The sequence below is a fragment of the Dendrobates tinctorius genome, unplaced genomic scaffold (assembly GCF_039654945.1).
Source record: "Dendrobates tinctorius isolate UK_male_01 unplaced genomic scaffold, ASM3965494v1 ptg000070l, whole genome shotgun sequence".
Taxonomy (NCBI): domain Eukaryota; kingdom Metazoa; phylum Chordata; class Amphibia; order Anura; family Dendrobatidae; genus Dendrobates; species Dendrobates tinctorius.
Genome location: NW_027361738.1, coordinates 59,870,140 through 60,158,497, shown reverse-complemented (window position 1 = coordinate 60,158,497; position 288,358 = coordinate 59,870,140). Strand labels below are relative to the sequence as shown.

The window sequence follows — 288,358 nt, the reverse complement described above, 5'->3', positions numbered from 1 at the left end:
AATTTATATTACTGGCAAACAGTGAAATCTGCTCTGGTGGAATAATAAAGGCTGCAGCAGCCACATATCACAACAATGTCACATGACCCGCCAAGAATAGCAGTACTGACCTCGCAGGAATGCGCCACTGTGGGGGATGAGTATCAATCCATTTTATTGTATAACGGGGCATTTAAGTGATTAAGTAGGAATTGTCCAGTAGTATACAACCCCTTTAATTATTCCAAGTTTGACATGATCTATTGTCATTGACTCTTTGCATTTATGTCCCTTCTGAGCCTAAGGTTGAAAAGCAAATAAGAAAGAATCTACAGCCTAGATGCCTGGTTCACCACACATAATAAAGATGTTAAAGGGAACTGTCAGCAGGTTTTTACTATTTAACTTGAGGTCAGCATAATATAGGGGAAGAGAGCCTGATTCCAGCGGTGTCACTTATTGGGCTGTGTGTTGTGGTTTCAATACATACAATCAGTAATTTATCAGTAGGACTAGATCTTACCTGCAGGCCAGTCCAGCTAATCTGTGTATCCCGTCCCCACCATTGATTGGCAGCTTGCTGACAATGTACAGTAAACACAGCAAGCTACCAATCAGTGTTCTGGGCGGGGTTATACCCAACTCAGCATTCTGAGCATTGCTACATCTGCAGGAGAGAAAACAGAGATCCTTCCAAAACTGCATCAATCAGCCCAGTAGTGGCACATCACTGGAATCAGGTTTTGTGCCCGTACATCATGCTGCTCTCAGATTACATAGTAAGGAACTGTTAGGCATCAGTTTCCTGTTGCTGCACAGCGGGAATCCCAAGCCTTGCTTCCGGCAGTCTCCCATTCCTCTCCAGCCGCAGAGGAGGTTGCTCAGCAAACGCGTCAGTCCCGGCACTCTGCCCAGACCACCTCCGTGGGTTTACTTGCTGCTGCCACCTCTGGCACAGCTAGGGCAATGCAGGCTGCTCAGCAGCGAGATTCTCCAGGGACTAAATCCTCATGTCGGGCCACTGAGCATGCCCGTGGAGTGATCTCCCATTGGAGATCGAAGGTCACGTGCTCAGGTCCTGCTCCTGTTTGGATTGGCCCATCTGAGAAGCCAGGAAGGTCCCGGATGCTCGCGGCTATAAAAGATTCGCATGGCCGCTCGGCCATGCGCTAGGATACTCTGTGTTTTCAGACTATGAGGACTGAGTGGTGTATGCACGTATGAATGTCTCTGGTGACTGACTTTTTATGAAATCCCTACCCTTGGTACGCATGTGTTGTGCAGCCTAGCCTGTTAGCGCCCAGGCTTAGGTGTAGGTAGGACAGAGTCGGAGTCAGGCTAGTCCCCATCAGTAACTCAGCACGCCTCAGTGCACGTGTTCCACACTCCGTAGCCAGCATCTATAGCGGCATTCGCGGCAGCGACGCCGTGCGCTCAGAGGGCCTAGAGGAACTCTAACCCCGTGTCCTTGGGGTAGAGTTCTGTGGCCGCTTTCTGTGCGCTTTTTGGCCGGGCTCTGTGAGCTAAACAGGCTCCGGTATTTGCGTTCAGCGGTTGTGCGGCTCTGTGAGTCAACAGAGTTTGCTCTTGTTCACACTGGGTGACGTAACCCCCGTGTGACTGTTTTCACGCCGCTCTATTTTCCGCCATTACCTAGCAGCAGTGTACCACCTCTGCACGGTGGACCCCGGGCTGCGAACGCACCTACTATTATTTATAATTTGGTGCGTTCCGCCAGCCCTAACATTATCCTAGCGCCATGGTCTGGCTAGTAATGGCGGATGAACAACGACTGCACAGGTACATCCAGCAGCTGGAGGGTAGGTTGGCAACGCTAGAGCGTTCCACCTCAGCTGCGGATGTTACCTCGGTCGCTGTTCAAGCAGCTGCAGAGGCTGTTGCCCGTGTCTCCACGGCCAGTCCTGTCCCGACCTTGTCCCGCCTCCCGCTGCCCGAGAAGTTCTTGCGTGATAGTGCATCATGCAGGGGTTTCGTGAGTCAGTGCTCCATTCACCTGGAGTTGCTGGCCACACGATTTCCCTCTGAGCGGGCCAAGGTGGGATTTATCATCTCCCTCCTGTCAGGCAGGGCCTTGGAGTAGGCCACCCCGCTGTGGGAGCGTGGGGATCCCCTGGTACAGAGTGCCACCCATTTTCTGCTCACTCTGAAGCAGGTGTTCCTGGGACCTCAGGTCATGCACGACACCGCACTTCAGTTGCTGGCCCTAACCAAGGGTCCGTCTCTGGTCAGCCAGTATGCCATCCTCTTCAGAACTCTGGCCTCTGAGCTGGAGTGGCCAGATAAGGTTCTCATACCTATATTCTGGAGAGGCCTGGCTGATCATGTCAAAGACGCCCTGGCCACCAGGGAGGTGCCCACCACTTTGGAGGAGCTCATTACGGTCTCCACCTGAATTAATATTCACTTCCCCGAGCGAGGGCTGGAACGCTCCAAGTCCAGCCAACGATATAGATTGGCTCCAAATTTTCCTAGACCACCGGAATCTCCCGGTCAGCTGCTCGAGCTTCCAGAGGCCATGGAGGTGTCCCGCACAGGGTCCAAGGCCCAGCCTGCGTGGGTATCTCCAGTCTGTTTCCGTTGTCGGCAGACTGGGCACGTTGATAACCAGTGCCCACAGCGGTCGGGAAACGCTAACGTCTAGTGGTTATCGGAGGGGGCCTAATAAACACAGCGACTTTCTCCCCAAGCTCCTGTTTAAAGGGGCGTTAGAGTTCAATTCTTCCACTCTGATTGTGGAGGTTTGCATGGACTTTGGGGCGGAGGGCAATTTCATGTCGTCTGCCTTCGCCCAACAACACGCAATCCCCCTGGTCCTGCTACCTCAACCAGTCACTATCAGAGTGGTGAATGTTGCGACACTCCGTCACAAATCACCCACCAGACGGCTCCACTGAGACTCTCACTGTCTCATTCTCATCAGGAGATGCTGTCTCTTCTTGTTATGCCCGAAGGTATCGACGAGGTCATCCTAGGGGTTCCCTGGCTACGATTTCACTCTCCTCACATAGAGTGGTCCTTGGGAAAAATCCTCGGTTGGAGCAAGTCCTGCGAGGGTAGGTGTCTGAGGGACTGCATACAGGTCGCTACCTCTGAGGTTCCCACAGATCTCTCCTCACTTCCCAAACAGTATGCAGACATTTTCTCCAAGAAGGCGGCAGAGACCCTTCTGCCGCACCGCCCTTATGACTGTCCTATTGACCTCTTGCCCGGTGCTGAGCCTCCTCGGGGTTGAGTCTACCCCTATCTCTCCCAGAGACAGAGGCCATGTCTCAGTATATCAGGGAGAATCTGGCTAGAGGATTCATTAGGAAGTCGGAGTCTCCGGCGGGAGCAGGATTCTTCTTTGTCCAAAAGAAGAATGGAGAATTACGTCCGTGCATCGATTACAGGGGTCTTAACGCCATAACCGTTAAGAACAAATATCCTCTGCCCCTGATATCAGAACTGTTTGATAGGCTACGGGGAGCGAGAGTGTTTACTAAGCTTGATCTGCGGGGAGCCTATAGCCTCATTCGCATCCGTGATGGGGACGAATGGAAGACGGCATTTAACACCAGAGACTGGCACTATGAATACCTGGTGATGCACTTCGGGCTATGTAATGCTCCAGCCGTCTTCCAAGACTTTGTGAACGATATCTTCTGGGATATGCTTACCACCTCGGTAGTAGTCTATCTGGACGATATTGTCATTTACTCTCCAGATATTGACTCCCACCGGAGAGATGTTTACAAAGTTTTCGATCTCCTGCAGGCAAACTCCCTGTATGCCAAGTTGGAGAAATGTGTGTTTGAGCAGGAGTCCTTGCCTTTCCTGGGCTACATCATCTCTGCCCAGGGTTTGGCCATGGATCCTGCCAAACTACAGGTGGTGATGGATTGGCAAGAACCCCATTCTCTCAAAGCGGTGCAGCGCTTTGAGAGGGGTTCATAAATTACTATCGCCAATTCATCCCCCATTTCTCAACTTTGGTAGCGCCCTTGGTAGCCCTCACCAAAAAGGGTGCAAACCCCAAATTGTGGTCGGAAACTCTCCAAGGCCTTCGCTTCTATTAAATCCCACTTCGCTAGTGCTCCCATTCTACATCACCCCGATGTAGATAAGCCCTTCATTCTGGAGGTGGATGCCTCTTCTGTCGGTGCTGGAGCGGTCCTGTTCCAGAAGGACTCACAAGGCCGGAAGCACCCATGCTTCTTCTTCTCTAAGACCTTCACACCGGCGGAGAGGAATTATTCCATCGGGGACAGGGAGTTGATAGCAATGAAGCTGGCCTTCTCAGAGTGGAGACACCTCCTGGAGGGGGCTCGCCACCCTTTCCAGGTGTTCACCAACCACAAAAATTTGGTCTATCTACAGACAGCCCAGCGGCAGAATTCTTGCCAGGCCAGATGGTCCTTGTTCTTCTCCCAATTCCATTTCACCCTGCATTTCCTCTCCGGGGAGAAGAACGTCCGGGCCGACGCTCTTTCTTGCTCCCTGGTGTCATTCGTCCAGGGTGGGGGGACATTTTGGGACCAAATGGACCTCTGATCTCCTGGCAAGGACGTACTGGTTGCCGCATATGGCCCGTGACGTCAGGGACTATATTCAGGCAAGCGTCTCTTGCGCCCAGAATCGGTCCTCTCGACAGCAGCCCGCTGGGTTACTCTATCCCATGCCGGTAACGGACAGGCCCTGGGAAATGGTCGGTATGGACTTTGTGGTGGGTCTGCCCAAGTCCAGTGGCAGCACCATCATTTGGGTGGTCACCGATCATTTCTCCAAGATGGTGCATCTGGTGCCACTCTCGCAATTACCTTCTGCAAGGGGCCTGGCAGCGTTGTTTATTAAACATGTCTTCCGCCTGCACGGCATGCCGGATAAGATTGTCAGCGACCGGGGTCCTCAGTTTGCATCTCGGTTCTGGAGAGAGCTCTGTTCTCTGCTCAGCATCGAGCTAAATCTCTCCTCGGCCTATCATCCCGAGACGAACAGGTTGGTTGAGAGAGCCAACCAGAACCTGGTGACATATCTGTGATATTTTGTCTCGGCCAGGTAGGATGACTGGGCATCCTTGCTGCCGTGGGCGGAGTTCGCTTTGAACAACGCTGTGGCCGACTCCACCGGTCAGACCCCATTCCTCTTAAATTACGGCCAGCATCCACGTGTCCCCGTGCCTATGCCAGTGTCATCCACCGACTCTAGGCTGGCAGACTGGGCGGTGGAGGCACGTGACATTTGGGATCGCATGTAGGAGGCTATCCGGGCCTCCAAGGAGAGAATGAGGGTCTCCGCTGACGCACACAGGCGTCCTGCTCTGACCTTTGCCCCGGGCGACTTAGTGTGGCTTTCTGTCCAAAACATCAGCGGGTTGAATCCGCTAAGTTCGCACCGCGCTATATTGGCCCTTTCAAGGTCCTCGAGCAGATCAATCCTGTGGTCTACTGCCTGGCTCTTCCACCACACTTGGCTATTTCTGACACATTTCATGTGTCCCTCCTTAAGCCGGTTCACATGTCCCGGTTTTCTGAGCCATCTGCCGGGACATCAGACCTGTCGTCTGACTAGTTTGAGGTCAATGCCATTTTGGGATGCAAGATGATGAGGGCAAAAAGTTTTATTTGGTGGATTGGAAGGGTCATGGTCCAGAGGCTCGGACCTGGGAGACCATCCACACTCCTCTTCTCATTGCGGAATTTGAGCGCAGCGAGGCAGGGGCCCTAGGAGGGGGGGTAATGTTAGGCATCGGGTTCCTGTCGCTGCACAGCGACAATCCCGAGCCTTGCTTCCGGCGGTCTCCCATTCCTCTCCAGCCGCAGAGGAGGTTGCTCAGCAAACTCGTCAGTCCCGGCGCTCTGCCCAGACCACCTCCATGGGTTTGCTTGCTGCTGCCACCTCTGGCACAGCTAGGGCAACGTAGGCTGCTCAGCAGCGAGATTCTCTAGGGACTAAGTCCTCATGTCGGGCCACTGAGCATGCCCGTGGAGTGATCTCCCATTGGAGATTGAAGGTGACGTGCTCAGGTCCTGCTCCTGTTTGGATTGGCCCATCCGAGAAGCCAGGAAGGTCCCGAATGCTCGCGGCTATAAAAGGTTCGCATGGCCGCTCGGCCATGCGTTGGATACTCTGTGTTTTCAGACTATGAGGAGTAAGTGGTGTATGCATGTATGAATGTCTCTGGTGACTGACTCATTATGAAACCCCTACCCTTGGTACGCATGTGTTGTGCAGCCTAGCCTGTTAGCGCCCAGGCTTAGGTGTAGGTAGGACAGAGTCGGAGTCAGGCATTAGTCCCCATCAGTGACTCAGCACGCCTCAGTGCACGTGCTCCACTCTCCGTAACCAGCGTCTATAGCGGCGTTCGTGGCAGCGACGCCGTGCGCTCAGAGGGCCTAGAGGAACTCTAACCCCATGTCCTTGGGGTAGAGTTCTGTGGCCGCTTTCTGTGCGCTTTTTGGCCGGGCTCTGTGAGCTAAACAGGCTCCGGTATTTGCGTTCAGCGGTTGTGCGACTCTGTGAGTCAACAGGTTCGCTCCTGTTCACACTGGGTGACGTAACCCACGTGTGACTGTTTTCACGCCGCTCTATTCTTCCGCCATTACCTAGCAGCAGTGTACCACCTCTGCACGGTGGACCCTGGGCTGCGAACGCACCTACTATTATTTATAATTTGGTGCGTTCCGCCAGCCCTAACAGTAACATGCAGCAATTTGACCCCTTTAACCCCTTCTTGCACTCAACCCTGCTCATTAACACTGGCTCAGTTGCATGATTTGCAGGAACCAGATTGTCTGTCTTTCCTGATTTTGGAAATTAGGAACAATTGGTAAGAAAATTTGAAATTAATCGGAAGGTTTTTCTTAAAGGGAATGTATCACATGTCCAAATTTTAATAAATAAAACCAGATCATGAAAAATATTCTTTTCTTCTCATCTGTTTTAATTTTGTGATATTTTGTATTCTATTATGTATACTTGATAATGGAGGTAACTATCTTGCCTGATCTTCTGCTAACAACAGTAAGAGGTTTACTTTATAGACAGAAGCCAAATGGACTCATTGACTTGTATACTGCAGGCATGTCTTGTGACTTGTGCAGAGGTCACTGCGCAGGGAGGAGAGGAAATGACTTATAATAACCACTATCTCTTGTGAATGGTGGATCATGTCCTCTTTCCAGGAGTTACCAATCATTATAATCTTGCCTGTGATCATGAGATTTAATATTAGATCTATTGCCTAGGGTGAAAATTACTACATGTCAGGATTCTTTTTAAACATGGATAGTGATATGGAAACTTAATGAAATTGTTTAAAAGAAAAATTTAACTTTAAATTAAATTTAACTAGCTTGGCCCGTGCGAAATTTTCGCACATTGGTCGTCAGGGGCGCAGGCAATTTCAGAAAAAGCAAGCTGGTCAAATGTAAATGTATTCATGAGCTGATGAACACAGACAGGTATTTATATACTGTGGTGGCCAAAAGTATTGGCACCCCTGCAATTCTGTCAGATAATACTCATTTTCTTCCTGAAAATGATTGCAATCACAAATTCTTTGGTATTATTATCTTCATTTAATTTGCTGGCAAGGAAAAAACACAAAAGAGAATTTAGCAAAAATCAAATCATTGAACATTTCACACAAAACTCCAAAAATGGGCCAGACAAAAGTATTGGCACCCTCAGCCTAATACTTGGTTGCACAACCTTTAGCCAAAATAACTGCGACCAACTGCTTCCAGTAACCATCAATGAGTTTCTTACAATGCTCTGCTGGAATTTTAGACCATTCTTCTTTGGCAAACTGCTCCAGGTCCCTGATATTTGAAGGGTGCCTTCTCCAAACTGCCATTTTGAGATCTCTCCACAGGTGTTCTATGGGATTCAGGTCTGGACTCATTGCTGGCCACCTTAGAAGTCTCCAGTGCTTTCTCTCAAACCATTTTCTAGTGCTTTTTGAAGTGTGTTTTGGGTCATTGTCCTGCTGGAAGACCCATGACCTCTGAGGGAGACCCATCTTTCTCACACTGGGCCCTACATTATGCTGCAAAATTTGTTGGTAGTCTACAGACTTCATAATGCCATGCACACGGTCAAGCAGTCCAGTGCCGGAGGCAGCAAAGCAACCCCAAAACATCAGGGAACCTCCGCCATGTTTGACTGTAGGGATGGTGTTCTTTTCTTTGAATGCCTCTTTTTCCTCCTGTAAACTCTATGTTGATGCCTTTGCCCAAAAAGCTCTACTTTTGTCTCATCTGACCAGAGAACATTCTTCCAAAACGTTTTAGGCTTTTTCAGGTAAGTTTTGGCAAACTACAGCCTGGCTTTTTTATGTCTCGGGGTAAGAAATGGGGTCTTCCTGGGTCTCCTACCATACAGTCCCTTTTCATTCAGATGCTGACGGATAGTACGGGTTGACACTGTTGTACCCTCGGACTGCAGGGCAGCTTGAACTTGTTTGGATGTTAGTCGAGGTTCTTTATCCAACATCCGCACAATCTTGTGTTGAAATCTCTTGTCAATTTTTCTTTTCCGTCCACATCTAAGAAGGTTAGCCTCAGTGCCATGGGCTTTAAACTTCTTGATGACACTGCGCACGGTAGACACATGAACATTCAGGTCTTTGGAGATGGACTTGTAGCCTTGAGATTGCTCATGCTTCCTCACAATTTGGTTTCTCAAGTCCTCAGACAGTTCTTTGGTCTTCTTTCTTTTCTCCATGCTCAATTTGGTACACACAAGGACACAGGACAGAGGTTGAGTCAACTTTAATCCATGTCAACTGGCTGCAAGTCTGATTTAGTTATAGCCAACACCTGTTAGGTGCCACAGGTAAGTTACACGAGCTGTTAATTACACAAATTAGAGAAGCATCACATGATTTTTCAGTGCCAATACTTTTGTCCAACCGCTTTTTTATGTTTGGTGTGGAATTTTATCCAATTTGGCTTTAGGACAATTCTTTTTGTGTTTTTTCATTGAAGACAAATTAAAAGAAGATAATAATAACAAAGAATTTGTGATTGCAATCATTTTCAAGAAGAAAATGAGTATTATCTGACAGAACTGCAGGGGTGCCAATACTTTTGGCCACCACTGTATGTAGATTGGTAATACAATAAATTGGTTTGATAAGTAGAGGCCAAAAAATGTTTTCTGGTTGAGGTGCCACCTGCAGGTCATTGTGTCTTTCTGCAGGTTTATGAAAATGAATGTTTAAACTGTATTTAGTGATAAAATCATGGATGTGTGGTTGGTTTGGCTGTTTTCTTGCTGAAGAGGGCAAGATTACCTTTCAAATGGTGTATCATGTGTGTGTGTGTGGGGCGAAGTAATCCCTGAAAAAGCAGTGCATGTTTACAAATGTGTTGGTAGTATGCTTTGGGGTACTGTGGTGCCACCTGCAGATCATTTTTCCTTACTGCAGGATTATGAAAATTAATGTTTAAACTGTATTTTGTGATCAAATCGTGGATGTGTGACTTGTTTGGCTATTGTCTTTCTGAAGGGGGCAAGTTTAGCTTTCAAATGGTGTATCATTTGTGTGTGTGGGTGCAGTATGAACGGGGATACAAAGGAATCACCGAAAAACAGTGTTTAGAAATAAAAGAATAGATTAATTTAAACAACAGTTCATTTTCTGATAATACATTCCCTTTAAGGTGAACCTGTCATCTGATACATGCTGCCAATTTTGGTATATATGATTCTGAAATGCTGCAGCATTTGAGAAAAACACTTTAACCCCTTCACCTCCGGGTCATTTTTCTTGTTTTCTTTACTTTCACCTTCTTCCAAGAGCCATGACTTTTTTATTTTTCTATCAATATGGCCATATGAGGGCTTGTTTTTTGCAGGATGAGTTGCACTTTTGAATTACACCATTTATTTTACCGTATAGTGCACCGAAAAATGGGAAACTAATGTTAAGTGCGGTGAAATTGCAAAAAAAAAATGCAATTACAGAATTGTTTTGGGTTTTTTTTTATTTACCTTGTTTACTTTATGGTAAAACTGACCAGGCAATATGATTCTTTAGGTCAATACGAGTATGCAGATACTAAACATGTATAGGTTTTTTTTTTATTATTTAAGGAGTGTAAAAAAACTTTGGAGATTTGTAAGAAATTTTTATTTTTTTGCTTTAGTCACCATTTTCTGAGATCCGTAACGTTTTCATTTTTCGGGATCTGGGGCTTATTTTTTGCGTCCTAAGCTGACGTTTTTATAGATACTATTTTGAGGGTACATATAATGTTTTGATCACTTCTTATGCAATGTTACGGCTGCCAAAAAACATAATTCTGGAGTTTTAGTTTTTTTTCTTTGCGCCGTTTACTAATCGGATTATTTTATATTTTGATAGATCAGACATTTATGAGCGTAGCGATACCAAATATGTGTCTTTTTAAGTTTTTTTAATTGTTTTATTTTCAATGAAACAAAAGGAGATTATTTAAACTTCTGTGTTTTTATTTTTTTTAAAAATGTTTACATTTTTGTTTTCACTTTTTACTGTATTTGTTAGTCCCCTTAGGGGACTTGAAGCTGCGTTTTCGTTTGATTACTTGTGATATACATAGCAGGACATTAGCACTGCTAAATATAAAAGAAATCACAATCTCCTAAGAGCAGGAGGATCGTAGTGACAGACACAGGGGTCCTCAGCAGACTCTTGGCTGTCATGACTACACACTGACACCCCGCAATCAAGTGATCGGTGCACCGATGCGTGGGAGGAATCCAGCCAGTGTATGTTAAATCCCGCTTTCAGAGACAGCAAGATTTGACAGATTAACAAGCGCCGATCCACCTGCGGCTGTTAAAGGCACATGATGGCTGATTAAATTAGCTGTCATCTGGTGGGAAAGATGCGGGCTCGGCGTTTGAGCCCGCTTCAAAGGCAGGGACATGGCAAGCTCTCTACTGCCCTGGATTGACAGGTCTCTGTGTAGGTGAGCGCATAGAGAGAGACCTGTTAATCCAGGGGAGTGGGTGGGATGAAACTGCTGGGGACATGCCTTTGTTAATAGCCTAGAACGTGGTCTCAGTCTCAGGCGACTTTTAAAATGTTTTTTTCTGAAATGGTGCAGTGTTTAAGACCCCAAAATATCTGGCTGTGATAATGCAACCAGTGCCCAATCAGGTTCACTTTAAAGGCATTATCTCTTCAATTTTATTTATACCAAAAGTTAACTGTTAAGATCTAGTTTAAATTAATTTGCAATGTTCCTGGCATGAAAAATAATAATCATTTTTTTTGCTTGCAAGCGTACCTTTGGTAATGCTATTAATTTGTGTTGTTGGGGTGAAACTTGGTAGAATCAGTCTCCTTCCCCTTCTGGCAGCTAATAAAATAATTCCTTTTTATTTTTCCAGCAGGAGAATTCTTAGCTATACTATCGTACTGTTGAAGCTCTGCACCTTTCCTGACAAGCAAGGCAGAATGCTGTTTCTGAGCAGTGAGCAGAGGATCACTATACAGAAAGCTGTTGGAAAGTCATCAAAGCATGTTTGACCAGCAGCACTCAGCTTTTCCATCATATGCTGATGCCATACCTTGTAAGTACTTTTCACTGGATAATATACAGCATCTAAACGGCACTCATTAGTTGTCATTATCTGTTGTATGAATTAATACACTTCATGCCAACTCCAACTCAAAAATATCTCCGAGATCACATTCCTCAACCAAGACTCTGTAAAAACACTAGTGCATGCCCTCCTCATTTCCCGCCTTGACTATTGCAACCTCCTGTTTTGTGGCCTCCCCTCTAACATATAATTATTTAATGTTTGTTTTCAGCCTCATATTTTTTAGGTTCAAGCTTTATATCTGTTATACAGTCATATGTAAAAGTTTGGGCACCCCTATTAATGTTAACCTTTTTTCTTTATAACAATTTTGTTTTTTGCAACAGCTATTTCAGTTTCATATATCTAATAACTGATGGACTCAGTTATATTTCTGGATTCAAATGAGGTTTTTTGTACTAACAGAAAATGTGCAATCTGCATTTAAACAAAATTTGTCCGGTGCGAAAGTATGGGCACCCTTATCATTTTCTTGATTTGAACACTCCTAACTATTTTTTAAAGGATAGAATCTCCAGCGCTGGACTTCAGTTAAAAATTCATCATTTATTGGAAATTCTTAAAATCGGATAGAAAAAAGTATGAATAAGGACATACAGGCAGATGGGGTCTCTGGTGGTAAGATTTTTTACTGACTTCCTGAAGCACTAAATTGGTTTTGTAACCTCATTGAGCTTTGAACTTCATAGCCAGGTGTATCAAATCATGAGAAAAGGTATTTAAGGTGGCCAATTGCAAGTAGTTCTCCTATTTGATTATCCTATGAAGAGTGGCATCATGGGCTCCTCAAAACAACTCTCAAATGATCTGAAAACAAAGATTATTCAGCATAGCTTTTCAGGGGAAGGATACAAAAAGTTGTCTCAGAGATTTAACCTGTCAGTTTCCACTGTGAGGAACATAGTAAGGAAATGGAAGAACACAGGTACAGTTCTTGTTAAGCCCAGAAGTGGCAGGCCAAGAAAAATATCAGAAAGGCAGAGAAGAAGAATGGTGAGAACAGTCAAGGACAATCCACAGACCACCTCCAAAGACCTGCAGCATCATCTTGCTGCAGATGGTGTCACTGTGCATCGGTCAACAATACAGCGCACTTTGCACAAGGAGAAGCTGTATGGGAGAGTGATGCGAAAGAAGCTGTTTCTGCAAGCACGCCACAAACAGAGTCGCCTGAGGTATGCAAAAGCACATTTGGACAAGCCAGTTACATTTTGGAAGAAGGTCCTGTGGACTGATGAAACAAAGATTGAGTTGTTTGGTCATACAAAAAGGCGTTATGCATGGAGGCTAAAAAACACAGCATTCCAAGAAAAACACTTGCTACCCACAGTAAAATTTGGTGGAGGTTCCATCATGCTTTGGGGCTGTGTGGCCAATGCCGGCACCGGGAATCTTGTTAAAGCTGAGGGTCGCATGGATTCAACTCAGTATCAGCAGATTCTTGACAATAATGTGCAAGGATCAGTGACGAAGTTGAAGTTACGCAGGGGATGGATATTTCAGCAAGACAATGATCCAAAACACCGCTCCAAATCTACTCAGGCATTCATGCAGAGGAACAATTACAATGTTCTGGAATGGCCATCCCAGTCCCCAGACCTGAATATCATTGAACATCTGTGGGATGATTTGAAGCGGGCTGTCCATGCTCGCGACCATCAAACTTAACTGAACTGGAATTGTTTTGTAAACAGAAATGGTCACAAATACCTTCATCCAGAATCCAGGAACTCATTAATAGCTACAGGAAGCGACTAGAGGCTGTTATTTTTGCAAAAGGAAGAGCTACGAAATATTAATGTCACTTTTATGTTGAGGTGCCCATACTTTTGCACCAGTCAAATTTTGTTAAAATGCATATTACACCTTTTCTGTTAGTACAATAAACCTCATTTGAATCCAGAAATATAACTGAGTCCATCAGTTATTAGATATATGAAACTGAAATAGCTGTTGCAAAAACCAAAATTGTTATAAAGGTTAACATTAATAGGGGAGCCCAAACTTTAACATATGACTGTAGGTTGCAAAACTGCGGCTTAGAATGTGATGACTTAAAAGAATTCTGCTTAATAGATGGACCTCAGTATTGCATTTACATATTGGTGGCGGAAATTAAGTAAAAGTATGAGACAAAGTATCAGAACAGTTAAAAACCTCAACAGTTTAGTTGAGGCACTTTGCGGTTTCCATGACCTTGTTTGTAAAGGGATTAGACGGTGAAGGTCATTTTTTTTCCTTTAGGAAAGCAGAACACTAACAAGAATCTTTAATCCCCAGCATAAGCTAGTTCACATGCTAGATGGTCGTAACTCGTACTCTTAGTGGCTGTGACGCCTCAGCATAATAGCGGTATAAGAATTTATTGTTACTTTTTACAAACACATTTTTTAAAAAAGGGCTTCGAGTTATAAATGGGTGATCAGACACAGGGAAAAAAGCTAATACTTACTGGAATATATTTACAAGGGGCATGTTTGTAACTATCTGCTTGTCTAATAGTGTATAAGTTTACTCACATGCAGCCAAAACAACCCCGGTCAGATGCATAAAGCAGAAATGCATTAAATAAATCTGGATATATCCTTAACTATAAATATAATGAAAACTACAGTTAAAGGGAATCACATTTTTTCTGCCTCTTATGAGAGCAGCATAATGTAGGAAAAGAGATGCTGATTCCTGCGATGTATCAGTTTCCTGGGTGCAGCAGTTGTAACACAATTAGAGTTTTTAAATGTAACATGTAGCAGAGCTCAGAAAGCTCCCCTCATCCACACCAGGCTCTGTATGTACATCGTATATTGACAGTGAGCTGCTTATCTGTGGGGGCAAGACCATGCAAACTGTAGTCCACTCAGTGATAATTTCCTGGTGATAAAACATTCATTGTATGGAAACAACAGCACACAGCCTACTAAGTGACACATCCCTGAAATCTGTGTCTCAGCTCCTATCTCATGCTGTCCTCAGATTACATAGCAAAAACCTGCTGACAGATTCCCTTTTATTCCATCTACATCTTTAATAAAGATACGTAAGCAAACTTTTCAACGTTTAACTGTCCTCGACATTCAACTTTTCGACATTCAAATATTCAAAGAACTTTCCGTTATCATTTCGACATTCAACTCTCCAAAGAATTTTCCTTCATCATATTAAGAGTATTCTTTTATAAAAAAAAAAAATTGATCAAACTGATCAGCGGAGAATCGCCTTCACGTCATACCTCTCATTTTTTTTTTGCACACTTCTTTCTTGACGTAGACCCATATAAGCCACTAGAACAAGCAGGCAAAGGTATAGAACAGCATGCTGTATAGTACAAGCTGATAATATAGGATAATCAAAGGATCAGTCGTACATAATATAGCAAGAGGATGTGGAAACCACATAAATTTCGACCAATGGATCCAATTGTCAAAAGTTAAAAATAGATACTTTATTGAGAAATAATACAAGACGGGTTGTGGGGAACATGTGTACAAGAATAACAAAAGTGCAGCAGTACAAGAGGACACGTGGACTAGCCCTGGCCGTATATATCATATAAGCACAAAACTCTAAGAGTACAAGTTGATGTAATTACTAACTCCACAATGGCAAAATAGTGCCCAAGCAGCCTAAGATTAAACAGGGGAAATATATAAAACACAAAGTCCCCTGTTACTATGTTTACTTATGCTAATTAGCCAGAAAACAATTTCTTGTAGTGAATGTATGCTAGATTGCATCAAGACCATAATTGGTTCCACATAGATAGACAGTAAAATCTGCCAAAAGCTGCCAAGGGATGGCTACCCTTGTATATAGCCATAATCTGCTAGCCCACATGTGAGTGAGCAGTACTAAGGCAGAACATACCTTGGAGTGGAGAAACCTAGAATGGCCGGGCGGTCCACGCGTCACCCCGACGCACGTTTCGGAGGAAATCTCCTTCGTCAGGGGGCAAGCCACTGTAATACAGCGGCCTGTTGGAGGTACTCGATGTTAATGTGCAAAGCTAGCAAGCTTTTTTGTTGAGTTTGTTTTTGGAAAGCACCAGAAGTCCAATTTTTTTAAAAAAAAATCTCTTATATAACTGAAACATTAAAATACCTGTTTTAATAACACAATTTACCAATCTCACACCCCACAAACATACTGCATGCTGTTGCCATATTTTCAGCTCCAGGAATTAACCTACGTATACCTACTTTGCAAGGTTGCATTTTGGGTTACATTGGAATTTTGTTCAAGGGATGGGAAGAGATAACTTTTAAAAAGAAAAAAGTAAAAGTTTTCATTTGCTTTGACTGTCAAATTTGACAACAGCACGCGCCAGAACAATGGTGCTGATTATTGCCACAATTTAGGGTATGTGCACATGTTGCAGATTAGAGTGCGGAATTTTCGGCAGAGAATCCGCATCTCTTGGCAGAAAACACAGGGCAAAACGCTTGTGGTTTTCAAGTGGAATTGATGCGGATTTCTTGCTGATTTTAATGCGTTTTTGCTGTGCGGATTTGTTTGGTGGTATTGGGGAGAGAGAAGCGTCAAAAAACGCTGCGGATCCACATCAAAATCTGCAACATGTGCACATACCCTAATCTCCAAGTGTGTATCAACCTAGTAACATTAATAAGATTATCTTTGCCTTGGGGTAATCCTTGACTCTGATCTCTCCTTCAAACCACACATCCAAGCCCTTTCTACTTCCTGCCAACTCCAACTCAAAAATATCTCCGAGATCACATTCCTCAACCAAAACTCTGTAAAAACACTAGTGCATGCCCTCCTCATTTCCCGCCTTGACTATTGCAACCTTCTGTTTTGTGGCCTCCCCTCTAACAGTCTCACACCCTTCCAATCGGTCCTAAACTCCACTACCTGGCTAATCCACTTATCCTCCGCTATTCCCCGGCGTCTCCTCTCTGTCAATCCTTTCACATTGCCCAGAGACTATAGTTTAAAATGCTAACCTTGGCATACAAAACCATCCACAACAGGTGTCCTCCATACATCTGTGCCGTCGTCTCCCAGTGCTTACCTGCACGAAACCTTCGATCCTCACAAGATCTTCTCTACTCCCCTCTTATCCCCTCTTCCCACAATTGCATACAAGATTCTTCGTGTGCATCCCCCCTATTCTGGAACTCTCTACCCCAACAAATCAAATTTTCGCCTACTGAATAAACCTTCAAAAGGAATCTGAAGACCTATCTCTTCTGACAAGCCTACAACCTGCAGTAACCACTGATCCACCAAACTACTGCACGACCAGCTCTACCCTCACCTATTGTATACTCACTCATCCCTTGTAGATTGTGAGCCCTCACGGGCAGGGTCCTCTCTCTTCCTGTACCTGACAGTGTCTCGTTTTGTTCAAGATTATTGTACTTGTTTTTGTTATGTATACCCCTTTTCACTTGTAAAATAATAAATAATAATAACAATAAGGTTTCTAAATTATTATGTAAAGATTTACCCACCATTTGCCATAGACTGCCAAAAGTTCAAAAGTTCAAATTTTTCCTCCTCCTGTTTGCCAAAATTTGCAACGTCTGGTGTTTCACATACCAGGTTATTTAACCCCTTCACCCCCAAGCCTGTTTTCATCTTCCTGAGCAAGGTCATTTTATGTGGTAAAGATATATCTGGAGCAATTCAAGGGATCCCGCTGATTCTGAGAAAGTTTTTTGTGATATATTGTACTTTATGATAGTGGTAAAATTTCTTCAATATGACTTGGGTTTATTTGTGAAAAACACGGAAATTTGGCAAACATTTAGCAATTTTCAAACTTTTAATTTGTACGCCCTCAAATCAGAGAATTATGTCACACAAAATAGTTAATAAATAACATTTTCCATATGTCTACTTTACATCAGCACAATTTTTGAAACATTTTTTGGGAAAAGGTTAGAAGGATTAAAAGTTGACCGACAATTTCTCATTTGTACAACAAAATTTACAAAACCATTTTTCTAGGGACCACATCACATTTGAAGTGACTTTGATGGGTCTATATGACAGAAAATATTCAAAATTGACAACCTGCACCCTACAAGGTGCTCAAAACCACATTCAAGAATTTTTTTTAATGCTTCAGGTGCTTCATTGAAGCAAAGTAGAAGGAAAAAATGAACATTTAATTTTTTTCCACAAAAATTTTACTTTAGACCCAATTTTTTTATTTTCACAAGGGTAACAGGAGAAAATGGAGCTCAAACTTTGTTATGCAATTTCTCCTGAGCACGTCGATACCCCACATGTGGGGAAAACCTACTGTTGACAGGACTCAGAAGGGAAGGAGTGTTATTTGACTTTTTGAATGCAAATTTTGCTGGAATCATTAGAGGACACCATGTCGCGTTTGGAGAGCCCCTGATCTGCCTAAACAGAGGAAACCCCTCACAACCACCCCCATTTTGGAAGCTAGAACCCTCAAGGAACTTATCTAGATGTGTGGTGAGTACCTTGAACCCCCCAGCTGCTTCACAGAAGTTTATAACGCAGAGCGTGAAAATAAAAAAATCACATTTTTCCACAAACAATGTTCTTTTAGCCCACAATTTTGCCTTATCACAAGGGTAACAAGAGAAACTGCACCATACAATTTGGTGTGAAATTTACCCTGAGTACACCTATATCCAATATGTGGAAAAAAAAACCTACTGTTTGGGTGCATGGCAGGGCTTGGAAGGGAAGGAGCACCATATGACTTTTGGAGTACAAAATTGGCTGGAATCATTAGAGGACACCATGTCGCGTCTGGAGAGTCCATGATGTCTCTAATTAGTGGCAACCCCCTCATAAGTGACCCCATTTTGGAATTTAGACCCCTCAAGGAATTTATCTAGATGTATGGTGAGCACCTAGAACCCACAGGTGCTTCACAGAAATTTTCGACGTTGATATGTGAAAATGAAAAAAAAACTTTTTTCCCACAAAAATGTTTTAGCCTGAAAGTTACAATTGAGGCACAGTGCAAAGCTCAGGACTTCAGATGCTGCTGGACTGGTTTGAGAGTGCCATGTCACATTAGCAGAGTCCCTGAGGTGCCAGAACAGCAGAATCCCCCCATAAATGACCCCATTTTACAAACTACACCTCTCAATGAATTGATCTGGGGGTGCAGAGATCATACTGACACTACAAGTGTGTCACAAAATTTTATACCTTTAGGCAGTGAAAAAAATAGTTACATTTTTACCACCAAAATGTTGTTTTAGCACCAGATTTTACATTTTCATGCTAATAACTGGGTAAAACTGGCAGAAAAATGTGTCCCACAATTTCTGCTGAACTTAGAAATACCCCATATGTGACTTGATGATACTGCTTAGCCATACGGTGAGACATGGGAGGGACAGAGAGTTATTTGCCTCCTGGAGCACAGATTTTTCCTACAATAGTTTGCGGACTCCATATACAGAGCCCCTAAGTGCTAGAAGAGCAGAATCCCCCCTCAACTGACCCCATTTTGGAAATTATACCCCTTTGAGAATTTATCTGCAGGTGTAGTGATGATTTTGACTCCATGGGCGTATTCCAGAAACAAGCAGCAATGGATGTTGCTGAGTGAAAACAGCAAGCTGCCGTTGTAGTGACCAGTATGCTGTAGTCACCAGGACATTGGAGACCATTGACACAATGCGATTGCAATCTCGTTGTGCAAATGGGAGCAGAGAGGGAGCTCCCTCCCTCTGCGATGCCCATCGATGTCACTGTCACTATTAACAGCTGCATCATATAGAGCTGACATCCAACCTTAATCGCCGCGGTGCTAAGCGTGAGCTAGCGCGCTCGGCAGAAAGTATATGTTCAGCAGGTTGCGGGAATGCAGCTCCCGCAGCACCATACATATACGGTGCATGTCGGGAAGGATTTAGGGACAGAACATCAGTTTTACAAGCATTTAATGACAAGCATGTGGATAGATGATTATAATTTTGTATCTTGTGATATCATAAACTTGTATTCCGCATAATTTAGCTTTACAAGTGATTTCACATCATCTTAACATTTACAGTTCTTTCAAACCTGAGTTAAAAGAATCTATTTTAATGGCAACAGATCATTTTTTCCCACACCAATCCTTTTTTTCCAACATAGTCTGGTATGGTCGATATATAGATGATATCGTGCTCGTTTGGTCACCAGCATCTCGACCATACCAGACTTCATACAATATTTAAATACAAATGTCATTAATCTGCAGTTCACATACATGGGTCCCAAAAAAGTATTGAGTGATTGGATATCTTGCTTGCTGGTTATTGTATATCCGGTGACATTAAATATTCTATGTTTTGCAAACCTGTGAACGGAAAAACAATATTGCGCACTGATAACTGTCATCCACCACATACTATTTCATCTATTCCCTACGGGAAATTTCTCAAAGCAAAGTGGCTATGTTCCAACAGATTGAAGGAAAGAGGCTATGGAGAGAGGGTCAATAAAGCATACCATAAAATGCAGGGTGTGAAAAGGAAAAATATTTTATTTAAAGGAAAATGTGTAAATGTAGTGTATACTAAGAAGAACAACTGATTTTCAAACAACCAAATTTTAACAGTTAGCATTGCAATTTAATAACATTAAACGTATTATCATCAAATATATTCCAGTTCTCTATGAAGATGAATCTGTACACAAGATATTAAACAATGGGTATAGAACTGATGCAAGGAGAGGTAAATTAATAGGTAAACTGATATCTTCTAGTCTAAACAAAAAAAAAAATTGATAATAAATCTACGTGGCTCTCCATGAAAGGTTTTCATAAATGTTTTGGGAAAAAAGTGCAAAGTATGCAAGAATGTAAAAAAACAAAAGAAAGCAAAAATAGATGACTTATATCCGACAAATTCTTTCATGAACTGTCATGTAATTTACTGTCTTGAGTGTATCATTTGTAAATTAAAGTATGTTGGTTGCTCCAGTAGAAAAGAGAAAAAAAGAACAGGTGAACATCTCCACAATATTAATATTAGGAGAAAATGAGAAACTGGGTCTGAGCTGAAAAAGTAAATTAATGTGTATGCAAAATGTAAATACATATGAACACATGACCTTTACACAGAGAAAACAAAAAACAAAAAACAAAACAAATATCCTAAAATAAAAAAGTAAAAAAATAAATTGCAAAAATTGCATGAAGGTAGTAATAATAATAATAAGGGTATTTAGTTAACATAATTTTGATCAAAATAATGTATAAGCCATCCCGCCACGTCATGGCAACCCTTGTGGGACAGTCCTAAATGACTGTTAGGAACAGTAGTTATTATGGTGCTGTACTAGAAAGACATAATGGTAAAATTAATGGCTTGATCAGAGGGTTAATTCCCCAGTTCGTGGAGGTAGCTGGCACAAAAAGCTTTATATGAGAGAGGCTTTTTGGATTGTTATATTGTATAAAAAGCACCCAATGTTATTATGAGCAATAGAAATGATGCAATGTTTATTTACGGATGGCTTGACTTGTAAAAATATTTTTTACTTGCTTCTGTTCTCCATTTTTTTGTATCCATGGTTATTATTGTATATTTGTATAATATTAATATTTATACAGTGAGGAAAAAAGTATTTGGTCAGCCACCAATTGTGCAAATTCTCCCACTTAAAAAAATGAGAGAGGCCTGTAATTGACATCATAGGGAGACCACAACTATGAGAGTCAAAATGACAAAAAAAATCCAGAAAATCACCTTGTCTGATTTGGCAAGATTTATTTTGCAGATTATGGTGGAAAATAAGTATTTGGTCATTAACAAAAGTTCATCTCAAAATGTTATTATATATCCTTTGTTGGCAATGACAGTGGTCAAACGTTTTCTGTAAGTCTTCACAAGGTTGGCGCACACTGTTGGTGGTATGTTGGTCCACTCCTCCATGCAGATCTCCTCTAGAGCAGTGATGTTTTGGGCCCATCGCTGGGCAACATGGACTTTCAAATCCCTCCAAAGGTTTTCTATGGGGATTTTATCTTATGTTATTTTGTGTTAAATGCCACTGTCACAGATTGACATAGGGATTTAAGTGGTTAACAGCAGTGGATGAACCTATGATCCACCCGTGGCTGTTAAAGACACATGACAGCTGATTAAATTAACTGTCATGTGCAGGAAAAGATGCGGGCTCGCATCTGAGCCCACATCAAAATCAGGAACATGACATATGATGTAAATATACATCATATGTCGTGAAGGCGTTAAATCAACCTGGTCGCTGGGCAACATGGACTTTCAAATCCCTCCAAGGGTTTTCTATGGGGATTTTATCTTACGGTATGTTATTTTGTGTTAAATGCCACTGTCACAGATTGACATCGGGATTTAAGTGGTTAACAGCAGCGGATGAACCTATGATCAACCCGTGGCTGTTAAAGACACATGACAGCTGATTAAATTAACTGTCATGTGCAGGAAAAGATGCGGGCTCGCATCTGAGCCCACATCAAAATCAGGAACATGACATATGATGTAAATATACATCATATGTCGTGAAGGCGTTAAATCAACCTGGTCGCTGGGCAACATGGACTTTCAAATCCCTCCAAGGGTTTTCTATGGGGATTTTATCTTATGTTATTTTGTGTTAAATGCCACTGTCACAGATTGACATCGGGATTTAAGTGGTTAACAGCAGCGGATGAACCTATGATCCACCCGTGGCTGTTAAAGACACATGACAGCTGATTAAATTAACTGTCATGTGCAGGAAAAGATGCGGGCTCGCATCTGAGCCCACATCAAAATCAGGGACATGACATATGATGTAAATATACATCATATGTCGTGAAGGGGTTAAATCAACTTGGTCCTCGGAATCTCACACATGGTAAAACATCACCAATAGAAAATTGTCTATGAGGTACAGCAGAGTTTTCTGTGACCGATCTCCAGATCCTAAGTTCTTAACCTGCAGCAAAGTCTCATGTCTATTGGAAGTACTCATACTGTGCTCATACCATGTTTTTAGGCCGGGCAGCGTCCATTCATAGTATTTGAGATTCTGTGATGATATTTCGCTTGGTGGTAACATTTGAAAACACTGACCTATTTTCACTGCGTTTTGGGTGGTTAATAGTCATTATCTCCAACAGAAAGCAAAAATGTATTGCAAAATTTGATCCATTGCGTATTCCTATAGTGAGTCTCAAAATCAAGGGTCTCCTGCACCGATATAATTCCTCCCCATAGACATTTGCCACCTTCTTTATATGTTTAAAATGTCACAAGATATGTCGGGTAAGTGAGCATTTAATCCAAGTACACAGGAAACCAATCAATTAGACATAAAAACTTACTTCACTGACATCACATTTGAGACACAGGCGTAAAGTAGAAAATGGGAGTCTACTGGGGCGCTGTGCCCTTGCATAGTATGAAAGTGATCGGCGCAGGACCAGCAGGCACATCGGAGCAGCAGCACTGCACCACTGAGTGAAGAAACAGGTAAGTAATGGTTATTTTATCATTTTATAACAATTGCTGCTGTTGGGATACTTTTTTTTTTAAATCCCAAACAACCTCTTTAAACCGTATATGTATGCTTCTACCGTCACATGCCACTCCCACATATTCCAATGTCTACAATTTGGCCAGAAGACAACAGAAGAGCCATCTTGTTTGTGAGTTTCAGAACTTATTGGATATTTGCCACTAGGGTTTTTTGTTTTAATATGGCATGAAATATGAAACTTTTCAGATTTCAAATCCTTGTCCACCTGTAATAAGAAGCCGGGATATCTCTGCAGAACTATTGCAGGATGTGCCATTAATGAGGAGAGACTGCAATCTGCTGGCCAATCAAAATTAAGAGGAACCAAATTTTTCTGGAAAAATTGCAAGGGGAGCGACTTTGTGTTATGGACCGGATCAGATGACCCACAGGAAGGACTTCCCTGATATAAAAGCCCTGCGCACCAAACAACAGGGAGATATGGCGCCGGGGAAGATAGCCGAGCAGAGGTGCTCTAGAGATACTGCTGAGACCAGCGTGACATGCCTCAGTGGGAAGACCTCATGATTTTCATCTGGTCTGACATGCACTGTGAGCTGTGAGGTCTTATATAGACAGGTGTGCGCCTTTACAAATGAAGTCCTATCAGTTTAAATAAACACCGCTGGACTCTAATGAAGGAGTAGAACCATCTCAAGGATGATCACAAGGAAATGGACAGCATGTGACTTAAATATGAGTGTCTGAGCAAAGGGTCTGAATACTTATTATGACCATGTGATATTTCAGTTTTTCTTTTTTAATAAATTTGCAAAAATTTCTACATTTCTGTTTTTATTCAGTCAAGATGGGGTGCACAGTGTACAGTATTGAGAAAAAAAATGAACTTTTTTGCATGTACCAAATGGCTGCAATGAAACAAAGAGTGAAAAATGTAAAGGGGTCTGAATACTTTCCGTACCCACTGTATGTATAGCACGGACGATCCGATGATCATAGCTTCAATTTTCCTAAGGGGACTATAAAATAAAGTAAAAAAAAAAAAAAGTTTTTAAATATATGGAAAAATAAAAAAGCACAAGTAGAAATCACCCTTCTTTTGCCCCATTGAAAATAAAACAATTTAAAAAAATGCACATATTTGGTATCGCTGCCTTCAGAAATATCCGATCTATCAAAACATAAACACCGTAAATTAATCCGATCGATAACGAGAATAAAAATCAAAACTCCAGAATTACCGTATTTTTCGCTTTATAAGACACTCCGGATTATAAGACGCACCCCAAATTTTGAGGAGAAAAATAGGAAAAAAAACTTTTTTTTAATAAAATGGTGGTGCATCCTATAATCCATGCGTCTTATTGCTTACCAGGGGTGGTGATGGAGGAGGCCGGAGTGGAACATTGCTGCTGGGATGAGGGGGTGTTTTGATGTGCAGCGTGCCGCTGCCGGTGTCTGATATTGCCGCCGCCCTCTGTCCCCCAGTGCTTGGCACCACTGCCGCGCTCTGTCCCCTGGTTCTTACTGCCACCGCCGCACTCTCCCCTGGTTCTTACCGCCACCGCCACGCTCCTGTCCCCCGTTGTTTGCCGCCATCGCCGCGCTCTGTCCCGTTCAGCGTGGGGGGTCTCTGCCGCTCCATGCCTACTTTCCTGTGGATTTCCCTGATGCTGCCGCTGCGCTGTCTGCCGGTTCTTACCGCCACCGCTGCGCTCTGTCCCCCGGTTCTTACCGCCACGCTCCTGTCCCACGGTGTTTGCCGCCATCGCCGCGCTCTGTCCCGTTCAGCGTGGGGGGTCTCTGCTGCTCCATGCCTACTTTCCTGTGGATTTCCCTGATGCTGCCGCTGCGCTGTCTGCCGGTTCTTACCGCCACCGCCACGCTCCTGTCCCCCGATCGTTTCTTCCGCCGCCGTTCAGTGTGGGGGGTCTCTGCCGCTCCATGCCTGCTTTCCTGTGTCTTTCTTCCTGGAAAATGGCCGCCGCGCATGCGCAGATGGACATCTCTGCACTGAAATCTCGGGAGATGAGATTTCAGCGCTGAAATCTCATCTCCCGAGATTTCAGTGCCGAGATGTCCATCTGTGCATGCGCGGCGGCCATTTTCCAGGAAGAAAGACACAGGAAAGCAGGCATGGAGCGGCAGAGACCCCCCACGCTGAACGGGACAGAGCGCGGCGGCGGCGGCGGCGGAAGAAACAACAGGGGGACAGGAGCGCGGCGGTGGCGGTAAGAACCGGCAGACAGCGCAGCGGCAACATCAGTGCACAGAGTACCGCGGCCAGTACCCTCAGCGGCAGCGCAAAGGTATATCCTCTTTGTAAGATGCACCCCCTTTTTCCCCTCAATTATGGGGGAAAAAAGTGCGTCTTACAAAGCGGAAAATACGGTATGTTTTTCTGGCCGCCGCAACATTGCAATAGAATGCAGTAAGAGACAATCAAAAGATTGTATGTACCTAGAAATAGTAGCAATAAAAATATCAGCTCAGGGCACAAAAAATAATCCCTCACCCAGCGCCAGATACCATAAAATGAAAATGCTACAGGTCTCATAAAATGGCGACATATGCAAAAGATTTTTTTCATACAAATTTCTGCATTTTTTCCACCAGAACCAATACATGTTTGGCATCTGCATACTGGTACTAACCTGGGGTAACATAGTTCCAGGTTAGTTTTACAATATAGTGAACATGGTAAATGAAAGAAAAAACAAAAAACAATTGTGATATTTAACTTTTCTTACTATTTCATTACACTTGGATTTTTTTTTCAGTACATTATATGGTAAAATCAATGATACCACTCAAAAGTACAACTCGGCCCAAAAAAACAAGACCTTATACGGCTATATGGAAAAAAGTTATGGCTCATCGAAGAAGGGGAGGAAAAATCAAAAACTAAAAAATGAAAAATGGCCATGGCGAGAACTTTGTTCATATAAAATGTGAATTTTTTTTTAAATAGCTCAGAAATTTGCATGAAAGATAACTGAAAGGAAATACAGCACTATTTAAAGCTAGCAATAGCCTTAGCTGGCCACAATGCTGCTGTTTAATCACTCATGTAGTCACTATTGATCAGATGGGCTCACACAAATTACTCAAAATGTGCACAAAATAACTTGTGTTTTTACATTTGCAGAAATAGTGAAAATTGTCAATTGAATCTTAATCCTTTATTTTGTATTTTGTGGTTTGTTTTACTCACTCTGGGATCTCTTTCTATTTCAGCATACTTTCCCTTCTGTAGGTAATTTGCACCCTGCTCTGCCCTCTCGTTCTTAGGGAGGAACAAGAAGAACTCGACAACCTTTCAGGCAGCACAGGTCTGAATTTCCATCGTCTAGTCTGTGGTTAGGGCTTTCTCAGCTCATGCAGGAACCACTAGAGACTGTGGGATCAAGATCTTTAGTCTGTACAAGAAGCGGCAGGGTCAGTTGCAGTTTTTAGTGTGTTACCTATTTTCCAGAGCGAGCTTCTACACTATCAGAGCAAAAATACAGTTACCCAGTCCTTAATAAAAAAAAAGGGGATTTATTAATGTGCAGGGGAGTCTGCACGTGACTACTCACAAAGTTCCCATTTCTTAATTTTAACTGTTTTTTTTTTGCATTTTGTTGTTATCTTCATCAATCCTTTCAGAGAGATTTTACTGACTCAGGTTATAATTTTGCCAGGTTTAATAACTTCTTCAGGAAAGCATGTTCTCATATATGCTTCGGTCAGCTGGTTACAATGACGGCACTAGGACTAGTTATGTGATTTTTAATATCAAAAAAGCTTTGTCTTTAACCCCTTCACCCCCAAGGGTGGTTTGCACGTTCATGACCTGGCCAATTTTTACAATTCTGACCACTGTCCCTTTATGAGGTAATAACTCTGAAACGCTTCCATGGATCCTGGTGATTCTAACATTGTTTTCTCGTGACATATTGTACTTCATGATAGTGGTAAAATTTCATTCAAATAACTTGCGTTTATTTGTGAAAAAAATGGAAATTTGGCAAAAATGTTGAAAATTTCGCAATTTTCCAACTTTGAATTTTTATGCCCTTAAATCACAGAGATACGGCACACAAAAAACTTGATAAGTAACATTTCCCACATATTTACTTTACATCAGCACAATTTTGGAACCAAATTTTTTTTTGTTAGGAAGTTACAAGGGTTAAAAATTGACCAGCGATTTCTCATTTTTGCAACACCATTTTATTTTTACGGACCACATCACATTTGAAGCCACTTTGAGGGGTCTATATTATAGAAAATACCCAAAAGTGACACCATTCTAAAAAGTGCACCCCTTAAGGTGCTCAAAACCACATTCAAGAAGTTTATTAACCCTTTAGGTGCGTCACAGGAATTTTTTTAATATTTAAAAAAAATGAACATCTAACTTTTTTTCACAAAAAAAATACTTCAGGTTCAATTTTTTTTATTTTACCAAGGGTAACAGGAGAAATTGGACTGCAAAAGTTATTGTGCAATTTGTCCTGAGTACGCTGATACCTGATATGTGGGGGGAACCATTGTTTCGGCGCATGGCAGAGCTCAGAAGGGAAGGAGCGCCGTTTGACTTTTTCAATGCAAAATTGGCTGGAATTCAGATCGGACGCCATGTCACGTTTGGAGAGCCCCTGATGTATCTAAACAGTGGAAACCCCCCACAAGTGACCCCATTTTGGAAACTAGACCTTCCAAGGAACTTATGTAGATATGTGGTGAGAACTTTGAACCCCCAATGGCTTCACAGAAGTTTGTAACGTACAGCGGTACAATTAAAAAATCATATTTTTTCCACAAAAATGATCTTTTCACCCCCAATTTTTATTTTCCCAAGGGTAACAGGACCCTAAAAGTTATTGTGCAATTTGTCCTGAGTACGCTGATACCCCACATGTGGGGGTAAACCACTATTTGGGCGCATGGCAGAGCTCGGAAGGGAAGCAGCGCCATTTGACGTTTTTGGCTGGAATTGAGATCTGACACCATGTGGCGTTTGGAAAGCCCCTGATGTACCAAAACAGTGGAAACCCCCAAAAATGACACCATTTTGGAAACTAGACCCCCCCACGGAACTTATCTAGATGTGTGGTGAGCACTTTGACCCCTCCAGTGCTTCACAGAAGTTTATAACGCCCGGGCGTGAAAATAAAAAATTCGTATTTTTTCCACAAACATGATCTTTTAGTCACCAATTTTTTTATTTTCCCAAGGGTACCAGGAGAAATTGGACCCGAAAAGTTGTTGTCCAATTTGTCCTGAGTACGCTGATACCCCATATGTGGGAGAAAACTACTGTATGGGCACATGTCGGGGCTCGGAAGGGAAGTAGTGACGTTTTGGAATGCAGACTTTGATGGAATGGTCTGCGGGTGTCATGTTGCCTTTGGAGAGCCCCTAATATACCTAAACAGTGGAAACCCCCCACAAATGACTCCATTTTGGAAACTAGACCCCCACGGAACTTATCTAGATGTGTGGTGAGCACTTTGAACCCCCAAGGGCTTCACAGAAGTTTATAATGCCCGGGCATGAAAGTAAAAAAATCGTATTTTTTCCACAAACATGATCAATTAGTCCCCAATTTTTTTATTTTCCCAAGGGTAACAGGAGAAATTGAACCCCAAAAGTTGTTGTCCAATTTGCCCTGAGTACGCTGACAACCCATATGTGGGAGAAAACTACTGTATGGGCACAAGTCGGGGCTCGGAAGGGAAGTAGTGACGTTTTGGAATGCAGACTTTGATGGAATGGTCTGCGGGTGTCATGTTGCATTTGGAGAGCCCCTAATGTACCTAAACAGTAGAAACCCCCCACAAATGACCCCATTTTGGAAACTAGACCCCCTAAGGAACTTATCTAGATGTGTGGTGAGCACTTTGAACCCCCAAGTGATTCACAGAAGTTTATAACGCCCGGGCGTGAAAATAAAAAAATCATTTTTTTCCACAAAAATGATATTTTTGCCCCCAATTTTTTATTTTCCTAAGGGTGACAGGAGAAATTGGACCCCAAAAATTATTTTGCAATTTGTCCTGAGTAGGCTGATACCCTACATGTGGGGGTAAAACACTGTTTGGGCGCATGGCAGAGCTTGGAAGGGAAGGAGCACCATTTGACTTTTTCAACGCAGAATTGGCTGGAATTGAGATCAGACGCCATGTTGCATTTGGAGAGCCCCTGATGTGCCCAAACAGTGGAAACCCCCAATTCTAACTCCAACCCTAGCCCCAACACACCCCTAATCTCAGTCCTAACCCTAGCCCTAACCCTAATGGGAAAATGGAAATAAATACATTTTCTTTTAATTTGATTATTTTTCCCTAACTAAGGGGATGATAACGGGGGTTTGATTTACTTTTTATGGCGGTTTTTATTTTTGGCAGCTGTCACACGCTAAAAGATGCTTTTTATTGTAAAAATAGTTTTTGCATCACCACATATTGAGAGCTATAATTTTTCCGTATTTTGACCCACCGAGTCATGTGAGGTCTTATTTTTTGCCGGACGAGTTGACATTTTTATTGGTACCATTTTCAGGCACGTGACATTTTTTGATCGCTTTTTATTCCGATTTTTGGGACACAGAATGAACAAAAACCAGCGTTTCATGAATTTCTTTTGGGGGGGTGCGTTTACACCATTCCGCGTGCGGTAAAATTGATAAAGCGGTTTTATACTTCGGGTCAGTACGGTTACAGCGATACCTCATTTATGTCTTTTTTTATGTTTTGTCGGTTTTATGCAATGAAAACTATTTTATATAAAAAATAATTATTTTTGCATCGCTTTATTCTGCAAGCTATAACTTTTATATTTTTTCACTGATGATGCTGTGTGGTGGCTCGTGTTTTGTGGGACAAGATGACGTTTTCAGCGGTACCATGGATATTTATATGCGTCTTTTTGATCGTGCGTTATTGCACTTTTTGTTTGGCGGTATGATAATAAATCATTATTTTTTGCTTCATTTTTTATTTTTATTTTTTAAGGGGTTCGCTAAAGGGGTTAACTAATGGGACAGTTTTATAGGGCAGGTCGTTTCCGACGCGGCGATACCTATTATGTGTACTTTTTTTGTTTTGGTTTTTTTTATTTCCAAAAAATGGATTTATTGGGGGATTTTTATTTTTTTTCTAATTTATTTGGCGATTTTTAAAAAATTCTTTTAACACTTAGCTGCACATTGCGCCGCTATGGGGGGCTCAGGGAAGCATGGCGGGAGCCCCCTCCCTGCCGATGCTTCGCTTTAACCGCCGGTAGACTGCGATCATGTTTGATCGCGGTGTGCAAGGGGTTAACGTGTCGGGGGCGGTCCGTGACCGCCCCTGACATATTGTGCCGGGTGTCAGCTGTGATAATTAGCTGACACCCAGCCGCGATCAGCGGCGCTCACCACGTGGGCGCCACTTATCGCTGAGACGTACTATCCCGTCCATGGGCATAGGGGCCCGGGTCCCATGGATGGGATAGTACGTCTGATGTCAGGAAGGGGTTAAAATTGCAAATTTATCTATACATGTTATGCTGGTCTATCAATTACAGCAAAAGGAAACAGCAAATCATACCAGAAGATTCATGGATCTATCCCCTCCAGATAAATGTGAGTGGCCATCTGAGATTTATTAATAAATACTTGTTAGAATTCTTAATTACTTTTTTTTCATCTGATAAGTCTAGTTCACCTGAGTCTTATAAGATTTGTGCCCTGGGAGATATGGATGAAACTAGAGAAACAACCCAAGGGACTTGAAGGTATCTGGAAACCAACATGACAAAGTTCTGAAAGTGACTGAAGAACTGTTGCGTCCAGGGGCATATAGAGAAATCCTTGGGCCCCATATCAGAAGTTCTAATTAGGTCTCGCCCCCCAAAAAAAAATATTCGGCGGGGTCACAGAAGAGCACATCTCACAATTTTGCAAGTTTTACAAAATAATTTGCTGCCTACTTAAGCCCTAGATCCCCCTTTCATTGCACTTAATAAAGTATGATGGCAACAAATGTGCCCCAGAAATACTATATGATACCCCCACAGTGAATTCCTCTGCAGTACCCTCCACGTGCACAGTATGATGACCCTACTGTACCCTACCTTAACTCCAAAGTGGAGTTTGCCTTAACGGCAAAGTGTGGTGAATCCAACACAGAATAATCTCCTAACTGTGAGTGTAAGGGTCGGTCAGGACTACAGTCATGGCCAAAAGTATTGACACCCCTGCAATTCTGTCAGATAATATTCAGTTTCTTCCTGAAAATTATTGCAAACACAAATTCTTTGGTATTATTATCTTCATTTAATTTGTCTTAAATGAAAAAACACAAAAGAGAATGAAGCAAAAAGCAAAACATTGATCATTTCACACAAAACTCCAAAAATGGGCCAGACAAAAGTATTGGCACCCTCAGCCTAATACTTGGTTGTACAACCTTTAGCCAAAATAACTGCGACCAACCGCTTCCGGTAACCATCAATGAGTTTCTTACAATGCTCTGCTGGAATTTTAGACCATTCTTCTTTGGCAAACTACTCCAGGTCCCTGATATTTGAAGGGTGCCTTCTCCAAACTGCCATTTTTAGATCTCTCCACAGGTGTTCTATGGGATTCAGGTCTGGACTCATTGATGGCCACCTTAGAAGTCTCCAGTGCTTTCTCTCAAACCATTTTCTAGTGCTTTTTGAAGTGTGTTTTGGGTTATTGTCCTGCTGGAAGACCCATGACCTCTGAGGTAGACCCAGCTTTCTCACACTGGGCCCTATATTATGCTGCAAAATTTGTTGGTAGTCTTCTGACTTCATAATGCCAAGCACACGGTCAAGCAGTCCAGTGCCAGAGGCAGCAAAGCAACCCCAACACATAAGGGAACCTCCGCCATGTTTGACTGTAGGGACCGTGTACTTTTCTTTGAATGCCTCTTTTTTCTCCTGTAAACTCTATGTTGATGCTTTTGCCCTAAAAGCTCTACTTTTGTGTCATCTGACCAGAGAACATTCTTCCAAAATGTTTTAGGCTTTCTCAGGTAAGTTTTGGCAAACTCCAGCCTGGCTTTTTTATGTCTCGGGGTAAGAAGTGGAGTCTTCCTGGGTATCCTACCATACAGTCCCTTTTCATTCAGATGCCGACGGATAGTACGGGTTGACACCGTTGTACCATTGGACTGCAGGGCAGCTTGAACTTGTTTGGATGTTAGTGGAGGTTCTTTATCCAACATCCGCACAATCTTGCATTGAAATCTCTTGTCAATTTTTCTTTTCCGGCCACATCTAGAGAGGTTAACCACAGTGCCATGGGCTTTAAACTTCTTGATGACACTGTGCACGGTAGACACAGGAACATTCAGGTCTTTGGAGATGGACTTGTAGCCTTGATATTGCTCATGCTTCCTCACAATTTGGTTTCTCAAGTCCTCAGACAGTTCTTTGGTCTTCTTTCTTTTCTCCATGCTCAATGTGGTACACACAAGGACACAGGACAGAGGTTGAGTCAACTTTAATCCATGTCAACTGGCTGCAAGTGTGATTTAGTTATTGCCAACACCTGTTAGGTGCCACAGGTAAGTTATAGGTGCTGTTAATTACACAAATTAGAGAAGCATCACATGATTTTTCGAACAGTGCCAATACTTTTGTCCACCCTCTTTGTTATGTTTGGTGTGGAATTATATCCAATTTGGCTTTAGGACAATTCTTTTTGTGTTTTTTCATTTAAGACAAATTAAAAGAAGATAATAATACCAAAGAATTTGTGTTTGCAATCATTTTCAGGAAGAAACTGAGTATTATCTGACAGAATTGCAGGGGTGTCAATACTTTTGGCCATGACTGTATAGTCGTGGCCAGAGACACTAAGGCATCAGTGTCCAGGCCTTCCCTCACAGAAAATTGCAATTTACTGTTCAGCGTACCTGCGTCTCCAGGTTCAGGTCCTCCTGGGCACTTCCCAAGTGGCGAAGACCCCTCTCCGAGGCGACTCCCAGTAACTGAGACACAGTCCATGGTAACTTGAACGATTTCTTTACTGACAACTTCACACAATATATCCACAGTTGTCACATCATAGGTAACACATTTGTCTTTACTTGTTTCCTCAGCTTTCCCTACTTTGCTGATGCTTCTATACGGCATGTACCCAGACCGGACCATCTTAGACTGCTTCCCAGATTCTTCCTGGCCTAACCTTGCCGTGATGACAATTCCGTCTGCCTGTTTCGCCCCAGACTTGAAATCATCGGCCACCTGGTTTGGTTGCCTCTGGAAATGCATCCGACCCATCTGTACCGCTCCCTGCGAAGCTACAGCATCCTTCTGTTCCTCACTCTGTCCGACTCCTGCCCTAAGAGCATCCGTCCAGGCTTCGAGTCGCCACATCTTCTCTACTGCTTTGGTCCACTAAACTGATGTCCAATAACTGTGGATAACTTGGACTGTCGCTGCTTAATGTTGCGTGGCTACTGAGCCGTCTTGGGCCTATAGCCCATGTGGACACTTCAGGCACCCTGGCCCCATCTGAACTAACTTCCTTCTCCCCTAACTTTAACTCCCAGCAGCCCCTCCTACACTTAACCCTATCCTACTAAGAGCTCTATATACTATATACTAGAGTGCCCCCTCTAGTGTCCGAAGGGAGCACTACGCTTTCCCTATTCTGTAAATGGCAAACCTTGCAATGCACTAAATATTATCACAACTATGTGCAAATAAAAATAAAAATGGCAATAGAACATAAATACAAGCAATGGTAATACCCAGAAAGGTGTAGAAGTACCATTCCATATGTGTGGTAATACATGTGAACATGTAGCAGTGCCATTTAGCAATGAGTAATAAATACAACAGAGCAAGTTCAGAAAAGAGCGACCAGAATGGTAACCGGTCTGCAAACCCTGTCTTATGAGAAAAGATTGCAGGATTTGGGAATGTTTAGCTTGCAGAAGAGACAGAAGAGAAGACTGAGGGGAGACTTAATAGCTGTCTACAAATTTCTCAAGGGCTGTCACATTGTAGAAGGATCATCTTTATTCTCATTTGCACAAGGAAAGACTAGAAGCAATGGGGTGGAACTGAATGGGAGGAGACACAGATTAGATAATAGAAAAAACTTTTTGACAGAGTGATCAATGAGTGGAACAGGCTGCCATGAGAGGTGGTGAGTTCTCCTTCAATAGAAGTCTTCAAACAGAGGCTTTGAGCAGGGGGTTGGACCAGATGGCACAGGAGGTCCGTTCCAACTATATGATTCTATGATTCTAACATTGAACATCTTACTTAACACCTTTACATGACTGCCAGGTGCGGGCTGGGCCGGGTTGCAGGGAGGAAAATGCCCCCCGGGCTGCTCCCCCAGCAGCTGTGCAGGGCCGGCTGCCTGATGGACCTGCACAGTAAACTGCGTGTGGCCGTGTCTTCTGTACTGTGCTGTGGCCAGCAGCAGACACGGCCGTGCACATCACAGACTGTCTCAAAAGTTGCGGTTGTGACATCATCGTACTCTGAGTGATACACTGATGTCTCAGCCATGGTCTGCGGCTTATGAGACAGACTGTGATGTGCACGCAGGCGGCGCAATGACGTCAATGTCTCGCACCACTCTACAGACCAGAAAAGGACACAGCCATGTGCCCTGCTGTGTTGTGAATTCATTTTCTGGCCTACCTCTGGTTACTGCTGAAGGTATTGGAGCTGGTCAGGTTGACGGAGGGGTTGCGAGTTCTCTTTCTCGGCTCCCTCTGGTGGTTACTGGAGGTAATGGAGCTGATCTGATTAACGGAGGCTTGCCACCTGATAATGAGGACGACAATTGGAGATCTGGGGTTTCAGACTGGATTTAAGACAGCCGACTCCCTCTATCCCTGCTGGTGATTTTGTCATGCCTCCTGAGGTCTTAGTTTCCAGCTCAGTCCCTGCATCCTCAGCTAAGTGTTCTTTTGCTATTCTATTCACATTTGATCTGGCTTTGTCTATTTCAGTTTTGTGTGGGTCAGCCAGCTCTGGCTGGGGCTGTGCTGAATCACCATCCATATGTTACTGCTTGTGCCAGTTTGTTTTTGTCCCTTATTAGATTGGCCTCTTTTTGCTCTGCTTTCAGAATATACCAGAGTGCTGATATAGTGGGCGAAGTCGTGCAACTTCAGTATTTTTGCATCAGACGTGTTGGACCTTTGGGCAGGATTTTTGCGTGATTGCAGACAGTGTCTTTCCTTTCCTGTCCTGTCTAGTCAGTGTGGGCCCCATCGTTTGTGTTTTCATCTTGTCTCACCGACAATATATGTTTGGGGGCTATCTATTCCATTGGGGTCTGCTCTGGGGCAGTTTAGATTTCACGTTTCTTGCTTTAGGCTTAGTTAGCTCTCCGGCTGTGCCAAGGCATCTAGGATCATCGTAGGCACGCTCCACTGCTACTGCTAGTTGTGTGGATAGGATCAGGGGTCTGCAATCCGCTTAGTTACCAACCTCTCTGGTTTTCTGTGGCTTAGCTTGGGCTTGCTCTCCTCGGTGACCCAATCATAACACTGCTGCCATTAGATGTGCTCCTCTGGTTGCATTTATAAAATTGGTCACACATGCCCAATAATGGATGATCAAAGGATCACCATAACTACATAAATTACTCACTAGAAATTATTCCATAGGGAAACCAATACTGTTATTCTTTCCTTGAAGGAACTTGGAAGAGAGGTGGTAAAAGTATGACTATAAGGCCAGGATCACATGACCGTATTTTCAATCATCTGAGTGGAATGGACCAAATATGAAAATGACACTCTGATCAGATATGGATCAGAGTGTCATCACACTGTGATCCGATGTTCTCAGATAAGTAGAAGATGGGAAACTTTTTTTTCATTTTCTTCATTCTGCCAGTCCGTGAAAATTGGACTCCACTCTGATGTCATCTGAGTGTAGTCCAATGTTTTCCACTGTCTCATTGACTTGCATAGCCGACTGCGATCTGAATATTGGATCAAACTTGGGCATGTTGATAAATCAGACAGGTGCACAACCCCATAGAATAACATTGGTCTGAGTGCGATACAATGTTTTCTTGGACCGAAAATACAGCCATTTGCATGAGCTATAATTCTAAATTCTAGCTAAAATTTAGTACAGCCCCTACTGTAGAAATACAGATAACATATGTGAGTACACAGCATTGCATCTTAATTAACCAGACGTCTATTTTCAGTAACCCAGGAAGAATAGACTGTTATCTATATGCCGACTCTTGAATTTATGTGTTTCTTTCTGGTTGGTCAAGAAAGCAGACTTTTACATGTGTAAGCCTGTAATATTGACTTGTAAGTTGACAACTTGCTGCAACACATTGTGATGTTATCCTGGATGACTAGTGATTAGAGTTGAGCGACTTTTGGTCTTTTATGGTCGAGTTTCGTTTCGTGAAACCCGACTTTTCCAAAAGTCGGGTCGAGCAAGATCGGCCGATTATAGGGAAAAGTCGGGGTCGTCCCGAAACACGAAACCCAATGTAAGTCAATGGGGAATAAAAGTCGGCAGAGAGAGGAGGACAGGAAACACACCTACAGTGCTCATTTGAATGCCAAAAGCATCAATTCTTCTTACTTAAGCTGGTCAACCTTAATTAACTTCATAATACAAGTTACGCACTGAAAAATGGGGGTTATTTGGCTAAAGTTGTGGGGGGGTAGGGCTGGCTCCAGGTTTTCATGTGCCCTGGGCGAAAGAGCGCCCCTTTAACACATACCACAACTCATCATGCTCCGATACGGCAGAGAAATAGCGGTATAGTACAATGAAAAATACTTCACTTTTTACATCTCATGACGAGGCCCATCTATTTCTCCATACAGAATCATTGGTCCCATATAATGTTTGAAACAGTATATGATGCGCTCCACATAATGCTACAGTATATGTTGGTCCCCATGGATGAAGCTCCACTGTCTTATGGGCCCAAATAATGCTCCAAACATAATGGGCCCCATTTCTAATGCTCTAGTGTATAATGGGCCCTGTAAATGCTGCTCCAGTGTCTGATGTCCACCTTTGGAATGTTCCAGTGTATGGTGGGCCCCATCTATCATTCTCCAGAGTATAGTGCTCCCCAAAAATTGCTGTCCCAACATTGAAAATAATCAAATAAGTCTCCTCGCTAGGGAATCCCTGTACTAGTCTGGACTCCTCGTCGTCCCCATCTTCCATCTCACTGCACAGTATTTCAACCTTGCAAGTGCTGTGATCCTGAGCAAGCAGGGGGGCCCACTCGTTGGCGACGGCACTGCCACAGGGCCCCTGATAGTACGGTGGTGTGTCTGATGGCGGGTGGGCCGAACCTGCACTTTCATCTGCAGCTTCCTCTTTGTCACCGTGTAAGATGGAACTGTATATGGGAAGGGTAACCTGAGTTTCATCAGGGTCAGATTCAGGCCGGGTAGCGTGCGAGGGGAATGTAGTGGTCTGGGTCAATGTACCAGCAGATTCATCGAGCAGTGGCTGGGCATCAGTGCACTTGTGTCGCCCCCAGGAGTACGGTCGCCACAGTGGCATTACCTTCCTCCTAGGGAGTGTGATGTCATGCTTGGGAGCAACGAAGGATCTCTCTAGCAGGTTAACTGATTGGGCGGCGTTATTCCCACGAGTCATGACCCTCCAAACAGCGTTCATGAAGGCAAAGTGTTTGTTTTACATGGGCAGTATGGTTGCAAAGCTGAACCTTAAAGGAATGTCCAGAAGGGCACCACCAGGAGTGGAGCCTACGGTGTAATTTGACTCAACACGGGCAACCTCAACCATGCCAGCTACAGAACAGATGCACACATTGCAAGCTTAATTCCGTTAACGAACGAGACTCCGTCATGCCCCGCGGTCCGAGTCCGGCTTACTAGAGGGACACGTGAGGCTCTGGCACATGAGATTGGCCGATAACTGGTGTGTCATGCCCTTACATGTCCGTGGCTGCATGTGCGCTACACTGAAAAGGCCAGCGTTTGTCGCTTACAGGTGCAGATAACCCGCTGAACAACGTTAGTGATGGGGATCACTGATTACAATTATTACTCGCGAACGATGATTTCCCAGTAAGTGCAGGTCAACCGCAGTTCCGGAATTAGGCCTAACCGTCATTCCTGAAAAAATGAAAAACTTACGTGTGCAAACCACAGGTGCTGTAGCTTGCTTAACAGCTCGCCAGCCGTTCTCACGCCCAGTATGGATTACACGTGATTGCACAAAGGTGAGAAAGGGTACCGTATCACCGGATAACATGTATGGATAGCGTACACATTCAAAATATATGTCTATACATCAGGAGGCAGGCTCAGACGGTGTTAGGCCCAGTATGGCTTGCACGTGATTGCACAAAGGTGAGAAAGGGTACCGTATTCCCGGATAACATGTATGGATAGCGTACACATTCAAAAGATATGTCTATACATCAGGAGGCAGGCTCAGACGGTGTTAGGCCTAGTATGGCTTGCACGTGATTGCACAAAGGTGAGAAAGGGTACCGTATCCCCGGATAACATGTATGGATAGCGTACACATTCAAAAGATATGTCTATACATCAGGAGGCAGGCTCAGACGGTGTTAGGCCCAGTATGGCTTGCACGTGATTGCACAAAGGTGAGAAAGGGTACCGTATCCCCGGATAACATGTATGGATAGCGTACACAGCGGAGGAGCAGGGAGAGGTAAAGATTGCAAATGCTGGGGCCCTGCCCAAGCAAGGGGGGCCCACTCATGGGCGTCGGTACTGGCACTGGGCCCCTCATAGTATGGCGGTGTGTCTGACGGCGGGTGTGCACCACCACCGTCAGAGACACTTGATTGCACTATGAGGGACCCTGTGCCAGTGCCCGCGCCCAAGAGTCGGCCTACCCACCTGTCCAGGGCAACGGCACTCGCACGGTGTCGTGCGCTAGGTGGTGACCCCGGCCATGGGGGGGGAGGCAGCACAGTTAGGGGGTTTTAGAAAGTGGCATATGTTGATGTTGGACATTCAGCTGATGCAAAAGGCGAAATAGGTCAAGTCCCAGGAAGAGGTGGACCAAAGCAAGCCATTTTTCTGTCACCCTATGTGTCATCAGGGGAAGGTGGGACAAAATCCTTGGAAACCCATGCATGGTTCATTTTAATGAAGGTTAGATCATCCACATTTTGGGTTGACAGACGGGTCCTTTTTTCTGTCAGGATTGATCCAGCTGCACTGAAGACTCTTTCCGATAGCACACTTGCAGCTGGGCAAGCGAGCTCCTGTAAGGCATATTGTGCCAATTCAGGCCAGGTGTCCAGTTTAGCAGCCCAATAGTCAAAGGGGAATGACCTGTGTGGGAGAACATCGATATGGGAGGAAAAGTAGTTTGTAACCATAGTTGACAACTGCTGTCTCCTGTCACTTTCCATCGATGCTGTATTACCAGTTGTGTGAGCGGTACTTGAAAAATCAGTCCACAACATTGTCATGAAACCCCTGTCTCCAACGCCACTTCTGCTGTGTGCACCATGAACACCTCTGCCAAGCTGCCCCCGGCCCGTACGGCTCGTGTGAGAACCATCACCGCTGCTGTGTGCTGGGAATGCCTCAAGCAACCGATTTACCAGAGTTGCTTGTTTATTAGCCAATATTAGGTCAAGGTTCTCCTGTGGCATGATGTTTTGTAATTTGCCTTTATAGCGTGGATCCAGGATGCTGGCCAACCAGTAGTCGTCATCGTTCATCATTTTGGCAATGCGGGGGTCCCTTTTTAGGATCCGCAAGGCATAATCTGACATGTGGGCCAATGTTCCCGGTGTCAATGATGCACTGCGAGTGCTGGTTGGAGGAGCACTTTCTGGCAAATCCACATCCCTCCAGTCACGCACAAACCCTGTACCAGACCTTGCCACGCCAACATTTTCACTTGCCCCACGAGATGCATCCTCCTCCCCTAAGTAATCATCCCCATCATCATCCTCCTCCTCCTCTTCTTCCTCCAACTCGTCCAGGAGAGGTCCCTGAGCAGACAATGGCTGAATGTCATCAACGATTCCCTCCACCTCTTCCTCCTCGTCAACATTGGCTGCAGACGTCTGCTCCTTAAGGTGCATCAAAGTTTGCATGAGCAGACGCATAAGTGGGATGCTCATGCTTAGCATGGCGTCGTCTGCGCTTACCAGCGCGCACAGTCTTCGCACCTTATGGAGCAGGGCTGTTAACTCCGGATAATTTTTGAGGAAGCACTGCACCACCAGGTTCAAGGTGTGAGCCAAGCAAGGTATGTGGCTGAGTTTTGAAAGGGCTATGGCTGCCACAAAATTACGGCCGTTATCACTAACTACCTTGCCTGTCTCAAGATGTACACTGCCCAGCCATGACTCAGTTTGTCGCTTCAAGTACTCGGCCAGCACCTCGGCGGTGTGTCTGTCGCCCAAACACATCATCTGCAACACAGCCTGCTGACGCTTTCCACTAGCTGCTCATCGATAGGGGGACACCTCGTGTGCAACAGTGGCAGCTGCAGATGGAGTGCTTGTACGACTGCGCTCTGTGGACGAGCTTTCGCTTCTGGAGGAGGAGGAGGGTGGAACGCCTACAGCCAACTGTTTCCTATACCGTGGGCTAGGCAGCACTGTCCCACCACCGCTGTCCCCTGTGGACCCTGCATCCACCACATTAACCCAGTGCGCAGTGATGGACACGTAACGGCCCTGGCCATGCCGACTGGACCATGCATCAGTTGTGAGGTGCACCTTTCCACTCACTGACTGCTTGAGTGCATGGACAATGCGGTCTTTCACATGATGGTGGAGGGCTGGGATGGCTTTGCGAGAGAAGAAGTGGCGACTGGGTAGGTCATAGCGTGGTACTGCATAGGCCATGAGTTCGCGGAAAGCTGCGCTTTCCACCAACCGATAGGGCATCATCTCAAATGAGATTAGTTTGGCAATGTGGGCGTTCAAACCCAGTGTACGCGGATGAGAGACTGAGTACTTTCTTAACCTACTCATAGTGTCTGGGAGGGTGAGCTGGACTTGAGAGCTGCATATGGTGGAAGTAGCGGTGGACAGGGCGGACTGAGAGAGGGTTGATGATGGTGATGGAGTTGGTGTTCTTTCTGATGGCCTAGATTCAGTATTTCGTTGATATAACAGTGGGATTCCCTGACTGCTGTGGCCTTGCAACGACACCTCAACATTTGCTGCTGTGCTAACCGGTGGGCTTACAGTGGGGGAAACAATGTAGCGTTGCTGACTACCTTCTTTGTGATCAGTTGCACATGTGGCACTTGAGGTTTGGTGTTGTGTCCACGCTTGCAAGTGCATGCTGGTTAAATGTCTAAGCATGCAACTGGTATTCAAATTTTTCAGATTTTTCCCTCGGCTAAAGGTCTTTGCGCACTTCTTACAGATAACCTTGGCCTGATCATGAGGATTTTGTTCAAAAAAGTGCCACACTGCACTCTTCCTACTTTGGCAGACATTTTGCGGCCTAGCACGCTGTGATGTTTTGACCCTCTGGACAAGCTGTCCAGCAACTCTTTTGATTTTTGGAACCTGTCTTTGGAGTGCTCCGGGCCTGCCAGATAACAGCTGTTGCGATGTCGATGTCTGCTGTGGATGCTCCTCATCTGAGCTATTGGAAGCAGCACCCTCTTCCCCCAATGGATGCCAATCTGGGTCAACAACTGGGTCATCCATCACCTCCTCTTCTATGTCATGTGCACCTTCCTCTGTGTCAACGTGTATGGTGGTATAGTGTGCGGGAAGGGGCACCTGAGTCTCATCAGGGTCAGAATCTGGCTCTGTACACTGCGAGGACAATGTAGTGCTCTGAGTGAATGTACCAGCAGAATCATCTATCAGCGGCTGTGCATCAGTGCACTCCATGTCAGATTCATCTTGGCCTGGGTAATTCACCATTTCACTTGATAATCCAGGCATGGTATGTGAAAACAGCTCCATGGAGTAATCAGTAGTATGGCCTGCGTCATCCTTCAATCTTGGTTGGGGTGAAGGACACAAGGAAAGGTGTGGTTCATGAACATGAGCCTCCAATGACGGCTCAGTGCTTTTACTTTTTACAACTTCAGAAGAGGAGGCGATAGAGCTGGAGGCTGAGTCAGCAATGTAAGACAAAACTTTTTCCTGATGCTCTGGCTTTAAAAGCGGTTTGCCAACTCCTAGAAAACTAAGCCTTCGAAGCCTTATGGAGCCAGACGATGACGCAGGCTCAACACCTCATGCATTCGGTCCTATTTTGCTTTTGCCACTACCATCAGATCCACCACCAACACCATCATTACCAGCTGCCAACCCCCGCCCAATTCCACGGCCTCTTCCACCAGCCTTCCTCATTTTTGGTAGAAATGTAGACAAAATCCAACAAACTATATAGTAATGTAAAACAAGGTACAAGGTGTCTATAGGACAGGGGAGATTTAGATTTTCTGCAGACACTTGTGGACACTGGACACTTGGATTGTGTGAGGCCCACTGAATATCAGAGCGCTATGTCACAGGCTCGATGGCACAGGTGTGAAAAAAGTGACTACAGGATAAGGGAGATTTTGAATTTCTGCAGACACTTGTGGACACTGGACACTTTTGGATTGTGTGAGGCCCACTGAATATCAGAGCGCTATGTCACAGGCTCGATGGCACAGGTGTGAAAAAAGTGAATTGTAGAATTGGGCAGAATAGGAATCTCCCTAGAGTGTAGGTCTGTAAGAACGGAACAAGTCCTCCACTTTTCCTTCCACAGTGACACACAGCTAGCTTCACTGTGGCTGTGATAACAGCTGTTACACGGTACTGTGTGAGGAGCGTACACCGCTGTATGGTGTGAATAAATGCACGCTCAGTACCTCAGCAGGACAAAAAAAAAAATTGGGATTGCTTTTAAAAAAGCAGTTTGCAGAGCAGTGGGTAAACAGCAATGCAGCTGTCAGGAAGCCTTAGAAGGCAGCCCAACAACCAACACCGCTGATCCACCACAATATAGCCTCCCCTTGCACTGCACACACAGTGACTGGTGTGTTGCACAGGCAAAATCGCTAGCAGCAGAAGCAGTTTTTTTTTCTTCTTCCCTGCCTAACGCTCTCCCTACAGCATCAGCAACCTCTCCCTATGCTAAGATCGGCAAAAGTAAGATGGCGGTTGGCGTGCACGCCCTTTTATAACCCCTGTGACGCCCACCAAAGCAAGCCAATCACTTGCATGCCCTTCTGAAAGATGGTGGTGACCCCTGCCTATGTCATCACGTTGCCCACAGTGTCCGTGGATCCTGATTGGCTGAAAAAGAGCGCTAAACAAACATTTGAAACGTGACTTTGGCGCGTAAGTCGCCGACCTCGTGGCCGACCTCATCCTAGGGTCGGGTTTCGTTTCATGAAACCCGACTTTGCCAAAAGTCGGCGACTTTTGAAATTGTTCGACCCGTTTCGCTCAACTCTACTAGTGATGTTTGCTGATATGCTCAATACACATTGTCCAGGCCATCTAGTTTGTTGACTTGGAAAATAGAGGAGGAAAAACTTTGCAAATAGATTACATAATCAAACAGTGCAAATTGGTTTTATCAGCATTCTTCTCCTTAACCTGTAAACACTGAATGAAGGATACTTGTTAAATATAAAAATAGGTTATATGCCTCTGTATGATCAGACAGAGACAGCCAAGACATCCAAGCATCCAAAGGACCAGAGATAGAGCAGCAGCCAAGACATCATAGCTCCATCATGAGGGACTGTAAGGATTGGGACTGTGTACCTGTTTTGTTTGCTCTTGCCCTTAGTTCGGTTGGATTCTGCCATTAACCAAAATGGAGTTGCTGGCTTCACGGGAGCCATCTTGCTTCCTGTTATGAATGGGTCACCGAGGAGAAAAACAACACACGCTAAGTCTCAGAAAACCAGAGAGGTTGGTAACTATGCAGATTGCAGATCCCCTGATCTTAACACACAACTAGCAGCAGTCATGGAGCGTGCCTATGATGGTCCTGGACGCCTCGTCACAACCGGAGAACTAAATAAGCCTAAAGTAAGAAAAGGGAAAACTAACTCCCCCAGAGCAGACCCCAAAGGAAAGACAGCCCCCCACATGTATTGACGGTAAAGCAAGATGAAAACACAAACAAAGGCAGAAAAATAGGCTGAGCAAACAATGGGGCCAAACTGAGGCTGGTTTCACATTTGCGTTTTTTTGCGCTTGAAAACAACGCATACGTGCGCATGCGCTTTTTTCCCCTATATTTAACATGGGCGCGCACATGTGCGCATTGTCATGCACACGTATGCGTTTTTCGTGCGCTGCGTTTTTTTGTGGTGTGCGATTTTATTTTCCAGACGCTACATGTTGCATTTTTTTGTCCGCCCAACCACTTCAAAAAAGCGCATGCGCACGTATGCGCACGTTTTGGCTTAAAGAAGGCCATTATGGCCTATGGATGCGCATACATGCGCACTGGCATGCGCATGTATGCGTTTTTTTAGCGCTGCGTTTTTTTGGTGGTGTCCACTTTTTAGACAAGTTATAAAATTCTAAAGTCCAAAAAAAAAAAAGTCTATATAAGGAGGTGTCTGGCAACACTGTACCACAACTACAGTGACAGATTGGAGAGCAGACATTCACCAAAAAACCCAGCTTCTATCAGCGTCAAGAAAGTGAGTATTATTACATCGTATGCCTGTCCTTTTCAATTGTGTATGTACTAATGATTTTTATTATTTTTACATGCAGCATGTCTTCGGAATCAGAATATTCCCCATCGCAGCAGGAATTGGCGCAAGCAGACCGTGAGGTGATTATTTTCGTGCATCTGGTAAGTATATCTGCTGCTACTCCAAATCTCTTACGTTTGTTTTTTGTTTTTTTAAGACATCATCATCATCTTCTGCGGACGGGACTACTGAGGGCGAAGAGCAGGAGCAGCGAAGCCAAGTCCCGGTGGTGATACAGAATGTATGTATGAAATGATTTGTAATGTTCTTTATTTTTTATCTTCTACTCTACTCTACAGTGACTGCTTTGAGTATTGTATTGCTGTATTGTGCCGCAGTGACTGTTGTCCTTGATGGCACTGTTGGGTTTTGTGCTAGATATATTCTAGCAGGAAACCCAACAGTGTCATCGGGCTCTACAGTGACTGCTTTGAGTATTGTATTGCTGTATTGTGCCGCAGTGACTGTTGTCCTTGATGGCACTGTTGGGTTTCCTGCTAGATATATTCTAGCAGGAAACCCAACGGTGTCATCGGGCTCTACAGTGACTGCTTTGAGTATTGTATTGCTGTATTGTGCCGCAGTGACTGTTGTCCTTGATGGCACTGTTGGGTCTCCTGCTAGATATATTCTAGCAGGAAACCCAACGGTGTCATCGGGCTCTACAGTGACTGCTTTGAGTATTGTATTGCTGTATTGTGCCGCAGTGACTGTTGTCCTTGATGGCACTGTTGGGTTTCCTGCTAGATATATTCTAGCAGGAAACCCAACGGTGTCATCGGGCTCTACAGTGACTGCTTTGAGTATTGTATTGCTGTATTGTGCCGCAGTGACTGTTGTCCTTGATGGCACTGTTTATTTTTTTCCAACAGTGGACAAAGTCCGAACACGTTGGCGTTCGATCAAGGACCGCTTCAACAGTGATGTTCGTGCTGAGGGCCAGGTTCGCAGTGGATCTGCATCAAGGACCAGAACTAGATACCGTCACTATCACGCGTTGCAGTTCCTAAGACCGGTCCTTGCCACGAGATCGTAAGTATTCCAAATTTTGGGTTTTTATTTTTATTAATCTGTGTTTTTCAAATCCACAGCTGATGCTTCTTGTAAAGGCTTGGTAGTAATGATTTTCCTTTCTTCCACAGCACCTGGAGCAGCACCCTGCAACCTGGCCCTGGAGTGGTCCTTCCTCGGACGTCCTCTGACCCATCCCACCCATCCGACAGCCAGGAAGCACCTTGCAGGTCAGCCACACACACAGCTGGTGACCAGGAAGCTGGGCCATCAGGTGTTCCCCTGTCCCAGGTCTCTGCCACTGGTTATGCGGGCACTACCCGCCAGTGGCAGAGGGCCTTGGACAGGAATGTCTTGCCCGAGTTTATGCACTTGAGCGAGGCCTTTAATGCCAGCCTCAAGTCGCTGTCCGACAGAGTTGAAAGCGGTTTTGCACTAATGGAACGTGGTTTTAACCACTTTGAACACCGCTTCAATTCTGTCGACCAGCGCCTTGACCGTCAGGAGGCCGACCTCAACAGACCAGCGCACCATTTTTTTAGTAAGATTGAAAAGTGCATGGCGGAACACCTTAGTCCTGAGCAACAGCTGAATGTGCTACAGGCCTGCAACAATGCTTTCTTGCAGGCTATGCAGCATAATCGGTACGGGCAGCTGTTATGAATGAGTCACCGTAGGAGGCAAAAAGCACTTATACAAGCTAAGTCCAGAAAACCAGAGAAGTTGGCAACTATCAGATTGCAGACCCCTGAACCTATCAACACAACTAGCAGTAGCCGTGGGGGGTTCCTACGATGCCCTAGACCCCTCGATCACAGCCGGAGAAATACATAGGCCTAAAGAAAGAAAGGGGAAATCTAAACTGCCCCAGAGCAGACCCCAAAGCAATAGGCAGCCCCCAACATATAATGACGGTGAAGCAAGATGAAAATACTAACACAGACAGAAAGATAGACTGAGCAAAGACAGGGCCCCAAAACTACCTAGATAGGAAAGGAAAGGAAGGCTGCTGTCTGCAATGTGCAAAAACCCTATCAAAGACATAAGCCAACCAGCTGATATGAAAAAGGCCCTGAAGCAGCTAGGCTTCAAAAACTGAATCAGCACTCAGGTATTTTCAGAAGACAGAGCTAAATGAATTCAGCACACCCCAGCAGGGAATGGCAGAAATCCAGAAAAACAAAGCAAAAACAAAGACAAAGCACAAAAGCAAAAGGCCGAGCAGCAAACTTAGCTTTGGAGGAGCAGGAATTCAGACTGGTCTCCAAGGATCCCACAGAGAAATCACCCGCAGGGCAGAAGGGCGTCGGCAGCATTATATCCAGTCCGTAACTCCACTCAGCCAGTCACAATCATCAGCCTCAGGTGTTTGACAATCAGGCTCACTACCTTTCTTTACCAGAAGAGGGAGTTCCTCGGGCCTCAGTAATGAAGGGGAAAATGAACTCACAACAGTACCTCCCCCTTGAGGAGGGGTCACCGAACCCTCAACTATGCCACCAGGGCGATCAGGGTGAGCCCGATGAAAGGCATGCACCAATCGTTTGGCATGAATATCCGAGGCGGAGACCCAGGAATTATCCTCCTGACCATAACCCTTCCACTTAACTAAATACTGGAGTCTCCGTCTAGCCAGACGGGAATCCAGTACTTTCTCTACCTCATACTCCATGTTACCTTCAACCAATACAGGGTCTGGAGGTGCCACCCCCGGAACAACAGGTTCAACAAACCTCTTCAACAAAGATTTATGGAACACATTATGGATTTTAAATGTGACAGGAAGAGCCAAGCGAAAAGAGACCGGATTAATAATCTCCACAATCTTGTGAGGTCCAATAAATCTAGGCTTAAACTTAGGAGAAGCCACCTTCATAGCAATATTTTTTGATGATAACCACACCATATCACCAACCTTAAACTGGGGACCAATGGTCCTATGTCGGTTGGAAAACCGCTGGGCCTTCTCCTGGGAGAGAGATAACTTATCCACCACTTGGTCCCAGATCTGGTGCATTCTCTCCACCACAGTGTCAACACCTGGACAGGCAGAGGGCTCCACCTGCCCTGAAGAAAATCGAGGATGAAACCCAAAGTTACAAAAAAAAGGTGACATCAAAGTGGCAGAACTAGCTCTATTATTCAAAGCAAATTCGGCCAAGGGCAAAAATGAAACCCAATCATCCTGATCAGCAGAAATAAAACATCTCAAATATGACTCCAAGGTCTGGTTTGTTCTCTCTGTCTGCCCATTGGTCTGAGGGTGAAAAGCAGAGGAGAAGGACAACTGAATTCCCAGCCTGGAACAGAAAGTTCTCCAAAATCTAGGCACTCCTCTGTCAGATACAATGTTCTCAGGAATCCCGTGCAAACGAACCACCTGTTGTAAAAACAGGGGCACCAACTCAGAGGAAGACGGCAACTTAGGGAGTGGTACAAGATGAACCATCTTAGAGAACCTATCACAAATCACCCAAATAACAGTCATCCTCTGAGAGACAGGCATATCAGAGATGAAATCCATTGAAATATGGGTCCATGGCCTCTTGGGGACAGGCAAAGGCATCAACAACCCACTAGAGCGAGAACACGATTTAGACCGGGAGCACGTCCCACAGGACTGCACAAAATTCCTGACATCACGAGACAAGGAGGGCCACCAAAAAAACCGACTCACCAGATCTCTAGTACCAAAAATACCTGGATGACCAGCCAAAGCAGAGCAATGAACTTCAGACATCACTCTCTTCTTCCACTGGTCAGGAACATACAACTTTCCACTGGGACAACGCTCAGGTTTGTCTTCCTGGAACTCTTCCAGAGCACGTCTCAAATCGGGCGAGATGGCAGAAAGAACTACCACTTCGCCTAAGATGGTAGCAGGCTTGGTCACCACAGGAGAATCAGCAAGGAAGCTCCTAGAGAGGGCGTCTGCCTTGACATTCTTTGTTCCAGGAAGAAAAGAAACCACAAAATCAAAACGTGTAAAAAACAAGGCCCACCTAGCCTGTCTAGGGTTCAAGCGCTTAGCCGAGTCTAGGTAAATCAAATTCTTGCGGTCAGTGAGGACCACGACTTGATGCTTAGCTCCCTCCAACCAATGTCTCGACTCCTCAAATGCCCATTTCATGGCCAACAGTTCCGTATTCCCCACATCATAGTTACGTTCAGATGGAGAGAACGTTCGGGAAAAGAAAGCACAGGGATTCATTTTAGATGTTACAGGATCCTTTTGGGACAAAACAGCTCCTGCACCAATCTCAGAAGCATCCACCTCTACCTGGAATGGAAGTGAGACATCAGGTTGCCGCAAAACCGGGGCGGAGGTGAATCTTCGCTTCAACTCCTGAAAGGAAGAAACAGCCTCCGGAGACCAATTTAACACATCAGCACCCATCAGATTTAGTCAAATCTGTCAATGGCTTGGCAATACTAGAAAATTTTGCTATAAATTTCCGATAAAAATTAGCAAAACCCAAAAACTTCTGGAGGGCCTTCAAAGAAGTGGGCTGAACCCAATCGTGAATGGCCTGTACCTTGGCCGGGTCCATTTCAATAGTTGACGGGGACAAAATAAATCCCAAAAAAGAAATCCTCTGTACTCCAAAAAGGCATTTAGATCCCTTGACATACAGGGAATTCTCCCTCAAGATCCGGAACACAGTCCGAATATGTTCCACATGAGAATCCCAATCCTTGGAGAAGATCAAAATATCATCCAGATAGATAATCAAAAATTTATCGACAAAATCTCGGAAAATATCGTTCATGAAACACTGGAAGACAGAAGGGGCATTAGTGAGCCCAAAAGGCATCACCAGGTAGTCAAAATGTCCCTCTGGAGTATTAAACGCCATCTTCCATTCATCCCCATGCTTAATGCGAATAAGATTATACGCCCCCCTGAGGTCAAGCTTGGTAAACCAGCAAGCACCTTTAACTCTGGAGAATAGATCAGAAATCAGGGGTAACGGATACTGATATTTAACAGTAATTTTGTTGAGGGAACGATAATCAATACAAGGTCTTAATGATCCATCCTTTTTGGCTACAAAAAAAAAACCGGCACCCAACGGTGACGAGGATGGTCTAATATGACCCTTCTCCAACGCCTCCTTAATATAGGATCGCATAGCCTCGTGCTCGGGTACAGATAAATTGAAGAGCCGACCCTTGGGAAATTTACACCCCGGGCTCAGTTCAATTGCACAGTCATAACTCCTATGAGGAGGCAGAGACGCAGACTCATTCTCACTAAATACATCATAAAAGTCCGCCAAATAATCAGGAACATCATGCGACTGAGGAGAGGTGGAAAACACCGGAGCCTCACTAAAGGCACACCGACAACCCCAACTCACCACAGACACAGATTTCCAATCCAAAACTGGATTATGAATCTGTAACCAGGGAAACCCCAGACCATCAGTATCATGCAGATTATGCAACACCAGAAATCTGCAATTTTCTTGATGGTCTGGGGCGACCCGCATTACCACCTGGGTCCAAAACTGGGGTTTATTTTTAGCCAAAGGAGTAGCATCAATTCCCCTCAAAGGGATAGGCGTCTGCAGAGGTGTCATCGGAAATCCACAGCGTTTAGCAAAATCCAAGTCCATTAGGTTTAGGGCTGCTCCCGAATCCACAAACGCCTTGGCGGAAAATGTGGACAGGGAGCAGATCAGAGTAATAGCCAGAAGAAACTTAGGTTGAACACCCCCAACAGAAAACGTGTGTGCAAAGCGTTTCTCTCGTTTGGGACAGACAGAAATAATATGCGAGGCATCTCCACAGAAAAAACACAACTTATTACGCCTTCTGAACTCCTGACGCTGCTCTCTGGAAAAAACTCTATCACATTGCATAGGTTCAGACATTTGTTCAACAGGTGGCAACACCTCTCGTGCAGCTTTGCGTTCGCGCAAACGCCGATCAACCTGAATGGCTAATAACATAGAATCGTCAAGACCAGAGGGAACAGGAAATCCCACCATAGTATCTTTTACGGCTTCTGACAACCCCTTCCGAAAGAGAGCAGCCAAGGCATTATCATTCCAGGTAGTAAGTACTGCCCACTTTCGGAATTTTTGACAGTACAATTCTGCAGAATCACGACCCTGGCTCAATGCCAGCAGGGTCTTTTCAGCCTGATCAATGGCATTAGGTTCGTCATACAACAACCCCAAAGCTTGAAAGAATGCGTTCACATTAGTCAGAATAGGATCATCTGGTTTCAAAGAAAACGCCCAATCCTGGGGATCGCCACGCATCAAAGAGATGACAATTTTAACCTGCTGCGCGGAGCTCCCTGACGAGTTAGGCTTCAAGGCAAAAAATAATTTACAATTATTTTTGAAATTCAAAAATTTAGACCGATCCCCAAAAAATACATCAGGTGTAGGAATCTTTGGTTCAGCAGCATGTGAATGAGCAAGGTAGGCGGAAATTCCCTGCACTTCCGCAGCGAGCTGCTCCACACGATCAGACAATTGCTTTATCTCCATTGAGAGAAAAAAAATTCCCCCTACGGCCTCAGAGATATAGAGGAAAAAATATACACACTTTTTTTTTTTTTTTTTACAATTCTTTCCTGCTATTGAGTACCCTAGAATCTGCGGTATGGCGGGTGATTCTGTTATGAATGAGTCACCGTAGGAGGCAAAAAGCACTTATACAAGCTAAATCCAGAAAACCAGAGAAGTTGGCAACTATCAGATTGCAGACCCCTGAACCTATCAACACAAGTAGCAGTAGCTAAATGAATTCAGCACACCCCAGCAGGGAATGGCAGAAATCTAGAAAAACAAAGCAAAAACAAAGACAAAGCACAAAAGCAAAAGGCCGAGCAGCAAACTTAGCTTTGGAGGAGCAGGAATTCAGACTGGTCTCCAAGGATCCCACAGAGAAATCACCCGCAGGGCAGAAGGGCGTCGGCAGCATTATATCCAGTCCGTAACTCCACTCAGCCAGTCACAATCATCAGCCTCAGGTGTTTGACAATCAGGCTCACTACCTTTCTTTACCAGAAGAGGGAGTTCCTCGGGCCTCAGTAATGAACGGGAAAATGAACTCACAACAGGCAGCAGTCACTGGTGTCATTTCCACCTGTGCCACCATTGGCTTCACCTCACTACCGACTTGTGCTGCATACCACTGCACGGACACCTCAATTCAAAGCCAGGACACCCACCGTTACACCACCACAAGTCTCAGTGCAGCTGGTCACTTCACCAACACCACCATGGCAAGCGCTGCTCCTGTCTGGAGCACCACCGCCACCCCCATGCATGCGTGGAGCTCAGACACCACTAGGCAAACATGGAACAGCCCTGCCGCTACAACAACATGTAGTAGCCCTGCCACCACCACTCCGCAAACCTGGACCATCACTGCCGCCACCAGTCCTCCTGCAAGGACGAGCACTGCCAACCAAGAGCATCAGGAGCATCAGCAGCATCAGCAGCAGCCACAGCAGCAACAGCCACCGCAGCAGCAGCCACAGCAGCAGCAGCAGCCACAGCAGCAACAGCCACCGCAGCAGCAACAACAGCAGCAGCAGCAGCCACCTCAGCAGCAGCCACAGCAGCATCAGCCACAGCAGCAGACGGGGGACCTCCATTCCATATTTGCCCCAAGTTCTAGGCAAAATCTATCAAGGCGGGCATTGGGGCAAAGTAGGTCCAGGCAGACAAGCCTACGGCGACATGCACTTCGAAGAAATGTTCCTGAACCCATTTCCTCTCCTCCAAGTGTTCCTAGTTTAATTCCCTTAACTGGAATACCTTCCCTCACAAGTTTTGTTGCCCCTTCCCCTCAAACACCGTCTTCAACTGCAAGTGTTGCATCTTCCCTGCACACCCCAAAATTGCAACCATCTGTCCCCAAACGCCGAAAAAAATAAAGTTGTTTATATTTTTGTGGTTAAAAATAAATTTACATTTGTGGTTCACCATTACAAAGTTTGATTAATGGTTTTGGCGCCGCTCACACACACTGATGGGTAAATACACGTATATGTTAAAAACCAAGGCATAGTCATATGACTAGACTAGGCCTTTGTATTTAACATATGTTCAATACAAAGGCGTAGTCTAGTCATATGACTGGACTAGGCCTTTGTATTTAGCATATGTTCAATACAAAGGCGTGGTATAGTCATATGACTATACTAGGCATTTGTATTGAACATATGTTAAATAAAAAGGCCTAGTCTAGTCATATGACTAGACTAGGCCTATGTATTGAACATATGTAAAGTTTTTTATTTAATTGGAGTGTAAAAAATATAGTGCACTCAGTAATGGTATCAAATAAGGTTTTTTATTACCATAAACAAAACGAAAACATTACACCATTTCATCTTGCCAGTGCACCCGTCCTACATCAGAAATAAAGAAGGCCGCAAATTGGTCCCTCATTTGGCCAACTTCAACGGATGACCTGAGAGGGTGCTGAGTGAATTCAGGCAATGGGTTAGGAGCATCATCGTCCAGCTCAAAGGTCGGGTGCTCTTTAGCCATCACAAAGTTATGTAGAACCACACAGGCCTTCACCACCTCATCGACTGTTTCAAGTTTAAGATTCATGGCTGTGCCGAGAATTCACCACCTGGAGACAAGAATCCCAAAAGCACACTCGACAGTTCTTCTGGCCCTGGTCAGCCTGTAATTAAATATTTTTTTGGTGTGGTCCAAGTCCCGGCTGGAGTAGGGTTTCAGTAAGTTTGCGCACATTTGAAAAGCCTCATCCCCAACCATTACAAAGGGCAGTGGCGGAGCTTCGGTGTGAGGAAGAAGCCGTGGCATAGGGAAATTAAATTGGTTGCCATACAACCTCCCCCATGTCTGAGTTTTTAAAAGCCTGTGAGTCATTACCACGGCCAAATGCTCCCATGTCCACTGCTACAAACATACATCCGGCATCCGCAATGGCCATGAGTACTATTGAAAAGTAATTTTTGTAATTATAGTACTCAGATCCTGTTCTTTTGGGTTTGATGATCCGTATGTGTTTACCATCAACAGCTCCCAAACAGTTGGTAAAATTGCAGACTGTCCAGAATTTTTCAGCAATTTCCATCCACTTTTCAGCGGTGGGCAGGGGCATAAATTCGGGACAAAGAACATTCCAGAGAGCCCGGCAGGTGTCCGCAACAATTCCAGACAAGGTAGAGATTCCAATACGGTACTGGAAGTGTAGTGAAGATAGGGTTTCTCCAGTAGCCAGGAATCTGTGAACAGACAAAGAAGTAAAATTAATATTTATGTATATTATTTTAAAAAACTATAAAATAAAATATTAGTACATTCACGAAAACTAATTACCCAAGGTTTTGAATACTAAATTTAAAAAAAACCATCAGACCGCACCCCTTGGTTTTTAAATATTACGTACCGTAATGTCACCAGTAGCCGTTCCTCAGGAGGAATCGCACAACGGAGCTGTGTGTCCTGTCTCCGGATGGATTGTTGGACACGAGCAAGCAAATCCCTGAAGCTTTCTTGGGACATCCGGATATAATCTGTAAATTTCTCCGGGTTTGCCTGTAGCTCACTGTAGAGGGTGTGGTATGCCCCACGGCTCTCCCGGAGTTCAACAATCGGATGTATCCACATACGCCGCCGCTGCCGTCTTTGCTGCCTCTCTCTCTCCCTTTGTTCATAGCAAGCTACTGCAAACGCCTGAGCCATCGCGATGTCCAAATCCAAATTGAAGTGAAAACTCTTCCAGCGCAGATCCATGTTGACACGAGAAGAATCAAGCAAATCTGAAGAATACTGTAGACAGGGTCTATATATTAACATACCACACCGACATTGACGTCCCATTGGTCTTGTGTGTTGTTGAATGGGTTTTTTTTTCTTTTTTGGGGGTTGTCCAAAAATCTGTAAAAAAACGCAAACGCACTAAAAACGCATACAAACGCATAAAAACGCTGCGTTTTTTTCCTGCATGCGCATAAAAATGCTTGAAAAAAACGCAGCGTTTGTATGCATTTGTATGCGTTTTTTCTATGCGTTTTTTGCGCTAAAAACGCGCTGCAGAAAAAAGTAAGTGTGAAATTAGCCTAACTTGAAAGGACAGGAAAGGAAAGATACTGTCTGCAATCTGCCAAAAAAACCCTACCCAAAATAATGTCCAACACTTCTGATAACAAAATTAACCCTGAAGTCACTAGACTTCTCCCACTATATCAGCACTCTGAAATATTCTGAGACAGAGCAAAAAAGAGGCCAATCTAATAAAAGGCAAATTGGCAAATACAGATAAATAAGAGTGGAGATTCAGCACAGCCCAGCCGGGCTGGCTGACCACACAAAAACTGAGCTGACCAACAAGAGCAAGTGTGAACATTAGCAAAAAACAAACTTAACTTGAGAAGAATGGAGCAGAGCTGAAGTCCAAGACCTGAAAAGCAGACTGAATCACCAGCAACAGGATAGGGCATCGGCTGTCTTATATCCAGTCTGATACTCCAGAGATCCAATCATTATCCTCCTCGACAGGTGGCAGACCATTACCAATTAAACTAACCTCACCACCTCCTGTCACCACCAGAGGGAGAACGGAAGGAGAACTCCCAGCTGGTGGATCAGAAAATGAGCTCATAACAGCTTCCTGTCTGATACTCCTGGTTTCCTGTCTGCTGTGTACATAAAGGAACTCTGCACATTGTACCTTGCTTGTGTATCTTGCACCTTACTTGCTGCCAAGCTCGAAGGACCTGCAACCTGCTTGCTTCTTCTAATCTTCGGGATACCCCGCCTGCTTTTGGATCTACGTACCACAGAAGGACTCTGTTGCTTTGCACCCGCTCTGCATCCACCTCCGCTACGGTTTGCTTTCCTTTAGGAGCCGGCCCGGGCTCTGGGCCCCGGACCCTGCATTGCTGGACTGGTCTGTACTACTACATCTGCACACTTTGAGACTGTCTTATTTGCATGCTTATCTGTAGAGTCACAGTTTGCATTTCATTGAAGTTCATATCTCTGCATTATATATATATACATCTGGAACTGTGATATACCGTGTCTGTCTTCATTTTTGACCCACGTCATCGGGCTCCATAGAACTTTAGCATAAACTCATAACAGGGTCACTGATTTATCATTCTACAGGATGCCAGCTTAGGGGACCTCGGCCATGGCTGGAAGAGTACAGATTTGCTCCTTTGACGATTGTTAATCCATGAATACGCTTGGAGAAAGCCAGGATTGGGACTCACCAGTCGCCTGGCTACATGGAGATGTTCGGAGAAGCCAGGTTGTGACCCTCCAGTCAACAGGCCTTGTACCTGAAAGGACTGTCATCTTCCTAAGCTTGTCATTACCTCCTCTCTGTGCATGCCACAGGTGGGGTAGTTGGCCCTGAAAGCTCTGGAATCACAGCTGCTCTTATGTCAGCAAGTCAGAGAAAGTTGATATTCTGTAATTTGCACCATCTGAGGTATTTTGCTAGGACTGTTCTACGTGTTATCTGCCTGTTTTGTGGTTCAATAAAGCATTGCCACACTATTTTACCCCCACTGTGCTGACTTATGCCCATGGTAAAAGGAGAGCGGGCATTCGGCGGGATGAAGCTTGGCAAGCTAGCATTTTAATTCTTACCATTTTGGGGGTCATATGTATCCCAAAATGGTATCAATAAAAAAAACTGTTGAGGAGGAAAATTAAAAAAAAAGCTACAAATGTCAGAAAATGGAGAAACAAAATTTTTTTTTTTTACAAAGTACTACATTTATTGACTTCTAAAAATAAAAAAATAAGAACGGTTTGGTATCAGCATAACTGTACCGTTCTGGAGTATTATATTGTCAGGTCATTTTCACCACACAGAGAACAGGGGTTCACATACGGTGCTTTTACAGTGTAAATACCTACCATGGCTATTGGCAAGTATATCCTGCAGATATGAGAATATGCTAATTTACGATTATGAGCATTTGGAGCTTTTAGGTATCTACTTTTTGAAACAAGGGTGACTAAATCCAGGATCTAGAATAAAAAATGTTGTAGTATAACGTTGATTATATCTTTAGTGTTACATTAACAGGTCCAACAAGTTGATTTGCAGGTTTTTTTTTAAATCTGATAGAAGCATAATGTAGGGGCTGAGACACTGATTCCAGTGATGTATCACTAGGCTGTGTGCTGTCATTTCAATAAAATCAGTGCTTTATCAGCAGGAGATTATCATGACAAGACTAAGTATCTCGTGACTCCTGGTCCAATCACATCCACATCACTGATTAGTAGTTTGCGGACAATGTACAGGGTACAGCTGATCAGTGTTGTGGGCAGGGTTGGACCCAGCACAGCATTCAGAGCTCTGCTAGATCTGCAGCAGAGAAAACTGATTGTATTAAACTGACAGCAAGCAGACCAGCAAGTGACACATCGCTGAACTCAGACTCTCTGTCCCTACATCATACTACTCTCGGATTACATAGCAAAAACTTGCTGACAGATTCCCTTTAAACTGTTCTAATTTTAGTGAAATTGAGCCTTGTGTTATTCACTTTATTTTCTCTATATAAATTAGAGGAATGTAGTTTTATATATCCCAGTGCATTTCTAGTGATCTCCTTCCAAAGTGGTGAGAACATGAAAGTTGGTTAAAATGCAGCAGTCTAACTATAATCCTGATCTTCCAGTAGCTGAACGGTTTAATTACAAGCGCTGTAGCAGAGGCAGTCACACTTATTCTCAGGTTCTCCGAGTACAATGTCACTCTTTACCAGCTATTAGTGTGGCAGCGAGACAGTAAATCTCCTTAACTCTGCTTTAATTCTTTTGTTTCCTCTACTTTAGGAGGAACCTGTAAGCAGCTTTTCCCTTCTTAAAGGGAATGTGTCATCAAAAAATGACCTACTGCTTAATCAGGTTTTTGTGGCAATGGTTTATTTTTTTCCATAGCACAATCTGCATTAAAAATAAAAAATAGAAATCTTGCAATTTTCACACTTTGCAATTAAAAACTTATTGTTTACTTCCTGCTGTTTCAGGATAATCACATGAACATTAGCAGCAATGAACAAACTTTGACCCTGTGTGTTGCATTGAAGCATTTAATGAGCGTGTGCAGAGATCATTGTGAAGAAGCAAATGGAGCTGCGATATCTCTTGTGATTGGTAGCTCCTGTTCTATCAGCTGTAAATAGAGGTGTTACCTGTCATTGTTATCCTTCCTCTGATGATAATGAGCCTGCAGAAAACTCTTCCCGAAATTTTTCAGGATATGGAAACAAACTTTGTCAAAAATGTTTAAAAAATACATAATCTAACACAAAAACCTGATTTAAACAATAGTTAATTTCTTGATGACAAATCGTTTACTAAACTACTTGATTTCTTTGTGAGTGTTTTGGTTTCTAAAAATGTCCTTATGTAAGAGGACACGACAACACATGGCTCACGAGCCGCATGCGGCCCGCAAAAGGATTTGCTGAAGCCCCCTGATTCCGTGCTGTGATTTTTTTTTTTTACTGCTCTTATATTGGTCTAAGGGATGTCAATATTTCCACAGACAACACACGTCCATTTCATATGCTCCTCTGAATGAGCCCTTGCATCCAGCAGCTCCACTTCCATAATTTCAACAGAATTCAACATATCACATAAAAGGACACCTACAGGAAAAGCTATGCGTACAAATATCCTCACTATTGGAAACATATGTGAAAAGTATATCTGCTTCATTATATTAATATGCAAAAATGGAACAAACTATTATTAACAAAAATGAAAGTGAGTGGTGGTGGTTTAGAAGCATAAAAGCTTTTGACAAGTGCCATTCAAACCCTATAAACCCAGCTTACCTAAAAAAAAGCCAAGCAAAGGTTCAGTTTTATAGATACTCATGCAGCTATAGTAACCATATTCTAGTTCATATTTACAGTGTCCTTAAAGTATTCATACCCTGTGAACTTTTCCGCATTTTTTCACATTACACCCACAAATTTAAATGTATTTAGTTGGGATTTCATGTGATATACCAACACAAAGTATATGTAAAGTGTAAAAGAAATCATACATGGTTTTCTAAATATTTTAAAAATATAAATCATAAAAATTTAACTAATTGCCTGTAGAAGTCACATAATTATTAAATTGAGTCCACTTGTGTGTAACTTATTCTCAGTATACCTACAGTTGTTCTGTTTGAGAACATTAGGAATCAAACAGAATCATGAAACCAAGGAACACTCCAGAAAGGTCAGGGATAAAGTTGTAGAGAAGCGTAAAGCAGGGTTAGGTTATTAAAAAAAATAGCCTAAGCTCTTAACATCTCACAGAGCAGTGTTCAATCCATCATCCAAAAATGGAAGTAGAATGACACAACTGCAAACATACCAAGACATGGTCATCCACCTAAATTGACAACTGAAGCAAGGAGAGCACTCAGTAGAGAAGCAGCCAAGAGGCCCATGGCCACTCTGGAGAAGCTGCAGAGATCCACAGCTCAAGTGTAAGAATCTGTCTACTGGACAACTGTTAGTCATGTACTCCACAAACCTGGCCTTTATGGAGGCCTGGCAAGAAGAAAGAAATTTTTGAAAGCAAACCAAAAAGAACTCCCATTTGCAGGTTGCAAAAAGCCACGTAAGAAACACAGCTAGCATGTGGAAGAAGATGCTCTGTTCAGATGAGACCAAAGTAGAACTTATTGAGCTTAATGCAAAACACTATGTGTGGCAGAAAACTAACAGTGCACATCCCCCTGAAAACACCATCCCCACTGTCAAACAAAGTGGTGGCAGCATCCTGTTGTGGGGATGCTTTTCTCCAGCAGGAGCAGTGAATCTGGTCAGAGTAGATGGGAAGATGGATGACGATAAATACAAGGCAATCCTGGAGGAAAACCTGCTGGAGGCTGCATAACTCTTGAGACTGGGGCATAGGTTCAGCTTCAAGCAGGACAATGACCCTAAACATACTGCCAGAGCTACAATAGATGGTTTACATCAAATCATATTCATGTGTGTGAATGGTCCAGTCACAGTCCAGACCTAAATTCCTTTGAGAATCTGTGGCAAAATTTGAAAATTGCTGTTCGCAGATGTCTCCATCTAATCTCACTGAGCTAAAGCTGGTTTGTAAAGAAGAATGGGAAAACATTTCAGCCTCTAGATGCGCAAAGCTGGTAGAGACATAAAGTAATTTTTCGGACTGTGAGGCACTTTTTTCCTCCAAAAAAGTGGAGGAAAATGGGGAGTGCATCTTATAGTCCGGATGTACTGGCTCTGGCTGTCGTGGGGAGGTGGGGGAATGGAATCGGCAGAGCAGCAGGTCACAGAGGCAGGAGCCGGCAGTTGCTGCACCTAATTCCTGTGCTCGCTGCTAAAGAGAAATGAATATTCACCTTGTTTCACTCCCAAGTAGCGGCACACATGACCGCCGGCAGCTGCAGGAAGGCTCCATCTGACACTGTGTGCAGTACTGAAGAGCAATGAATACTTACTGTTCTTTGCTTACACAGTCTTACACTGTTCTCTGCTTACATGACGTCCCTGCTATGCGCTGCTTACAAGCATAAAGCAGCTGCTGGCAAACGAGAAAGACGCTGTGAGTGAGAGCCGGGAAGGTAAGTGTAATGGTATGGTTTTTTAATGGTTTCTGATGGGGCCATGAATACCAGGATGTGGATGGGGGTGGGGGTCAATCATACCAGGGCAGGGATGGAGGCCAATCATACCAGGACTGGGATGGGGCCAATCATACCAGGACGAGTGTAAAACAGCAACCGGGTTGTAGTCATGTCAGCACAATCCATACTCACAGTGCTGTCAGCCTCTTCTTCCCTGCTGTGTCCTCCGTTCTTCCTTTTGCTCAAAAGACAGGAGGCAGAATCCAAAGCAACTTTAAATAATATGGATTTATTTTCTTCAGGACACAGCACATCCATAATACTTCCAGTACACTTGTCACAGTATCAGCAATGCATTTTCTTCGTCTTTCCCTAACTTCTTCTGCTCCACAGGAATAGGCCACAAAAATATAACGGGACGAGGAGCCCGGAGAAAATGCCACTTCAATATATCTCCCTGGAACTGTCTTCAGCCCAGACACAGAAATACTATTGGGTCATCCACCCCTTCAATGGGTATCCTGCCCACGCACTTTCACAGTGGCCCACTCTAACTTCTTCTGTAGCCAAACTTCTTCTGTAACTTCGTCACTATGTTGCTGCATATACTGTGCTCTTAACTATTCTCTTCTTTCTTTATACTCCCATTTCTTTCCTTGGATGGCTGGGCTTCTGCTTCTATTGTTACATGATAGCTGAGCAGCCCAGGCCAGAGGCCACCTGAGGACACACAGGGGTCTGCCCCTGACGGACTATATCCAGGAAGTCTCACTACCTTATTCCCCAGTTATCCCTCCTAGTATTAACCTCTAACTGTCCTACAACTAAACCTTCCTATGCAGTGTACTCAGTGCCCCCATCTAGAGGCCCTTTTCCTAACTGCACTGTCCCTATCTTACATATACTGTAGTACAAAGATATGGAAATACGACACAATGCAATATATTACAATCTGTAGGGATTCGACTCGCTCAGGTACAGCAGGAGACAGTCAAGAGGCAGGTTCCTTTAAAGTTCATGTGGTTTATTTGCGTCATAAACCACAAATCAGCATATCACCAAAAACAGCCTCTAGCTTAGGCAGAAAAGAACATAAAAATGTCCATTACTTCAGGCTCAGTCCTGAAGCCTCAGCAAAACACAGGAGGCTTATCCCTCCTCACATACAGCCAGCATACATAGGCCTCACCGGGTCAGCAGCCTCAGCACGTGGTCTTCAGGAAGGTGGCCCACCTTCCTCCACCTAGGCCTGCCGGGACCTTCCACATGGCCCAATCTGATCCATGCACTCTCTCTCCCATGTGACCAGACCTCAGGTACCTTATATGGTCCATAACCACACCCACAGGTAATCACATGGCTATTACCTCACTAAAGGTCCTATTACACACATCCACACACAGGCTTCCCTGACACATTGTAACGGAAACATCAGCAGTACCTCTGCTGATCAATACTCGAGCCTGCATCTCAAGGCCACCTACCTTGGGATACATAGCGGTCATTCAGCATCCTATACCCATTACCACAATGGATATGCCTGTAGGCCCGTCATGGGACACCCACACAGCGCCCCCTAGCGGACATAGTGGTCACTACACCACAAATCATATACAGGTAAATGTACATAGCAGCAGGAACATTTAAAGAGGCTAAGCCCTGACCCCCTTACATGGGGATGGGGGCCAATCGTAACAGGATAAGGATGGGGCCATGCATACCAGGACTGGGATGGGGCCATGCACACTAAGACGAGATGGAAATACCAGAATAGGGATGAGGAGGCCATACATACCAGGATGGGGATAAAGGGGACCATTCCTACTGGGATAGGGATGAGGGCCATGCTAACCAGGATAGGGATAAGGGGGTCATGCACACCAGGATAGGGATGAGGGGGCCATGTGTATCAGGATGGGGATGAGGGGATCATATACAGTTGTGGCCAAAAGTATTGACACCCCTGCAATTCAGTCAGATAATACTCAGTTTCTTCCTGAAAATGATTGCAAACACAAATTCTTTGGTATTATTATCTTCATTTAATTTGTCTTAAATGAAAAAACACAAACGAGAATGAAGCAAAAAGCAAAACATTGATCATTTCACACAAAACTCCAAAAATGGGCCAGACAAAAGTATTGGCACCCTCAGCCTAATACTTGGTTGCACAACCTTTAGCCAAAATAACTGCGACCAACCGCTTCCGGTAACCATCGATGAGTTTCTTACAATGCTCTGCTGGAATTTTAGACCATTCTTCTTTGGCAAACTGCTCCAGGTCCCTGATATTTGAAGGGTGCCTTCTCCAAACTGCCATTTTTAGATCTCTCCACAGGTGTTCTATGGGATTCAGGTCTGGACTCATTGCTGGCCACCTTAGAAGTCTCCAGTGCTTTCTCTCAAACCATTTTATAGTGCTTTTTGAAGTGTGTTTTGGGTCATTGTCCTGCTGGAAGACCCATGACCTCTGAGGGAGACCCAGCTTTCTCACACTGGGCCCTACAGTATGCTGAAAAATTTGTTGGTAGTCTTCAGACTTCATAAGCCATGCACTCGGTCAAGCAGTCCAGTGACAGAGGCAGCAAAGCAACCCCAAAACATCAGGGAACCTCTGCCATGTTTAACTGTAGGGACCGTGTTCTTTTCTTTGAATGCCTCTTTTTTTCTCCTGTAAACTCTTGTAATGTTTTCGGACTTTTATGCTAGATCCGTTATCTTCGCATTTAGTGTGTCGGCCATCTTGTTTCCTGGACTGTGCATTGACTTTTGCCCTCAACCAATATGGAGTCCTCAGCTTGTCGTTGGCCATCTTGTTTCCTGGCATGTGCAGTGACTTTGCCCTCAAATAACATGGAGTACTCAGCTATGTTGTCCCTGCCCTGTTTCCTGCCAATTGTCCTTTTAATCAGCTCCAGCTGATTCACCTGTGCTCCTGAATCAGCTCTATTCCCAGTTTGTGACTTGGTCTGTGAAGCCTGGATCTCCTCTGCTTGGAACCATTTGTGGACACAGAACCCTTCTGCTTGCCAGCTACTTCTGACAGGAAAGTAATAGACTCTGAATATCGTTGGTTGTTTGCCTAACTCTGCAACTATCCTGCTACTGCACTACTTGTATGGAGTAATACAAGAAATGCTTAAGAAGCTTATGTCTCATGTGTCTTATTATACCCATGCGTTAGACTCTAGATAGACTGTATACCACATGACAGATTCAGGAGCCATGATAGAGTCTGCTGGGTCTGAGACACCGCTGCAACCTGTATAGAGATTTTTTTTTATTTTTTATTTTTTATTTTTTTATTTTTTTGGATCTTTGCCGTTGGGGAGCCGCTGCAGGCTGTGGATCCAAGATATCGATATATGTGATAGTGGTTGTGGCTTCTCACAACCTTTCCAGGTGAGCACATTCCCTTCTTTTAAGTCAGGAGTGTTACCACAGGTAAACACTATTGTGCTCCTTTTCTTTCTTTCCAGCCTCTCTGCCATACATCTTCGGGGAATATGGAGGACTCTATTAAACATCTGTGCGAAGTAACCAATTCAATCCTTGCCGATCTACAGGCAGTAAAGGACAGCTTTGCAAGTCTGCGGGATCGGAGTGATCATAATCTACAGGTGTTCGGACAAACCACTCAGGACTTACGAACCCGGATTGAGGTTCTGGAGCGACAAGTCCAAACCCAAACTTCCACCCCGGCAATGGGAATCCCCAAGCTACCACCATTCCGCTTTGGCGGTGAACGGGAAAGATTCAGAGGATTCATTAATCAATGCAAACTATTCTTTGCGGCTCATGCGCCTCAGTTCCTTACTGAGCGATCTAAAGTATTAACAATAATTATGCTACTCTCCAACAAAGCTCTCGCATGGGCAAACCCTCTAATTGAGACTGACGACGACTGTCTAAATAACCTTGATGCTTTCATTTCAGCTATGGGGAAGGCATTCGATGATCCGAACCGCGGTGCTACAGCGGAATCAGCTATGTTGACTTTAAGCCAAGGTAAGCGCTCAGTAGCAGAATATGCTCTGGATTTCCGGAGATGGGCCCTCGACACCACTTGGGATAGCTCCGCTAAAAGATCGGTTTTTCGGAGAGGATTATCCTCTGTAATTAAGGACGAACTTGCTCGTGTCGACCCACCTACAGCATTAGGAGATTTTATCAACTACTGTATTCGGATCGATGCTCGGCTTACTGAACGCAGACAGGAGAGGTGGTCGGAGCTAAGGCACTCTAATCATTTATTCTCTCCCTCTCCAGCCAAGGAGTCCTTGAGCAGGATTATACGAGAACCAAAACCCGAGCCTATGCAGGTGGACTCTTTACAGAGACGGGTCAGTGATGCACGTAAGGAACAGCGACTAAAGGAAAATCTGTGTTTCTATTGCGGTAAGTCAGGACATTTCATCATCAACTGCCCCAGTCGTTCTCGTAAGACAACTGCAGCCATCATACACTGCGAGTGCTGTGAGAGGGGTTCTGTCAGGTCCGCACTACAGACCCCAGAGGGAGTAGAAGATACAGACATTGATTACTCGGACTTGAACTCCGTTATCTCTGAGCCCGATGCAGGTGTTACTGCAGCAGTTTTTCCGGTCCTCTCAGCGGTTTCCCAGCTGAGCTGCAAGAACAACAATTCTCATTGCTTCATTCCCCTCAAACTCAGGGTTCACTCCGTTTGGGTATCTACCTCCGCTATGATTGATTCAGGGGCAAGCGGCAATTTTATGGACATCTCCTTTGCCCAGAGACATAACGTACATTCAGTAAAGAAGGCTACTCCTGTACAGATGGAGACCATGGATGGCTCACTGTTAAACTCGGGACCAGTGGACCAGGAGACAGAACCCCTGAAGGTCCTCATGGGTAATGACCATCAAGAGAGTCTGTCCTTTATGCTCATCTCTTCTCCTCATTTCCCTATTATTCTAGGACTGCCTTGGCTGCAGGCTCAGAATCCTACGATTAATTGGGAGACTAAAGAACTGCACTTTCCGAAGACACAGATAAGTCCAGAAGCTTCAGTCTGCTCCATCCCTAAGGGACCACCATCAGTCTCAGAGCTACCAGCAATATACCGTGAGTATGCTGATGTGTGCGACAAAAAGAACGCAGACCTACTACCCCCTCACCGTCCATATGACTGTCCAATAGACCTATTACCAGGTGCAGGGATACCGTTTGGCAAGATTTACCCTTTGGCAGGGCCAGAGCTAAAGGCGCTAAAGGACTATATAGATGAACAGCTAGCCAAGGGCTTCATACGCCATTCTTCATCTCCCGCTGGTGCACCAATCTTCTTTGTGAAGAAGAAAGACGGATCTCTTAGGCCCTGCATAGATTATCGGGAGCTCAATAAGATCACGATCAGAAACCGTTACCCACTACCTTTGATTCCGGAATTATTGGAGAGAGTACGGCATGCAAAGCTCTTTACTAAGTTGGATCTCCGTGGGGCCTATAACTTGGTCCGCATTAGACCTGGGGATGAATGGAAGACTGCTTTCAGGTCACGCTACGGACACTTTGAATACCTGGTAATGCCATTCGGTTTATGTAATGCCCCAGCAACTTTCCAACATTTGGTGAATGACATTTTTAGAGATCTCCTGGATACATTCATTGTAATTTATTTGGATGATATCTTGATTTTTTCTAACTCCACAGAGGAACATCACAGACATGTGAAGATGGTCTTAGAACGCCTTCGACAAAACCATCTGTATATCAAACTAGAAAAGTGCGAATTCCATCGGACGAAGATCCAATTTCTGGGGTATGTAATGACGTCACGAGGAATTAGTATGGATGAGAGTAAGATCCAAGCCATTAAAGACTGGCCGGTCCCCAAGAATGTAAAGGAGGTCCAGCGCTTTATAGGGTTTGCTAATTTTTATAGGCGTTTTATCAGGAACTTTTCTGAGGTAGTGTCTCCCATCACACGGCTTACCCGCAAGAACTCTGCTTTTACCTGGACCCCCCAGGCTCAAGAAGCATTTTCCCGCCTGAAACAGAAATTCACCACGGCACCTATTCTGGTGCATCCTAACCCTGAACGTGCCTTCATAATAGAGGTGGATGCCTCAGACAGTGCCATTGGAGCTATCCTCTCCCAGAGGACAGGCGAGAAAGAAGTCTTACATCCCTGTGCTTTCTTTTCTCGGCGGTTGTCTCCTGCAGAACGAAACTATGACGTGGGTAATAGAGAATTGTTGGCCATCATCGCAGCCTTCAAAGAATGGAGACACCACCTTCAGGGAGCTGCACAGCAGATAATCGTCTTGACTGACCACCACAATCTCGAGTTTATCAGATCGGCTAAGTGTTTGACTCCTCGCCAGGCTCGTTGGAGTCTTTTCTTAAACCAATTCAGTTTTGTTATCTCTTATAGACCAGGATCGCGTAATGGAAAGGCCGATGCGTTGTCTAGACTCTACTCAGATGAAACTATCCCACTCACGTTTCATAAGACTGTTATCTCTGATTCCAGGTTCCTGGGGGTGATCCATAATCAAGACTTGCTTAACGATATCAAGGAAGCATACCATACGGATCCCTGGTTGGCACAACCATCTAGTGAAGTAAGTCTTGTATATAAGAATGGTGTGTGGATTCAGGGGCAACGCCTGTATATTCCTGAAGCGGCCAGAGGGAAAGTACTGCAACTCGTCCACGATTCTAAAATAGCGGGGCATAGAGGAGTTCTGAAGACTCAAGAATTCCTGTCTCGCTTCTTTTGGTGGCCCACGTACAGAAGAGACGTTCTGGATTATGTCACTTCTTGTGAAGTCTGTGCTAGATGCAAGACTCCACGTTCGTCGCCTACAGGTCTTTTACAACCCCTACCCATTCCCACCCGTCCATGGGGATCCATATCAATGGACTTCATTGTGGAGCTGCCAACCTCTCAAGGGAAGAACACAGTTCTAGTGGTGGTGGATCGGTTAACAAAGGCAGCCCATTTTATTCCGTGTGTGGGTTTACCCACTGCGAAACACACATCGGACTTGATCATCCAAAATGTGTTTCGTCTGCATGGCGTACCGGATGAGGTTGTATCTGATCGAGGGGTGCAATTCACTTCAAAGTTTTGGCAGCACTTCTGTGCTGCGTTAAACATCAAAGTTAATCTATCTTCTGCCTTTCATCCGCAGACAAATGGACAGACTGAGCGGACTAACCAGACCTTAGAACAGTATCTCCGCTGTTTCATCTGCCACCTACAAGATGACTGGGTGGATTTGCTCCCACTGGCTGAATTCTCTTACAACAATTCGCAGAGCGCTTCCACTAAGCTGTCACCCTTTTATGCCAATTTGGGTTATCATCCTAACATCCTTCCTCGATTTCCCATAGACACACCTCTCCCAGCTGTAGCTGACAGAATCACATCTCTACAACAGAACCTTGATCTACTTAAGAGGAATCTGGAATCCGCTCAGGACAGGTATAAAAAAATCGGCAGATAGGTTTCGTAAACCTGCACCAACCTTCAAGGTAGGAGATTTGGTTTGGCTGTCAACTAAGAACCTTAAGATGAGAGTACCATCATCCAAATTGGGTCATAAGTACATCGGGCCTTATAAGATTACTAAGCTTGTCAGTAACGTTGCCTGTCGCCTTCAACTGCCGAGATCTATGAGGATTCACCCTGTGTTTCATGTTTCTCTACTGAAGGCTGCAACTCCCAATTCTTTCCCTGGTCGTTCTTCCCCTCCTGCTCCGGTCCTCATCGATGGCCAGGAGGAGTTTGTCGTGGAAAGGATCCTGGACTCCAGGTTGCGTAGAGACGGGGTGCAATACCTGGTACAGTGGCAAGGCTATTCTTCTGAGGACAACTCGTGGGAACCAGCCTCCAATCTCCATGCGCCTCGTTTACTCCGCCAGTTCCATCAGAGGTACCCGGGAAAGCCTGGACTGGGGCCATCCGGAGGCTGTCCTTAAGGGGGGAGTAATGTAATGTTTTCGGACTTTTATGCTAGATCCGTTATCTTCGCATTTAGTGTGTCGGCCATCTTGTTTCCTGGACTGTGCATTGACTTTTGCCCTCAACCAATATGGAGTCCTCAGCTTGTCGTTGGCCATCTTGTTTCCTGGCATGTGCAGTGACTTTGCCCTCAAATAACATGGAGTACTCAGCTATGTTGTCCCTGCCCTGTTTCCTGCCAATTGTCCTTTTAATCAGCTCCAGCTGATTCACCTGTGCTCCTGAATCAGCTCTATTCCCAGTTTGTGACTTGGTCTGTGAAGCCTGGATCTCCTCTGCTTGGAACCATTTGTGGACACAGAACCCTTCTGCTTGCCAGCTACTTCTGACAGGAAAGTAATAGACTCTGAATATCGTTGGTTGTTTGCCTAACTCTGCAACTATCCTGCTACTGCACTACTTGTATGGAGTAATACAAGAAATGCTTAAGAAGCTTATGTCTCATGTGTCTTATTATACCCATGCGTTAGACTCTAGATAGACTGTATACCACATGACAACTCTATGTTGATGCCTTTGCCCAAAAAGCTCTACTTTTGTCTCATCTGACCAGAGAACATTCTTCCAAAACGTTTTAGGCTTTTTCAGGTAAGTTTTGGCAAACTCCAGCCTGGCTTTTTTATGTCTCGGGGTAAGAAGTGGGGTCTTCCTGGGTCTCCTACCATACAGTCCCTTTTCATTCAGATGCCGACGGATAGTACGGGTTGACACTGTTGTACCCTTGGACTTAAGGGCAGCTTGAACTTGTTTGGATGTTAAATAATTACGGTACAGTAACACGGGCGCTACCTATCCAAAAAACTCAGATGCAGCTGGTGAAGAGACAGGACTGTGTCTGCTCCTGTTATAAAGTCTGAGCGAACCGTATATTTGTGTGATTCACCGCGCTATGCTGAGCAGATGTATACAAAAAAAAAAAAAAGGGGAAATAAATACTTAACAGCAGTTATACGTACTTACTTAAAAATGAAGTTGATGTAGAATATTCTGTGTAAGTTGAGATGTCTACGTGGTAAGTAGTTTGCAGGTTATCTGATGGTAGAGATCTCGTTTTTGATAGCTGCTGATGCTATTGGAACAATGATATATTAAGGTACCAATAAAACATACAAAGGGTCACACCACTCCTTGCATGTCCACCATACTCACTGGTTGTATCTTAACGTTTATATTCTCTTCGGGGTGTTCCCTTTATGGTGGATCAATTGATACAATACTAAATATGAAGAGAATTTCAATTACTAACAGTGACCACAACCTTGATATTCAGTCCCAGTTCCTGGGGTACATATGCACTTACTTGTGCTAGATTTGTTATGCTACCCAGGTGTAAATCCTGATAGACTCTCTATAATGGTCTTTGTTGGCTTTATTTAGAGCCGGTGCAGGGACGATATCCACTGTTGAAAAAAATGACAAAGTGCTGGGTAAGGAGGGATCCACTAAACCCACAAATAGTGCTAGTGTTCCAGTAGCCAGTTAGTCCTGGTAGGACTTCTATGCACTTACTTCTGGTAATTGCTCTGTTGCAGTCTGGCTGAGGCAGCATCTGCTGATAGAGTGATAAGCGATGCAGTGTAAGGAGGGATCCACTAGACACCCTAATTATGCTAGCGTTCCAATAATCAGTTAGTCCTAATAGGACTTCTATGCACTTACTTGTGTTAGATTTGTTATGCTACCCAGGTGTAAATCCTGATAGACTCTCTATAATGGTCTTTGTTGGCTTTATTTAGAGCCAGTGCAGGGACAATATCCACTGTTGAAAAAAATGACAAAGTGCTGGGTAAGGAGCCAGACTGCGACAGAGCAATTACCAGAAGTAAGTGCATAGAAGTCCTACCAGGACTAACTGGCTACTGGAACACTAGCACTATTTGTGGGTTTAGTGGATCCCTCCTTACCCAGCACTTTGTCATTTTTTTCAACAGTGGATATCGTCCCTGCACCGGCTCTAAATAAAGCCAACAAAGACCATTATAGAGAGTCTATCAGGATTTACACCTGGGTAGCATAACAAATCTAGCACAAGTAAGTGCATATGTACCCCAGGAACTGGGACTGAATATCAAGGTTGTGGTCACTGTTAGTAATTGAAATTCTCTTCATATTTAGTATTGTATCAATTGATCCACCATAAAGGGAACACCCCGAAGAGAATATAAACGTTAAGATACAACCAGTGAGTATGGTGGACATGCAAGGAGTGGTGTGACCTTTTGTATGTTTTATTGGTACCTTAATATATCATTGTTCCAATAGCATCAGCAGCTATCAAAAACGAGATCTCTACCATCAGATAACCTGCAAACTACTTACCATGTAGACATCTCAACTTACACAGAACATTCTACATCAACTTCATTTTTAAGTAAGTACGTATAACTGCTGTTAAGTATTTATTTCCCCTTTTTTTTTGTATACATTTGTTTGGATGTTAGTCGAGGTTCTTTATCCAACATCCGCACAATCTTGCATTGAAATCTCTTGTCAATTTTTCTTTTCCATCCACATCTAGGGAGGTTAGCCACAGTGCCATGGGCTTTAAACTTCTTGATGACACTGCGCACGGTAGACACAGGAACATTCAGGTCTTTGGAGATGGACTTGTAGCCTTGAGATTGCTCATGCCTCCTCACAATTTGGTTTCTCAAGTCCTCAGACAGTTCTTTGGTCTTCTTTCTTTTCTCCATTCTTAATGTGGTACACACAAGGACACAGGACAGAGGTTGAGTCAACTTTAATCCATGTCAACTGGCTGCAAGAGTGATTTAGTTATTGCCAACACCTGTTAGGTGCCACAGGTAAGTTACAGGTGCTGTTAATTACACAAATTAGAGAAGCATCACATGATTTTTCGAACAGTGCCAATACTTTTGTCCACCCTCTTTTTATGTTTGGTGTGGAATTATATCCAATTTGGCTTTAGGACAATTCTTTTTGTGTTTTTTCATTTAAGACAAATTAAATGAAGATAATAATACCAAAGAATTTGTGTTTGCAATCATTTTCAGGAAGAAACTGAGTATTATCTGACAGAACTGCAGGGGTATCAATACTTTTGGCCACATCTGTATACCAGGATAGGGGATATTAGGTACATAATTGACCACATTTTTTGCTTTAATTTTTTTTCCTTCTTTTTCCTATAAAACCTAGGTGCGTCTTATGGTCCAGTGCGTCTTATAGTCCGAAAAATACAGAACTCAAAAAGACTTGGCTCATTAATTGCAGTGAAAGGTGATCCTACAAAGTATTGACTCAGGGGGCTGAATACAAATTACAAATGCACAACACAATTTTCAGATTTATATTTGTGTTGGTTAGTGTTGAGCGATACCGTTCGATACCCAAAAATATCGTACCGGATGGTATCGCCCGATACGAAAAAAAATATCGGGTATCGCCGATTCCGATACCGGAAGTCCCATTCAAGTCAATGGGACTTCCGGTATCGGAATTTAAAAAAGCCCTTTATTTCCTTGTTGGCTAATTCTACGTAATTGAAAACAAATAAGAATCATGTAGTATGAATTGTGGGAGGTGGAGGAGACATTAAAGGCATAGTGGTTTATTCAAATCACATGGCATAGCATTAATTCCAATTTTTTTTTTCAAGACGTTCGGAGTTAAAAAGATATTGACTATGTTAACTTTTTTATATTTTGTCAGATATGTATGTTTCACAACTTCCATGCTCTTCTCCTTCTTTTGTACTTCTCCCACACTTTCTCCTTCATGATCCGCAGCAGTAGCATTTTTTTCATCAACTTTTTCTTCACCTTATTCATCTTCTTCTTTTTCTTCCCATTTTTTTTTTCCATTCTTCATAGTCTTCTTATTCAGCTATTATTAATTTTCATATGCTATTTCTTCATCTTCCTATTCTTCTTTTTCTTCATTTTCTTATGGTGACAGGCATTCCTGTAGTACTTATCTATAAAAGTTATAAGATTACACCTTACGTTCTTGTCACGGGGGCTTAGTTCAACTAAGGCTGAAATACCCGGGGCCCCTGTGGTGTCCCTTTACTAGGGGAAACCCTGTCTGACCCTCAACCCAGGGTTTTTGCTGAAGGTGCAAATGCCTGAGCCTCCGACCTTTCCTTATCTCCTGCTCAGCCCTGCACTTAACCCTCCACCCTCCACCCAGTGAGAAGTCACCACCAAAGCTCCCACACAAATAATGACAGACAGGGAGAACTTAAACTGCACTGCGCCGCACACACACAGGAATAAACAGTAATGTGAACAGGGCACAACTAAACACAAATATGGGAAGGAGAAAGGATAACGACGGATCATACGACACCAGATATGAATCTCTCTCTCTTGAACACCTCCACTCCAGACCGGAACCACTTGGTATGAAACACAAGCTATAATCGGCGACGCCCATAGGCCAGCATGACTATTTAAAGACCGTGGGCGTGACTAACCATCCAACCTGGTCTCCAGCAGGATTAACCCCCGAGAGCCTGAAGATCAGGCCGGCGCCACTGAGGCTATAGTGGCTGGAGGTGGAACTACCTCTGCCTGCCGGATGCTGTGGTGTGAACAGCGTCCGACATGACAGTACCCCGTCTTCTACGAGGGACCCCAGGGCCCTCAAGACTCATAGGACCCGGCTTGTCCGGATGACGACGGTGAAAAGAACTGACCAGCCGATCCGCATGTATGTCTGAGGCTGGAACCCAAGACCTCTCCTCTGGACCATACCCCCGCCAGTGCACCAAATACTGAAGAGTACGGCGTACTACTCGAGAGTCCACTACCTTGGCGACCTCGAACTCTAACTCGCCATCCACCATGACTGGAGGTGGCATCGGCGTCGTGTCCACCAAGCCTACCACCTTTTTCAATAAAGCCCTGTGAAACACGTTGTGTATCTTGTACACCGCGGGAAGTTCCAACCGATAAGCTACTGGGTTAATGATGGCAGAAATCCTAAAAGGCCCAATAAACCTTGGACCCAGTTTTAAAGAAGGGATTTTGAGTTTTATGTTCTTCGTAGCTAACCACACCCATTCACCCACACACAGGTCCGGACCTGGCACGCGTCTACTGTCAGCCACCCGTTTGTACCTGGCACTCATGCTCAACAAACGCTGTTTCACCCGCCTCCAGACTGATGACAATTGGGCTCCTAGCTGATCCTCCTCCGGGACACCCCCGGAGTCACCCTGACGTAAGGTACAAAACTGAGGATGTTGACCGTACACACAAAAGAATGGAGACTCTCCTGATGACTCTTGGCGGTGATTATTTAATGCGAATTCGGCCAGAGGAAGGAAAGTAGACCACTCCTCCTGGTTGTCGGACACAAAGCATCGTAAATACTGTTCTAGATTTTGGTTCATGCGCTCAGTTTGTCCATTAGACTGTGGATGAAACGCCGATGAATGTGACAACTTGATCCCCAACCTTGAGCAAAAAGCTTTCCAAAACCTCGCCACAAATTGCGTACCCCTATCAGATACTATGTCAGACGGTACTCCGTGGAGTCTGACCACCTCCTTCACAAATACCTGAGCCAACGTCTTAGCATTGGGCAAAGAGGACAACGCCACAAAATGCGCCATCTTTGAAAAACGGTCAACCACCACCAGGATGACCGTGTTCCCTGCCGAGGCTGGCAAGTCAGTGATAAAATCCATGGAGATTTCTGTCCATGGCCTATTGGGTACCCCCAGAGGCTGTAGCGTGCCAGCAGGACGGGTTCGGGGTGACTTAGCCCTAGCGCACGTGATGCAAGCTGCCACGTACGAGACCACGTCCTGCCGGATTTTGGGCCACCAGAAACGACGCGATACCAGCTCTAAGGTGCCCTTCACCCCTGGGTGACCAGCCAGTACCGAATCGTGGTGTTCCTTCAACACCTTAGGCCGAAGATGCAGGGGTACAAATGATTTGTTGGCGGGAAGTCCTGGTGGTACCTCCTCTTGGGCCTCGGCAATCTCCGCCTCTACCTCAGTCGTGAGAGCCGAGACCACTACCCCTTTCTGGAGGATGGGTACCGGCTCTTCCCGAGGTTCTCCCCCCGGAAAACACCTAGACAAAGCATCCGCCTTGGTGTTTATAGCCCCGGGACGGTACGTCACAAGAAAATTGAAACGAGTAAAAAACAATGCCCAGCGAGCCTGCCTAGGAGACAGACGCTTGGCCGACTCCAGGTAGAGCAGATTCTTATGGTCGGTGATAACTGTGACCTGGTGAGCCGCCCCCTCCAAGAAGTGTCGCCATTCCTCAAAAGCCAGTTTGATGGCCAACAACTCCCTGTTGCCGATATCATAATTCCGTTCGGCCGGCGACAACTTCTTGGAGAAGTAGGCGCATGGATGCATCTCGCTCAAGGACGAGCCTTGAGACAGTACTGCCCCCACTCCCACCTCCGACGCATCAACCTCTACCACAAAAGGTTTAGACACGTCTGGTTGCACCAGAATGGGGGCTGAAGCAAAACTATTCTTCAGACGCTCAAATGCACGTATAGCCACCTCAGGCCAGTTCGCCAGATCGGCACCCTTTTTTGTCATGTCCGTGAGCGGTTTGGCGACAGTCGAAAAGTGTTTTATAAATTTCCTATAATAATTCGCAAACCCAAGGAACCGCTGGAGTGCTTTCAGACTCTCCGGCCTCTCCCATTGCAACACCGCTTGCACCTTAGCGGTGTCCATTTTAAAACCAGCTGCGGACACAATATATCCCAAAAAGGGCAACTCCTGGACAAAAAATAAACATTTTTCCAGCTTAGCATAGAGCTGGTTCTCCCGGAGCAACTGTAACACCTGCCTAACATGCTGCAAATGAGTGTCCCGATCGCTAGAATAAATGAGGATATCATCCAGGTATACAATCACAAATCTCCCCAGGACATGAGCAAAGACATCATTAATAAAATGTTGGAAAACGGCAGGCGCGGTGGTCAACCCAAACGGCATAACCAGACTCTCAAAATGACCCTCAATAGTGTTAAACGCCGTCTTCCACTCATCCCCCTGACGGACCCTTATGAGGTTATACGCCCCCCTGAGGTCCAGCTTGGAAAACCATTTTGCCCCCGCTACCTGGTTGAACAAATCCGGGATCAACGGCATTGGGTAGGGATCACGGATAGTAATCTGGTTTAACTCTCGGAAATCCAGACACGGGCGTAACCCCCCATCTTTCTTCTTAATGAAGAAAAACCCCACGGCTACAGGCGAGGACGAAGGCCGGATGTGACCTTTGCTCAGACTCTCCGCGATGTAGTCTTTCAGAGCTTGTCTCTCAGGACCAGAAATATTAAACATCCTGGCCTTAGGTAATTTGGCCCCGGGTTTTAACCTAATAGCACAGTCATAGGCTCTATGTGGAGGCAGTTCTGAGCAACCCTTCTCAGAGAAAACATCCGCGAAATCCTGCAAAGCCTCCGGCAGGCTGGGCGTCACGGCGGACACACATGTGGCCAAGCAATTGTCTTGGCAGAAACCACTCCATTGTACTATGTCCTGAGTTTTCCAATCAATTACCGGGTTGTGCCTGGACAGCCATGGAAAACCCAGGACCATTTGAGCTGGGAGATTACGGAGGACCCTACATGTAACCGACTCAGAATGTAGGACCCCAATGTGGAGTTTCACCTCTGCCACAAACTCAGTAATCTCCCCTTGAGGGAGGGGAACAGCATTAATGGTCACCACCTGTATGGGGTGAGGAAGTTTTTCAATCTTAAACCCGGCGGTGTGTGCAAACTCCTCATCTATGAGATTGGTGGCGGAACCGCTATCCACAAACACTGATATAGGTAGCTCTCTGCCGGCGACAATAACCTTGGCAGGGAGCATACATTGAGATACCATCATGGAGGATATGCATACGCTCAGTTGGGTCTCCTCCATACCCTCTGAGCTTAACAGTTTTCCGCCGGTGTGACCCTCTTAGGTAGTACCGGGCAAACGTTAACATAATGACCTCCTTTACCACAGTAGAAACATGCTCCGGACTTCCGGACTCCCGGAGCGCGAGGCTGAACCTGTGCCACGCCAGCAATCTGCATAGGTTCAGGGGACTCATCTACTTCAACCACACCTGCACCTCTGTTTTCCCCCAGAGGTAGCGTCTCCTGTGCCCCCTGATGAAAACGGCGATCAATACGTATCACCAAACTCATGGCAGACTCCAATGATGCCGGAGTCTCATACATCAGGAGGGCTTGTTTCACCCTCCCTGATACCCCATGAATAAACTGGCTCCGCAGTGCTGGGTCATTCCACTGTGTGTCTACAGCCCAGCGGCGAAATTCCGAACAATAGTCTTCTGCCAAGCGCTCCCCCTGGCGGAGGGCGCGGATTTTAGATTCCGCTAGAGCCAGTCGGTCAGGGTCATCGTAAATGAGCCCGAGGGCAGAAAAAACATTATCGACCGAATTAAATGTAGCAGAGTCAGGTGGTAAGGAAAATGCCCATGCTTGGGGGTCACCACTCAGTAATGACAACACCAGCCCTACTCGCTGGGCCTCATTACCTGAGGATATTGGCCGCATGCGGAAGTATAATTTGCAGGCCTCCCGAAATACGACAAATTTGCTGCGATCGCCTGAAAATCGTTCTGGCAGCGGAAACTTCGGCTCTGCACCGATACCTGCAGATGCCGTTTGCACCTTTGCTACTACCAGGCCCTGCTGCTGAACTGCCCCATTCAACTCGGAGACCTGTATGGACAGCGCCGCTAACTGGCGGGTTATGGAATCTAATGGATCCATGGACTCCTGAAAAAATGTGGGCCGATTATAATGTCACGGGGGCTTAGTTCAACTAAGGCTGAAATACCCGGGGCCCCTGTGGTGTCCCTTTACTAGGGGAAACCCTGTCTGACCCTCAACCCAGGGTTTTTGCTGAAGGTGCAAATGCCTGAGCCTCCGACCTTTCCTTATCTCCTGCTCAGCCCTGCACTTAACCCTCCACCCTCCACCCAGTGAGAAGTCACCACCAAAGCTCCCACACAAATAATGACAGACAGGGAGAACTTAAACTGCACTGCGCCGCACACACACAGGAATAAACAGTAATGTGAACAGGGCACAACTAAACACAAATATGGGAAGGAGAAAGGATAACGACGGATCATACGACACCAGATATGAATCTCTCTCTCTTGAACACCTCCACTCCAGACCGGAACCACTTGGTATGAAACACAAGCTATAATCGGCGACGCCCATAGGCCAGCATGACTATTTAAAGACCGTGGGCGTGACTAACCATCCAACCTGGTCTCCAGCAGGATTAACCCCCGAGAGCCTGAAGATCAGGCCGGCGCCACTGAGGCTATAGTGGCTGGAGGTGGAACTACCTCTGCCTGCCGGATGCTGTGGTGTGAACAGCGTCCGACATGACAGTTCTGCCTGTCACAAAAGATTTACAACAGGATTTGTCCGCGTTCAGTTTGGCCTGCAGCAGCAGGCATTTTCCAGGGGCACCACGAGGAGGAACGGACTCACCCCCATTTACTGCTTAGTCTTCTTCTGCTTATAATTTTGATTTCTTCTATGCTGATTTTTAGTCTTATGCTTAATGTTCTTCTGCTTTTGCTTCTTCTGCTTCTTGTTCTTCTGTCTTTTGTTCTGTATCTTGGTGGTTGTCTTCATGTTCTTTGTCCTCTTGATCTTATTATTTAGGGTCATATTTCTGGTCTTCTTTGGTGTGGTCTTCAGGGTCGTCGTCATCAGGGTCGTCGTCATGGAGATCAATAAGGATTACCAAAGACAATTTCAAAAAGCTTGATCTTGGAAATGTAGCAGAAGGTACAAGAAGGTGAGAAACTGGCGAGAACCAGCTGACAGTACTGGAACCCGTAGTGGCAGCAGAAGGAACAATAGCCAATGGCACTACCGAGGACCAACTGACGGTGCTAGACCACGGTTACTAAGCAGAAGGTACCTGTGCTAAAAAGCACTACCAAGGACCAGCTGACGGTGCTGGACCTCGGATACCGAGATGGAGGCACCTAGGCCAAAGGCTCTGGCGAGAACCAGCTGACAGTGCTGGCACCCGGATGGGTAGCAGAAGGAACAAGAGCCAATGGCACTACCGAGGACCAACTGATGGTGCTGGACCACGGTTACTAAGCAGAAGGTACCTGTGCTAAAAAGCACTACCAAGGACCAGCTGACGTTGCTGGACCTCGGATACCGAGATGGAGGCACCTAGGCCAAAGGCTCTGGCGAGAACCAGCAGACAGTGCTGGCACCCGGATGGGTAGCAGAAGGAACAAGAGCCAATGGCACTACCGAGGACCAACTGATGGTGCTGGACCACGGTTACTAAGCAGAAGGTACCTGTGCTAAAAAGCACTACCAAGGACCAGCTGACAGTGCTGGACCTCGGATGCCGAGATGGAGGCACCTAGGCCAAAGGCTCTGGCGAGAACCAGCAGACAGTGCTGGAACCTGGATGGGTAGCAGAAGGAACAAGAGCCAATGGCACTACCGAGGACCAACTGACGGTGCTGGACCATGGTTACTAAGCAGAAGGTACCTGTGCTAAAAAGCACTACCAAGGACCAGCTGACGGTGCTGGACTTCGGATACCAAGATGGAGGCACCTAGGCCAAAGGCTCTGGTGAGAACCAGCTGACAGTGCTGGAACCCGGGTGGGTAGCAGAAGGTACCCATCCAAAGCAAAGTAGCCAGGCCGCAAGCCGGCCGCAGTTACCGAAACCCACAGTCCTACAGGGGGTCCATGTCCCATTGGCACTACGGATCCAGCCTTCAGTGCCAGTTCCCACAGCCCACATAGGAGTCACCTAAACTGCAGGCACCGTAGAGTCGGCTAACCCGGCCGCAAGACGACAGGACAACGGATTGGTGGCATAGTGACCTTGACACTACCCGGAAACAGCAGGCATGCTGAAAACAGGCTGGGCAACAGGGAGTACCCGTGCCAAAGACACTGACGAGAACCAGCTGACGGTGCTGGAACCCAGATGGGTAGCAAAAGCTACAAGAGCCAATGGCACTACCGAGGAACAGCTGACGGTGCTGGACCACGGTTACTAGGCAGGAGGTACCTGTGCTAGAAAGCACTACCAAGGACCAGCTGACGGTGCTGGACCTTCGGATACCGAGATGGAGGCACCTAGGCCAAAGGCTCTGGCGAGAACCAGCTGACAATGCTGGAACCCGGGTGGGTAGCAGAAGGGACCCATCCAAAGCAAAGTAGCCAGGCCGCAAGCCGGCCGCAGTTACCGAAACCCACAGTCCTACAGGGGGTCCTTGTCCCATTGGCACTATGGATCCAGCCTTCAGTGCAAGTTCCCACAGCCCACATAGGAGTCACCTAAACTGCAGGCACCGTAGAGTCGGCTAACCCGGCCGCAAGACGACAGGACAACGGATTGGTGGCATAGTGACCTTGACACTACCCGGAAACAGCTGGCGTGCTGGAACCAGGCTGGGCAACAGGGAGTACCCGTGCCAAAGACACTGCCGAGCACTAACTGGCGTTGTTGGAGCCCAGGGAAAATCAGGTAGTAGGCCGAGGCCTACTGGGAGCCAGGTGTAAATCTGAGGTACTTTGAGTTTGGAGGGAGCAGGACACTTTGCCATACACACAGCAGGGGATCAGTTGACGTTACCGAACCCCACTTTCACATGAACAAGTGTTTTTTTCTGTGTGGACAGCACTTCCGAGCACCAACTGGCGTTGTTGGAGCACAGGGACAATCATGGTGTAGGCCAAGGCCTACTTGGTGGTAGTTTTAGATTGTTTGTAGGCTACAACAGACTGAAAATGTGCTCCAGTTAGGCATCTGTCTCCACTCTGTTTCCAGGATTTCACGTCACCACCAACACCGCCAGTTTATGCGTACAGTAGCCGTCTGCCCAATCCACATGTGTTACTGGGGTTCTGTAATGTCAGCAGATCCCCTGATGTGTGTCTGCCAATGTCTCCTGCTCTGTCCACATTCCCACCGCTTGCAGTGGGAAGGTGGACAGCGCAGGAGACAGTGCCGGACACACATTGGGGGATCTGCTCACGTAACAGAACACCAGGAACACAGGAACACGTGTGGAATGCGTGGACGGCAACTGTGAGCAGGAACTGGCGGTGTTGGAGGTCATGGGAAATACTAGAGACAGAGTGAAGACAGAGGCCAAATCAGAGAATGTTTAAATCTGAAATAGTTACAATTTGGAGGCAGCAGCAGTTTGCCCTCCACACAGCAGGGGATCAGCTGACGTTACCGAACCCCACTTTCACATGAACGAGTGTTTTTTTCTGTGTGGACAGCACTTCCGAGCAACAACTGACGATGTTGGAGCCCAGGGATAGTCATTTTGTAGGCTGAGGCCTACTTGAAGGCAGTTTAAGATAAGACATTGTTTGAATTTGGAGGCAGCAGGACAGTTTGCCGTACACACAGCAGGGGATCAGCAGACGTTACCGAACCCCACTTACACATGAGCAAGGGTTTTGTCTGTGCGGACAGCACTTCTGAGCACCAACTGGCGTTGTCGGAGCCCAGGGAAAATCAGGTAGTAGGCCGAGGCCTACTTGGAGCCAGGTGTAAATCTGAGGTTGTTTGACTGTGGAGGGAGCAGGACACTTTGCCATACACACAGCAGGGGATCAGCTGACGTTACCGAACCCCACTTACACATGAGCGAGTGTTTTGTCTGTGCGGACAGCACTTCTGAGCACCAACTGGCGTTGTCGGAGCCCTGGGAAAATCAGGTAGTAGGCCGAAGCCTACTCGGAGCCAGGTGTAAATCTGAGGTTGTTTGACTGTGGAGGGAGCAGGAGAGTTTGCCATACACACAGCAGGGGATCAGCTGACGTTACTCAACCCCACTTACACATGAGCGAGTGTTTTGTCTGTGCGGACAGCACTTCTGAGCACCAACTGGCGTTGTTGGAACCCAGGGACAATCATGGTGAAGGCCGAGGCCTACTTGGTGGTAGTTTCAGATTGTTTGTAGGCTACAACAGACTGTCAACGTGCTCCAATTAGGCATCTGTCTCCACTCTGTTTCCAGGATTTCACGTGACCACCAACACCGCCAGTTTATGCGTACAGTAGCCGTCTGCCCAATCCACACGTGTTCCTGTGTTACTGGGGTTCTGTAATGTCAGCAGATGCCCTGATGTGTGTCTGACACTGTCTCCTGCTCTGTCCACATTCCCACCGCTTGCAGTGGGAAGGTGGACAGCGCAGGAGACAGTGCCGGACACACATTGGGGGATCTGCTCACGTAACAGAACACCAGGAACACAGGAACAAGTGTGGAATGCGCGGACGGCAACTGTGAGCAGGAACTGGCGGTGCTGGAGGTCAGGGGAAATACTAGAGACAGAGTGGAGACAGAGGCCAAATCAGAGAATGTTTAAATCTGAAGTAGTTACAATTTGGAGGCAGCAGCACTTTGCCCTCCACACAGCAGGGGATCAGCTGATGTTACCGACCCCCACTTTCACATGAACGAGTGTTTTTTTCTGTGTGGACAGCACTTCTGAGCAACAACTGGCAGTGTCGGAGCCCAGGGAAAATCAGGTAGTAGGCCGAGGCCTACTTGGAGCCAGGTGTAAATCTGAGGTTGTTTGACTGTGGAGGGAGCAGGACACTTTGCCATACACACAGCAGGGGATCAGCTGACGTTACCGAACCCCACTTACACATGAGCGAGTGTTTTATCTGTGTGGACAGCACTTCTGAGCAACAACGGGCGTTGCTGTAGCCCAGGAAATAAAGTTCAGGTCATAGAAACATGAACACAACAGGAGACCTGGATCCTGTTGCCAGCCAATTATTTATTCTGGAAGAGGACTGGTAAATTCAGGTGAGATCCAGGCTTTGTTCATTTTCAGAAAAGTAAGCCGGTCAACATTATTGGCGGATAGTCGTGTGCGACGGTCTGTTACCACACCATCTGCAGCACTAAAGACACGTTCTGATAATACACTGGCAGCAGGGCAAGCCAGTACCTCCAATGCATACTGGCTAAGCTCTGGCCATGTTTCCAGCTTAGAGACCCAATACTTGAACGGGGAAGAGCCGTCTGGGAGTACGCTAACAGGGCAAGACAAGTAGTCTGTCACCATCTGACGGAAACGTTGCCTCCTGCTGACTGGAGCCGTCTGTGATGGTGTAGCCGTTTGTGGTGGTCCCACAAAACTTTTCCACATTTGGGCCATACTGGCCTTGCCTTGTCCTGCGGCACTGCCTCTGCTACCTCTTTGTGCAGAGCTTCCTTCACTGCCTCTACCCACATGGCTGCTTTGAAAAGCACTACCAGCAACACTTGCGGGGGGAATGGAGAGCATGATGGCCTGCACAAGTGTTTCTTGGTACTCCCGCATTTTTCGCTCCCGGTTCAACTGTGGTATGAGGCTTTGTAAGTTGTCCCGGTAGCGAGGATCTAGGAGGGTGTACACCCAATAATCAGCCGTGTGGAGAATGTTGGCGATGCGGCGGTCATTTAACAAGCACTGCAGCATGAAATCAACCATGTGCTGCAGACTGCCAACTGGACCGGAAACGCTGTCCCCAGCTTGAGGCAGCATCTCAGCCTGCTCAGCATCACCCCACCCTCGCTGTACACACTGACTACTAGAGCCTTGTGTACCGCCCTCCTCTGGAGAGATGTGTTCCTCCTCCTCCATTGACTCCTCGTCATCCTCCTCACTAAGTGTCCCCTGCCTGGGCCTTTGTGTGGAGGCACATTGCGCAGACTTGCCAGAAGCAGATGGCATTTCTGACTCCTCATCCTCGACCTCTTCAAAAACCTCCTCACTTAGTGCTTGTAAGGTTTCTTGAAGCAGACAGAGAAGGGGGACAGTCATGCTGACTAGTTCATCATCTGCACTGGCCATCCGCGTGGAGTCATCGAAGGCACCCAAAACTTGGCAGATGTCCCTCATAGTGGCCCACTCAATGGTGGTGACGTGTGTCCGGCGCACAGTGCGACTTGTTTGCGCCTGATGCAGCTGGTACTCCATTACTGCTGCCTGCTGCTCACACAACCGCTCCAACATATGTAACATTGAATTCCACCTGGTGGGGAGGTCACATATGATGCGATGTTCTGGCAGGCGGAATCGGCGTTAGAGATGCAATGCGCGATCTTGCCATGCTGGAACGCCGCAAATGAGCACACTCTAGGCGAACCTTGTGCAGCAGTGCATCAAGATCCAGATAGTCCCTTAGAAAGCTCTGCACGACCAAATTGAGCACGTGTGCCAGACATGGTATGTGAGTGAGGTTGCCTAGGCCCAGAGCTGCCACTAGATTTCGGCCATTGTCACTCACTACCAAACCTGGCTGGAGATTCGCTGGCACAAACCACACATCGCTCTCCTGCTTGATGGCATTCCAGAGCTCCTGTGCTGTGTGGCTCCGATTCCCCAAAGAAATTAATTTAAGGACGGCCTGTTGACGTTTGGCCACACCTGTGCTCATATCTGGCCTAACAGGCTCATGCAGTGCTGATTCCGAGGAACTAGAGTAGGAGGAGGACTCAATATGTACAGACTGCATTCCTGCAATCCTTGGAGTTGGCAGAATACGTACAGAGCCACTCTCCAGATCTGTACCCAGCTCCACAACATTGACCTAATGGGCAGTGAGGGAAAGGTATCGTCCCTGTCCATGGCTACTGGTCCACGCATCGGTGGTCAGGTGGACCTTGCTACTGACGGCGTTTAGTAGCGCATTTTTAATTTTTCCCTCCACATGCTTTTGCAGGGCAGGGACGGCTTGCCTGCTGAAATAAAAGCGGCTGGGCACATTGTATTGTGGAACTGCCAATGACATCAAGTTCCAGAAGGTGTCAGTCTCCACCAGCCTGAATGACAGCATCTCAAGGGCCAGTAGTTTGGCAATGCCGGCATTCAGAGCCAGTGCTCGGGGATGGTTTGCCGAGTATGGGCGCTTTTTCTCCCATGCCTGTGCTACCGATTGCTGGTGAGTGGCCTGGGAGTGTGCTGATGACTGAGAACGTGGTTCAGTGGGTGGAATTTCACTGGGTCTCTGGACAACAGTGGCAGAGGTTCTTCCATGGCGTTCCAGTGAGGAGGCCGAACCAGCTGTGTGTGAGCTGGAGGAAGAGGCCCCAACACGAGCTGAAGAGGTGGTAGGTGCTGCTGAAGGTTGGCCTACATCTTCAGTGTGTCTGTGTAACTCCACCTCGTGCTTGGTACGCACATGTTTCCACATATTTGTGGTATTGAGGTTGCTCACATTTTTCCCTCGTTTAACTTTCTGATGACACAGCTTGCATTTGACAAAGCAAATGTCATCTGCAACTGTGTCAAAAAAAGACCACGCACTGCAAGTCCTGGGAGCGCCCGTTTTCTGTTTTGGAAGAGGATTGCTCCTCACGGGTGCCAAAGTGGAGGCTACAGGCAACCAAGTCTGCCCCCGCCCTCTCCCTCCTCTTTTGGCCGTTCGGGGAATCTCTTCCTCAGAGCTGCTCCCACCACCTTCCTGTGGCTGACGCCATGATGGGTCAAGGACCTCATCATCTCCACTCCCCTCTTCAAGCACCGGCTGGTCCTGGGTTGTCTCGCCAGCACCGTACGCACCAGAAATTGGCAACTGAGTCTCATCATCATCAGATGAGCACTGAGGTGTGCTGACAATAGGCACTGGCCTACCCGCCTCTTCAGATTCAGAGGGACAAAGCAGTTGCGCATCACTGCATACTCCCTCTTCTTCACGCTCTAGAATGCTGCTTGGCTGGCCACCTCTTTCCAAGCCAACAGATTCTGAGAACAGAAGTAAAGATTGAGATGGCTCCTGTCCAGGGCTCTCAGACTGCCTGGGCAATTTGGCAGGTGGTGAAGAGACAGATGGTTGCTCTTCAGTGCTCTGGCCTTGGGAGGATGCGGAAGTCATTGAAGTGGATGTGTTAGCTGCCATCCATCCGACAATGGCTTCAATTTGTTCGTCTCGCAGCAGTGGGGTACGGCGAGGTCCTACAAAGCTGCGCACGAAGGACTGTTGCCTGGTAAAAGTGGGGGATGCCGGGTCACTGGTGGCCGCAGCAGACACCGAATCCCCACGTCCTCTCCCTGCTGAATCCCCCAGTCCTCTCCCTGCTGAAACTCCACGGCCACGACCACGTGCCTTACTCTCTGCCTTCTTCATCTTGGTAGACTGATAAAGATAGGCAGAAAAGTAAAAAAGGGGTGGCTTAGTGTTCTTATTCCTGAACACCTGCTAACCAGTATAAGAAACACTAATTTGGCTAAGAGTGTGTCTACTACACTTTAATATGATCTAATGTGGCCTACGCAACTGTAAAAGTTTGAAAGCTATAGTATCACAAACTTTTTGGAGCGATTACAATGCAGGAACCTAACCTACAATGCAATTGATGAGGCTCCAAAAAATAGGGTGAGACTAGTCTGGATGGCCCTGAAGGGCACAAGTCAGCAAAAAGGCTCCTCTATCTAATCCTATATAGTGTTTGCAACCAACCAATGACAATGGATGCGGATGGAAGCACACTAATATAGGAACAAAAATCTGGATAAATTAGCTGCAAAAAAAGGACTATGTATGAGGCAGTGACGCACGCTGAGCGGACTACAGCTAGCGGTGGCTGTAGAACACACTGCAACGTGAGCTGCACTCACACACAGAGAGACCTATCAGACAGCCAAAAACAGTGCAGAGAAATGGGCTATAGCACTGAAAGGCTGCTGAAAGGCTCCGCTGTCCACTCCTTTAGTGTTTGCAACCAACGTATATGGATACGTATGGAAGCACACTATACAGGAGAAAAAAAAAGCAGCAATAAAAGAAAAATGTGTATGAGGCAGAGACACAGGCTGGGCGGCCTACAAGCAGACGTGCCTGCAGGACACACTACACAGCGTGGGTCTGCACTCACACAGCCCTTGCAGACAGCTATTAAAACAGCGCTGCTGGGCTACAAAAATGCTACAGTGGTGGATTATGTAGCCTGGGTAGAGCAATAGATATGTTTGATGATCGCTATTTCTAACTGTCCCTCACAGTCTTCAACAGCAGCCTGTCCCTAACTGAATTCACAGCATAGTGACCAGAAATGGCAGCTGCAGCGGTTTTTATAGTGCATCATGACATCATTTCAGCAGCCAATCACAGCCATGCCAGTAATTAACATGCCTACATGCCTAACAGGATGTGCCCACACTTCTGAGGATCCCCATTGGCTGAATAAAATCGAGCGAGCTCCTAGCATTATGGGAACTTCCGATTCCGGTATTCGATATGAAAAAAGTATCGGAACTAAGTATCAGAATTCCGATACAGCGAATATCGGCCGATACCCGATACTTGCGGTATCGGAATGCTCAACACTAGTGTTGGTACATCACATAAAAAATAAAATAACATTGACGGTTGTGGGTGTAACGTGAAAAAATGTGGAAAAGTTCACAGGGTATGAATACTTTTTCAAGGCACTATAGGATTCTAAATCCTGTAAATGTAGTTTCTTCAGTCTTTATATAAATGTAAAACATTTGCATTAAACTATTTTTCTAAAGAAGGAAAAAATTCCATTTATACTGACTTTAAGGCCGGAGTCACACTAGCGATTAAATCGGATGAATGCAATGCGATGAAAAATCGCATTGCATTCGTCCCAATGTTATTCTATGTTGCTGCTCCCATCATGCGTTTTTTTATCGGATCCGTTCCTCGGACCGAGACAATCGCAGCATGTTCACTGGATATGCGGCAAGACCTCAGGAGGAGCGGGACCAAAATAGTAAGTCAAATAATGTGTACACATAATCAAATCCCCAAATCTAATCTGCTCAATGTAACTCCCAATGTGTGTCATCATTGCTGAGATATCTGGACATATTAACTCCGTCATTTTTATTGTGTGCATATTGACAACATCTAAATTACCACTCCCTGACTGGTGGCACCATGACGAATTTGCCTTAATAAAATTTTAAATATTTAGCTAATTGTTCTGTCACAAAATGCAGTGCTCTCCTTTTTTTTTTGCCCGTATCTTAGCCACTATATAATGTTTATTTTTGGACACAAAAGATCATAGATGTTCGCATTATTACCACAGATTTATCAAAATTTTGTTAGCAATTCTGTTGGTTAGAATGTCCTTTGTAGTAGGCCTCAACCTTTTCCTTATTTTTTGGATTGGTGTGGAGCCAACAGGAATATAAATCATATCATTTGTAAAATGTGTGCCTAAGCATAGGTTAACCCTTGATTCCATAGCCATATGTGTGTTGTAACAAAATACTATGTTTTTGTTAACATTGTAGTGACTGATGTGACAAGGCGTTGGCGCAGCTGCAGGGACACATATAGGAGGGAGAGACAGCTGAGGTCCCGTAGTGGAGTGGCCGGAACCACCAAGAGAAAATACGTATACTTCAACCGCCTACATTTCCTTGCTCCTGTGATGGATCTGAGAACGTAAGTGCATGGTTTAATGTAGTACTATGGATATGCTCTATGCAAAATTTTCATTTTATTTTTTACATTGTAGCACCGAGTCAAACCTCACAGAGAGGGAGACGGGTTCCGACTCTGAGGTGGTGATTGATCCTGAGTCGAATGTTGCTGCAGGGTCCGACCCATCTGCAGGACTTCCAAGAGCCACACCACCACCACCAAGATCACCACCACCACCATCTGTTAGCCAGCCAGCATAGCATGATGACCGGGGCAACAGTAGCAGCCCCACCATGCCACTGGATACCTCTCCTCAGCCTTCGGCCCTACCACGACGAGGCAGGCGCAGGAGAGAAGGAGCACCTTTGGGAGCAAGGATGCAGGTGGACCGAGGTGTATTGGACTACTTGTCCACAGCTGCTCATGACAATGGGGAGGAGGCTTATGGGCAAAGTCTGGCACAGTATTTGAGGGCAATTCCCCGTGGGTACAGACTGCGTACGAGAGGGGCTCTCCAAATCGTTTTGGATGCCAGCACACCACCCAATAATCCCCGCAGTGTGTTTCAGTTTCTTGAAAGGTGGCAGCTTTCAGATGAGAATCAAATTGATAGGCTGGTTGGACTTGATGTGACAAGTCAACCATGCTTGGAATGTGTTCCACCTCCTCCTCCTCCACGGGTGCCAACACCTCCGCCTCAGCCTGCACACATCCCCAATGTGGCTCCACAGGTCCAATATATGGGCCAGGGCACACATGGCCAGTATGGCCACTTTAACGTACCCAATGTTGGTGGGTGGCCACAACATGGGTATGTTAGACCTGGACATATTGGGGGATATGGGCAATTAGGGCAGCCCTACCAGGACTACCCACACCAATATCACAATTACTCCTACCCAAACTCACAAATTGATACTGGCAGGATGCAACAGATGGCACAGCCAGCTGCCAGCGCACAGGGGGACAGAGATGTGGCCCAGCAACCAAGGCCAAATGTCCAAACAGGCCCCCCACCTTCACCACCCCCAACCTACCATGACTTGTAGGTTTTCGTTTTTGCCTTGATGTAATGTTTTTGTGTTTTATACATGATGTTTCATTTTTGGGTTGGACTGTTAAATACTAATGTGATGATAACATTAGGCAATTGTCACGCGGGGCTTAGGTCAACTAAGGCAGAAATACCCGGGGCCCCTGTGATGTCCCTTTAACTAGGGGAAACCCTGTCTGACCCTCAACCCAGGGTTTTTGCTGATGGTGCAAATGCCTGAGCCTCCACCCTTTCCTTATCTCCTGCTCAGCCCTAAGCTTAACCCTCCACCCTCCACCCAGTGAGGAGACAAACCACCAAAGCCCCAAACAATAAAGACAGACAGGGAGAACTTAAACTGCACCGCGCCGCATACACACAGGACTATACAGTAATGTGAACAGGGCACAACAAAACACAAATATGGGAAGGCGAGAAGGTAACAATGGATCATACGACACCAGATATGAATCTCTCTCTCTCTCCAACACCTCCACTCCAGACCGGAACCACTTGGTATGACACACAAGCTATAATCGGCGACGCCCATAGGCCAGCACGACTATTTAAAGACCGTGGGCGTGACCAAACATCCAACCTGATCTTCAGCTAGATTAACCCCCGATAGCCTGAGAAACTCAAGCCGGCGCCACTGAGGCTATAGTGGACGGAGGTGGAACTACCTCTGCCTGCCGGACGCTGTGGTGTGAATAGCGTCCGACATGACAGTACCCCGTCTTCTACGAGGGACCCCAGGGCCCTCAAGACTCATAGGACCCGGCTTGTCCGGATGACGACAGTGAAAAGAACTGACCAGCCGATCTGCATGTATGTCCGAGGCTGGTACCCAAGACCTCTCCTCCGGACCATACCCCCGCCAGTGTACCAAATACTGAAGAGTACGGCGCACTACTCGAGAGTCCACTACCTTGGAGACCTCAAACTCTAAATCGCCATCCACCATGACTGGAGGTGGCATCGGCGTCGTGTCCACAGAGCCTACCACCTTTTTCAATAAAGCCCTGTGAAACACGTTGTGTATCTTGTATACTGCAGGGAGTTCCAACCGATAAGCAACTGGGTTAATGATGGCAGCAATCTTAAAAGGCCCAATAAACCTTGGACCCAATTTTAAAGATGGAATTTTGAGTTTTATATTTTTAGTCGCTAACCACACCCATTCACCCACACACACGTCCGGACCTGGCACGCGTCTACTGTCAGCCACCCGCTTGTACCTCGCACTCATGCTCAACAATCGCTGTTTCACCCTCCTCCAGACCGATGATAATTGAGCTCCTAGCTGGTCCTCCTCCGGGACGCCCCCCGAGTCACCCTGACGTAAGGTACAAAATTGAGGATGTTGACCGTAAACACAAAAGAACGGAGACTCTCCCGATGACTCTTGACGGTGATTATTTAACGCGAACTCGGCCAGAGGAAGGAAAGTAGACCACTCCTATTGGTTGTCGGACACAAAGCATCGTAAATACTGCTCCAGATTTTGGTTCATGCGCTCAGTTTGACCATTTGACTGTGGATGAAACGCCGATGAATGTGACAACTTGATCCCCAAACGTGAGCAAAAAGCTTTCCAAAACCTCGCAACAAATTGAGTTCCCCTATCAGATACTATGTCCGACGGAACTCCGTGGAGTCTGACCACCTCCTGCACAAACACCTGAGCCAACGTCTTCGCATTGGGCAAGGAGGGCAATGAGACAAAATGCGCCATCTTTGGAAATCGGTCAACCACCACCAGGATGACCGTGTTCCCCGCCGAGACTGGCAAGTCAGTGATAAAATCCATGGAGATTTCTGTCCATGGCCTATTAGGTACCCCCAGAGGCTGTAGCGTGCCAGCAGGACGGGCTCGGGGCGACTTGGCCCTGGCGCACGTGATGCAAGCTGCCACGTACGAGACCACGTCCTGCCGGATTTTGGGCCACCAGAAACGACGCGATACCAGCTCCAAGGTGCCCTTAACCCCTGGATGACCAGCCAGTACTGAGTCGTGATGTTCCCTCAACACCTTAAGACGAAGATGAAGGGGTACAAATGATTTGCTGGCGGGAAGTCCTGGCGGTACCTCCTCTTGGGCCTCGGCAATCTCCGCCTCTACCTCAGTCGTGAGAGCCGAAACCACTACACCTTCCTGGAGGATGGGTACCGGCTCTTCCCGAGGTTCTACCCCCGGGAAACATCTAGACAAGGCATCCGCCTTGGTGTTTTTAGCCCCGGGACGGTAAGTCACCAGAAAATTGAAACGTGTAAAGAACAATGCCCAGCGAGCCTGCTTAGGAGACAGACGCTTGGCCGACTCCAGATAGAGCAGGTTCTTATGGTCGGTGATGACTGTGACCTGGTGAGCCGCCCCCTCCAAGAAGTGTCGCCATTCCTCAAAAGCCAATTTGATGGCCAACAACTCCCTGTTGCCGATATCATAATTCCGTTCGGCCGGCGACAGCTTCTTGGAGAAGTAGGCGCATGGATGCATATCGCTCAAAGATGAGCCCTGTGACATTACTGCCCCCACTCCCACCTCAGACGCATCAACCTCCACCACAAAAGGTTTAGACACGTCCGGTTGCACCAGAATGGGGGCTGAAGCAAAACTGTTCTTCAGACGCTCAAATGCACGTATCGCCACCTCAGACCAGCTAGTCAGATCGGTACCTTTTTTTGTCATGTCCGTGAGCGGTTTGGCTATAGTAGAAAAGTGTTTTGTAAATTTCCTATAATAATTAGCAAACCCAAGGAACCGCTGGAGCGTTTTCAGATTATCAGGCCTTTCCCATTGTAGCACCGCTTGCACCTTAGCGGTGTCCATTTTAAACCCTGCGGCGGACACAATATATCCCAAAAAAGGCAACTCCTGAACAAAAAATAAGCATTTTTCCAGCTTAGCATAGAGCTTATTCTCACGGAGCAACTGTAACACCTGCCTGACATGCTCTAAATGAATGTCCCGGTCGCTCGAATAAATGAGGATATCATCCAGGTATACAATCACAAATTTCCCCAGGACATGAGCAAACACGTCATTAATAAAATGTTGGAAAACAGCAGGCGCGGTTGTCAACCCAAATGGCATAACCAGGCTCTCAAAATGACCCTCAGGAGTGTTAAAGGCCGTCGTCCTCTCATCCCCCTGACGGACCCTTATGAGGTTATACGCCCCCCTGAGGTCAAGCTTGGAAAACCACTTTGCCCCCGCCACCTGGTTGACCAAATCAGGGATCAAAGGCATCGGGTATGGATCACGGATCGTAATCTGGTTTTACTCCCGGAAATCCAGACACGGCCGTAACCCCCCATCTTTCTTCTTAATGAAGAAAAACCCCGCTGCTACAGGCGAGGACGAAGGCCAGATGTGTCCTTTGCTCAGACTCTCCGCGATGTAGTCTTTCAGAGCTTGTCTCTCTGGACCAGAAATATTAAACATCCTGGCCTTAGGTAATTTGGCCTCGGGTTTTAACCTAATCGCACAGTCATAGGCTCTATGTGGAGGCAGTTCTGAGCAACCCTTCACAGAGAAAACATCCGCGAAATCCTGCAAAGCCTCCGGAAGGCTGGGAGTCACGGCGGACACACATGTGGCCAAGCAATTGTCCTGGCAAAAACCACTCCATTGGACTATGTCCTGAGTTTTCCAATCAATCACTGGGTTGTGCCTGGACAACCATGGAAAACCCAAGACCATTTGTGCTGGGAGATTACGGAGGACCCTACATGTAACCCACTCTGAATGTAGGACCCCAATGTGGAGTTTCACCTCAGCCACAAACTCCGTAATCTCCCCCTGAGGGAGGGGAGCGGCATTAATGGTAACCACCTGAATAGGATGAGGGAGTTTTTCGATCTTAAACCCGGCAGTGCGTGCAAACTCCTCATCTATGAGATTGGTGGCGGAACCGCTATCCACAAACACTGATATTGGTAGCTCTCTGCCCGCGATAATAACCTTGGCAGGGAGCATACATTGAGATACCATCATGGAGGATATGCATACGCTCAGTTGGGTCTCCTCCATACCCACTGAGCTTAGTAGTTTTCTGCCGGTGTGACCTTCTTCGGTAGCACAGGACAAGCGTTAACATAATGATTCCTTTTACCACAGTAAAAACATGCTCCGGGCTTCGTGAACCCAGGGACGCGACGTTTAACCTGTGACACCCCCGTAATTTGCATAGGTTCAGTGGGCTCACTTGCAGCAACCACACTTGCACCCCTGCTTTCCCCCAGGGGTAGCGTCTCCTGTGCCCCCTGATGCAAATGGCGATCGATACGTATAACCAAACTCATGGCTGACTCCAACGATGCAAGAGTCTCATACATCAGGAGGGCCTGTTTAACTCTTCCTGAAACCCCGTGAATAAACTGACTCCGCAGCGCTGGGTCGTTCCACTGTGTGTCTACTGCCCAACGGCGAAATTCGGAGCAATAGTCTTCCGCCATACGTTCCCCCTGACGGAGGGCGCGGATTTTAGGTTCTGCTAGAGCTAATCTGTCGGGATCATCATAAATGAGCCCGAGTGCAGAAAAAACATTATCGACAGAATGAAATGTAGCAGAGTCAGCTGGTAAGGAAAATGCCCATGCTTGGGGGTCCCCACTCAGTAATGATAACACCAGGCCCACCCGCTGAGCCTCATTACCTGAGGAGACCGGGCGCATGCGGAAGTATAACTTGCAGGCCTCCCGAAATATGCCAAATTTGCTGCGTTCCCCTGAGAATCGTTCTGGCAGCGGGATCTTCGGCTCTGCACCGACACCTGCAGATGCCGTTTGCACCTTCGCTACTACCAGGCCCTGCTGCTGAACTGCCCCTTTCAACTCGGAGACCTGTAAGGACAGCGCCGCCAACTGGCGGGTTATGGAATCCATGGGATCCATGGACTCCTGAAATATGTGGGCCGATTATAATGTCACGCAGGGCTTAGGTCAACTAAGGCAGAAATACCCGGGGCCCCTGTGATGTCCCTTTAACTAGGGGAAACCCTGTCTGACCCTCAACCCAGGGTTTTTGCTGATGGTGCAAATGCCTGAGCCTCCACCCTTTCCTTATCTCCTGCTCAGCCCTAAGCTTAACCCTCCACCCTCCACCCAGTGAGGAGACAAACCACCAAAGCCCCAAACAATAAAGACAGACAGGGAGAACTTAAACTGCACCGCGCCGCATACACACAGGACTATACAGTAATGTGAACAGGGCACAACAAAACACAAATATGGGAAGGCGAGAAGGTAACAATGGATCATACGACACCAGATATGAATCTCTCTCTCTCTCCAACACCTCCACTCCAGACCGGAACCACTTGGTATGACACACAAGTTATAATCGGCGACGCCCATAGGCCAGCACGACTATTTAAAGACCGTGGGCGTGACCAACATCCAACCTGATCTTCAGCTAGATTAACCCCCGATAGCCTGAGAAACTCAAGCCGGCGCCACTGAGGCTATAGTGGACGGAGGTGGAACTACCTCTGCCTGCCGGACGCTGTGGTGTGAATAGCGTCCGACATGACAGCAATATGCCATTACTATGGTTATTAGGTATGGCAATATTAAAAAAAAAAACAAGTAAAAAACTTGTTAACATTCACAATGTGTGTCTGTTCATGTTCGTACATGTTCTGTAATGTGGTAGATATATATAGTTAAAAGTACTGTTTAAAAAACAAAAAACAAAAGGACAAGCAAAAAATCTTTATGAGAACACAACACAACAAAAGCACTACATAGATAAGGCATCATCTTGCCAGGGAGTAGCACCCTGAGGTGTTAGAAAATAAGTTGTAAACACATCACGTACTTTGAGTCCAGAAATTGGACGACGGGGTGGGTTTACATGTGTCGTTGGCCTAGACACATTAGCAGACTCCACTTCAGCATCATCAGGTGAGGGGCAGTCATGAATTCTTGTGACGTTATGTAGGACAACACAGGCTTTAATAACTTCATTGACATTAGTTTCACTCAGCTGAATTGCGGACTGTAGGACCCTCCATTTGGCCGTAAGAATACCAAAGGCACACTCCACCAGTCGCCAAGCACGTGATAGGCGAAAGTTAAATATTCTACGCCGGTGGTCAAGGGTTCGTCGTGGATATGGCCTCATGACATGTCTACTCAATTGAAACGCCTCATCTGCTACAATAACATAAGGCACCGGTTCCAGATTTTAGTTGGGAAGCTGACGTGGTGGTAGGTCAAGCTCATTATTACTCAACCACCGACCCATAATGGAAGAATTGAAGACTCTTGAGTCTCCAGTTCTTCCATAGGCCCCAATATCTACAATTATAAATCTGTAGTGAGTGTCAACCAAAGCCAACAATACTACAGAAAAATATTGTTTATAATTATAGAATTGGGACCCTGAGTTCGGCGGCTTACGCACACGGATGTGCTTCCCATCTAGGGCTCGAATACATTGTGGAAACTGGCACATGTCCTCAAATCCACGGGAGATACGCAACCAGTCAGGCATTTTGGCTCCAGCATTACCACATGATGGAGTCTGGTCCAGATTTGGGAGCATGTAGACCGTACTATGGCAGAGATTGTTGATTTCCCAATTAAAAATTCTAAATGCAGACCAGCATATGAAAGGCCAGTTGAAAGGAAGCTAAAAGAAAAAAAAAAACAAAAACATGAGGACACAGCACAACAAACTACAGATACAGTTTAAAACACATTTAAAGTCGAGGAATTCTAAAGTAGGCATGATGAACATTAAATTACATGCCATGGCTCGGTTCCGTAAGCCACAAGCATATAAATGTTTTTGAGAAATGTGGTGGCAATAATTTAAGAAAATAGGGCAATAAGAAATAAGGTTCAAGGTCTGTTAAATAAATATGCAGCTTCACACATCATCAACATATTGGTTTCAGACATACCGTAAGGTGAGGAGTAGACGCTCCTCTGCAGAAATAGCGTTGCGCATCCTCGTGTCCTGAAACGTGATCCCAGGGCGCACAATCTCCAGCAAAATATCAAAGGTAGCAAGGCTCATCCGACAATATTGATAGAACTTCTCCGGATGGCTACGCAGAGATGTATAGAGACGGTGGAAATGGCCTTTAGATATCTTTCTGAGCAAAAGTGGATGGACCCACATTCGTCTACGCCTCCTCGGATCCACAATCACAGGGTATTGCTCCCCAAATCGTCGGGATATAACCCAATAGAAAAGAACACGCTCAGTGGTGTTAAAAGTGAGCCTGTCTGTCATGTTTAACACAAAGCAGAGAGAACAAAATCCAAGCACTGACTGTATGTCAAAGGTAGCAGGCTCACACCTGTTGGAGATCCCATAAATATAGGGCTGGATGATTTTTTAAATGAGTTTCAGGCCTAAAAACCGTTATTTGTCAATTTTGGAATGGTCTGAAAAAAAATCGCCTGACGGATGTCAAACCGATGGTTACATGTGATTAAAATTGGATGAATGAGGAAAAATCGCATCAAAAACGGATCACTGGTCAAGAAACATTTGTGCGATTTCGGACCGTTAAAATCGGCCCAATTTTTTATTCGTTGTGTGTGACTCCAGCCTAATAGGTAACTTCTACAGTTAATCAATGGCTGCCTCTAAAAGAAGAGTCATAGAACATATGACAAGATAATGGGGTCTTCTTTCTTCTACACGAGTTATTTGAATATTTTTCAGAGCAGAGTTGTCCTTAACTTTTCTTAACTTTTTTTGTTTGGGACAATTTAAGTTGAGATATGAGAAGGATGTTGTATTAAAGAAATCAGGGAGGGACACAATGTAGGCTTTTATTATATAAGTTTGTTTTATTACATTTTTATCGTAATGGTAATTTGGAGCTCACCTTGTCATAACTCCAGTGTCAGCATATACTGCACAACAGCAATTAAAATGTATTATGGAGGAATATCCAGCACATTAGATGGGAGCTCACCTTGTCACAAAGCTGGTGTCAGCAAGTGCTAAAAACGCTGGTCTTAATTGCAGTAGAGTATGTGTACACTCAGGCGTGGTGTTAGGTCTTGGCTGTTGGTATTGTTTATTTGGTTTGCCTATGGGAACCTAAATCAAGTAAAAATGAATATATTACCAGTGTATTGCTACTGATTATAACAGTATTCAGCACTTTATTCGAAAATAAAACAAGACATGCACGCAAGATATCAACTTGTAGATTACAGTAGAAAGAAGTAGGACACAGGTAGCTGTCCTTTTTGACTGCTTTTATCATGAAGACATAGTTTTAGGCTATGTGCCCACGTAGCGTTTAAAACCTGACACCTGAAATCGGACTCCTTCCCAGAAAACGCGCGCTTTTTCCCGCGCAATTTTTGCACGATTTTTTTGCGGCTATTATCGTGTTTTTCCCACGATTTTTGCGTGCGGAATTCAAGCACTTTCCAAGCGATTTGAAGCATCGCTTGGAATGTGATTGACAGGTTGGTCACACTCGTCAAACATAGTGTTTAAGTGATTAAGCTCCCCTTCAGTGATGTTGGAGAGTGAGGTTATGGGGTTTGGGCATTGGTCTGGTATACAAAGGGGTTGTGGTGGTTGAGTGATGAATACTTGCCTTGTTTGGTAAATCTTGTTTTTGAAGTGTGTGGCAAAGTCCTCGACAGAGATGAGGGAGGTTGGAGGAGGCAGTGGTGGGCGGAGGAGGGAGTTAAAAGTTTTGAATAACTGTTTTGGGTTGCAAGATAGGGAAGATACGAGGGTTGTGAAGTAGGCCTGTTTAGCAGAGGTGAGGGCAGATTTGAGTATGAGTTTTTTAAGCGTTTTCGCGCCGAAAAACGCCTAAAAAACGCAACGTGGGCACACAGCCTCAATGTTGAAAGAAAACACAAATCCATTGAGCTCAACTTATACAACTTGACATGCTGATCCAGAGGAAGACAAAAACCCCACGAGTAAGATGCTAATTGCCCCATATTAGGGGAAAAAAATCCTTCCCGACTTTATATACAGTACGGCAATCAGACTGGTTCCCTGGATCAATGCTTCATCACAGAAGTGTAACTTCCTTAACCTATAATATTGTATTTTTCAAGAAGGTATCCAGGCCCTCCTTGAACTTGTTTATTAAATTGACCATCACGGCTTATATAGGAAGGAATCGCCACCTTTCACGATGATTAAACATTCTTTTCTTTAGAAGTAGAAAATGCCACTTGTCATCATTGTAGGACTAAGTGTTAAAAGCTCATTAGAAAAATTTCTGTACTGTTCCCTCATATATATGTACATTGTAATAAGATCGCCCCTAAGCCATCATTTTTCTAAACTGAATAACCCCAAGTTTGATCACCTGTCTTGCAGTTCACCCATTCCCTTAATATCCTTGGTTGTTCTTCTCTGCATCCACTCTAGTTCAGCTATGTCCTTTTTATTCACTAGAGCCCAAAATTGTAGCCAGTATCTAAGTGTGACCGCTCCATTGACTTGTATAGAGGCAAAACTATGTTCTTGTCATGAGCATTTATGCCTCTTTTAATGCATCCCATGAATTTAATAATGACGTATTTTTCAATGACTGTTTTACACAGTGTTTTAGAACTTAGTACATAATTAAAGATTTTGTTATCTTGGTACAAGTGCTTGGGCTTACAGCTTATATATCTACTTTAATCTCCAATTGTCACTTCTCAACCCAAGCCTCCAACTTCCCTAAATTCCTCTGTAATATTAAATTATCTTCTTTTGTATGAATTACCTTTCAAAGCGTAGTATCAGCTGAAAGAAATGAAATTCTAGTCTGTATACCCTCTACAAGGTAAATAATAGATAAATTAAAATGAAGAGGACCCATTACTGACCCCTGTGAAACTTTACTGTTAAATGTAACCAAATTAGAATGTGTTCCATTAATTATCTATCACTGAGCCAGTTGTTAACCCAATTACTCACATTTTTATTATTCCCAGCTGCCTTGGGCTTTCAGTCATAGGAGTGCAGGTGTCCGTCAGTACCAGGGTGTGGTTACAGCTGCTGTTCACAATGCCCTGAGCAGTGACTGAAGCCACTCCTATGACTGAAAGGCCAAGGTTGCAGGGAGGAATAAAAGGCTCATTTCCTCCTGGCAACGGGACTCTTAATCATTGAATATATAATTATTTTTTATACAAAATTAAATGTTGTGTTTTAACAGTTTTCTATTTATTAATTTTTTCTGTAGCTACAAAGTGTGTCCACGTCCATTTGCTGATCTGTAAGTGTTTGAACATGAAACTTACACACCTAAAATATGGCAGCCTCTGTATATAGGAGACTGCGGTTGGCATCAAACCGCATCTCCTACACTGTGAGTGTCTCCACCTGTGACCTCAGAATGCCCCTTGGGCTGTCCAGGTCACAGCTGTGAGTGGAGCCAAGCACCATTTTGTTGTAGCCTGCAGCTGCGCTGTGAGCTACAATTTCCCTGTCACTGCTCTCAGTGTCCCTGTGAGCTATGACAGGGGATGCCAGTATGAGATGCGTGGAAATGTGACAAGTGGTGAGTTCAGTGGTGGAATGGTGGAGACTTGTTCCAATAGTGAGAACAGTGCAGTAGCCTGACAGTAGTACTATTTCAGGCTGCCGACTACCATCTCTGTCATTGCAGTGTTCAAAGCACAACAGAGTAATCATAGATCTGCTGTACTCTGGCACTGAATGAGCTCTGCTATGTTAGTGTAAACCTTATTCTGACATGCCTGAGTTACAGATATCTGAATGATGCTTACACTGTCATTGCAGAACTGTGTATCTAATCCCATCATGTGTGATACAGCCTGCAATGCTGTATACCTAATACCATAATGTAAAATAGATCCCGCAGTGATGCATATCCAGCTCTAGTGTCTAATACACTGCTGTGTCTAATTCCAAGGTGTGAATTAATAATTTATAATAATAAATAAATAATACAAAAGGAGTGGGGTCCCCGTAATTTTCCTAACCAGCCAAGGGAAAACCAACAGCTGGGGGCTGATGTTGATATTCTGGGAAGAGGCCAATAGCCATAAAGGTTCCCAGCATATTAATATAAGATCACAGCTGTTTGCTTATCCTTTACTTGTAATTATATGGGGGATCCGCAAAAAAAGACGAGGTCCCCCTATATTTACTAACCAGCAAAGGCTAAACAGACAGCTGTGAGTTGATATTATTACGCTGGGAACTTTTATGGCTATTTTTCTTTCCCAGAACATTAACACCAGTCCCCAACTATCAACTGTTCCACAGTTGGTTAGGAGCACCACGGGGGACCCCACACTGTTTTTTTTAACATAATTATTTAAAACGTGCTGACTACAAGTCTCATCAGCGTCGCCTTGTCTCGTTAATCGCAGGGAGATCAGGTGATGATAAGAGTTGCATTCAGTACCTGGCACTTGGAACAGCACTAACTGTACTGCTGTTTTCAGGAATCGGTACGTGTCACACTGATGTCACATGGATGTATTGCAGACCAAAACCAGACAAGTCAACATTTTTTGTACACGGACACATGGTCCGTGGAGATACAGTGACATATTTGCAGACCCATACATTTGAATGGGTCTACGTGTGTGTCTCTGGTACATGTGGAAATTGTTACCACACGTACTGGGGACACTGACGTGTGAAGAGGCCTTACTCAAAGTGTGAACAATATGGCTCCCACAAAAGTTGATTTCCTTTACAACACACGACAAGTGATATTTGTGAAATTACAATGCGGAAAAGGAGACAGACATAATTTAAGAGGTAGAAAGAGTAGAAGATGGCGATGCTCTACTTTCTTCTGTAGTCATCTGGTTTCCATCAATAAAATGATTTGTTCTCCCTGAAGAAAACTATTTCACTAGGACAGTGTGATAAGAGCCAAACCCTCTGCAAACTGGTGAAAAGAGTATGCATACCATAAAGGCATCCTGTGCGGCTACTATATGGCCTTTGAAGATAGATGGCCCAATGCTGACTGATCTTATCTTTTTTCCTATTGAGTAGTAAATAGTTTTGCAAGATTTTCTCGACAAAAGACTCAAATAATTTTTTATGTGCTTCACTGATTGGAGGGGAGTTTTTACGTTATGCTCCATTTCTAGCAGCTGGGGACTGGACTATAAAAGGGGAAGAGGTTGCAGTTACACTCGGACTCTGTTCTCTCTTTTTTATACCAGGATAGTAGTGTAAGAAAAGCAATGTAATGGGCAACCGTCACAGATATTGTAACAGAGCCCAGGAGCTCCAAAACATGTCACTGCTGGAATCTGGGAGATGTGCAATGCAAAGAAAATGATTCTCTGCCGCAAGCTTTTTTTTTTTGGTCCCTGGGTGGATGCTGGGTATGCTGTTTATGCCGCCAGCATCCTTCCTAATACTAGAGGTCTGTCATGTGATTTATCTGATCTCTCATGATAATCTTCTAGCCTGAGATTTACTGAAGCCAAAGAAATGTGCACTCATCATTTGCAGATTTGGAATAACCCCGGCTTTACGAAGAAACTGGTAAAAAAATAAAAATAAAATAAAAAAAGTTCTGCATTGCAATCATTAGGGAGTCCTATTCTGCAATAGACTTCTGTTTCATTTTGTCAGTTGCCTAGCACTGGAAATCCTTTATCTTGGGTGGAAATAGAATGTTTATTACAGTACACATGATCCTGGGTAGCCCCAACTATTGCTTGTCTTTGCTGCCTGACTGCAAGTAAGAACTCTCTATGTATAACACGCCCCATACAGAAAAGAAAGCTAATGTTTCTGGCGACCCAGATGCAGCAGAGCTGATGTGTTACGTGTTACATAGGACTGCAGGAACAACTCCTGTATTATCGTAACTCTATGGCGATGATTTTTTTTTTTTACGCTGTATAGTTTAGAAAAAACTCAAGCAATTGGTGTGGAAACGGTGCAGAAAATGTGCAACAAAAACCCATCAGACATTCATTGTGGGAAAGTAGCCTAGTCATCACCATGCCATAACACTGCAACACTATAGAGTTAAATGACAAATTCAGCTCAGCCATTCTGGCTTTGGGCTGGCACAGTGTTCCACCCTGGGGACCTTTGTATTCTAGCATCAGTAACAGTTACTTAAGTATTCTGCAGAGAGGAAACCCTATAGAGACAATGCAAGAGAAACCACAAGTGTAAATATTTCCTATAGCAATGATACAATGTGTCTGTCTGTGATGCAGGGACTATCCCACTACCTTCCAGGTACTCAGTAACAAAACATGGTCTATTCCAGCTGTCATTGTTATGCTTTATGAATGACGTTTTCTGCCTAACAACAGGCCAGGATTGGCGGAGAGAAGAGGACTTCAGGGAGGGAATGTAGGAAGGGACAAGGAGAGATGCAGAAATAAGTGCAGCTCAGAAAATTGTTTAAATGTTTCCTCGCTTCCAGCTGCTTCTCAACACAGTAGCAGCTCTAGACAGGCAGCCATGTATATGCCCATGTTCAAACTCTGGCCTGCTTCTATGGGAACATCATCTGACACCCTGCCTCATTCCATATAGTAACAGAAATAATGAAAAAAAAAAAGCACATGCATTTTTATTGGTCCCCGCATCACAAGTGCATTTTTCATAGGGAGCATGAGCTATATAGATCTTGCTGACATTAGGGAAGCATCTGTTTACAAACATGCATTCCATAATATGCAAGATTCCTTTATTGTTAGGACTCTACCTTGCAAATCTTTACATCTGTACAGGATGCTGCCCCCCCACACACCCCCTGTTTTTGTGATATTGGTAGATGCCTGCACTGCATATAGCAATGGAAAATGCAATGTCATATTTGGCAGAGCTACAGCAATTACTGGGTGACACAGATATGTGTATCGGGAGAGGGTAGCAGAGCTGGTTTTGTTACTTAGCTATTTGGGGCTGCATCACTTGTGCATTATGATCACTTTGTAAGTGTGTCGGCAGAAAATTATATATATAGTGCATCACATTTCTGGGATTTTCAACAGGTTCATTTCATTACTTGGTAAAGTAATCTGGTCCTATGTTTAATATGACATAATAAGGGTGGGTGCAGATGGCCATATATTCTCTCAATAGGGCCGATTATGTAAATGACACTGATTAAATTCCGATCAGAGTGTCTGCATAGTGTGATCTGATTCTCTCGGATGAGGAGAAGATGGAGAAAAAAAAGTTTCTCCGTCCCCTCCAGCGTGTGGAAATCAGACTGCACTCAGATGTCATCCGAGTGCAGTCTGCTGATTTCCATTGACTGTCACGGCTGAGTGCGATCCGAATATCAGATCAAAGTTGGGCATGCAGCAATTTTTTTTTTTTCCTCCTGACATGTCGGATAGACTATCACTGGTGCTAGTGCTTTGTCAGATCACACTTGGACTGAAAATACGGTCATGAGCACGAACCTTTATTCTAAACTGTTCTTTGCACATTTAAGAGTGCAAGCTACTTCCATATCTCATCTGTTTCTATATCCAGAATGAGAACTGTGATTAAAAAAAAAAAAAAAAGTTTGAGACATTGAGTCATTTCTGCCCTTTTGTAAAAATTCATTAGAACTGCATTTTTCTCCAAATATCCTGCATTGGAATTATGGTATATCCTGAGGATGAAGATGACGATCACATAGGAATCCATTTATATATTACCGTCTAAAGCTCCTAATGAGCAGATCTCACATTAATAACCCTGCCTATACCCAGGCAGCGGTGCTGAGTCAGGCTTCACAGAGCTGACGATGCGAGTTCAGCTCTGCCCCATTATTAATTATCATATGTATATATATACACAGTATATATATATATATGTCATTTTTTGCATTTATTGAAGTTGATTTGTAAAGTGCTGCGATATAGGTTGGCGCTATAGAAATAAAATGATTATTAAGTAGTCGATAGACCATTGGATGAAAGTCACTATCAGGAAGACACTATGCTTTATGGATATGTTGCACCCCAAATACATATCATAAATAGGAGGAAACCCCAAACTTCAGTGTTTTGCACCTTTAAAAACTTTCAGACTGGCTGCAAAATCATTAGGGCTGTTGAGGGAACCTTCGCCTTTTCCTAGTTGCTTTCCAAGTGACTGCATTTACTAGGCATGCTCAGCAGTAGCTTCATGCAGTGCTGGATTACAATTCTGTAGCTGCTGCACACCAAGTAGACAGGATGCAAGCATGGGGGGACTCACAAGGTAAGTCCTTGTCTTTTTTTCCCTTTAGTGTCTTTCCCTAAATGCAACCTCATTTCCTTGCTGCATTGGATGCACGAGAAGAAAACGTTTATGTCTTCAAAGTCATTGGAAGCCTGTGAAATGTAGAGCAGCAGAATCCACAGCAAAAAAAAAAAAAAAAAAGCCAGTCAGCAGCTGCCTGTGATGAACTGAAGCTAAGTTTCTCTCTGGATTTTAGGCATGTTTCTTCTATTCCTGCAGGATCTGTGACATGTCTGGTAAGAAATCCAATGTCACCCACGCTGTGGTCCTATAGCCTGCTCTCCGCATCTTGTTTTAGGCTCAGTTGTGTGTCCATGTGTGTGCCTCTGGAGATAACCTTCAGTCCTACAGGAGCGAGTGACTATTGCTGAGATTCAGATCATGTCCTGTTATCATCCTGATCCTGGCAGGTATTTCTTTTTTCTGTGGCTTTTGCAGGTACTTTTGCCTTCCGTGTATCCTGCACTATGCTTTGGACACTTAATTGTGGCATTTTGTGCATCTTCTTCACTAGAGGTGGGGTTCTGCCTCAGACATATCAGACATTTTTTAGCGGCAAACTACTGTCCAGCTAGGATAGATCCAGTAATGTCACAGAGACGCGGCTGATCCTCTCTAGGCACTGATATAGCTGAGTGGTTCTGATTTACAGCAGAAGTGTATGATGTTGAAGAATGTCTGTCATGTTAATATTGACCAATTGCTGCATCGTCTACTTTAGTTGCAGGGCGTGCGACGCATCTCCCAGGATCTATCAGTTGTAGTATCTTCTAGTAACAGTCTGGGTTACAACGTATCAAGGTTACACAGCAGTTACATCGATGACCCTGTTCTGTGGTCAGGTGCACAGCAAAAAGCGAAAATCTATCTACAATTCATCTATCAGTCCAATCATCTATCAGTCAATTCATCTATCCGTCCATTCATCTGTCCAACCAACCATCCAACCAACCACTTGACCAAAATCTGTGTTCTTGCCAAACTAAGTGCATCCGAAAGTAATTTTCAGCTAGCAGTTCTATGTTTTCAGACATTTTTCAAGCAGATCAGACCCGTTTCATGGTCATTTGCAGAGTCAAATCCATGTAATTTCTATACAATTTATACAATCTGTCTCTGTCTGTCCATCCATCCATCCAAACATGGAATCAACCAACCATCCAATAGTCCGTGTCCATGCTCAAAAAAAAAGCTATCTAGCTGCAGATAGAAGGTTCGTCTGCAGGTCAGTAGTGTTAAAATCCTGCGTGGTTGAGTTATTGGAGCAGCAGCTTCAGGGAGAAAATGAACTTATGTCTTCCCTGTAGCGGCTCGCTTTCAGTCATAGACGAGGTGTAGCGAGCCTTTACAGTATACCGAAGCTGCGGTCACGTCTTCATCACTGCTATTGAACCAGGATGTCACCAGGGGATAGCGGTAAGCAAAGCTGTGGCAAGGGTACACAGTGCCGCCCCATGGTGACCTCCTGTTTCGGGTGGAGGATAGAAGCTGAGCGAAAGTCACTGCAGGACCTTCCTCTTTGATGTCCCATTTGAGACTCTGCTAGGGCCGAATGATTGATGTTTATAAGGGGCTTTATTATAGGTATCAGACGGCTCCTTTAAATATTTCATAATGTAACTGCAAAATTATGGATTGTGATTAATCCATATAGAATGTTTATCATATAATTTGTACGAACCAACTCAAATGTCCACCCATTTGTATATCTAACCAATAATCCAAATAATCAAATATGCAACCAATGAACCAAGAAAGTAACTAACCAAACAACCATGCGACCAGATAACCAACCGCCTAAAAAAATATGGCATTAATGAATCAGGCACCCTGTAGCCCAGTGGCTGTAAGCTCGCCAAACTAAGTCATTCTAAAACAGTTGGTAGCAGTGTGATAAGTCTATAGTGTTTCCCATATAATATGAATAAAATCAATTCATTTCTGTGTTTATCTGTCCAACTAATCATCCAATCAATGAAACAATCAACCAATCATTCTTTCATTCAGTCAACCAACCATACAATAGCCCAAGGACTGGAATGTAAATCCACTGTGACATGAAATTTCAAAGTAAGTACACCTGCCTCCTCAGTTCTAAACAGATCTATTTCATGTATTCAGTTTGTATTGTGAAGTTTGATGACCGATCCCAGTAATACTTGAAAGTTATACTTTAAAGGGAATCTGTCAGCAGGTTTATGCAATTTAGTCTTTAGAGTAGCATAATGTAGGGGCAAATAACCTAATTCATGGGATGCTTCACTTGCTCAGCAGCTTGCTGTAATTTCAATGCAATTAGTGTTTTATCAGCAGGAGATTATCATTACTGGACTAGAGGTTGCATGCCAGGCAGTCAGGCTAATCTTTGTAACCCCGCACCCATCGTTGATTGACAGCTTGCTAACAATGTTCAGTGAAGCTGCCGATCAGTGGTGTGGGCGGGGTTATACAGGGCTCAGCATTCATAGCACTGCTACATCTACAACAGACAAAACAGGGATTTTATCAAAACTGTATCAAGCAGCCCAGCAAGTGATACATGTCTGGAATCAGGCAGTCTGCTCTTACTTCATCCTGTTCTCAGATTCCATAGCAAAAAAATCTGCTGATAGATTCCTTTTAAAGTAAACTTTAAATAATTTTTTTTCTACCCTTTGCCCAGTTTATAATGAACATAGGGTGAATAGTTGTGTAACAATGTTACCAATCGCTTTATTCCTGATTTTTCCATTCTGTTCCGTTCATTCGGTTGTACCATATGACCCGACCAGAAGTCATTCTCGTGAGTGTCTAAGAGACCGACCTCCAGGACACACTGAGGGTGTTGTGTAAAGGGATCTGTTCAACCTACCCATGTCATTACTGTCCAACAACTCATCCAACCAACCAACCATCCATCCTAAAGCTCTGTTCTTGTTTAAAGGGGTGGTCCGGGACCTTAACATTGGTGGTCGATCATCAGGATAGGTCTTCAATGTCTGAACACCTGGCACCCCCACCGATCAGCTATTCCCAGTATCGGCGATTCCTGGACTTGTGGCGCTGCACAGCACAGCTTTGTCGTTGGAATAATGGCCGTTTTCAGGTACATCAACATCCACCCCCTAATAATTTGAACAGGTGGCGGATGTGCAGTACCTGGCCACGGCCACTATACCGTCGACGGAGCTGTGCTGTTTAGTTCCGCAACTGAGCAGTACCGGCCGACCTCGGGAACAGCTGATCGGCGGCAGTGCCAGGTGTCGCATCCCCCACAGATCCTACATGGATGACCTATCTTAAGGAAAGGCCATCAATGTTAAAATCCCGGACAACGTCTTTAAGTAAGCACTTCTTACACAATCTCATAATTAACTCTCAATCTATAATTCCTAACATTTCTGAGCAGGCTGCCTTTTTTAGCATTCTGTAATACATTGAAAACTGATTTATCATTGAGGAGCATCTGCCACTGTTTTTATATAAAAATGAATGTTATAGTCTTCATTTCCTCTCTATGCAGTATGCGGTTATAGGATAGCATACATTTTGCCTGTCCCATTGCAGCAGTCATCAGGAGGACCTTCACTATGAATGGCGGAGTGTTCTCTGAACATGTCTACAGAATGAAGTTAGTAGACTTCAGAGAAGGAGCTTTGACCAAAAAAAGGCAACATAAGGTCAATCAACAATGTCCCGGTTGATGGATGGACAATGATAGACCTACTAATGAGTAATAATCAGTGAGTGTTGTTTCATATATTGCTTCAGTAGAGAAGATACAGGAAGAAAATAAGCAAAAACTGATGCTCTAGTCTCAAAGATAATCATTTGGACAGGGCTGTGGGCGTTTAAGCTCGAGCTGCATGAGATACCTACCCAAAGAAGCCAAACAGTTGACCGCACATTCATTGACACATTTGCAGGTTTCTTCTGCTTCTCGGATGCTTTTCTCATAGTGTGTATTCTCCAATATGGGTTCAATAGTTGCATTTCTTTTTAGATGATTTTACCTGAAAAATTCTGAGAAATATTGCAGTAAATCTGCCCGCAGTGTGTAGAGGACGCAGTAACGTGTGCACTTTTTATATGGCAGAGGAGCTGACTGGGAGTCTCCTTCCCAAACATTGACAGTATGCTGCTCCCATAAAGAAGGGAAAGAAGAATCGGTGTTTGCGAATACAAAGCGCAGACCCCTCTTCCTCTACTAAAAACACGATCTCGGTAATTATAGCCTTGGGCTTTTAGAATGTTTTGAGTTGTCACATCTGACTATTGCAGCAAATTGCAGGGGTTTTTTTTTTATCTAGCTCAGATAATCTCGAAGGGACCTCTTGTCACCTAACTGCACCAATTTCACTTATTAAGCAGCAGGTTGCGAGGAGACCTTCGCACTACACTGGATTCAGTCAGCAATTGCCGCTTTGAATTGTATCTTACTTGTATTGCAAATTTCAGAATTTGATTTTTCTTTTCTAAACTTTATTTTCACTACTGGGGAGATTTTGATATGACGGCATCATGTGCGATCATGTAAGACCTACAGGAGTTTCCATCTATAAAGTGAGAGGCACAACTCTTCGGCCCACCCAGAAGTAGGAACCCTTATAATACTATAAAAGAGAGGTTGTTCAAGGAGACTTTAAATTTAGAATTGCCATGATCTCCATATCAAGCCCACTGATGCTAAGCAATTAACATAAACACTGTATTTACCCTGTAAAGCCACTTTGCTGTGGTTCTAACATGACTTGAATTATATGTACACCACATTCAGCTACTTCTACATTTTCAGGGCTAGATAAAGGTTGATGGGAGCAGCGATGTGGGTGATGGTGGCCACCTAGATTTTCAAAATGGCAGAGATCTCAGAGCATTGCACCTCTACAAGTCAACCCTGTATATAGCCAGCATTACAGCTCTCATATCTTTCATTAAAGGGGTGGTCCGAAGTCCAAATTAGTTTTAATCCTAAATCCTTATCTATTTAGTGCCATAATCAAAACTGTTTTCTAATATACTTTATGTGTCACGGGTTTACTGCGACAGAGAGGGGCCAGAATACCACAGGGTCTGATTTCACGTACTCCTGCACTGATTAGAAGCACGTCTCCTTCTTATTAAACGGTGCAGGTTTATGTTAGGAGTGCAGGAGTTAAACTGTTCAGCTTAGAGTCTCTGAAGCCTCCCTGCTTGTAAGATCTCAGCTGTTCAGTACAGGCCACTCACCTCTGCTATATATACTCACCTCTGGCAATCTGGATTGCCAGTTGCCAGTGTTAAGTCTTGTACTGCCTGGTGTGGAGTGGAGGAGTTAGTTGTTGGTAGAGGCATTTGGAGTATTGTTCTGTGACTGTTGCTTGGACTTTTTGGCTGTTTGCAAATCATCTTCTTTTCCTATTTGGTTTGCATTCCTAATCTTCCCAGTGTTTCCCTCTGTTGTCTGTGAGTGCATATTTGAATGGTATTTTCCCTTTATCCTTGTACGTCTTTCCTTGTTTGTCTGGTTTGTGGATATTCATACACTATTACTCCCCACTTCCCTGGGTGGGAAAGGGGGTCAGATATAGGGCTGATTCAGGAGTTCAGCAAAGTACGTGGCCCTGGTGTCTTCACCATCAGAAGTAATCAGGGGAGCAGGGATAGCTAGGAAGGAGCCCCTGGCCTTGGGTAATCAGACAACAGAGTCATGACACTATTCAATCAATTCTAACTACACTATCTAACTTATTTTTATTTTTTCACTTCCTTTTTGATGACGCTTCATTTGAAAACCCCCAGTTAATTCTGGGATACTCAAACTTTAATTGCCATTTCTCAGCCCAAGTCCCCAGTTTACATATATTTTTTATATCATTAAATTATCCTCTTCTGTGTTGATTACCATGCAGAGTTTACTATCATCTGCAAATATTGAAATTCTACTCTACATGACCTCTACAAGGTCATTAATAAATATGTTAAAAAGAAGTAGGTCCAAAACTGGTCTTTGTGGTACTCAACGGTTAACTGTAACCGAATCCATGTGTGTTCTATTAATTATGTTATTAGTTATATTAATTATTGTGATTTACTGAGATAAAGACATTGGGGTTCTCATTGGCTGTAAGCCAATAATCATCAACATTAACAGAAATAAACACTTGAAATAGATCACTCTGTGTGTAATGACTCTATATAATAGATGAGTTTCACTTTTTGTATTGAAGAATTGAAATAAGTTAACTTTTTGATGATATTCTAATTTTGTGAGAAGCACCTGTATTACACAGCAACCTATGGTCAGATTTCCATCTTTCTGCCCTACACCAAATACAAACAATGAATATTTGTAACATAAATACAGCTGTACTAACCCTTAACTTGTGAGTAGAGTTGAGCGATACCGTCTGATACTTCAAAGTATCGGATCGGAATGGATCGGCTGATCTTTAAAAAAAGTATCGGTATCGCCGATTCCGATACCGGAAGTCCCATTCAAGTCTATGGGACTTCCGGTATCGGAATAAGAAAAACCCTGTTTTTGCCTTGTACAGCCTCTCTGGGGTCTGTACGGGCCTTTCGGGGGGCTGTGCCGGCCTGCCAGGGGGTCTGTGCAGGCTCCGGTGGTCTGTGCCGGCCTGCCGGGGGGCTGTGCAGGCTCCGGTGGGCTGTGCCGGCCTGCCGGGGGGCTGTGCCGGCCTGCCGGGGGGCTGTGCAGGCTCGCCGGGGGGCTGTGCAGGCTCCGGGGGGCTGTGCCGGCCTGCCGGGGGGCTGTGCCGGCCTGCCGGTGGTCTGTGCAGGCTCCGGGGGGCTGTGCCGGCCTGCCGGGGGGCTGTGCCGGCCTGCCGGTGGTCTGTGCAGGCTTCGGGGGTCTGTGCAGGCATCGTCCGATGGGACTACAAGTCCCATCGGGCGATGCCTGCTACCATGACAGTGATTGACACATTAGCCAATGATGGGACAGTAGTAGTCCCATCATCCGGCTAATGTGTTGAATGTAAAAAAAAAAAATAAAAAAAAAAAAATTACATGCTACATACATGCTACATACATACAACATGCATACTACATACATGCTACATTCATACTACATACTACATACATGCTACATTCATACTACATAAATACTACATGCAACATACATACTACATATATACTACATACATACTACATGCATGCTACATACATACTGCATGCTACATACATACTACATGCATGCTACATACATACTACATACATACTACATGCATGCTACATGCATGCTACATACATAACACATATATACTACATGCATGCTACATACATACTACATGCTACATACATACTACATATATACTACATGCATGCTACATACTACATGCTACATACATACTACATATATACTACATGCATGCTACATACATACTACATACATACTACATGCATGCTACATACATACTACATGCTACATACATACCACATACATACTACATATATACTACATGCATGCTACATGCATGCTACATACATACTACATACATACTACATGCTACATACATACCACATATATACTACATACATACAATACATTCATACAATACATATATAGACATACAGTACATATAACATAGAGTAACATACTTACCAATACTTGTCACATTGTTCCCCGAAGCCATTGTCTTTTCCGGAATAAATATTAACATAACAAACCACAAAAATACTCACCCACGATCCGAAGCAGTCCACGAGTGTGTCCCACGACGATCTTGGGTAGAGAACTGCAGCATCAGCTGATGCTGCCGTTCTCTACGGGCTGTAGGAATCCAATGACGGAAGGTAGGTATCCTTCCGCACTGTATTCCTCCGCCACTTAAAAAAAAAAAAAAGTCCCTAGTCTCACTTTATGCCATTGCTGTGTGGGAATTTCCCACGCAGCAATGGCATAAAGTGAGACTAGGGACTTTTTTTTTTTTTAAGTGGCGGAGGAATACAGTGCGGAAGGATACCTACCTTCCGTCATTGGATTCCTGCAGCCCGTAGAGAACGGCAGCATCATCTGATGCTGCAGTTCTCTACCCAAGATCGTCGTGGGACACACTCGTGGACTGCTTCGGATCGTGGGTGAGTATTTTTGTGGTTTGTTATGTTAATATTTATTCCGGAAAAGACAATGGCTTCGGGGAACAATGTGACAAGTATTGGTAAGTATGTTACTCTATGTTATATGTACTGTATGTCTATGTATGTATTGTATGAATGTATTGTATGTATGTAGTATATATGTGGTATGTATGTAGCATGTAGTATGTATGTAGTATGTATGTAGCATGCATGTAGCATGCAGTATGTATGTAGCATGCATGTAGTATATATGTAGTATGTATGTAGCATGCATGTAGTATATATGTAGTATGTATGTAGCATGTATGTAGTATGTATGTAGTATGTATGTAGCATGTAGCATGTATGTAGTATATATGTGGTATGTATGTAGCATGTATGTAGTATGTATGTAGTATGTATGTAGCATGCATGTAGTATGTATGTAGTATGTATGTAGCATGCATGTAGCATGCAGTATGTATGTAGCATGCATGTAGTATATATGTAGTATATATGTAGTATGTATGTAGCATGTATGTAGTATGTATGTAGTATGTATGTAGCATGTAGCATGTATGTAGTATATATGTGGTATGTATGTAGTATGTATGTAGTATGTATGTAGCATGCATGTAGTATGTATGTAGTATGTATGTAGTATGTATGTAGCATGCAGTATGTAGCATGTATGTAGCATGTATGTAGTATGTATGTAGTATATATGTAGTATGTATGTAGCATGCAGTATGTATGTAGCATGTAGTATGTATGTAGCATGCATGTAGTATATATGTAGTATGTATGTAGCATGTAGTATGTATGTAGCATGCATGTAGTATATATGTAGTATGTATGTAGCATGTAGTATGTATGTAGCATGTAGTATGTATGTAGCATGCATGTAGTATGTATGTAGTATGTATGTAGTATTTTTTTTTTTTAACATTTAACACATTAGCCGGATGATGGGACTACTACTGTCCCATCATTGGCTAATGTGTCAATCACTGTCATGGTAGCAGGCATCGCCAGATGGGACTTGTAGTCCCATCGGACGATGCTTGCACAGACCCCCGGACATCAGCACAGCCCCCCGGCAGGCCGGCACAGCCCCCCGGCAGGCCGGTACAGACCCCCACAGGGTGCACAGACCACCGGCAGGCCGGCACAGCCCCCCGGCAGGCCGGTACAGACCCCCACAGGGTGCACAGACCACCGGCAGGCCGGCACAGCCCCCCGGCAGGCCGGTACAGACCCCCACAGGGTGCACAGACCACCGGCAGGCCGGCACAGCCCCCCGGCAGGCCGGTACAGACCCCGGGCAGTCCACACAGCCCCCCGGCAGGCCGGCAGAGACCCCCGGAAGGCCCGAAATGACGGCGCATCATGATGCGCACACACTGCGCATCATGATGACGTCAGGCTGTCAATCAACTTTGAACTTCCGATTCCGATGCCGAATTCCGATATTGAAAAAATATCGGAAGTCGGTATCGGAATTCCGATACAGCAAGTATCGGCCGATACCCGATACTTGCGGTATCGGAATGCTCAACACTACTTGTGAGACAGCACAATACTTTATAAACATAACCATTTATCAAGTTATATGACAATTTATGGATTGAAAAGAATTGAAGTCCGGCTCAACAGGACTAGATTTTTCTTTTTTTTTTTCAAAAGACAATATAGTGCGTACAAAAGAAAATTTTCTTTTGTATGCACTATATTGTCTTTTGAAAAATAAAAATAAAAATCTAGTCCTGTTGAGCCGGACTCCTTTTTTTTCTACTATCCTTGATGTGAGGCCAGGGCGAGACCGGTGTCTGAGCCCCAGGTGGATGAGCATAGAGCAATAGGGTGAGTTGGAATCAAGTTTTAATTTATGGATTGCTACATTTTGTACAGGATCAGAACCGATAACAATATAGGATTACAGAACCACCTCCAGTACAGAAATACAACCTCATAGCCATCAGCACAGATATACATCACCATAACCACCATCAGTACATGAATACATCACCATAACCATCATCAGTGCAGGAACACAGCGGTAGAACCACCTGCAGTAAATTAATACAGCACCAGAACCACCGTCAATACATGAATACATTGCCAAGCTTAGGGCAGCGATCAATTGCAATGACAAATCAACACCATATACATTTGTATAGCATGCACTTAGAGCTCCTTACAATGGTAAGCAGATATTGGACGTTTTGTTAGCAGCCATCATCAGACTGCGGGTCACTCAGGAGCCAAAGTACTAATTGAATGCAGTTCAATAACAGCATAATTATAATGTCAATGAATAAAAATATCTGCCCTACGCTTTTCCCCTAAATAAAATAATGCCTCTCACTGTGCTCCCACACTGTCCCTCTTATGGTGCATTGCCTCTACACTGTCCTTTACTATAAAATACTGGCTGCACATCTCCCACCTTATGAAGTATTACCACAAACAACACTGTTGTCCCTAATTAGATATAACCGCCACACTGTCCAACCTATTTTAGCTGCAATTGCCACACTGTCTGCCCTTGTTAGCTATGACCAACACACTATACTGCCCTTATGAACTATAATAACCACACTGTCCTCCCTTATGAACTACAGTGTTGCAGTCTGCTGATTGGTCAGCATCATACAGTAGGAAGTAGTACACGCTGTGAATGAAAAATGTGTGATAACACCCACTTGGACTAAAAAAAAAACCTAAAAATGTTTTAGGTGCCAAATACTTTGATTATATCTCTGCAACAGAGAGGGGAAATTAAAAAAACAACATACAAAGTAAAATATTTTAATCTGCTTAGCAGCTACTATTACATCCTATGCCCAGTTTAAAATGAAAAGTTTGGTGAAAGCTCCTCTTTAATAGTGTCCCTCAAAAATCCACCTATTCCCTTGGAAGTGGACTGCTATTATGTTGCACCCCTTGTCCCTATGATTTTGCATTGCTCTTTACACTGTATGATTCTATCTGACTTTGTATTGTGTTGCTAGACCACAGCACTGTCAGAGGAAGATGGTGACCTGTGAGATTTGAATGTTTCCAGCTCTCACACAGATTTATCTTCAGCATACTTTTCAAGGTTTAATTATTTATTTCCAGAAATGTATTGTGTTTTGTGTGCCTGTGAGTAGAGTCAGGCTTCTTTTGCAGCAGTTTCTAAGTTAAAGGTGTATTCCCATCTCCAAGATACTATCACAATATGTAGTAGGTGTAGTAATAATAATATTAGCAAAAGCCTCCAATTAGAAATGTAGAATAGTTCTTCTGATTAGCTATGTCGCTTACCAAATTGCAGTAGCTTAGGTATCCATGGTTACGACCACTTACAACTAACTATCACTGTATGAATGGTCATAACCATGGATACTTAATCTACTGCAATGCCCTGGACATGAGGTAAGCAACATATCCAATCAGATTTGTTGTCAGTTTTGGTGTCGGTTTCAGGGGGCTTGAGTCAGTTGCAGAGGATATGCGTAGTGACGAAGAGCCACGTTGCTGAGTATTGGCTGATTGATAAGTGAATTGTGTGCAGTACCAGGTATCAGAAGGAGACTTCCATGTGTAAAAGGAGAGGAGGAAGGGATTGCCCTAATAGAGAGTGTTCCTGAAAAGAGATAGGAGCTGGGGAAAGACAACATGTTGCCACAAGTAGCTTTAAAGCACCACGCCAGCGTTCTTTTTTTTTTTTCAGAACTGGAGTGATGCTTCTAATCTTAAGTCCCTGACCGTAGTCTTATACTTACCAGCCAACATCTTCACCTTTTATCGACGCAGCTACAGTACAGTCCCGAGGCGACGTCTTGTGACCGCATCTCGGGAAATCAGTCACAAGCTCTCAATGCAAGTTTTTTAGAACCAGAACGAGTCTCTCACAGACTTGCATTGAAAAGTGACCTCCGTCTCGCTCCATCAAACACTGGAGTCATCCATAAGATTGCAACTTGCTGCAGACCGATGCGAGCGGTGGCGATAAAAGTTGAAGATGACGGTGGGTCATCTTCAACAAGGAACGGGAAGTGTGGTGCCCAATATTACGTGTGGAAATCTGATGAACTCTCCAGTAAACTTTTGGCTGTTGAAGTGAACTGGGTGTCCCTTGATCTGTGTGCGACGGCTCCTGAAGATGGAGGCCTGGTGAAGGCGAAGGTTTGCGACCTACAAGTGAGTGTGATCCACACCACACATGACAGCATATTGGGACTGGGACAAGGGCATTAAGGAGCATCTGCTTGGGCATACCTACCACCTGCGGTCACTTTGCACATGTTATTTTAGTTTTAAAGTGGTTTCCCATGATTGTAAGTTATTTACTATCGATGGGATAGTGGATAACTTGCTAATCTCTGTAGGTTGGGATTCCGAGAACAGAGCTGTGTTCATTGTGAATGGAAACACTGGAAATACAACAGTACGCTGTAGTCAGCTTTGACTGACAGTCCCATGGACAATGATTGGAGTGGAGGTCGAGCATGCGCACCACCAATCCATACAATACAGGCCTCGGCATAACCCTAGGGTCAATGGGGATCAGCGCTGGGATAGGGGATAACTTGTGATAGTGGAAAACCCCACTAATAATTAATCCATAGAAGAGACTGATTGCGTTTGTTATTTCTTAAAACTATTTTTTGGGGTGGGATAGGGTTTATTGTACACATTTTGCAGCAGGTTTTGGTGTGATGTGAATGGGAGTTATTGCTCTAAGTGGTTGAAAGGCAGAAGATTGTAGATCTCAGTTTAAAAAAAAGCCAAGAGGGATTAATAACCAATGTCGCAGGATAATTACCCTCAAACTTTCCTGAGATTTATTGTGTTTAAATGTTTTAGGTTCATAAACATCTAAAACATCTGGATGTGAGTGTATGAGAGTTATTAGGCTGAGTGCAGACGGAGTTTTGAGCCCTGCGGATTTTTCCGTGCAGAATGGAAGAAAACCGCAGGTCAAATGACCTGCATTTTTCCTGCGGATTTCTTCCATTTTTCACGCGGTTTTCATGCGGTTTTTGCGCGGTTTTCCATTGCGGTCTTCCCCCTGCGGATTTGGTAACAGGGGAGATAGAAAACCGCACAAAAGAAGTAACATGCTGCGGATTTTGAACCGCAGGAAAACCGCGCGGAAAAATCCGCAGCGTCTGCACAGCGTTTTTTTTTTTCATTCATTTTAAAGGTACTGTACATCACAATGCGGATATGCAACGTTTCTGCGCGGTAAAATCCGCTGCGGAAACGCTGCAAATCTGCATCGTGTGCACATGGCCTTACTGAATTATGTGTTGTCTATTGTCTATGTGCAGGCATTTAATATGAAATATTAATACGCATGAATTCATTAACATAAATAATATTCTACATGTAAGTTATTGAAGGACTCACATTTTTATGAAGTTTCCTTTAAAATCAGTAAACCATAATTCTTGCATTGCCTTTTTACATACAGTAGCATAAAAGAAATACTTGGAGTATTGTGCTATGCTCTTATCCCATACTACAAAATCTCCCCTACCTATAAAGGGAGCTATTTTAGTAATACAGCAGGGACAGTATATATACAATAGGGAATTGGTATGAAAATAATGCCCACTTAAACAAGTAAGTGCCAAACTATCCATTGTGATGCATATATACGGCATATACACAATGGGGAAAATAAGTATTTAATATACTGCCGATTTTGCAAGTTTTCCCACCTACGAAGAATGTAATTTTTATTGTAGATACAGTATGTGGCGCCCCTGAGTGTTCAGTAGCCACAGAGGTACTGCATCTCATCCAGAGGTGTAGTATCCTATCCCACTACCCAGGTAAGGTCTCGGAGGCACCTGACACACCTGCGTCCAACACTCACTTATTGCAGCAGGGCACCCTGGATGGACCCTAAGGGAGGATGATCTCATCCCTGCTGGATAGGAAAGGGTGTTGGGAGGTAGGTGGAGCTTGAGGGTCAGAGCGGGAGAATTGTAAGGAAAGTCTGGAGTAGTAGACAGAGCAGCTCTTGGTTGGGAGGAGCTGCTGGACGGAGTAGATATTGAAGGAGGCTTCCAGAGGCAAGGGCAGAGCGTAGGCCACCCGTGGGGCTTGTTCCACGCTGACGGCCATCAGGTGGAGGGATCAGGTCGCAGAAGGGTCTCGGCCCCTAGCCTAGTAGAGTGGACAACAGGACTCAGCTAACAAGCCGACAGCTGTGGCAACTGGGTCACAGCCAGTAACCACAGTTATCTTCACCAGAAAGGCAGCCATAAAGGAGCGATGTAACGAATTGTGCACGTTATCCGATAAGCTCTGTGGCTGCTGGCTTGGGACACTGACTGTGAGATGTTGTGTAGGAAGAGGTGAGAAAGCCACACTGTGAGATGGCCAGGAAAGGCATATACTGAAGAGAGTGCTGGAAAAGTGTTCTCCATCTGCCTGGGAGTTGACTGAGCCCCTCACCTGAAGGACATTGAATCAAGTGGGCATCTGTGCGCACCACAAATGTGAGTAAAGCTTTGGAACTGCACCCAGCTGTGTACTCTGAATCCTTTCTGCAACACCTATTCAGCACTACATCTCTTGCCAAATACTACATCACCATCTTCCTCAACCTCTTTCATCTGTCCTGGGACAAAGCTCCACCTGTGGGGAGCTAAACCAACTCTGCTGCATCACCATCAGTCCCAGTGGATGTGCACTGCAGCGCTGGTCACTTCTGATCAGATGCCACAGGTGGCATCACAAACACTTTACTATAAACTCTTTATTTTTCACCTTGTAAATATCCCCTTTATTGGACGCCCAGGGCCACGGACCTGGTCACCGCTGCTGTGACACTGCCCCTTTAAGAAGCGGCCCGGTACTGAGTACCCCACGGCCCTGGCGGGCGCTCCAGATACACTTCAACTGTGAGAGAAAAAATCTAAAAATAAAAAACAGAAAATTACATTGTATGATTTTTAAATTATTACATTGCATTTTATTTCATGAAATAAGTATTTGACCACCTACGAACCAGCAAGAATTCTGTCTCTCTCAGACCTGTTAGTTTTTTTTTTTAAGAAGCCCTCCTACTCTGCACTAATTATCTGTTTTAATTTGAACTTGTTGCATGTAAAAAAGACACCTGTCCACACGCTCAATCAATCACACCTCAACCTCTCCTCCATGGCCAAGACCAAAGAGCTGCCTAAGGACACCAGGGACAAAATTGTAGACCTGCACAAGGGATAGGCTACAGGACAATAGACTAGAAACTTGGTGAGAAGGCAACAATTTTTGGTGCAATTATTAGAAAATGGAAAAAACACAAGATGAGTATCAATCTTCCTTGGTCTGGGGCTCCATGCAAGATCTCGCCTCATGGGGTAAGGATGATTTTCTCACCAGCACATGTTCAGGCCCATTTGAAGTTTGCCAAAATGTTTTAGCATCAACTCCACTCGCCGTGTTTGCAGGAAGAAGGATGAGTACAACCCCAAGAACATCGTCCCAACCATGAAGCATGATGGGGGAAACATCATACTTTGGGGGTGCTTTTCTACACGGGGGACAGGATGACTGCACCGTATTGAAGGGAGGATAGATGGAGTCACGTATCGCAAGATTTTGGCCAACAACCTCCTTCCCTTAGCAAGACCATTGAAGATGGGTCGTGGCTGATTCTTCCAGCATGAAAATGACCTGAAACATACAGCAGGATTTCAAGGTCCTGGAGTCGCCTAGCCGGTCTCCAGAGCTGAAGACAATAGAAAGTCTTTGGAGGGAGCTGAAACTCAATGTTGCCCAGTGACAGCCCCAAGTCTTGAAAGATCTGGAGAAGACCTGTATGGAGGAGTGGGCCAAAATCCTTGCTGCAGTGTGTGCAAGCTTGGTCAAGAACTGTAGGAAACGTCTGACCTCTGTAAATGCACACAAAGGTTTCTGTGCCAAATATTAAGTTCTGTCTCTCACAGTTGAAGTGTCTCTGTCTCTCACAGTTGAAGTGAACCTACAATAAAAATTACAGACCTCTCCATTCTTTGTAGGTGGGAAAACCTGCAAAATCAGCAGCGTATCAAATACTTATATACCGTATATATATATTTATATATATATATATATATATATATATATATATGTTATATATGTGTGTGTGTGTGTGTATATATATATATATATATATATATATGTATGTTATATGTGTGTGTGTGTGTATATATATATATACACTCACTGGCCACTTTATTAGGTACACCATGCTAGTAAGGGGTTGGACCCCCTTTTGCCTTCAGAACTGCCTCAATTCTTCGTGGCAGAGATTCAACAAGGTGCTGGAAGCATTCCTCAGAGATTTTGGACCATATTGACATGATGGCATCACACAGTTGGTGCAGATTTGTCGGCTGCACATCCCTGATGCGAATCTCCCGTTCCACCACATCCCAAAGATGCTCTATTGGATTGAGATCTGGTGACTGAGGAGGCCATTTGAGTACAGTAAACTCATTGTCATGTTCAAGAAACCAATCTGAGATGATTCGAGCTTTATGACATGGCGCATTATCCTGCTGAAAGTAGCCATCAGATGTTGGGTACATTGTGGTCATAAAGGGATGGACATGGTCAGCAACAATACTCAGGTAGGCTGTGGCGTTGCAACGATGCTCAATTGGTACCAAGGGGCCCAAAGAGTGCCCAGAAAAAATTCCCCACACCATGACACCACCACCACCAGCCTGAACCGTTGATACAAGGCAGGATGGATCCATGCTTTCATGTTGTTTACGCCAAATTCTGACCCTACCATCCGAATGTCGCAGCAGAAATCGAGACTCATCAGACCAGGCAACGTTTTTCCAATCTTCTACTGTCCAATTTCGATGAGCTTGTGCAAATTTTAGCCTCAGTTTCCTGTTCTTAGCTGAGAGGAGTGGTACCCAGTGTGGTCTTCTGCTGCTGTAGCCCATCTGCCTCAAAGTTCGACGCACTGTGCGTTCAGAGATGCTCTTCTGCCTACCTTGGTTGTAACGGGTGGCAATTTGAGTCACTGTTGCCTTTCTATCAGCTCGAACCAGTCTGCCCATTCTCCTCTGACCTCTGGCATCAACATGGCATTTCCGGCCACAGAACTGCCGCTCACTGGATTTTTTTTCTTTTTCGGACCATTCTCTGTAAACCCTAGAGATGGTTGTGCGTGAAAATCCCAGTAGATCAGCAGTTTCTGAAATTCTCAGACCAGCCCTTCTGGCACCAACAATCATGCCACGTTCAAAGGCACTCAAATCACCTTTCTTCCCCATACTGATGCTCGGTTTGAACTGCAGGAGATTGTCTTGACCATGTCTACATGCCTAAATGCACTGAGTTGCCACCATGTGATTGGCTGATTAGAAATTAAGTCTTAACACACAGTTGGACAGGTGTACCTAATAAAGTGGCCAGTGAGTGTATATATATACATACATTATATACTGTATATATATTGACATTCCTTCTCCAGTGCATAGTATAAAGTTTCTGGCCATATATAAATGTAATAAATAAGCTTATTGAGATATTTTAGTTTTTATCTCTTTGCTGTATATTGATTCAGAAAACAAAGTACCATAATAATATACTTCCAAAAATCCCATAAATAATTATTATGAATATTTGAACATTTTCTCAAGGTGTGATCAGTACATTATTCACGGTCTCGCTCCCAGCAACCCTGGGAAACAGCTGAATTTGCTAGAGGACGTTGCAGCTAGGCAGGCATTTTTCCCCTACAGTGCCTACTGTAGTATCATTGTACATCAGGGGACTGCAACTTTTTTTTGTATGATGTAGCAATTAAAAAAAAATAATCAAATCTGAAGTTCTCATTGTGCTGTGCAATATGAAAACCGTGTAACACTGTGAAGGTTTACTCACATTGGCTGGAAATTCAGTAGAATTTGTTAAAAGAAAATCCATCTCATATTACAGTCCCAGGCGCTTAACTGTGTGCGCTCATCGTCATACAATTTCACATTACACAAACATATGTAAAATATATATATATATATACATTGCACACTAATTTACACGTTACACACGTATATACAATACAAGCATACATAAAATATATGCACACATATGTAAAAAAAATAGCGTAAATGGCATAAACATATTTTTCTGTAATTTTTTTTATTTATATACTAAACAATAAGAAAAATGTACAATGGGAAAAAAGAAAGTAGCTCGATGCAGCTAAGTTTGCAATATAATATTGTTTCTAATGGAAATTTTGGTACTGTATTGTTCAAACAGCAATAACAATATTTTTCTTGTAACCTTGCCACATTCATAGCCATAACTTTTTCATTATCTTGTAAATATAGGTAGGCATTGTTTCTTGGGAAGTGATATCGTTTTTTTTAGACCTTGTTTTGCCATAATTTTAAATAAGCATAACATATCTATTAACTTTTATTTCATGTTAACTTAAAAAAAAAACAATTGTGCTATTTTTGTTCATGCCATTTACCACTATTCACACCATTGTTTTGATTACCAGGATGCCTGATAAACAGTGGCATGTAAAAGTTTGGGTACCCCTGGTCAAAATTACTGTTAACCAAACCCCTTAACCCCCAAGGGTGGTTTGCACGTTCATGACCGGGCCAATTTTTACAATTCTGACCACTGTCCCTTTAGGAGGTAATAACTCTGAAACGCTGCCATGGATCCCGGAGATTCTGACATTGTTTTTTCGTGACATATTGTACTTCATGTTAGTGGTAAAAATTCATTCAAATAACTTACGTTTATTTGTGAAAAAATGGAAATTTGGCGAAAATGTTGAAAATTTCGCAATTTTCCAACTTTGAATTTTTATGCCCTTAAATCACAGAGATATGGCACACAAAAATTTTTAATAAATAACATTTCACATATGTTTACTTTACATCAGCACAATTTTGGAACCAACATTTTTTTTGTTAGGAAGTTATAAGGGTTAAAAGTTGACCAGCGATTTCTCATTTCTGCAAAACCATTTTATTTTTACGGACCACATCACATTTGAAGTCACTTTGAGGGGTCTATATGATAGAAAATACCCAAAAGTGACACCATTCTAAAAAGTGCACCCCTCAAGGTGCTCAAAACCATATTCAAGAAGTTTATTAACCCTTCAGGTGCTTCACAGGAATTTTTTGAATGTTTAAAAAAATGAACATTTAACTTTTTTTCACAAAAAAATTAATTCAGGTCCAATTTTTTTTATTTTACCAAGGGTAACAGAAGAAATTGGACTGCAAAAGTTATTGTGCAATTTGTTCTGAGTACGCTGATACCTGATATGTGGGGGGGAACCACTGTTTCGGCGCATGGCAGAGCTCAGAAGGGAAGGAGCGCCGTTTGACTTTTTCAATGCAAAATTGGCTGGAATTCAGATCGGACGCCATGTCACGTTTGGCGAGCCCCTGACGTACCTAAACAGTGGAAACCCCCCACAAGTAACCCCATTTTGGAGACTAGACCCCCAAGGAACTTATCTAGATATGAGGTCAGAACTTTGGACCCACAAGGGCGTCACAGAAATTTATAACGTACAGCCGTACAATTAAAAAATCATATTTTTTCCACAAAAATGATCTTTTCACCCCCAATTTTTATTTTCCCAAGGGTAACAGGACCCTAAAAGTTATTGTGCAATTTGTTCTGAGTACGCTGATATCCCATATGTGGGTGTAAACGACTATTTGGGCGCATGGCAGAGCTCGGAAGGGAAGTAGCGCCATTTGACTTTTTTGGCTGGAATTGAGATCGGACACCATGTCGAGTTTGGAAAGCCCCTGATGTACCAAAACAGTGGAAACCCCACAAATGACACCATTTTGGAAACTAGACCCCCCAAGGAACTTATCTAGATGTGTGGTGAGAACTTTGAACCCCCAAGGGCTTCACAGGAGTTTATAATGCCCAGGCGTGAAAATAAAAAAAATCACATTTTTTCCACAAACATGATCTTTTAGTCCCCAATTTTTTTATTTTCCCAATGGTAACAGGAGAAATTGGACCCCAAAAGTCGTTGTCCAATTTGTCCTGAGTACGCTGATATACCCCATATGTGGGAGAAAATTACTGTATGGGGACACGTCGGGGCTCGGAAGGGAAGTAGTGACGTTTTGGTCTGCGGGTGTCATGTCGCATTTGGAGAGCCTCTGATGTGCCTAAACTGTTGAAACTCCCCACAAGTGACCCCATTTTGGAAATCAGACCCCCCCACGGAACTTATCTAGATGTGTGGTAAGCACTTTGAACCCCCAAGTGCTTCACAGAAGTTTATAACGCTCGGGCGTGAAAATAAAAACAATCATATTTTTTCCAACAAAAATGATATTTTTGCCCCCAATTTTTTATTTTTCTTAGGGTAACAGGAGAAATTGGACCCCAAACGTTGTTTTGCAATTTGTGCTGAGTAGGCTGATACCCCATATGTGGGGGTAAAACACTGTTTGGGCACATGGCAGAGCTTGGAAGGGAAGGAGCACCATTTTACTTTTTCAACGCAGAATTGGCTGGAATTGAGATCAGAGCCCCTGATGTGCCTAAACAGTGGAAACCCCTCAATTCAAACTCCAACCCTAACCCCAACACACCCATAACCCTAATCTCAGTCCAAACCCTAGCCCTAACCCTAGCCCTAACGCTAATGGGAAAATGGAAATAAATACATTTTTTTAATTTTATTAGGGGGTGATAACGGGGGGTTTGATTTACTATTTATGGCGGGTTTTTATATTTGGCAGCTGTCGCTAAAAGACGCTTTTTATTGTAAAAATAGTTTTTGCCGTCACCACATTTTGAGAGCTATAATTTTTCCATATTTTGACCCACCGAGTCATGTGAGGTCTTATTTTTTGCGGGACGAGTTGACGTTTTTATTGGTACCATTTTCGGGCACGTGACATTTTTTGATCGCTTTTTATTCGGATTTTTTTGGACGCAGAATGAACAAAAACCAGCATTTCAAGAATCTCTTTTGGGGGGTGCGTTTACACCGTTCCGCGTGCTGTAAAATTGATAAGGCACTTTTATTCTTCAGGTCAGTACGGTTACAGCGATACCTCATTTATGTTGTTTTTTATGTTTTAGCGCTTTTATGCAATGAAAACAATTTTATATAAAAAATAATTATTTTTGCATCACTTTATTCTGCGAGCTATAACTTTTTTATTTTTTCGCTGATGACGCTGTATGGTGGCTCGTTTTTTGCGGGACAAGATGATGTTTTCAGCGGTACCATGGTTATTTATATCCGTCTTTTTGATCGCGCGTTATTGCACTTTTTGTTCGGCGGTATGATGATAAAGCTTTATTTTTTTATTTGTTTTTATTTTTATTTTTTAAGGGGTTTGCTAAGGGGGTTAACTAATGGGACAGTTTTATAGGGCGGGTCGTTACGGACGCGGCAATACCAAATATGTGTAATTTATTTATTTATTTTTTATTTCCAAAAAATGAATTTATTAGAGAATATTTTTTTTTTAAATTTATTTAGCGATTTTCTATAAATTACTTTTACACTTTTTTTTTAAGTTTATTACAATGTACCAGGGGGGACATAACTGTCATGTGACAGATCGCTGATCTGTCTCATCACAGATCACTGTGACAGATCAGCGATCTGTCACAGGCAGTGCAGAAGACTTCCTCGTGCCTGCGCTTTGCAGGAACTGAGGAAGCCGGCTCTCTGCAGGCCCACGAAGGTTCCCGCCGCCATTTTGGATCCGGGGACCTGCAGGGAAGGAAGCCCCCGCAGCAGCGCTGCACATTGCGCTGCTGTGGGGGTCTCAGGGAAGCACGGCGGGAGCCCCCTCCCTGCCGATGCTTCCCTAAACCCCCGGTACACTGCGATCGTGTTTGATCGCAGTGTGGTAGGGGTTAACGTGTCGGGGGCGGTCCGTGACCACCCCTAACACATAGTGCCAGGTGTCAGCTGTGATAATCAGCTGACACCCGGCCACGATCAGCAGCGCTCACCACGTGGGCGCCGCTGATCGCTATGACGTACTATCCCGTCCCTGGGAATTAAGTCCCAGGGCACATGGACATGGAAGGGATAGTATGTCATATGGCAGAAAGGGGTTAAAATTAGGTACAAGATGAAATATTTCCTTTTAAATTTTAGGCAAAGAATTATATATATATTTTTGTATTTTACATTTTAAAAACTACAAAAAGGAAAATGGGATGATGCAAAAGTTTGCTCACCCTATATGGTTAGTACCTAGTAGCACTCATTTTTGCAAATATCACAGTTTGCAAACGCTTTCTGTAATCAGTCAAGATTAGAGTTGAGCGATACCGTCCGATACTTCAAAGTATCGTATCGGATGGTATCGGCCGATCTTTAAAAAAAGTATCGGTATCGCCGATTCCGATACCGGAAGTCCCATTCAAGTCTATGGGACTTCCGGTATCGGAATAAGAAAAACCCTTTCCTGCCCTTGTACAGCCTCTCTGGGGTCTGTACGGGCCTTTCGGGGGGCTGTGCCGGCCTGCCAGGGGGTCTGTGCAGGCTCCGGTGGTCTGTGCCGGCCTGCCGGTGGTCTGTGCAGGCTCCGGGGGGCTGTGCCGGCCTGCCGGGGGGCTGTGCCGGCCTGCCGGTGGTCTGTGCAGGCTCCGGGGGTCTGTGCAGGCATCGTCCGATGGGACTACAAGTCCCATCGGGCGATGCCTGCTACCATGACAGTGATTGACACATTAGCCAATGATGGGACAGTAGTAGTCCCATCATCCGGCTAATGTGTTAAATGTAAAAAAAAAAAAAAAAATACTACATACATACTACATGCATGCTACATACATACTACATGCTACATACATACTACATATATACTACATACATACTACATGCATGCTACATACATACTACATGCATGCTACATACATACTACATGCTACATACATACCACATACATACTACATATATACTACATGCATGCTACATACATACTGCATGCTACATGCATGCTACATACATACTACATACATACTACATGCTACATACATACCACATATATACTACATACATACAATACATTCATACAATACATACATAGACATACAGTACATATAACATAGAGTAACATACTTACCAATACTTGTCACATTGTTCCCCGAAGCCATTGTCTTTTCCGGAATAAATATTAACATAACAAACCACAAAAATACTCACCCACGATCCGAAGCAGTCCACGAGTGTGTCCCACGACGATCTTGGGTAGAGAACTGCAGCATCAGATGATGCTGCCGTTCTCTACGGGCTGCAGGAATCCAATGACGGAAGGTAGGTATCCTTCCGCACTGTATTCCTCCGCCACTTAAAAAAAAAAAAAGTCCCTAGTCTCACTTTATGCCATTGCTGTGTGGGAAATTCCCACGCAGCAATGGCATAAAGTGAGACTAGGGACTTTTTTTTTTTAAGTGGCGGAGGAATACAGTGCGGAAGGATACCTACCTTCCGTCATTGGATTCCTGCAGCCCGTAGAGAACGGCAGCATCATCTGATGCTGCAGTTCTCTACCCAAGATCGTCGTGGGACACACTCGTGGACTGCTTCGGATCGTGGGTGAGTATTTTTGTGGTTTGTTATGTTAATATTTATTCCGGAAAAGACAATGGCTTCGGGGAACAATGTGACAAGTATTGGTAAGTATGTTACTCTATGTTATATGTACTGTATGTCTATGTATGTATTGTATGAATGTATTGTATGTATGTAGTATATATGTGGTATGTATGTAGCATGTAGTATGTATGTAGTATGTATGTAGCATGCATGTAGCATGTAGTATGTATGTAGCATGCATGTAGTATATATGTAGTATGTATGTAGCATGCATGTAGTATATATGTAGCATGTATGTAGTATGTATGTGGTATGTATGTAGCATGTAGTATGTATGTAGCATGCATGTAGTATATATGTAGTATGTATGTAGCATGTAGTATGTATGTAGTATGTATGTAGTATGTATGTGGTATGTATGTAACATGTAGTATGTATGTAGCATGCATGTAGTATATATGTAGTATGTATGTAGCATGTAGTATGTATGTAGTATGTATGTAGTATGTATGTGGTATGTATGTAGCATGTAGTATGTATGTAGCATGCATGTAGTATGTATGTAGCATGCATGTAGTATGTATGTAGTATGCATGTAGTATGTATGTAGCATGCAGTATGTATGTAGCATGTATGTAGTATGTATGTAGTATATATGTAGTATGTATGTAGCATGTAGTATGTATGTAGCATGCATGTAGTATATATGTAGTATGTATGTAGCATGCATGTAGTATGTATGTAGTATGTATGTAGTATGTATGTAGCATGCAGTATGTATGTAGCATGTATGTAGTATATATGTAGTATGTATGTAGCATGCATGTAGTATGCATGTAGCATGTAGTATGTATGTAGCATGCATGTAGTATGTATGTAGCATGTATGTAGTATGTATGTAGTATATATGTAGTATGTATGTAGCATGTAGTATGTATGTAGCATGCATGTAGTATGTATGTAGTATTTTTTTTTTTTTTTTTAACATTTAACACATTAGCCGGATGATGGGACTACTACTGTCCCATCATTGGCTAATGTGTCAATCACTGTCATGGTAGCAGGCATCGCCCGATGGGACTTGTAGTCCCATCGGACGATGCTTGCACAGACCCCCGGACATCAGCACAGCCCCCCGGCAGGCCGGCACAGCCCCCCGGCAGGCCGGTACAGACCCCCACAGGGTGCACAGACCACCGGCAGGCCGGCACAGCCCCCCGGCAGGCCGGTACAGACCCCGGGCAGTCCACACAGCCCCCCCGGCAGGCCGGCACAGCCCCCCGGCAGGCCGGCAGAGACCCCCGGAAGGCCCGAAATGACGGCGCATCATGATGCGCACACACCGCGCATCATGATGACGTCAGGCCGTCAATCAACTGAACTTCCGATTCTGATGCCGAATTCCGATATTGAAAAAATATCGGAAGTCGGTATCGGAATTCCGATACAGCAAGTATCGGCCGATACCCGATACTTGCGGTATCGGAATGCTCAACACTAGTCAAGATTCTTTCAATTATTGTTTGAGGGATTTTCAACTATTCTTCCTTGGAAAATTCTTCCAGTTCTGTGAGAGGCCTGGGCCGTCTTGCATGCATTGATATTTCAGATCGGGGGACTGTGAGATCCATTTTAAAACCTTCAGCTTGCACCTTTTGAGATCGTCTATTGTAGATTTTGATGTGTGTTTTTTTTACAGATGGTGTTATGTTTGCATCAAGAATTTATTGAAATTTCATTGAATCCATTATTCCCTCTACCCATGAAATGTTCCCCATGCCATTGGCTGCAACACAACCCCAAAGCATTATTGATCCACCCCCATGCTTATCGGTTGGCGAGATGTTCTTTTCTGGATATTCTGTGCCCTTTTTTCTCCACATATATCTTTGATCATTGTGACCAAAGAGTTCTATTTTAACCTCATCATTTCACAAGACTGGTTTCCAAAATGCATCAGGCTTGTTTAGATGTTCTTTTGCAAAATTCTGATGCTGAATTTTATGGTGGGGATGCAGGAGAGGTTTTCTTCTGGTGACTCTTCCATGAAGGCCATATTTGTGCAGGTGTCTCTAAACAGTAGGACAATGTACCACAACTCCAGAGTCTGGTAAATGTTTTGGAAGGTCTTTTGCAGTCAATCTTGGGTTCTGATTTGCCTCTGTAGCAATCTTACGAAGAGCTCTCACTGAAATTTTGCTTGGCCTTCCGGACCTTATCTTGACATAACTATTTGATCTTGTTCCTATTAACTGCCATTTCTTAATTACATTTTGAACTGCGGAAAGGACAGCTTGAAAATGATTTGCTATCTTCTTGCTTTGTAGGCCTCCACCTCCACCAGCTGCTTAGAAGAACCCTTGGCTGCTGTTTTTCTACACAAGGATAGAGGGGGCTGGGTTTTTATAAATATGGGGAATTTGCATCACCTGGCCTTTTGCACTGGCCCATTTTCCTTTTTGTAATTTTTGAAATGTAGAAAATGACTATATATGTTGTGAACACTTTTGACCTGGCTTCTGAGTTTGGGTTCCCTCTTGTGGTTGCTGCTGGTAATGGAGCTGATCTGGCTGACAGAAGTCAAAAACCTGAGGAAGATGATTGGAGGTCAGGTGTTACAGACTGGAGAGATTTAAGTGAGCAACCTTTCCTCAGTTGTTGCCGGTGATTTGGCTTTCTTCCTGAGCATTTTGGAAGTCTGCTTTCCTCTTGCTTTGTCCTGCATCTTTCAGATAAGTTATTTGTCTGCTTGAATATTTTTGCATTTGATCCATTTTTTGCTTTTCACTGATTTCTGCTTTGCTGGTGTGAGTTCAGCCTTGTTCCCTGCTGGGACCTGTGCTGGACTCTGTTCCATATGCCACAGCTCATGACAGCCTTTTCAGTATTTCTAATCCCCTGTTATATCAGTATCTTTTGTTTTGCATCCAGTTCACACCAGAGTTCTGAATTAGTGGGGGAGAGGTTGTGTGGCCTCAGTATTTTTGCATATCAGATGTGTTGGATTTTTTCTTAGGGTTTTTTGCGTGATTGCAGACAGTATCCTTTCCTGTCCTGTTCTATCTAGATGGTTTGGGCCCCATCATTTGCTGTCCCCTCTGGTCTCAACCACTCTATGTCATTAGCCATTCAAATTGACAGACGTTTACGTGAACGTAAAACTATGCGAGAGGCGGTGTTGCCTTTCAAACAAACTTCTGAGCCCATGCAGTGTGATAGGATTTTTTCTAGGGCTCAACGTCAAGAATTTAGAAGGTGTAATAAGTTGTACTTCTTTTGTGGGGACGCCTCTCACACTATTTCCGTCTGCCCTAAGCGGGAAAAATGTTTTGCTCACTCATTTGTTTTGGGCAATGTACAGCCTAAATTCCTTTTGTCGGTTTCCTTGATCTGTTCCTTATCTTCATTTTCTGCTAAGGCTTTTAAAGTTGATTCAGGAGCAGCTTTGAATCTGATGGATTTTGACTTTGCCAAACATTGTGGTTTTCCCATGATACCCCTGCGGACTCCTATTCCTTTAAGGGGTATTGATGCTACCCCTTTGGCAGAGAATAAACCCCAGTTTTGGACCCAGGTGGTAATGTGGGTCGCCCCGGACCACCAAGAGAATTGTAAATTTTTGGTGTTGCATAATTTACATGACATTATTGTACTGGGTTTTCCTTGGTTGCAGACCCATAATCCTGTTCTGGATTGGAAATCTGTGTCTGTGGTGAGTTGGGGTTGTCAATGTGTTCTTAGTGACACTCCTGTTTTCTCCACCTCTCCCCAGTCTCATGATGTTCCTGACTATTTGGCTGATTTCTCTGATGTATTTATTGATAGTAAGTCTGCGTCCTTGCCTCATAGGAGTTTTGATTGTGCGATCGAGTTAGTGCCCGGTTGTAAATTTCCCAAGAGTCGGCTCTTCAATTTATCTGTACCTGAACATGATGCTATGCGATGTTATATCAAAGAGTCATTGGAGAAGGGTCATATCAGACCGTCCTCTTCACCTTTAGGTGCCGGGCTTTTCTTTGTGGCCAAGAAAAATGGCTCATTGAGGCCATGTATTGACTATCGTCTCCTTAATAAAATCACTGTTAAATATCAGTACCCGTTACCCCTGATTTCCGATTTATTCTCCAGAGTGAAAGGTGCTAGTTGGTTTACCAAGCTTGACCTTAGGGGGCGTATAATCTTATTCGCAGCAAGCACGGTGATGAATGGAAGACGGCGTTTAATACTCGTGAGGTGCATTTTGAGTACCTAGTGATGCTTTTTGGGCTCACTAATGCCCCTTCCGTCTTACAATCTTTCATGAACGATATTTTCCGGGATTTTGTGGACAAGTTTTTGATTGTTTATTTGGACGATATTTAGATTTTTTCCAATGATTGGGATTCTCACGTGGAACATGTTCGGATTGTATTCCAGATTTTGAGAGAAAATGCTCTGTATGTTAAGGGATCGAAATGTCTCTTTTGTGTACAAAAAATTTCTTTTTTGGCATTCATTTTGTCCCCGTCCGCTATTGAAATGGACCGGGTCAAGTGCCAGGCCATTTATGATTGGGTTCAGCCCACTTCCTTGAAGGCTGTCCAGAAATTTTTGGGTTTTGCTAATTTATACCGTAAATTCATAAGTAATTTTTCTGGTATTGTTAAACCACTGACAGATTTGACCAAAAAGGGCGCTGATGTGGTGAATTGGTCTCCAGAGGCAGTCTCGGCGTTTCAGGAGCGTAAGCGGAGATTCACTTCTGCTCCTGTTCTATGGCAACCTGATGTTTCACTCCCATTTCACGTGGAGATAGATGCTTCTGAGATTGGTGCAGGAGCCGTTTTGTCTCAAAGAGATCTAATAACCTCTAAAATGAATCCTTGTGCCTTCTTTTCTTGAAAATTTTCCCCATCTGAATGTAATTATAATGTTGGGAATCGGGAATTGTTGGCTATGAAGTGGGCATTTGAAGAGTGGAGACATTGGTTGGAGGGGGCCAGACATCAAGTTGTGGTCCTCACCAACCACAAGAACTTGATCTCTCTCGAATCAGCCAAGCGATTGAATCCTAGACAGGCTAGGTGGGCCTTCTTTTTTACCCGTTTTAATTTTGTGGTCTCCTTTCTTTCGGGCACTAACAATATTAAGGTGAATGCCCTCTAGTAGTTTCTTTGCGGATTCTCTTGATGTGACTGAGCCTACTACTATTCTAAATGAGGGTGTGGTTCTTTCCGCTATTTCACCCAATTTGAGACTTGCCCTGGAGGAAATTCAGGAGGACAAACCTGAACGATGCCCTGTGGGGAAATTGTGAAGGAGAAGAGTAATGTCTGAAATTCATTGCTCCGCGTTAGCTGGTCATCCTGGTATTTTTGGTACCAGAGATTTGGTGAGTCGGTCTTTTTGGTGGCCTGCTTTATCTAGTGATGTCAGGAATTTTGTGCAGTCCTGTGGGACTTGTTCTCGGTCCAAACCCTGTTCTTGTTCTATTGGATTGTCAGTGCCACTGCCGGTGCCCAGGAGGCCATGGACCCATATCTCAATGGATTTTATTTCTGACCTCCCTGTCTCTCAGAGAATGACTGTTATCTGGGTGATCTGTGATAGATTTTCCAAGATGGTCCATCTTGTACCACTGCCGAAGTTGCCATCCTCTTCTGAGTTGGTGCCCTTGTTTTTACAGCAGGTGGTTCGTTTGCATGGTATTCCATAGAACATTGTGTCTGACAGAGGAGTCCAGTTTGTTTCCAGATTTTTGTTCTAAACTGGAAATTCAGTTGTCCTTCTCTTCTGCGTTTCACTCTCAGACCAATGGGCAGACTGAGAGAGCAAACCAGGCTTTGGAAACCTATTTGAGATGTTTTGTGTATGCTGATCAAGATGACTGGGTCTCTTTTTTGCCCTTGGCTGAATTTGCTCTAAATAATCGGGCTAGTTCTGCCACTTTGATGTCTCCTTTTTTCTGCAACTGTGGGTTTCATCCTTGGTTTTCTTCAGGGCAGGTGGAGGCTTTGGCCTGTCCAGGTGTTGATTCTGTGGTAGAGAGAATGCAGCAGATTTGGGATCAAGTAGTGAATAAGTTGTCTCACTCTAAGGAGAAGGCCCAACGGTTTGCTAACCGGCATAGGACTATTGCTCCCCGGTTTAAAGTGGGTGACATGGTTTGGTTGTCCTCAAAAAATATTCCTATGAAAGTTGCGTCGCCAAGGTTCATTGGACCTTATAAGATTTTGGAAATCCTTAATGCCGTTTCTTTCCGTTTGGCTCTTCCAGGAACGTTTAAGATTCACAACGTCTTTCATAAATCTTTGTTGAAAAGGTTTGTGGAGCCAGTAGTTCCCATGGCTGCGCCCCCTGATCCTGTATTGGTTAAGGGTAATCTGGAGTATGAAGTAGAGAAGGTATTGGATTCTCGTCTGGCTAGAAGGGGACTCCAGTACTTGGTCAAGTGGAAAGGTTATGGTCAGGAGGATAATTCTTGGGTGTTTGCTTCTGACATTCATGCCGAGAGATTGGTTCGCGCCTTTCACCAGACCCATCCTGATCGGCCTGGTGGCTTGGGTGAGGGTTCGGTGACCCATCCTCAAGGGGGGTACTGTTGTGAACACTTTTGACCTGGCTTCTGTGTTTGGGCTCCCTCTAGTGGTTACTGCTGGTAATGGAGCTGGTCTGGCTGACAGAAGTCAATCACCTGAGGAGGATGATCGAAGGTCAGGTGTTACAGACTGGAGAGATTTAAATAAGCAACCTTCCCTCAGTTGTTGCCGGTGATTTGGTTTTCTTCCTGAGCATTTTGGAAGTCTGCTTGCCTCCTGCTTTGTCCTGCATCTTTCAGATAAGTTATTTGTCTGCTTGAATCTTTTTGCATTTGATCCATTTTTTGCTTTTCTCTGATTTTTACTTTGCTGGTGTGAATTCAGCCTTGTTCCCTGCTGGGACTTGTGCTGGACTCTGTTTCATATGCCACAGCTCATGTCATTCTTTTCAGAATTTCTAATCCCCTGTTATAACAGTAGCTTTTGTTTTGCGTCCAGTTCACACTAGAGTTCTGATTTAGTGGGGGAAAGGTCGTGTGGCCTCAGTATTTTTGCATATCAGATGTGTTGGATTTTTTCTTAGGGTTTTTTGCATGATTGCAGACAGTATCCTTTCCTGTCCTGTTCTATGTAGACAGTTTGGGCCCCATCATTTGCTTACTCTATTTTCTGCCTGTGTTTTGTGCCTCATCTTGTCTCACTGGCAATATATGTTCAGGGGCTATCTATTCCTTTGGGATTCTACTCCGGGGCAGTTTAGCTTCCTCATTTCTCTCTTTAGGCTTAGTTAATTCTTTGGCTGTGCGTCTAGGGCATCGTAGGTATGTCCCACGGCTAATTCTAGTTGTGTTGTCAGTTTAGGGGTCTGCAATCTGCTAAGTTACCAACCTCTCTGGTTATCTGGTTGCCTAGCCTTTCCCCTGCTATCCTCCTCGGTTACCTAATCATAACATATATATTTTTTCCCCCAAAATACAAATGAAATGTGTCATCTTTAACTTTAGGCCTTTTAGAGATCATTTCATCTTCAACTTGCTTAACTGTTCACAATATCATTTTGACCAAGGGTGCCCATACTTTTACATGCCACTGTATCAATGCTATTTGCTTTTTTGTGACATTATTTAAAAACTTTTATTGCAAATAAATGTTTATTGTAATAGATTTTTTTACCCAATAATGCACTGCCATACAGAGACATGTTGGTACATACAGTATAGTGCCTTTAAAATGTATTCGTACCTCATGAACATTTACATATTTTCTCACGTTACACCCACAAACTTTAATGTATTTTATTGGGCTCTTATGTGATATACCAACACAAAGTAGCAAATATTTGTGAAGTGTAATGGAAATGATACATGGTTTTCTAATTATTTTAAAAATATAACTCTGAAAACTGTGATTTGCACTTGTATTCAACCCTATGTAGCTTCATACCCCTAAATAAAATCCTGAGTGACAAAATGCCTCCGTTGTTAAGTGGATTCCACCTGTGTGTCATTTATTGTCAGTATAATTACAGCTGTTCTGTGAAGGCCTCAGAGGTTTGTTGGAGAAGGGACAAGTTATTGGAAAATATCCCAAGCTCTGAACATCTCACGTTGCATTGTTCAACACATCATCTAAAAATGGAAGGAGTATAGCACAAGTGAAAATCTACCAACACATGACCCTCCACCTAACTTGGCATCCCAAGCAAGGAGAGCACTAATTAGAGAAGCCGCTAAGAGGCACATGGTCACTCTGGAGGAACTGCCGAGATCCAAAGATCAGATGGGATAATCTGTCTATAGGACAACTATTAGTTGTATACTCCACAAATATGGCCTTTATGGAAGATTGGCAAGAAGAAAGCCATTTCTGAATGCCAGCCATAAGATGTCCCACTTATAAAAGCCATGTAGGGGACACAGCTAGCATGTGGAAGAAGGTGCTTTGGTCAGATGAGACCAAAGTAGAACCTTTTTAGCTAAATGCACAACGTTATGTTTGGCAGAAAACTAAGACTGCACATCACCCTGAAAACATCATCCCCACCATCAAACACGGTGGTGGCAGCATCATGCTGTGGGGAGGCTTTTTTCAGCAGGGATAGTGAAGCTGGTCAGAGTTGATGGGAAGATGGATGGAGCTAAATACAGGGCTATTCTGGAGGAAAACCTGTTAGAAGCTGGAAAAAGACGTGAGACTGTTGCATAGATTCTCCTTCCAGTCGGACAACGACCCTAAACATTCTGTCAGACATCCAATGGAATGGTTTAGATTAAAGCATATTCATTTACATGAATGGGCTAGTCACAGTTCTGACCTAGAATCTGTGACAAGATTTGAAATTACTGTTCACAGAATTCTCCGTCTAATCTCACTAAGCTAGAGCTGGTTTGGAAGGAAGAATGAGCACAAATTTCAACCTCTAGATGTGCAAAGCTGGTAGAGACATAATACAAAAGACTTGAAACAGTAATTGCAGCGAAAGGTTGTCCTACAAAGTATTGACTCAGATGGGGCTGAACACCAATGCACATCACAATTTTCTGAATTATATTTTTTAAATAACTAAAAAGCCATGTGTCATTTCCTTTATACTTAGCAAATACTTGCTACTTTGTGTTGGTACAAAGTACACAACACATAACAACACATAAAAACCCAACAAAATTCATTAAGTTTGTGGGTGTGACGTGAAAAAATGTGGAAAAGTTCACAGGGTATGAATACTTTTTCAAGACACTGTACCAGCACATTATTGCCTTCAACTCCACTGGTAGTTTCTGGCCTTTCTGAACTCGATTTAGGAAATTTGTCTTAATGTTTGACAGGAGTACTTCCCCAATGAAATTGCCCACATGAATACTATTGAGGATTGTTGACAGAAACATATCTCTCATACATAACAATCCAGCATATGACTCACTATTAGGCCACGTTCACACACTCAGTGTTTGGTCAGTATTTCACATCAGTATTTGTAAGACTAAACCTGGAGTGGAACAATCAGAGGAAAAGTAGAATAGAAACACGTCACCACTTCTGTATTTACAGTGCCTTGCGAAAGTATTCGGCCCCCTGGAACTTTTCAACCTTTCCCACATATCATGCTTCAAACATAAAGATACCAAATATAAATTTTTGGTGAAGAATCAACAACAAGTGGGACACAATTGTGAAGTTGAACGAAATTTATTGGTTATTTTACATTTTTGTGGAAATTCAAAAACTGAAAAGTGGAGCGTGCAATATTATTCAGCCCCTTTTAACTTAATACTTTGTTGTGCCACCTTTTGCTGCGATTACAGCTGCAAGTCGCTTGGGGTATGTCTCTATCAGTTTTGTACATCAAGAGACTGAAATTCTTGCCCATTCTTCGAGCTCAGTGACGTTTGATGGAGATCGTTTGTGAACAGCAGTTTTCAGCTCTTTGCACAGATTCTCGATTGGATTAAAGTCTGGACTTTGACTTGGCCATTCTAACACCTGGATACGTTTATTTGTAAACCATTCCATTGTAGATTTTGCTTTATATTTGGGATCATTGTCTTGTTGGAAGACAAATCTCCGTCCCAGTCTCAGGTCTTTTGCAGACTTCAACAGGTTTTCTTCAAGAATGGTCCTGTATTTGGCTCCACCTATCTTTCCATCAATTTTAACCATCTTCCCTGTCCCTGCTGAAGAAAAGCAGGCCAAAATCATGATGCTGCTACCACCATGTTTGACAGTGGGGATGGTGTGTTCAGGGTGATGAGCTGTGTTGCCTTTACGCCAAACATATCGTTTGGCATTGTTGCCAAAAACTTAGATTTTGGTTTCATCTGACCAGAGCACCTTCTTCCACATATTTGGTGTGTCTCCTAGGTTGCTTGTTGCAAACTTTAAACAACACTTTTTATGGATATCTTTGAGAAATGGCTTTCTTCTTGCCACTCTTCCATAAAGGCTAGAATTGTGCAGTGTACGACTGATTGTTGTCCTATGGACAGACTATCCCACCTCAGCTGTAGATCTCTGCAGTCCATTCCGAGTGATCATGGGCCTCTTGGCTGCATCTCTGATCAGTCTTCTCCTTGTTTGAGATGAAAGTTTAGAGGGATGGCCGGGTCTTGGTAGATTTGCAGTGGTATGATACTCCTTCCATTTCAATATGATCACTTGCACAGTGCTCCTTGGGATGTTTAAAGTTTTGGAAATCATTTTGTATCCAAATCCGGCTTTAAACTTCTCCACAACAGTATCACGGACCTGCCTGTTGTGTTCCTTGGTCTTCATGATGCTCTCTGTGCTTCAAACAGAACCCTGAGACTATCACAGAGCAGGTGCATTTATACAGAGACTTGATTACACACAGGTGGATTATATTTATCATTATTAGTCATCTAGGACAACATTGGATCATTCAGAGATCCACAATGAACTTCTGGAGTGAGTTTGCTGCACTGAAAGTAAAGGGGCCGAATAATATTGCACGCCCCACTTTTCAGTTTTTGAATTTCCACAAAAATTTAAAATAACCAATACATTTCGTTCAACTTCACAATTGTGTTCCACTTGTTGTTGATTCTTCACCAAAATTTACATTTGGTATCCTTATGTTTGAAGCATGATATGTGGGAAAAGGTTGAAAAGTTTCAGGGGGCCGAATACTTTTGCAAGGCACTGTATCACCCACTCCTGGTTTTGGCTTACAAATACTGATGGGAAATACTGACCAAATACTGAACGTGTGAATATGGCCCCTGTGTTTCTGCATTCCATGCATGAGTCTTGTGTTTCAGTACCATCTATGACAAGTTAAAAAGTAGACTAGTTAAAAAATAGTTGAAGTGACAGGTTCTCTTTCATATGCATCAACCTCTATAGTTCCCCTTAATGTTGGCTGCAAGAACCCAGAATTTTAGAATTTTGCTCTGTCTATACAAGCGAATTAGAGCGTTGTACCAGAGATACAACAGCAACTATTTAACCCTTTGCATACATGCTCCGTACATGTACGGCACTGTGGGAGCTGGGGTCCCGCTAAACGCAGTACATGTACAGCATTGCGATTGTGGGGGCTCATGCTGAGCGCTGCCATGATCAGGTGCGAGTGTCTCTCTGTGTGAGAGCTAACACCCTGCAGCAATGCCCACGATCAGTGCTAGCACAGATTACGGGCGTTTAACTCATCTTAAGCTGCTGTCAATAGTAACAGAGTCATCGAGGAGATCGCACAGGGAGTTGGCTCCTTGTGTGCTTTCATCGGGACAATGTGCTGCGATCGCATTGTGCTGATGGTGTCCCTGGTGACTCCCGATCACAAGATGCAGGAACTGACACGCCTCCCCTCCTGCTTGTCAGACGTTGTCCGGTGCTCTGCATTGCAGAGTATCAGATCAGCAATCTGTCACACTACTGTGATGTCCCATCCTGGGACAATGTAAAAAAAAAATAAAAATTAAAAAGTGTAAAAATGTAAAAAAAAAAATTCCCAAAATAAATACCAAAAAAAGAAAAAATATTAATTCAATAAATACATTTATTTATGTAAAAAAAGAAAAGTACACATATTTGGTATCACTGCATCCAGAACTACTTGCTCTATAAAACTTTCCCACTAGTTAACCCCTTCAGTGAACACTTTAAAAAAAAGGCAGAAAACAATGCTTTATCATCATATTGCCGAACAAAAGTGCAATAACATGTCAAGTCCTGCAAAAAAAAAAACTTCATCAGCGGAAAAATAAAAAAGTTATAGCTCTCTGAATAAGGCGATGCAAAAGTAATTATTTTTTCTATAAAAGTTTTTATTGTGTAAATGTACCAAAACAGAAAAAAAAATATTAATGAGATATCGCTGTAATCATACGCGGAGCTGTATTGCTGGTTTTTATTCATTCTACCTCACAAAATTCAGAATAGAAAGCGATCAAAAAATGTCATGTGCCCAAAAATGGAACCAATAAAAACGTCAACTTATCCCTCAAAAAACAAGCCCTCATATGACTCTGTCGGTCAAAATGTGGAAAAATTACAGCTGTTTAAAAATGGCGATGTAAAAACTAGTTTTTTACAATAATAAGTAATAAGTGTGTGACAGCAGCCAAACATAAAACCGTCATATAAATCTGGTATCGCTTTAATTGCACAGACCCAAAGAATAAAGTCATATAATCTCCTATAGCGCACGAGGAGCGGCATAAAAAATAAAGCTAATTCTTCTGCTGTTGATTTTTTTTCATCCTGCCTCCCAAAGATCGCAGTAAGGTTCGGGGCACATTTATCCTGCACTCTAACGCTGAGCGCTTTCACCAGGGTTTCCATGTAAATCTCTGAAATGCATGATTCAGACGGAACCTCTGGCGGAAGATTCCCTATAATGAGACTGATGGAGGCACTGTGGATGACTTCTGATCTGTGATTCGACGGGGTCTGTCTTTTTAGGCGAGTATAAAAGTGCAGTCGACCACAGTTTTGTGCACTTCTGAAAAGGAGGACAACACTGAACAGAGGCCAGATGGAGTCCAGAGTGACTCTCCTGCTTTATTATAGTGACTGGTTCCCTCTGGAGTTTCATCTAAATCACGTCACTCAGAGATTTAGATGGACACCCCAAAGTAAGGGCTCAGCGTAGAGTGCCGGATAAATGTGATCCTAAATGTTATGTAAAATGTTCCCAATAAATGATTCAACTCAATCCACAAAAAAAATAAGTCCCTACTCAGGTCTGTTATCTGTTAATATAGGGGGCTTCCATGTTACTGGTAGCACAAAGGCTGTGAGAAAGAAAAATAGCTCCTTGCCCCCCAAAAGAAATGTAGAAAATTCTTTACTCCCAAGTCCAAATTCCCCTTTTGAGCCCCAGTGTGGCTAAACCACATTTAGCGCCCACATGTTTGGCATTTCTGAAGTGATGAGAGCCCTCTTAATTTACAGGTGCATGTATCCAGAAACATAAGCTGGGCATACCGTACTGGGCACTTCAACATACTGGTCACTGCAATGGCAGTTTGCAATTTTCACTCAGAAACATCCACTACTGCTTGTTTCTGGAAAACACCCATGGAGTCAAAAATCATCACTACACCTGTATATCAATTCCCAAAGGGGTATAATTTCCAAAATGCAGTCAATTGAGGGAGATTCTGATTTTCTAGCACTTAGGGGCTCTGTATATGGAGTCAGCAAACTATTCTAGGAAAATCTGCGCTCCAGGAGGCAAATAGTGCTCCGTCACTAAGGAGTCTCGCTGTATGGCTAAGCACTATTGTCAAGTCACATATGGGGTATTTCTACATTTAGCAGAAATTGTAGGACAAATTTTGGTGCCATTTTCACCCATTTCCCAGTATCAAAGCATAAAACTTGGGGTTAACACACAATCTTAATGGTAGAAATGTAAATAATTTTTTCTTCACTGCCCAGTGGTATAAAATTTTGTGACACATCTGCAGTGTTAATATATTCACTAGAGTTGAGCGAAACGGGTCGAAAAAATTCAAAAGTCGCCGACTTTTGGCAAAGTCGGGTTTCATGACACGAAACCCGACCCTAGGATGAGGTCGGCCACGAGGTCGCCGACTTACGCGCCAAAGTCGCGTTTCAAAAGTTTGTTTTGCGCTCTTTTTCAGCCAATCAGGATCCACGGACACTGTGGGCAACGTGATGACCTAGGCACGGGTCACCACCATCTTTCAGAAGGGCATGCAAGTGATTGGCTTGCTTTGGTGGGCGTCACAGGGGGTATAAAAGGGAGTGCACGCCGACTGCCATCTTACTTCTGCCGATCTTAGTATAGGGAGAGGTTGCTGCTGATTCTGTAGGGAGAGCGTTAGGCAGGGAAGAAGACAAAAAAACTGCTTCTGCTGCTAGCGATTTGGCCTGCACAACACACAAGTCACTGTGTGTGCAGTGCAAGGGGAGGCTATATTGTGGTGTATCAGTGGTGTTGGTTGTTGGGCTGCCTTTTAAGGCTTCCTGACACGCTGGCATTGCTGTTTACCCACTGCTCCGCAAACTGCTTTTTTAAAAGCAATCCTATCTCCCTTATCCTCTAGTCACTTTTGTCACAGCTGTGCCATCGAGCCTGTCACATAGCGCTCAGATATCAGTGGGCCTCACACAATCCACAAGTGTCCAGTGTCCAAAAGTGTGCGCAGAAATTCAAAATCTCCATTATCCTCTCGTCACTTTGGTCACAGGCAGCTGTGCCATCGAGCGTGTCACATAGCGCTCAGATATCAGTGGGCCTCACACAATCCACAAGTGTCCAGTGTCCAAAAGTGTGCGCAGAGATTCAAAATCTCCATTATCCTCTCGTCACTTTGGTCACAGGCAGCTGTGCCATCGAGCGTGTCACATAGCGCTCAGATATCAGTGGGCCTCACACAATCCACAAGTGTCCAGTGTCCAAAGTGTGCGCAGAGATTCAAAATCTCCATTATCCTCTCGTCACTTTGGTCACAGGCAGCTGTGCCATCGAGCGTGTCACATAGCGCTCAGATATCAGTGGGCCTCACACAATCCACAAGTGTCTAGTGTCCAAAAGTGTGCGCAGAGATTCAAAATCTCCATTATCCTCTCGTCACTTTGGTCACAGGCAGCTGTGCCATCGAGCGTGTCACATAGCGCTCAGATATCAGTGGGCCTCACACAATCCACAAGTGTCTGTCCAGTGTCCAAAAGTGTGCGCAGAGATTCAAAATCTCCATTATCCTCTCGTCACTTTGGTCACAGGCAGCTGTGCCATCGAGCGTGTCACATAGCGCTCAGATATCAGTGGGCCTCACACAATCCACAAGTGTCCAGTGTCCAAAAGTGTGCGCAGAGATTCAAAATCTCCATTATCCTCTCGTCACTTTGGTCACAGGCAGCTGTGCCATCGAGCCTGTCACATAGCGCTCAGATATCAGTGGGCCTCACACAATCCACAAGTGTCCAGTGTCCAAAAGTGTGCGCAGAGATTCAAAATCTCCATTATCCTCTCGTCACTTTGGTCACAGGCAGCTGTGCCATCGAGCCTGTCACATAGCGCTCAGATATCAGTGGGCCTCACACAATCCAAAAGTGTCCACTGTCCACAAGTGTGTGCAGAAATTCTAAATCTCCCCTGTCCTATAGACACCTTGTACCTTGTTTTACATTACTATATAGTTTGTTGGATTCTGTCTACATTTCTACCAAAAATGAGGAAGGCTGGTGGAAGAGGCCGTGGAATTGGGCGGGGGTTGGCAGCTGGTAATGATGGTGTTGGTGGTGGATCTGATGGTAGTGGCAAGAGCAAAATAGGACCGAATGCAGGAGGTGCTGACCCTGCGTCATCGTCTGGCTACATAAGGCCTCGAACGCTTAGTTTTCTAGGAGTTGGCAAACCGCTTTTAAAGGCAGAGCATCAGGAAAAAGTTTTGTCTTACATTGCTGACTCAGCCTCCAGCTCTATCGCCTCCTCTTCTTCAGTTGTAAAAAGTAAAAGCACTGAGTCGTCATTGGAGGCTCATGTTCATGAACCACACCTTTCCTTGTGTCCTTCACCCCAACCAAGATTGAAGGATGACGCAGGCCATACTACTGATTACTCCATGGAGCTGTTTTCACATACCATGCCTGGATTATCAAGTGAAATGGTGAATTACCCAGGCCAAGATGAATCTGACATGGAGTGCACTGATGCACAGCCGCTGATGGATGATTCTGCTGGTACATTCACTCAGAGCACTACATTGTCCTCGCAGTTTACAGAGCCAGATTTTGACCCTGATGAGACTCAGGTGCCCCTTCCCGCACACTATACCACCATACACGGTGACACAGAGAAAGGTGCATATGACATAGAAGAGGAGGTGATGGATGACCCAGTTGTTGACCCAGATTGGCATCCATTGGGGGAAGAGGGTGCTGCTTCCAATAGCTCAGATGAGGAGCATCCACAGCAGACATCGACATCGCAACAGCTGTTATCTGGCAGGCCCGGAGCACTCCAAAGACAGGTTCCAAACATCAAAAGAGTTGCTGGACAGCTTGTCCAGAGGGTCAAAAGATCACAGCGTGCTAGGCCGCAAAATGTCTGCCAAAGTAGGAAGAGTGCAGTGTGGCACTTTTTTGAACAAAATCCTCATGATCAGGCCAAGGTTATCTGTAAGAAGTGCGCAAAGACCTTTAGCCGAGGGAAAAATCTGAAAAATTTGAATACCAGTTGCATGCTTAGACATTTAACCAGCATGCACTTGCAAGCGTGGACACAACACCAAACCTCAAGTGCCACATGTGCAACTGATCACAACAAAGGTAGTCAGCAACGCTACATTGTTTCCCCCACTGTAAGCCCACCGGTTAGCACAGCAGCAAATGTTGAGGTGTCGCTGCAAGACCACAGCAGTCAGGGAATCCCACTGTTATATCAACGAAAGACTGATTCTAGGCCATCAGAAAGAACACCAACTCCATCACCATCATCAACCCTCTCTCAGTCCGCCCTGTCCACCGCTACTTCCACCATATGCAGCTCTCAAGTCCAGCTCACCCTCCCAGACACTATGAGTAGGTCAAGAAAGTACTCAGTCTCTCATCCGCGTACACTGGGTTTGAACGCCCACATTGCCAAACTAATCTCGTTTGAGATGATGCCCTTTCGGTTGGTGGAAAGCACAGCTTTCCGCGAACTCATGGCCTATGCAGTACCACACTATGACCTACCCAGTCGCCACATCTTCTCTCGCAAAGCCATCCCAGCCCTCCACCATCATGTGAAAGACCGCATTGTCCATGCACTCAAGCAGTCAGTGAGCGGAAAGGTGCACCTCACAACTGATGCATGGTCCAGTCGGCATGGCCAGGGCCGTTACGTGTCCATCACTGCGCACTGGGTTAATGTGGTGGATGCAGGGTCCACAGGGGACAGCGGTGGTGGGACAGTGCTGCCTAGCCCACGGTATAGGAAACAGTTGGCTGTAGGCGTTCGACCCTCCTCCTCCTCCTCCTCCTCCAGAAGCGAAAGCTCGTCCACAGAGCGCAGTCGTACGAGCACTCCATCTGCAGCTGCCACTGTTGCACACGATGTGTCCCCCTATCGAGCAGCTAGTGGAAAGCATCAGCAGGCTGTGTTGCAGATGATGTGGTTGGGTGACAGACACACCGCCGAGGTGCTGGCCGAGTACTTGAAGCGACAAACTGAGTCATGGCTGGGCAGTGTACATCTTGAGGCAGGCAAGGTAGTTAGTGATAACGGCCGTAATTTTGTGGCAGCCATAGCCCTTTCAAAACTCAGCCACATACCTTGCTTGGCTCACACCTTGAACCTGGTGGTGCAGTGCTTCCTCAAAAATTATCCGGAGTTAACAGCCCTGCTCCAGAAGGTGCGAAGACTGTGCGCGCACATCCGCCGGTCGCCTGTACACTCCGTTCGTATGCAGAAGCTGCAGCGATTGCTCCACCTTCCCAACCATCGCCTCATTATCGACATTGCAACAAGGTGGAACTCCACCCTGCACATGGTGGAGCGGCTGTGCAAGCAGAGGCAGGCCATAATGCATTTGTGGGAGGATACACGGCCAGGCACTTTGAGAGCAGACATGGAGTTGACAGGCGTGCAGTGGTCGAAGCTGAAAGACCTTTGTAAAGTCCTTCAGTGTTTTGAGGAATGCACACGGCTGGTAAGCGCAGACGACGCCATCCTAAGCATGAGCATCCCACTTATGCGTCTGCTCATGCAAACTTTGACGCACCTTAAGGAGCAGGCGTCTGCAGCCAATGTTGATGAGGAGGAAGAGGAGGAGGGAATCCTTGATGACATTCAGCCATTGTCTGCTCAGGGACCTCTCCTGGACGAGGTGGAGGAAGAAGAGGAGGAGGAGGAGGATGATGGGGATGATTACTTAGGGGAGGAGGATGCATCTCGTGGGGCAAGTGAAAATGTTGGCGTGGCAAGGTCTGGTACAGGGTTTGTGCGTGACTGGAGGGATGTGGATTTGCCAGAAAGTGCTCCTCCACCCAGCACTCGCAGTGCATCATTGACACCGGGAACATTGGCCCACATGTCAGATTATGCCTTGCGGATCCTAAAAAGGGACCCCCGCATTGCCAAAATGATGAACGATGACGACTACTGGTTGGCCAGCATCCTGGATCCACGCTATAAAGGCAAATTACAAAACATCATGCCACAGGAGAACCTTGACCTAATATTGGCTAATAAACAAGCAACTCTGGTAAATCGGTTGCTTGAGGCATTCCCAGCACACAGCAGAGGTGATGGTTCTCACACGAGCCGTACGGGCCGGGGGCAGCTTGGCAGAGGTGTTCGTGGTGCACACAGCAGAAGTGGCGTTGGAGACAGGGGTTTCATGACAATGTTGTGGACTGATTTTTCAAATACCGCTCACACAACTGGTAATACTGCATCGATGGAAAGTGACAGGAGACAGCAGTTGTCAACTATGGTTACAAACTACTTTTCCTCCCATATCGATGTTCTCCCACACAGGTCATTCCCCTTTGACTATTGGGCCGCTAAACTGGACACCTGGCCTGAATTGGCCCAATATGCCTTACAGGAGCTCGCTTGCCCAGCTGCAAGTGTGCTATCGGAAAGAGTCTTCAGTGCAGCTGGATCAATCCTGACAGAAAAAAGGACCCGTCTGTCAACCCAAAATGTGGATGATCTAACCTTCATTAAAATGAACCACGCATGGGTTTCCAAGGATTTTGTCCCACCTTCCCCTGATGACACATAGGGTGACAGAAAAATGGCTTGCTTTGGTCCACCTCTTCCTGGTACTTCACCTATTTCGCCTTTTGCATCAGCTGAATGTCCAACATCAACATATGCCACTTTCTAAAACTCCCTAACTGTGCTGCCTCCCCCCCATGGCCGGGGTCACCACCTACCGCACGACACCGTGCGAGTGCCGTTGCCCTGGACAGGTGGGTAGGCCGACTCTTGGGCGCGGGCACTGGCACAGGGTCCCTCATAGTGCAATCAAGTGTCTCTGACGGTGGTGGTGCACACCCGCCGTCAGACACACCGCTGTACTATGAGGGGCCCAGTGCCAGTACCGACGCCCACGAGTGGGCCCCCCTTGCTTGGGCAGGGCCCCAGCATTTGCAATCTTTACCTCTCCCTGCTCCTCCGCTGTGTAATCTGGGTCGTCAAATCCATACTGTGCCTGACACCGTCTGAGCCTGCCTCCTGAGACATATATTTTGAATGTGTACGCTATCCATACATGTTATCCGGGGATACGGTATCCTTTTTAACCTTTGTGCAATCACGTGCAATCCATACTGTGCCTGACACCGTCTGAGCCTGCCTCCTGAGACATATATTTTGAATGTGTACGCTATCCATACATGTTATCCAGGGATACGGTACCCTTTCTAACCTTTGTGCAATCACGTGCAATCCATACTGGGCCTGACACCGTCTGAGCCTGCCTCCTGAGACATATATTTTGAATGTGTACGCTATCCATACATGTTATCCGGGGATACGGTACCCTTTCTAACCTTTGTGCAATCACGTGCAATCCATACTGGGCCTAACACCGTCTGAGCCTGCCTCCTGAGACATATATTTTTAATGTGTACGCTATCCATACATGTTATCCGGGGATACGGTACCCTTTCTAACCTTTGTGCAATCACGTGCAATCCATACTGTGCCTGACACCGTCTGAGCCTGCCTCCTGAGACATATATGTTGAATGTGTACGCTATCCATACATGTTATCCAGGGATACGGTACCCTTTCTAACCTTTGTGCAATCACGTGCAATCCATACTGGGCCTGACACCGTCTGAGCCTGCCTCCTGAGACATATATTTTGAATGTGTACGCTATCCATACATGTTATCCAGGGATACGGTACCCTTTCTAACCTTTGTGCAATCACGTGCAATCCATACTGGGCGTGAGAACGGCTGGCGAGCTGTTAAGTAAGCTATAGCACCTGTCCAGACAAGTACAGGGATTCCCTAGCGAGGAGACTTATTTGATTGTTTTCAATGTTGGGACAGCAATTTTTGGGGAGCACTATACTCTGGAGAATGATAGATGGGGCCCACCATACACTGGAACATTCCAAAGGTGGACATCAGACACTGGAGCAGCATTTACAGGGCCCATTATACACTAGAGCATTAGAAATGGGGCCCATTATGTTTGGAGCATTATTTGGGCCCATAAGACAGTGGAGCTTCATCCATGGGGACCAACATATACTGTAGCATTATGTGGAGCTCATCATATACTGTTTCAAACATTATATGGGACCAATGATTCTGTATGGAGAAATAGATGGGCCTCGTCATGAGATGTAAAAAGTGAGGTATTTTTCATTATATTATACCGCTATTTATCTGCCGTATCGGAGCATGATGAGTTGTGGTATGTGTTAAAGGGGCGCTCTTTCGCCCAGGGCACATGAAAACCTGCAGCCAGCCCTCCCCCCCCACAACTTTAGCCAAATAACCCCCATTTTTCAGTGCGTAACTTGTATTATGAAGTTAATTAAGGTTGACAAGCTTAAGTAAGAAGAATTGATGCTTTTGGCATTCAAATGGGCACTGTAGGTGTGTTTCCTGTCCTCCTCTCACTGCCGACTTTTATTCCCCATTGACTTACATTGGGTTTCGTGTTTCGGGACGACCCCGACTTTTCCCTATAATCGGACGATCTTGCTCGACCCGACTTTTGGAAAAGTCGGGTTTCACGAAACGAAACGTGACCCTAAAAAACCAAAAGTCGCTCAACTCTAATATTCACTACAGCCCTAGATTAATTAAATTAGAGGTTTAGTTTGGAAGATGGAGTCACTTATGGGGGGGTTTTGCCAATGTGACATGGCACCCTCAAACCAGTGCAGCAAAATCTGTACTGTAATATGGCGCTCTTTCCTTTGTGAGCTTTGCACTGTGTCTCAAAAGTAGTTTTCAACCACATATGGGGTATCTGTGAACTCAGGAGAAATTTCACAACAAATTTTAGGGTCCATTTTTTCCTATTACCCTTGTGAAAATACCAAATTTAGAGTCAAAAAAACATTTTTGTGGGAAAAATGTGATTTTTTTTTTTTTAAATTTTCACAGCTCAACATTATAAATTTCTGTGAAGCACATGAGGGTTCAGTGTGCTCAATACACATGTAGATAAGTTTCCTGATGGTCTAGTTTCCAAAATGGTGTCACGTGTGGGGGGTTCCACTGTTTAGGCACATCAGGGCCTGTCCAAATGTGACATGGCATCCGCTAATTCTATAAAATTTTACATTCAAAAAGTCAAATGGCTCTGCCTTCTTTCTGAGCCCTACCATGTGCCCACACACTGGTTTTCCCCCACATATGAGATATCGGCATGCTAAGGAGAAATTGCTCAACAAATTGTGTGGTGCAATTTCTCCTGTTACTCTTATGAAAATGCAAAGTTTGGAGCTAAAAAATATTTTTGTGGGAAAAATGCTACTTTTTTTAATTTTCACGGCTCAACGTTATAAATTTTTATGAAGCACCTGGGAGTTCAAGGTGCTCAATACACAGCTAGATAAGTTTCCTGATGGGTCTAGTTTCCAAAATGGTGTCACTTTGTGGGGGTTTCCACTGTTTAGGCACATCAGGGGCTCTCCAAATGTGACATGGAAACTGCTAATTATTCCAGCAAATTTGACATTAAAAAAGTCAAATGGCGCTCCTTCCCTTCTGAGCCTTGCCGTGTGCCTAAACAGTAGTATTCCCACACATGTAATGGTATGCTCAGGAGAAATTTCACAACAAATTGTACGGTCCATTTTCTCTGGTTACCCTTACAAAAAAATTTTAAAAAATGGGTTTAAAGGAAAAATTATGTGAAAGAAAGTTAAATGTTTATTTTTTCTTTCTATGTTCCATTAATTATTGTGAAGCATCTGAAGGGTTAATATACTTCTTGAATGTGGTTTTGAGCACCTTGAGGGGTGCAGTTTTTAGAATGGTGTCACTTTTGGGTATTTTCTGTCATATAGGCCCTCAAAGTCACTTCAAATGTGAGGTGGTCCCTAAAAAAAATGGTTTTGTAAATTTTGCTGTAAAAATGAGAAATCGCTGGTCAACTTTTAACCCTTATAACTTCCTAACAAAAAAATGATGTTTCAAAAATTGGGCTGATGTAAAGTAGACATGTGGGAAATGTTATTTTTTAAGTATTTTATTTAACATGACTCTCTTTTTTAAGGGCATAAGAAGAGTTTGCAAATTGCAAAATTTTTGCCAAATTTCCAATTTTTTCACAAATAAACTTCAGTCATATCAAAGAAATTTTACCACTATCATGAAGTACAATACGTCACATCAAAACAGTTTTAGAATCAGTGGGATCCATTGAAGTATTCCTAAGTTATGGCTTCATAAAAGTGATAGTGGTCAGAATTGAAAAAATTGGCCTGGTCAGGAAGGTGAAAACAGGCTTCGAGGTGAAGGGGTTAAAGGAGTTGTCTAGGGGCTAAAAGGGTTGATCGGTTGGGGTGCAAGACAAGGTACTCCTGCCGATCAGCTGTTCCCGGTATCGGCAGCAGCTGGGTGTTCAGTTATAGAGCTGCACAGCTCCATCTATTAAACAGTGGCCGCAGCCGGGTACTACACATTGATTTGAATAGTGTGTAGATGTGCAGTACCTGGCTGCAGCCACTATACAGTCTATGGAGCTATGCAGCTCCGCTGCTGATCAGTTCTGACTGCCTCCGACCTCGGGAACAACCGATCCGCGGGGGTGCCAGGTGCCACATCCCAAACGATCAGACACATTATAAGGATAGGCCATCAATATTAAAGTCCCTTTAGTCTATTTAGATTTTTTTTTAAATTTATTTTAGAGTGTACATTCACTTTTAGGGATATTGAAATTCAGCTTACAAATATTTAGTCCCTTATGATTACAAAAACAGTGCTGGGGTCTGTATCCTGTACACATCATGTCCCCTTTAATAATCTCCTGGCGTGTCCTAATTCTTTTCTAGCTTGTGACAAGTCACTTTGTGTAAATAGCTATTTAAACTGATTGCATTTCAGTGACATATTTTGGCATGTGCTCTCCACATTTTGCTGATTTTTTTTTTACCACAATAAAGTTTTCAGTTTTAATGAATTTGGCCGGGGTCCATCCTAATTAATCCTGAGGGACTTAGAAAGCTGGGGCACCACTGCAGGAAATAATTGTTCCCTTGTTATTTTTTTATGGAAACTGTTTTAGAAACTAAGGATTGTATCCCTAATTTTGTTGGGGCTATCAACAAGCACCAATTTATTTAGATTTCCACCTTAGAAATAGAAAAGATTATCTCATTTGTTGAAAATCCTATTCACTATTGTGTGTTGTTTCTCGAAGCCTTGTGTTTGTGGATCAGTGAAGGAAGCCGATTCGCTTGGCCCGTCCTCATAGAAAATTACTTTGTGCCGTTCTTGTGGTCGTTGGTATTCCCAGAGATCATATTATATAGCATGTCATTTGTAAAAGAACCCATATTACCCCTTTCATGACCAGACGATTTTCCATTTTTTACACTTCAGGTTTTTTCTCCCATTTTTCCAAGATCCACAACTTTTTTTTATTTTTCCATCGCCACCTTCATTAGGGTTTTACAATTTATAGTGATAAAAAATATATACAAAGTCTTGATTGTCGACAGAAAAACAGCAATTCTAGCCTTTTAATTCATTTTTTTAGTTTCAGCTTTCACCTGTTATGATAAATATGTTCATATTAATTAGTTTTGGTAATTTATCATGCCACAATACTAAATGTGTTATATTGTTTTTTAGTTTTTATACTTTGCTATATAAAGGGCAGGTGATTTTTTTTGTGTTGTTTTTTAGATTTTTTTTTTTTTTTAATTATGTTTCTTACATTTGTAATTAGTTCTCTTAGTGAACTTGATCTTGCAATTGCTTGATCACTTATTTAATACTGTTCACTACAGTAGTAGTACAGTGTATACTGACAAACCAACATCTTTCTACTCCTGCGGATGGGCTTCATAGGAGCTATAACATGGCAGACACATTTGCGTTGCACAAGCAATTCAATAGGGCTGTTCAGTTTAGCTTTTTCACATTGACTATATAGTATAAGCCTCTATACTATATAGAGGCCTATGGATAGCGCATTATACTATAGAGACTCTGCCTATGGAGAGTGCATTATACTATATGGAAGCCTATGGGGAGTGCATTATACTATGTAGACTCTGCCTATGAGGAGTGCAGTATACTATATAGAGTCTGCCTATGGGGAGTCCAGTATTGTGACTGTCAAAGGAGCACACAGGGAATTATTACTTTCTAGGGGCAAGATGTGGGCACTGTTTCTAACGTCACTTGCACACTGCGTTCCTATATTCTAGAGGGTTGTTTTGCCATTTAGAAGGCACACAGAACCACACAAAAGGTGCAGTAATAGGGACACATACATCAGCAGTGGCTCAGTATTGGGGTATCAGTAGGATAAGGAGTTTGCGCAGGTTGGGAATAGATGGGGAGAGTGAAGGAAATGTGAGACGAGTTGTGGCTGGAGAAGTCGTCATGTCGGTCTGGGCCAGAGGGAAAAGACGGGAAAAGTGAACGACTCCATCAGAAAGAACATAAGCTGTAAGTCACCATCTATAACTGTACTGTAATCTTGTACATGTGCTACAGGACTGATATCTACCACTATATGTCACCATATGGCAGTAATATCAGTGTTGGTCTTTGTATATAGATTATTTTCAGAAACAGCACGGTCATCTGCTGCTGCTGCAACCCCCCAACCTACTGTCTCCTTCCCCGCCCTCCTGTAGCATGTAAGCCCGAAAGGGCAGGGTCCTCTTCCCTCTATATCAATCTGTGATTGTTGCTTTGCTTACTGTAAGTGATATCTGTAATCTGTATGTAACCCCTTCTCATGCACAGCACCATGTAACCAATGATGCTTTATAAATAAATAATAATAATAATCTGCTGAGGTTCTCCTACATCCACTATTAGGATGGCCATCATAGTTGTATTCAGGGTTATCTGGTTTGGGACCCACTCAGAAGTTTAGCCCCCCCGAACCACAACCCTAGCTAGGCCTATGTGTGGCACTGAGGATATGTGCACGCATTAAGTGTTTTCAGCAGAACTTTCTTCTGCAAAAACAAGAGTGTTGGCAGGAAAACTGCTTCATAAAATACAGTTTTTGATTCTTTTTTTTACTTATATATTTTACTGTTCATTTGAATGAGTGAAAAACGCTGCAAAAACATTGAAAGAAAAGACATCCTGCTGATTACTGTGGTGGTTCAAATCTGCAAAGAAAAAATAAGCAGCACGTGCATGAGATTTCAGAAATCTTATTCACATTGCTGGTACTATAAAACACTACGTTTTTTCCTTGGTAAAATATGCGGAATACATTTATCAAAAGTGCAATGTTTTTAACAACCTCTAAGTGGTTAAGAAAATGTAATCTATTCTCAAAAGAAATACGGTAATTGGTCTTCTGCTCAAGTCAATAAATGACATGGGTTTATTGCTTTCCATAACACATGACATTGCCTAATTCCTAATAAGCAGTAAACATCTACTTTAAAATCAAGTTCCTTTCATAGTTCTTTGGTGTCAGGTTATGATTCTGATACACTAAACTGTCAAGAAATGTTACGGTCCTTGTAGATAGGAAAGTCCTCCTTGGCCCACTTAACATTTCTTGGAAGTGCTCAAACCTTTGGTATCAGGGAGGAATAGCTCACATACCACCATGTGATTTATGTCAAGGAGAAGTCAGTTTTGTGTTTTGGCGCAGATAGTTTCCAAGGTTGTGTAATTAAGATAAGAGCGGAATCTTGTTTCCAAATGCAGATCGCCACTAATTGTGGATGGGAGGTCAGCATTGTATGAGTATTGTATTGTAGACTTACATATATTTTGTCCAAAGTTCAGAGGAAGTATTGTTTTGCTTTTTGCTGTTGTTTTCTTTATTTTTGTATTGCTCTTTCAAAGGGGTTATCCAGGTCTATTTTTTTTTTTTTACTACAGGCCTAGGAACTAACTACCTGAGTGTTGTGCCGGTGGCAATCTCTTGCGCCACAGAGCAGTCAGAGACTTGGCTTCGTCCATTGACGTCAAGTCGACAGAGCAGCGGCTTCTCTTCCAGGCTGCTCTGTTGACAGGGTGTGACTGCTGATGTCATGCTGATTGACAAACTTTTACCAACGCGATTCTACCTTTCAGATTCTTCAGGGGAGAGCATTGAACGTATCTGTCACTCCAAAGGGCTATGATACCAACTCCCTGTGCTAGACTAAATCTTACCGTTACTAGTTTGATTAAGGTTAAGTTGACCACAGGGAGTGGGTACTATAACCCTTGGGAGTGACAGATACGGAGGGAGGAACCTAAATAATAGAAACGCATCGGGAGGCACATAAGGCGGATGTAGGGCAATGTCTACATAGGGAGAGCTGTGGACTGCCTGTGTTAGAGCGAGAGTTTTGGAGTGAACAGGGCTTGTTCGATCTGTAAGGCTCTCATAGGGTGAGACTCTTACTCCTGTCCCTGGAGTGAATGGATCTATGTGGCACGGACTGATGTGCAATGTCCTCATGGGCACCTACAGATGGGTTGGCTAATACCTTTTTCTATATAATTCACTTCTTTCTTTCCTATGTGAGTCACCATTGCTTGGGTAGCTTGTATTTTTGAGGTCAAGTTGACGCTGTTTGGCGCAATATACTATTTGACTCTATAGTGTAAATTGACCACCATCAGTTTTTCGCCATCAAGCTCCCACTATTGTAAGGGACTGTGCATATTGGCATCCATCACCGTGCATTTGGCAGTTTGTATTTTTGATGTGTGTTTTCTGCGGTCTGTGTTTTTATGGCCTGTCTTTGATCTTGCGTTTTTATGAATTGAGATCAAATATGGGTGTGAGTATTTTTACTGAGTTGTTATTAAAGGGTACATTTTAAACAATACTCATTATCTGCTAATATACTGCCGTACACGTTGAGATAGGGTTGTCTCCGTGGATTACATTTACAGGTTTTTTTTGCTTTTTCTAACTTATTGCCAAACAATCACCTATTCATGAAGATGGGGATCGCATGTGCTATGTTTTAATGGAGTGTGATTGCACATGTGCGCTGCTGTTCTAGTCAAAGTCAGTGGACATGGCAGCGGTCAATGACTTCCCTCTGCAGTCATGTGCTGGACCCCATCAATCTACAAAATGTAACGAAGGCTGGATCTCCTTCAGAGTTTTCCTGCACATTAATGCTCCTGAACACCTGCTGCTCAGGAAACTATGACACATCCCCATTAATTTGAATGGAGCTTTGCAGCAGTTAAAGGGGATGTACAGTGTTTCCCTAAAAGTCTGCAGTTACTCTGTGCATGCCCACCTCACGCTGTCAAGATTCTCCGGTGTCGCAGGCGAGAAAGAACAGTAATTTGAGCACAACCATTCGATTTCCGTATTCTCGGCCACATTCTGACTAGACGTGTGTCAGGAAATACCAGGAAAAAAAGAAGAAAAAATTCCCAGCTTCTAAAAAGATCCATTTTATTGAGTAAAAAAGTAAGACAGAGTTCACATGAATGTCTTAATGACGCGTTTCGAACACTAGGACTGTGTTCTTTTGATAAAGAACACAGTCATAGTGTTCGAAACGCGTCATTAAGACATTCATGTGAACTCTGTCTTACTTTTTTACTCAATAAAATGGATCTTTTAAGAAGCTGGGAATTTTTTCTTCTTTTTTCCTGATTGACTACACGCTGGACTACGTGATCCCATGCTCCCACACACCACAAGCTGCTACAGGTGAGCTGGTTGGATTTTTCTCTCCTTGTCAGGAAATATAGCAGGGGGAATCGCACAGATCACGCCGCTGCCTCCAATCGTCAGGACAATTACACAATTGACTGACGAGTGATAGATCAAGCTGCAGTTGCTTCCATTACTAGGCCAGTTATTCGGGGATGCACAGTGAGCGTAAAGTTTATACACCTCCAACTCAAACTCGTGACTGTGCCGGGGTGTGTGTGTGTGTATGTATATATATATATATATATATATATATAATATATATATGTGTATGCATGTATGTGTGTGTATATATATATATATACATACAGGTATATTGTAAGGTAGCGCTGTCATTCAAGGTTGGGGGCACTCGTTTGGCAGCCAAATAATCAGATCCGGCACGGCTTTTCCATAAAACCATAACAGTCCATGCTGTTTATTCAGGCATCATAAACCCACTGCAGCAACATAAAGTTCATATCCATAGCATAACGTTCATGACAGAGCTTCCCTCTGTTATCCCTGTGGTCACACAAGTTACGCAATGTCCAGTACTCAGGCTCTTCAGCCTCACAGTTATCTCACCCTGTCAGGATTACCTCATGGTTGCTTCAGACTCCAAACATTCATTCCCTCCCCTGGGAACTCTCAGATACTGGCAGCCATTACACACAGCCACTTCACATGCTGTCAGGCAGGAAGCCACATCTTCCAGTGGGACCTTCCACAACGGACCAACTGGGTTCAAGCATTCACTCCTGTGATCTACCCTGGCCACCTTATATGGTCCGTAGCCATGCCCACCGGGTCACATGGCTATGACCTCATCACAGGTCCTTCACACTCACATAGTCTTTTACTACCAGCGTTTTCAGACACACCCCTGGGTGGATTTGTAGGTAGCTGGTGTCACCCGTCTCTCCAGCTACCTGAAGACTTCCCTAAGACATTGACACGGAACCTCAGCAGTATCACTGCTGATCAACACATACACAAGTCTTCATCTCAAGGCCACCCACCTTGAGATGCATTACGACCATTCAGCATCCTACTCCTATCAGGACACTGGAAATGCTTATACGCCTGTCCTGGACCACCCACACAGCGCCCCCTAGCAGACACAGTGGCCACATACCTCCCCCCTCTGTTCAAACTTGTGGGGTTGAACACACAACATTACCCCGGGATCTCGAGACCGGGCGCTCATTACACCTTGCCTCACAGGTCGAAAGAACCGTCTCCATCTGTCATCTGGCCTCATCTCTATGTTAGGCCTCCCCCGTCCCCAGCGGTCAGAATATTGGCCCTGATCTTTGGCCCTCCAGTCACAGTCTGCGTCATCAGACACTGTTTAGTCACCACACTCCTTTCTCTCACTGACCGGCTCTCCTGGTTGATGCGGTCATAAGTCTTAATCGAGCCTACTGTCTGGCCTGAGTCTGACCCATTCAGCGTCTCACAGGAACTAAGGTCTCTCAGCCTCGTACGGCCCGTCAAACTGCCACTTGCTGACATTCTTCGGCATCTGCCATGTCACTTCTTGGAGGAACCCTTTGGGTCCTTACATCTTGGGTTGAAGGTGGCCGCCACCTGGTGTTCCGTACCTCTTTATTGATCTACCGATAGTCCAGCCTCAACTGCTCAATCTCTTGCAGGTACCCCACTCGATACTCCAAAAGCATCCAAAAGTTTCTCAGGCTTTCCACGGAGCCAACCACCATGATGGGAATCCTACCCTCTTCACTGGATACCTGGTCTTCATCATCAGGAGGGATCCTCACCCTCGCCACACCGAAGATATTTACAAGGTCTTGCATTACCTTCCCAAATCTTCCAATGATTCTCCCCATCAGACCTTTGGGTACCGGAACTACATCTTTCCGCAAACCCAGCCGATCCATAGCCTCCCTTGCTAACTCTAGGCGTCGAGCAGCTTTCATATTACTCCGCCTGACCACTGTTTGACGTGGAGGCATTGCAAATGCATCTCTTTCAGGGCAGCTACCCGGTTTGCTGTACCTTCTCTGGCTGATATTATCACCAACTGCCGAGTCTCAGATGCCCAGTGCACCTTACACGCCTTGACCGCCTCTTTGAAAGCCTCATGCACACCTTCCTCAGTACAGGCTTCTTGCATGTCTTCGGGTACCTCGATTACAGATTTGAAGGTCGTGGTCTTGCTCTCTTCCTGGACAGAAGGCTCTGGCTCTACCACGAACACTTCCCTCACTACAGTTGACCCGACCGGGTGACTGTCTTCTTCAGTTCTTAGCTCACAAACTTCATGAGATTTTATCTCTTCATGACCCTTTGCCAAGATGGGTACTGGCAGTTCCATCTTGTTATCAGTCGGGCCCAGCTGCTGTAAATCTTCGTCCAAGCTCTTCTCCCGTAGAAGACCTTTTACTACTCCTCTGAGTTCTTCCATCTCTTCCCTAAGGGTCTTGTTCACACTTTGCCAGGTGGACAGGTGACCCCTGAGCTCCAATACTTCTTTCTCGAGCTCCTCGACCCAGTTCTCAGCCATTTGCCTCAGGACTCTTTCTCGTTTGACATGTTCTTCCACCGTCTCTTTTATCAATGGTATCTCATGATCTTGTTCTCTTTTGGCCAGCATGTGTCGCACCACTACTTTTTAATTATATTGTCAAAGGGTACCACTGGGTCTGTCCCGTCTGCCGAGTGAACCCTCCCATTACCATCTATCCGTGTTTCTACCCCAGTTGTCTCGTCAGTCAGGTCACCATCCGTCATGTCACAAGATGTCAGGTCCGTTCGTTGGGCAGATGTACCCCTCCTTCTGGTCACTTCTACCTCTGACCTCTCCATGTCAGGAGCCGTCACCCTTTTAATATCTGTTAGCCAAACAATAGAAACGTCTCCAACCTCCTGCCATATGTCATCAAACACAACAAAGTCCCGGCCCCTCTCCAAGGCATACACTAAGTCTAGTGGTATACCACCACCTTGGCATTCGATGCCTCCGGACCCCTCAAACATTACTCTGTCTAATGCATAGTTCACAGTGACCCCATGTTTACAGTGAACCTGGACAATTTTCTCAATCAGACAGAAACTGAGAGGAGTTCCTGTCAGAGTCACCTGACTCTTTGAGTCCAACCGCCCAGAGACACCTTACCGCTGCAGCATCACGGTGCACACCTGCGGCCCATCATTATCCGGAAAGAATATCCCACATTCTGACAAAGTCACACACACACTGTGGCTTCCCAGACAAACCGGCCCCTTTCTGAACCACCCTGAATTGGGTCACCGCCCCCCTCTTGGACTCCACCCCCTTTTGGGCTACCACCCTGATTTGGGCCACCGCCCCCTTTCGGGATTTCCCCATGTCCGTTCTACAGGTCTCCTTAGACCACAGTTCACACCAAAACAGTCTATGTCTCTTTAACGATACCACACAAGATCTTGTTGGCACCACCACAGCTCCTGCTGTCACCGATCTCTGACACCACCGGCTGCCGCTCACACACAGCTGCTGGTGTCACCTTCATCAGCCCGCTGAGTTACAAGAAGCCGCTTGTCCCCTTTGTAACCCCACCGAGTTACAGCAAGCCGCTTGTCACCTTCTTGACCCCCACTGAGCCACCGCAGGCTGACTTGAAAGAAAAAAGAAAAAAAACACACATGCAACACAAAACTCACGTGTCCTGTCTGTGCTCTTCAGGACGTCTGTCTCCTCTCCTGAGACCGTCCAACACACAGGTTGCACTGGGTGCTATTCAGGGAGCCGACCCTCCTCCCAGGGTCTCCCAACACACCGGCCTCACCAGGTCCAGGGGCTCAGCAGGTGCTATTCAGGACATCCGTCTCCGCCTGAGACTGCCCAACACTCACGCCTCACCAGGTCCAAGGTCACACGTGCTCCAGGGATCCGATTCTTCTCCCAGAACCTCCCAACACTGACCCTCCAGGACCTTTGCACACTGAACCCTCCAGGTACACAGTCTCTCTCACTGACCCAGGTCAGTACAACACGAACACCTGTCCGTCACCTGTGCCGGCCACACAGGTTCTTGGGTACCTCTTATCCACAGAGGCACCCTATAGCAATCCACAGTCTCTTTCTCTGACCCCGGTCAGCATATCACACGGTTTTCACGACCGTCACCTGCTGGCCACGCAGGTTCTCGGACCCCTCTACCGCAGAGGTGTCCTATAAGTCTCTTCCACTGACCCCGGTCAGTATATCACACGGCTTTCAAGACCGTCAGCCCTCCTGGTTCAGCGTTGCCAGCACTGCAACATGTGCTTTTGGAATCCGTTGCCCTTAGCAACCGAATTTTGCAGACCTCATCCGTTGCCCCTAGCAACAAGGCTACAGCATTGCCCATAGCATTCTCCACCAATAGTAAGGTAGCGCTGTCATTCAAGTTTGGGGACACTCGCTTGGCAGCCAAATAATCAGATCCGGCACGGCTTTTCCATAAAACCATAACAGTCCATGCGGTTTATTCAGGTATCATAAACCCACAGCAGCAACATAAAGTTCATATCCATAGCATAACATTCATGACAGAGCTTCCCTCTGTTATCCCTGTGGTTACACAGGTTACACAATGTCCAGTACTCAGGCTCTTCAGCCTCACAGTTATCTCACCCCATCAGGGTTACCTCATGGTTGCTTCAAATTCCAGACGTTCATTCCCTCCCCTGGGAACTCTTAGATACTGGCAGCCATTACACACAGCCACTTCACATGCTGTCAGGCAGGAAGCCCCATCTCCCAGTGGGACCTTCGTAACGGACCAACCGGGTCCAAGCATTCACTCCTGTGACCTTCCCTGGCCACCTTATGTGGTCCGTAGCCACGCCCACCGTGTCACATGGCTATGACCTCATCACAAGTCCTTCACACTCACATAGTCTTTTACTACCAGCGTTTTCAGACACACCCCTGGGTGGATTTGTAGGTAGCTGGTGTCGCCCGTCTCTCCAGCTACCTGAAGACTTCCCTAAGACATTGACACGGAACCTCAACAGTATCACTGCTGATCAACACATACACAAGTCTCCATCTCAAGGCCACCCACCTTGAGATACATTATGACCATTCAGCATCCTACTCCTATCAGGACACTGGAAATGCTTATACGCCTGTCCTGGAGCACCCACACAGCGCCCCCTAGCTGACACAGTGGTCACTACACCACTATATATATATATATATATATATATATATATAGTATTATCCATCAGTCCAATATTAAGTTGGATGGGTTAGAATGGCCTTACAGTGATATGAGTGAATGCGTTGTTTTAAATAAAAGGGGGAGTTACCAGTGTGAGAAAAGTAACGAACACAGAACAGGAGAAATTAAATTTGTCTTCTTGCAAACACATTTTTGTAGCTCTCTGAGCTCTGCTGTATTGCAACAATATTGCTACCCTGTCTGCCTGTGAGATCGAGGCTGAAGCTAAAAAGAACCTGCAGATGTTTCAGGTATAATCACACAGAGCTCTGCAGTGAGATCAGGAGAGCAGAGAATGTCCATCAATGGTAACTCCTCCTTCATGTTAAATAAGCTCTGGAGGCAAAGTTATCTTCCAGGTACCATCCGCCCCGGAGCCTGGAAGAGGTAATTTATATAAAATGATAAAAGATGATTTATCAATAACAAGGCGTCTGATATGAGACATACTGGTAGGACTTTTTTAGCAGTCTATAACCTGTATGCCCATATATATGATGTCTTATTCCAGAGACATCCACATTTTTCTTATGTCAATTAGCTGTCAAAATCTATGGGCCAGACATAGATCTCCCTAGCAATCTGCCTCCAGAGAGCTTATTGTAAATTAAAGGGGGCGCTACCAGTGTGAAACTTGTAGATCTGGAGAGCAGACTGTCAGTCATTACATGTCTCACGCTGGTAACTCCCCCTTTAATTTAATATGAGCTCTGGAGGCAGAGTGTCAAGGATATCAGTGACCGGCCCATAGATCTTAATAGCTGATTTATATACTAAGAAAAACATGGAATACTCTGGAATAAGACATCGCATCGCAAATATCAAGGTATAATTTTATTTAACTTTCTATGACCTGCATTCCCATATAGACAGCTTTTGAATATGGACCCTAGTGACAGATTTCCTTTAAATGGTTGTCTGGTCATATGAGATTTCTGATCTATCATTGAATAGGTCATAAATATGAGATCAGTAGGGATCTGACACCAACTAGCCCCATAAATCAACAGTAGCGGGCAGATGTAACCATTGAATGGAGCTTTAGTGCACAGCTTTGAGCCACAAGTAGCAGCCGCTGCCGAGTACTGCAGATCAGCACCTATTCTTTTAAATAGGAGCTGATGTTCCGTAGAAGGCAGTGGATGCTACACATTGAAGTGGCTGTGCAGTGCAGCTCTGGCTGGTTTCATATTTGCGTTCCAGAGGGCTGTGGATGGCTGCCTACTTCCTATTTGCGTTTCGTGCGATCGACGCACACATCAATATATTACATTTTTTTTGGTGTTTTTTTTTTTTTTGCTTTTACATTGATGATTAAATTTGGAATCATGTGTATACCCTGTGCAGTGTGAATTACTAGAAGCTTCTGGGTGTTCTAATTAATGGTCCACATTTCCCCTTGTCCATGCCAGGAGTATAGGATAAATGGTGTTTGGCTACATTACTGGCGTGCCTAAGTGGTCATTTGTTCCAGAAATCACAACAGTTCAATTGTCTTATGGTTGTGGAATGTTTTAAAGTTTTCTGCCAGTTAAAATAGAAAGTTCCATTGTTAGGAGATTATTATATGTTACAACTTTAAAGTTAAAGTGGTTGTTCCCTTAAAATTAAATTTCTCAGCTGGTTGCAGTTTGCTATAAAAATAAACAAACACTACTATACTCACCTTTCCCTGGTCCACCGGTGACTCTTCTCCACTCTCCTCGGTGTTTGACATTGGCTGTCGCCCACTCAAGGTGATGTTAGCCTATCAGTGAGCTCAGAGGCTCTGAAAGGGGTGTTCTGTCTCACTGAGCTCATTGATTGGCTGCTGTGTTGTTTAAGTCACATCAGCGCCGCAGCTCATTCTAGACACATAGAATAGCGGCGGAGACACATCGGACGACCCAGGAAAGGTGAATATATAGTGTTTTTTTATATAGAAAACTACAACTAAGGGTCAAATTTAATTGATGGTCAACAACCCCTTTAACGTTCACCTTAAAGGGAATCTGTCATCCTTTTTTGAGATATCATATAATGATATCATTCAATTGTGTGTCACATAAGGATTCTCTTAGGACTTTTGCTTCCCCCTGACCCCGCATCTTTCATGCATAAATAAATTTTTTATATCGGTTCAGATGTATATAAACTGCCGCTCTCCGGTCCGCTGGGCGGGGCTTATTCACTTGCTCCCCCCTCCCTGTCTTGCTCTACACATTTCTTCTTGTGTAGAGCAAGACAGGGGGGGAGCAGGTGAATAAGCCCCGCCCATTGGACCAGACCGCGGCAGTTTACATACATCTGAACCAATATAAAAAAAGATATTTAGGCATGAAAGGTGCGGGGTCAGGGGGAAGCAAAAGTACTAAGAGAATCCTTATGTGACACACAATTGAATGATATTATTATATGATATCTCAAAAAAAGGGGTGACAGATTCCCTTTAAAAGATTTTTTTTTATCAAAATAGGTTCAGTGTTGTTTAATTTCTTGGAGTTCTAAATCTCCTGGATCATCATAGAGTTGTAGTAGAAATGTCACCAAGATTCGCAATACAAACTGCACTCATTATTAACCAGATCTTTCAGACCTGCTGAGGCTGATGTACTTACTTTAAAAATCCATGTCTGAATGACTGTATAATCCTAAAATTAAAATGAGCATTTTATGAGTTCAGCTATACAGTGAGAAAGCTCATGAGTCCAAGTGTATTCACCACTCACCCAGACGGGTCGACAACTGCAACTTGTACTGAGCAGTGTGAGATCTCAGCAGCAACAGGGAGGAGGTACACTGAGGAGCTTACAATCAAGATAAATTAAAGGAGACTGAGTGTAAACTTTTAAAAAGAATTGTAGAACCTTTCTGGCATGGATATTCACAGTAAGTACACCAGACTCATAGCTTGGAGCTTTGTTTTAGAGAATCAGGAGCCCTGTCTGATCAGCACAGAATTCCGAACCTAAAATCAACTTCATGGTAAAAGGTGGAGAATTACTTTAAAATGTATTTACGGTTGCATTCACATTTTCATTTGAAAAAAAAAAAGTGGCAAACATTAATTTTTCTCACCTATGTTCACAGCTGTTCTTGGCTTTCTTCCTCCTTTTTAGGCTAGGGTCACACAACAGTATAAATAATTGATCCGATTTTCACCCAGAAAAGCGGAACAATTTTTTTCTCACTTGTCATCCGATACAATACGTTTTTTTTGCATCAGCTATTAACCATTTACATGACCATTTACTGTTTCCTGTGTTACAGAATTGCAATGTATCTGTACTGTATAAATCGGATGCTGTACTGTGGCATCCCATTCTTTTCTCGCACCTATAGATTTGAATGGCCAATTTCAGAGTCAAATCGCAACATGCTGCTATTTTTTTTTCACAGACAGATGCTGTAAGCAAAAAAAACAATCGGTCGTCTTCAGTGTCCCATTGAATAACATGGGTCAGTTTGCTATCCAATCAAAAACGGATAGCACTCGTCTAGGCTGGGGATATTCAGCGGCTTTAGCCATGGCATCTGTTGCATGGCCAAAGTTCACTAAGTGCGCGGCTAAATCGCAGTGCAATGCAAGTGAATGGGGTTGCATTGAAGCCCCAAGGGCACTCCGACTGCATCAAGCACTTTGCAAAAATTCTGACACGGTTGGACTCTTACGACTTGCTTGTCGTGGTCGCAGTACCCTCGTGATTCACAATGCAATACCACTCATTTCTATTGCACTGCGATGTACAAGTGATAGCTAGCAAAGTTTGGCCGCACAACAGGTGTCACAGCCAAAGTCGGAGTCAGACGGGATTGCATTCGACTGGCCGTTGGCTCACCTGCCCTGAGCGTGACAGCATCCATTTCTATGGCCCTGTCAAGCTCAGGCCAGGAGAGCCGATGGTCAGTCCGATGCGTCTGTCTTCACCCTTATTCTGCCACTTTTTTTCTCAAAATCATTGTTTGCTCATTAAATAAGCAATGAGTCCTGCTTCACTACATGCTAAATAATCACTTACACCAACATTTTCCTGATGGTGTCAGGAGCTTTCAGCATCCTCAGCAAAATAACTGACATTGTCCTGGTGATGTCAGGAGCTTCCAGCAGCCTCAGCAAAAATCACCAACATTGTCCTGATTGGTGTCAGGAGCTTCCAGCATTCTCAGCAAAATCACTGACATTGTCCTGATGATGTCAGGAGCTTCCAGCAGCCTCAGCAAAAATCACCAACATTGTCCTGATTGGTGTCAGGAGCTTCCAGCAGCCTCAGCAAAAATCACCAACATTGTCCTGATGGTGTCAGGAGCTTCCAGCAGCCTCAGCAAAATGAATTAGTGCTGATCTAATTAGTCAGTTCTTCGGATACACTATTTATGTAATAAAGTTACTCAGTTAAATAACATTGTATAAGATAACAAAACTGTTCTTTTTCACAGGCTACACAGTCTGATTTGAAAAGACATGATGACTGATACCAGCCAGGAATAATATCCCCCAGTGAGTATTCCAACTTTTTCTACTACATGTATTATTTTAGTATTTTATGCTTTCTTCCTAGGGACTCATACTTGGAAAATGGAAATAATAGATTTCATGTGTTGTTTTCTTTAAATTGCTCTCCTTTTTCTTTTCAATGCATTTTAGGCTTCAAATATATTTTAATATCTACAACAGCAAGTGTTCAATTCCCCTGCAGAGCCATCATAGGGTAAATGGAGCATTACATTGGGACTATTGAAATCAACAGGCTATCTGTATAATGCCTGGGCATGCCGGGTGCTCTGGTAAGACAGAGAGGACAAAAACAAGGGGAAGGGTGTTATGGGTAACACTCTTCCAAGAGCTGTACCCTTTTCTAACCCCTTCATGACCGGAGGTATTTTAGTTTTTGCATTTTCATTTTTTGCTCCCTTTCTTCCCATAGCCATAACTTTTTTATTTTTCTGTCAAAATGGCCATGTGAGGGCTTGTTTTTTGCGGGATAAGTTGTACTTGTGTTGTTGGTTTAAACATATCATATACTGTAAAATGTGAAAGAAAATTCCAAGTGCGGTGAAATTGCAAAAAAAGTGCAATTCCACATTTGTTTTTTTCTTTACCATGCTCACTAAATGCTAAAATTGACCGGCCATTATGATTCTCCAGGTCATTACGAGTTCATAGACACCAAACATGTCTAGGTTCTTTTTTGTTTAAGTGGTGAAAAAAAAATTCAAACTTTGGTAAGAAAAAAAAAAATGGCGCCATTTTCCGAGACCTGTAGCGTCTCCTTTTTTTGTGATATGGGGCTAGGTGAGGGCTTATTTTTTTGTGCGCAAAACTGATGTTTCTATTGATTTCATTTTGGTATAGATGCGACCTTTTGATCGCCCGTTATTGCATTTTATTGCAATGTAGCGGAGGCTGAAAAAAAACTAATTCTGTCGTTTTGAATTTTTTTCTCATTATGCCGTTTAGCGATCAGGTTAATCCTTTTTATTGATAGATTGGGCGATTCTGAATGCGGCGATACCAAATATGTGTATATTTGATTTTTTTATTGTTTTATTTTGAATGGAGCGAAAGGGGGGGTGATTTGAACTTTTATATTTTGTAATATTTTTAAAAACATTTCTTTTTACTTTTTTGCATGCTTCAATAGTCTCCATGGGAGACTAGAATCTGCAGTACTTTGATCGCCTCAGCTACATACAGGCGATGATCAGATCGCCTGTGTAGCAGAAATGCTCACTTGCTATGAGCGCCGACTACCAGGCGACGCTCATTGCAATCCGGCTATGACAACCATAGAGGTCTGCTGAAGACCTCTGGTTGTCATTCCAACCCATCGGTGATCCACGTTGACGTGACGGGTCACCGATAAGCGGGATTTCCAGTGCGCATTCATTAAGCGCAAGTTAAATGCCGCTGTCAGAGATTGACAGCGACATTTAACAGGTTAACAGCCGTGGGTAGATCGCCATTCCGCCAGCTGCTGTTAAAGGCACATGTCAGCTGTTTTGAACAGAAAGATGTGGGCTCAGCGCCGGTGAGTGATTGATTCCGACGTGGGCATATTATTACACCCAATGTCAGAAAGGGGTTAACTGACATTTATGCTTCTAGTTATAATTGGAGGTTATAATAAGAAATAATAATTAGGAAAAATATTCATACAGTTATATCACTCGCAACTGCACAATTTCTCCTATGGTGCACCCATCCTGTGGAACTTAGTGTCTTGGATCCTGCTCCTTAGGGTATGTTCATGTGTAGTTTTTTTTTTTTTTTTTATTTTGAAGGGGATCCCCTCCAAAATTCACATCAATAACTGCTTCAAATACTCTTTCAATACTTTTCCAAAATATTTTAATGTTTAATCCAATCCACGTTACTGTTCATACAAAAATTGTTTTTAGACTAAGTTTAAAAAAAAAAAAAAGAATTGACAAGTCACTTTTTATGCAAATTCATAATGGAATTCATGACCAGACTTAAAGGGATTGTGGTGACTACTTTACAAGACCCTCTCATGTGAGCTAACTGCCATAGATACGCTTTTTTGTAAATACTTTGCTTTCTCAAATCCTTCTATAAGCCGAGCTGCTTTCCTGGTCACATGATCTCTGGCTGAGAATCCTCTGATTTCTTGTGATGTCACGTCAGAGTCTCGCTCAGTTTTGAACTTTTTACCCTATGTTTCCTTTATCACATGAATACATTCATATTTCTCTCCCAACCCATCCATTAGTCAATGAGATGGAGCAGGTGATAATCTTTAATGCCAGGGCAGCTGTTCTGGTGCTTTGTGCAATACTTCTATTCCCTGTAGCAATGTATGGTACAAGAGCTCTTCATGGGGCGGACTGGGAGCGGTTTAGGCGGGGTTACAGGGGGTCTGCTCACTGCTGGCTTGCAGCTGAGCACAAGCTCTGATGGGAAATGTAGTCAGAAGGGAGCACAGGATTCTTCAGAGGAAGTGATGGCTGATACAAGGAAATAGAAAAGGTGTAAAACAACATAACACTGGCAGAAAAGGTATATGGGGATTTTTAGGGGCATTATCCTTAGGCATTTATGGCCAAAACAGTAACTGAGTTAAGAAAATGGACAGCCTCTTTAACACTAAAGTCAAAAGGCTGTCACAAACCATATGAAAAAAAGCAATGGTAAAAAAAAGCTAAATAAGTACATCACAAAATGTGTCAGAGCTGAAAATCTTGTAAAAAAAATCCTGTGAGGATTCTAATATGGAATTTTCCACCTACAAACCCCTATTTGAAAATGCCCTAATATTCCCATGCTTAACAAAATCATCACCATATATCCAGTGCATTTAGATTGTTAGCTCCAGTGGGCTGGTACCTTTTACTTAAATTGTTCATTTGTTTTGATAACCTGTAATTTTGTTATTTTGCTTTTGAGTTATTTTCATAGTTGTAAAGGGTAACAGTTAGTAACTATTTAAATGAAGTAGAATAATCTTTGCTTTAAACAGAAATTTAAATTTTATTTCTTCAGAAATAAGTGGTACAAGTGAAAATAAGAAACATTGTAAATGATCATATCACAAAAAAAAGTGCACAATTTTCCACTTATCGGTCACTTCTTCTCTCCTACCATTTTATGAACTGCTAATTCACTCTAAGGCTACTTTCACACTTCAGGTTTTCGGCGTCAGGCGCGATCCGGCGTCGTGCCGGAACGCCGGATCCGGCAAATGTTTAGTAAAACCGGATGTGACGGATCCGGTTTTCTGCCGGATCCGTCTCTTTCTTGACAGACAAAACCGGATCCGTCTCATCCGGTTCATCCGTTTTTCTATCCGTTTTTCGACGGATTACGCCGGATCCGGTTTTTAAAATTGACCCTTGTGGCCTTCCGAACGGGATTGGCTACTGGAAAACTATATATAGCATGTTCCTACAGCCCTTCTTTGACAGGTTGTAGAGGAGAAAGTGCAGGTTGGAGAGAAGAGCAAGTTACTGGCGAAGATGGATGTTGTCATTGGAAATATTTTGAAGAATTTGGCGGATTTTACAGCGGAGGCAAATCGTTTGAGGGTGATTGTTCTGGAGAAGGAGAGAGCGAGACAGCAGCGCATCAGGCATCGTAGACGACGTTTGTGGATCCACCCCATCACAGCCAAGAGAATGACGCGTGGGGTCTATTCTACACTCTGCATGGACCTTCGACGAAACCCGGATAAATTTTTTGGATATGTTAGGATGAAAATGGAGAATTTTGATTACTTGGTGGAGCGCATTGCACACCTCATAAGAAAAGCGGACACCTATTGCCGCTTCTCTGTTTCACCCGCAGAGCGTCTGATGGTGACTTTAAGGTAAGCCACATTTATTGGATGTGATCGCATCAGAGCACACTTTCACTGCAATCTTGTTGGTGGTAGTTTGTATCTCCAAGTGTTATAGCTCAGTTTTGGTATGTAATGCTGTGATTTAAAACTAATTTATTGTTTTTTAATTCCCCACAGATTTCTTGCAACTGGAGAATCCCTTTCATCACTGCATTTCCAGTACAGACTCGGGATTTCCACCATATCTGGAATAGTGAAGTACACATGCCGTGCACTGTGGGACTCCTTAGCTGAAGAGTTTTTACCAGAGCCCACAACAGAGAGGTGGATTGAAATTGCTGACAAGTTTCAACAGATATGTCAGTTTCCCAACTGCTTGGGCGCTGTGGACGGGAAACATATCCGCATTGTAAAGCCAGCTGGATCGAGATCGGAATATTTCAATTACAAGAAATATTTTTCAATTGTCCTCATGGCCATCGCTGACGCGGAATACAAATTTATTGCGGTTGATATTGGGGCCTATGGCTGCTCCAATGACTCTCAAGTTTTCAAACTGTCTGCCATGGGGCGTAAACTGTATGGAAACACCTTCCAGTTCCCACCACCTAGACCGCTGCCGCAAACATCTGGTCCACCTATGCCATTTGTCTGTGTAGGGGATGAAGCCTTCCAGCTGTCAGAACACCTTTTGAAACCGTACTCTAGCAGAGGATTGACAAGACCAAAACGCATTTTTAATTACCGCCTCACAAGAGCAAGAAGAATGGTTGAATGTACCTTTGGTATTCTGACAGCCAAATGGGGGTCCTATTGACTGCGATCAACCTCAAGACAGAAACTGTGGACGAGGTGATCAAAGCGTGCGTGGTACTCCACAATTTTGTTATCTGCAAGGAACCCATTTCCATTGAGGACACCTCTGAAGAAACCACCTTGCAAGATTACCATGACATTACCACTAGAAGTTCTGTGACGGTTTCAGTAATGAGGGACAATTTTGCACTATACTTTATGTCACCTCAAGGCAGAGTACACTGGCAGGATGACAGAGTGTGAAAGATTTGTGCCCTAACCCAGTGGTCCCCAACCTTTTTTGCACCAGGGACCGGCTTGAACCAAGACCATTCTTCCATGGCCCGGCAGGGCGGGGATGGAGGTGTGACAGGGGCGGGGCTTTGGTCATAAGGGGGCGGGGCTATGGACGCGGTTGTAGTTTAGCAGTGCATATTTATCATTTAATTATAACATTTTTAATGTGACTCAACTCACCATAGGTTTTGAATGAGTGTGAGCACCTGGCTTGTTTCTCTGTTTCAGTGGGAGCACTGGGCTACTTCTACTGATGACCGTCACTGCTAATGATGATTGGAACCTACAAGGAAATGGAGCATTGAGCACTTAAGAACAATTGTACTGGAGTACTGTACATGCTGATTATTTTCTAATCATCAGAAAATGTATGTGTGGTCCCCCCCGTCCAGCTCTGTGTGGCTCCCCCTGTTGTATGCATGGCTCCCCTGTCCCATCCTGTATACATGGCTCTGCTCCCACTCTCCCATCCTGTATACAAGGCTCCGCTCCCATCCTCCCATCCTGTATGCATGGCTCTGCTCCCACTCTTCTATCCTGTATACATGGCTCCCCTGTCCCATCCTGTATGCATGGCTCCGCTCCCACTCTCCCTCCCTTGTATATATGGCTCCACTCCCACTCTCCCTCCCTTGTATATATGGTTCCGCTCCCACTCTCCCTCCCTTGTATATATGGCTCCGCTCCCACTCTCCCTCCCCTGTATATATGGCTCTGCTCCCACTCTCCCTCCCTTGTATATATGGCTCTGCTCCCACTCTCCCTCCCTTGTATATATGGCTCGGCTTCCACTCTCCCTCCCTTGTATATATGGCTCCGCTCCCACTCTCCCTCCCTTGTATATATGGCTCGGCTCCCACTCTCCCTCCCTTGTATATATGGCTCGGCTTCCACTCTCCCTCCCTTGTATATATGGCTCCGCTCCCACTCTCCCTCCCTTATATATATGGCTCCGCTCCCATTCTCCCTCCCTTGTATATATGGCTCCGCTCCCACTCTCCCTCCCTTGTATATATGGCTCCGCTCCCATTCTCCCTCCCCTGTATATATGGCTCCGCTCCCACTCTCCCTCCCTTATATATATGGCTCCGCTCCCACTCTCCCTCCCTTATATTTATGGCTCCGCTCCCATTCTCCCTCCCTTGTATATATGGCTCCGCTCCCATTCTCCCTCCCCTGTATATATGGCTCCGCTCCCACTCTCCCTCCCTTGTATATATGGCTCCGCTCCCATTCTCCCTCCCTTGTATATATGGTTCCACTCCCACTCTCCCTCTCCTGTATATATGGCTCCGCTCCCACTCTCCCTCCCCTGTATATATGGCTCTGCTCCCATTCTCCCTCCCTAGTATATATGGCTCCGCTCCCATTCTCCCTCCCTAGTATATATGGCTCCGCTCCCATTCTCCCTCCCCTGTATATATGGCTCCGCTCCCATTCTCCCTCCCCTGTGTATATGGCTCCGCTCCCATTCTCCCTCCCTTATGGCTCCGCTCGGCTCCCCCATCCTCCCCATCATACTTACCCTCACGTCGCTGAACTTCCTTCCCGTCGCTGCACGTCCCTGCATCTCGCGGCGCTTCAGCTTCTTCCTGTGCGGAGCGGTCACGTGCTACCGCTCATTAAGGTCCATGAATATGGACGCCACGCCTATGGGAGATGAGTGGCGTCCATATTCATGACCTTAAATGAGCGGTAGCACGTGACCGCTCAGCGCTGGATGAAGCCGCCGCGGGATGAAGCCGCCGCGGGATGCAGGGTGAGTATCAGCTGCTGCACCGCCCCCCGGCTCCCCTTGTGTCCGCGGACCGGCAAGGGCACTGCAACGGCCCGGTGCTGGGCCGCGGACCGGCGGTTGGGGACCCCTGCCCTAACCAAACTTGTGTACCTTCTGTACCAACAGTATATACCTTTGCCAATCAAAGTTGGCTATCTTGTCGTGGTCTCTATTTTTAGCTTTAGGCCACAGGTGTGTACCTGGTTGTGTTTTATGCAAAGTATTTCACCTTTTAACAAAAGTTGTGTACATTGTTATGAAATCACCAACAATAAACACAACTTTTTAGGTGAAATACTTTGCTTCAAACACAACCAGGAACACAACTGTGGCACAAAGCTAAAATTTACCCACAGTTATATACCTAGTTTTGAATACCATTTCACCTTTTAAATACCCTGTATTTAACCTTTTTTGTCGCAGAAAGAAATGACAGACAACCAGTGTAAAATAATTTAACTTTTATTGAAAAATGTTTTTTTTAGTAAACTTTTTTAAAATTTTAATAAACTTGTTTAATAAAGCTTTGAAACCATAAAACTGGTCATTTTTATTTAAATACACACATTATAAATCTGTGTAGTGTGTGGTGGAAATACTGCTGGAGGGGCTGCGGGACACTTCGACACTGGGAGTGTGGAGAGAGGACTGGGATCGTGGTGGGGAAGGAACAGTTAGAGGTGAAGGTGTGGAAAAAACTACAGAATGGGTGGACATGTGGGAAGCAGAAGAGGTGGTGGGTGGTGGAGTGGAGGGTTGGGCAGGGACTGTAGGAGCAGATGATGTTGATGGCAAGTTGTATGGGGAAGGAGTTTGGTACGGGGCAGGTTGCTGGAAGTGGGGAGATGTCTGGTACGGGGCAGGTTGCTGGAAGTGGGGAGATGTCTGGTACGGGGCAGGTTGCTGGAAGTGGGGAGATGTCTGGTACGGGGCAGGTTGCTGGAAGTGGGGAGATGTCTGGTACTGGGGAGGTTGCTGGTACTGGGGAGTTTGCAGGTACTGGGGAGTTTGCTGGTACTGGGGAGGTTCCTGGTACTGGGGATGTTGCTGGTACTGGGGAGGTTGCTGGTGCTGGGGAGGTGGATGGTGCTGGGGAGGTGGATGGTGCTGGGGAGGTGGATGGTATGTAATAGGAGGGGGAGGATGGAAAGTGGCTGGAGGGGTGTAGATGTAATAGGAGGGGGAGGATGGAAAGTGGCTGGAGGGGGTGTAGATGTAATAGGAGGGGGAGGATGGAAAGTGGCTGGAGGGGGTGCAGGTGGAGGAACTACTGTGGTGGGAGGAGGAGGTTGGGAGGTAACTTGCTGGAGAGCAGCGTGGCATGAATGCATTACATGCATCTGCTGGGCAGGAGAGAGCGTTTCCATGCGCTCCACAACAGACCTGAAAAAGGTGTGGTTTGGCGAAGATCTTGCTTCTGAATGCATGGTTTGCAGAAGTGTCTTCACCTCCAGAATGCTGGAGTTGATCTGCTGATAGCCTGCGGAGATTTGCTCTGACAAGACTTTTAGACAGTTCTGGAAAGATGCATTCAGATGCAAGAACTCTGGCGCATAAGTCTTTTCCTGACCCCTCTGCCGCTGCCGCCCAGTACCCCCAGGTGTACTAGAGGTGGCAGGGGCAGAAGGGTGGGATAAAGGGAAAGCGATCTCCTCACCAGCAGCTTCATGTAATGTAGGCGGCCACGATGCTCCTGTGCTGGTGGATGGGACAGATGGGTCGAATGTGTGGGAAGGCTGGGAAGGTGCAGATGTACCGGGGCGGTCGAAGTGTAACTCGGTGCCGGTCTCCTCAGGGATCGCCTCAGAAGGGTCCAATCGTGCAGGCTCCCGAGTGCTGCTCACCGTGCTGTGGAATAAAGAGAAAAAAAAACAATTAAAATAGTGACATGGTATGGCCCTGGCTGAAAAAAAAAAGTTACATCTAAACATTTTTTTGTCACATGTGGTGTGTAATATTTACCTTCTGGTGAGCATTGTCTCCCGGAGGAACGACAGGGCTCGTGCGTACTTGTACTTGCTCCTGCGTCCTCCAGATCCACTCGGGGCCAGCATCTCTTTATTGAACTCCTTCTTGAAACGATCCCTCACAGACCGCCACCGCTTCACAATTCTCTCCCCTGAAACGAGAAAGGACAAAGTGGTTAGTATACAACATCAGTGTTTCCCAAACTCCAGTCCTCATGGTCCCCAGGGGTCATGTTTTCAGGATTTCCAAAGTAAATAGAAATCCTGAACACATGATCCGTGGGGACCACGAGGACTGGAGTTCGGGAAACACTGGTTTAAATCAAGCAACCGGTACTGTATATACTTACGCTCTTTAATCTGGGCCCGAGCTTCGAGGTCCTCCCAGCGGTCCACAAGGAGCGAACAGATTTCCTCCCAGAGTCGTCGGGTAACGATCAGGTCAGCGTGGCGTCGGTCAGCCATATTCCAGAGCGGCTCCCTTTCTCTGACGAGATCGATGAGGCGGTCCACATCAATCCCTCCATCCTCACCGTCAGAGTCGGGAGCACGCTGTGAAGGCTGTTAAAGAAAAAGACAAAAATAACATAATTAGCCTCCACAAAAGAAATGAAATAAAAAGTGCAAAAAAAACAAAGCAAAAATATTTATACTTACACGCTGGTGACCGCCGCGTTGCTGTCGCCGACGACCCTGGGAGGCACTGCGAGGACCTCTTGGCCGAGCACCAGATTGGGAAGACTAGAGAAGAAAACAAAAAATGTTATGTCTTTGGATGTAGGCATTTGTTTGCTGTGTGTGGTCTGCAGAACATTGTTTTCTATGTGTTGTGTGTAGTGTGATGTTGTGTTTCTGCGTTTGATGCAAAAAACTTACCAATTGTGAGCCCACTCCAAGTGTCTGTCCACCCCTTCCTTCTTCTTCTGGGAGCTCCTCTTCATCTTGTGATTCCTGTTTTGAAATAAAAGGCAATGAATAGACATATATTACAGAGAAGATGGATTTTGGAAATAAAAACTTACCGTCAAACGCTGACGATGCGAGGGAGGGCTCCCTGAAGATGTGCTGTCTTCCTCATGGCCAGACTCCATGGCTGTGGGTGGTGTTTCTGCTGCTGCCATTGCTGCTGCTGCTGCTGCATCTATTGGGCGGCTGTTGAATAAAGAGAAACAAAGGGCCAATGAATATCTTGATATTCCATAGCCCTAGTTTGGAGGAATGGGGGATTTGATAATTACCGTCTCTCATCTGCTGCTGGACTCCCCTCCCGCTGTTCAGCATGCAGCTCCATTTGGGGTGGTGCTGATGGTGCTGCTGCTGCAGATGTCTGCTGCCTTCTCCTGCTCCTGGTTCTTGGCTTGGGTGGCATGTTGGGTGTGGCTGAGGGTCCCATTGTCTTGCTTTTATATATGTCCTGTGGGCAGAGCTACTGAGCATGCTCAGACCAAAGAAACCGGATCCGGCCGGCGGATCCGGCTATCGCCGGATCCGGCGCATTGCGGCGCTCATAGACTTTCATTGTATGAAAAAGCCGGACACGCCGGATCCGGCGTGTCCGCCTTTTTCGACGGATACAAAAAACGTTACAGTCACCGTTTTTTCCAGACGCCGGATCGCGTCACATTGCCGGATCCGGCGAAAATCGGATGAAACGCATGGCCATCCGGCTCGATCCGGCTCTAATGCAAGTCAATGGGGGGGAAACCGGATCCGGCATTGCATTTCGACGGATCCGGTTTTAGTCAAAAGCGCCGGATCGCGCCTGAAGCAGAAAACCTGATGTGTGAAAGAGGCCTAAAAAGCTGCTTAAGTTTGACTCTGGATTTATCTTTACTGAGGAATCGAATTTTAGCTAGTTCTGATCGAAGTCTATGTTGACTGGAGGGGAAGGAGCTACAGGGAGACAGAAATAGAGAGATACAAACTGCTGAGACTTCCAGTGACTCTAGCATGCAGAGGGAAAAACTGCTAAAAATCCAGGATGTTTCCTCCTCCACATCATTTTTATAACCTTACTAAAATTTACTTCGTTCAAAAGCCTTTATTTGTGATAACAGCTTCAAGAGCCTCCTGTTTGGAGAAACTAGTCGCAGGCATTGCTCAAGTGTGATTTTGACCCATTTTTCCTCAAAAACACTCTTCACATCATGAAGGTTCTGTGGGCGCCTTCTATAAACTCTGAGCTTTAACATCTTCCATACGTTTTCTATTGGCTTTAGGTGAGCTGATTGGCTGGGCCATTCTAGCAGCTTTATTTTCTTTCTCTCAAGCCAATTAAGAGCTTCTTTTGTTGTGTTTTTGAGATCATTGTCTTGCTGAAATGTCCACCATAATTTCATTTTCATCATCCTGGTAAATGGTAGCAGATTTTTATCAAGAATGTCTCGGTACATTTGTCCATTCAGCCTTCCTATAATTATATGAAGTTTGGCAGTGCTTTATGATGAAAAACAGCCCCAGTCCATGACGACCCCACCTACAAACTTCACAGCAGTTGGTATGGTTCTTTTGGGGTGATATGCAGTGCCTTTTGGTCTCCAAGCATGGTGTTTATTATGTCATCCTAAGAATTCAATTTTGGTCCCATTTGGCCAGACTATATTCTCCCAGTATTTCAGAGGCTTGTCTAAATGTTGTAGCACAAACGTTAATCGCGCTGGAACCTGCTTTTTGTTCAGCAGTAGTCTTGCGTGGTGAGCGTCCATGCAGGCTGTGGAGGTTTATTTCATTACTCAAATTTTTTTTATAAGCAATTGTACCTGCTGATTCAATGTGTCTCTGCAGCGCTTCAAAGGTTGTCCTTGGCTCTTGGGCAACTCATTTGATAATTTTTATTTCATTCTTCCGTCTGAAATCTTGGGGGGAGAAACAAGTCATGGCTGGTTTATGGTGAAATTATGTTATTTCCACTTACGGATTATGGCTGAACAGTGCTTACTTGAACCTTCATTAGTTTAGAAATTCTTCTATATCCAATGCCTTCAGTATATTTTGCAACAATAAGGTTGAGAAGGTCTTGAGACAGCTCACTGGTTTTACTCTTCACGGGATGTTTCTTGTGGGGCACGTTGGTTGCGAGACACTTTTTTATAGGCTATCAGTTGAACCAGCTAATATTATTTTAACAAAGTGTCAGGATTGTTTTCTCATTACTGATAGATTTCAGCTTGTGTCTGGACTTTCAATGGCTTTTTGTACCTTTGTTGCTTCATGTTTAATACTTTTTCCCGTGTAATTTCTCATTATTACACAGAACTTAATTTATAGACATCTATGGTTTGATTTCTTTGCCTGTGTGGATTGGATGGGTTGTTATGTACATGTGCTGAGAATTTCATGTCAATAGCACTTTTAGGAATATACTTACAAAATTGGTTATGTGTTCAATATTTATTTCACCCTCTGTATACATATATATTATTTTTTATTATTTTTTAACACATGTAACCCAAAAAACATGATTTAAACAATAGTTCATTTTTTTATGCCTTTGAACCTATTTAAAATGACAAACGCTATTTAAACATTGGGTCATTTTTTATGCCTAAAATGACAAACGCTATATAACATATTAATGGCTGAAGCAGGGAATTATTTGGTTGTAGAAAAAGACACTTAAGTTGAATGTGGCTGCCTTGTTGATTGTGGTTGATCCACTGATTATATTAACAGACTGGAAATGAATGGACTAGTCTGCATCCTCAGGAAGAAACATGTATTAGGTGGGTGATGTCACCACATTGTAACAAAGGCTCCTCTGGGATAACCAAGCCCCTAAAACTTTCCTAAAATGAATATGTAATAAGTATGGTATTTAAAATGCCAGTTGGTTTAAGAGTTTATTAACTTTCCAAGCAAATGTTGTGTTCCTTCGCTTGTTGCTGTTAGGGACCATACTCCGTGACACCTTAGACTGGAGGTATCGCGTGGCTACTTTGGGCAATAAATATAAATATATTTTTGAGTAATTTAAAGGGAATCTGTCACCCTTTTTTGGACTATGAGCTGCTGGCATCAACATCAGGGGCTTATCTACAGCATTCTGTAATGTTGTAGATAAGCCCCCGCTGTAACCTGACAGAGAAGAAAAACGAGTTAGATTATATGGGTCGCCCTCCCAGGGCTGTGGGGTACTCGGTACCGGGCCGGTGTCAGGGGAAAGTGTCACTGCAGCGGTGACCCGGTCCGTGGCCCTGGGCGCCCAAGTAATGGGGGAATGTAGTTAATGGAATGGAATAGTTAATTACGCCACCTGTGGTGCTCGGCAAGGGAGGTGCCAAGCCGACGCTGCATGCAGATCCGCTGGGACTGATGGTATGGTGCAGCAAGGATGTAAAAGCTCCCCACAGGTGAAGCTATAGTCCCAGGGCAGTGCAGAGGTGGTTGGCACGGGGATGTAGCAGTGCCGTAAGGGTAGGAAGCAGACAAGACACAGCAGGGTGCAATTTCTGTACCTTTACTTGATAGCTGCAGTCCAGGGTCCTGATTACAGATGGTAATGGAGCAGGCTAGCCTGGAAGCAACTCAGGGATTCTCTCTCAGCAGACGGGCTGTGCAGTCTCCTTCCTAGCGCTTGTTTGAATGAAGTACTCCTAGTACTGAGTTACACTGAAGCTCCTCCTGTCAGATGTTCCCAAGAACCCCACCTGCACGGCAGACAGCTGCAGCCTCTCTCGGGGACTCCTCTCTCTTGAGTCCCGGCTCACTATCCAAGCCGCTGTTTTGCCCTCAAGTCCCAGATGGGAGTAGGGAATTTACAGCCCCCCACTCCTCTGGTATCTGTTGCAGGACTGTTAGTATCCGTACAACCGTGGAGACCAGGCTCCAGTTCATGCGCTCACTGTGAGGGAGCTCTCCTTTCCCAGCTTAACCTCCAGCTTCTCTCTACACGTCTGCACACTTCACCCTCCGCAGACTAACTCACCACTCCTTCCTCTTGGCCCTCAGAGAGCACTCCTCCCCTTAATCCCGGTTCAGAGTTCCCCCTGCTGGCCTGGAGTGGAACTGTGTTGCATGTATGGATTGACTGCGAGAGAGACCCATTATTGCCTCCAAGCCTGGCATTACCCTCCGCTGGAGGAAGGCAAAGCCACTGTGGCGACCATACCCCTGGGGGCGCCACATATATTTACCCCGGTGTCTGGTCCGATGGGTGTCGCCGTCCGGTCCGGCGCTTCCCATCTTCATACGATGCCGTTCTCTTCTTCCCTTCCTGTCGTGGCTCCGGTGCAGGTGCACTGCTCTGCCCTGTGGAGGGCAGAGCAGAGTCCTGCAGTCATCGGAAGAGGTCAGAGAGGTCCAGTGCCTGTGCACTGCAGTGTTCTGCTCTGCCCTCAACAGTGCACGACAGGAAGGGAAGAAGAGGATGGCATCGTATGAAGATGGGAGGCTGCCAGACCGGACCACAACACCCATCAGACCGGACCAGACGCCGGGGTGAGTATAATCTAACGTGTTTTTCTTATCTTTCAGGTTACATCGGGGGCTTATCTACAGCATTACAGAATGCTGTAGATAAGCCCCTGATGTCGATGCCGGCAGCTCATAGTCCAAAAAAAGGGGTGACAGATTCCCTGTAAATGAATCTATCATCACAAATTTCCTTATGTAACTCATGGCAGGATAGTATCATAGAACTATTGTAAAACTTTTTATTTATACAGAGATTTAAGGTGCTTGTCCACATAGAAAATTATCACCTATCCACTACTGAGTCCCACATTGATCATGATTATTGGGGTCCCTTGTCCCCATTTGAATGGACCTGTAGTCAAGCATGCACACTACCACTGCATTCATTGTCTATGGGCATGTTTTATTAAATAAAAAATTAGACATTTTGCAGTTTTTATTATGGCCAATAGGCCTAATATTAAACCTTTATGTTCTGTTCTTTTTTAGAAGCCACATGGATATATGCAGCAATAGATGCGTGTGTCCCTATTGACTTGTATGCAAACATTTCCTGAGCATGCTCCAGTCTGGGAAATGGTGATTGTGAAGGGAGTGGGAGAAAGTGAGCTGTGACCATCACATAGTGTGAATGGCGGATCTTGGTGTTATCTACTGTGTACAAAGGTGTTACCTGTCAAAGTAATATTGTCTGTAATGATAATGAGCCTGCTGAGAAGTCTTTTGTGCAGAAGAGGAAATGTGAGTGTAGTATTAGTTTTAGTGACCATTGTGGAAATTGTAATATTTCAGAATTGATTTTTACTAAAGATAGTAATATGAAAAATTGAAAAAAAATAACATAAAAATCTGATGTAATCATTTCCTGAGTTGCGAGTTCGAGTCCCAGGGAGACTGATCACAGGAGGGAGAAGAAGTGAACATATCATTTTAGGGCTGGATGATTTCATCGATACACATAATATTGTGGGTTATACTTAAATTAGTGACAAATTGTACAATTGGTGGAGGAAGGTTGAACTTGGCGGACCGAGGTCTTTTTTCAACCTATATAACTATGTAACACTTTCCCAGTTAAAGGAACCTGTCATGTTGTACATGCAGTCCGATCTGTATTCAGCATGGTGTAAAGAAGGAGAAGCGGAGCAGAATGATGCCGGCTTGTTGGAAAAGATTTAGTAGAACTTGTGTTTTACTCATTGAAATCCCTGATATTTGTATGCATAGGAGTCCAGTGGGCTGTCCTACTAGTGATTGACTGCTATCTCTGCATGCTCAGTCATACAATGAAGACTGTCAATTACAGAGTAGGCCCGCCCACTGGACTCATCGGCGTACAAACTTCATGGATTTCAGTAAATAAAATACTGACTTTTTCCATAAACATGTCTATCAATGTGATCAGCTCCGTAACATAGTACCTGCAGATCAGAAAACATTTTCGACATGACAGGTTCCCTTTACACATTATACAAAATAAAACATTATATAAAAGTATAATACCCATTTAAATTATATTCAGTCTCAAGGCTGACAGTATTTATCTATCAGAACAGAATATATTATTGTAAAAGGTAGAAGCATAAACATATATGGTAAATATAATGCCGAGATGTGACACCAGTAATCTTCACAGGGGAAACGTTCTTCATTTACCTTTTTATTCACCTTGTATCCAGGCAGGAACAGCCTTGACTTTCTTTCACTAGCAGATTTCTGACTAGGCAGTTTCCTGCTAACAAGTTTCTAGGCAGAGATACTGTAATAATGTGACTTCGGTCTAGAGATGATCGCTTCCCCCTAGTTCATTCACCATTTAATAAAATAAGGGAATCACTACCTATTATTCTCCTAAATTTGTCAAAAACAAATATCAAACTTGGCAAATCATTTAGCCCAATACATGACTTGGAACAGTATGTTGGCTCACTGGTTAGCACTGCAGCCTTGCAACGCTGGGGTCCTGGGTTTAAATCCCACCAAAGAAAAAATCTGCAAGGAGTTTATGTTCTCCCAGTGTTTGCGTGGGTTTCCTCCGGGTTCTCCAGTTTCCTCCCACATTCCAAAGACATAATGATAGGGAATGAAGATTGTGAGCCCCAACGGGGACAGAGATGGTGATGTCTGTAACGTGCTGACTGCTGAAGAATATGACAGAGCTATCTAAGCAAAGAATAATAACTTGTCATATACTTCATGTATTGATTGAAGTAACACAGGTTAATGCTTAGAAACACTGTCAGGGACACGATATTCAGGGGCGTAACTACCGGGGTAGCAGCCGAACCGGTTGCTTTGGGGCCCGGGTCCCCGGCTCCGATCGGCGCTACCCGGTAGTGCAATTTAATTACCCCAACCACCGGTCCGCGGCCCAGCACCGGGCCGTTGCAGTGATCTTGCCGGTCCACGGACACAAGGGGAGGCGGCGGCTGTGTAGCAGCTGATACTCACCCTGCATAGCGGTCCCTGTCGGCGCGGCGGCTTCATCCAGATTCCAGCGCTGAGCTGTCAAGTGTACCGCTCATTTAAGGTCATGAATATGGATGCCACTCCTCTCCCATAGGTGTGGCGTCCATATTCATGCACCTTAATGAGCGGTAGCACCTGACCGCTCCGCACAGGAAGAAGCTGAAGCGCCGCGAGATGCAGGGAGGGAAGTTCAGCGACGGGAGGGAAGTTCAGCGACGTGAGGGTAAGTATAATGGGGGAGGATGGGGGAGCCGAGCGGAGCCATATATACAAGGGAGGGAGAGTGGGAGCGGAGCCATATATACAAGGGAGGCCGGGAGAGTGGGAGCGGAGCCATATATACAGGGGAGGGAGGGTGGGAGCGGAGCCATGTATACAAGGGAGGGAGAGTGGGAGCAGAGCCATATATACAAGGGAGGGAGAGTGGGAGCGGAGCCATATATACAAGGGAGGCCGGGAGAGTGGAAGCAGAGCCATATATACAAGGGAGGGAGAGTGGGAGCGGAGCCATATATACAAGGAGAGGGAGAGTGGAAGCAGAGCCATATATACAAGGGAGGGAGAGTGGGAGCGGAGCCATATATACAAGGGAGGGAGAGTGGAAGCGGAGCCATATATACAGGGGAGGGAGAGTGGGAGCAGAGCCATATATGCAAGGGAGGGAGAGTGGGAGCAGAGCCATATATACAAGGGAGGGAGAGTGGGAGCAGAGCTACAGTCATATGTTAAAGTTTGGGCACCAATATTAATGTTAACCTTTTTTCTTTATAACAATTTTGTTTTTTGCAACAGGTATTTCAGTTTCATATATCTAATAACTGATGGACTCAGTTATATTTCTAGATTCAAATGAGGTTTATTGTACTAACAGAAAATGTGCAATCTGCATTTAAACAAAATTTGACCGGTGCAAAAGTATGGGCACCCTTATCATTTTCTTGATTTGAACACTACTAACTACTTTTTACTGACTTCCTGAAGCAATAAATTGGTTTTGTAACCTCATTGAGCTTTGAACTTCATAGCCAGGTGTATCAAATCATGAGAAAAGGTATTTAAGGTGGCCACTTGCAAGTAGTTCTCCTATTTGATTCTCCTATGGCATCATGGGCTCCTCAAAACAACTCTCAAATGATCTGAAAATAAAGATTATTCAACATAGCTTTTCAGGGGAAGGATACAAAAAGTTGTCTCAGAGATTTAACCTGTCAGTTTCCACTGTGAGGAACATAGTAAGGAAATGGAAGAACACAGGTACAGTTCTTGTTAAGCCCAGAAGTGGCAGGCCAAGAAAAATATCAGAAAGGCAGAGAAGAAGAATGGTGAGAACAGCCAAGGACAATCCACAGACCACCTCCAAAGACCTGCAGCATCATCTTGCTGCAGATGGTGTCACTGTGCATCGGTCAACAATACAGCGCACTTTGCACAAGGAGAAGCTGTATGGGAGAGCGATGCGAAAGAAGCCGTTTCTGCAAGCACGCCACAAACAGAGTCGCCTGAGGTATGCAAAAGCACATTTGGACAAGCCAGTTACATTTTGGAAGAAGGTCCTGTGGACTTATGAAACAAAGATTGAGTTGTTTGGTCATACAAAAAGGCGTTATGCATGGAGGCTAAAAAACACAGCATTCCAAGAAAAACACTTGTTACCCACAGTAAAATTTGGTGGAGGTTCCATCATGCTTTGGGGCTGTGTGACCAATGCCGGCTCCGGGAATCTTGTTAAAGTTGAGGGTTGCATGGATTCAACTCAGTATCAGCAGATTCTTGACAATAACGTGCAAGAATCAGTGACGAAGTTGAAGTTACGCAGGGGATGGATATTTCAGCAAGACAATGATCCAAAACACCGCTCCAAATCTACTCAGGCATTCATGCAGAGGAACAATTACAATGTTCTGGAATGGCCATCCCAGTCCCCAGACCTGAATATCATTGAACATCTGTGGGATGATTTAAAGCGGGCTGTCCATGCTCGGCGACCATCAAACTTAACTGAACTGGAATTGTTTTGTAAACAGGAATGGTCACAAATACCTTCATCCAGGATCCAGGAACTCATTAATAGCTACAGGAAGCGACTAGAGGCTGCTATTTTTGCAAAAGGAGGATCTACGAAATATTAATGTCACTTTTATGTTGAGGTGCTCATACTTTTGCACCGGTCAAATTTTGTTTAAATGCAGATTGCACATTTTCTGTTAGTACAATAAACCTCATTTGAATCCAGAAATATAACTGAGTCCATCAGTTATTAGATATATGAAACTGAAATAGCTGTTGCAAAAACCAAAATTGTTATAAAGAAAAAAGGTTAACATTAATAGGGGTGCCCAAACTTTAACATATGACTGTATATATATAATAAAAGGGAGGGACAGTGGGAGCAGAGCCATAGTGTAGAGTCAGTGGGCCGGGCTGGGGGGGTGGTCCCTCTGTATACCATGCAGTAACGTACAGACACAAGATGGAGGCAATTTTTGGGTGCAACAGGCCCAAGTTTATTTCCCGCCATCCGACTGACGGCCCTCACAATACACCACAAATTCTCTTCACGGCCCTCCGTGTCCAGGCCCCGTTACACACACACCGTACTTATCACGAGGGACGTAAATACACGTACCGTCCCCTTCTGCTTATCGACGTTCTTGTCAGCTCGGTCACTGGTCAGGTATCGTCTTCAACTCGGTATGTGTTTCCCCGGGGCCTCGTCTGTACTGCGGTAGTTCGTGTCAGGACCATCCCCCTGACTTCCTTTCTCCTCAGTCCCCCTGGGTGGGTTTTCCTCACAGTGCGGCAACTGTCACAGTCTCCTCGTCACTTGAGCTCCCCCTGGGGACTGGAACTTTCTGGAACCCTCCTGTCAAATTTATAGCTTTCCCAGTTCCCTATAACTCCGCCCCCCATGACCAACGGTTTCTTAAGCCCTAAGCTGATGTCAAGTCCTATGCTCACACTCCTCCCTGTCCTCTAATGGTCAACCCGAGGTACTGCACGTCCACTACACTTTCCTAGCTGTTTCCCCACTGTAATAACTGACACCTGTCTAAACTGTGCAAACCTTCCTTTCTCTATTCTGACAAGTCCGTCCATCAGGTCACCTTCCCTACACTCTCCCTTCCTTTGTCTATTGTCGTCCTCAACAATCGTAATCCCTGCCTTCGTCGTTCTGAAGCTTACCCTACCTTCTGTTGTCAGACCAGCTGTTGGGCCAAACCCACTACCCACGGGGGCCGAACCAAACCGGGAGCACCATGCTCCGAGCAGCCTACTGCTACTCGCCAGCGTGCACACCACATGACAACGTCTTTCAAATTGGGCTAGGTACACCTGGATTCTCTTTCCGGCGTGTACCTTCCCCTACTCTCCCCTTCTGTCACCTTCCACTATCCGGTACACCATGATCGAGGTCTTACACCTACCAGATCATTGTCGGCGTCCGCCTTCTTCCTTCAGGGGTGTCCATGGTGTCAGGGACCTGACCTAGGACGACTGTCTTTCTCACGTCTTTCATCTCTTTGCCTTTCTTTTGGTTACATGTCATGGTCGGCGTCTAGGTCTCCCAGACCTTCTCAACACATAGACCCCTTTGGATCTCACACTTCCCTTTGGTCACACAGACCTTCCCTTACCCGGACCTGTCGCATTTTCTTGTGCATATCATACATCAGAACAACTCTATAATATCACAAGTACCCCGTTTTCTTACATTTTTTCTATTGCTTGTTAAAACCAACATATAATAAACATAAACATAACAGATTTTCTCCTCCCCCTTCCTTTAACATGCACACTTCCTCTCTCCTTACATCCCCGCTTTTGTCAGGCTTAACACTCAAAAACTTCAATTTTTATATTAAACTTTTTTTTTTCATTAACTTGGACGCAAACTGTCCTTGTGATTTGCACAACGGTGTAAAGAAAATTCAAAAGTTCAAGCCACCTCCTAGTGGCCGGCAGCGAGGGGCCCTATAGCCGTGGAGCTCCCGGGATGTAAGGAGTGTCCTGTGAGTTCTTTCTACGAGGGCTCGTGACCTTCGGACTTAGCAATCACAGCTACTGCTTAGTAGTAGCCGCGGGGACAGTACTCTTTGCAGTACGACACCAAGTCCCCCTCATGTAGAGCCCGGCCGTGACGGCCACAGACAGCTGTTTCGGGGTATGTGATGGTGTCTCCGCGAGTTCATTCATACTCATTTTTCACAGTCTTTTACTAGGCATTGCTCCTACTAGCCAGTTTCCTACTCCACACTGATGAGGGGCAATACCCAGAAACAGTTGTCTGTGGATGGATACCATGTTTTGGCATAGGTGGTTTCCTTCATTGGAGACTGCCCTTCCCGTGGTTGTTCCTTCCCGGGGTAAAACCTGGCTAGTCATTGCTTGCGTTCAGAAACATGTGATGGTGTCTCCGCGGCTTGTGTTTTGCATGTTTTTGCATATTTCCCATAAGGGATGGGGCATTGCTCTAGAATCACTTCGTTGAGAAACATGTGATGGTGTCTCCGCAGTGTTGGATGTTGATCTCCATGAGTTCATTCATCCTCATTTTTCACAGTCTTTTACTAGGCATTGCTCCTACTAGCCAGTTTCCTACTCCACACTGATGAGGGGCAATACCCCGAAACAGCTGTCTGTGGATGGATACCATGTTTTGGCATAGGTGGTTGCCTTCATTGGAGACTGCCCTTCCCGTGGTTGTTCCTTCCCGGGGAAAGACCTGGCTAGTCATTGCTTGCGTTGAGAAACATGTGATGGTGTCTCCGCGACTTGTGTTTTGCATGTTTTTGCATATTTCCCATAAGGGATGGGGGCATTGCTCTAGAATCACTGCATTGAGAAACATGTGATAGTGTCTCCGCAGTGTTGGATGTTGATCTCCATGAGTTCATTCATCCTCATTTTTCACATTATGTTTGGAGTAGTCCTGCAGTGATAATCTGATCAGCAATAAGATAACACAAGTCAAGGTTAATTGAGGGGAGTGCCTCCTTAAGGACCCTCATCTGTCAGTCAGATCAGAAAGTCACTACAAAATGTGGGAGAACGAGCAAGTCCCTACATTATACAACCAGTCTCATAGATTTGAGTGAGCGTCATGTAATACTTCTATTCTCGAAAACCCGGGGTCTGCTGGCTATTTAACAAGGGAAGCTGCCGCTTCCAAGCGCTATGTAGGTTTAGAAACGACTGCTCAGCTTGCGGGGGAGGACACCCAGCAGCAAGGTGTACTCGCCAAGCAAACAAAGCGCCTACAAGGCAAAATCCTGGTGAGCATAACCGCAATGGCCCCCTGGCTAGACCTCTACCCCAGTAAGGAAGTGGCACAGCTATTACACTCCGGCTTTTCAGACGGTTTCTTTATCCCCTTCAAGTTTTCTAGAGCACCAACACTGGCCAATAACCTAAAATCAGCCCGAGAATTCCCCAAAATTCTAAACCAAAAAATAGAAAAGGAAGTTGAGCTAGGCAGAATGGCGGGCCCCTTTCAGTTGCTGCCCTTCAAGAATATCAAAATATATCCTCTAGGCATTATACTGAAAAAGGATCCCGGTAAATATCGTTTAATCCATCATCTGTCTCACCCAAAGGGAGAATCGGTGAACGACGCTATTCCCCCAGAGTAAGCTTCTGTTACATACGCGTCTTTTGATAAGGCTGTAGAATTAGTCCTTGCTGCCGGGCCTGGCGCCCTGCTAGCAAAATCAGACATAGAATCAGCATTCTGCCTTTTACCCGTGCATCCCGAATGTTTCCACCTATTAGGATGCAAGGTGAACCAGTACTATTATTTTGATATGTGCCTGCCGATGGGATGTTCCATTTCATGTCACTATTTTGAGTTATTCAGTGTGTTCCTAGATTGGGTAGTCCATTATGAAACAGGCAGCAACTCTCTGATTCACTACTTCGACAATTTTTTGTTCGTCAGTCTCAAAAATTCTAAACTCTGCTCCCTCCTACTAGGAAAATTTAAATTTATATCACGTCATTTTGGTGTCCCACTATCACCCGAAAAAACAGTCGAACCATGTAATGTACTGCCTTTCTTGGGCATCGAAATAGACACCAATGTGATGGTCTTTCGGGTAACCTACAGAAAAATTTCAGAAAACACAACAGATGCTGGAAGGTTTCTGTAAAGTTAAAAAAGTCACCCTTCAGCAGATGCAGGCCTTACTGGGTCTACTGACATTTGCCAGTTGCGTAATGCCGGTCGGCAGAGCCTTCTCTCACCGATTATCATTGGCAACAAAGGGCATTTCCCAGCCTGGCCATAGAATTAGTCTTACTTGCTCGTTAATAGCAAACTTGGTAGTGTTGAAAACTTTCCTGCAATCATACAACGGTCATACATGTGTTAAGGCTAAAGAAACGTCAAGCAAAGACATAGAGCTCACAGTGGCGTGGAGTAAAAAAACACGATTTTGCAGCAATCTACAAACACCATTGGTGCAAAAGCAACTGGCCGGAGATATGGACAGCATCAAGCTGGGGACGCGATCCAGCCTTGAGGGAAGTTTTCTCAATAGTTGCATCTGTTGAGATATGGGCCAAGCAGTTCAGAAACGCGAACATTCGGTTTCAAACAAAAAATATGACAACCGCTAAGAGCTTGAACCATATGTCAGCTGCATCCGTGCCCATACTCGCTGTGTTACGCCAGTTAGCGCTGCCATGCTTGGAAAACAATATCTGGTGTCGAGCCACGGTAGTGGAGGAGGTAGATGATAATCTCATTAACCCACTTGTATCATCCGATTGGCAGGCCTTCAGAATCCAGCTTCCCAACACGCAACCTTCTGCCAGCCCTATGGGACACAGTGGCCAATCACTGATGCCCTTAATCCATGCCTGTTTCACCAGCTGCATGGCAGGTTTATGGTAAGGCTTAGGAGAAGTGGTGCTCTTTAATTCAGGGTAGGCCAGCAGACAAGTGCGACCGAGCAAGAGGCGTAGTGACGACAGAATTTTTGGTTTGGCTGAGGGAAGGAGGGGCATCGGGTACGGCGGCGCAATGGAAATTATCTGGATTAGCCTTTTTCTTTCAACTAATGTGATGGGCCGATGTAACAAAACTCTTTTTCATCAAGCAAGCCATCAAAGGGTGGAAAAGGCTTCAACCGAGTCAGGAATGTCACCGCCCCGTTTATTGCATGACATTATTTCAATAGATCCATCAGTCTGCAAATCGCAATACGAGGCTACCCTGATATCAGCAGTCTTCGCTATCGCCTTTTTCGGTGCACTGCGCATTAACAAATTGTTACCTCGATCATAAAGCGCGTCGGAAGGCGGTTTAATTAACGAGGACATAGTCATATGAAGCGACGCTCTGAGCATACGTGTGCGAAAATCCAAGTGTGATCCAACTGGGAGGGGCACATGGGTGCTGGTTAAATCAGCAAATGGCCCAGTATGTATGCCCACTTAAAATAGTCAAAGGATATGCGATAATAAGACACAAAGGCAGATTTATTCTCTCTCATACAGATGGGTCCCCTCTTACCAAGTATCAATTTCAGGCAATTTTCGCGTGATGCTTAAGCAAATCCAGCGCTAATCCGAAGTAATATGGGATGCATTCTTTTCGAATCTGGGAAGCCACCGAAGCAGCTAGGACAGGAGTATCAGAGGCCGAGGTACAGAGAATGGGTCTATGGAAATCCGCTTGCTTCGCTATACATAAAACATGATTTGCTGAAGTGACACATTTTATCTCTTACAGGAGTTGAAGTTTTGGTTTTAGGACATTCATATGTCTATTGGGCAGCAAAGAGTCTAGGCTTCCCGGGTCTAGAAGTCAACTGGAGAGGGATCAGAGGCCTCCAATGGCAACAGGTGTTACAAGAGATGGTTGACATCTCCAGGAGGGCGAAGCGCCCGGTGATAATTGTGTTACACGTTGAGGGCAATGATCTTGGCAAGCGTAAAACCGCTGATCTTTACAAATGAATGACAACAGATATCGAACGTTTTACCTGTTTATTCGCGAATATGGTATTGGTGTGGTTACAAATGATACCACGAGCCATCTGGCGGGGTGCAAGAGATGAAAAAGCCATAGAACTAGTAAGAGAAAAGTTCAACACGCAGATGGCAAAATTCGTGAGGGGAAAATGTGGTATTGTTGTTCGTCATCACCAGCTGGAAGGAAACAACACGGCATTATTAAGACCGGACGGCGTTCACCTTACGGACATTGGCCTCGACATAGTTTTGTCCGGCTTGCATGATGGAGTTGAACAGGCCCTGATGTTGATGGGTGGGGGTCGGAGTTCTGTGTAGGTCATACACAGGAAGAAGTAGAAGAAGAGGGCAAAGGTTTGTGACCGCTTGTTGGCCAAATCACCTGTCGATCGCAGGCAGGATCTCAGCCATGAGCCTCCCGTTACGAAATATAATTGCCCTTCACTGCCTAGGTAATTAATAAACTGTGACCGACCTGTTCAACCCATCTAGGTTTGGCTGTGCTTTCTTTGCGGGAATGGTGGGAAGTGGGGGTAAAGGCACTGCTTAGGACAAACAGGTCTCCACAGTCTGGCAGGCACAGTACTGCATAAGGAATGTGCCTCTGACTGTGGAGCACCTTAAGACTAAAGCTAATAAAATACGGACAGTGCCCAATTCACCCCCCTCGCACCACTCCCCTTGGTGATGTACTAATTGGGATGCCCTGCTGTCCAATAGTCCATCAAGGGGCAGGAATCTACGGCCACGCCTACAGGGGTTAAATCCAGGTGCCCAGGTCAGCAACTTCCTTTTCCCTCCGGCGGTCACTCACTTGGAAGCTTTTGGCCCACCCTCCCTCCCTTACGTATTTCGATGGGGTGTAAATTGCCATACTAACTGCAATGGAGATATGTAAATATGTGTATTATGTGTTATTAAAAAAAAATGATGTATATATAACTAATCTTTGTTATGAATAATAAGTCACAGCGGAAGAAGTGGAGGAGGGCAAAGGTTCGTGACCGCTTGTTGGCCAAATCGCCTGTCGATCGCGGTAATTAACCCCTTCCTGCCATCCGACGTACTATCCCGTCCATGGGACCTGGGCCCCTATGCCCATGGACGGGATAGTACGTCTCAGCGATCAACGGCGCCCACATGGTGAGCGCCGCTGATCGCGGCCGGGTGTCAGCTGATTATCACATTATCACAATGTGCCCGACACGTTAACCCCTTGCACACCGCGATCAAACATGATCGCGGTGTACCGGAAGTTAAAGGGAAGCATCGGCAGGGAGGGGGCTCCCTCCGTGCTTCCCTGAGCCCCCCACGGCAGCGCAATGTGCAGCGCTGCTGCGGGGGGCTCTTTCCCTACAGGCCCCCGAATCCAAGATGGCGACGGGGGGCTTCGGGGGCCTGCAGGAAGCTGGCTTCCTCAGTGCCTGCAAAGCGCAGGCATGAGGAAGCCTTCGGCACTGCCAGCGATCTGTCACAGGACAGTGATGTCCCACCTGGGACTGTGTAATAAAGTAAAAAAAAAATTAAAAAAGTGTAAAAATAATTTTAAAAAATCGCCAAATAAATTAGTAAAAAAAAAAAATATTCCCCAATAAATTCATTTTTTGAAAATAAAAAAAAAAAACCAATAAAAGTACACATATTAGGTATCGCCGCGTCCGTAACGACCCACCCTATAAAACTGTCCCATTAGTTAACCCCTTTAGCGAACCCCTTAAAAAATAAAAATAAAAAACGAAGCAAAAAATAATGATTTATTATCATACCGCCAAACAAAAAGTGTAATAACGTGCGATCAAAAAGACGCATATAAATATCCATGGTACCGCTGAAAATGTCATCTTGTCCCGCAAAAAACGAGCCACCACACAGCATCATCAGCAAAAAAATAAAAAAGTTATAGCTCGCAGAATAAAGCGATGCAAAAATAATTATTTTTTATATAAAATAGTTTTCATTGCATAAAACCGCCAAAACATAAAAAAACGACCTAAAAGAGGTATCACTGTAACCGTACTGACCCGAAGAATAAAACTGCTTTATCAATTTTACCGCACGCGGAACGGTGTGAACGCACTCCCCCAAAAGAAATTCATGAAACGCTGGTTTTGTTCATTCTGCATTCCAAAAATCGGAATAAAAAGCGATCAAAAAATGTCACGTGCCCAAATGGTACCAATAAAAACGTCAACTCGTCCCGCAAAAAATAAGACCTCACATGACTCGGTGGGTCAAAATATGGAAAAATTATAGCTCTCAATATGTGGTGATGCAAAAACTATTTTTACAATAAAAAGTGTCTTTTAGCGTGTGACAGCTGCCAAACATAAAAAACGCCATAAATAGTAAATCAAACCCCCCATTATCACCCCCTTAGTTAGGGAAAAATAATAAAATAAAAAAAATGTATTTATTTCCATTTTTCCATTAGGGTTAGGGCTAGGGTTAGCGTTAGGGTTAGGGCTAGGGCTTGGGTTAGGGCTTGGGTTAGGGCTGAGATTAGGGTTAGGGGTGTGTTGGGGTTCGGGTTGGAGTTAGAATTGGGGGTTTCCACTGTTTGGGCACATCAGGGGCTCTCCAAATGCAACATTGCGTCTGATCTCAATTCCAGCCAATTCTGAGTTGAAAAAGTCATATAGTGCTCTTTCCCTTCCAAGCTCTGCCATGCGCCCAAACAGTGTTTTACCCCCACATGTAGGGTATCAGCCTACTCAGGACAAATTGCAAAACAATTTTTGGGGTCCAATTTTTCCTGTTACCCTTAGGAAAATAAAAAATTGGGGGCAAAAATATCATTTTTGTGGAAAAAAATGATTTTTTTATTTTCACGTCCGAGCGTTATAAACTTCTGTGAAGCACTTGGGGGTTCAAAGTGCTCACCACACATCTAGATAAGTTCCGTGGGGGGGTCTAGTGTCCAAATGGGGTCACTTGTGGGGAGTTTCAATAGTTTAGGTACATCAGGGGCTCTCCAAACGCACATGACACCCGCAGACCATTCCATCAAAGTTTGCATTCCAAAACGTCACTACTTCCCTTCCGAGCCCTGACGTGTGTCCATACAGTAGTTTTCTCCCACATATGGGGTGTCAGCGTACTCAGGACAAATTGGACAACAACTTTTGGGGTTCAATTTCTCCTGTTACCCTTGGGAAAATAAAAAAATTGGGGACTAATTGATCATGTTTGTGGAAAAAATACGATTTTTTTATTTTCATGCCCGGGCATTATAAACTTCTGTGAAGCCCTTGGGGGTTCAAAGTGCTCACCTCACATCTAGATAAGTTCCTTAGGGGGTCTAGTTTTCAAAATGGGGTCATTTGTGGGTGGTTTCCACTGTTTAGGTACATTGGGGCTCTCCAAAGGCAACATGACACCCGCAGACCATTCCATCAATGTCTGCATTCCAAAACGTCACTACTTCCCTTCCGAGTCCCGATGTGTGCCCATACAGTAGTTTTCTCCCACATATGGGGTATCAGCATACTCAGGACAAATTGGACAACAACTTTTGGGGTCCAATTTCTCCTGTTACCCTTGTGAAAATAAAAAAAAATGGTGACTAAAAGATCATGTTTGTGGAAAAAAATACGAATTTTTTATTTTCACGCCGGGGCGTTATAAACTTCTGTGAAGCACTGGGGGGTTCAAAGTGCTCACCACACATCTAGATAAGTTCCTTGGGGGGTCTAGTTTCCACTGTTTAGGTACATCAGGGGTTTTCCAATCGCGACATGGTGTCCGATCTCAATTCCAGCCAAAAACGTCAAATGGCGCTGCTTCCCTTCCGAGCTCTGCCATGCGCCCAAATAGTGGTTTACCCCCACATGTGGGGTATCAGTGTACTCAGGACAAATTGCACAATAACTTTTAGGGTGCTATTACCCTTGGAAAAATAAGAATTGAGGGTGAAAATATCATTTTTGTGGAAAAAATATGATTTTTTAATTGTACGGCTTTATGTTATAAACTTCTGTGAAGCCCTTGGGGGTTCAAAGTTCTCACCACACATCTAGATAAGTTCCTTAGGGGGTCTAGTTTCCAAAATGGTGTCATTTGTGGGGGGTTTCCACTGTTTAGGTACATCAGGGGTTTTCCAATCGCGACATGGTGTCCGATCTCAATTCCAGCCAAAAACGTCAAATGGCGCTGCTTCCCTTCCGAGCTCTGCCATGCGCCCAAATAGTGGTTTACCCCCACATGTGGGGTATCAGCGTACTCAGGACAAATTGCACAATAACTTTTAGGGTGCTGTTACCCTTGGAAAAATAAGAATTGAGGGTGAAAAGATCATTTTTGTGGAAAAAATATGATTTTTTAATTGTACCGCTGTACGTTATAAACTTCTGTAAAGCCCTTGTGGGTTCAAAGTTCTCACCACATATCTAGATAAGTTCCTTGGGGGGTCTAGTTTCCAAAATGGGGTCACTTGTAGGGGGTTTCCACTGTTTAGGTACATCAGGGACTCTCCAAACGTGACATGGCGTCCGATCTGAATTCCAGCCAATTTTGCATTGAAAAAGTCAAACGGCGCTCCTTCCATTCTGAGCTCTGCCATGCGCCGAAACAGTCGTTTCCCCCCACAATTCAGGTATCAGCTTACTCAGGACAAATTGCACAATAACTTTTGCAGTCCAATTTCTCCTGTTACCCTTGGTAAAATAAAAAAAATTGAACCTGAAGTATTTTTTTTGTGAAAAAAGTTAGATGTTCATTTCTTTTTAAATATTCAAAAAAATTCCTGTGACGCACCTAATGGGTTAATAAACTTCTTGAATGTGGTTTTGAGCACCTTAAGGGGTGCAGTTTTTAGAATGGTGTCACTTTTGGGTATTTTCTATCATATAGACCCCTCAAAGTGGCTTCAAATGTGATGTGGTCCTAAAAATAAAATGGTGTTGTAAAAATGAGAAATCGCTGGTCAACTTTTAACCCTTATAACTTCCTAACAAAAAAACATTTTGGTTCCAAAATTGTGCTGATGTAAAGTAAACATGTGGGAAATGTTAGTTATCAAGTTTTTTGTGTGCCGTATCTCTGTGATTTAAGGGCATAAAAATTCAAAGTTGGAAAATTGCGAAATTTTCAAAATTTTTGCCAAATTTCCGTTTTTTTCACAAATAAAAGCAAGTTATTTGAATGAAATTTTACCACTATCATGAAGTACAATATGTCACGAGAAAACAATGTCAGAATCACCGGGATCCATGGAAGCGTTCCAGAGTTATGACCTCATAAAGGTACAGTGGTCAGAATTGTAAAAATTGGCCCGGTCATGAACGTGCAAACCACCCTTGGGGGTGAAGGGGTTAATAAACTGTGACCGACCTGTTCAACCCATCTAGGTCTGGCTGTGTTTTCTTTGCGGGATTGGTTGGAAGTGGGGATGAAGGCACTGCTTAGGACTAACAGGTCTCCACAGTCTTGGTATCGCTGTTCACAAATGTCCACTGTATCAAAATAAATTAATCTGATCAGTAATCGGCGTAACGAGAAAAGATCAAAATGCCAGAAATACTTTTGTTGGTCGCCGCAATATTGCAATAAAATGCAATAAGAGGTGATCAAAACATTGTATCTACCCCAAATTGGTATCATCCTGCATCCATCTTTGTGTGATGAAGTATAGGGACTGAAATGTCACAATTTTGTTTGGATTGCCTGACAATAAAACCTCAGTACCTATGTTTAACATGGCGTACGCATGGTCTTGCGTTTACATGCGTTTGTCTGCATTTTCGGGCGCATGCGTTTTTTCAAGGTGTGCGTCTAGACGCTCCAGACGCAACCTGTTGCATTTTTGGATCCGCCGAAAGGCTTCAAAAAAACGCATGCGTACGCTTGCGCACGGAATGCGTCAAAACAACGCATTTCACTCTATGGGAATGCAGGCATGCGCATGGACATGCGTACCCCTGCGTTTGCGTATGCATGCATTTTACGAGTAAATATGTGTAGACACTGCACCTACAGAACGAATGCGCGTAAAAAACGCAAACGCATGCAAAAAGGCATCATGCGTTTCTACTTGCGCACGATGCGCTGCACACAAAAACGCTAATGTGAACCCAGCCTTAGACACATTAGCAGTAATTGACGTAAAATACATATTGCAGCTAGTGATGAGCGAACGTGCTCGGATAAGGTGTTATCCAAGAATGCTCGGGTGTTAATCGAGTGTCTTCGGCGTGCTCGGATAATATGTTTGAGTCCCGGCCGCTGCATGATTTACGGCTGTTCGACAGCAGGGATTGTCTAACAAACAGGCAATCCCCACATGTGTTGCGGCTGTCCAACAGCTGTAAACATGCAGCCTCAGGGACTCGGACATAATATTTGAGCACGTCCAAGATACTCTGATACTCTTATTATCAGCTGATCACAATGTGCGCCATCTCCTAGAACCCTCAGATGTAATTTGTGTGAAGAACTAGCATTAGGTGTTCAGATTCCCTGCAGCGCCACCATTAGGTAAAATTAAGCATTACACAGCCCATTCACTTCAAAGAGCAAATTATAAAATGTAAGACAGTACAGCTCCTCCAGAGCAAGAGACAATTTTTGCAGTCAGTCTTTCCTCTTGCCAAAAAAGTTACTCAAAAGGTTAACTCAGAATTTCTTAATAGGGTACTGAATAGGGTTTTCAAGTTAATGAGCTTTAGGGTGAATTCACATGGAACAGTATTTGCTGCCGAAATATTTATGACTGAAGATCAGTTCTTTTCATCTGAATGGGATGTTTTTGGCAGCGAGCACATGGATTTCTCCAAGCCCCATTCAGATGAATGAGACAGTAGAATTAATTTTCTGTAACAGAAATCTGCTGCTTGTGAATTCACCCTTACCGATGCAGACTATGCAACTTTTCGGTGTGAGACAGCTGCCGTGAATGTATAGAAATGTCATATCACATTGATAACAGCATTCCACAACATAAGACTATCTAATTACTCTACTTTCTAACAACACAGAAAATATCAGAGCTGTCAGTTGGTTTATCCAAAATGTCATCTTACTATACTACAGAGAGGAGCTGTCAGCTCTCCTGATGTGTCTGTCACAGTAAATAATTCAGATTCCCCATAGAACAATGCTGAGGCATCTCTAAAGGCAATCAAAACGGTAATACCCAGTTAATGTGGCAATCAGGGGCTTAGATATTGACTACAATTGAGCGAATATACTGGATTTCAATATGGTCAATTCAGGAGAAGGTTGGAGATTTTATTGGTATTGATAAAAATGTTGGGCAAATCAATTCTGCCAGTAACAGGTTAAAAACAAAACTCTAATAAGCACTCATCTCGCCTGGGCCTCCATATATCTTTCCTGCCACTGTCTTAACCAGGACCTTCATCTGCTCCTCTTTGGTCTTCTCATTTGTGTTTTTTGGTTGGTTCTGTTGCTGACTACACCCTACGCATGACGTTATGATATGGGATGGACCCTTATTATTCATTAGCACATGACCCAAACTACATGGCCCAATAAAATTAAAATATGCAACACATTATTTTGGTATCAAAAGGCCACATCTTTATGTAAAATCCCCCGAATATAGTAAGAGTCAGGTGAAATGCTAGGCATGTATATTCTGAGTTTCATGGACACAGTGAAATCTCCCAGCTTCCTGCCATACAACAATCGGCAGGCAGTAATCCAGGGGCGGCAAGTAATCAGTGAAGTAATATATCAAATATACTATTGCACTGTATAAAAAAAACAAAAGGGGCGGGTGGGAAACGTTTCTGCCATTTCTTCTTACAAAGAGAAGGCTGGTAGTGCAATAAGAGACTGGGCTGCTGTGGTAGAATTCAAGGTATCTTTAATGCCAACGCGTTTCCTGAGCCAGTCCACTTCATCAGGGCATGATGCCCTGATGAAGTGAGCTGGGACTGGCTCAGGAAACGCGTTGGCAATAAAGATACCTTGAATTCTACCACAGCAGCCCAGTCTCTTATTGCACTACCAGCCTTCTCTTTGTACCAAGTCCTTGGACCTCGTGCAGACTGCTGCAGCTGTTTTATGCGATTATAGGTGTTGTGACTCTCACAACCCTATCAGGTGAGCCTAACACTTGCCGTGCACTCATCTACTTTCCGTACAGACCTACGCATTGGAAGCGCCCTGTCTCCTCCTTTTCTTGCCATTTCTTCTTGAAAGAGGAAGAGACCATCAGTCAGGAAGTTATATTTTTCCATAAACTCCTCCCAATAATAACAAAAAACAGGCATATACACGGACTCCTGTTTTTAAAAGGAGAAACACCCAGCCTAATACAGTCAATTTAAATATAGCTAATAAAAGCTCCAGGAGTTGAGGGACCTCCCTTCCTACAGTCATGTGTCCCCTTCGCTTAGTACTCCGAGGAGTTCATTTATATGGGGTGTGAAACACGTCATTGATGTTAATGACAAGCGTCACATTATTCGCAGTCATCTGGTATGCAATGTATGTCAGACGTAAGGACTCGTCAGTGGCTGCACCAACTGGAAGACTTGGAGGAAGAAGAAGACTGTTCATATGATAAAGCGGGGAGCAGAAATGGGACAGTTATGGGGAAGCCGATGAGACATGAGAATAAAAGTCTATTTTTTTTGTAACCACTTTACAACTAATTTGCTGAATTTGAATCCCCCAAAAATTCCCCTTTGTTAAAATTTGAATTTCTTGGGGAAATTTGGAGTGAATGAGCTCTTCTCTATATATGACCTTTCCTTAGCATGGGTCATCAATATCATATCAGTGTGCGCCCGACACTACACTAATCAGATATTGATGGCCTATCCTAAGGAGGAGTCATCAATATTTAAGTCCTGGACAACCCTTTTAATTTATTCATGCGTTTCCTACTCTGACATTGGCAGCGCTAATTGGACAGATTGTATAGGAAAATGCCCCAATGATTACGGCAATGCTAACACCTGACAATTTAATTGGAAATTTCCAGGCGAATAAAAGAGGAACATAAGAAAGTAGAGTTCCAAGAATAGGTGCTCCAGAAATGTGACTCGGCGCTGAGCACTATTTCCTTGCAGCATCACTGGAGTGTCTACGTGGATTTACTCCCACACTCCAAAAACATACTGATCACTTTCTATGAAGCAGGCACTAATGTGTTTGAGATAGGAGCACTAGAGCCCAGTTGGGTAGAAAGACAGATAGGAACCGTTGTACAGCCCTGCAGAATATGTTAGCACTATATAAGCAAGAGAAAATAAATGTAATTTACAGAAACGGACATTCTGCAACCATTTTACATTCAATATTTTCTATTAGAAAAGTCTTTCAGCATTGACTAGGTGAGATAACGTTTCAGCTCAGTGCCTTGTCTTTCAAGTAGTAGTTTACTTGTCAGGCTCTATTTCATTCAAGTGCACAGAGCGGTCATGCCTCATGTACTGTAGATGTCTCCAGGATCCAAGGGGTTATGTTTCTCCTTCCGGAGAGTGACATGTCAAGCCTGACATGCCAAGGTGAGGAGACTTTTAAGCCGCAATGCTCCTCCCCCTGGGAATCATGCAAATTGTCTCTTCAGAGAGGAAGAGGACTAGAACTCTAGTATAGGAAGTAGCAATCCTAAAAGTCAATGTCGACCCTTTAACGAACTTTTCCACATGACTTAGGATAAAAGCCAAAACCAGAATGTCAATTTCCAGACACTGTGTTTCAGGCTACTGCACCTCGTCAGTGCAAAGTGTGATATCCAGTTTGGCTGGTTTAGAGGCCTCTGACTGAGATCCCAGAGGTAACGTTTTTCCTTGCGGAGAGTGACATGTCAATCATGCCAAGATGAGGAGACTTTTAAGTCACAATACTCCTCTGGGAAATAGTGAATTTTAGGATTGCTTCTTCCTATAAGTGGTCCTTGAGTTCTAGTCCAATTCCTCTCTGAAGATACAATTTGCAAGTCTCCTGGATGTCAGTAGCCATTTACCCAGCACTTTTCTAAGATTTTCTAAGTTAGATTTTAGCAAAATGCATGGGCATCAGTAGGGTTAAGAGTTCAGGGTAGTAAAGTTCTTTTTCTTCCATGTTGCTTGTCATCACTAGATGATTAATGCTGATGTAAAATCATTACACTTGTACATGATCCTCTCACTTTGCTGTTAATATTATGTGTCCTCTGGGAATGCCTTGCTTGATACAAGGAAGATCTTTCTGCGCGCCGCGCATGTGGGTGCAGCCGCTAAAGACTCTTGTTTGTGTATCTTTATGTGTGGTTTTAGAAAAGACAGGATTCTTAGCAAAGAACATCCAAGTGGCTGTCTGTTTTAACTTTGGACAGGGGCCAGTGGTAATCCAGCTGTGAGTCGGAGGATTAACTTCAAACATGAAAAATCGCTTCCATAGCCATTTATGGAGAGTTTCTGGCTCTTTGTATGGGTGAGGGTAAGGAGCATGGAGATGAATGGTTCTGATGTACAGCGAAGGCATAAAACTTCATGGGAGGCCATTTCATTATGTGGTTGTGGATTTTGCCAGGTCAAACAAATGTAAAACTTCTCATCAGGCATTATGTGGATTTACGATACGAAAGTGGCAACGAGATTGGGGGAATGCACTGTTGTTGTGCAGAAGACGTTGATGTTCATGTGGAGACTGAGTGTAGAGATCTGAACCCAAATAGTGATCCCAATCACATGATCACTGTGGTTGGATCTGCTCAGGGCACAACACCTCCATATACCTGTGTGTATGAATGTCTGTGTCAGCCAACGCATCCTGGAGCTTTAGGACCTTCTGATGAACACAAGCGTCTTTAGCAGCAGTCGATCTTAGGGTATGTGCACACGCTGCGGATTGTGCTGCGGACCCGCAGCGGATTTGGCCCTGTGGGTCCGCAGCAGATTCTGCTGCGTTGTATAGTACCTTTATTAACTATGGAAATAAAAAAACGCAGTACACATGCTGCGGATTTTTCCGTGTGGATTTGCTGCGGTTACAATCCGCAGCATGTCAATTCTTTGTGCGGATTTCGCTGCGGTTTCCTACCTTCACCATTGTGAGGTGAGAAACCGCAGGGCAAAACCGCAGGCTAATCCGCAGGTAAACCGCAGGTCTTTTGACCTGCGGATTTAACTGCGGATTTTACTAAATCCGCGGCACCTAAAAACTACGTGGACACATAGCCTAAGATGTACAGTACATAGATATTATGGAGCCCAATAGCAAAAGTCTAAATTAAAGACCTCTGCCCCCCTCCTAAAAAAAATTATTTGGTGGGCCTCAGGCGCCCTCCAACCCACAAATAATTGCCCCCAATGGTACTTGTGATGCCTCCTAGTGATCTGACCCACTAAAATACCCCTTTCATGGTATCATATCATCTCCGCACAATGATCTTCCACACAGTATGATGTCCCTAAATACTTCCCTCACACAAAATGATGTCCCCACAGTAAATTCACCCACAAATTTGCAACTATAGTGCCAGTAAAATGACTCAGCAGTACATTTCCCCCTACAGTATGCTGCCCCTACACAGTGCTCCCAATACAATAGAATGGCCCCACAGTGCCCCCAATACAGTATGCTGCCCCTGCACAGTGCTCCCAATACAATATAATGCACCCACAGTTACCTCAATACAGTATGCTGCCCCTACACAATGCTCCCAATACAATATAATGGCCCTACAGTGCCCCCAATACAGTATGCTACCCCTACACAGTGCTCCCAATACAATTTAATGCACCCACCCTGCCCCCAATACAGTATGCCGCCCCTACACAGTGCTCCCAATACAATATAATGGCCATACAGTGCCCCCAATACAGTATTCTGCCCCTACACAGTGCTCCCGATACAATATAATGGCCCCACAGTGCCCCCAATACAGTATGCTACCCCTACACAGTGCTTCCAATACAATTTAATGCACCCACAGTTACCTCAATACAGTTTGCTGCCCCTACACAATGCTCCCAATACAATATAATGGCCCTACGTGCCCCCAATACAGTATGCCGCCCCTACACAGTGCTCCCAATACAATTTAATGCACACACAGTGCCCCCAATACAGTATGCTGCCCCTACACAGTGCTCCCAATACAATATAATGGCCCTACAGTACCCCCAATACAGTATGCTGCCCCTGCACAGTGCTCCCAATACAATATAATGCACCCACAGTTACCTCAATACAGTTTGCTGCCCCTACACAATGCTCCCAATACAATATAATGGCCCTACAGTGCCCCCAATACAGTATGCTGCCCCTGCACAGTGCTCCCAATACAATATAATGCACCCACAGTTACCTCAATACAGTATGCTGCCCCTACACAATGCTCCCAATACAATATAATGGCCATACAGTGCCCCCAATACAGTATGCTACCCCTACACAGTGCTCCCAATACAATTTAATGCACCCACCCTGCCCCCAATACAGTATGCCGCCCCTACACAGTGCTCCCGATACAATATAATGGCCATACAGTGCCCCCAATACAGTATTCTGCCCCTACACAGTGCTCCCGATACAATATAATGGCCCCACAGTGCCCCCAATACAGTATGCTACCCCTACACAGTGCTTCCAATACAATTTAATGCACCCACCGTGCCCCCAATACAGTATGCCGCCCCTACACAGTGCTCCCAATACAATTTAATGCACACACAGTGCCCCCAATACAGTATGCTGCCCCTACACAGTGCTCCCAATACAATATAATGGCCCTACAGTACCCCCAAAACAGTATGCTGCCCCTGCACAGTGCTCCAAATACAATATAATGCACCCACAGTTACCTCAATACAGTATGCTGCCCCTACACAATGCTCCCAATACAATATAATGGCCCTACAGTGCCCCCAATACAGTATGCTGCCCCTGCACAGTGCTCCCAATACAATATAATGCACCCACAGTTACCTCAATACAGTATGCTGCCCCTACACAATGCTCCCAATACAATATAATGGCCCTACAGTGCCCCCAATACAGTATGCTACCCCTACACAGTGCTCCCAATACAATTTAATGCACCCACCCTGCCCCCAATACAGTATGCCGCCCCTACACAGTGCTCCCGATACAATATAATGGCCCTACAGTGCTTCCAATACAGTATTCTGCCCCTACACAGTGCTCCCGATACAATATAATGGCCCCACAGTGCCCCCAATACAGTATGCTACCCCTACACAGTGCTTCCAATACAATTTAATGCACCCACCGTGCCCCCAATACAGTATGCCGCCCCTACACAGTGCTCCCAATACAATTTAATGCACACACAGTGCCCCCAATACAGTATGCTGCCCCTACACAGTGCTCCCAATACAATATAATGGCCCTACAGTACCCCCAATACAGTATGCTGCCCCTACTCAGTGCTTACAATATAATGCCCCAACAGTGCCCCCCATACAGTATGCTGCCCCTATACAATGCTCCCAATACAATGTAATGGCCCTACAGTGCCCCCAATACAGTATGCTGCCCCTACACAGTGTTCCCAATACAATATAATGGCCCTACAGTGCCCCCAATACAGTATGCTGCCCCTATGCAGTGCTCCCAATACAATATAATGCCCCCACAGTGCCCCAATACAGTATGATGTCCCTGCACGGTGCTCCCAATACAATATAATGCACCCACAGTGCCCCCAATATAGTATGCTGCCCCTACACAGTGCTCCCAATACAATATAATACCCTCAGTGCACCCCAATACAATATGCTGCTCCTACACAGTGCTTACAATACAATATAATGGCCCTACAGTGCCGTCAATATAGTATGCTGCCTCTACACAGTGCTCCCAATACAATATAATACCCTCAGTGCACCCCAATACAATATGCTGCTCCTACACAGTGCTTACAATACAATATAATGGCCCTACAGTGCCGTCAATATAGTATGCTGCCTCTACACCGTGCCCCAAAACAGTATGATGTCCCTACACAGTACTTAAAATACAATTCCCCAACAGTGCCCCCAATACAGAATGCTGCCCCTGCACAGTGCCCCAATACAGCATGCTGCTTCCAGAGTGTTCCTAACAAAGTATGATGTCCCTAGTGTCCTCCCAATACAGTATAATGACAGACAGAGAGGACTTAAAGTTTAGCACCATTGGCATTGTCTTAAGAGTTAAAGATTTTGTTCGGTCAAAACCGTTTAGCCTGCAGTCACACAGAGTGACCGGGAATGGAGGGTATGTATGAGTTACACGTAGCCCCGGGCAGTGAGTGCGGCCTCACTTCCATACACTTGTGCACTGGGGGGGATTCATAAGTCTGCAGTCACACAGAGCGACTGCAGACTTATTAGTTTTGACCTGACAACCCATTTAAGGACCCAGACTATAGGGTTACTTGTTCCATGTTCCATGTACTCATGAAGTTAAATATTCAGAAGAATGTTTATATGTCTTTGGCCTTAAAATATGATATCAGTCACAGTGAAAACTTGGCAAATTAATGTGAAAACAATGTATTGTGTATTCATTACCGTAGAGAGGCCAGATTGCTGTGTTTTTCCCCTTGTACATTATGTTCACACAGTTTAATACTGGCAACACGTTCCCAGGCTCTGACGGCTAGGAAAGCTTGGTTAAAGTGTGGGCTCAATTTTACAATTATATCAACATAAAATCTATTTTATAATTCTTCACAAAATGTAGTATGTGTCAAGACATAAAAAGGTACCTTCTCGGCCACAAAAAGTGAAGACAGTGAGGGAGAAGGGGGATGAAGCTTCAGTGCCTCTACATCAGCTTGTGTGTATCTGACGAGATCATGTCAGACTCTCTAATGGCATGTGCAGACGACTGTATATGTTATTCTATGGGGCCATCCGATTTTGTCCTTGGACAGAGTCTGTCCAGAGAAAAAATTGTAGCATGTGCAATTTGCATCCGATATTTGGATCGCTCTTGGTCATACAAGTCAAAGAGTCTGTGGAAAAATGAGACTGCACTTGGATGACATCGGAGTACAGTCCAATTTTCATAGACTGTTGGAATTTAGAAGATGGATAAATTTTATTTTTTCATCTCCTCATCCAAGAAAATCAGATCACACCATGATCACTCTCTGTGCTCTGTTGTAGGGTGTCCTGGGGCCAGGGAGTCCTTCCCTGTCCCTAGCGCTAGGGGCACACTAGCTCGCCCTGTTCCCCAGATTACTTCTGATGGTGAAGATGCCGGGGCCATGTACCTTGCTTAGCTCCTGAATCTGTCTTCAGTCTGTACCCTTCCCCCACTCAGGGAAGAGGGGAGTAATAGTGTACCGTAATACACCAACCAGACTAACAAGGTAAATACAAACTGGGATAAAGAAAAATACTAATCATATAAATATACTCACACAAACAACAGAGGGATGCATTGGGGAGTGGAGGATGGGGTAAAACTAAAGTAGGAGAAGGAGGGGAAATTAGCACGCACCCAAAACCTAGCAACAGTCACAGATAAATCCAACAAACGCCTTCTCCAATAGTAGCCAACAACCTCCCACCTTGCAGCAAAAGCCTGCTCTGGAAATGAGTGCTTGCCAGGGCCCAGATTATATAGGAGATGGGAGTGGCTAACAGTGAACAGCTGAGAGCATTAATGCAGAAAAGCTTCCTGGAACTCCTAACTGAGCAGATTGACCCCTGCTCTACAAAAGAAACCTGCCCCATTTTATATAAACTTGAAGTGCTTCTAATCAGTGCAGGAGTAGGAGAAATCAGACTCTGCGATCTTCTGGCTCCTCTCTGTCATGGTAAACCCGTGACGCTCTTATCAAAGTCTCACAGTTTGATCACAGTGTAGGGAAGGAGAAAAATGGTAATCAGTCTACCTTCCAGGAGGGACAATTCAGTGTGAAAACCACTTGTCTCCACATAGGAACCCTGCTAGACCTTGATTGGTCAGGGTTTGGTGCAAGGGGTGTAGAAACACACCATGATGGTATCCACGTTAGAAATGGGAGAGAAGGTCCATTAGGACTGGGCTTCAGCACCAATGGGAAAATGATAAAACATAACTTTTACTGTGCAATTAAAGTCATGGTGAGAAAAAGCAAAAAATATAAAAAAAAAAAAAAAAAAAAAAAGATCCATAAAATTACTCGTTTCGTGTTACCAACCATTGTTCATATGTGTTAACCTGAAACATATAAGCTTATGGATCCTTAATCTCTTTTATCTTTTTTGCTTTTTCCTGATTGAAGGTTTTGTCCTTTTCTGATGGAACTAGACTTAAAAGGAACCTGTCCCCTGATTCATGCTGTCCAAACCATTACAGCACGAATCAGAACCTGGCTGCATGATATTATTATCTTTAGCGCTTCAGCGTTTCAAAGAAAATATAATACGAAGATTCAGGACCATAGGCGGAGATGAGACTAGTCTGGCTCCGTCCTTAGCCGGCTTTCCCTGTGACGAGGTCAGTTTACACTGAGTTGACTTTTTCTTTAGAGTGGACCCTCTGGGTCGTGGCACCCACCCACCTAGGGCGAGCTGACCTTGTGAGGAATCACCTATACAGGGAGTGTCAGGGGCAAGACCAAAGGGGTGAGCCATCATGACTTGCTGGCACCAAACGGCCGGCTCAAGTAGGCACTAGATATGAGTGCAGGAAACAAGACAAGACAAGACGTAAGTTCAAGGTATCTTCATTAAGGCAAATTCAGGATAACATTCAGTGCAAAAACGTGATAACAAGCAAAACACAGCAAGGTGCGTGCGAGGGCACACCAAGGTCCATAGTATGGTACGTGCCAGGTGGCACGCCTGGGTGCAGGCAAGGGCTCAGGGCATCGGACTCCGGAAAACTGGCAACGATCGACAGGAATAGGGCATCCGGCTGCGGACATCAGCTCCGGACATCAGGCCGCAGTCATCAGGCTTACGATCTCTGGCAGCGATCGGCAGGTTCCGGGCATCTGGCAGGCAAACCAGGGTTCAGGCAAGGAGGCATGACAGATCTCCAGACATGGTGCATGTTAGGGAACACGCCGAGGTCTAAGGCAGGATTCCAGGCAGGGTGCGTGCTAGGGGCACGCCAGAGTCCAGAGCAAGGTGCAAGACAAGGTGCGTGTGTAGGGGACACACCAGGGTTCAAAGCAAGGTGCAAGGCAAGGTGCGTGTGCAGAGGGGCACGCCAGGGTCAGGGTTCAAGGCAGAGTCCTGCGCGTGCAGAGAGACACACCAGGGTCAGGGTTCAAGGCAGAGTCCTGCGCATGCAGAGAGACACACCAGGGTCAGGGTTCAAGGCAGAGTCCTGCGTATGCAGAGGCCACGCCAGGGTCAGGGTTAAAAGCAGAGTCCTACATGTGCAGAGGGCACGCCAGAGACAGAGTTCAGGCTAGGACCTGTGCGTGCGAGAGGGCACGACAGGGTACATGGCTAGACCTGCATGTACTTTTACAGAAGCACGGGGAGGTATGCCATGGGGCAGGCGAGGGCATGTGCGTGCTAAGAGAAGCACGGAGAGCACAGTGCAGAGACAGCGTAGGTGCAAGGAAGCACAGAGAGCACAGCTGGGGCACTGGCTAGCTGGACGGGCTGCAGCACAAACAGGGGGGCAAGACTCCAGCGAACCCGGCTGGGGCACAGCAGGCAACACAGCTGTCACTGACCGACGAGCACGCTGAGGCACAAGCAGGCGGGCATGGCTGAGGCACAAGCAGGAGGCTAGGAAGGCCAGGCACATGCAAAGGGCACACAGAGAAACAAGGCAATGCAAAGCAAAAAACAAGGCAAAGCTAGGCAGGGTACAGAACAAAGAGCGGAATGTAGGCAGAAACACAGAGCCAGGTCAGAGCGAGAACAGAGCTAGCAGTGGAGCGAAGGGGGAAGCCCAGAGCCGGGTCAAGGGAGAACCTTGAAACTAGCATAGAAATGTGCAAGAGAGCACAAAAGATAAGAGAGGAGGAATGGTGCGTGTGCCAGGAGGCACTACAGAGCACCATAGGTAAGAGAGGCGGAATGGTGCGTGTGCCAGGAGGCACAACAGAACACCATAGGTAAGAGCAAGGAAGAACTTAGGCAAGACATAGCGAAACAGGCTAAGGCAGAGAACAGCGGAAGTACTACAAGGCTCAGAATAGCAAAGGCCAGACATGGCGAAACAGGCAAGGCAGAGAACAGAGGAATGACTACAAGTCAAAAAATAGCTAAGGCGAGACATAGCAATACAGGCTAAGGCAGAGAACAGCGGAAGTACCACAAGGCAAAGCAAGGCAAGGACAAACATGGCACGAGAGACAACACAAGACATGGCATGAGACAAGAGACAATGTACAAGCACAGAGCGTGTGCAGAGACGCACGACAGGGCACAGTGCAGGGGCACAGAATACAGAGAGTGACCGAGCAGACCAAGCAGCCATGCAGGGAAGCAACACAATACTCAGGCCCCGACCATAGGAAGGGGCGGTCTGATATAGCACCATAGCACCTGGACTTCCGGGTCAGGATCAAGGAAGGACTTCCGGTTCAGTTCCTCCAGGATTATCGAGAGCATTGCTAGATCAGACTAGGCTGAACCATAGAGAAGGTCACATGATCAGGGGTTCCAGGATTACATAGAGGATTGCAGAATCAGACAGTGCTGAAACATAGGAATGGTCACATAATCAGGGGTTCCAGGAATACATAGAGGATTGCAGAATCAGACAGCACTGGAACATAGGAAAGGTCACATGATCAGGGGTTCCAGGAATACAGAGGATTGCAGAATCAGAGCAGAGACGGATGGTTACCTAGCAACGGCGTGCAGCCATGAGGTAAGGCGTGCGTGCACACCGCTCCAGGCATGATACAGCACGAGACATAACGGGCATGAGAATTCAGTGCACGTGCACACCGCTCCAGGAGTCTTGCGCCATAACAGACATGGCGGGCATGACAGGCATAACGGACATGGCGGGCATGACATTTCCCAGCGCTGCTAGAGGTGATTGACTGGCAGAAGTGCAATGCCTCATCTAAAAATCATTCTTTCTTGTAGTGAAATCAGCTACATTCTGATTCCAAATTAATTTTCTACAGATTGTAATAATAATATTTTTTTTTATATAGCGCCAAAATGTTCTGCAACACTTTACAATTCAAAATGTGCATAAGCAAACTGCTCACAGGAGCTTACAATCTATGGGCAATTAGGCACACAAAAAGATAAAGTGCTTGTATGGTATGGTCCACCCATCATCATGAAGGGTATTTATGTAAAGCTCCATGAACTGGTCACGAGTCAGCTACTATGCACAGTATGAAGTGCTGCAGAGTGCATGGAGTGTGGGGGAAACAGTTGAAAGATGTGAGCAAATTATGAGGAAAATGTAGGAAGGGAATAATAGTTAAGGATGTTTGAAAGGAATATTAAAAATTAAGGTGTAACTATTTTTTTTTTAAATTTAATTACCCTTAAGGGATTGGAAAGTTGTAATTTTATTTTGTAATAGATCTTCACTACCTTATTTTGTTTCCTTCTCTTTCAAGCACTGTTGCAGTACTTTTTGAAAGTCCACTTCATGCTTCTTTAAAAGCTGTTTTCAACTGCTGCTCAGCAAACCTCCATACTCTATAGTGAAACAGGGTAGAGGACTTTCTCTGTCTCAGTATGGGGCGGGAGCAGATAAGGAAAGCTCCATATGCAGGTTGTTTGAATGTTCAGATTCTTGCTGAGAAGCAGCTGACAAAAGCTTCAAAAGGAGCATGAGCTGGATATTGTAACTGCATTACAGCACAGTGTTTGGGAAAATAAGGTACTGAGGTATAATACAAAAGTTTGTAACTTCCAAATGTCAGTAGGACAATAAAACCTTAGCAGGTCTTTAAAAGGGTTGTCCACTGTTCGGTATCCCCTTCTCAATGATCATGTTTGCCCCCAGAAAAATAACAGCACTTCAAGTATACTCATTTTTCAGCTCTTGCTCTCTCGGGGATCGCATCACTTTGTTATGTCACGCAAGCCCTGCACCCCCGATCAGCGCTGGCTTTATTTTCCCCACTTTTAGACGTCTCAGACATCAAGAGGAAGTTAGCGCACAACCGCATCTCTGACTTCCTCTTGATGTCTGATGACTGGGAGAGTGAAACCTGCGCTGTTTGGGTGCAGGAATTGCGTGACATAATGTGACACAAGCCCCGGGAGAGGGAGTGTCGACACCGCTGGAACGACATTGGCACTGGAGGTGAGTGTAAATGTTATTATTTTAGTGGAGGCAAACATGATGATTGAGCAGGGGTTGTTCAAGAAATGGACAACCTTTTTAAGGGTAAACCTTAAATACTAGTCAACATCCAATGTAAACTTTCACATTTGCTGTTTATGCAGTTCTAATATGCAATGAATGACAACATTTCATATACCGTATGTTTCCCGGGTAAATTTCCACTCCAGTTTTGCTCGGTACAATGTGGCTCATCATCAGGGCCCAGATCCGCTATCTCGCATTCTCTTCTATCTATGTCAGGTCTTTATTGAGTCCTTTAAGTGTTTACCGTTTCCTACAGCGTTTCCTGATTCCGAGTTACCTTCTAAAATAAGCGGAGTCAGCAGCTAAATCTCATCCCTGTTTTCTGGCTGCAACATACAAGTTTCTTATCTTGGCAGGATCCTTCCATTACTCATCAGAGCATCTGCATATAATTTAACATTAGGTAACTAAACAAAGTATGTAAGGAAAAACCCAGGATTCCTGAACCAGCGTGGAACACGTGCTGCTGAGTGATATTTATTTTACTCTTCTTCCTTTCAGTGATGAAAGACCCTTTGAAAGTGAAGTTTGCCCCGGCATAGCTGTTCCTCCAGGAAGCACAGCATGTTCAGTGTAGAGGACCTCCTAGTTTCTCATGGGTATAGAGTGTCGAAGAGCACGCTTTCCACATATCAGCACAGGACTGATGGCTTCCAACACCAAGCCGCAGACGCTAAGTCTGGCAACGGGATGTTAAATGGATATCCACCAGAATTACCAGACACTAATGCTGTGAACCCCGCTCCATCCAAGGGTTTCTTCAATGACCATGAAAAGGGTTGTATGAACAAGAGAAGGCAGATTACGTCTACAGGTTATCCCAGGAGCACTCAGACTTCAGAAGCATGTCAGACCACAGACACCGGGTATGTATCTCAACCTACAATCTGGTCCTGCTTGTGTTTGCTCAGCCGTATTGCATTGTGCGGTTTTCCACTTCTGCATTTTTGTCATTTTTCGTGCTGTTTCTTATGACCCTATTTTTAGCAAACGGGTATCGTGATAGTGCGTAACAAACTATAGATGGCTTTATTGTTCTGGAAGCTGATTTTCTCATTTGTATGCCGGAATAATATCTTAGGAATAATTTATTCTTTACAATAAAATGAGTACAGAAAGATGAAGAAGTGGAAATCTGTTCAGTGATATATACAATTCATTTCAATTTGTCGCAATTCTGAACAGAATTTATGGGATTAACCCAAAGTATTATCAGGTATATGACATGTATTCTCTGGGTATGGAGGAAGCCACCTGCTGCAGTGACGAGCAAAGTCATCAATCACGGGCAACAGGTTACCGTACATGAAATAACAGTATTGGATGTGATGTGATGTGTCATATGCGACTAAAGAAACATCTTTTATTTCTCAAGTAAATACAGAAAACAATTCACTTTATTGTAGTTAGTAGACGAATGAATGAGATATACAGTATGATGGATAGATCAATAGATAATAGAAGAATATTTAGAATTGAGAGTCATCAGTGGTTGATACCTTTTAATGGCTAACTGAAAAGTAGATAATAGATAGATAGATAGATAGATAGATAGATAGATAGATAGATAGATAGATAGATAGATAGATCTATCAGGGGCGAGCATATGATTGTAATGGGGCCCATTTCCACCTCCAAAGCAGTGAGATAGACAGACAGAATTCACTATAACAAGAAAGTGGTGAAAAATATTGACATGCAGCCATGGATGATGTTACTGCTCATTGCTGATATTAATATGTAATTTTTCCACTATTCGGTAACAGTCTACATAAATACCATAAATTGATATGTAGATGGATGGATTTAAGTGTCTTGTCCTTGCTCATCTCTAAGCGATCCCCAGCGAGCATTTTCAGCATATTAGCCATTTACTGTAATACACACCATGCAATAAAATTGATGCAATAAATGTGCAGCTATGATGCCAGTCACTTGCATTAATATTGGACATGGTATTACATAATAGGGTAGTTGAAATAGATTTTGTAACTCCGACAACTCATTCCTAGGTCTAGAGATGGGCTTGTTTGTACCTTTTGTCGCTTTTTAGGATCCATGTGGTACTATAATGTAATGATGACTGTCCATAAAGCAGCAGGTTAAGGCTGAGTCTGCACAGCAACTGGGGCTAGACGTCAACCGGTGCTAGATATCAACCGGGGCTACACGGCAACCGGGGCTACATGGAAACCGGGGCTAGATGGAAACTGTGACTACATGGCAACTGGGGCTACACAGCAACCGGAGCTACATGGAAACTGGGGCTACACGGAAACCGGGGCTAGCTGGAAGCTGGGACTACACGGAAACTGGGGCAACACAGCAACCAGGGCTACACGGCAACCGGGGCTACACGGCAACTGGGGCTACACGGCAACTGGGGCTACACGGCAACTGGGGCTACACGGCAACTCGGGATACACAGCAACTGGGGCTGCATGGCGTCTGGGGCTAGACGTCGACCGGGGTTAGATGTCACCTGGAGTTACACGAAAACCAGGGCTTCACAGAAACTGGGACTACACGGAACCTGGGGCTAGACGGAAACTGGGGCTACACAGCAACCGAGGCTACACGGAAACTGGTGCTACATGGCAACTTAAGCTACAAGGCAACTGGGGCTGCATGGTGACTGAGGTTAGACGTCAACCAGGGCTAGACGGAAGCTGGGGCTACACGGAAACTGAGGCTACACAGCAACCAGGGTTACACGAAAACTGGGGCTACACGGCAACTGGGACTACACGGCAAATTAAGCTACACGGCAACTGGGGCTGCATGGCGACTGGGGCTAGACATCGACCGGGGTTAGACATCAACCGGGGTTACACCAAAACGGGCTACACGGAAACTGGGGCTACACATTAACCAGGGCTAGATGGAAACGGGATACCCAGCAACCGGGGTTACACGGAAACTGGGGACCCGGCAACTGGGGCTACACGGTAACTGGGGCTACACGGCAACTGGGGCTGCATGGCGACTGGGGTTAGACGTCAACCGGGGCTAGATGGAAACTGGGGCTAGATGGAAACAGGGGCAGACAGAAGCTGGGGCTAAACCGAAACTGGGGCTACATGGCAACCAGAGTTACACGGAAACTGGGGCTAGACGGAAACTGGGGCTACACGGCAACTGAAGCTACACGGCAACTGAGGCTACACGGCAACTGGGGCTACAGGCAACTGGGGCTAGATGTTGACCGGGGTTACACGGAAACTGGGGCAACACGGAAACTGGGGCTACATGGAAACCGGGACTACACAGAAACTGGGGCTACATGGAAACTGGGGCTAGACAGAAACTGGGGCTACACGGCAACTAGGGCTGCATGGCGACTGGGGTTAGATGTCAACCGGGGCTAGAGGGAAACTGGGACTACACGGCAACCAGGGTTACATGGAAACCAGGGCTAGATGGAAACCGGGACTAGACGGAAACTGGGGTTACACGGAAACTGGGGCTGCATGGCGATTGGGACTAGACATCAGCGGGGGCTAGACGTCAACCGGGGTTACAGAGAAACTCGGGCTAGACGGCAACTGGGGTTATACGGAAATCGGGGCTACACGGAAACTGGGGCTACATGGCAACCAGGGTTACATGGATTTTGGGGCTACATTGAGACTGGGGCTACATGGAAACTGAGGCTACATGGCAGCTTTGGCAGCAACACAGCTTGCTTATACAAAGATCATTCTGCTCCTACTATTGCAGCATAATGCAAGGGAATGTGATCACATTGCGACTTGCAAAATACCTCAACTGCGAGAAGCAAATTGCAAAAAGTCTGAACCAGCTGGACTTTTTCTGACTTGCTTCTTTTCTTATGTACACCAAATATAACATTGTTTCCATGCGATAAGTGTCAAGGACTTTACTATAGGACTATTGTATGACCTGAATATGTTGTTTTCTGTATGATAGCATCTAAAATGAAATTCTGGTGACGTTAAAATGCACCTATTCAAAAAACAAACACAGGAAACAGGCAGGATATAAACAGCCTCGGAAAAATGGACGGGGAGTACGTCCTGTCAGTCTATCCAGGTGGCTGGGTCTGTTTTTTTTTTTATTGGTGCAAGTTATGTGGTGTGTTTTTCCAATTATGTTACGTGGGACGTGCATTCAGTTATTGGTATTAAAGGAGTCATACCTGAACCTGAACTTTTGATGCTTTAACCTTAGGCTAGGGTCACAAGACCGTATTTTCTGCCACACAAAAAAAAAAACAGTCCAGTTATTCTGATCAGAGTTTAATCAGAGTGTGATCATAGTATGATCCAATTTTCTCATGTGAGAAAAAGATGGAAAAAGAAAACGTTTGTATCTTCTCTATTTTGTTAGTCCGTGAAAATTGTCATGCAAGTGCGGTCCGATTTTTTTTTTCCCACGGACTCATTGACCATGACCATGTACAATCAGAATTTTGGAAGAAAACCGTGCATGCTGCAGTTTTTCCCTCCAACAGTTTCTGTCCGAAGAAAAAATTGGAACATGTGAATGGACCTATAGAATAACTTTGGTCCCTGTATAATCCAATTTTTTGTCGGATTGCACTTGGACCGAAAATACGGCTGTCTGCACGAGCCCATAGAATAGGTCATCAAAATCTGGTCAGTGTGAGTCCTACCACCAGCACTTCCACTGTTCAGATGATCCACAGGTCCTTGGCTCACTGGAAGTGGCACAGCTTCATACATTGTACAGTGGCCACGAATGGTACTGCAAGTTTACTTCCAATCACTTGAATAGGAGCGAGGGAACTTAAGGTTCCACTGAAGTGATAGATTCAAATCCTTAAAAAACAAAAATCTGTATGGCTTTTGTATGTTCTGTTCAAGTGTGCTTGGATTTCCTCTAGGTATTCTTTTTTTCCTACAATCCACATAAGCTTTCTATAAAATACATTTGTTATGTAGCCAAAAATTTTTAATTATCAAACTACTATCATACTACAAGCAAACCGTTCATAGCACTGGGTCTCACAAAAAGATACCTCCCAACATTTGCAGGATACTATGAAGCCCCACTACGGTACCTGTGAACTGAGCGCAAGATTTTAAGGAACAGCCCACTTTGATGCATGTTTCTATAAGCCTCATCAATTTGTGATCTTTTTTATTGAAATGGGATGGTTGTGCAGTATACAAAAAGTTGTGGCAGAGTACAACTTTTGTTCAGTGTTGCACTCCAATATTGTAATTTTTTAAGGAAAGATGATGTTTGCAAATTATTTAAAGGGGTTCACTACTAGGACAACCCCTTCTTGACCTAAATGTTTGTCCTCAATAAAATAAAAAAGCTTATACTCACCTCCACCTCCTGTGGTGTCGACACTCGCTCTCTCCGGGGCTCCTGTGTTGTTGTTGCGACACGTGAACCCTACGCCCAATCAGAGTTGGCGTCACTGTTCCCACCTACATATGAATTGGACATGAAGAAGCAGGGGCAGCAGCTGATCTCTCACTTTTTCTTCATGTTCAATTTGACAGAAGACGGAGACAGTAACACCAGCGCTGATTAGGTGTCGGGGTCACATGTCACAAGAACGCACGGGGAAAGCGAGTGCCAACACCGTTGGAACGGCATCGGCACAGGAGGTGGGTATAAGCTTTTTTATTTTATCGGGCCCAAGCGTGGGGTATGACAAGGAGTTGTCCAGGTAGTGGACAACATCTTTAAAGTCTTTTGAGTCTAGTGGATAAGAGATAAATGTTGAAAGCTGTAAATGTGGTGCCCATGAGGCTCAGTCGCCACAGAGGTACTGCACCTCCTCCTGAGGTGTGGTGCACCATCATCCAGGTAAGTTGGAGGCTCCTGACCACGCTCCAACACTCGCACCCCACACAACAGAGTAGCTCAGCAAAGCCACATTGCGGCTCCCTGCTTGGAACACGAAACGTGCTGGGAGGCGGGTGGAGTTGAGAATACATAAAAGAGCGGGAATGTTTAGATCCCTGAGAGAGGGATGGAGGAAGGAGGTGCTGCAGCAGACCTCAGTGACCTGGGTCTGCTGGCACAGGAAAGGAAAGAAGGAGAAAGACATTGAACTGAAACCTGATCTTCCATAAGAGAGAGAGATTAGTACGGAATGAAGGAGTAAAAGGGAGCAGAGGATGTGGGTTAGGAGAGAACCCTGCCTAGAAGTTCTAAGCGCAAGGCCGGGGCCCGGTCCCCGAGGTTGTATGGATGCTAATGGTCCTGCAGCAGACACAGGTGGAGTAGTGGGCTGTAAATGCACTACTCCCATCTAAGACTTGGGGGCACAACAGCAACTTGGATAGTGAGCCGGGACTCAGGAGTGAGGAGTCCCCGAAGCAGGCTACAGCTGTCTGCTGTACAAGTAGAGTTCTTGGGAACATCTGTCAGGAGGAACTCCAGTGTAACTCAGTACTAGGAGATCTTCACACTTAAAGGCGCAATAAGAGGAAACGTTCAGAAAGGTACATGTTGGCGGAGCGTTGGAAGGGAGCATTCCATCTGACCTGGAGGTTGATTGAGCCTCTGACTCGGAGGACACAGTACAGAGGCAGGCACCTGTGTGTACTACAGACTGTGAGTAAAGCTTTGGAACTACAAGCCCTGGTGTCCTCCATTGATTCTTGCGTCAACACACCCAGCACTGCTACATCTGGGTACCAACTTCCACACCGCTTGTGCCTCTCCTCTAACTCCACATCTACACTGCCCTGGGGCTATAGCTTCACCTGTGAGGAGCTTCACCATCTTGGCTGCAACACACCACCAGCCACAGAGGATCTGCAGGCAGCGTCGGCTTAACATCTCACTTGCCGAACACCACAGGTGGCGTCACGAACTATTCCATTAACTACATTCCACCATTCAAACTCCCCCTATTAATTGTGCGCCCAGGGCCTTTAACCGGGTCACTACTGCTGTGACACATCCCGCCGACACCGGCCCGATACCGAGTACCCCACGGCCCTGGGAGGGCGACCCCATCTTGGCGTCACGAACAGGATGACGAGACCCGATGCCATCGGGTTCTGTGTGCCTACGATTTGTTGGACTTAAAACGTTTGAGAATGTGCAGAAGACCCAATTTAATAGACTGTAAAATGAACATTAAAAATGGCTGCTGGCGCGGAGAAGGGCATGACGATATGGGAGGTCCTAGGAAAAGACTGCGAATAGTTTTGGGCCTCCCCTGCCTGAATTACTATGTGACAGCAACATGGCCCACCCCCCAAGGGGTTAGTATACTGGCTTGGTATGGAGGCGCTGGAAGAAGACGCCGCCCCAAGAAGGGGGGGCAGAAGCCAGTGGCGGGAAAAGAGCCGAGACAGGAAGAAGAACGCTAGAACGCCATGACAGAAGAAGAGGGAAGGAGGCCTGCGGAGCGCGGGGAGGTGAATCTCCCCGGCGCCATGGCTGAAGGCTCGGACCCTGCTTCTAGGCTGAATAGACGCCAGCTGGGGGAGGAGATTGCCCGGCTGACCCAATGTTTGCGACTGAGGCAGGAGGCCTTGTGGAGACTGAACTGGCAGCGCGCCCAGGAGGGGCCTACACCTGCCGTAACTGCACCGGAGCTTCCCCAGGCAGATTCTGTGGAGCCTGCCGCCGCCATTACACCACCGGCAGCATCCGGAGCCCATTCGCTGCCGCCACAGGAGGAATTGTATGAGGCCCCAGGAGCCGAAGAGGAGCTACCGCCCGGACCTGACACGGCTGCGCAGGTCCCGCCAGAGACCCCTGCGGACCCGGAGCCGCCGTTAGTTCCACCGCCGTCCACGATGTCCCACCGGGCAGCGCCCACCGTCACTATGCCTGCACCGGAGCAGAGACCACACCACCAGGAGGCCCCAGGTACGTCTGATGCCCCTACACCTGGGAAGGCCCTGGGGTGTGCCATGGTCACAGCGGCTGGCCAGGTCGTGCTAGATCTGGTCTGGGACCGAGATACCTGTCCCCAGGGGGAAACACCGGAACCCCTGACGGTCGCGCCGCAGTGCAAAACCAGCCTGGATCGGTCCCGGGAGGAACGGGAGGATGATGAGAACTGGGCTAGTTGTCAAGCTACCATCCGGCAACTGGCAGCTGAACACTGGGAGAGGGAGCGGCGCTGGCTAGTGGTACTGGGTCCAGATTTGGACCGGAAGGAACAGGTCAGAGCCGGTCACTACGGTCCCAGAGATGCGGCAGGTTGGGGCCACGTCCTGAATGTGAATCATGAGAGGGGGTTCAGCTTTATCCATGACCCCAGCCGAATCTCCGACCTGTTTTTCAATTGGAGAGACGTGGAACCTCATTTGAGAAAAGGGCATTCTGCCAGGAACCTGAGCCCGGGAGATCACGTAACCTTCAGCAGACACGAAGGTCTGAGAGGCTGGTACGCTATGAACATTAGGCGAGTCCTGGAGGATCTCATCGAGACCTACAGGCAGAGACCGCCCAATGCCCCCATGTGCCAAGTTCGAGCTGTACCAGTCCCACAGTCAAAAGGTACAGAATGCCGCACGTTTCACCCCACTGGAGGAAGAATACCTGAGGACTGCCAATGCATTTCTCACAGCTGGTAGCGGTTCCAGTTCAGAAACCCCAGGAGGAAACAACAACCATTAGTAAATCTCATTACCCAGGAGGGTATTTGCACAGTTGTGCCATTGTTTTCTATTTTTGCACCAGTTTTCCTATTTTTGGCTACCATGTCCTAGTTTATTTTCCCAGAGTTGCCCAGTTTTGTTGGCAGCCTTTATACTTGAAATAAGGAGATCATGAACGCTGAATGGTCCAGAACTGCCATTGTAAATCATTGCACCTCTTTAGGTGCCCTCTCTTGGTTTTACATAGACACTTTTCGAAGATAAGGTCTACCTCATCTTTAGTATGGCTCCAATCAAAGGACACTGCAAGAGATCCCGGCTGGGAGCGGTGTCCAGCGCTTACAAGAATTGTTGAAAGTTTTAATGTAAAGTATTTGATAATGATGTGTCTTATGAGAGTATTGGTAACTAGGAAATGGCTTTTATATAGAATTAGGAATGTTTTGACGGAGAGATGAGAGATTTGAATAAAGAATAAAGAATTGGAAATGTAGGTGATGAACCAGGCACCACGGTTGTCACTCAGAGTTAAAAGAAAGTAGAAAATGTGCACTAAAGATGGAAAGAAATGTGTTGATGAAGAATACTGAAGTGATAGTGAGTAACAGACAATAACACTTTGAATTACGTATTGTATTAAAAAAATTGCACTTTTGACTTAAGATTTTAGATAGTTAATTAAGAATTGTTTGCAACGTTCAAAAATGAGTGCCTCCCACATTGGGAAGTTTAGTATAAGACATGTTTATTCAGCATTGCAAAAATTTGTATTCTCCTGTGTTGTCAACTTTGTTTGCCTTGCAGCACGCGGACGTGCTGTGTTTAATGGGGGGGTATGTGGCGCCCCTGAGGCTCAGTCGCCACAGAGGTACTGCACCTCCTCCTGAGGTGTGGTGCCCCACCATCCAAGTAAGTTGGAGGCTCCTGACCACGCTCCAACACTCGCACCCCACACAACAGAGTAGTTCAGCAAAGCCACATTGCGGCTCCCTGCTTGGAGTGTAGCAGCGCACCTTTGGTGGCTCCCTGCTTGGAACACGAAACGTGCTGGGAGGCGGGTGGAGTTGAGAATACATAAAAGAGCGGGAATGTTTAGGATTACAAGTCAGTCTGGGAGAGGAAGCCACTCAGAGAGGAGTGAGGAAAGAAGATCCCTGAGAGAGGGATGGAGGAAGGAGGTGCTGCAGTAGACCTCAGTGACCTGGGTCTGCTGGCACGGGAAAGGAAAGAAGGAGAAAGACATTGAACTGAAACCTGATCTTCCATAAGAGAGAGAGATTAGTAAGGAAAAAGGAGTAAAAGGGAACAGAGGACGTGGGTTAGGAGAGAACCCTGCCTAGAAGTTCTAAGCGCAAGGCCGGGGCTCGGTCCCCGAGGTTGTATGGATGCTAATGGTCCTGCAGCAGACACCGATGGAGTAGTGGGCTGTAAATGCACTACTCCCATCTAAGACTTGGGGGCACAACAGCAACTTGGATAGTGAGCCGGGACTCAGGAGTGAGGAGTCCCCGAAGCAGGCTACAGCTGTCTGCCGTACAAGTAGAGTTCTTGGGAACATCTGTCAGGAGGAACTCCAGTGTAACTCAGTACTAGGAGATCTTCACACTTAAAGGCGCTATAAGAGGAGACGTTCAGAAAGGTACATGTTGGCGGAGCGTTGGAAGGGAGCATTCCATCTGATCTGGAGGTTGATTGAGCCTCTGACCCGGAGGACACAGTATGGAGGCAGGCCTGTGTGTACTACAGACTGTGAGTAAAGCTTTGGAACTACAAGCCCTGGTGTCCTCCATTGATTCTTGCGTCAACACACCCAGCACTGCTACATCTGGGTGCCAACTTCCACACCGCTTGTGACTCTCCTCTAACTCCACATCTACACTGCCCTGGGGCTATAGCTTCACCTGTGGGGAGCTTCACCATCTTGGCTGCAACACACCACCAGCCCCAGAGGATCTGCAGGCAGCGTCGGCTTAACATCTCACTTGCCGAACACCACAGGTGACGTCACAAACTATTCCATTAACTACATTCCACCATTCAAACTCCCCCTATTAATTGGGCGCCCAGGGCCACGGACCGGGTCACTACTGCTGTGACACATCCCGCCGACACCGGCCCGGTACAGAGTACCTGTCACGCTCACGCCTTGGCTGAATGGTGCGAGCCGGGGGGTTGTGGCCCCACTGTGCCACAAACCAGACTACCTCGGTCTTCACTGGAGCCTCTGATGGTGAGGTCAGGCTTGTGTGGCAGGTAGCTGCCGGGTGCCACTCCAGGGTGGTGTCTGGCTGTGGCTGCTGGTCCCACTCAGGGACAAGTCACTTGGACAGGTGTGACTAACAGGCAGGCTGAGACACTGGGCAAGCAGGCACGGCTTGGTACACTGGCAGGCAGGAACGGCTTGGAGAGACGGCTTGGAAACACTGGGCAAGCGGGCACGGCTTGGAGACACTGGGCAAGCAGGAGTGATATATGAGAGAACAGGTTTGGACCTGTTCACACAGGAGGTGCAGGTATGGATATAGGCAGGAAGGAGTGGAATATGAAGGAACAGGCCTGGACCTGTTCACACAGGAGGTGCAGGTAGGCAGAACCGCAGGAGTGCGGAGCAGGCAGAGCCGCAGGAGTGCGGAGCAGGCAGAGCCGCAGGAGTGCGGAGCAGGCAGAGCGGCTAAGGAGCCATGCAGACAGAGCGGCTAGGGTGCAGATGCACAGATAAAGCGGCTAGGGTGCAGATGCACAGATAAAGCTGCGAGGGTGCAGATGCACAGATAAAGCTGCGAGGGTGCAGATGCACAGATAAAGCTGCGAGGGTGCAGATGCACAGATAAAGCTGCGAGGGTGCAGATGCACAGATAAAGCTGCGAGGGTGCAGATGCACAGATAAAGCTGCGAGGGTGCAGATGCACAGATAAAGCTGTGAGGGTGCAGATGCACAGACAGGGAGGACACAAGGAAAGACACGGCAGAGAAGGAACCACAAACAAGGAGACTGACAGACAGAGGTAAGACTGAGTTCAGACAGAGACACAGGGACAAAGACACAAGGACCAGGATATTCTGCCTCCTGGCAGGCGGACAGAGAACAGACAAGGCACTGGGAACAAGACTCAAGGGCCAGGATATTCAGCCTCCTGGCAGGCAGACAAGGTACAAGGCAAGACAAGAAGTATTCCTCCAGAGAAGGAGATACACAGAACAGGGCCTGGCTTCCTCAGCAGCAAGACACTAACTGAGTATAAACATTGCACAGGCAATGTTTCAGTGGGAGTGGTGAAACTAAATAGTCAAGGGCTCCAGGTGATTGGTCAGGGACAGATTACACAGGTGCACCCTGACTGCATAAGAACCAGAGAGTTCAGGCGCTGCCCCCCTATACACACAGTCTGGAAACATGGAGAGCAGAGGCACAGAGCTGGCAACAGACAGAATTCACAGCATGGCTTGAAGCAGAAAGTAAGTTGGTGTGCGGGGGATGGGAGGCCATGCAGTGATGACAGCAGGGTTGTTACAGTACCCCACGGCCCTGGGAGGGCGACCCATAAAGAAAAATCATTTAAGTGAATAGAACTGAAATGTAATATCAAACACATCATATAACCAAGAGTGCCACTGTTTCTTTAAAAAGGATAGCTTTCTTCTATACTTAGGCAACCACTTTACCATTTCTCATAATTCATAATAAGAGTTTTTCCCCTTTGACTCATCATCTTCACATCCTATATGTTAAAGTTGACCATTACGAATGTACGTGATGTTATGGAGTATCCCTATAAGGCCACGTTCAGTATTTTGGTCAGTATTTTACATCAGTATTCGAAGCCAAAATTGGGAGTGGCATAATCAGAGGAAAAGTATAATAGAAACACGTCACCACTTCTGCATACTGATATAAAATACTGACCAAATACTGATCGTGGCCTAAATATCAGTAAAGGTCATGGGTTTATGTTAGACGGTTACAGCACTGTACTGTAATAAGCTGAATGTGTTCTTTGTAACCATATGAAAGCGGCCGTAAACCTTATGATATACAGACACATAAATCCATTTACGGTAATGCAGTTGCAGCATATACAGTATTGAGCGGCAGGTTTTTAAATGATCATTTAACATAAAACATTGTGTTGTGAGTTATTCTTAGCCACTGACTAGGTGTAATAGTGGTGTATCGTGTACCAGTGTTTGTAAAGGGCGAAACATACAGAGATGATCTTTGCAATCATAAGAAATTACATTCAAGTAATAAAACTTATATTTGGGTCATATGGACTTTAAATACACTGCCCTCCATAAGGTGCTTGAGAACGGGCTGTGTGCAAGCACCGGACACACTTTTAAGTAGAACTCTTGCTTTACTACATAGACTTAACAAGTGATAAATCAGGAGACAGTCTTAAGGGAATCTGTCAGCAAGTTTTTGCTATTTAAGCTGAGAGCACCATGGTGTAGGGGCAGATGCTCTCATTCCAGGGATGTGTAACTTATTGGGCTGTGTGCTGTAGTTTCAATACAGTCAGTGTTTTACCAGCAGGATATTATCACTAGAGGACTAGGTCTCACATGCAGGAGTCCAGCTAATCTGGGTAACCCCACCCCCACCACTGATTAGCAGTCTGCTGACAATGGGCACCATACACGGGAAGTTGCAAATCAGGGGTGTGGGCGGGGTTATACACAGCTCAGCACTCTGAGCTCTGCTACATATCTACAGTAGAGAAAACAGAGATTCTAACAAAACTGCACCAAGCAGCTCAGTAAATGACACATCTCTTGAATCAGTCATGTTACAGCTTGACTGATGTAGACCAGTCTTAGACATTCTCTGGCTACAATCCTTATTATTAACTGGAACAATGCAGAGCATTAGTATTAATCTTAGTTTGGGCATTGGTGCTTCGGGTGTCCCTGATGACTCTGCAGTGATCTCTCTGACCTGTAGGTTCTGTTGTCAATATGCTTTCTAGTGCATTGCGAATGGACTAGGAGGCAGATGCTACATTGGTCTTGCTCTTACTCCTGGACCCTTTGTCACTCGTGTGCTTCTGTTTCTCATCAGCATTATAATTTGAGCAGGTGCCTGCCTGATATAATATATTGGAGCCTTTTTGCAGGTTTGTCCTTGATGGCTTTGCTGTATTTTATGCTCTCCACTTGGTCTATCTAACCTGTGTTCTTGAAGGGAATGACAAGTATTAGCCGGACTTCAGGGCTTCGAGGGTCCTGTTGTCAGTATGCTTTTTGCTGTATTAAGGGTGCATTAGGAGACCAATGTGGCACCTCCACTGGTTCTGTCTTTACTCTGTGACCACTTATCACCTGCTTCTCTTTCTTATCAGTAACTTATACCACTCTAATAATAATAATAACCTTTTTATTTATATAATTCAACATATTCCGCAGCACTTTACAATTAAATGGGGACGTGTACTGACAATAAAAACATCACAAAGTAACTCACAGTCCAACAGTTACAGAAGTGGTTTGGACCCTGCTCACAGGCTTACAATCTCTAAGGAAATAGGGGGGGCACAATAGGTAGAAAATGCTAATATTGTTATGTCCAGCCATCATTATAATAAATAGGGGTTTTCCAATAAAGCTGCATGAGCCGGTCATCAGCCAGCATCTAAGTGCTATTGAGTTCATGGAGGATGTGGAAACAGAGGAATAGGCTAGACTAGATTAAAGGGAACCTGTCAGCAGGTTTGTGGTCAGTAACCTACAGACAGTGTCAGTTCGGCGCCGTTATACTGATTAAAATGATACCTTGGTGATGAAATCCATCTTTTGGTTATTGTTTAATGTTTATTTTCACTTTTATGTTAATGATATGCTCGTGCCCCGGGGCGGCCTGTGGATGGTCTTCATGTGGTGCTTTCAGTAGGTATTCATAATACAGACTGCTGACAGGCAATTGATCCCTCACTGACCTGCCCCCTAGTTTACATAATGAATATTATATAATCATATTGAAAAGAAGTTTATATTGTACTCTGTAGTGGATGGGTAACCAGTGCTAAGACTGGCAGAAGGTGGAGGGATTGGTGTAGCGGCTGGACATGGAGGGATTGGTATAGTGGAGTGCCCCGCGGGGCCTGGGGGTACTCGGTACCAGGCCCATCGACTTCCATGGGGGACGGTGTCACGGCGGCGGCGACCCGGTCCGTGGCCCAGAGGCGTCCAGTAATAAAATAGGGGAAAGTTGTGTGGTATTTTTGTGGTAAAAATAAAGATAATGTTTATAGATGGTGAAATACGTGACGCCACCTGTGGTATTCTAGTCAGAGGTGACCAGCGCTGCGGTGTTGCTTATCTTGGATGGATGTTGGGCGCAGCTATGATGTTGAAGCCCTCCACAGGTAGGGCTGTAGTCCCAGGGCCAAGATGTTAAATAAATAGTAAAAGTGGCTGTAAACATTGGGGTGCAGATAAATGAGAGAAAGACACAGTGAGGTGCAGTTTCTTTACCTTTTACTGGTAATAGGTTGCAGTCCGGAGTACCACATACAGGTGATGGAATAAGTCCGGCTCGCCTGGAGGCATTCAGGGGATCCACCTTGCCAGGTGGGGATTTAGGACCTTCCTTTCTGCGCTTTGTGTGTGGGTCTCCGCTGTATATAACTATGCTGCGACCCTCTATTCGTGATGGTTTCACTAACCTGTATGGCTGTCAGCGTGAGCCTATTCCACGGGTACCGTTCTCTTCACCGTCGGCCCCGGGCTCCTTATCCACTGCCGTGCCCTCAGGTGTTCAATGTGCACAGGAATTTACAATCCCCTGTACATTCAGATTCGGCTATCAGGACTTACAGCTCCTGTCAGCCTAGGACTCAGATGTCCCTTTTCTCTTTATTAGCACTTCACTCAGAGGTTTGCTATATGCAGTATTTTAGCTTCCCTAGAGTCTCTCAGTCTCTGCTCTTGTCCTTTCCCTCTTCACAGATCAGCTCCCTGTCTTCATCTGACAGGATCTTCCAGAAAGATCTCTTTACCTCACGTCCTCACGTTGTAACTGTCATTTCTCCTCACAGATCTGGCAACTTCTCTGGCCACTGGTTTCATTCTTCCAGAGGTAAGGTCTTCAATAAGTCAATGACCACTTGGTTCATCTTCTCACACATGCCATTTGTCTGTGGATGGTAAGGCGTCGTTCTGATTTTCTTGCAACCGTACATGTGACAGAATTCTTGAAACACTTCTGCCTCAAATGCTGGACCTTGGTCGGTGAGCACTTGTTCAGGGTATCCGTGCGGTCGACAAAAGTGTTGCTGAAATGCCTTAGCTGCTGTCTTCGCTGTTTGGTCTTTAGCAGGTACGACTACCAAGAACCTTGAATAATGGTCCACGGTGGTCAAAGCATAGGTGTAGCCATTCCTACTCGGAGTTAACTTCACGTAACCCAAGCTACCAGTTCAAACGGCTGTTTTGTGATGATCGGCTGTAATGGGGCTCTCTGGCTGATACAGTCTTTTCTGCGCAGGTTACATGGGCCACATTCTCGGCACCACTTCTCAATGGAACTCCTCATGCCAACCCAGTAGAATCTTTTGCGAAGTAGGATCTCCAACTTCTTCCAACCGAAATGTAATGCTCCATTGTGGTACGCCTCTAAGACCATTGGCGCATCCCTCTTCGGGACTACCACCTGCCAGACCAGTTAGTGTGTGCGTGAGTTGATGTTCCTCCGACACAGTTTACCCTCGTAGATGAACAGCTTGCCTCTTTGCTTCCATAGCTGCTGTGCTTCCTGTGGGTCATCTGGACCAGGGTGTGCATCAGCTTGTGCCAGCCACTCCTTCACTAGGCGAACAGCTGGGTCACTATCTTGTGTCTCTGCCCACTCATGATGGGGTAATGGGTTCAATGTTACCTCTCGTACAATAAAGCGCTTATTCCTTACTCCTTGGGAGCGCTGGGCTGCAATTGGAAGGTGGAAGGCTGGTAACTCGATTTCTTAGAGTTCTTTTGGATCTTCTCCCCCGTCTGGTGAATTGGGCATCCTGGACAACGCATCCGCATTAGCATTCTTATGTCCTGCTCGGTACTTGATGAACTCGTAGTTGGACAGCCGGGCCATCCATCGCTGCTCAAGTGCCCCGAGCTTTGCCTTTCCAAGGTGGGTTAGCGGATTATTGTCCGTGTAGATGGTGAACTTTGCTGAAGCCAAGTAGTGCTTGAAGCGCTCAGTTACCGCCCAGACTATGGCTAGGAACTCCAGCTTAAAGGAACTGTAGTTGTCGGGGTTCCTCTCAGTGGGACGAAGCTTCCTGTTGGCGTAGGCAATCACTCTCTCTCTGCCTTTCTGCACTTGTGACAGCACGGCTCCCAATCCCACATTGCTGGCGTCAGTGTAAAGTACAAATGGTTGGTCATAGTCAGGGTAGGCCAGGACCTCATCTCCTGTGAGGGCCAATTTCAACTTGGTTAAGGACTCTTCTATCCTTTTGTTCCACTCGAACGGAAGATTTTTGTTCTTGGCCTTCTTGGATTGGCCCACTAGAAGATCTTGCAGCGGTGCCGCTATCTTGGTGAAGTTCTTGATAAATCTTTGGTAGTAGCCTACTAACCCAAGAAATTGCCTCACTTCATGGATAGTGCTGGGTCTTTTCCAGTCCTGGATAACGGTGACTTTGTCAGGATCGGGTGCCACACCTTCCTCGCTCACCACATGGCCTAGGTACTGCACCTTGGGTTTCAAAAGGTGACATTTGGACGGTTTTATTTTCAGGCCAAAGTTTGACAGGGCTTCAAATACCTCGGCTAGGTGCTTCAAATGGTCTTTGTAGGTTTTGGAGAAGACGATGATGTCATCCAGGTACAGCAGAACGGTTTCAAAGTTTTTATGTCCAAGGCAGCATTCCATTAACCACTGAAATGTTCCTGGTGCATTGCTGAGCCTGAACGGCATGTAGTTAAATTCGCAGAGGCCCATTGGTGTTGTAAACGCTGTCTTCTCTTTGTCTGCCTCTGCCACAGGAACCTGCCAATACCCACTGGTGAGATGTAAGGTAGAGAAATAATTAGCAGTTCTCAGTGCAGCTAGTGATTCCTCAATTCAAGGCAATGGGTACTCGTCTTTATATATAATGCTGTTAATCCGCCTGTAGTCCACACACATTCTCATAGTATCGTCTTTCTTCATAACGAGGACTAATGGAGCTGCCCAGGGGCTACAACTATCTCTGATTACAACAGCCTCCTTCATCTCTCGTAACATACTCTTGGCACATTGGTAGTGTGCTAGGGGTACAGGCCGGTGTCTCTCTTTAATGGGTGGATGATCTCCGGTGGGGATATGATGTTGAACCCCTTTTGCCTCCCCAAAATCTAGAGGATGCTTGCTGAAGACCTATTCAAATTCTCGAGTCACCCAGTAAGCACCATGCTTTTGGTGTGAAGGGGTGGAGTCAGTGCCTACGTGTAGCTGCCGACACCAATCCTCCTGTTGCCCTTCAGAGCCATTCTCTTCCACCTTGTCAGACGGAAGCAAGGGTTCTAGTGTCTCGATTGCATTGTTACTGACGGTGAACATTTTAGCAAGGGTGATATACCGGGGTAGCTGGACCTCTCTCTCCCCACAATTTAAGATGCGTATTGGTACTCTCCCCTTGCAGACATCAACTACCCCTCTGGCTGTCAGGATAGTGGGCCTACTATCAGAATACATGGGTTCCACAAGGGCTTGGTAATCTTGACCCCTTAGGCCTATTGCTGCCCAACACCAAATTAACATTTCACTTCTGGGAGGCACTGCAATGGAGAAAGGATCACTTACTCTGACACTGCCGACTTCTCCACCAGACAGCTCTACCTGTTGTCTCTGCATCAGAACTCTGATATCCTTTTGCAGGACCCGTTGCTGACTGGAGCTGGCGGTCTCTGCTACCTGTTGTAACAAAACAATAATTTCTCCCAGACAATTTTCAATTACATTTGTGCCTAAAGTGATCATAGGATGGCATTCTCGTTTGTCAATAACAACTATTATCAAACCTTGCGATTGCAATTCTACTTGGCCAATTTTGATGGTCACCTCTTTATACCCCATCTGAGGCAAGGGCTGACCATTGCTGGCAAAAATGGTAAGGTCTTTATCTGGGCTATGAGTAATGTCTGAATCTGCCCAGTACTTCTTAAAAAGAACATATGGTATCGTTGTCACCTGGGAGCCGGTGTCCAGTAAAGCGTTCATCGGAAAACCGTCATTCACAACAGGCAAGACTGGTCGTCCTCCTACGTTCTTGTCTCGTCAATTTGGTGGGCCTGGTCGTCTTACTCCTGAGGGTTGGCCCTTTGCCCCAGGGGTTGCTTGTTTAAATGACAGTATCTTGCTAGGTGTCCTGCCTTGTTGCAGTGACGACAGATGGGCTGCCCGTCCTCGTCGTAACGATCGCTGTCTCTTCCTCTGGTCGGTGGGATCCTCTTCTGCTGTCGCCACAGGACGTCTTCTGGACTGAAGGCCAGCTGGATCTTCTTCTTTGGAATCACTTGCAGGGACTGCACAGTTTTTGTGAGTGCAGCCACACTTTTAGTTAGTTCCTTGACTTGGAGACGTAAGTTTGCAGCAGAATCATCATCTTGGGACGGCTTGTCAGTCTCAATAGAGGTCTTTTGAAAGGTTGCTGTCTCCTGCTGGTATGTAATTGCAGGATTCTTAGAGGGCTCTGTGCTGCTAGGGTTCGGTTCATGCAGTACTCTGATGGCTCTATCCTTAAAGTGTGCAAAGTCCAATTCAGGATTTTGTAGGGCCATTATACGCAGCTGTGTCCTTTGGTTGTTAGACTGGAGTCCCTCTATGAACTGCTCTGTTAGTAATCTATCTTCATCTTGCACGCTCTCAGGATCAACCTGCTTTACAGCCTGTAGTGCCTCCTGGAGATTAAGGGCATAGTCCCGTATACTGTCCTGTACTCTCTGTTTGCACCCAAAAAAATCTCATTTTTATCTCTGTTGTAGTATCAAAAGTGTCTTTCAGTCTGGCTAAGATTTGTTTGACAGTTCCTTTATCAGTGTCCGGCCAGGACTTTACTTCCCTCTGGGCCGCACCAGTTAACTGGCCAATGAGGATACTGACTTTTTGACTCTCAGACAGGGGGTACACTTTGAAGAAACTACATAGTCTTTCTTTAAAATCGCTCAGGGTGTGCGACTCCCCTGAGTACTGTGGTAACCAGGCCGCTCCTGGTATATATGGCATTGATAGCGGCATTATGGGGGCTGCAGCTGCGACCGCCGCTGAATCTTCACCCGCGTTGAGCATTTTCTTCCTGTTTTTCACTCACAATAGAGCGCAGCTCCAGCTTCACTGGCTCGCCCCTCTCTGCTCGCACGTGCTGTATGACGCAGTTATGGTGGTTATTTGAAAGCTCAGTAAAGTCTTTAGCACACAATTTAATAAAGTCTATGGCGCACAGTACCCAGCTTTCCCAGTCTCCCTTTTACCCAGCTTTGCTAGGCTCGCTAAATCCTATACGTGATGCCAGTTGGAGCGCCCCGCGGGGCCTGGGGGTACTCCATGGACGGTGTCACGGCGGCGGCAACCCGGTCCGTGGCCCAGAGGCGTCCAGTAATAAAATAGAGGAAAGTTGTGTGGTATTTTGTGGTAAAAATAAAGATAATGTTTATAGATGGTGAAATACGTGACACCACCTGTGGTATTCTAGTCAGAGGTGACCAGCGCTGCGGTGTTGCTTCTCTGGGATGGATGTTGGGCACAGCTATGATGTTGTAGCCCTCCACAGGTAGGGCTGCAGTCCCAGGGCCAAGATGTTAAATAGTAAAAGTTGCTGTAAACATTGGGGTGCAGATAAATGAGAGAAAGACACAGAGAGGTGCAGTTTCTTTACCTTTTACTGGTAATAGGTTGCAGTCCGGAGTACCACATACAGGTGATGGAATGAGCCCAGCTCGCCTGGAGGCATTCAGGGGATCCACCTTGCCAGGTGGGGATTTAGGACCTTCCTTTCTGCACTTTGTGTGTGGGTCTCCGCTGTATATAACTATGCTGCGACCCTCTATTGCGTGATGGTTTCACTAACCTGTATGGCTGTCAGCGTGAGCCTATTCCACGGGTACCATTCTCTTCACCGTCAGCCCAGGGCTCCTTAGGCCTCTTTCACACTTCAGTTTTTTGCATCAGTCAAAATCCGCCAAAAGGACGGATGGCGGATCCGTTTTAGTACTGATGACAACGGATGCCACCCGTCCGTTTTTTTGACGGATCCGACAAATGAACAATTTTAAAGGAATCGCAGCCTGGAAAAGGAGAGAGAGAGAGAGGGAGAGAGAGAGGGAGAGAGAGAGGGAGAGAGAGAGAGAGGGAGAGAGAGAGGGAGAGAGAGAGAGAGAGAATTTTTTTTTGTCCAGCACCCAGAAAGAATTTCGGGTTAAATGACTGTCTGGAGGATCCGCCAGAGAAAAAAACGTTGCAAGCTCCGTTTTGAAATCTTTGAGGATGGTGACGGACAGCAACTTTTGGCGGATCCGCAAAAAAAACGGATGCAACGGACGGCAATCCGTCACAATCCGCCAGTAATGGAAGTCAATGGGGAAAAAAACGGATCCTCAAAAGAAAATTGCGGATCCGTTTTTTTCAAAACCTGGTGGATTGTGACTGATTGTAAAAAACTGAAGTGTGAAAGAGGCCTTATCCGCTGCCGTGCTCTCCGGTGTTCAATGTGCACAGGAATTTACAATCCCCTGTACTTTCAGATTCGGCTATCAGGACTTACAGCTCTTGTCAGCCTAGGACTCTGATGTCCCTTTACTCTTTATTAGCACTTCACTCAGGGGTCTGCTATGTGCAGTATTTTAGCTTCCCTAGAGTCTGTCAGTCTCTGCTCTTGTCCTTTCCCTCTTCACAGATCAGCTCCCTGTCATCATCTGACAGGATCTTCCAGAAAGATCTCTTTACCTCACGTCCTCACGTTGTAACTGTCATTTCTCCTCACAGCTGTTTTATTTCCATGACAACTTCCTCAGCTGATTTCTAGCTGACTCACCAACCCCCCCTGCAGGCCAGAATTTATAAGACATCTCCCTTTTTCTGACCTGCAGTAGGAAATTGTGATTACATCTATGCTGCCTGGCATGGGGTCCCTTTCTGCCTCCAAGCATGACTTTACCCATTAGAGGAAGGTCACTGTGACAACTGGACTCTGGGGTGTCACAATAGCAGCGGGACAGAAATATGACGCTGGCTGCTGCATTCAGGATGTATTGGAGAGTAGTGCGTCTCTTCTCTGCTTTGACTCTCTAACTGAAGAATACACAAAGGAACACACCTTCTCTTCAGCATTGTCTGTCTAATACTTACCGTAAGCCCACCAAACGGATAAGATGGCTGTCGGCCAATATAATAAATGTTGTCACAGAAATATGCTTTTTTTTCTCCACTTATGAGCCACTTTTTCCCCACTCATGGCCTACTGAACTTGTGATCCATTGTGTAAAACAGCTCAAATCTGTCTTGATCAAAGGACTGCCATCTCACATAAGTATCAGTCTACAGCTCCTTTTAAACTCTGTTGAGAGGGGAGATGAAGGGAGGAGTAAGAAACACTCAGCACTGTGAAAGACCAGGCAAACACATCATGCTGCAACTAATAACAGATTTAGTTTTACTCAAAGGTGTGTTACATAGTTACATAGTTACGGAGGTTGAATAAAGACCTTGGTCCATCAAGTTCAACCTTTCTCCACCAACTGTACATTTCATCACTAATCTAGTTAACCTGCAATGTGTGGTTCATTATCAGTACCGTTATAAATATCTATTAGTACACTCTAATCAAATTTGTAATTTGCTTTATTATAAAATTTCGTACTCGTCTCCCTATCCTGCTAATTCCTAAATGTGTTTTTTTTTACTTTACTTCCTGTGATATCTCATTTGAGAGGATTCTCAAACAAGGCATAATCAGGAAGCTGGGGCTGCTTTCACTTCCCCCAATGTCAATCACCCTGCCTGGAAAAGGACATTATCATGGTGTGGCACTGCAGTTACTTAGCACAGTTTCTTTCATTACCTTCTGAATATTTCCTGTATTTCCTGAATCCAAGGACTGATAGAAGCTGTGGGAGAAGACACCAAGGTGCCAGCACTCTGATTCTGTTTCTGCCAGCTGCAGCTTCTTACTCTGAAAGGAGATGTCATAAGGTGGCGGTGATAGTAGTAGGGTGAGTTACAAAAGCACTGCCCCACAGATTCTATCATCACTCTCAATCAAACTATCAAAGGGCAGTGCTGGTATCACTCACCCTGCTTCTATCACCATACCCTGATGACCTTTCCTTTCACAGTAGGTAGCTGACGATGACAGAAGCAGAGTGTCAGCTCCTCGGTCACAGCTTCTTTCAACGCCATAGATTCAGGACATCTTCAGAAGGCGGCAATGAAAGAAGCCATGGTAAGTAGTGATGGGTCGTTTGTAAATGATCCAAGACAAAGGGTCAGCTCCCTACTCTGAATGATGGGAGTCGGCACCCCCAGTGAAAGCCACTAAATTCTATTAATGGCTCTCATTAGGCGTAAAATTTCTGTTTTCAGCGGACATAACCCTGCCCACTCATCAATTTAATTGGCTGGCTACAAGTAGGCAAGGTTTAAACCACGGGTGAACAAATATTTAATAAGGAACCCTTTAGCATCCAAAACAGCCTACTCTTTAGTGAGCGAAACCAAGTAAGCCGGATCACTAAAAAGAGATGGACTGCCTATTACTAGTGGTAAGTGACCCCCTGATGATATTCTGTTCCAGGAAGGGTGCGCTGCGGGGGAGTGAGTTTTGCCCCAATCTCCTCTGATGCCTTTTTTTGAGAATCCTCTCAAATGAAACATCGCAGATTGTAAAATAAAGAAAAAACATTTAGGTATTAGCTGTATAGTGTAGGGTATTTTATGACAGCTTATTGTGAAAAGTTGACAAAAACGACAGACACGCTTTAAATAGAGCAACTACTCATTTTGCCATCGGTCTGTGAGATTATTATGCCATTTTTCATGCTCAGTTACAACCTTCACTGAAGATAAATTATAAAACCAAGAGAATAAAAACACTGCTAAAGACTACACATGTTATTTATATCAGTTGTTGAGGCTGGGTTATCCAAGGTGGATATGTCTGCCTTAGGCTACATCCTCCTTCATTCCTGGCTATCATCCAATGTATATTTTATAAAGACCATTGGTCCTCATTATTGCAAAAAAAAAATCAGCTTTAAAATGTGCATTATAACACCAGTCCTAACACTCACTTAATGATATAGTAAATAGGCCAAAGATCTGTGTATTTATGGGAATTTTTCTTTAAGAGGTGCGCAAGTTCCATAGGGTTTTGATCAAATAGCAGCTGTGGCGCCCCCAGGAGTATGGCCGCCACAGTGGCTTTGCCTTCCTCCCGGGAGGTTAATGCCAGGCTTGGAAGCAGTGAAAGGTCTCTCTCGCAGTTAACCTATACATGCAACACAGTTCCACTCCAGGCCAGCAGGGGGGACTCTGAACCAGATTCGAAGGGAGGAGTGTTCTCTGAGGGCCAAGAGGAAGGAGTAGTCAGTTAGTGTGAGGAGGGCCACGTGTGCAGACGTGTGGAGAGAAGCTGGAGGTTGAGCTGAGGAAAGAGAGCTCCCTCACAGCGAGAGCGCATGAACTGGAGCCTGGTCTCCACGGTTGTATGGATACTAATGGTCCTGCAACAGACACCAGAGGAGTAGGAGGCTGTAAATGCCCTACTCCCATCTAAGACTCGGAGGCACAACAGCACGGAGTGAGCCAAGAGAGGAATAGCAGCTACAGCTGTCTGCCATACAAGGAGTGAGAATAGAAGAGAATTAGGAGGAACTTCAGTGTAACTCAGTACTAGGAGTACTTCACTCAAATAAGCGCTAAGAAGAAGACTGCACAGCCCATCTGCTGAGAGAGAATTCCTGAACTGCTTCCAGGCTAGCCTGCTCTAGTGCCATCTGTAATCAGGACCTTGGACTACATTTATCAAGTAAAGGTACAGAAATTGCACCCTGCTGTGTCTTTGTCTGCTTCCTACCCTTCCGGCACTGCTACATCCCCGTGTCAACCACATCTACACTGCCCTGGGACTACAGCTTCACCTGTGGGGAACTTTTACATCTTTGCTGCACCACACCATCAGTCCCAGTGGATCTGCATGCAGCGTCGGCTTAACATCTCACTTGCCGAACACCACAGGTGGCGTCACAAACTATTCATCTAACTACATTCCACCATTTCATTTCCCCCATTACTTGGGCGCCCGGGGCCACGTGCCGGGTCACCACTGCTGTGACACATCCCGCTGACACTGGCCCGGTACCGAGTACCCCACAGCCCTGGGTGGGCGACCCACAGCCCCAAGGCAAACATGTTTAAACCACATTTTCTTATAGCATGAAGACACAATCCATCTGTTTTCCAGTACTAATCAAAGCCATGTCAGCCTGTTGCAGATAATAAGCAAAAAATATTCCTATACTAAATGTATACCTCTAACACACTATTCTATTGTTAAATGGTTCCTCTCGTTTCAAGAAGTGTTACTTAATTCAATATTACAAGCATTTTAAGAAACTTTGTAGTATACAGTATCTGATGAGCAATATCTGCTTGTTTCTCCACTTATGAACCACTTCTTCTCCTCTCTGCCCCCTACACTCATTAATTAGTGTGAAAATCAGATTTAGTTAAAGGGAACCTGTCAGCAGGATTGTGCGCAGTAACCTACAGACAGTGTCAGGTCGGCACCGTTATATTGATTATTGACACATTGGTTGATGAAATCCGCCTTAATGTGGCGCTGTAGGGTAAAAGTCCTCTTTCTCTCTGAAGAGTCAATTTGCATATTAAATTTCCCAGAGGAGCATTGCACGGCGAATAAGCCTCCTTACCTTGACAGTCCAGAGCCTCTCACCTAGCCAAATCAGATCTCATACGTTGCACTGACGAGGGCCAATAGCCCGAAACACCGTGTCTGAAAATTGAGATTCTGATTTGGCTTTTATCCTAAGTCATATTACAAGACTCGTTAAAGGGTTGAGTGTGACTTACAGGATCGCTACTACCAATAGGTGGTGCTGTAGAGTAAAAGTCCTCTTTCTCTCTGAAGAGGCAATTTGCGCCTTAATGTAGAATTTTACAATTCTGACCACTGTCACTTCATGAGGTCATAACTCTGGAACGCTTCAACGGATCCCACTGATTCTGAGAATATTTTTTCGTGACATATTGTACTTCATGTTAGTGGTAATATTTCTTCGATATGACTTGTGTTTATTTACGAATAAAATGGAAATTTGGCAAAAATGTAGAAAATTTTGCAATATTCAAAGTTATAATTTTTATGCTCTTAAATCAGAGTGGCGTTACACAAAATAGTTAAAAAAAAATATTTCCCACATGACTGCTTTACATAAGCACAATTTTGGAACCAAATTTTTTTTTGTTAGGAAGTTATAAGGGTTAAAAGTTGACCAGCGATTTCTCATTTTTCCAACAAAACCATTTTTTTTGGGACCACCTCACTTTTGAAGTCACTTTGAGGGGTCTATATGATAGAATACACCCGAAAGTGACACCATTCTAAAAACTGCACCCCTCAAGTCGCTCATTAGCACATTCAAGAAGTTTATTAACCCTTCAGGTGCTTCACGATAACTGAAGTAATGTGGCAGGAAAAAATGAACATTTTACTTTCTTTACAAAAAATTTACTTTAGACCCAATTTTTTTTTTCACAAGGGTAACAAGAGAAATTGGACCACAAAATTTGTTGGGCAATTTCTCCTGAGCATGCTGATACCCCATAAGTGGGGGAAATCGACTGTTTGGGCACACGGCAGGGCTCTGAAGGTAAGGAGCACTGTTTGACTTTTTGAACGCAAAATTGTCTGGAATCAACAGCGGATGTGCCTGAACAGTAAAAAAAAGCCCCACAAGTGATCCTATTTTGGAAACCACACCCCTGAAGGATTTTATCCAGGGGTATAGTGATCATTTTGAACCCACAAGCACAGCACAGAATTTGAAAACACTAGGTCATCATATTGAATACGTAGTCATTAGTGCAAGTGTTCGCTATTCCAGTTTGCATCGGGTGCTCAGGTATGCACCAAGTATCACAGGTGCTTGAGTGACATGCTCGAGTCCCTGCCCCGCATGTTTCGCAGCTGTTAGACAACCAAAAAAAAACATGCGGGGATCTGCAATACTCTGTGCATACCCGAACACCCGATGCAAACTCGAGTAGCGAACACTTACATTTAACGCTAGTCACCATATTGTCATTATTTTTTTTTACTTTTGAAAGACTCCCAATTCAAACCACAACCCTAACCCCACACCAACTCTAACCATAACCCCAACCCTAACCCCAAAGAATGAAAAAAATAAAAAAAATATATATTTTTTTAATTTTTCTCTAAAGGGGTGAGAAAGTGGGATTTGATGTACTATTTCTTTTTTATTTTGATCACTGTGATAGCGGTCCCTGGGGGATGGCGAAGGTGTCAGTGGAGTTCGGGAGACCCAATTTCTCGCTTCTCTGATATGTTAGATCATCAGACTTTTTTTTTTGTGATCGCCTTTATTTGTTGAATAATGGCGATCACATGACAGAGGCCCTGATCATGTTCTCCCGGGTCTCGACTACTCTCCTATAGACTCTTTCCCGAAGCTGAGGGGCGCTATACCTTTATTTTTCAGCGCCATTAAAAAGCACTAAGGAATTTGTACCCTTAACGGACACTGTTAAAAGGCACATCGGCGGTCGTCAAGGGGTTAAATAAATTAGTCTGCAAACAAAAAAAACAAAAGATATGGTGCAAGTCAACTGTTCTTCCATAATGAGAAACGAGCACATCAATTTGTAATTAACCAAATTCATTACATTTCACCTAAATTTTGGATAAACCAAAATCCAAAATTTGGGGGATTCGATTTGCAATTTGTATTTTTGATGATTAATTCTATAGAACAACTACAGCTCTGTCTTTCAATCCAAAAAGGTTAATAAACCTGAAACCTGAATATTGAAGAAAGTAAAGTGATGTTTTGCCTTTCTTAGGAGAATATGTGTGTGCAAACGTACAAAAATACATTTATGACATTTAGAAAAAAAAATCAGTAATCAATATAGCTGCCCTTCTTTTCAATAAGTCATAAGCTCCATCCATGGAGTCTTTCAGGTTCTTAATCTGTTGACGATCAACATTTTGGGCAGCACCGACCCCAGCCTCCCAGAAACTGTTGACTGTTTTGCTTCAAGATAAATCTCCCGTTTAGGAAAGGCCTACAAGTTCTCAATTGGGTTTAGGTCAGGTGAGGGGGGGCTGTGTCATTATTCTTTCATTTCTAAAGGGGTCTGAAGTTCTGGACTATGACAGCACTGAAGGATAATGGCTTCCTGGTCCAGGTCGCTCATTTGATTCTTCTCAAATCGTTGGCAATTTTTCTCAACACATTGTTTGCAACAAAACGCTTGATTGCTCTGTAATCACCCGAACACTCACTAATTTCAAGATTGCTGCATTCCTCTGTAAGCTGTAAGACTTTTAACAACTTTTGACTTTTTAGAGTCAGTTAAATCCCTTTTTATGGACCATTTTGCCTGAGGAAAACAAGCTGCCTAATAATTATACACACCTTGATAAAGGGGGTTGCATCTTTAGTCCACACTCCCCATCATTACACAAATGCACATCACCTGATCTGCTTCATAAAATAAGCATTCAGGTTTATGCAGTCTGGATTTGGAAAATTTGCATAAATATGATATGGTAAAAATACTCACTACCCTAATAAAAGTGCACACAGTGTAAAATACAATACAAAAACCAATATGGTATGTGCCACAAAATAGTATCAATCAACACATCAGCTTGTCACCCGGAAAACAAGCCCTAACACAGATTTATTGTTAGAAACATTAAAAAGTTATGGGTCTTAGAAAATGGTGATAAAAACCAATTTTGTTTTCGCAAAGTTCAGAATTTTTTAAGACATTAAAATTGCAAAAAAAAAAACCTGTACACGATTGGTTTTGCTATAATCATACTAACCTGCCGAATCATGTTCCCAGGTCATTTTTACTGCACAAATAAAAATATAAAAATAAACTTTAAACGTGACAGAACTGTGTTTTTTTTTCATCATTTGATAACAATTAGAATTTTTTTCCAAATTTCCAAAGCATTATGTGGCAAAATGAATGATGTCTTTCAAAATTACAATTCTTTCCACAAAAACCAAGCCCTCATACTTTTATGTTGATGAAAAAATACAAACCTTATAGCTCTTAGAAAATGGACTAGAAAAAAATGAAAATGCAAGAATGAAAATCGTCTGTGTCCTTAAGGGGTTAAATCATACAGCACATTGCATTGTGGTAAAACAAATAAAATATTTTATGAATGGTATATTGAAGCACAGCTGATAGCCAGGAATTAACTGCATGCACTTTTAACCTGAGCAGAATATTTTCTCTTGGATTTTGCTCACATCCTTGTCCTATTTGTGTCAAATTGAATTCTTCTCTTTTGTCATTTCGCTGGTGGCAGAGATGTAAAGAGAGAGGATGACAACTCGTATCCGGACACTAAAAGTAAAATTATTTTCATATCTTATAAAGCTGCTTTTTCAAGTTTATATACTTTTTTTTTGCTTACCCTGATGAAATGTCATTTATTAATGGAAACTTTCGTGTTAAATCACAGGCACAAAAACATGGGATGTAGATCAGGAATGAATTGTTTTCATTTGTAATGGAGAAGTACCGCTGATATAATGAAGAATGGTGTTGTGACTCTAGTCACTATTCATGGATGAGCCGGGAGGCAGGGTAGTAAAATGTTCTGGGGTCAGATCCCAAGAGAGCATGTAATAAACTAAGGGGAAAAACAAAGGCGTAGTCAAATCACTGTCCGAGGTCAGACTACCCGGAAGATAGCGGATTAACGCAACGGGGTTAGTCAAGTGGATGGTCAGACAAGGTCCAAGGCAGACAGCAATAGATCAACATACAGAGCACTGAAATACAAGCCAAACATGCACCACCACGCAAATGCTACGACTGATAATGATCTGGGACTGACAGTATAGCTAAGTAACTGGGTAATAACTCAGAACAAGGAACACCTGATGGAAGCTCAGCACCTCCCATTCTCACTTTGGACGGCTGAGCTGTCTTTCAAAATACCGACAGCTCATCACACCCCTGCACTAGATCAAACGACTGAGCTGTCTATCAAAATACCAACAGTTCAGAACGCCCCGCACTAGATTATGCAACTGAGCTGTCACTCACCAAACTCTCTATCAGCACAACCCTGATTCCATAAGGCAGCAAAACTCACTCACTGTGTCTAAGACACACTGAGCAGAGGAATCATGACAGTACCCCCTCTTCTAGGGGGCCACCAGACCCCTAGGTTTTCCAGGAAACAAGATAAAAAGCCCTGACTTCATAGAAAAAGCTGGAACCCAGGATGAACAAGATATTGGATAAAATTTCAGACCCTCCAAGAATCCATGATTATTAAGCTGTACCTCATACTCTAATCCTCCATCGACAGAAACTGGAGAAGTAGGTGATGAGACAGACAACATTAAAGGGACAAATTCTTGTAACATTGATCTGTGGAACACATTTAGGACACGAAGAGACTAAGGACGTTTTAATCTATTTACAACCAGATTGACTACCTTCAGAATCCAATAAATTTTGGCCCCAGTTTTGCCGACGTACTGTAATAATGTCCCCCATCCGGGGTCCCTTCCTAAAGTAATGTCCCCATCATATCCTCTTCCAGTAATAATACCCCAATCATGGCCCTTCTAGTAATAATTCCCCCTGTACTAGGCCCTTCCAAAAGTAATACGCCCATCCTCGGACCCATGCTAAAACAGTATCCCCTATCCTGGGCCCCTTCCTGGTACAATGTCCCCCATCCTGAGTCCGTCTCCTTCCTTGTGTAATTTTCCCCATCAAAGAATAATTTTCCCTGTCCTGGGCTCTTTATTTAGTAATGTCCCCCAATTTGGGCCCCTTCTTATAGTAATATCCCCCATTCTGGGCCCCTTCTTGGTATAATGCAATCCATCCTGGGCCTCTTCCGTATTTCTTCAGCCCATTTTAAAAACAAACAAACGATTATCTTGTCCTACTCCCATGACTTGTGGTGCCCTCCTCTGTAGCCGGCGTAGAAGCCGACAGCTGACTTTAGCAAGCCGTCATCTGCTGATGGGCTCTGATTCGCTGGCAGCATGTATTTCAGTGCATGGAGCCAGCTGGTCTCTGCACGGTAATACATTTCAGCTGCATGTGTGTCTGAGGATTCACATCCAGATGAAATTGGCGATGGTGTCATCGGGTCCTCCTCCCGTACGGGCACAGTCTCAGTCACACCCTCTGCAACTGCAATCGTTGCACACCTGTACACATAAAAATATCAGCTGTGCCAATCCAGTTATTTTCTGCCCATACTGGACAAAAATAATGTGATTTTTGTGTATTTTGTACATCAGTCCATGATTTGACAAAAAAAATGAACACAGCATTTATCTATCTGTCCTAAAATGGATTTGTCCCTAGATTTCTTAATTCAAACTGCATACATTTATCAATAGTTCTTTTTTACCTGATGAAGCTGGTTAGCTTTGAGGATCCACATCACAATGGCTGTAAAATCCTTTTTGAAAGCTGTAGCTGTCAGTCAGTCAGAAACTGAATACACTTGCGTCAAGGGTGATTTCACTGTTTAGCTGGACGTATTTTAATACCAGGATTAGACATTCATTCTGATATTGATTTTCAAAGTAAGCACAATAGCCTCTTGAGATCTAAGTATGTTATTTGTATTGTTATATCTTGTGACTTTAGTTGAACAACTTGTAATGAATCTAATTAATTAGAGATTGGCCAAAAATGTAGGATTCACCAGATTCTGAAATTTTGAGGATTCCAAAATTTTGTTGGGTTATTTTAAAGTCCAAGAAGGAATTAAAAAGTAATAACCTGCTCACTTCAGATTGTTCTTCTATGTTAAGATTGGTCTTCGGTCTGGATCTTCCAGCACTGACTGGGCCTCAGAACACTGATCTGAAGTTAGCTGAGGAAGGGAGTTGCGGAGGCAAGACAGGTAAAACCCTCAGTTTATTATGCTTTGGGATCTGAAGAGACCTTTAGGATAATAAAGACTTTTTCGGAGCAGATCCACTTTGCACCAAAATTTAATTGGATGGAATCGAATCTGTAGGCTGATTTAAACAAATCTACCCAAAACAAATTTCAAAAGTTTTCTTAACTTGTGACAGATTCAATGTAATTTAAGATATCGCTCATTACTAAGTATGTCACTATAAAGCACACCATTTCTTTAAGAATCTGCAGGATCAGTCAGTTTTGTCATCAGTTTCGTTCTAGTGGCTATTTATACTATGCTTAAGAATCTGAGGTTCTGGGTTTATTTTTAACAAACTGTTAACTTATGTTTCTTGCTCCTTTTTTTTCTCATTGCATATTATTTTTTCTGTTTTAGGGTCCCTGAAAGACTTCAAATTGATAAACCATGCTGGGCAAGGACAGATAAAGATATCCAGTACTGGAGAAGGAGAGGCCAGGATTTCAGTGTTTTGTTAAACCATGGGGGGAGTAGACCAACTGGTGAAAATCTTGCATTGTCCGCAGATATTAATGAAAAAAGAAGATGCAATTTTATAGATAAAAGCATCAAGGAATTGCATAATACAGTAACGGAAAATGTGGAAAGAGTCAAGCAGAAAGTAAGAGTGAGTCCAAAATCATCTGAGAGCCAGATGTCAGATGACAGTTGTGAAAAGTTAGAATTCATCCCATCCATTCTTGAAGAAAGTTCATTTTTGGGTCCAAATAAACAGAGATCTCAACTAATGCCAAAAGTTTCACTGGAAGGTTTATGTCATATGGCTATATCTTCAACTACGGGTGACAATTCCTTTGTAAAGGAAAATAAAATACACTCACAAGAGAAATATGTTCTACAGCAGGACTTTAAAAGCCCATTCTTAAAACAGAAATACAGTCGACCCTCAAAGCCACCCTCATATGAAGTTCACCAGCAAACATGGGGAACTGTAGATATTCCTGAAAACGAGGATAGTCAACAAAAAGAAGAACATGACTCATCTCCTAAAGTGTTAGAGGCCCCCCAGGAATCCTGCTTTCATGACTCAGGCATGGAGCCCCCTCATTACATACCTCCCCCATCATATAAGTCCCCACCTCTTCTACACGCAGCAAACCAACCTTTTAAAAAAGTGCCTCGATCAAATGAATGCAAACGCCAAAATATTTCGGTGGATAAAACCAGCACAAGTGACAAAAAGCCAACCTGTTGTCTTGGAAATAATGGTCCATTCACTAAACCTGCCATCCACAGGCATTCTGAACATTGTAAACACTCTGTGCAATATATCTCTTTTGATGATCCACGTATAAAACATATAGGAGGTGCCCAGGAGGCAGAAAAACACAATCACAGTAAAAAACACAATGATCACTCGAGACTTGAGCAGTCCAGTCAAGAAAGTCATTTTCGGAAAAGAGAACAAGACAGTGCCTTTATAAATCCTAGAATTTCAGGCCATCATTTTGTAAAAAGAGAGGGTATCAAACACAAGCAATGGTTGCATATCTCCATCCCCGATCAAATGTGCTATCCGTTGCCGGAAAATAGAGATGGCGCGACAGCTTGCAGTTTGCCAGAGGACAGTGAGCCCACTCACAAACTCTCTCTTAAAAAGACTCATTCAGATAGTGTTTGTGAAACTGTAACAAAAGTGAAAAAATTTGAGCCCGAATCCTTTGTTTTCAGTAAAAAAAGTTCAAAGAGAAAACTGAATGAAACAATATTTTGTTTAGTTTCCATTCCTATTAAACCTGACTCTGCCACATCAGATATGTCTAAGAGCAACAGTCGTATAGCAGACAATGTGGACAGGATGAACATGTTAAAACACAGCAATGGGGGTCTACATGAGGAAAGGCTTTTAAGTGCATCTTCCAGTGACTTGGAGCTGCAAACACTTACAGGAAGCATGAACAATAATACCAAGCTACTAAAACAAGCTCAGTCTATAACAGAGGAAAATAAACAAGCAAATGACCTCAGATCTGGTGAGCAGAGCAAACACAAAGAACTGACATATGCTGGCTCTTGGCCAGGAGATCAGTATAAAGATCAACAAACTCAAACCATTTGTACCGATATACCAACTTCCCCACTCCAAAATGGTGCAAAAGAAAGTGAAATGGAAAATAAATCTCAATTTGTTCCAGCAGGTGCATTGAGAGATCCGAGAAGGCATCTAGAAAATGCAAGGCAAAATTTATTCGGTATCAAAGGTCATGTTAGCTTTACACCATCTACTAATAGTGCATTCTCCAGGACATCATTATTATTGACACAGATACCAAGAACAGAGCCATGCCAAAGGTCTGACCTTCCCAATGCAAGTACAGATGGAAAAGAAAAAAATGTCAAGTGCGAAAAGAATGAATTTGAAGAAGAAAAGCCATGCAATAAAAAGGAAATTTTTGGACAATTCCTTTTAAAACCTGTAAACCGGCGTCCATGGGATGCAATAAGTGAACTGGAAAGCATGAATAAAGAGTTTCAGGATCAAGAAAGTTGTACTACTGCTAATGATGGAGAAAATAATGTAGTAAAGGAGCAAAGTAGAATGACCCAGGTGGATTTTTCCCCCACGAGGACAGCATTAAGGAGAGAAATGTTGAACAACAATAGACATATTTTAGAGGTTGAAGAAATTCCAATGTTTGAGGTTCTTCAGGATAAAAGTATGTTAAATAGCTGGTGCGCAGAAAAGTTGCGGTATGATATTAGTGAAGTCAGTTCTGACTTGTGCAAAACTTCAAAAATTGCTGAGGTGAAGAATAAAGCTGTGAAGTTGTTAGATGGATGTCTGTCGGGAGAAACACAAGTTCAAACCAAGAAAGCTGGAGACAAAGTGACTACAAACAGTGGAGCAATGACTAAATCAGAGCAGGAACAACCAACGCAAACAAATGCAAGTAAAATCTCCAACAATAAAAAGCAGCTTTTGACAGATGTTGGCGTTCATCATTTTAAAGAAGATAAAACATGTTTTGATCATACATTTTTTGACATTGTAAAGGTCAGCTGTGCAAAATTTGGCCAACTAGGGGACAATGTGATTCGTAAGTTGTCGCTAGCTGACAGAAATCATGGACGCTCTGTGCCAGACCTGAGTAAACAGTTCATTAGCACAAATCGTAATGGAGACTTTTATGAGGAGCACAATTATTTGGATATTCCCGAGAATGAGTCTCTACATGAGAGGGCTGCAAGAATTCTTGGAATTGATGTACCAGATGATTGCCTGGTGTCAAATGGGAGCTCTGAAGCTCAAAGTCCTGAAAATGTCTTCCCTAATAGTGGTTTACAACCAGACAAGGGTAAAACAGAGAAAAAATTGAGTGAAATTTTTTTTCCTACAAAAGAGACCACAGGGGTATTCAAGAGTGTCCTACATTTGCCTTTTGACAGTGAGAAAGCTGCTGAGAAATTAAAAGATATTGATGAACATCAGGATCCACCATTTTTTTGTCAGTCAGTTTCAGAACACATCGAGACAAACATTACTCGCAGTGCTGAGAAAAGAGTAAGGAACCCTTCCAAGTTGATTGAGACATTACAGGGGAAGCTGGCCTCTACACCTGTTCGGACTGCTATTGATCGCCTTGCTCGAATGAAAGAGGTTGATTCTGTTTCACGAATGAGGCGGCTAAGTATTAAAAGCACAGATTCAGGTGATGAATTAGATGAAGAAAAACCATTTCATGGCATGCAAGATGGAAGAACGCGGAAATTTTCCACCGGCTCTATTTATAAACGAGTGATCTCCTTGGATGAGAATATACTCTTAACACCAAAAGGAAAAGAAAAGTTGGATCTATCATGCATAGGTTAGCATATTTTTTTTGTGTCAACTTTTTCTCTTAATTTTAAAAATATTTGGTATAAAAATACATGTATATAGATTGAGTACTTATGGTAGCTGTTACTACTGGTCAGCTACCTTTAGAAGATATTGCACTGCTAGAGGAACGTCAGTAAAATCCAAGTTTAGATAAATTTAGTCTTGTTTTCCCATCCTTCCTTCCGCTCTAAAAAATATTTGTTACCTTTGGTCTGTACTAATCCTTTCTATCTCACTCATCCATTTTTATGACAACCTAGAGTCTGAGCAGAATAGTGTCATGTTTTGTCTTATCCTCAATATATAAACATCATTTTTAAGAAGCTCCTCTGTTGTCATAGTTCAAAAGAAGCCTTCAAGGCGGCTGTTTGGCATCTTCATATTGCTGAACTTCAGTATTATTATCAACCTTTTAGCTGAGGACAACTAGGCGCCAACAAGACAATGTATATCACCGTAGGTTATTCACTGAGAAACACTAAACTATGTTTAATGTACATGCAGATAATGTGTTTCTAGTGGCATTTTTGGCACACATGGGTCTTCTAAGTTTTCAGGGGGTATTATTTATATTCATGTGTGTCTTGCCTTATAAGACACAACGTTGCCAATGTTAGTCCTATGTTGTCAGTAGTGTTGTGCCTACCTGTTGCACAAAAACACAAGGTGAACCCCAACTTTTAGGGCAACAGGCCATAGCCTCTCTTTTTCTAATTTCTAGACATTATATTGGAGCGCTGTGTCCTCTTTTTCTTCCCACAGAAGCATTTCTTAAAGTCCTGACTATTAACTTGATTTTGTATCATGGTATATTTTGATGCATGTAGAAAATATCAGAACTCTATTTTTTAGTTTCTTTTAGGCACGTGGATGGGCAGGTAGCAAGAGCTACGGTAGTTTATATAAAAGTCCTAGATATTTTTAAAGGAAATTTGTCATCAGAAAATGTCCTATTGATTAAATCAGGATTTTATGTTAAATTTATTTTCTTTATAATAGGGCAATATATTTTTTTTCCATATCCCAATGTATATTAAAAAGAAAATGAGGAATTTTGCAATTTTCGCGCTGGTCACTGGGAGTATTCTACTATCAAATTTCTCAGACCCTATTTTTTGTATTGAAGCATCTAATGTGTATGTTCCATTGTGAAGAGAGGTGGAGCAGGGAAGCTGTGAGATCATCTATTGTGATTGGAGGATGCTAATACAGAAAATAAAACATTGCCAAAATTTTTAGAAAATTAATTTTAGAACAAAAACCTGATATAAAATTAGAAAAAAGTGGAAAGCGCCAGGTTCTCACTAGACCATGCTCGAAAGTGATTCTGTGCTTCTTAACGATGATGATAAACTAAAGCATGGTTACATTGGTGAATTTGAAACTATTGATGATCACTGGGCTGGAAAAATCTCCGTCAATCTCAAAGGCAGACTAAACAAGTGTGGTGTGATCAGCTGAAGGATCTGGAGAAGTGGAAGAACAACCTCCTGCCTTCACGTCAGTTTGGGTACATTGTGCTTACCACTTGAGCAGGCACCATGGACCATGAAGAAGTGAAGTGATTTAAAAATAGGTCAATTACTGATGATACGGTCACTTTAAAGGGCTTTCACCTGACCTATGACTTCCTCGAATGTGGTTTCTCAGTCTTTGAGTTACTGGTAGTAATAGAAGTGTTTCTCTTGGTCTAAGTATAAAAGTTGACCTCACACTTAGCTTTTCAATATTTTGGAATGGGGAAGCAAAATTGGAATTTGTAGAATAAGTTTACAATTTGTGTTTATCTTTTTTAATTATTTCTGTTGTTTTTTTTACAGAGGCATATGACCCAGCGAGAGTGGAAAGAGTTTAACCTAATCCTTTGAGAATTATTTCGTACAGTGTCAATGAATGTGCACTGAACCAGATGGGTACATTTTACCTTGTCTTCTCAACCGAAATATTTCAGTTATTTATGGCATACCCACACTGCCCTTACTACTGCCAAAAGAATGGAACTTGTCATCTGCACTGTACATAAGTAAATAGTTGATCTAGAAGAAGGATAGACGGAATTTAGAGTCTTTTTGTAAGAAGCACACCGAAAAGATTTCTGCCCAACGCTCCCCAATGAGGTCTGTAAACATAACTCATGTCTGACGAGCACATTGTGTGTCACAGTCCCAATGAATGTAGTATTGAACTCTGCATAGGTATGACGCAGGAGGCTAGTAACAACCTGAATGTATCCACACCAACACATTGCATGGACTTGGAGAGCCTGTTCCTATTTTTTTTTTTTTTTATACCTGTGTTACTACTCGACTCCTTTATGGATGCTTGTACTTTGCTGCATTTTTGACGGATGGCTAAACACGTAATGAACCCAACTCATCACACATCATTAAACCTCTTCACTGATGACAGTTCCGTGAAGAAAAAAAGAACTTGGTTTTGAAGAATTGATGTGTGTTTTATGAATGCAAAAAAAAACCTTCTGAACAACAGCTCGGGAAGAGAATGAACATGTCTAATTGGATCTGTTGGAGAACTGTAAAATGTTTTGACTGTGGGGGAGGTTTTAAAGACATATAGGAAAAAGAACTGGCTGCAATGTAGAGTGTGGGGGTTTCTCCATCATAGAGAAATCAGTAAACATCACGATGACGGCTGATTTTTCCAAGGGTAGCGTGACTTGCTGCTTGAAGTGATTTGTAAGGTGAGGATTCCAAATGGGAAGAGTTTCGCCGGGAGGATTGTAAGAATTGTACAAGTAATTGAAGTTACATATAGGGTTCAATGAAAGCATTGAATGTGGTCCAACATTTACTAAAGTAGACCACAATAATAATAGTATTGAGTTGGATGCTAGGTCACATTAATTAGAGTTGTTGTCCAAGACTAATATATTGCTGAGTAGATCCCAGATAGAAACCAGAACTTGTTGTGTTCCTTTAAAAAAATAAGTTTATTTTTTAGAGTAAAAACATGAGTGTCAAAAAGCAGCAACAAAAATAATTTCAAATATATATATATATATATATATATATATAACAATGGTAGAGAATGCATCAAGGCTAACCAGGCATCAGGGCAACTAGTTTTTGGCCAGTGCGGTCCTTTAGTCTGGCTCATGCAATTTTAATTATTTTTGTTGTTGCTCGTTGCCACTCATATTTTTAATCTGAATGATAAACTTAATTTTTTATGGAATATTACAAGTGCTGGATCTTCCCATATTACTACAGAGGACTTTTGCCATTCACCAGACAGAAGAGCAGATTGCCACTTTTTTGTCACTAGGATATTGATGACCTATTATTAGGATACTTCCTCAATATTAGATTAATCCAACACCTATCATTCTCTCCCACTCATCTAACCTTGACTTACTGCTGCTGTTCACAATATATTGATCGGGCCCTAAGCAAGCGGGGGAGGGGCCACTCATGGCCACTAGCATCGGGCCTCCATAGTGCGCCGGTGTCCCCGATGGCGAGAGAGACCCCCTGCCTGCTCACGGCCCGGGCACTTGGCTGGGTGCTGACGCTGGCCCTGTTGATCCAAGACAGCACAACTCAGGGACCATTCTTGGGTACGTCTGCTCACATCATATTCAATAGTATCTGAGATGCAGTACCCAAGAATGGCTATGAGACAGCTGAACTCCGATACTGATGACCTATCTTAAGGACAATCCCTTCAATTCTCCACCATCTTTATAGCTCTTCTGCTTAATGTTATGTAATAACCTTGGTGGCATTTAATGGAGAGTACATGTACAATTCCTTCAAGATTTAACACCTCACCTCTCGGAATATAAAATAGAAGGGAACAGCACTTATAATCTATGTTATACCCTTAAACTGATATTGTTTGATAGTAATAGTCAATTGATGGCTATTTTGACATGCAATACCATGAAGTGGTGGATCTACATATACATTCGTTATTTCTAATTATTATAAAGAGGGCTAGCCCTGTGACTACTAGCATTTCATGCATACTCATAAGAGTAAGTCTCAGGTGGCTTCTAACAGGCAGTCTTTTCCAAGATACTTTCAGAAATTCAACTTCACCCTTAAAGGATAGAAACATTATATTGTGCCTGATATATACCTGTTTGTACTTTTGTATGTAAAGAAGAAGAGGTGAGCACTGTTGGGTCTTATACAGTATTTCCGGCGCCATTACTTTCTGTAAGGTGTAAATATGAATCCATTGTCTAATTTGTCTATCATTCGAAGGGGCAATCACCATATTTAAGCAATACTGTTACATTATAATGGGGACATTAGTTTACATGCATTCATATTGTTGCCATCATGACATCCGCAAATGGATCTGACGCTCCATGTGATACCTCCATTCATGCTACTATCAGTGCCTGTTTCTTTCATTCCTAATTTCTGCCTTATTCTGCCATTGCAAAGCACATGAAGCTGTAGAATATATATTGAATGTGATATATTCTGCAAAAATCTCCATCACTTGGAACAAGGTCTAGCGATCCTCTAACTTTGTGGTTCCTGCAGAACGTCATCAGTCTACAGACCTTACCGTTCTGCAATAGGCACAGAGACGATGATTGTGTTCCTCTGCACTAGAATATATGTGGGTATGTTTTGTGTAGTCTTTTGACAATTAGAAAATGCTATTAGTTTAAGTGCCTATGTTTGCTACCACCTGGTCACATATGCAAGTAAAAAATAGACCCTACATCCAAAGACATCTCCTTTGTCATTCCAAAGCTGTGCCATTGTATTTCATACTAACTAGCACTTTAATATCTCAACTTGTCATTTTTTGGGGGAGGGAGGTGATACATGATCTTTCTAACATAAGACACATCAGCGCTCACCGTTCTTGTGAATATGTAAAGATAATCATAAAAGCTGGTTGGAGTAGTCATGTTTGGAAGATAATCATAAACGCTGGTTGGAGTAGTCATGTTTGGAAGATAATCATAAACTCTGGTTGGAGTAGTCATGTTTGGAAGATAATCATAAACGCTGGTTGGAGTAGTCATGTTTGGAAGATAATCATAAACTCTGGTTGGAGTAGTCATGTTTGGAAGATAATCATAAACGCTGGTTGGAGTAGTCATGTTTGGAAGATAATCATAAACTTTGGTTGGAGTAGTCATGTTTGGAAGATAATCATAAACGCTGGTTGGAGTAGTCATGTTTGGAAGATAATCATAAACGCTGGTTGGAGTGGTCATATTCGGAAGTTGCTGACCACATCGATACTTGGTCATACACTTTGATCAGTTTATATTGGCATTAAAGCTGATGATAAATGGCAGCCTGTGCATAAAGAACATCTTCTAAATCAGTTCATGGGCAGAGATCGATACACTGATACACACAGTAAATACTTACTGTGTAAAATCTGTATTTCTAGAATACATACTGAACACTTCCATTTCCTAGTATGTATGGCAAAATCGGCCTAGTTGTATCATGCAGTTGTCCACCTCCATCAGTTTGTCTAAAGTAAAGGAGGCTCCCGTCAGTGTAAAGTGATGCTCTAAGCAAGATAGCTGTGAACTTTTAAAGGGAACCTATCAGCACATTTTTAAATATAGAAGTAGTGGTTTACCTTTATAGCAGAATGTCCCCCAATAAAAATTATACCTTTTTTGTAGAGATCCGATGTGCCAATAATGAGAAATATAATGTAGAAACCATATGCAAATCAAGCTGGAAGTGCATTGATACACCCCCAGAGCACTTCCAGCCTGATTTGCATATGGCTTCTACACCAGATTTCTCATGACTGGCACACTGGATTTCTACAAAAAAAGGTATAATTTTTATTGGGGGACAAGAGCCTATACTACTACCACTACCTCCAGATGTAAAAATAGGACAAGTTTCGTTTTACATCCTCTTGGTGACAGTTTACAGTAGATAGATGTGTGTTTTATCAACAAGATCACATTGGATTTGATTTTTTTGTATAGATTGTCATCTTGGATGGATCTCAAAATCCCCAAGGAAAGTCTTTCCTAAACTAGTCCTCATAAAACTCAAAATACCATGTCTTAATGATTTTCCTTGACATCGCACATGTGATGTAATTAGCTTTACAATATATATAGTTAGCATATATGTTTATTCTATGGGAAATCCCGAAGACATGATCCATTTTGGTTACTTGAGGACCAAATTGAAAAACACTGCAGTTGACTGGGTGATTAAGATTAATGCTACATTTATGTGTAAAGATGTTGTACCATAAACTACATTTAGCACCTATCCAATGAATAAACGAAAAATGTATGATTGCTTGGGGTCTCGCTGCTGAGACCCCACCTTTCTCAAGAATGTAGGGGTGAAAGAAGATGTAGTGAGCATGTGCCACATTCAATCCAATAGATAGTGAATGGAGCAGTGGTCACTGCTGCTCCTTCCACACGAGGGACTTTGGGACCCAGTTCTCATAATCAGTGGGGTTCCCAGTGGTTGGACCTTCAGTGATCCGACTGCTATGTCCACATATGGAAAGACGATTCCATGTGGTTTATCACATTTTTGAAACAGATAATAATGGAGTGATAGCTGACCAAATAATGACAGGGTGTAGCCTTAGAAATCATGTCTCCTGGCCAACAAAGACAAGCTTTATTTTACAACTTAGGTCTTGATGTAATATCTTGAGTAGTTAGAGAACTGCTTTTAGGCTTGTTAGCATTCTGCTTAGCTAGGAGCACCATTTCCTACTACATTTACTACTTAGTGGAGGAAGGGGAATTAAAAGTTTTTAAAACCACCAAAAATGGCCACCAATGAATTCTCAATGAGGCCTAACACTGTGTGATCGGCATCCCTACCCGGTGCAGAGTGCACTTACGCAATTTCCCTTATAGATGCACTTTTGGACATTTTTTATACGTTGCTCTGTTTGTAATGGACAGTGAGTAAAAAGTTATGCAGCTTATTTTTTTTCCCAAAAACTATTGCATTATTCCTGATATATCGGCTCCATTTTCTGTTCTTTGGTTAGACCACTTGACTCTTGAGTGGGTTCATATGTAATTTTTTTTAGTATTTTCAGATTTTCAAAAAATACTTACCGTAATGGGCTGCAATCCTAGCAAAGTGGTTGAGATCATTCTGTTCTCATACACATTGTTTTATCTGCAAGACAGAAATTGACCTGTTTTGCTGATTTTTTCAATCCACAGTATGTCAATTTCATGTAAATAATACGGTTTTATTTTTCACATAGACAAGTATGGGTGGTTAAAATATAGAATCGATATGCAACAAAGAGACAATAAAATCCATGAGTGACGACCTTGAAAAAAAAAAAAGAGAGAGAGAAGAAAAAAAAGAATCGGCTCACCTCTGCTGGTGATTCTTTGGTCCTTTGAAGATGCTCCATTCAATGTGATAACTGTAGCCAATCAAAGGCTGCTGCAGTCCCAAGAGATTGAATACTGCCGCTGGAGTCTGGGACCAGATAATCACCTTGCAGAGGTGCACATCTTGTTTTTTCTTCTCTAAATACATTTTTAGTCCACAGGGTAATCGGCAGCAAAATCACAATCTGTAGAATAACCCTTAGGGTATGTGCACATGGTGTCTTTTTCAAGCGGATTCCACCAGGAAGAACGTAAAAAAATGTAAAAAAGAATTAACATATGCACTGCTATGTCAAAATGACTTTCTGGCGTAGGTAGTGGGGAAACAAATGGGTTAATTCTGCGCTGCCTTGTAGAAAGGATAAAGGATGCCAATCCGAGAATGCGGTTTAGTCATCAGCGCGTTTCAAAGTATGCAACTTCTTCTTCAGGACAACCATATACAATGAAATTACTTGCTGTACATATGATCAGTCTTATGTAACTTCTTCTAAAGTGAATTTGACAGCAAGATTTCACCCACTAAACTATTCATAGGTGCACGAAGCCAGTCCAACATTACCTTCACATAGCCAATCCATTCCTCCGTTACTGAGAAATCAGCATTTATATTGATATGCAAATGAAGCTGAAGAGCTATGATAGATCTGAAGCCTCTGTCACTCCAGCTCTACTCCCCGCCCGGCGACTCCTCCTCCTTGACTGACTTCACCTTTGCCTGAAGTCACACATCATAGAGACTGTCAGTCAAGAAGGAGGAGGCGGCAAATCTCCAGCAAAACTGACAGAAAAAAAAGACAAACACCACCATTGTTTTCCTGAACGTGTCTTCTGCATCAAAAGCTATGTGGGTAATACAGGCAGGTAATATAGACATAAGTTGCTGCACATGACCTTGTTCTGACTAAGCAAGTCATGCAGAATTATCGGGGTAAGATTCACATGGCGCCACTGCAGAAATGGAGCTGATAGATCAGGAATAAAGTAGCCAGAACAATGTCTATTACAACTGGATGTCTTTTACAAACGGAGCAAAAGGTAAAAACATTCCTGTCATTTATTTACATCATGGGCTAGTCTATTGCCTGTTTTAGTACAATAAATGGAGTTGTCTGGTTTTGAAACCTACTTTAAAATTAAATATTAGAGAATTTCGAGCTTGTATATTTAGGGTCTTTATTAGAGATGAGCGAATTTGTTCGGATTTTGTCCCCGAATCTGATTTTGACATATTCGGGCCATACTCGAACAATATTCGTGCCGAATGTTTGTCTTACGATCGGTTCCAAACATATTCTGTAATTTCTACTCCCATTGACTCTAATGATGTTCGGCAGTGTTCGACGAATATTGCAAAAGCAATATTCGATTCCGATCGTATTTGGAACCGAACCCGAACAAATTTGCTCATCTCTAGTCTTTACCTATCAGCCATGGCACAGAGTTGCTACAAAATGCATCTCTCTCTGGAGGTACATTGATGTGGACAGTATGGTCATACGTTCATTCCCCCCTTTCATGGCCCTATAGTGAAATTGAGCACCGAGTAGTCGAATGATCAGCTTATCGTCGAAGGACTCTTCTAACAAAATCTACATTTTCCCAAAACGTACTTAAAATGTGATTGATATAGGAATGATAAATCTACTTGGTCCATACTTTGCTCTACTGTTATGGTGTCATTACATAAATCTTTGCCATACATACAAACATGAACATGACACTTTTTCTCTATATTAACGATGTAATGTCTTTTTTAAGGACATAAAATACTGTATGTACAGCACTAATGCAATCTAAAGGGTTTTGTCGCTGAATATAAATATATATGGACGCTACAGTAAATTTTTAGAGATGTAAACTACAAATAGGTAACATTATCTCATGTCAAATATGTCTTTACAGGGGCTAGTCCCATGCAAATTTTATAAGATCATTACAACAGCCATAGGAATACCAGGGTAAAATTTTGTAAATGAGATTTTGTTCAGGAAGGCACAACTTTAAATAGGACTGTGCCCAAGAATATTATGGCGGTCCGTAGTTTTTCCGCTTCATATGCAATTATGGGCAATCTTTCATTTGTTGGCTCGACTGTTCATACTCAAAATGTTTCTTGTCTTCAGTATCTAGGACAAGAAGTAGCTCCCTACCGTTGTCTGCCAAGTTAGCACTTACTTTTTGTAGAAGTTGTTCTCTCCATCTCTCATGTCTTCCTGGTAAGAAATCAGTCATCCCTCTTGAATCTACAGTACATAGCGTGAAACATGATCTGTTATTAGTGACCATTTGTCCATGAGGAATGAGAGGCAGGCAAGAGCCTTCACCCCAATGTCTAGTCCATATGGTTACACCTTTTCTGTATAAAGCCACAGTTTTCATTGTGTATCCGAGTGGTGGTAGTGTGTGTCAGGGTTTTGATTTGCCACATTTTCACAGCAAGTCCTGGCGATCCACCAACAAAGATAGGTGACACACATTTTTATGTATTGCTTCAAAACTGTGAAATATCCCGCAGAATTTTACTGTGCCCTTTTCAGTCACAGAACACACTACCATCACGCAAAAGCCACGTAAAGTCCCAGTCTAATAAGCTGAAAAACAAGGAATGCTGGAACTCTGTATGATATGGGAGAACGAAGAAGTAGCAAGCTTCTCCTCCTCCTTGAGTTTTGATACAGATGAGTATATTTGGCAGTAAGGGAACGCGAAAAATAGGAATTTAAACTCTTACTAGTATTCTATCCAGAAACAATATGACTATATTATGGTGAACAATAACTTTCAGGTGTTAAACACACATTAAGCACTGATATGGAAGAAACTCTAACTGGCTTGGAGGATCTAAGCACCCCATGCTTAGATGGCATATAGAAGCCATTTTTATATTGCCCAATAAGGATACAAATGCTCCATCCTTACCTTTTCTCTTGGCTCAATGTATCCTGAGATGAGTGAGTGATGCAAGATGACTAGCTTTGGGAATAAAAAAACATGATTTGGTGATATTATTTCAGGAGATGTTTATGTTATATATGTCTATATGTTTCCATCCAATAATTGTGAGGAGCATTGCAGTCTGTCAAAACTTTTGCTAGAATCTTTCAATAATATATTTAATTTGTGCATAAGGGGGTTCTCCGGCCTTAGAAAAAAAACATCTGCTGTCATTCCACATGACTGCAGACTGATGAATCATGACAGTGTGCAATATGCACACTGTCGCGATTCCTTTGTAATTTGGCTGTAGGTGGGCATGTGACCACATGTATATAGTTTGCATATTTTCGGTCATGTGCCAACTGTCACTATTAAGCAGTCTGTAGTCACATAGAGTGAAAGTAGACTTTTTCGTCTGAGAGTGAACAACTCCTTTAACGAAAATTGCTAAATGGTAAGGATGGGCACATCTGTGCTCATAGTGAGAATGTGGGAATACACTGGTCAGTGTTCATTAAAATGCAAAATATTAATATTAATATGTCAGGTGATCATAGAGCTGTGGAAATAAGAGGAGAACATCAATAGAAGGTTACTGTGAAGGCATCATAAAGTCCTACATGAGTTGAGGTGTGACCTACTTGATGGCCAGAGTTTAAACAACCTCAAATATATTGAATAAAAGCTAGGTGAACTCATCAATTCCAGAGGGACTGGCCAGCCATCTAATGTGTATTGAGGCCTCCTGACGACTCTGCCCCAACAAAAGATGAAAGAGAAGGATCTCTCAGTTGGTATTTCAGGGCCCAATCTTTTTTTAGGAGAGATAACATGTTGCCAGAGGTAGCTGTCCACCAGACATGGCCAACTTAAGTTACCAGAAATCTGTGCCCGAGTCCTCTAACCTCCTTTATGGAAGCTTCACGCTTGAAGACCAATTTTCATGTTAAGAATATAAAAAAAACAATTAAAATTGACACCTGTGTTATTTTGACATGAGATACTGTTATGATTCAGGGACATACTTATTAGCATGACCAGAGTAATCCACCTTCTTCCTATATTGTACACATTGTGAGGTTGACAGTAGAGTATAATCATTTGTAAGCCAAGGAATTCTCGGGCTTACAGGATTTTTTGGTAGGGGGCGCCAGCATACTGGCCTGTCGGAGTTGCCTGTCCATGGGGTGACCTCCATGGGTGGTCTATAGAAACGGCAGGTCCTGAGCAGCAAATCAGTGAAAGTCAACGTAACATCGGCAGTTCTCTTGCTGCAATGGTCTTCATGGTTTCTACCTTGTCGGTAGATCTAGTAATGATTAACGTGACAATATTTGTCTTCTATAGTGTACACTACACTGAAACAAATGTTTTGTGTTCGTTTGTGTAAAGAGTTGGAGGGGATCCGTCTCGGGCAACACCCCTGGTTTAAAAATTGTTGTATTTCATGCAGAATGGTTGGTGAAACTATACAGGAATATGTCGTTGAGCATCTGCAAAACCATTCCTAGGATGTATTTTAAGATTTAGCTGTTTCACTAACACCTGTTTTTGTTACGAGTATTTTTTTACATAGAATATCTTATAAAGAATAATCTGACTTGTAATCATTAATAGACACTTTTACATTTAAATATGAGAAAGAAAACTGTGTATAAATGAGAACTTAAAGTTCACTGGTCACTTGCATATTGCGGAGATAGTAATTTCGACCCTGCAGTTACCGGCATGACTCCCTTAAAGCAATGGAGTCCCGGGTTCGAATCTGATCTTGGCCAACATCTGTAAAGAGTTTCTATTCTCCACTGCAAAATAACCACCCCCCAAAAAAAATATTATTAAATTTGTCCAATGATATTCAACCAAGAAAGTATAATATATTACATTTATAGTTTGAAATACATATAATATAAACATACCCATCAGTGGGGTATAACACACAAGACATGGCGAGCCGAACGTCGCTGGTAAAGATTGAAGATCTTTATTTTATCAGATATCCTGGGCACATGATTTTATTGCACATATTCATATATACTGTAAGTATTAAAGGTTCTCCACTTGCACTTATAAGTGCCACCTTCCTCACAGACTGCACGGCTCTCTTGTGGCCGCTGACGGAGGAGCATTTGACCAGATTTGTCCATCTTCCTCGTCCAATTGAAAAACAGCTTTTTCGCGTGCAGTGTTTTTTAATTGGAGGAGACTGGTCACATGACCCTCCTTCAACTTTTTTGGGAACAAAAGAGCTGGGAAGGCAGCACTAACAAGTGCAGGAGAAGAAGCTGTAATACTGACCGTTTTCTCCAAATCTGAGAAAATTGGGCTAATCATACGCTGATCAGACATTGATCACAGTGTGATCCGATTTTCTACGAGGTGGAGAGAGCAAAAAAAAAAAGTTTTTCCGCTTTTCCTATAATGTCAGTCCATTAAAATCGGACCACACTTGAATGTCGGTCTGATATTCTCCACGGACCCATAGAGTTGAATGGGCGAGTGCCATCCAATTGTCGGAGGCAAATCGTGCATGCTGCGATTTTTTTCTCAGTCCACAGAAAAAATCAGACATGTTCACTGCCCCATAAAATAACATGAGGGCGAGTGCTATCCGTCAAAAGTATAGACAGCAGTCCTCCGAGTTATACGGTCGTCTCCACGAACCCTAATGAATGTTCAGTAGGCCTCACTCATAAACTTCAGTTCCAGCCATGAAAATTACTATCTCTAATGCGCATGGGTGATTGGTGCACTTTAACCATTTCAGCTAAACTGAAAATAAAAAAAAACACTGATGTTTTGCACTTGACGTGACCTATTTTGTTTTCTATATTGTAGAAAGAAAAATCATTTGTATGGCAAATATGTCAGTGAAAAAAAAAAAGAAAAACAAAAGCCCATTTAAAGTATCTATTGCTTTTTACAAAATATGGTCTATTTTTTTAATGTGTACACATGCCACAAGTTGCCAAATAATAAAAAACGAATATTATATGTAATAAAGCCAGTATATTTCTTTTCAGTGGTTTTCACATGACTTCTTGCTCCATAACAGTGATGTATTTCCAGGGTCATCCGTTCCAGCAGGGATAGAGGCTCCTCCTGAGGGAGGACAGAATCCTGGTGGTTACGTTATCTCACTTCATTTATGTGGACACCACCATTGCACATTAATTCATTTAAGAACTTGTCAGAGAGCAACATTCCAGAAGCATTTCGTGACCTCCGACATTGCGCTCTTTTAGCTGGATCCTTATCCTTCCATTTTACAGGTTCCATTACACTTTATAGGTGAAGTGTCTGGTTCTACTCAAGCTCATATTGCAAAACCTGCTGACAGGTAAATGAGGTCTGATAAATGAGAGAGAGATGGAAAAATAGGACACTTATGAAGCTGCTGTGTGGATACTACATTATCAGGCAAGAATTTTCCATGCTAGTCGGTCAAAGGTCCAAATGGAGCAGTGATGAGTGTGTAGATGCTTAAGAATGACACACTGAAGATGGGGACCTGTACTGTATCTGTGATAAAGCTATATCAATTCAATAACTTCATTACAAGCTATTAATATAAACTTTTTTTTTTACTATGCAACATGTGAGAATTGTGGGCATGGATCCATGCAGTTTTCTTGAGCTGTCATACAAACTTAGTCAGATGTCACTGCCATATATAGTAAGATATTTTACACCAAATCATGGAATGCGATAGGTCTCTATAACAATGCGATAGGTCTCCACGTCAGGCTTTACAAGTAGCATTTATTTTACTCATTTATATAGCGTCATTAATTCCACATCACTTTTATATACATCAGCACTGTCCCCTATCAGTATGCCTTTGGAATGTGGGAAGAAACCAGAGAACCCAGAGGAAACCCACGCAAACACGGGGAGAACATATAAACTCCTTGCAGATGTTGTCCTTGGTGGGATTTGAACCCAGAATCCCAGCACTGCAAGGCTGCAGTGCTAACCACTTATCCACCGTGATACTGTTGTGTGCTCTTCTGTGTTCTGTTTCCTGGGACTATATAATGCCTCCCAAGACACACACCTAGGGTTTGGTATTGATCTAAGACTTGCTTATAGTAACCCTTTTAAGCAAGTCTGTGCACAATTCCAGTTCACAGTTATCAGGACGTCTGTCATGATCCAGGACGGGGTTTTGCTTTGGCCCGTCCTGGTCAGACAGGGGGTTAATTGTTTCTGCCTCTCTCTGGCAGAGGGCGGCTATTTAATGCACACTGGACCTAGGTCCGGTGTCAGTTATACTCCTGCCCTCGGCTGAGTTAAGTGACCTCTTTTATACGTGTGCCTTGTGCCTGATAACTTGTTGCTTGTTTGGTTGTGATCCGATTCTGTCCCTGTTACGAGTTCTGCCTGAACCTCTTTTACTGCACCACCCTCTCGTGTATGACTCTCTGCTTGTGACTCGACTGCTCTCTGCTCGTCCCTTTTGTACCGCACCGCACCGCCCTCTTGTGTATGACCTTTGGCTTCGTCTGACCTCCCGTCTTCCTATTCCTCCTGTACCTCGTTTGCCCGTACCCTGTATGACCTCCGGTTTGCCCGACTCTGAGTGTTCTACCATCCCAGTAAGTAGGACGCTAAGCCCCGCCCCCTTGCGGTCACATGACCGTAGGTCCTGTGGCTGCTTGCTAAAACTACAGCGTTCAGGTCCTCTGCATCAGTACTTTCCAGCTGTTCCTGTCCCCGAGGCCCCTACAGTATGGGTGAGTCCCTGCGCAGCGAAGGCTGTACGCCGGCACTGTTAGGATCCTGACATTATAACTGACTGTTACTATTTTTTTCTCTCTGCTCCCCTTCTCCTATATGTGTGATGGATCCTATGCACGCTCTTTCTGAGCAGGTAAAGCACCTGATTTAGATGTCTCAGAAACTCCTGGGGGAACAACGAGTCCTGGCTCAGTCTCAGCAGCTGATCGCTGACACTGTGCAGGGGGTTTTATCATCAGGGGTTCAAGATGTTACATTAGTTTCCCCTGAGTCTCTGGTTAAGTTACCGGATACCTTTTCTGGAGATAAAAAGGAATTCAGAGTTTTTAAGGAGGGCTGTAAGCTTTTTTTTTTCTTTGAGGCCACACTCTTCTGGGGATGAAAGCCAGAGAGTGGGGGTCATTATGTCTCTGTTAAGGGGAGCCCCCCAGGCTTGGGCTTTCTCCCTTCCGACAACGGCCCCTGAACGTATGACTGTGGATGCATTTTTTGAGGCCCTGGGGCATATTTATGATGAGCCTGATCGGATACGTATGGCTGAGGACATGGTAATGAGTGTGTGCCAGGGGTAGCACTCAGCCGAGTGGTTTTGTTCAGAGTTCAGACGCTGGGCTGCTGAGGTCTGCTGGAATGATGCCGCCCTCCGAGGTTTGTTCCGTAGAGGTCTGTCTGAACATCTGAAAGATGCCTTAGCTCTCCACCCTCCGCCTGATTCCCTGGAGGAGGCTATGACACAGGCCGTCCGAATGGATCGCAGGCTACGGGTGAGGGGAGTGATACAGATTGAGAGACCGTTATTCTCCCGAGGGGGAGCAAGTCCTACATTGGGAACCATCGACCTCAAAGAGAAAGAAAGGAGACAATGACGTGTGGGAAAAGGCTGTTTTTTCTGTGGCGATTCTGGACATTTGAAAAAGGATTGCCCCTCCTGTCCACTGACCAACAAGCGACTGAGTCCGGGTGATTATCGTGGAGGTCACCCAGGCTCTCAGGTTCCCTTTTCTGCATTTTCAAAAATGTTATTACAAGTGGAACTTTGTTGTGGGAGTGCCTCCACATCCACTTCTGCCTTCGTGGATTGCGGATCGTCATTGAACTTTATTGATTCTGACTTGGTGTCCAGGTGTAAGTTAGGGATAGTTAGGTTGGAGACTCCTATTCACATTGTTGCCATTGACAAAATACCATTGGTTAAGAATGACATTATGTTTCGTACAGAAGAGTTTCTCCTTAAAGTGAGTTCCTTACACCAGGAACATATTTCATTTTTTGTTATGGACAACCTGCCTGCAGGACTGGTGTTGGGGTTCCCCTGGTTACAAGTGCATAATCCAGTGATTAATTGGGAATCTCAGGACATTGTTAAGTGGGGTCCCTATTGTTCTGAAAAATGGCTTGTTACTTTGTCTGTGTCGTCCGTAGGTCTGGACGGTATTCCGGAGTGCCTGAAAGACTATAAGGACGTTTTCTCCAAAAAAGAGGCCGAGGTTTTACCACCACACCGCCCATTTGATTGTGCCATTGACCTGGTTCCAGGTGCTAAATTGCCCAAAGCCTGTTTGTATAACCTTTCAGGTCCAGAACGGGCTGCAATGAAGGAATATATTTCTGAGAGTCTCCGTAAGGGACACATTCGTCCTTCTGTTTCTCCCGTGGTGGCAGAGTTCTTTTTTGTAAAAAAAAAAAAAAAGACGGTGGTTTACGCCCATGCCTCGATTTTCGTGAGTTAAATAAGATAACTGTGAGGAATACGTATCCCCTTCCACTTAATCCTGATTTATACAACCAGTTGTCCGGAGCTAAGTGGTTTTCGAAACTAGATCTACGGGGAGCGTATAACCTTATCAGAGTCCGGGACGGAGATGAGTGGAAAACTGCTTTTCTCACTACTGAAGGGTTGTTTGAAAATTTGGTCATGCCTTTCGGCCTGACCAATGCTCCAGCGGTTTTTCAAAATTTCATAAATCACGTGTTCTCTGATTTTATTGGACGTTTTATGGTGGCATATTTGGATGACATACTGATCTACTCTCCTGATAAACAGGCTCACATTGGTCATGTTCGGGCAGTTCTCCAAAGGCTCCGTGAGAACTGTCTCTTTGCTAAACTTGAAAAATGTTTATTTTTTGTTCAAGAACTGTCTTTTCTGGGGTTCATTGTGTCTGCTGAAGGGTATCGCATGGATCCTAATAAGGTGCAGGCCATTGTCGAGTGGGTTCAACCTTGTGATTTGAAGGCTCTACAGTGTTTCCTAGGGTTCGCCAATTATTATCGTAAATTTTTAAGGAAACGCTGTAGAGCCTTCAGTCGCTTGTTGGTCAGTGGACAGGAGGGGCAATCCTTTTTCAAATGTCCAGAATCGCCACAGAAAAAAACAGCCTTTTCCCACACGTCGTTGTCTCCTTTCTTTCTCTTTGAGGTCGATGGTTCCCAATGTAGGACTGGTCTCTAATTACCTAAATTTTCAGAGATAATGGATAAGATGCACCTGCACAGTTCTCTGAGACAACGCTTCGCAATACATAATGATTGTTTCATAAAATATTCCAAAAAATGGGACCTTTGGAACTCAACATTTCAAATACTGTAACCTTTTCAGTACTCTTCCTTTACTTTTTACTTCAAGATATACTCTGAAATGGGAAGAGGTGGTCTGGTTGTAATATTCTTTTATATATTTGTACCTTATTTCATTACCTTTTGCTCTTTGATATTCAAAACTAGATATCGTATTAAATTGTTTGAGATCTCTAATTTAATGTTTTTCCAGTGTTCATCCTTCCTTCCCTTTCCTCCTTGCCTAACCTTTTGTAAAATTAAAATTCAATAAACATAGTTGAAATACAAAATCAACTGGTCTCTAAAAGATGAACCAGTACTTTCCCAAAGATTCCAATATAACAAAGAAAAAAATGTTATTTCCGTTAAAATCTTGACTTCTAACAGAACATTGTCTTCTTTGTGACCTGATTTTAATGGAAATGTAATAAAACTACCAAGATTTTACCATAGACGCCAGTTTCTTCTTTGTTATATTGGACTCATCTGTCCCGGCCGAGGGGTTCCTGGAATTTCAAAATGTATGCGATGATGGATGCCTACAACGGTGAACTCATCTACTTTTCTACTTCCCCAAAGATTCCTTGGTAACACATTTCAAGAGGCTTAGATCAAGGAGAATGATTATCTTTAACTGGGACAATGGTGGTAGAGAGATGACAGGTAGGACAATAGAGATGAGAGAGACACAGAGATGTAGCAAAGGTTACCATGTTTCCCTTCACTCCATATTGATAACTTGCTTGAAAAAGTCATGACTTAAGAAGATTAAGATAACTTAACAAGGCCCGAACCATTGACTGTGAAGTTAGATGTCGAATTACATGTTTTTGCGTTGTGATATTCCGGCTCCGTTATCTGACTCAAGGTCACCTTTGCTAGATCCGTATGGCAGTGCTGCAATGTTACAGAGCTTTGAGAATGGAAATTAAGGTGCTCAAACATCTTAGATAGTAGTTGGCCAAACGCTTATTCTGCCGACAGCTGTATCTCATGATTATCCATACGCATAAATTGGCCTTTACTGTATATTTACCCCTTCATGAAATTTGACATATTTATAAATCATGGTCTCCTAGGTACTTCATGTCGATCGAGTGGGCACCAGAGCTGTGCCCGCTTGATTGCCGCCGGGAGCTCGGTTTACGTGATAGCCGAGCCTCGGCTGTCACACCCAGTATGGTGCCCGCACCACCCCCGGCTGTTTAACCCCCAGAATGCCACAATCGATATTGATCGCAACATGTAGGAGGCTGGGAGAGGGAAGTGGTCCTCTCTCCCTTTCAAACTGCACCCTATGACGTCATCGAGGTGGCCCGATTGTTGTCATGGCAAACCGAGGTCGTCATGATGACCAGCAGCTATGGGAGCCTGTTTAGACCATGCCAAGAGCTTGGTCTAAGAGGCTTCTGTCAATTCATCACTTATAGGTATAATGCTTTGCAATTTGTAAAGTGCTCCCATTGATGATGGAGAAAGACTAGCATCACTATTCTTTTTTAAAAAAAACAGTGTGCTTAAGGAGGGGACTCGTGGTCAAGACTAATTGAAGTAGAAACCTCAGCACCACAAAAGGTCAAGGTGCTTTGTTATTTATCTGGATCCAGCAAGGAATCAAAACAGATATGGTCCAACGTTTTGATTGAGAGCATTTTTTGTCAAGGACCTCTGTGTGTAGCAAGAGTCGGGAAACAGTAAATGTGTCGGGGTGTAAACCTCTCATTGTTTAGTCAGTTTTGAATGCAGACGGTCTCCCATATTTTAACTTAATTAATTTAGCAGCTAATGAGTTAATTTTTTGTTGAGTCTTAGTGGGTGTTATCAGATAGTTTTCACTGGGGGTGTGTACTTCTCCCCCTGAATAAGCAGGCAGCAACACTCAGGCGAAAGAAGAATAGATCCCCTGATAGCTTAGAACAGATTTCTCATTGTATGAGATGTATGACAGACAGTGCTGATTTCCTGGTCTAACCTGCATGATTGGAACGTTCTACGAACAGCATACAAATGACTAAAGCGAGCCATGAATATTAGATGGCTGTTGAGTGAATGATGCTTCAGCGGATCGTTCAGCTAACAGCCATCTCAGTCGACATTCATTTGGCTGAATACTCCCTATGAGAAGCCATTGACAGACACATAAGCCGATGTTTCATCTCTGAGAGAATAAAGCGATCGACAGTCCAAAATCAGACATGTCAGATCAACATCTGCCATGACCATTAGTTGCCCCCATACACATTAGACCATTGGACAAACTCATTGGTTCAGCCAACTATGGGGGCCCTAATACATTTCAGAATATGTCCCAGCAGTCCATATGGGTGGAGGAGCAGCACAGTTGAGTTTAGCTGGGTCACATTACATACCCTTCTATCAGCTTTCCTACTCTCATAGTACAGTCACCTCTTCTGAACTGCTCCTCCCCCCACACTGCCTGTCCAGAGGTGAGAGCTCAAAAGTGGCAGTAATCACACTTATGTCTGCTGTGCATCTTAGGCTATGTGCACACGCTGCAGATTGGTCTGCGGATTTGTATCTGTGGAACCGCAGGTAAAATGACCTGCGGTTTTACCTGCGGATTGGCCTGCGGTTTATCACCTCTACAATGGAGGAGATGGTAAACTGCAGTGGATCCGCAGCAAAAACCGCAGCGTGTGCACATAGCCTTACACTGACAAATCTTTCGAAAACAGAAACTTTTTTTAGGGAAGCCACATTTTTAACTCATAATTGCGATAAAAATCAAATAAAATAAAAAATAGAAATATGATAAATGCATGGCATTTTTTTAAGATTAGATTTGTTCAGCACAACTCAGCAGAATTGTTCTTATTTTCAGAATTCTTTAAATTTTCATCACCAGTGTAGGGCTTTCCAAGAGAACAACTATTTTGCCAATGGAAGCTCAGTTGCCATTTTTTTTTATTGCGTTTTCTTAGGTCATGTCATTCAGACACAGCTGAGTTGTCAAAGGTTACCTATCTCTAGACCTCACTGTTTGCACTAATTCTCCATCCACAGGGTTTAGGTCCAGAGGATGTGGAACCCCACAGATGCCTTTGATGCCTAGAAATTTCCTGAGTAGCAGGGTCCTATTTGAAGACATACGTTGCAGAGGAAGCTCGCTCTGTGTTTGTGTGGGAGAATAGAATAACAGAGGTTGCTGGGATAAAAGATCTTCATAACAGATTGAGGAATATGAATGGCATCTGTGGGGAGAGGTGCTACATGGTTACGGCAGAGATAACATTTCATTAAGATGATTCTTAGAATGCCTACATTGTTTATAAACCATCTAGTAACACATTGCAGCATCCAGCGCTTGCACAAATCTGAAATATGTCTTTTACACCATTATAAAATATTTTTACATCATAAATCACGAATTAAGCAATGTGCATTGTTGTGAAAATTTAATAGTTACATGATAATTGAATGGGAAACATATACATACTCTGCGTCTATTATTATTATTACTAATTAACTAGGACTGTCCTGGAAAGATTAAGATACATGAGACCCCCCCTCCATTTTATATATTCTCTGGAAATCCCTATTGCACATTAGATGGTGCAAAGTCGTGGAGGTTCATAAATACATATGAGAGCAAAGTCAGTCTGTTCCCCCAAAAGAAGATGTTGGGGAAGGGAAGAGTTGGGTTTGTTTAATTACACTTCTGAATTCTTTTGTTTTCCCAGGAGATAAGCCAATGACAGAGGTGTCTGGCAGCTGCTTTCTCTTGAAAACTAATGCATGCACCATCTAAATGAGCATGCATTTGTATTGGAGAATCAGGTAAAACACCTGTCCACTGGAGAAACCTTTGAACAACAGCTATTGAAAATGTACAGACACCTATACAGATACACTTAACATACTAGGCTTAAGTAAAGAAGACAAAGATCTACAAAGTACAACTTAGTGTTATGTGTTCATTTTCCCCTTCACCATTGAGGTCTGATGAACTCCCTCTTCTGGTGAAGGAAGGTAGTGAGGCTGATACCTATCACCTGAGCTGGTAGAGGATGACTGGGTGACGGGAATTGCTGACTGGATATAAGGCAGCCGACGCCCTTCTGCCTCGCTGGTGATTTCTCTGAGGGATTCTAGGAGACCAGTCTAATTCCTGCTCCTCAAAAGCGAAGTTTTCTGCCTTGCTTTTTGCATTTGTGTTTTGGTTTTATTTTTCCTTGCTTTTCTGGATTCTGCCATTCCCTGCTGGGGTGAGCTGAATTCCTTTGTGTCTTTTTGCTCTGTCTTCAAAAAATACCTGAGTACTGACATAGTCTTTTTGAAGCCTAGCGTCTTCAGGACCTTTTTTCCCTGTCAGTCTGTTGGCTCTTGTTTTGATAGGGTTTTTGGCGGATTGCAGACAGCAGCTTTTCTATCCTGTCCTATCTAGTTAGCTTGGGCCCCATCATTTGCTCAGTCTATCTTTCTCTCCGTGTTAGTGTTTTTTCTTCTTGCTTCACCGTCATTATATGTTGGGGGCTGCCTATTGCTTTGGGGTCTGCTCTGGGGCAGTTTAGATTTCCCTTTCTGTCTTTAGGCTATGTAGTTCTCCGGCTGTGATTGAGGGGTCTAGGGCACCGTAGGAACCCCCCACGGCTACTGCTAGTTGTTGTTGATAGGTTCAGGGGTCTGCAATCCGATAGCTGCCAACTTCTCTGGTTTTCTGGACTTAGCTAGCATTTCTGTTTTTGCCTCCTACGGTGACTCATTCATAACAGAGGCTGGTGATTCTGTTATGAATGAGTCACCGTAGGAGGCAAAAACAGAAATGCTAGCTAAGTCCAGAAAACCAGAGAAGTTGGCAGCTATCGGATTGCAGACCCCTGAACTTATCAACAACAACTAGCAGTAGCCGTGGGGGGTTCCTACGATGCCCTAGACCCCTCGATCACAGCTGGAGAACTGCCTAGCCTAAAGACAGAAAGGGAAATCTAAACTGCCCCAGAGCAGACCCCAAAGCAATAGGCAGCCCCCAACATATAATGACAGTGAAGCAAGAAGAAAAAACACTAACACAGAGAGAAAGATAGACTGAGCAATGATGGGGCCCAAGCTAACTTGATAGGACAGGAAAGAAAAGCTGCTGTCTGCAATCCGCCAAAAACCCTATCAAAACAAGAGCCAACAGACTGACAGGGAAAAAAGGCACTGAAGACGCTAGGCTTCAAAAAGACTATGTCAGTACTCAGGTATTTTCTGAAGACAGAGCAAAAAGACACAAAGGAATTCAGCTCACCCCAGCAGGGAATGGCAGAATCCAGAAAAGCAAGGAAAAATAAAACCAAAACACAAATGCAAAAAGCAAGGCAGAAAACTTAGCTTTTGAGGAGCAGGAATCAGACTGGTCTCCTAGAATCCCTCAGAGAAATCACCAGCGAGGCAGAAGGGCATCGGCTGCCTTATATCCAGTCAGCAATTCCCGTCACCCAGTCATCCTCTACCAGCTCAGGTGTTTGGTAATTAGCCTCACTACCTTCCTTCACCAGAAGAGGGAGTTCATCAGACCTCAATGATGAAGGGGAAAATGAACACATAACAACTTAGATTCTTAGGCTAAGTGCCCACGTTGCAGAAATGCTGCGAAAATGTCCGCAGCATTTCTGAAACGCCCCGCCATGGGTAAAACGCATGCAGAATTCGCATGCATTTTCCCGCAAAACACAAACGTTTTTAGCTTGCAGACTGCTTGCGCTATTCCAAGCGATTTGAAGCATCGCTTGGAAAAGTGATTGACAAGTTTGTTACACTTGTCAAGCATAGCGCTTGACAAGTGTGAACAACTTTTTAGTATTGCTGCTGCCTATGCTGCATTAATAGTAAAAGATAGAATGTTAAAAATAATTAAAAAAAATATAAAAAATAAGAGATATACTCACCCTTTGTCGGCCCCCGCAGTCTTCCCGCCTCTCGCCATGCTGCCGGCAACTTCTGTTCCCAGGGATGACCTTTAATGACGTAGCATCACGCGAGACCGCTACATCATCAGAGGTCATTGGCGCAATGCATCCCTGGGAACGGAAGTTGCTGGCAGCGTGGCTGAGAGGGGGGAGGGACTCCGGGGGCCGTCAGAGGGTAAGTATGTCCATATTTTTTATTTGAATTCTATTTTTTACAGGAATATGGTACCCAGGGCATGGAGGACAGTCTCCTCTCCTACAGACCCTAGGTACCATCCGCACATGTAGCACTCACTTTACTCATGGTGGGCATAGCCATATGCGTAAAGTGAGTGTTTCAATGCAATGCTATGGTGGCGGAATCGCCGCGATTACGCAGAAAAAATGGACATGCTGCGGATTTTACCGCTATGCAATTCCGCAGCAGAAAATTCCACAGCATGGGCACAGCAACTGCGGAATCCCATAGGATTGCATGGGGATGCGTTTTAGTAGCGTTTTTTAAGCATTTCCGCTGCTGCAAAAACACGGTGGAAGCGCATAAAAAACTAAACGTGGGCACACAGCCTTACTGTTAATCTAGAAAAAGGCAAAAATCTGTTTAACCCCTTCACTAACTTAGACGTATCCATACGTTCAGGTTGGGAAGGATATCCTGACCTTGGACATATGGATATGTCCTGGTGATTTTGCACATGCAGGAGTTGTGCGTTTCGATCACAGCCGTGTATTCAGCTGACATGACAGCTGACACATGGCACTCACTGCCAGGCACAGTGCCTGCTCCGCTCCCATCAGTTTAACCCTCTAAAATAAAACAAGGCAAAAAACTATGCTTTTTCATCATACTGCTGAACAAAAAGAGGAATAAAACACGATCAAAAAGACAAATGCAAATAAAAATGGTATTGTTGAAAGCATCATGACACTGACCCAAAGAATAAAGCCGCCTTATTAATTTTACCACACACAGAACGGCATAAAAAGACCCCAAAAACATTTCCGGAATTGCTGGTTTTTGTTCTTCCTGCCTCCCAAAAATTGGAATAGAAAGCAATCAAAAAATATTATGTAACCGAAAAAGGTACCAATAAAAACGTCAACTCCTCCTGTAAAACACAAGCCTTGGCATGTCTCAGAAATATGGAAAAATTATAGCTCTCAAAATATGAGGATGCAAAAGTTTTTGCAAAACAAGCATCTTTTAGTGTGTGACAGCAGCCAAACTTAAAAAAAAGATATATATCTGGGATCACAGTAATCACAACTACCCAAAGAATAGAGTTGTCTAATCACTTACACAGCATGAGGAACAGTGTAAAAATAAATAAAGCCAATTCTTGACCTGCTGCTGTTTTTTTTCATTTTGCTTCCCAAAAATCGCAGTAAGGCTCGGCTCACATTTATCATGTGCTCTATGCTGAGCACTTACACCGGGGTTTCTGTGTCAATCTCTGAAATAGGTGATTCAGACAGAGGAAGATTCCCTATAATGAGGCAAGGCAGATGGAGGCACTGTGGACGCCGTCTGACCTATGATCCAGCATTGTCTGTCTTTTTATTAGGAGGACACCGTCTATCCCAGTGGTTTTCAACCAGTGTTCCGCGGCACACTAGTGTGCCGCGACACATGGTCGGGTGTGCCGCGTGTCCGCATGGCTAATTTACATGCGATGCAAATTAGCCATGTGGAGGCAAGCAGGGCGGCGGGTCGGAGAGTCAGCAGTCCCGTGTTCCTGTGTCGCTTCCTCCCTGACACAGCAGTCAGCGGCGCGGCTGGATGACATCATCATTCAGCCCCGCGGCTGCTGTGCCAGTGATATGAAGCTGCCGGTGAGGAGAGGTGAGGGGTGTGTGTGTGTGTGTGTGTGTCTAGGTGAGAGGTGTGTGTTTGTGTGCGTGTGTAGGTGAGTTGATGGATGTGATGAGAAGCAATGATGGGAGTCATGGAGAAGGCGGTGATGGGGAGAGGGCAATGGAGAAGGCGGTGATGGGGGTGATAAGAAGGCGGTGGTGGGGAGAGGGCAATGATGGGGTTGTCGAAACGGCAATAATGGGGTGGTGGGGAGAAGGAAATGATGGAGGTAGTGGAATGGGCAATTTCTACATGAAGGGGATTATGATGGGGCATATTACTACAAGAAGGTGATAATGATGGGGCATATTACTAAAAGAAGGGGATAATGATGGGGCATATTACTAAAAGAAAGGGATAATTATATGGCTCATATACTGCAATATAAAGGGGTACAATGAGAAATACTATGGCCATGAGGCTGGAGTACATTTTGGTTGGTGGTGTGCCCCGGGATTTTTTACGTATAAAAAGTGTACCGCGGCTCAAAAAAGGTTGAAAATCACTTGTCTATCCTATTATCAGGTGGTGTCCATTTTTTTTTAGGTGTGCATAAAAGAGCTGTCGACCACAGTTTTGTGTACCTCTGAAAAGGACACCACTGAACAGAGGCCAGACGAAGTCTAGAGTAAGGGTACCGTTACACTAAGCGATACACCAGCAATCCCAACAGCGATACGACCTGGTAAGGATCGCTGGTGCATCGCTACATGGTCACTAGTAAGCTGTCAAACAGGCAGATCTCTTCACTGATGCAGCAACGATACGGCGATCTGTATAATGACCTCGGCGGTCATTGGGACCTTGTCACACAGCAGCTATTCTGACGACTTATGCCTGCGTCCCTGAGTTCTGCGTCGCCAATGAGGTCGCTTATCGGCATCAAACACAGCGATGCATTCTGACCAGCGGGACGCCAACGATCAAAAAATGGCCTGGGACATTCGAGTATGATCAGCGATATCCAGCAGGGGGGCCGTTCGCCACTATGTGTCACACTTAGCAAGATCACTGGCGAGATCGCTGTTGCGTCACAAAATCAGTGACGTTTCAGCGATCTCGCTAACGATCTCGTTATGTAAGATGGGGCCTTAACTCTGCTGCCTCATTACAGTGAGTGGATCCCTCGGAAGTTTGATGGAAACCCCGATATAAGTGCTCAGTGTAGAGTGCCAGATAACTGTGATCCCAAACATTATGTAAAATGTTCCCAATAAAAGCTTCAACTCAATCCACAAAAAAAGCAAGTCCCCACTCAGGTTCGTCATCTGTTAATGGAAATATAGGGGAAAGAAATAGTGGGACAAATTTTGGTAGCATTCTGATCCATTTCCCAGTGTGAAAATGTTATATCTGGAGATAAAACAAAATTTTAGTGGTAAAAATGTAATTATTATTTTTTCATTACTCAATGGTATAAAATTCTGAGACGCATTCATGGTGTCAATATGATCACTGCACCCTTAGATAAAATAATTAAGAAGTGTAGTTTGTAAAATGGGGTCACTTATTGGGTGTGTTCTCCTATTCTGGCATCTCAGGGGCTCTCCCAGTGGGTCATGGCACCCACAAACCATAACAGCAAAATCTGCACTATAATATGGCGCTCCTTCCCTTCTGAGTTTTGCACTGTGTCTCAAAAGTAATTCATGATTACATGTAGGATATTGGTATACTCAGGATAAATTGCCCAAAAAACTGAAAGGTCCATTTTTCCTATTAGCCATTATAAAAATTAAAAATTTGGGGCTAAAACAACATTTTAGTGGTAAAAATGTAATTATTCTTTGTTCACCGGCCAATTGTATACATTTCTGGGAGGCACATGTGGTGTCAACATGCTCACTGCACCCCCAGATGAATTCATTGAGAGATGTAGTTGGTAAGATGACTTCATTTATGGGGGGTTTCTGCTGTTCAGGCACCTCAGGGGCTCTGCCAATGCGACATGGCACCCTCAAACCATTCCAGCAAAATCTGAACTCAATATGTCGCTTCTTCCCTTCTGAGCCTCAACAGTAGTTTTCAACAACATATTGTATGGTGCAATTTGTCCTGATACCCTTGTGAAAATAAAAAAAAGTGCTAAAAGACCATTTTAGGGGGAAAAATATGATTTTTATATTTTTACAGCACAACATTATAAACTTCTATGAAGCACCTGAGAGTTTCAACGTGCTCACCACACATCTTGATACATTCCTTGAGGTATCAAATTTCTAAAATGGCATGCTCTGGAGAAATTGCACAACAAATTTGGGGTCCATATTCTCCTATTAACCTTGTGAAAATTAAAAATTCGGACCTAAAATAACATTTTTGTGGAAAAAAATTGGATGTTTTTATTTTTACAGTTTAACATTAGAAATTTCTGGGAAGCACATGGGGCTTAATGTGTTTAAAACAGATCTAGACGAGTTCCTTTAAGGGTCTAGTTTACAAAATAGGACCACTTGTGGGGGTTTACACTGTTTAGGCACATCAGAGGCTCTCCAAATGCAACATGGTGTCCACACTCTATTCCAGCCAATTTTACATTCAAAAAGTTAAATGGTGCTCCTTTCCATCCGAGCCCTGCCATGAGCCAAAACAGTAGTTTTCCCCCACATATGGAGTATCAACGTGCTCAAGAGAAATTGCACAGCAAATTTTGGGTTCTACTTTTCTTCTGTTACCCATATGAAAAAATTGGGTCAAAAATAAAATTTTTGTGAAAAAATTAAAAATGGTAATTTTTTCCTTCTACATTGCTTCAGTTCCTGTGAAGCACCTAAAGGCTTAATAAACTTCTTGAATGTGGCTTTGAGCACCTTGAGGGGTGTAGCTTTTTAAATTATGTCAATTTGGGGTATTTTTCATCATATAGACCCTCATAAAGTCATTTTATCTGTGATGTGGTCCCTTAAAAAATGAGTTGTAAATTTTTTGGGAAAAATGAGAAATCGCAGGTCAACTTTTAACCCTTCTAACTTCCTAACAAAAAAAAAATTATGGTTCAAACATGTTTCTGATGTAAAGTAGACATTTGATAAATGTTTATTTAATAACTATTGTGTGTGACATAACTCCCTGGTTTAAGGGCTTAAAAATTAAAAGTTTGAAAATTGCAAAATTTCCGATATTTTCACAAATAAATGAAAGTCATATCAAACAAATTTTTACCACTATCATGAAGTACAATATGTCATGAAAAGCAATCTCAGAATCACCGGAATCCATTGAAGCATTCAAGAGTTATTACCACATTAAGTGACACTGGTCAGAAGTGCAAAATTGGGCCTGGTCATAAAGGCGAAATCAGGCTTTGGGGGTGAAGGGGTTTAGGGAAAAATTTCTGCCTGAGTACAAAATGGCAAACAGAATAAATCACTTGATCAGTGATCCAGCCACAGAAACCTAGCACCTTGTACATACTATATTACAGTGGCATGTAAAAGTTTGGCACCACTGGTCAAAATTACAGTTATTGTGAACCATGTTGTAAGTTGAAGATGAAATGATCTCTAAAAGGCCTAAAGTTAAAGATGACACTTTTCCTTTGTAATTTAGGCAAAATATATAGAGCTCTGGCAAAAATTAAGAGACTACTTTCAAATGTTCAGTTTGTCTGATTTTTCTCTTTGTAGGTATATTTTTGAGTAAAATGTAAATTGCTTTTTTAGTCTACAAACTTCTGACAGCATGTCTCCGAATTTCCAAGCAATACATTTTGTATTTTTTTTCTGACAAAGAAAAATGGTCAACATTTTTTAAGAAAATACAGTGCTTTCAGACCTTAAATAATTCAAAGAAAACAAGTTCATAATCATTTAGACACAACAATACTAGTGTTTTAACTCAGGAAGCGTTCTGACATCAATATTTTGTGGAATGAATAACCATTATTTTTAAAAACAGCTTTCATGCATCTTTACATGCTTGCCACCAGTCTTTCACACTGCTTCTGGCGCAAAAATTTAAGCAGTTCTTCTTTGTTTGATGGCTTGTGACTATCCATCATCTTCTTGATTACATTCCAGAGGTTTTCAATGGGGTTCAGGTCTGGAGAATGAGCTGCCCATGACATGGTTTTGATGTAGTGGTCTCTTAATTTTTGCCAGAGCTTCAGCTCTGGCAAAAATTAAGAGACCACTGAAAAATTTTCATTTTGTCTGATTTTTCTCTTTATAGGTATATTTTTTTGAGTAAAATGTAAATTGCTCTCTTGTTCTATAAACTACTGAAACTACAGACAGCATGTCTTCAAATTTCCAAGCACTAAATTTTGTATTTATTTTCAGAAAATAAGAAATGGTCAAAACAACAAAAAAATGCAGTGCTTGCAGACCTCAAATAATTCTAAAAAAACAAGTTCATAATCATTTAGAAACAACAATACTAATGTTTTAACTCCGAAAGAGTTCAGAAATCAGTATTTTGTGAAACAACCGCGATTTTTAATCACAGCTTTCATGGGTCTTGGCATGCTTTCCACCAGTCTTTCACACTGCTTTTGGGTGACCTTATGCCACTCCTGGTACAAAAATGTAAGCAGTTCTTTATTTGATGGCTTGTGACTATCCATCTTCCTCTTGATTACATTCCAGAGGTTTTCAATGGGGTTCAGGTCTGGAGATTGAGCTGGCCATGACAGGGATTTGATGTGGCGGTCCTTCATCCACACATTGATTGACCTAGCTGTGTGGAATGGCGCATTGTCCTACTGGTAAAACCAGTCCTCCGAGTTGGGGAATACTGCCTGAGCAGAAGGAATCAACAGTTTTTCCAGGATAACCTTGTATGCACCTTGATTCATACGTCCTTCGCAAACAATAACCTGCTGTGTTAAAACTCTCCGGGATCGGCTTTGCTGGGGTCAAAGGTCACGTGCGTTCAGCATGAAACTCAGGCGCAGAGCTGGGATATGGGTGTAACTGACCCTGGGTCAGGTTTATTAACGGTGAAAGCAATGCAAAAGGAAATAAAACATAAAACAAATCCTTGCCTGTCCGGCACTAACTAAACAATGGACAACCTAACTACCAACTGGCGGGCTTCTCCCGTCCAGCCAAACCACAGTTGCAGTGGGAACTGCTTTCACTCACATGTGTCTCTCACACAGACAGGCTCTCTGTGTTCCCAGGCTGAGACACTCACACAACCACCTGGCATCCTTTTATATCCACCTCCTATTATTCATTAGCAAGCAGGTGCAATACTGACCAGACTAGGCCACATAGGAAAGGAATCTGGGTGAGATATACCTGCCCTCATCCACTATTCCCACATGATTCTCACACTGCCCAATTCCAGCCTTGCTAAAGCATGCCCAGATCATCACCGATCCTCCCCCAAATTTCACAGTGGGTGCAAGACACTGTGGCTTGTATGCCTCTCCTGGACTCTGTCTAACCATTAGATGACCAGGTGTTGGGCAAAGCTAAAAATTAGACTCATCAGAGAAGATTACCTTACTCCAGTCCTCTATGGGCCAATCCTTATGGTCTTTGGCAAACTTCAGCCTGGCTTTCCTTTGCTTTTCATTGATTAAAGGCTTTTTTCTAGCTTTACGTGACTTGAGCCCTGCCTCTAGGAGCCTGTTACGACCTGTTCTTGCCGTGCACTTCACCCCAGCTGCTATTTGCCATTCCTTTTGTACATCACTTGATGTCATCCTGTCATACTTTCCTTCATTAAATAAGATTTGGTTCAGGTGATCACCTAATCAAAAGCACATTAAGTAGAATGAGGTGTACTCTGGTTGGAATTCAACTGACACTGGAATGGAATGGCTGTCAGACATGTAGAGATTGAGTAGCTCATTTTTATAAAACTGTGGAGTGGTCTCTTAATTTTTGCGAGAGCTGTATATTAGATTCCCTTTTATTGTTTATCCTATTTTTTCCTTAAACTAAAAAAATCAGGTTTCATATATTTTTCTTTCGTTCATTTTCCCCCCATATATTATAGTTCTTAAGAAACTTGCAAATATCTAAAAAAAAGTAAAAACAAATATCATAATTATAAATCTATGACAAATACATGATAATGTGTGCAAATTGTAAAGTGCTGCGGAATATGTTAGCGCTATATAAAAATAAAGATTATTATTATCATGTATTCATAGAAGAGGTCATAGATCATTAGAGGGGGGAGTCACCACTTGGTCTCCCACCAATCAGTAGACTAGTCCTGTTTTAGCTCACTGATTGACCTTAATGAAAAGTAATTTAGATGAAGTGTTGGTCAAGCATGTGCAGTGGCACTAAAATCATCCTCTATGGAACTGCTGTATGTAGTACAGCGCGGGGCGGTAGCCTAGAGCGAGGCATTCGTCTCCTTTTATGCCCCGTCACGCTACATGAAAGTGTGGGTCCTGGCTGGGTGTGTACAATTGTACTGTGAGGGCATCACGCCTGTGCAGGCCACATGTAGCCGGTAATGTAGGCTGGCCTGAATCATGTGTTTTACAGTTCAATGAGGGAGACTTTCATTCCAAAACAAAGTGTTTACTTGGTGGTAACTTGGTAAAGGTTATATACAAGAGATCGTGGGTACAAAGTCTTACGGATGTTTCCTTTATAGTTTGAAGCATTTTTCACTTTCAATCTCCTTTCTTCATTGTTTACTCCAGGGCTAGTGAGGCACACTGTTTCGTCCTACTCTGCCTCAACCCAGCTTTAATGGTACAGTCCTGATCAGAAAGTCTCCTTAAGGGGGCTTTACACGTAGCGATATCACTAAAGCGTCACCGATTTTGTGACGCAGCAGCGATATCGCTACATGTGATACTTACCTCCGACCGGCTCCCCCGCTGGTTACCGCTGATCGCGCGAGATCGTCCACGTCCATTTCTCGTCGTCGGTTTCCTGCTGGTGCCGACGAGCGAGCTATGGACGCGGGCGTAAGTCGGCCGTCATCGCTTCGTCTGAAAGGTAAGTACGACCGCCGAGCATCGCTACATCGCTGGTGAGATCTGCCTGTGTGGCAGCTCACTAGCGACCATTTAGCGATGCACCAGCGATCCTGACCGGGTCGTATCGTGGTCGAGATCGCTGGTGCATCGCTAAATGTAACGGGGCCTTTACTTGCTCTTCGGTTCCATGTCCTATTTCTTCCACTACTGGAACCCTTGCACTTTGGATCACCACCAGCCCATCATACAAAATCCTGCTTAGATCCATTACTTTCTGCTTTACAAGCACCGGGGTTAATGTTTCGGCTTTCTATCCAAGGACACCTCAGCAGAAAGCCACTCTGTCTCTTCAGTCACTTCTCTTCAGGATCACAGTATCCCTCGTCCTTAGTCTCCTCTCACCTGAGGTCACTTTTCCATGCAGCTCTGCTCTCTTTACTCTCCAAACCCTAACTAACTAAGAGGAACTCCATCAATTTCTCTGACACAAACCTCTCCCAATTTGGACTAGTCCCAAACATTAAATCTATTTTACCCTAATGTCACTACCTATGATACAGTCAACTTTTAATCCCTATACTACCTATCCTATACACTATAATTCCTTACATTGTCACATCCTAAACTATGTATTACTTCTATACAAAAAATGTCCATATAAATACTTATGGCACTTCAAAATGACATGCAACAAAATACGGACTTACATTCACAATAGCCGAAAGAAGAGAACCATATGTAGATAAAACAATGTATAAAGCTCTATTAAGATAGTTTAAAATACAGAACAAGGCACAAAAACAAATTTATGGCAAAGTGTCCAGCAGGAGGGCCTGATCCTAAATTTTATTTAAAGTTTTATCAATTTATTGTATTTTTACCACTTTATATCATCAGGATACATAGTAATTGTTGGTATTATATATTTTTTCCTGGTTATCCTTGCTACCTATTTTGTCCTTTCATGTAAATCTATGAGTATACACACAAATTATTTTTAGGAGCATCGTGAGATAGGATCAGGCCCCCTGCTGGACACTTTGCCGTGAATTGTTTTTGTGCCTTGTCCTGTATTTAAACTACCTTAACAAAGCTTTATACATTGTTTTATCTATATATGGTTCTCTTCTCTCGGCTATTGTGAATGTAAGTCCATATTTTGTTGCACACTATACATTACTTGTAATACTACTACACACTGTACATAACCACATCCATATATATATATATATATATATATATATATATATATATATACTGTATATATATATATATATATATATATATAAGACGCATGACATAATACACATTACAATACAACACAACATGATCAGGTGTTTTCAGGGGCTCGAATGCACAAGCGTAGCCCACCATCCATACACTGTCATAAATTGCCTGTTTCCATCTGGTGTACTCTGTTATTTCCACAGTCCTACAGATATAGAATGGAGTGGTAGGGCGTGTTGGAGGCTTCTTCCAAGTGTATTTAAAGCAGGGCCAGGGCAAAAGTGTTTGTGTTTGCTCTGGGCCGGAACTGAGTTCTGATTGCCCAGCAACCCCTCTTCTAAACAGATGTCTGGGTGGAGTGGGTGGTGTGTTGAACTACATTCTTTTCTCATTTTTGTCTAGGTTAGCAGGTTCGACTTTGCTGTTAATTTACTCATGGCTGTGAAGGGGATTGAAGGAAGATGCCCTTTAATGTCACCTCCCGTTAAGAAGTCCTAGTGTAAATATGTTAATTTTGAATGTGTTAAATGCTAGCGGTACTGCTACATTAGTATGTGTATTACCTTCTGTCTTATTTGTACTGACACATTATATATGTGTTACCATCCTGTAAAGATTGTAATATATATTATGTTTTGCATATTTATGTACAGATTAGGGTAAGCTAGTGCATCATTTGGGGACAATATAGGAGGGCACTTTTAGTATATACTATCTATAAATACGGGTAAGTGTAGTTCTGTTGTGGGCCACTAGATGGGGGCATACTAGTGTACCTTCTTGGTATATCTTGTAGGAAGTTCATAGAGGGTTAATTATAGGAAGAGCTGCTTTGGGATAAGAGAGTGTAAGATTTAGGAACAGGTTAGAAGGCAAGCACGCCCGAAGTGTCCAGAAGGGCTCTAGACCCAGGACACCATAGCAGCGACGCAACGTTCTTTAGAAGAAAAGTACATGGGCACAGTCAGATGGGTAATGGATGAGATCAAAGCACCACGGGAATCATGGTGTTTTACAGCAGCAAGAGAAGGAGAGAATTACGCGGTCCAAGAGTCGTGCAGGACACAGAATATTCAAAATGTGGCAGATCTTAAATAGGGCTGAAGCTTGTAAATCCGGGGCAAAACGGATGAACGGGATCCCCTATGTCTTGAGGTCCTACAGAAGTGATGCTGCGGTACCACCAAGGGTGATACTACCCCGTGATGTGCATGAGGACAAAGAAAGCAGGAAAGGCAAAGTGCAGGAGGAATTCTGTGTGGACTGTAATGTTACTGATGTGTCTGGGACCATAGAAGAGAGAAGTAAAATCGTTTGCTTGGCATGTGAACTGGTATCTGTGTCCATTCTTTCCACCCTATGCACCAAAGCTGAGTGTACAGGAGCTGTGCCGCACCGCAGTGGAATCCCTAACGGTGAACCAGGACCCCAAACAGGTACGCTGGCAGAAGCTGACAATTTTTCTGTGCGAGGAAGCCAGGACACCAAGGCCCTGGTGTCCTCCGCCACAACTACCGTCCTGGCCGAATCCTACAGCTTCAGCATACAGATTAAGACAAAGTCTCTGTTTAGTGATATTCCCTTGGATATATGATCCATCAGTCCTTGTCCCCAACCAGTCCTGTGACCCACCAACCTCACCTCACTCTATGACCCGGAAGACATCTTCCTCATTTAGGAAACAGAGGCATGACTCTCTATACCTCTTACAAAACCTCAGGTTCAACACTGTCCCTGCGTCCAGACGTGACCAAAACTGTGTCCTCATTCTTCTAATAAACTAATACTGACTGGACCCATTCTCTTCTGTTGCAGCTTTGCTGAACTAGTAGTGCAAACTGAATCCCCATCTACTGTATGATGTATGGTTCCTTGTTATGAATGGGTCACCGAGGAGAATAAAGCAAAACAAGCTAAATCACAGAAAACCAGAGAGGTTGGTAACTATGCAGATTGCAGATCCCTGATCCTAACCACACAACTAGCAGCAGCCGTGGAGCGTACCTATGATGTTCCGAGACGCTTCGTCACAGCCGGAGGACTAAATAAGCTTGAAGCATGAAAAGGGGAAAACTAACTGCCCCAGAGCAGACCCCAAAGGAAAGACAGCCCCACACATGTATTGACGGTGAAACAAGATGAAAGCACAAACACAGGCAGGAAAATAGGCTGAGCAAACGATGGTGCCCAAACTAGCTAGAAAGGAAAGGAAAGGAAAGACACTGTCTGCAATCTGCAAAAAACCCTACAAAAACAATGTCCAACACTTCTGATAGCAAAATTAACCCTGAAGTCACTAGACTTCTCCCACTATATTAGCACTCTGAAATATTCTGAGACAGAGCAAAAAGAGGCCAATCTAGTAAGGGACAAAAAGCAAATTGGCAAATACAGATAAATAAGAGTGGAAATTCAGCGCAGCCCCAGCCGGGGCTGGCTGGCCACACAAAAAACTGAATAGACCAACAAAATCAAGTGTGAACATTAGCAGAAAAACTTAGCTTTAGATGACTGGAACAGAGCTGAAAACCAAGACCTGACAAGCCAGAAGGAATCACCAGCACCAGCGTCGGCTGTCTTAAATCCAGTCTGAGATTCCTGAGGTCCAATCGTCATCCTCATTATCAGGTGGCAGATCTCTATACTGATTAAATCAGCCTCACTACCTCCTGTTACCACCAGAGGGAGTCTGGAAGGAGAACTCACAACTGGTGGACCAGAGAATGAACTCACAACAGTACCCCCCCTTGAGGAGGGGTCACCGAACCCTCATCCACCCCACCAGGCCGATCAGGATGGGCCCGCTGAAAAGCACGAACCAATCTATTGGCATGAATATAAGAGGCAGAGACCCAAGAATTATCCTCCTGACCATAACCCTTCCATTTGACCAAATACTGGCGTCTCTGTCTAACCAAACGAGAATCCAATATTTTTTCTATCTCATATTCCACATTGCCTTCAACCAACACAGGGTCAGTAGGTGCTGCCATAGGAAGCACTGGCTCAACAAACCTCTTCAACAGAGATTTGTGAAATACGTTATGGATCTTGAACCTAACTGGAAGAGCCAATCGAAATGAAACAGGATTTAGAATCTCCAAAATCTTATAAGGTCCAATAAATCTTGGCTTAAATTTAGGAGATGCAACCTTCATAGGAATATTCTTAGACGACAACCAAACCATATCACCCACTTTAAACCGGGGACCAATGGTCCTATGCCGGTTGGAAAATCGCTGGGCCTTTTCCTGAGAGAGTGACAACTTATCCACCACTTGGTCCCATATCTGCTGCATTCTCTTAACCACAGTGTCCACACCTGGGCAGGACGAAGATTCCACTTGCCCTGAAGAGAATCGAAGATGAAACCCAAAATTACAGAAAAAGGGTGACATCAAAGTGGCAGAACTAGCTCTATTGTTCAGTGCGAATTCGGCTAAGGGCAAAAATGAGACCCAATCATCCTGATCAGCAGATATAAAACATCTCAAATAAGACTCCAAGGTCTGGTTTATTCTCTCAGTCTATCCATTGGTCTGGGGATGAAACGCAGAGGAGAAGGATAACTGAATTCCCAAATTGGAACAAAAGGCTTTCCAGAATCTGGAAACAAACTGGACTCCTCTGTCGGACACAATGTTCTCAGGAATCCCATGTAACCGAACCACCTGTTGTAAAAACAAGGGCACCAACTCAGCGGAAGATGGCAATTTTGGGAGTGGTACAAGATGGACCATCTTTGAAAATCTATCACAAATCACCCTGATAATAGTCATTCTCTGAGAGTCAGGAAGATCAGAAATAAAATCCATTGAGATATGGGTCCATGGCCTCTTGGGCACCGGCAAGGGCATCAGCAACCCACTTGAATGAGAACAGGGTTTAGACCGAGAACAAGTCCCACAGGACTGTACAAAATTCCTGACATCACGAGATAAGGCAGGCCACCAAAAAGACCGACTCACCAAATCTCTGGTACCAAAAATACCTGGATAACCAGCCAATGCGGAGCAATGAATTTCAGACATCACTCTCTTTCTCCACTGGTCAGGAACATACAATTTTCCCATAGGGCAACGGTCAGGTTTATCCTCCTGAAATTCCTCCAGGGCGCGTCTCAAATCGGGAGAAATGGCAGAAAGAACTACCCCCTCACCTAGGATGGTAGTAGGCTCGGTCACATTAAGAGAATCGGCAAAGAAACTCCTAGAAAGGGCGTCTGCCTTAACATTCTTAGTCCCCGGAAGAAAAGAGACCACAAAATTAAAACGCGAGAAAAACAAGGCCCATCTAGCCTGTCTAGGATTCAAGCGTTTGGCCGACTCCAGATAAATCAAATTCTTGTGATCGGTGAGGACCACAACTTGATGTCTAAGCTCCCTCCAACCAATGTCTCCACTCCTCAAATGCCCATTTCATGGCCCACAATTCCCGATTCCCCACGTCATAGTTGCGTTCAGATAGGGAGAACTTTTGAGAAGGCACAGGGATTCATCTTAGAAGTCACAGGGTCTTTTTGGGACAAAACAGCTCCTGCACCAATCTCAGAAGCATCTACCTCCACCTGAAATGGAAGTGAGACATCAGGTTGTCGTAAAACTGGAGCTGAAGTAAATCTCTGCTTAAGCTCCTGAAATGCTGAAACAGCCTCAGGAGACCAATTCAGCACATCAGCGCCCTTCTTGGTCAGATCAGTCAGTGGTTTGACAATACCAGAAAAATTACCTATAAATTTATGATAGAAATTAGCAAAACCCAAAAACTTCTGGAGGGCCTTCAAAGAGGTAGGCTGAACCCAATCATAAATGGCCTGTACCTTGGCCGGGTCCATTTCAATAGTCGATGGAGATAAGATAAATCCCAAAAATGAAATCCTCTGTACACCAAAGAGGCATTTCAATCCCTTAACAAACAGGGAATTCTCCCTCAAAATCCGGAACACAGTCCGGACGTGTTCCACATGAGAATCCCAATCACTAGAAAAGATCAAAATATCATCCAGATAGATGATCAAAAACATATCCACAAAGTCACGGAAAATATCATTCATAAAGGACTGGAAGACAGAAGGGGCATTAGTGAGCCCAAAAGGCATCACCAGGTACTCAAAATGTCCCTCCGGAGTATTAAACGCCATCTTCCATTCATCCCCGTGCTTGATGCGAATAAGATTATACACCCCCCTGAGGTCAAGCTTAGTAAACCAGCAGGCACTCTTTACTCTGGAGAAGAAATCAGACATCAGAGGTAACGGGTACTGATATTTAACCGTCATCTTGTTAAGAGAACGATAATCAATACACGGTCTTAATGAACCATCTTTCTTGGCCACAAAAAAAACAGCACCTAAAGGTGACAAGGATGGTCTAATATGACCCTTCTCCAACGACTCCTTAATATAGGATCGCATAGCATCATGTTCGGGTACTGATAAGTTGAAAAGCCGACCCTTGGTAAATTTACACCCAGGCATCAACTCAATTGCACAGTCATATTTCCTATGAGGAGGCAAAGACGCAGACTTGCTCTCAATAAAAACATCCGAAAAATCGGCAAGATAATCAGGAATATCATGAGACTGAGGAGAGGTGGAGAAAACAGGAGCGTCCCTAAGAACACACTGACAACCCCAACTCACCACAGACCCAGATTTCCAATCCAAAACTGGATTATGAGTTTGCAACCAAGGAAAATCCAGAACAATAGTATCATGCAAATTATGCAGCACCAAAAATTTACAATTTTCTTGGTGTTCTGGGGCCACTTGCATTGTCACCTGGGTCCAAAACTGAGGTTTATTCTCCGCCAATGGAGTAGCATCAATACCCCTCAAAGGAATAGGCGTCCGCAGAGGTGTCATGGAAAAACCAGAACGTTTAGCAAAGTCCAAATCCATCAGATTCAACGCTGCTCCTGAATCCACAATAGCCTTCGTGGAAAACGTGGATAAGTAGCAGATCAGAGTAATTGCCAAAAGAAACTTAGGGTGTACACTGCCCACAGCAAATGTGTGTGCAAAACATTTCTCTCGTTTAGGGCAGACAGAAATAGTATGAGAGACGTCTCCACAGAAAAAACACAGCTAATTACGCCTTCTAAACTCCTGACGTTGCGCCCTAGACAAAATCCCATCACATTGCATAGGTTCAGATGTTTGTTCAAAAGGTGGCAGCGCCTCCCGTGTAGTTTTACGATCATGTAAATGCCGATCAACTTGAATGGTTAATGACATAGAATCATCCAGACCAGAGGGAACAGGAAATCCCACCATAACATCTTTTACGGTCTCTGATAAACCCTTCCGAAAGAGAGCTGCCAATGCACTATCATTCCATGTAGTAAGGACCGCCCACTTTTGGAATTTTTGACAGTATAACTCTGCAGAATCCTGACCCTGGTTTAATGCCAACAGGGTTCTCTCAGCTTGATCAACAGCATTAGGTTCATCATACAACAACCCCAAGGCTTGAAAAAATGCATCCACATTAGTCAGAATAGGATTTTCAGGTGTCAGAGAAAAAGCCCAATCCTGGGGATCGCCGCACAGCAAAGAGATGACAATTTTAACCTGCTGCACAGAGCTCCCCGATGAGTTAGGCTTCAAGGCCAGAAATAATTTAGAATTCTTAAAATTCAGAAATTTAGACCAATCCCCAGAAAACACATCAGGAGTAGGGATCTTAGGTTCAGCAGCATGTGACTGAATGAGGTAGGTGGAAATTTCCTGCACTTCAGCAGCAAGCTGCTCCACATGATCAGACAATTGCTTAATCTCCATTAGGAAAAAGAAAAAAAAAATCATCCTATGGCCCCAGAGAAAAAGAGGAAAAAATATTAAAAAAAAAAAAAATTCTGACCCTTTTTTTTTTATTTATTATTTTTTTCTTTTTTAACAACTTTTTCCTGCTTTTGAGTACCCTAGAATCTGCGGTATGGCTGATGATTCTGTTATGAATGGGTCACCGAGGAGAAAAAAGCAAAACAAGCTAAGTCACAGAAAACCAGAGAGGTTGGTAACTATGCAGATTGCAAATCCCTGATCCTAACCACACAACTAGCAGCAGCCGTGGAGCGTACCTATGATGTTCCGAGATGCTTTGTAACAGCCGGAGGACTAAATAAGCCTGAAGCATGAAAAGGGGAAAACTAACTGCCCCAGAGCAGACCCCAAAGGAAAGACAGCCCCCACACATGTATTGACGACGAAACAAGTTGAAAGCACAAACACAGGCAGGAAAATATGCTGAGCAAAGGATGGGGCCCAAACTAACTAGAAAGAAAAGGAAAGACAATGTCTGCAATTTGCAAAAAAACCTACAAAAATATTGTCCAACACTTCTGATAGCAAAATTAACCCTGAAGTCACTAGACTTCTCCCACTATATCAGCACTCTGAAATATTCTGAGACAGAGCAAAAAGAGGCCAATCTAGTAAGGGACAAAAAGCAAATTGGCAAATACAGATAAATAAGAGTGGAAATTCAGCGCAGCCCCAGCCGGGGCTGGCTGGCCACACAAAAAACTGAATAGACCAACAAAATCAAGTGTGAACATTATCAGAAAAACTTAGCTTTTGATGACTGGAACAGAGCTGAAAACCAAGACCTGACAAGCCAGAAGGAATCACCAGCACCAGAATAGGGCGTCGGCTGTCTTAAATCCAGTCTGAGATTCCTGAGGTCCAATCGTCATCCTCATTATCAGGTGGCAGATCTCTACTGATTAAATCAGCCTCACTACCTCCTGTTACCACCAGAGGGAGTCTGGAAGGAGAACTCACAACTGGTGGACCAGAGAATGAACTCACAACAGTTCCCCTAGTGGACAGAGCTCCAGCATTCCCAGGGATGGCCATAGCCATAGCCTGTAGGAGAACCGAACATACAACATGGGCCATAGGGATAAAATATAACATAACTTTATCACACATAAATGTATAAAACTCAGCAGCATCGTCACAACCCCTCTGTTGCCGTGACACCTTCATCCTAGCCTCCCCTCTTCATATTCACACTCCTCCAGTGCCAGTGGTGTAACTAAAGTCCTTTGGGCCCAAGTGCAAAATTTAGATCTAGGCCCCAACTACATGTTGGTAAGATCTATGGGCTCTTGATATATTCTAGATTCTATAAAAACATATGTGTTTTCCCCCTCATGTAACAATATCCCCAGCCTGGCTTCTTTTTGTAATAATTTCCACCATCCTAGACCCCTCCCAGTAATAATGCCCCCATTCTTGCCCCTTCCAATAATAATGCCTTCCATCCTGGGTCTCATGCTATAGCATTTTCCTTAGATGCACATCCAGGTGAAATTGGGATCAGCATGACCCCTCTCCTGCACAAGCCCGGTCACGAAAACATCCTCTGAGACATGCCTCTACCCAGTGCACTTCCAACCAGAGTTGCATATGGCTTTTATGCTACATTTCTCATCGTAGATCAGATCTCTATAAAAAATTATTTTTATTGAGGGACAATGCAATAGCCATTATGGTCCACCAGCACTTCCTGTTTCAGCAGTGAACACCGCAGACTTTCACACAGTGCGCTTCTACACAGATTTCCTCTATCCAGATGTTTGATGAAGATCAGGTATTGACTGAAACGTCTCTTAATTTTCTGGAATTTCTTCATTCAATAAATAAGTTTTTGAATACACCTATATGAGTGCCAAGTATTTCTACATCGCAGCTGACAGATTTGGTTATGCTGCTTGTACACCAGCAGAATTCCAGATGTGCTGTGTTTTCCTAATTATCTTTCACTAACTGGGCTGCTTGCTGCAGGTTTGATAAAACCAGTTTTATCTGCTGCACATAAATTGTATAGGCCCAGAATCTTAAACTGTTGTCTGAAATATTGACTCTTCTTGTAGGACAAATATTTACCTCTAATGTTATCTCCCACAGTTTATTTTCTGTTATCTTTGCAAAACACTAATACTTCGCCACTGTACAATGACGTTTGCTGATATGTTGATTACATACATTGTCCATGCTAGACAGTTTGTTGGCATTCTCAAACAGAGGAGGAAAAACTCTGAAAATAGATTACATAATCAAACAATACAGGTTGGCC

The 288,358-nt window shown here is 44.2% G+C and overlaps 2 protein-coding genes across 2 annotated transcripts; both read left to right on the top strand.

Annotated features, from left to right (window-relative positions):
- Window positions 1-63,622: 63,622 nt before the first annotated feature.
- Window positions 63,623-115,009, top strand: LOC141095881 (uncharacterized). Its single transcript, XM_073582255.1, has 4 exons — window positions 63,623-65,397; window positions 65,986-66,094; window positions 66,809-67,553; window positions 114,974-115,009. Exons 1-4 carry the CDS (start codon window positions 63,816-63,818, stop codon window positions 115,007-115,009), a joined length of 2,472 nt encoding a protein of 823 aa, XP_073438356.1. The 5' UTR covers window positions 63,623-63,815.
- On the top strand, window positions 103,780-248,798 carry JCAD (junctional cadherin 5 associated). Its single transcript, XM_073581711.1, has 5 exons — window positions 103,780-103,898; window positions 165,453-165,513; window positions 210,719-211,083; window positions 242,331-245,779; window positions 247,614-248,798. Exons 3-5 carry the CDS (start codon window positions 210,782-210,784, stop codon window positions 247,646-247,648), a joined length of 3,786 nt encoding a protein of 1,261 aa, XP_073437812.1. The 5' UTR covers window positions 103,780-103,898; window positions 165,453-165,513; window positions 210,719-210,781; the 3' UTR covers window positions 247,649-248,798.
- The last annotated feature ends 39,560 nt before the right edge of the window (window positions 248,799-288,358 follow it).

Excerpts from the sequence above, each read along its gene's own strand:
- LOC141095881 (XM_073582255.1), top strand. The coding sequence starts at position 63,816 with ATGGAGGACTCTATTAAACATCTGTGCGAAGTAACCAATTCAATCCTT. Across the intron at positions 66,095-66,808 it reads ACGAAGATCCAATTTCTGGG|GTTCCTGGGGGTGATCCATA; the intron begins GTATGTAATGAC and ends CTCTGATTCCAG. Across the intron at positions 67,554-114,973 it reads GCCACCTACAAGATGACTGG|ACCACAGCACTGTCAGAGGA; the intron begins GTGGATTTGCTC and ends TTGTGTTGCTAG.
- JCAD (XM_073581711.1), top strand. The coding sequence starts at position 210,782 with ATGTTCAGTGTAGAGGACCTCCTAGTTTCTCATGGGTATAGAGTGTCG. Across the intron at positions 211,084-242,330 it reads TGTCAGACCACAGACACCGG|GGTCCCTGAAAGACTTCAAA; the intron begins GTATGTATCTCA and ends TTTCTGTTTTAG. Across the intron at positions 245,780-247,613 it reads GTTGGATCTATCATGCATAG|AGGCATATGACCCAGCGAGA; the intron begins GTTAGCATATTT and ends TTTTTTTTACAG.